This window comes from Rhopalosiphum padi, chromosome 2 (assembly GCF_020882245.1).
Source record: "Rhopalosiphum padi isolate XX-2018 chromosome 2, ASM2088224v1, whole genome shotgun sequence".
NCBI lineage: Eukaryota > Metazoa > Arthropoda > Insecta > Hemiptera > Aphididae > Rhopalosiphum > Rhopalosiphum padi.
Window position 1 is genome coordinate 33,644,061 of NC_083598.1, and position 288,358 is coordinate 33,932,418.

At 26.8% G+C, this 288,358-nt stretch overlaps 6 protein-coding genes across 9 annotated transcripts; 3 read left to right on the forward strand and 3 right to left on the reverse strand.

Moving 5' to 3' along the window:
* The first annotated feature begins 30,065 nt into the window (after positions 1-30,065).
* Positions 30,066-241,871, forward strand: LOC132921736 (inactive tyrosine-protein kinase 7-like). The gene is made up of 5 exons (XM_060984917.1): positions 30,066-30,474; positions 152,591-152,799; positions 183,411-183,621; positions 209,396-209,710; positions 228,035-241,871. The coding sequence occupies exons 1-5, from the start codon at positions 30,399-30,401 to the stop codon at positions 228,157-228,159; spliced, it is 936 nt and encodes a 311-aa protein (XP_060840900.1). The 5' UTR covers positions 30,066-30,398; the 3' UTR covers positions 228,160-241,871.
* A 1,488-nt stretch (positions 241,872-243,359) lies between these two features.
* Positions 243,360-249,790, reverse strand: LOC132921738 (pleckstrin homology domain-containing family J member 1-like). Its single transcript, XM_060984918.1, is given in 6 exon segments — positions 243,360-244,348; positions 245,754-245,817; positions 247,508-247,680; positions 247,845-247,853; positions 247,855-247,931; positions 249,412-249,790. Coding segments are annotated over 6 exon segments (600 nt in total). The 5' UTR covers positions 249,515-249,790; the 3' UTR covers positions 243,360-244,174.
* Positions 249,791-251,279: 1,489 nt separating this feature from the next.
* Positions 251,280-260,201, reverse strand: LOC132921735 (carnitine O-palmitoyltransferase 1, liver isoform). Of its 4 annotated transcripts, none has more exons than XM_060984913.1 (19): positions 259,843-260,201; positions 257,805-257,958; positions 257,562-257,695; positions 257,387-257,496; positions 257,152-257,315; positions 256,951-257,072; positions 254,856-255,057; positions 254,590-254,789; positions 254,292-254,496; positions 254,086-254,193; positions 253,983-254,008; positions 253,771-253,836; positions 253,390-253,452; positions 252,746-252,857; positions 252,551-252,685; positions 252,317-252,451; positions 252,094-252,243; positions 251,656-251,865; positions 251,280-251,594 (listed from the first exon to the last, which is right to left on the reverse strand). In XM_060984913.1, the coding sequence occupies exons 2-19, from the start codon at positions 257,943-257,945 to the stop codon at positions 251,496-251,498; spliced, it is 2,382 nt and encodes a 793-aa protein (XP_060840896.1). In that variant the 5' UTR covers positions 257,946-257,958; positions 259,843-260,201; the 3' UTR covers positions 251,280-251,495. The 4 variants fall into 4 exon arrangements, with proteins under 4 accessions (XP_060840896.1, XP_060840897.1, XP_060840899.1 ...); XM_060984914.1 differs by lacking the exon at positions 259,843-260,201 and adding an exon at positions 258,103-258,180; XM_060984916.1 differs by lacking the exon at positions 253,771-253,836 and having other exon boundaries at positions 259,843-260,200.
* Positions 260,202-266,252: 6,051 nt separating this feature from the next.
* On the forward strand, positions 266,253-269,549 carry LOC132922440 (uncharacterized). The gene is made up of 3 exons (XM_060985956.1): positions 266,253-266,324; positions 268,387-268,873; positions 269,301-269,549. The coding sequence occupies exons 1-3, from the start codon at positions 266,269-266,271 to the stop codon at positions 269,370-269,372; spliced, it is 615 nt and encodes a 204-aa protein (XP_060841939.1). The 5' UTR covers positions 266,253-266,268; the 3' UTR covers positions 269,373-269,549.
* Positions 269,550-276,182: 6,633 nt separating this feature from the next.
* On the forward strand, positions 276,183-280,841 carry LOC132919383 (kappa-scoloptoxin(11)-Ssd1b-like). Its single transcript, XM_060980961.1, has 5 exons — positions 276,183-276,388; positions 279,710-279,852; positions 279,921-280,106; positions 280,174-280,395; positions 280,455-280,841. The coding sequence occupies exons 2-5, from the start codon at positions 279,733-279,735 to the stop codon at positions 280,647-280,649; spliced, it is 723 nt and encodes a 240-aa protein (XP_060836944.1). The 5' UTR covers positions 276,183-276,388; positions 279,710-279,732; the 3' UTR covers positions 280,650-280,841.
* LOC132919382 (putative autophagy-related protein 11) lies at positions 279,118-285,148 on the reverse strand. The gene is given in 6 exon segments (XM_060980959.1): positions 279,118-279,630; positions 280,836-281,178; positions 281,669-281,844; positions 281,921-282,057; positions 282,121-282,961; positions 282,963-285,148. Coding segments are annotated over 6 exon segments (3,195 nt in total). The 5' UTR covers positions 284,496-285,148; the 3' UTR covers positions 279,118-279,465.
* Positions 285,149-288,358: the final 3,210 nt, after the last annotated feature.

The following is a 288,358-nucleotide window of genomic DNA, read 5'->3' on the forward strand; positions in this document are numbered from 1 at the left end:
AGTTATCTTAATTTTTATAATTCCTCAAAATATTATATTGTACATATTATTATTTTTATATATTTTATGTTATAATAACAGTTACACGCATCGTGCACATATAAACAGTATTAACCATATTTTTTAATAGGGGATTGTGATAAAAATATCATGCACTACAAAGTGGATCATGTGACTATGTGCATAATGAAAAATAAAGCCAAAAATAGCAATTTATAACCAACATTTAAAATAATACAACAATAGTCAGAATATCAGTGTTACCTATAATGGCTAATTATTCTTATAACTTAAAAAAACTATAATGCTATGCATACGAGTATAATTTTTAGCCAAAAAAAAAAAAAAGTAACAATTAAAGTTTAACAAAATCCCTAGTGTTTCATGATATAAAAAATAATTTTCGGCTTCCAAGCTTATTTCATTTTTATAACTGGGAAAAACAACCTACGTTTACGCATTAGGTACGATAAAATATATATTATTTACACACACGTTTTTTTTTTTTTTTAAGAGTGATTTTAATTGTATAGTACACTGAACAAAAGTTATTTTGACCTACAATGATAAATGTTAACATTTTTTTTTTATGTCGGCAGGTAAAGTCGGCTTTTTAAACCATATTTAATCATAAAACTGGAATACGTATACATATATATATATATATAAGTATATAATATAAATAATATTTTGTATAATATACGCGCATTATATATTTTATCGTTAACCGTGCGAAATGCGATTACTATCAAGCCAAATGACATTATATTATTATGACGTTACATACGTATACACGTATTTAAATATATTATTACGTGTAATGTGTAGAACTGTAGCACTGGTTAGCTGTTTTTATGGGAGTACTGTTTGTTTATTTTCGGCGGTGCGTTTAGTTTTCAACTCCATAAAACACAAAATAAAAACAAAACGACACCACCGCCAACAACAACAACAACAGCAGCAGCGTTGAATCGGGTTTAAGTGAGTTTGAAAACAACAATCATAATAATAATATTATAACAGTAGGTATAAAGCCTATGCGCGCATATTATAATATTATAATAATAGGTAAACATTTTACGTTGCCAAAAACGTTTCCAATTAAGTAGGTAAAAATGTCTAAACGAGACTGACGATTTTCACAGTGCGAAACGGCTCAGAAATTGTCGACACTGGCGCCGACGTTTTTCATTCGTGTATACGTATTATATACATATAATATAAAATAACTAAAACTTACTTTTCTACCGTCCGTGCTATTATGTGAGTTAATCGCGCGGTGTAAAAAAAGTATACGGATGAGACGAGTTTTCTGGAAAGTATATTCACAGTTTTCATGCACAAATAATTGTGTAATATCATATTATCATGTCGTGATGTGTAACGTAGTAGTGCATATGCGGTAGGTTACCTGCGTCAAATTCCAATCGACTGGAAACAACTACAATATCGCGTATATCATTGTCGTCGACGACACGACACGAGTTTATGACGGCGATGATTAACTGTTAATAATTGTACACCGTGACAGTAGCGTGTACCTAAAACGGGATGAATGGAAACGAATCCACCAAAGTATTATTATTCAAGCTGCCCCGTTATATATTATAGATTTGTGTTGTACCGTTATTATTCAGTTTACGAAACATTTACTGAATCAAACACTCATTAGGCAACGACGACATTTGATTATGTTAAATACTTAGTTTTTCCTATCTATGTATTTAAGTAGGTACATACAAATGTCTAAAGGCGTGGCGTTGTGCTATTTCTTCTTTATTTTAAAACCAAAATTTAAAGTCGTTGTTTACAATGTAAAAGGTATACTTAACACCATTACTGGGTACAAAAACAAAACATAACTTTAAAAATTAAAAATTAAAAATTATGCGGGTATTATGTAGATATTTTTTTTCGATAATATAATGTGACTCACCAATCATACTCACCCATTATTTTCTTCAATAATATGATTATAAATTATTCAAAATCTGATTTTTTTAAATTTTTTTATATACTTTAAGACCATAACTTCAATTGATTTTTGTTACTACATAAGAAGACACTGGAGATAAAAACATCTGTTTTGCAAAAGAAAACTTTATTTTTTATTGTAAATTAATTAGTAGATATTTTATTGAGAAGATTCATGTATTAGAACTAAAGGTTTTTGAGCATTTTTTTATTACAATGTGTGTACTAACGAGCAATGATTCTATAAAAAGACTAAAGACATTATGGAAGGTATGGTGGTCTTAAAATGTTTATAATTAATATTAATTTATCAAAATGTATAATTGGTAAAAATAAACAAAGTAAAATAAATTCTAGATTCGATATTAATATTGTATAATTATTTATGTGTACTATTATCTTTAGTATAGATATTCAAGTAATTTAGAAACTTTTCATTTAAATGTTGATTTAAGTACATAAACATTTTTAAAAACAATTGTCCATTAATTTTTTTTTATTTTAAAACAGAAGTTTGTATCACCACAAGATATTTCTTAAGTTTAATGAAAAAAACAAATCAATAATTTATAAATATGGCCTTTGGGCATATTTAATAGTTTCAAAAAACAGAAGTTGAATAAATTCCTTATTAAATGAAAACAGTGATTACTGACTGGGTCTTTTTGATAATTGGACTTATTGATCATTGCAATAACCTACTGCTAAAAAAATTATCATTATCTAAGATATAATTAAATTAATATATAATAGTGTTATATGTATAATATACATTGTATATACCCAACAACTATGACAAAATTCACGAATAAACTAAGCATTTTACTAAAATAATGGGAAAAATAAACTTATAAATGTTAACATGGAAACAATATTATCCGAGCAGTTAAAAGGTAAAAAAAAAACAAAACTCTAAATTAATTATAATTAAGTTATTGACTTCAATGTCTTAAAATCAAATAAATTATAGATCTTTCATACAATATTTGACAAATTATTTAAACAATTAAAAATATATTTTTTAAGAAATAGGAATTTTACAGGCATCAACATGTTTAATCTAAATAGATTTATGGATATAAAAAACGAAAAATTAATATTTTACGAGAATAATTATTAAGTGGTTTTTAATTTATTTTTTTTGTGTGAAATATTTTTTTAGGATAATTTTTAAATTTAATTTATCTAGTTCAACGAATTTAATTTAACTAATCACCACTGGGTGAATCATTCTGTAGTTTTCAAGTACTAAAAATTTAAAAAAAACTAGTTGGTATCTTAATTTATAGTTGAACTATGTTTACAACTACATAAATTTACAGTTTTTAATAAAGCGAACTAATTTAAAAGTGTTGATATTTATTCAGTTATGATATTATGTCTAGAATGAATATTAAATAGTACCTATGACTTCATTATATGTTAAATCATGTATTTATTCATAATACATTACTAACGAGTCACTACTATATACTGAATTATCCGTGCGCCCGACTTGGTTCTCCTTGTGAAAATTAGACTATGCAAAAATAAATTCAATCAACAATCAGTCATTAGGGTATAGTCTATATCAACATTTAATTATTTACAGTTATTAACCAGTTTTCATCAATTAATATATCCACAAAATCGCATTTGGTGATCTGTGGTCAGTGACCACATGTAATAATGCATAGGTATAGTATATGATTCCAGAGAAACAAAATAATATATAATGCCATCGTAAAATCACGTAGATAAAATATTAAATTGGGCCTACTGGCAGATAATTTGAGAAGTAATAATTAACGACATAATATATTTTAACTACATTAAAAAACATGATATATACTTAGTGATATAGGCAGACAGACTGTTTTCAGTCAGAATCATTTTTCACACAAAATGTTATATCATCGAATTCAAATTTAACTCACCTATAATTAATTGTGAACTCCTCGATACCTAATGTACAGTAGAGCGATATCCATCACTTTTTTAAAATATTCTGTTAAACAATTCTCAAAGTATATCCATTTATAATTTACAATAGTTAACAAAATAATACAATGAATGTATAACTAGTTCTAACGAAATTTGTTTTTATTCCAACTTTGGTTCTTATAAAATTATATAACCTTGGACTTTTAGTTGATTTTGATTTAAATATAAATTTGGTTTATTTGGTTTAACATGGTTTAGTTTAAAATAATATTATTATTTAATAATATGAAGTCTCTTCTATCCTTGGAAATTTTGCAGCACCAATACCAGTAAACTTAAGTTTTGAATATTATGTTTTAGACATTTTTCATTTATACAGTAAGAATCACAGAAAAATGACAGAAAATTTATAAAAAAAAAAAATCCAATTTTAAATAGTATTTCTAGCATAAAGTCTATTGGACACAGTGATTTTTAATAATAAATACCTAACCAAATGTGTCCAAATTTCGAATAAATTATTATTACATTTTCCAGAACTAGTGATATATTTTCTTTTAACAGAGCGTGTTATCAATATTTCGGATTGAGTTTAAAGTTGCACAGGGATAAGAAAAAATATCTTACATAGAAAACCATTTTAGATTTTTGCAGATTAGGTTTCTAGAGAGCGCAATGAATAACTACTATCTGCGGGGCAGATGAAGGTACGAGTGGAATTTTTCAACCAAATCGATTTCGGTTATTCTGGAAACAACGCTGTAAAAGCGTAAAAGATTTATTTATTAGAGCTTTCTAATAATAGTATTACCGACTTGTTGAATTCTGTTTACGAGCATCTACATCTTTACAACGACTTTATTATTGGGATTTGATCATTATTGATATTATTTTTAAAACTGAAACTTTGCGCAGAATCGTTTGTGACGGGTCGTTACGCATATACAATTCGCAGCATAATAAGTATTCCGCGCCGACGACGAACGACTCGGGTAGTCAGGTCAAGTGTACGACTCTGAACATAATATATCCTCCTTTTGGGCGTATTATCGTATACGTCCGTTACTTCTCACGCGTTTCCAGAAATCATTAGATTATTGTTATTAATAATGTGACGGTCGAAAACGGTATAATTTATTGAGGAAATCTGATTACGCGTTGCCCGCCCATACGGCTGCAATTATTATTGTTCGGTCGTCCGCGTACAGCGTCGTCTGCTGAAAACGCATATAATATTATATATATATATATATAGTTACGGGAGTTGCGGAACGGTTATTACGCTGTACGCCGCACAGCCAGAGGTATCGTTATAGAACGCGATGAGATATTTCGACACCGTTGTAAACCCGAACCGATAAACCAATATCGAAAAATCCCGAAGACGGAAACCACCAGGAACGTTACGACCCTAACGCCGTAATGGGATTTAAATATTATTTGGAATATAAAAATGCACGACGCACGTATATATATATATGCGTGTGTGTGTGTGTGTATGCGGGTGTACGCGGAGTACGACGATATTATTTTTACCGGGAATTCGTGCTGGCTGTGGAGGCTCTCGCAAAAAAAAAAAAAGAAAAAAGTGATTAAATTTCGGTTCTCGATGGGTTTGAAAGGTGAAAAATGGAAGCGCCACAGGAACGCGTTTGTAGTATATGTTACATACCTACAAATACGAAAAATCCCGTAGAGTCGTCAATCGATTTGGAAATACAGAAAAGTGTTTTATGATTTTACTGCGCGGTCGGTATATCATATTATTATTATATTGTATATATTTTCACGGTGCGTATAATATAAAAACGATATAAAGTCGAGGAACGAATCGAGATGGAGGCGAACGGGGAGAAAAATAAGAGCACAATTCTTGCGTAGAACTCAGAGGAGACTGCAATTATTTATTCTCGTCGTAGGTAAATGTATATGGCCGGTAAAAAGGATTTTTTTTTTTTTCATCATCAACTGACGTTTTCATCGCGCGCGTCTTCGTCCCGAGGGTAGGGGTAAGCAGACGGAAACACATCAAAAGAAGAACACACTGTTTGATGCATAGCTTTGAAGTCGTCATACATCAAGTCATGTTATGTGCATTTTGTTATAGAGTGAATATTATTTTTTTTCAAATTACCGAGTGCAATTACTTACGAGCAGGTTATCGTTTATTTCTAATAGTTTTGCGTCTTTATAGTATTAGCACCATATTAACATTATATTATTGAGTGTTAAAAAATATAAACATATAATATTATTCTGTTAAATATAGTAGACAAATATTAATAAGCTAAGCATACTTTGAGAATTCGTTGCCATAAACATTCGATTGCTTTTTTAATTTTTTTTTATACGAATGTATTTCAAAAGCCGATTACTGAATGAAAACTTTATTGAGGCATATACCATATTATTATTACAGTAAAGCGTATAAATATTTTATAAAGAAAACGACGAAAATATAATAACATTCTAAAAGAAGTCTTGAAAAAAATAGTTACTAAATATATATATTGTTGTGTTTTACTTTACTATATTTTCGAATAATATGCATGGATAACAATTTGGATAACATGCCTCTTCTCAGATTTCTATTTTATAAAAACAAAATACATTTTTATTTTACTATCGATATACCTATTATATATTTTTATGTCAAACAAAATATATCACGTTCAATGTAAATGATTTTTAATATTACATAATATCATAATGCATATAATATTTTAGCTTCGTATATTCAAGTTTATTCGAATGAAATAGTGTATTATTAATATAGTGTCAGCATGTCAGTTGGAAGTAAATATGAGACACGAATTTTCCTTTTAAACTTTGGAAAATGCATTATGTTAGTGTTCTTTCGATTCCTCCGTAATACAACTTTTATAAATATATTAAACTTTAAAAAATTCATAAAATTGTTTTTGACAGATCATTTTAAGACGACGTAAACATAGAAAAATTGTAGTGTTGCGATTTATTTCATATTTTCGATATTGATCAAAACGTACGTACAATGACTACAATGTATAATTGATTATTGTTACACATACATCATTTTAAAATCTGTATAGTATGTAATCATAATATTATATTAGTATTTTCAAACAAATTAGTGACGTAACATAAATAAATAATTTAAGTTTAGAAAGCAATGAATCTAAATAAATAGGTAGATATTACATTTTTAATCTATCGTGATAATTAATCTAAACAGGTTTTAATCCCAAATTTTAATTTTTTTCAACAGAGAGAGAAATAATTGAATAACAAAATGTTATAAACAACAACAATGTACTTTATTTAATGTCAAATTATTCCTACATTATTCTTAAAGTCATATTTGAATACCGTTATAAGTTCTTTAATTGATTACTTCGCGCCATACCCATAATTAATTAGATACAATTCAAACGTAAGTATAATTGTGGTACTATTGTGAATTATCAGAATTTTAAAACCGAAGACATTTATTTATAATCAAATCACAACTTTACTATACATATTATATTTTTAATTTCTTAAACTAGTGTAGTATTTTAAATTTAAGAACGAATACAATTCATTATTTTGTAATATTATAAAATCGAATATATTATAATAATAGAATACATATACTGCTATTATACTGCACACTACACATATTCAGACTGAAATCAATTAAAAAATAATAACTATTAGTTTTAGATTAATTTTAATATTTGTGCGTGGATTTAAATTCCAATTATATTTGAAACGGATAGAAATTGAATATGTTTTCATTAATCAAATAATAATGATCAAATGCGTGTAATATATACAGTATCATAATAATACACACATTATAATATGTATTAATACATGGAAGACGAAATATTATATAGATTTACATTTCATTAAAATTTCACAGTAATATTATTTTCTTCAGATTATTGTCGGTAGGTATATTATATTGTTACACCTCAACCGTTTAACAAAAATAAGGTCCACAAATACGATCAATTTTTCGCATAGGTATATATAAGGTTTAATTACGTATAGTAAAAACGTCAAACGGTAATCGATTAATAACAGTTCAGAATATTATGACAACAGAGTATTAATCAAACTCGCCATTGTAACTGGAGTGGTTTGGAATGCGATTTTAACAACAGAAAAATTAAAATTATGCAAGAACAATTTGTTCCTAATCGAATGCGTACATAAGGGTTACAACGTGTAGTACGCGTCAAAGAAATCTTGTATTTTAATATATTGTATGCTTAAACTAACATTGTATATTGATATAATATCGTAATATCAAAAAAAACGCAGTTTTTAAGTCTCATTATTGGCTATGAAAGATGGCAAAATGTTGATCTGAATCCTTTTTTAACTACCTACTCCTCTATCAACTATCCAAGTTAATCTCTATTTAGATTATCTTGCCTTCAAAATCAATTTTATGGATGTACCCTTTATGTCCAACCTTATAAATGGATTAATATACTGTTCTGATCAACTACAGATATTGATTTTCCATGTCCCTCAATACTAATTGCGTTTTAGTCGTGCTACATTTTCAATTCCAACCCGTGACATTTATTTTGACTATACTAATCCTATTGATCGAATCTCTTGCAAATTTAATAGGTTTTGATAGGATTATGAAATAATAATAGGTTAATGTTGATTTATTTGATATAAAATATTTGTGTCCCTCAAATATTGATTATTTTTTGATCTCTTAACTCCCATCTTAGCTAATATTATAAACTGATAATATTTTTACTTACATTTGAGTAGTAAGACGATATCGTAATATATTATATGTATGTAACATAACTATTATTCAATTTATCATTTGTATTGTATAACTATAATTATCAATATATCTTATATTGAACTTGAGTCCATTGGGTGTTTATATAAAATGATCACTTATGTAATGTTTCAGAACGGTTGCTACAGCTAAATGTACTATATGGGTTAAAATTTATGTTATACAAAAACGTATTATTATACGCGACAAGCCACAGCCTGCGAATTGGCTTGCAGAGAACACCTATTATATTATAATGTATATATTACAATACTGAATAACCTAACCTATAACCTATGGTGTGTTAATCTCATACGGGTAATAAATAATAATATCGTGATATATTATTAGTGTTGTGCACGCGGAGTAAGACAATAATATATTATTATTTCGCGCACCTATACTGCCTGTAAAAAAAAAAAAAATAATAATAATAAATAAATATAAATATGTGCAAATTTCAGTTTGCTCAATGCTCAGTGTTACAAACTCGTTCGTTTTTTTTTCAATACGATATTATACCTAAATATGTGTAATATTATGGGCATTTAAAACTTTGTAACCGACAAAATATTTTACGGTAAATTGATTAGATAAATTATAGTAGAAATTAGAAAACTGTAAACTGTGTACGAGAGGCTTGTAAAATAATCGTGTGAATAATAACGGCATCATTTCATTACCCCGGAGAAGACGTGAAGAAAAACGCTGATTTAGACAAAATATTGAAATATACGGGATTTGAATTACTACCTTTTTAAGCTTTTTGGAAAAATCTAAAATGTTCTATCAACATTGGATAAAAATAATAATACAATTTTTATAACTTAAAATATCTATAAATAGCATTAAAAGAAAAAACTATTTTGAAAATTTTGCATGTTAATTAAATAATAATATTATATTTTATATATTAGTAATATAAATATTTGATAAAAATTGCAAGTTCATATATTATAATATTATAGTTATTATACGTATTTATACCTACCACTTATTAACTGATAAAAAAGGTATTTCAAACATCGTTACATCAGTAATTATTTAATTGCTTGTACGTTTTTGTATTTTTTATAACATCTTAGAACAAAATAAATAAAATCAGTAATTTCAAAATTGTTTGAAAGTATTTTCCGATCATTTTTTCAACGTTAACAGACAGAAATTCAGTAATGTACCAAATACATTCTTGGGCCTCAGCGATCAATGACGTGGATACCATCCAAAATTCTTTGCCATGAATTTTACATTTGTGAAATATTAGCACTATGCACAAAAAAAAAAAGAGGTGAGGAACTTTGACATTCTCATAATATAGAAATGAGAACGCATTCGTGTGTTCTGACCAACTAAAATACGTTTTCATAAGCATGAAAGCCCTCGCGAGACAATCGAAATTTCTATAATAATTATTGTCTCGTTTTTCTTTTAGCCATATATGTAATTTCATTCATAACTTACTAACCAAATAATCTTTATGAGTCATGAATTAAAATATAATATAAAAAAAAAAATGGAGTCAGTATCCTCAAAAATATGATAATATGATACAATATTATAGTCTTATATGGTTCTTCTTGGTCGCACCCCATTCGTTGCGGGATTATAGACAATTGCACTCGGCTCAAAGTCCAAGTATATACCTTTATAAAAACCTGCGTTTATTACGCGGTGTTGTGTGCGAGGATGAAGGCTGTTTCGAATTAATCGATTTTACCGAATCAAATAACTGGATAAGCTTTGTAATGTGTGAAGAAACGAAATCGCTGCTAAATTAGACCATCTCTAACTGACAGAGTCTTATAATGGAAAATGGGAATTAGCGAAAAAAAAATAGTATCATTAAACACCAAACCGAGTAACATTGTAATTATAAATAAGATTATTCACTGAATGCAGTTGTAAATTACAAATGTTGAAAGATTTTTAGTTTTGATTTTGTATAGTAAGTATACACGAACAAAAACAAAAACCACGGGAATACAATATCATGCTGTTGACTTCATATTTCACTTACAATTTGTTTTGGGTGGAGTATTCATCGGGAAATCCAAAGCGACTCGTGCTTAAAAGAGATAAAAAAAAAATACATTTTAAGTAAGTATTTTTAGTATTTATAGTTTGTCATTTTACGATAAGTATATACATAATATAATATATACAAGAGGTACCTTTGTTTGATTAGGTCGTTAATTTTCACTGTTATACATATTTTACATATAACACGAACAAGTTTATTGTTTAAAAAACTATTTGTATTAAGTTGTTTACTCTTTATTAGATGAAAAATTATAAAAGTTTTAAAACAATTATTAACATTAAACAAATATTTTTATTCGTTCGTCTTGTTTATTGTTTTCTAATTAAAAACTTCTTTTCCATTTTTTTTTTTTTATTAGCTATTAGCATAAACTATTATAGCTCAACAATTAAAACAATACAGCTCATAATAATTCAAATATATAAATACAATATAGATTATTATAAAGTAGTATAAATTCATATTACATAATACATATAAAATAAATATATTAAGAGGACGCTACACAGAAAGTAAAATGCATACAACGCTCGATAGATAGCGTTCTGCGTCGTATCGCCGCCGTCTCGGCAGGCCTCAGGCCCATTGTCTACGTGGTGATGTCTGCGGGTTAGGTTAGGTAACAATATTATACGATAAATATACAAAGGTGTATATAATTATAATTGATATTTATTTAATAAAGCCGTTAGAAGATACAGGAGGGGCTTAAGGATGCCTGTGAACTTGGAAATGAAATAAGTAAATAAAGTTTCGATGTATGGAAAAAATTACCTAACCTGACCTGCGGAAGGTTTTGGTTAGATGAAATAACTTGAGCACAAGATGGTTTACAAACGTATTTTCTTTAATACGTATATTTTCAATTTAAAATAATTTTGATCTAATATGTTATATTTCTATCTATTTTATGAATACTTTTAAACTATACTAACTACGTGGATGATTAGCAATATTTGATGGTAAAATACGCTACTTACATTTTTATCATACCTAAAACTTTAAAAGTCTATTTTACATTAGGATAAATAACTATTAGTACTTTAGTGTTAAATATTATGTAAGTATTTTCATCGTATTAACGTATTACTTACATATTGTCATATTACTATCATATTTTTGATTATCTGATAGAATGAACTCTGATAATAAAGCTAATAATAATTTTCATTATAAATTATTTAGACGAAGTTATACTTATTTCAATATTTTCTGAAAACAACAATAATTTATAAATTAACTAAAATATCATTATAATTGGAACATAGATATTTTTTATATATTATGTTTTTTATACTTCAAACTTTCACAGCAGGTCACTCGTCACTAGTACCCTCAGCTATCTTCTCTGCGAATTTGGTGAGCCTCTTAAAAATATCACGGTCTCAGTGACCTGATTGTGCATTTGGAGATATACCGTGGGAGTCACCCGACAAAGCTTAAAGTCCTCAACCCCCTGTACCTCTCGATTTTTAATCAAAAAACCATTACTCCCCTGATCATCCCCAGCACTCCTGTCTGGAGTCCTTTAGATATTGTGTAACCAAGATTACAATTCGTAAACACCATTATACCGACTTAGACATTGATCCGCGTATACCAAACGCTATAATAATTATAATATTGTGTTTTAAAATATTCCGAAAATCGTATAAAATCAACCCTCTGAACCTATCGTTTTCGAACTCAAACAGTATATCACTAGTACCCTCAGCTACTATCATCCATGGGATTTTTGATAAGACTCCTAAATATATCACGGTGTCAGTGAACTAATTGTGCATTAGAAGATCTACAGTGGGACTCACCCGGCAAAATCCAAACATTTCTCTACGGGGGTACCTCTTGTTCACTGAAGCCAGTCCACAGTAACCTCTTGGTCTATTGCAGCATTTAGGCGTAGACACTCAGCAGTAATTCGTATTATTGATTCATATGTGATGTTTTGAAATGAATTGGAAGAGTTTTAATTTCAAAAAATGAGGAGGGATTTAGATTTGTCTGTTTTACGCTTAAGTCTTATATGTAAGCCCCAGGTTATGTGTTTATCTAGAATTAGACCATTATATTTAATTTGACTTTCCGTTATAATTGTTTGATTATTTAACTTATACTACTAGGTTACTATACTAGGTTGTCGTCAACATTTCTCAGTAAAAAGATTATTTGGATAGATTTAGATTCGTTTATTCTAATTTCGACCTGTTAGCTTACAGACTAGCCATATTTTAATTATTTAAAATTGAATTATTTGACCGGCTTTTATGCAATTTTCATTTGAGGCAGTTATTAGAGTATTATTGTGTTGTCAGCATATGCACTTAGGGATGTACATGGGTCCTAAGGATGTCGTGGGTGAAAATCGATTAAAGGAATGGGGAAATGTCGCTTCCTTGAAAGATACGAGTACATATTTTAAATTTTCAATACGTCGAGTAGGTGGGGGGAATAGTTTGAAAGAAAACCGTTTAATATATCCCGAATAGGTTACCACATAAGTCGTAAAAATAAGAACATTGACAATAATGCCAAAAAGATTTTATTTATTTTTTTAATAACATAAATATGCCTTCATTACAATTTTTAATTTATTTTAACTCGTATAAGTTTTAAGTCTATAAACCGATATCAACGATTTGCAATTAATTATGACAAACAGACAACGTAAAATAGTTTGAATAAAATACAGTGTACTACAACAGTGCTAAGTTGTACTAAGGATATACTGACAGTTATCCTCTAGTGATTCAAAAATTAATGATAAAAAGCACTACGTGAAACATATATTTTCCAGAAAATTCTAAAGCACGTGACTTTTAAATAATATATTTTGTACAATGTAACTTATTTTATCGCTAACAATTATGTTAATCACTCTGGGGTATTTAAATCATTTACCGTTCAGAGAATTATTGATTTAAAAAAATGTTTTTGCTGTATACAATAATTCTAGACAAAGTGACAGATTGATTAAAAGGATCTTTTCCTTTAAGAGAAAAAAGAACAGGCATCATATTATATTATTATCGAAGCTTCAAGTTGGTCCTCGACACAAAAGGCAGCAGCAAGCAGGCGTAAAGTGGCTATCTTTAATTTAACGATTAGTGATTTAATTGCGTTTTTGTTTTAATAATACCAATTCAATGAAATGTTAGAACTCGTAACCATATCTACGTGTTTCTTAAAAACCGTATTGAGTTGTGTACGTACTATGGGGAACTTGTGATAAAATCGTCTTTAAATGATAATACATTATACTTCCGTATTATGTATAACACGATTACTATAAATTCATAAATTGACCATATAGTTAATAAGCTAGTTAACTATATAGTTTATTTATAATATAAATATAGGTATCAGATGAAAATTATATATGATGATCATTTATTTATATTAAATAATGTTTAAATACATAAATATTGGTAAGTATATAGCTTTTAGCATCTAGTGCGTAAACAATTTATTTAAATGCTTTTTTTTAGGATTTCATTGATAATAATTTTATAGAATACACAAAAATAACGAGATTTAACTAAATTATCTCAAAAAGTCTTAATTATTCCAACATTATACTATAAAAAAACTACATTATTTGTTGTTTTAATAAAATGGTTTTATTCTAATATATTAAAGTCATATAATTTTTGTTATACATCAGTCTTACAATTAAACTGTATTTTTTTATTTTGAAATATTAAATAAATTCTTATAAAAAGTAATTTACATATTCTAATAATTATTTTTTTCGTAATTGTAACTATTTGTATACAAAATTATTAATGTAGCCATAACCGTAATATTATTGATAAATATGGTAAACATTTGTAACAATAACACTAGTTGGTTTTAAATTTTAATAAAACAACACATAATATAACTTTAACTTACACCATTACTTTATTTTTAATTTAAGAAAATATTTGCAGATAATATCGAAGAAGTGTAATAAGTGAAGTATCATTATTATTATAATAATAAGTCTTACTTTACACGACTGAAAAAAGTGTTTATAATTACTTTTAAAATTATTTTTATCAAAAGTATAGAATATAAAGCAATATAATTTGGTTTGGAATAATTTCATGTAATATAAAGAAACTTAAGTAAGTTGTCTAATAATGAGTACATGTATAGACAATTTAATTTTAAATTTAATATTTTTCTTACAAAAATTAAGTGGTGTTAAACCAATCTATTATTGTCTAAATGTTTTTTTTCAATATAATAATATACATATTATTATATGTATTATATTCCATGTATAGGAACAAACGTATATAAACTCGTTACAACTTAATTTAACAATAGTATGTATGTTGATTTGTGTTCTCCGAATCTCAAGAGTGCCATAAAAATGAAATTTGGAGTTGAATATCTTACGTATAAGACTAATAAAAAGATTGATTTTATTATATTGTTACAAGGTTACAACAATATTATCTTAAACACTGTGAGTAGAAAATGAACTGTAGTCTGTAGTTTAACTCGAGACGGTGAACAGTGACAAGAAGCAGCTGCGACAGCGACATAAAGTCCTAGAGTGAGTACCGCGGATAAATCATAATCCCACAAAAGAAGGAGACACGGCCACACGGGAGAACGGAAAGATAAAGAAACAAATTAAGTTTTTACTTAATTATTGAAACTTTGTCGATCTAAATTTTATGCTGTGTGTAAATAATAGACCGATACTAGAATAATATTATCATTTACTTAAATATAGTATGAATATACTATATATATATATTTAATATAACTAAATTATTTTATAATAATCGTAATTTTATGAATAATTGGATTCAAATAACTTACTCCGTTTAATTTGTATTTATACTTGTGCATTGTTTTATTTCTACAACTAATTTAGAATGAAACTTTTGTTAAAATTAAAAAAAATGTGCGCAACTGAATATTTCAAATTTTAAACGTCTTAGGTAGGTATTATAGCAATAAAATTTGGCACAGTATGAAGATTCTGGGACAATCTGACTAAAAACGTCGTTCATAAAAATGTAGTTCAAGTAGATACAAAAAAAAAAAATGTATTAAAGCTGAAGTAAACATTTGTTTTATTTAAAAATGAATATTGTATATTTTGATGTTTTGAATTTGTAGTAGAAAATAGTAAATGGGAGAAAATATCATAATTTTTACAAATATTTTATATATTTTATCGCTTTGAAAGCTTTAGAAAAATTAACCGGTTATCCTCTGATTATTTCTCTCAACAATTGTAACAAAAATGGATAAAATGTATTATGCGTTTACATAATAACCTATTCATTAAGTATTCCAAATTATTATCTCCAATTAATTAATTATTACAAAATATTTGTAAGTAGGACATTTTATCGTGTGTTATAAAAACAATTATTTTTTCACTATTATAGATTTAGTATGTACTGAGCAGTAATCCAAGGAATTCACTTGATAGTTTTCTAAATGCACAGTATTATCTATCTTAACTTGCTCATTGTTCCTGTGCAATGGAGTGTGCGTAACACAAGCTGCAAGTTACTTTTACAGTAGGTAATTAATTAATATGGAAATCTATATAAACTATAACTGCTACTACGTGTATACAAAACATATCATATAAACAAACATACAAATAAACAAACAAAAAAACGAGAAGCAAGTAAAATAAAAATAAATATTTTATTTTTTTATTTCCGCAAATACAATATTGTACCTATATATACTGATAAACAATGAATTTTCATTATACTTAACTGAACGACAGAAAAAACATTTCCAAGTTTAAACTGTTTATTTTCTTGAATTTAATATTTATTTAACATTTTAAGCAGCCTTTTAGTAACCATGAATAGTGAATACCATAAAAACGATAAACATACATTGATAATAATTGCAAACTATCAAAATACGCTAACATATTTATTACGCAAAATCATTTTTGTATACAAAAATAACAAATTTCCTGTGCCCCACATTTGGCAAATAAATTGGATGGTTTAAAAAAAAAAACAAGTAAACGTAATAACATACCATTTTCGGACATACAACGAATAATACTACAGGAGGATCGAAAACTACGTTCATGAAATGCCGAGGAAACGCGCAATTTATTTTCCACGTTTTCGAACATTTATCCGCCGGAAACACTCGTTCTCTTTAAAGGTCAGGTACTATACATGTTCGTACTATTTTCGGCCATTTAAACGGACAATCCGTCTGTGGACGTTTAGTGGGTCTGTAGCGAGGGGGGAGTTGACGAATCTCGCCATACATCCGGTGATGTTTTTTTTTACCTCCTGAAATATTGCGATTACCCAAAAACAAAACTCTATACTCAAGTCCGGTCGTGGTATAGCGTGTACGGGTGTGTTGTGTATGTAGAAACTTTGAAAATCCTCAATTTATACTGCGAGTCATCTACTCATCTACCTACGTCATAACATGCCATTATAAGATAACCAACAACGATTAAAGTTTCTTTAAATTAACGTATACATACAATTACATAGATATTTACAAGATACTTGATTTTATTTTTTTATCGAACAACACTCATTATTAATCTATCAACATTTTTGAAAATGTTTTTTTACGAAATTTCTAGTCGAAATAAAACAATATTTTTTTAAACAATTATATTTTTAATATTTTTAGCGTTATAATTTTTTAAGTTATTACTTTTTTGAATGACCACATACATTTTTAATTTCATATTCCTGAGCAAAAAAATTATTTGAGGTAATTTGATGTATAAAAATTGATATTCGGACGATTAGTTTGTAAGTTATATGTATTTTCAGTGTTGACGAGTGGAGTGGTGTCGTACGTGGATATCTCGAAAAATGTTGGTCTACTTCTCCGTTTAGATAAACTTTATATACTTATAACTCATAAACTAGTCATGTAAATTTTAATTTTTCTGCGTCGAATTATTTAGAAAAATATTCTGCTTCAGGATATGAGATTAAAAATGTATATTTACGTTCGAAAAAATACAAAACTTAAAAATTATTTGGACAAAAATTATTATTTTATTTCACTCGAAATCATTAAAAAACAATATTTTCGAAATTTTAATATACTTTAAAATAATGAGAGTTATTTACAGTGAGTCTCACTGTATATTTTATACTGCGTAATTGTTTTCAAGGCGTTATTTAAACAAGATAATTAATTCAAAATTAAATTTTAAATGATCGTAAATGTAGGTACAATTCTGTAAAAAAACGATTTTTGATTCAATACTTCTTTAAATTTTAAATCCTTATCAAATATTGTGAATTACTATGATTAATAATCTTTGAATAACCGATATATTTATGAGGGAAATGGTACTTTGCGCCACCAATAGGTAAATTTAAGTACGTATGTAATTTGCGCCACACTTTTAACTTAAATTATTGGAATTTAGTTATACTTAAATACATTTATTTATAACTATAATATGGCTGAATTTTATACATTGGAATTATAATACTTATTTAATACTTTTTTTTAAATACATTTAATAATTTTCTAAAAATGTATAACTATTAAAATGAACTTAATTAAAAAAACAATATGTTAAACTGTAAAAATAAATTTTTTAGTTATTTTATACGTATATACGTTTATTTATAGTTATAATATGACTGATTTTTATATATTTTTTTTTTACAAGAATTGTAGATACTTATATTTAATACTTTTTTAAATAATTTTCACGAAATATATAACTATTAAAATTTGATTGACCAATGATTAAAAATACAATAATATGTTTATTTGTAAAAAAAATTGTTTAGGAAGTTACGAAATTACAATATTAGTAGGCACACGATGGCACAGATTACACAATGCCTTTTTATATAGTTTTATTTGGCACAAATTACAAACTTAAAAAGCGGCGCAAATTACCAAAATAAATTTTTAGACGAGGCGCAAATGGCATATATATATATTTTTTTTTTTGGGGTTGTTTTTGGCGCAAATTACATACGCCCATTTATAAAGGATCAACTCACCATAAAAAAAATGGGCACTCGTAGAAATTCAATCAATAATAAGGGCCGTCGGAGTTTTGGAATAATATGTAATAAAATAAGAAATCGTGTAAAGATTTTTCAACGGAACTATAATACATATATCTAACTGCAGTATATATAGGTACGCGACCAAATTACACGTCAAGTGGTGAGAGGTGACAACGCGATAAAAGTTTTCCGATTAAAGTGCACAATTATTATCTGCTGGCCGCAATAAGTATTATTGTTATATCCGATCGTTTCCCGTATAGTTGTGTGTCGCAATAATGTCCGTAATCTTGGCACCGCAAATCCCGTACAAGGTCATTGAAACTTTCTGGATACGTCTCGGTACACCGTGTGTATAGGTGTGAGATACGCGTGCACCAAACGACACGGCGTATATAACACGACTGTATTATTATTGTAATACTATAACCGTCGTAATCATCGTTGCGGGCGCACGTCATACGATAATATACGATATAATAATACGTAAAGTCAGTTAAATGTACGCAATACCATAGCCGACGTTAATGTTATCGTCACCGCCGATATTATCGAAATGAAAAAATAAATAAATGCCGCCGCCGCCGCCGTACCAAATGCCGAATCGTATCGGTTTGTGTGTTTTGTTTTTTTTATTATTATTATTATTTTTCCGGTGCGAGAGCTGCACTATCTGTACACACCGCTGCTCTGCGCGCACACACACGCGAAATAAACACATAAATAACTAACCACCGCGCGCGGGGTAACTTTTATTTTAACACCGCAATCCAACCCGTTACATCGGCCCACACACCCACGCCGCCGCCATTGTTTTCCCTCGCTCCCCCCCCCCCCCCAATCGCTCGATCATATAATAGTCTTTCCCGCCGGCGTCCGCGGCGCGACATGTGTATACAAACATACGCATACTGCAGTGTTGAAAATTGAATTTTCTCGGTCGCGTTTAACCGGATTTTTCCACCTGAACATATCCGGGGATATATAAAACCTAAATGTTTTATTTTATTTCGTTCTGTTCGACGAAATATGCGGACCGCTCGATTTCGTATACGACTATAATACGTGTGTATACGCGCATACCTGTGCGGTCCTGAAACTAAAAACAGTCGTAACACGAGTGTGTGTGTGTGTGTGTGTGTGTGTGTGCATAGGGATAGATGTGCAGCACCGTGTGTATACACTTGTGGTCACACAAAGTATGAACAGTGTGGGTATTCAAAATGCAATTCTACGACGACCTTTTATTTATTCATCTCATCATTCAGCTATCTTTATATTAAATATATATTACATATATATAATATAAAATAATATTATGTACACCGTATACACGTTGGAATGGGTTTCTTTTGAATTTCCTATTCTTCACCCTGTTGACCCAGATTTTCGCAGCAGATTAATAATATAGAAATTACCTACCCGCGTAATAATTATATTATACTCAAAACTCTCCAAAACGATCCTAAATAATAAAAACACAATTTAAACCAAACAAACTATGATATCATGCTTAGAGGCAGCTATTCCGAGCGGATAAGTGAGGAATATGTATTGGTTTCACAATGTTATAGTATTATTGTCTTGTATTATCGTCTCCTTTTGAGCCTTAAAAACGCTTTAAGTCATGATTTATTCTAAAAATGGCTTCTGATATTAAATTAGATCTAGTTGGTATTTTGGATGTGTAAAAACTAAAAATATTAAATTCTTTTCAATAAAATCGGAAAAAACTAAAATATAAAATTGTCAAAACATAGGTTTATAAAATTTACTCGAAAGTTTTTTTTCGTCATTCAAAAGTAAACAACCGTTATGTAATATAGATACTTGAAATATTTCTAATAGTATATTATTTGTACAACAGAAAATATTTATAACTATAAGTAATACAAATGCATATAAACTATTCTTAGAAACATTAGATCTGTCATCAAGAATTATTTTTCATAATAATATGTAATGATTAAATTAAAATTTAATATATCCAATAATGTAACCTATTCAATAATAAGATGCACTAAATACCTATTACATAACAAAGCAATTATATAATAATATAATTACAATAATGTAATTACTATTACATAATCTCGTCGGTTTATTTAAAGCATAAAGATATAATTTCCAAAATATCATTACTTGGTGTTATTTTTATGTGTCTATTATCTTATATTCTCATTTTTTTTTTTAATTTTGCTTTGCATAAATTATATTTTTAAGAACATTAATTTAAAAGTCGTCAACGACCGCATCTCTCTATAGATGAGTGGTGGGAACCATAATTACGAGAATCGAAAATTACCCCTGTAATAGCTGTTGGATTTGTTACGAAATGCTACCTTAATAATTTATCAATTTATTATTTCCACGCTGTCATCTTAGGAATCCATCATTCAATGGTTTATTGAAAGTATAAATAAGACCATATTCAACTCAAAATTCATTCAGGCTTTGTTTCTTGTGACAGTTTAAATTCTGCTTGTTTAAATTTAATGTCACATTTCAACACCTAATACCAATACTAGGCATTTCAAAATATTATAACTATGCTAATATCATAAATCATAATATAGTTATTAATTTAAGTAAAACTATTAAAGCTGTATAACAATTAAAAAAATACATCACACAAAAATCATTCTAAAGAAATGTAAAACTTACGTTTAAAAAATCTAAAAATCAAATATTACATTTCAAATAAATATACTAATTATATAAATTTATAAATATTATAATCCCAAAATTCCCAGAAATTGTTGATAAAGTTAAAATAGAGAAGTATAATTTAAGTTTGGGGCAATGTTGCTGATTGTATATGATGCATCATGAACCATAAAACAAAAATACAAAAATAAATCGTTTACAATAATTATAATATTGTGATGTTTATTCAGTTTCAATATAAACGTTGAATTCCGTGGAAATCGCGTAATAAAAAGTTAAAATATATGAGTATAGAAGAATAAAGAGTATAGTATTTCTAGAATTTTTTGACAGAATACCATTTTAGTTTAAAATTGATGATAGATTTAATTACAGATAACTGAAAAGCACCAGTTCTCTTCAATGAGCTATCGACTGTTATTACTTTTATTTTAGTTAAGCTTACAAAAATTTGTTTGTTTTCAGTATCTCGTTAAACCAACTGTCCGTTATACTATTTTTTTTTTTACAAAAAAACATTGTATGTAATCGTAATGGTAAATATAGGTGATTTTTTTTTTTTTTTATCTACAGAAATTATACAATCTGTACATATTTTTAATATAATAAGTATAACATAATATGTGTATATCAAATATAGAGTTGCTTTTAGTCACGGGTTAAGAACTAGTAAATGATGCCATTTCGACTCATATGACCAAATAAAAATTGTTTTTGATCGACTACGTAATAAAATAATGTATATAGTAAATTTGCCAAGATAAATAATATACCCAAAGGGAAATTCGTGTTTATCCGAGTAATAATAGTAACTGCTTAGATAAAATTCACTTGACATAATAATATACTACGCCCTTTTTTAAAATCATACACTCTATCAACTTTACATTGTCCACCACAAATATCATTTTTCATCTCTGTGATATGTTATTATGAAGTACATTAGATATTAATGCACCTATATTATTTTGCTACCTATATATAATACAAAATGAAACATAATCATTAATCAAACAATGATCAATCACAAATTATTTCATTAAAACTTTAATAGATAATATATAATTACTACGAAAATATAGGTAAAATATATAAAATTGCATACAATTATAATATAATGTAATTATTACTTAAAAACCTATTGGAGACTATTGTATACGTCTTAATTTGTTATTATAACATAATAATTATAATTTACAATAATAATATGATAATAGTATATGTGTAATATAGAATATTAGTAATATTAAGTTATAATTCAAGTATTAAGAATAAATTAACAAAAAAATAAATAATGTTATACTGTACCTATAAATATTAAGATATTAACAATTTAATTTTTTACCATTAAATATGTTTTCGGTAAAACTGTTTATCGATGAAATCAATTTGTAATATTCAATTGGTAAACAATGTAGAGAATTTTTAATGTTTTGATTGTTTTATAGAATAAACAATGTTGGTTTAAAACGTTTAATTTCCCTTTGAATCACTCTAAAATTACTAAGCATAGAACATTGCGTGTATAAGAGACGTTTAACAATATACTACAGAGCACTATTAAAGCTGTTGAATTTGCCACTAGCTATAGTGGTTTGAGCAAAAATCGCTGCATGGTTACTTCCTGAAGTAGATTCTAAACAATTTATGTGCTCCCGATGGGATCCATCCAAATAAAGGTACACCTTTCAAAATAATATATCGTTGCACTTACGTCTTTAGATAAATATTTTTATTGTTTCGGTTGGATATATGGAATAAAATACGACTGGAATCACAAAAAAAAATATGCAAAACTAAAAGAATGTATGTTTTTATAACTATTAATTAGCTTAATATTATATTATAATATAAAAAAACAAAAACCAATATTATAATGATTATTCATTCCATGGTCATTGGTTTTCAATTTCACCATTTTAATATAAGTGTTGAAAATAATTATACGTATAATTGTATGTATATATTAAGCTATAATTATGGATATATATATTATTATTACATTTTTTTTTCAAAATTATTTCTATAACAATAAACATTTAATAATAATTGATAAAATATCAAATTTTAATAACTTAACGTATGTTCGTTATTTATTTTTTAATTTAACTTTACCCTAACTCCATTTTTACACACATTATTATAAATATACCTAATATGTTATTTCAATATACATTACGTTATTTATAAAATAGAACATTTCTTACATGAACAATAACAAATTACATGACAGTATTTTAATTTTTTCATTTCAGATTGGAGATATGTATATTTGGAATAAATTTAATTAACAATATAACCATAATATTTATTGTTTTATTTCAAATAATGTTTAATATTTAATTTACTATTTAATTCAACGGTAAAATAACAAGTTTAGAAATTAATCCCAACCTTTTGAATAATATTGTACTTAGCATAGAACACTTTTCTTGTAAATTTTAGATGTACATTAATCTCGGTATAATACAATATTAATAATTTAATTTTAATATGCAATTTCAAAAATTTCAAAATAATATAAAATTGTTTTAATTAAAATAAATTGTGAGGTTGGCAGATAAGATTAAAGAGTGAAAAAGTATTATAATTAGTAACCAAGTATTCTGGTTCTTACGGTTTTAGTCCTACAAGCATACATCAATATTGTGATTATATTGGAAATACATAATATATATTTTTAATATATTACATAACATGTATTATTCAAATATGTCTTATTATTAAATATTAATGTGATACAAAAGTAAAAGTAATTATTAAGGTAATAACTTAATAGGAATTTTAATGTTTTATCCAATGGGTATCGACAATTCTTAAAACATTTAAAAAGCCATACCACAATTATATGCCATTATTTTTAATAAAATAATCAGGAATCAATATATTTTATTGTTTTAATGATTGGCCATTAATATACCAATAAAGTTAATATTCTAAAATATTATGATATGCAATTAGTTACGTAATGTACTGTGGTGGTTAAAAAAACACTATTTACTTATTGCACGGTAAAAAAAAATTAAGTGGTAGAAAATTAATAATAATTTATTTTAAATCTTATATTATAATAATTCAACTTATAATTTTTAATTAGGTAAATTTTTCTTCGCGTATGTAGTACCTCCTGATTTCAGGCGAGCTATAAAATAATGTTGGTTATAAATTACTGAAATTTTTAATGTCGACATTAACTTAAAAATTGGAGGGATAGCTTTCCCGATTATTGTCGTCGACAACGGATAATTTAAATTTTGTTATAAACTGTGATAGTATAGTTGTTTTAATTTTAACAACACGTATATGAAATCAGAGTTTCTAATCAATTTCAATAACGTTTGTTAAATCTCGAAAAAAAAATATCTCGTTGGTTATCACTAATAAATAATAAATAAAAAAATATTTATCATACAATAACATAATAACTTATTATTCTTAGTACATGTATAGTTTTTGAGAGTAAATCACACAAATATAAATTATGACCTCACTCCAACTGTTTATATTTTCGAAAAAAAAAAATCAACATTATTAGAAAATTGAATTGTTTTAAATGTTATATTATCAACATATTTTAAATATTATTTTATTTAAATCAAAAATGAATGTTTAATATAGCCATTGTAAAATAAAAATAAATACGTTAAAAAACTAAAAAAAATATCAATATCGCTGTGGTATAATATTAGTATGATACCTTCGGGTTTGAAATTATATTCTAACCATAAAAATATTTTGCTGGATAAAATGAAGTATATATTTTAGATTTTAATTAGCTGAAAAGTTCAATAGTTGAGAAACAAATACTGTGTTATAATGTTATTTAATTTATCTATAAGTTATAGATCTTTGGATGTATTTATAGTTATAGACTATAACTTACTTGAATATTTAATTTATCATAGCATTAAATAAATTGTTATAAAAAACTTAATGCGATTTTTTAACTACCAGTATAATATTGTTTTAAATGCCTTTTACATTTATCAAATATATATTTCTGCTTTTGTTGGTATAATATTAAATTTACTACTTGTAAGACATTCAACTCTGATAATTGACCAATTACATTTATTATTTTTCTTGTTTTATTATTTTTTTTTTTTTAGAGATGAATTATAATTTAACACCTAAGTATAAACATGTTCAATTCCCTTGGGGTAATTTATTCTAGTCATTGTGCAATCCAATCACACTAGCTCCATTATTCACTTTTAACGTTTTAATTTATACGACGTACCACCGAACGGATCTCATGGAAAATGGTACAATTGAAAGACCCTATAGTTAGAATATTGCCAGAAACAAACGTTTAAACATACCCTTCATCTCTTACCATTCTCTTTATTCTTACATCTTTTTATCGGCTTTGCATTTTAACTACGTTGTCTTAAAATCCCTGTAAAGTGTACTAAATTAGTTTGTTTATAGACTAACTATTAATTACCTATAAACCAATAACAACATTTTTAAACGAGTATCCAGATTTTTTTTAAAAGACTTTTGCATACTTATAAAAAGTTGAATACATTGTAAGCAACTTATTAACAAAAGTGTTAAATAGCAGAGTAACTTTTATCAAAAGTTTAAAACGTGATTTTTTTTTATTAAACTCATATTAAAATAATGGTTATTTAACTACACAAATCTCAAATAAAAATCAGTTTAAATATAAATACGTATGTATTTAGATAAATTATAGGTACACATAGTTAATAATTTACTTAATTTAATAACTGAATTCGATTGATTTATTTTTAGTATAATTTATTAAATTTAAGGTGATAAATACAAAAAAATTATTATTCATTGATTTATAGTAAGTATAATGCACATATTATGTAAATATTTCAACTAAATAATATGCATAGGTATACCAAGCAAATGTAACAACGATATCAATAGTCAAAATGAATTGTTTAAAATCTCAGATAACATTTATTACAAATTATCTGTTAGTTGTTGCGAATTAGAACTATTATCGTAGAATTATTGTATTATATTTTACCATTATTATACCACTTATCCTGCAGTACGTGTTTCGAAGAGATAAACAAGTTTCATCAGGATACCTAGATACCTAATACCTACCTATATAGAATCGCTTTAAACTTTCTTATTATTGAAAGTTCAAATATTTATCTTTAGTTAGGTACTATAATAGGTAAGTAATATTATAGTAGTTAGACAAAAAATAGCATATAAATTTTAGATTTAATCGTTTTAAATAGTTATTATCACTAATCGGATATTTTTATATTTTTAAAAATAAATAATATATGGGCTGTGTTAATGATATAAAATAAAATAATATAATATCAATAATAATTATAACTAATTATTAATTTAGTTATTTTTAATAGTTATATTTATTAAATACTATTTAATATAATATAATATACAATATTATACTACAATTTATATATATATATAATAATCAGTGAGTGTCACGTGAGCAGGGGCTGATAATATTATAATAATACAAGTGAATAAGTGATTGTGTTATGAGCCTATAAGATAAGTATTGTAAATTATTACAACATAAAAAACGTATAACTCAATTGAAAATTGATATAGGTACCCTAAAAGTCATAATTTTAATCACAGATCATTCTCTTAGCTATAATTTTTATGATAATTCACTCTAATATTAAAACTACCAATAAACAATTAATTATACTGGAGTCTAATGTACTACGATGTACGCAGCTGTATAACGAACAAAAAAATCAGGACTTAAGAGCCTCTAAAAATACCTATTATAATATTTGTACAAAATGTGTGTAGCCCTATTCAGACCTGATCTACAAGCTCGTAGGGAATTGTCGAACATTGTTTTTAGTAAAGTCTTAACCGAAACATACTTAAATAATACATACTTTTAATAATATATTAAAAAGATTTTAAATAATATGAGTAAATGCATTAAAAAAATAATATTTTTTCACCAACATAATATGAAGTTGTTGTTATATGTATATATAATTATATGCAATAAATAATTTATAATTTAACGTTTACTTGTAAAACTACACTGTGCATTCTCAATAAATGATACGCCGCGTATCGCTTACCCAACCAATATAGCTACTGCAGGCCACGTATAACAAATGTTATATTATTCATATGGGCTGGTGGTAGGTACCAGTTCCGGTATGTCACACCATGGCCCATGACGTATAATTTATTTATTTATTTAATGACATATTATACAGTAGTTGATTATGACATGAGATTTACAATTTAAATTAAATAATAAGTACATAGTTGAAAACAACAGTGTGTATACACGAAGGAAAAGAGTACCTATCGTCGTTGACACGACAAACCTAATGTTTGCCAATTTTGTATATGGTGTTCTTGAATTTAGAAAAAAATATTTAGCTATAGTTTTATAATATGCCCTACGTGCTATCGTCTATCTTCATTGTAAAATTAATAAAAAATAATTAATAAAATCTTCTATATAACACCTACTATAAATCGTTTATAAAATATTTTCTTTATGATACCAATTATATGACACCAAACATTATTAAAAAAACGTCACATGATGTTGTGTAGGCGAAAAACATAAACTATAATAAAACCTCCAATGTGGCTTTATATATATATATATAAACAATATTTTCACAGCTGATATTGAATTTTTATTCCAATTGTTTTTAATATAATACAATTTTATGAAGCTTTAACATTTTCAAAACTTGGTTTTGTAGATCATTGATAATTTTAATTTTTTTGCGTGTTCTGAAAAATTTAATTTTAATTGATGTGAGGTATTTTAAAGCGGAAACACGTATATGTGTACATATATGTACTAGAATACGTTGAACGGTGTGAACAGTGTATACATAACGTATAAGTATACCTAATTAAACACCTAAAGTAAATTATGATATATGGATAAAATAGCCGATGAAAATAAAAACCCAAGCAATATCTCAACAAACATTAGTATTTACACACTAGTAATAGTAATCTTTTCATGTTAAACTTTGATTATTATTATATAATAATTCCATCAGAAGCTATCCATACCAAAGTGTCAACACTAACTATTTGGAATATTTTTTATATGAATTTATCTTCATATTTGAATACCTACATAGATTGTGTGTAGTAATACACACCTTTCAAATATTTCAAATACTTTTTAAAGGTATTTTTATAAAAATAAACTATACAATAGTGTAATACGCTTTAAGTTTTTATACGAGTATACAGCATCGTTTTAAGTATTTTCCAATGTTCTAATAATTACACACGGTGTTTACCCTTATGTACGAACAAGCACCTACCTAGTTACTTAAAGTAAAACGTGTAATGTTTAAAGTGGTAACCATGAACTAATAATAATTTGAAACCGTTTTGTTAGTAAATACTTCTTATAATGAAATTGCTTGTAAAGTAATTATTATACGTAGAATGAATTTGAAATTTTTTTGATACGATTTTGATTAGATTACAAAATTGATGATAATTTAAATTTTATATTTCATATAAAATATTTTAATTTAGATATTTAAATTTATTTGTATTGTTGTAAACTATAAATGTTTAGAGTAATAGGTAATAGTTAACCATTACCAACATAATAGCTAATGCCTAGATATCAACGCATGGTGTATTTTTTTTCCGGTGACTTAAGTTCAAAATACAATCCAAGTACTAAGCTGCTCAAAGGTGAAACTTTTATTTTGCATTTTATTAAATTTTTTATGTTACTTTTCCAGTTTTAGGATTTCTTAGATAATTTTATTAATTTTTAGTGGATATATTTTATTATATTTTACGAGATTTTGGTGTAAATTACAACATTTAAAATATTATAATTATCTAGAAAATAATGTTTTTATAATATATATTTTAATAGTCTTAGGATATTTTTTTTTATTTGTACTATATGACAATTTTTTATTAAACGAATACGTTTAAATACTTAGCATTTTTTAAAAAAAATTATATTAAATTCATATTGACAATATGTGTACAGATTATTTTTATGGAAAATAGCATAAATAATAACATATTGTATTATAATAATAATTAGTGTAATATTTTTTAATTTAAAATAACCAATGGACATTTAAAATCTATACATAAGTTTGTTAAATAGTAAGTTGTACATTATTAATTATTTCACAATAATAATAAATTATTCGAGTTGTAAAAGATAAATCAAGCGTCACCATGGGTGGAATCTTCTATCAAGCAATAATTTCACTGCCGTATAATTAAATTATCAATTTATTATGTATATTCTTATTGTGCTCTAGAACGCAGATTGCACATTTTTAAAAATTAAAAAAGTACGATAATCTACCGTTTCTAGGCATCTTTAAGACGTATTATATATTTTCAACAGAGGTAAATCTAATTAATTTAATTATTTCCTATGAATATTAGCTATTTAAAAAATCAACCGATGTAATAAATATTTTGTGTCGCATTAATGTATTATTAACTAAACAGTGACGTACACTGGAAATTTAATGTAACAAATTATTATTATTCCATTATATTCGTATCTATATCGTGCACGTTTAGTGGTGACCACGGTGGAATATTTAAGTGTTGTTTTTAGCGTTCGGAGGTCGCGAACCGGAGCGCAGAATCGAGAAACTATCCCACGTTCGGGCGGCGTCAAACGCAGAGACCGGCATAGTCAGCTAGTGAATCACAAATCTCCGTAGAGTGTGTAACGGCCGCCGTTGCGGTTGCGATTTTTCGTTCGCTACCGAGTAAAAAAAAAAAAAAAATATTTATAAAAATATTAGTTTTATCGTATCGCCGAGTGCGGGATGCGGGTTAATACCGAAAAATCGAATAATAATTAATATTCCGTGCTTATTTGCATTTCTTGTTTATTTTGTTTTAAATTTAAACAAATTTATTAGTAATGTAATGTTTTTTTTCATCACCGTAGTATTTTTATTAATATTTCGGCATGACGAAATTTCTGTTGAACGTCGTACGTCCGGACTAAAAACAAAATAATAATAAATAAGGATCATACGACATGTGTACAGTGACTGGTGGATTTCTACAGTTAAGCGCTTTGTGCTTTTGGATAATCGCTATAGCCAACTGCCAAGGTAAGATAATAATATACAATTCCGTATTTGTATTAAATTTGATATAATGCAAAGGATATAAAATCATACATTTTTATTGTTGTTCTTTTTATTATGTTTTAGTTTTAAATTTAATTTAATGTTATTCTAAATGAATATAAAACTAGATATAGATAGGTAATACATAGGAAATTTCACTCGTTTTAATGTCTCTTAAAAATAGATTTTAGTTTGTAGATAAGTAAATTCAAACCTTACTCTAATATTATAGCGATTATTAAATCGTCACTAATAATACGTGTACATTTGACAATTCATCATATATATATATAAATATAAATATAATATAAAATATTTCAAAAATTTTGAAAATCATAATACAAATTAATTATGATTAATTTTAGTTATAATAAATAGTAATTGTTTTCATTAGGAATTCCACTCTTAAATTGAAATAAATATACTTACTCTAATCATATTATAAAACAATATATTTTAAATTGATTTATAAAATTAAGACGTGTAATTAATGCATTGTTTTGTAGATAATCGTAACATCAATTTAATGTGTATAGACTTAGTACGCTTGTTAAATTTATAATTATTGTAACAATAACTTTATTTTATATATAATATTAAAAATGTTATAAGGTTTATACATTATATAGGTATATTTAAAAATGGGAATTGTACATTTTGTGATATATTAAATATTTTTCAATTTATTGTATAGAAAAGCAGATGCGGATAATATAAATACACACAGTATATATTTTAGTGAATAGTATTAAAACGCGAGTATTTAGTTTTACATAAGACTGACTGTCTATCATGAATAATACATTATATTATAAATCAAATTAAATTTAAAGGCCACGTAATTAATTCCTATTATAGATGCATCAATGGGTATTATTACAATATAATATTAAATATATAATGTAAAATAGGTTCCTATAAATAATAATTGTTTTAAAATATATTATAAATATAATTAGTAATTGGTTACACAACTTATACAGTTCAGTTTTAAAAATTGCACGTTTTTCTTAAAGTTTGTGGAAAACGACTAGCCTCTGGGCTGTGAGTAGAAACAAATAGTTTGTTGTAGGCAACTCAATATAGTTTCAATAACAATAAAACTTTTACTTAATATATAATATATTTTTAAAAATGTATACAACCCAAGAAGTCCGATAAAAGTTTCTTGTACGTTAATATCTCATTATTATTATTATTATTATTATTATTGTTGCGACTTTTGGTGTTATTTTTTTCTCAGAATGTTGTTTCATTTCTACCATAAATAACATTGTCGTTTTCCGAGTTTCACTACCCCTACTACCACCTTTACCACTACACAACCACACAATACCAAAATGGTATAAAATTAATTTAACCCAGTTCAATAGTTCTACTGTATGGTATGTAAATATTAAATACCCTCAAACCGTAATTCGTAAAATTATTATTTTTTACTGATCATTCTCATTTAACGTTACTTTTGATAAAATCTCATAAATGGTTGGAAGAAAACATCATCGATATTTTATGTTGTCATTTTTATTATTTTATTCCCCTATTCCTAATATTGCATACTCAGCTTTAAATAAAGGATAAAAGAGGAAAGGAACAAGGGGGAACTAAAATGCTTTTCAAGATACCTTTCTATTTAAAATTGGATAATTTCTAAAAAAGTGTAATACTTCAGTTTCTAATCAGTGTTGTCAACATTGGAAAACTTTTTTTTTTTTAATTATTAGTTAAGCATTAAAAAAATAGTATATAAATAGTGACTTTTTTTTTACACATACATTTAATATTATATTTTAATGGGATAACTATGTCCTACACCAGGGAAACCAAACTATCCGTAGACCAAATTTTTCACACAAATCATAATTTTATACTAGGTATTAAATAAATTAACACTATGCAAAAAATATACCAATAATGTATGTAATTTTTTTTCTTTTTATTTCTAATTTGTTGGTGCTCCATTTGGCCCATCCTGTCATATACGTATTTAAGCTTGATAAAAAATTGGATGATTTGAGTTAGGTCTATTTTATGCTACATAATATGCTACATACTAGAAATTAGTATAGTTAAAACACAGTACACCACATGAGATTTTACTTTATTTTAGGTAAATTTTTACGATTTTATGAACATAAATTACTTTGAACTAGTTACATATAAAACTAATTTTTCTATTTAAATTTTGAACATTACAAATTCTAATCAAATTTTTTCGTCAGTAGATATACCTACAACATTGTGTATATTTACAGTTTAACACTTTAAAAATATGAGTGACATTTAATTTATATTTATATGAATTAAAAGTGAAAATCGTGCCATTCATATTTTTATACCTAGCTCCAATCATAAAACATAATATACTATATTATTTTCATTTAAACATATTAAAAGAAACTCAAGCAAATATAAATTAAATATTTTAAAACTTTTAAAAGTTATATATTTAAGAGTTAAGATTTTCATAATAGTGTATTAATTTAAAAATTAATATATAATATAGTTAAGTAATAATTAACTATTTTATAAAATACAAAGTAGTTGTAATTCTTAAAAAAACTGCATATTATGATATTAAAAGAAACCAAAAATAGTTATTAGGTTTTGTATAATATGTATAAAATATATTATTTCAAAATTGTATTACGTCAAATTCGCATAGGTAAATAAAATAAAATTGATTTGAAAAAAAAAAGTGGTTCGATAAGTCAAAATATATGAGATATTTCTATAAGACGCGATACAACTATATTACAAGTAATTTATTAGATGCCACAATCGTCAAAATGTACAATACTCATATTAAAAGATCGTTGGTTAATATAGTCTCGGCAGCTGAGATATTATATCAAGTAACAGTCGTGGATTTATCAGTTGTGTGACTCAAAAAAAAAAAAAATGTAATGGAGAACTGCTGACAACTTTTGAAAGTGTAAGAAATTAACTACCTACTCTAAAAAAAATAATAACTCTTAGATCCATTACATTTGACATTTTGTTTGTTGTTCAAAAATTAAAATAAAAAAAAATAAACATTGTATTTTACGAATACATTATAGTAACTAAATGTATAATGCATATATTGTGATATGTATAGTGTAAAGATGTAATTTTAGTTTAAACGAATAAAAACCATCGAGAAGTAAATATTTATATTCGAAAAATTCTAAGAAAAATTACGAAAATACGAATAAAATGACAATTTATATTATACACAATACACATAATAGCTAATTCAATTTCATGGATATAATTCACTGCAGATTAGTGGGCGTATGTGGGTAATTGCATCATACACGTTCACATTAGGGTGTTAATAAATTTGATGAATATAATATTATATATTCTGAAGTGTTCAACTTGTGTGCTACCGCTGCGATGAGGGTATTGTACAAGATGAGTAGATATAATAGAAAGCGAAGTGTTCTTAAAACTGACCATGACGTCACTATAAACAAATTAAAAATCGTCTAATATTACTTTAGATTACAGTATTTATACCATTATTATTAAATACTGAAAATGAATTAGTCATTTCCAATCAAATAGGTAGTCTGTGTTCACATTTTTCCATTTATAATGAATTATTTAAATGATCATTTTTAAATATTGAAATATAATATTTAAAGAGCATACTTTTTGTTTACAAAGTTTCTTTTAATAAAAAAAAAAAAAAAAAAAAAAAAAAAAAAGAGCATACTTTAAATTTTTCAAATTTCTTTTTCGTACTACTTGAAGAGTGTACTGTGGAAATATGAACTTCTATTTATTTTCAAATAACCCCTTCCTATTTTCTAATGTTCATTATTTAACGAGTATATTTTCTGAAAATGTTGAAATATCAAAATTAAAATGTCTCCTTTTCAAATATAATTTATTTAGTTATCAATTGTTTTGATAATGTCGTTTAATGGGAGTTCGTTGTATGGACGTTTCACTGTGTTTTAAGTCGTTTAATTAATTATATGTACGGCCATTTACCAATCCACATAAGAACTATAGAAAATAAAATATTTGTATAATCAACTCGAATAATTTAATGGTATTCATGTGTACTAAACGTTGCTTTGAAATCGGTAATCGTTATATTGAATAAGCTATATAGTGTATCATGAATGAATCGCGTACATACTACTGTTGCGCTATTAATTATTACACTTCAATGATTGATGTACAGATATTTTGCTCGAAAAACTTAGTTATTCCACAAATTGAAGTTCCAAGTATCCCGGTTATGATTGGCGCCACCCATTTTCGTTCGTAACGTAGGTATTTTATTTATTAACATGAAAGTGATAAATTACTAAATATTTTTCATTTTATTTTTTATTTACAATGTATTAAACAAATTGTTGACCTATTATATATTGCATTTTGCAATCCAACTGCTATTAATAATTATACGTAGGTAGATAATATAATAATTAATAATATTATAAAGACAAATCAACAGTAGAACGGTAATAAATATTCCGATATTCAGAATATTATGAATTTGAAAAAAAAATGAATTAAGATAATATGCGATTTTTAAGTTAATATTCGATATATTTTATTCTGATGCATAAAATATCACTGAAATAATGGGTATTTCTTATTTTAGTTTGAATGCTAGAGCACTTATGAACCTACACGGTGAATGTATATACTATGTATACAGGTTACCCGACTATCATGTATTCACGAAATTGTTCTTCCATAAAAATTTGATTTTTATAATTTTTAATTGTACAAAAAAGGATCCTATTTTCGAATTCTTAGGATTTGTTGTACTAAAGAAGTTTCCTGTGGAAATGTAAACTTCTATTGTTCTAATAAGAACATTCCTTTTCTACTATAAGTTATTTGAACAATAATTTTTCTGAAAATGTTGACATAGTATGTAAATTAAAATTCGAACGAATAGTTTTTAAGTTATTTAACATTATGCACTAAAGATAATAGGTCCATGATAATGGGATTATTATAATATACCAATATTTATAATCGGTAAAAATTGTCCTAATATAAAAAAGACTAAATCCAATACATATTTATTTTATATTTTTAAGGCATTTTATCTTTAGTATAAATATTATTATAACTGATAAACGAGTCGTTCGAATTTTGAATGAGATACGTCAAAATTTACAGTAAAAAAAGGGGGATCCAATTGGAAAAACCTGATGTTTTTATCATCGCTAACCCTTATTGAAGAAGTAGGAATATGTCTAAAGTTTTAAAATATAATTTCTATGTATATTTAAAAATGTCATGAAAAATAATTTGATTAAAACCATTATTTAAGGAGAACTGAGAGTAAACATACTTGATGAATCATTAAATATTATAATCATCAATATTGTGTATTATATTTTATATACATTATATAATATTATCCATTGGTATATATATATATGTATTATATATTATGTATGTACACGCAATATTTTATACTACGTTATGTGCGAACAAAATTGATGTGGAAATATTACGTCAAACACTCAAACGGTTGCTTGCGGTACCTACTGTCTACTAACAGCATACGTTTTAGCTGCGGGGAGATTGCTTTTTCAAGCGTTTTATTTATTTTTTTATGTTTTACGACGGTGGAACGATTTGAGAATCGAGAACTTAGTTTTAAATATTGATAAAAAGCTATATATGTGTATACGTTAAATATAAAATTGTCTCCTATATTTGGTTAAAATGTTCATATAATATATAAATGTCACAGAACTCACGATTATTTAACTTTTTATTCGTACATCTCTAAAATATTTCCAGCTCAACATCATATGCTATAAAAGTATAGTAAGTAATAACTATATGTTTACGTTTTAGTCATGTACAAGACTTGAATAAATAAAATTCATCAGTACATTTATAATTTTAATTTAAATCTGAAAATGTGCATACATGAGTACTTATTTTCAAAAAATAAAATAACACTCACAAACATAAATAATATATGATGCGATAAGATTCCATAGTGTTTAATAATTCCATACGAAGTAATTAATACGTTTGTATACCTACTTTATTTTTCAAATGAATAAAAAAATGTATATATTTACAGGTTGAAATATATTTAAAATATAAATTTTTAAGTATATAAGGTAACTACACATTTGTTGTGATAATCGATGTTTTTGAAAAGGATTGATTTATATAATATTTCAAAGGCCTCGATTTTCACTGAAATTTGGTTGATACCAAGTGCACCATATGATCTTATTGTTATACAATATAATGCATATGTACTCTATAATATTATACCTCTTCGGGTTGTTGATGTGACGCTCAATAGGGATATTCTGTGTTCACTGCATATTTGTATACCTCATATATTATATTTTATTATATATATTATATATATATATATATTTAGTGAGGTACAATAGCTACATCCTACATGCATACTATAAATATTCATGATACTGTTAATTATTATGTAGATCGATAATGAATAATATCTACGGCATTATTAATACAATTAGTCCGTGGCATACCTACTGAACAATAATAATTATACCGTAGTGGAGCGGATTCAAAAAATATGGCCAGACCACATTTGAAAAAATCATGTCCTTAGCTAACTGTTTATAATAAAAAAATAAGGTTTTCATATAAATGCAGTTTATATTGTCACAGGAAACTGCTTAAAATGCATAGAAATGCCAAAAATATTAGAATATGCTCGTTAATACGTATACTTACTAATATAAAAAAAAAATCTAAATTTTAACGAATTTAACATTTGTTACTAAAGAAAAAAACGAGAATGAACATACTTGGGAAATCGTTCTGTACCTATTATACGGTTGCTTATAAGTCATATCATATTAACTTACTATATAGAAAAAAGGCACACAATGAACATGATATTACTATATGGCACTATAACTAGATGAACCATAAACGAATAAATACAATTTATGCTCACTGGTATCCAACCGTTGACATATGCCCGCAGGCGGTAGCAATCTAGTTAAACGTCTAGCTGTGTGTGTTCGGGTGTCATGAAAATCCATAATATTTCGTTTAATATTTTCCGTTTAGTTTAAATTGTTCTCAGCATAAAACCGAATGCAATAATATAATAATAATGACAGTACTTATTACGACTGCAGCTACAGTTATATTTAATTATTTATTTTAAGTTATGCATATATAATGGACAGATACAAACCACGCGATTACTAATTGACGGACTTGTGCCCAAAATAATATTTATTATTTATTATTTATTACGTTGTCGTGAAAAAAAAATAAATACAAATATGCGTCCGCCGCGGCTTCTCGCCGTCATTGTTCGCGTGCCAATTGGTCGGCTGCAAGTCATACTCGGATATTATCACTATATTATAAATTAACACCATAGTATGACAGTTTTTGATACAATATAATAATACAGTTTCACTGTTCGCCGTGTAGTTTAAATCGTTAATAAGTTATATGGACATATTTTTTATAAATTATTACTAGAAACCCGGACAGGTAATTTAGGGGTTAAAAATACTTTAACCGATACAAAGTTATTAACGTTTCATGAATATTATTTTTCAAAAAGACGATAATGGAATCCATTCGATATAGACTTCATGATTTCGAGCGTCGTCCGTTGTTGTCCGGTCAAAATTTATGTTTTGTGAAAAAACACAGACACCAAATGCATAATTTTGAGTGTATAATAAATATCAGATTGAAATGCTAATGCTACCGGTTCGTATACGTACACGCACAGGGCACAGCTGACTCGGATATTCCTGTGATCGGGTAAAGCGCAACACTATTTGTGACCTGAAGTGGCGGTTGATGGAAACAAGCATCCACGATTCATTGTAATGCTTGGAATTTTTACTTACGACTGCTGTGGACCATGCCACGCTAAACATGTTCATTTGAGAGAACTCGTGAGTTATTATGGGCTGTAGTATAATTGCTATCGACTCTAAGAGGATAAAATATTGTTTCGCTGTAACTACGAATCCTTGGAATTGTCAATACGAATCTTGATGAACAAGTGTTTAATCGGAATCATTAGTACTGAACTATCAAGGCATTATAGTCATACGGGCTTACACGAATTGCACTTACGAGAACAAAAACGTTCAAATAACGCAATAACACAGTCGTGGCCAAGTCATGAACCTCAGATATGGGTGAAAGATGACGGTGATGGTATATACAAGGAAACCCCTGGCACAGCATAGTACCAGTGCCACGTTGAGTTTGTGGTACCTTCGCGCTATCAAATATTCCTGTTTACTTAAATTAAATTAATAAACAGTCATTTTAAAATCTAACCTAAAAATATTTGAAATATAATACGGTTAATATGAATTGTATAAAAGCTAATTTGAAGTGAATGTGCAGTCTATTTATAATTATTATTATTATTATTGATTATAAAATAGAATGTTTATCATAAATAACTATAGAAATATTTATGTATTTTTTTTATAAATTAGTTGAATTATACAATATTAAATTAATAATACTAAAATATTTATTTAGCTAATTCAATAACGCAGATAACTACATTTTCAACATTTTTGAAATAATGTCCCCTAAATCGAAAATTGCATTTCTTCGTAGCATAGAAAAAATATTTTGATATATTTTCAAACAAACGATAATACAAACTTTATAACAAATATGAATCGACCAGTTACAAGAAGTTGTATGTATGAAAAAGAACAACAAACAAAAATATGATTAGAACCTACGACGTTTTTAACTTAACTTATTTTTTTACTATAAATTAAATTGATTAATAAACATTTTAAAATTCAAGATTCTTACAATATAATAGATGAATTCATCTAATAATTAAATTACCAATGAAATATTATCAATTTTATGGCTTTTTTTTAGAAAACTGATCAACAGAAATATATATTATATAAAAATATTTTTTTCAACTGGTTTACTCGCATATAATAAAAAACTTTATTTTTACATATTTTAAATCTTTCATGTAATAATAATTGCCATAGCAACCAAAAAGTAAGCAAACAATAATTATTATTAATAAATATACTTGTTGAAAAATATAAAATTACTAAAACTATCTTTAATATTAAAAAAAGTTTTGTATATTCTTTAAATATCTTACATAACGGATATTAAATTGCAAAATACAAAGCAGGAAAATACTCTAGGGGGTCAGTGTGAGCTGATTGGTATATAAATATATATGAATTTATTTTATGATAAATTGAACAAAAATTTGTAAAAGTCACGGGAGGGGGTTGCGCGGCATGGCAATTATTATTAAACCGATATATAAATGTAGAAAATATAATGTGTTAGTATATTATAGTATACAGTAATAATATATTATTGCTATAATGAATCACTAAGGCTTAAGAATAAATCCAGTTGCCGCCGCCGATCGCTCGCTGACCTGTTGTTGACGAGACACTGCTTTTCCAGGTGGTGGTTGGTGGATTTAAGTGAATGCGTGCGGTGACAAACAAGAAGCTTTCTAAACTGCCCCCCCCCCCATCTCTGTCGGATCTGCGATAGTAGTAAAGCCAAATATTACATTATTTCACCATTGTTAACGGAATGAGGAAAAATAAAAATCGCCGTTGCCACGACAACACGATATAATATATAGAGCAGCCAACGCACGGATTGTGTGATTCAACGTGACTCGAGTGTCATAAGCACATAAATAAAATACGGTTCTTCAGGTCTGATACTATTTATCTGCGATGTCCTGGCGGTCGAGGTACTAGCCGTGGGGGGGTGGGGGAGAAGATTTCGTAAGCAATTAATTTCTGCCACCGGACCTGATCCGGCACATGTATCGCGGATTATATCGTGCATGGCGCATGGGCGTTCCATATACTTATAATGACGTGTGGTCCGTCGCATCGTCGCTCGTATTATTTACGTTTTACGTACGATGTATACACTCGTATACTGTGTATAATTGAAGCATTATTATTAAGTTAATAGATTTTATTTAATGTGAGATACTATACACCAATCATTTTTTGGTTTTATAAAAGAAAAAAATATATAAATTATAATTTTGTAATTAACAATAAAATCAAGATAAAACTACTTGAAATAATATATAGTGTATGTCATCGTACAAGTGCAGTATTTCTTGCATTAAAATAATCGAGTACAATATTCTTATTTATTATTTTATACTTCTACTAATTTAACGCTATTCTGTGGCCGTTTTGATGAGTGACGACGTTGAAACAATATCCATATAATTTGATTTGTATGATCGAAAATGTTAAAACAATGATTATCGACCTTTAATTTGAATAAGTACTATACTTCTTGTTTATGATCCTTTTCATACGTCACTTCTTTTTTTTTGTCGACCATAACCCATTTATACATAATAAAATATAACTTATTACATTTTGGTATTAATATCAATAATATCATTGATTATTGCTCATGATTGATAATTTTTATTTTAAATTATGTAATAATTTAAAGTAGATGTACATTGATAGGTGGTAGATAAAATAATTTTAAACGAATGAATTATAAAAATATTTAAATATGTAAAAACCATTTACATTGTAAATTTAAATTAATATATTTTTATTTTGACTTTTATTTCCAATCATACGAATGGAGTTTTTACATTTAAAGTTTTTAGGAGATAAATGAAAACTTAAAGAAAAATTTTCATAGTTGACTAAAACTTAAAAAAAAAAAGAATTTTACAAATGAAATTTTAATATTTTATGTAAAAAGGTTACATTTGTATGTATTATTTTTCAGAACGAACGAAACTTTGCATTTTTTTTTCTCATCACAAATTCACAATGATTGAACAATATTTTCATACTTCACAAAAATCTTGCTAGAACATCAATTTTGTCTGATGATGTTTTACCTATTGTGTAGATACAAGACAGGTTATATTTGTATCATGTAAGTAATACATTTGCACTTGATTCAACTTGAAGTGTAAAGACTGTTTTGATTTAAAAAAAAACTCGAGGTTAGGTATTGAACATGTACGTACGATATTTTTCTTTTTTATAAAATAAAAAGTTTTTACGATCTGTATGATATTACCTTAGCACTTTCCTGTTATCCTAATCTACCTAATTTTACATACTTTAATATATAAAACTAAATTCTATATGATATATATTTTAAGAATACATATAATTGAAAATTAGACTTGGCAGCTGGGCCATCGACTGTATATAATAGTGTATGATATTATGTCGTCCTTTATAAACGAAGCAAATAATTACAAAACTAGGCACATTACCATAATTAATTACACAGCACTAAACTAAAATAATCATATTTTAAGATTAGCTACCTATATATTATATATTGTATGGAAAAACAACAAAAAAATATACATTTTTCAGCTGTAGTTGGTTATTTTTAGTGTACGAATTGGAACCACGTGGAAAACTTTAAAAATATTCTATGTTACTCACTTTTGATTGGGTATTTTAAGCAAATACTAAAGGGTAATTATGTAATTATTTCACCTTCTTTCTAAAATCATAAATCACAAGTATTTATTTGGTTTTGTCAGGACTGAAGATTGTTTTGAAACTTAACACTTTCTGATGTAAAAAAGTTCGAAAGCATTAACAAGTTAATTAATTTTAAATTAATTTTCAAGTATTTGTTTAACGTTAAGTAGCGAATTTTTTAGCAAAATTATTTCTTTAATTGCTAAAAAAATATGACATGATTAAATATTATTGTTGTTGATAGAACCTATAGTTTTAAAATGTATCATAATATATATTATACAGATTTGTATACCTGCATTTTGCTGAACCTATTACATTCACTGTATTTTAATGTTTAAGAATCTTATTGGTTCCTACCTAATATATATTATATAGTATAATATAAATGCAAACTTAATATAACTATAAATTGGTATAACTACAAGTATTATAGTCTAAATTACAGAGTATAATAATATATAAGATTTATTCGAGTAATCAAAGTAAGAAAGTACATAAACAATATTTTTAAATTAGATTTATAATTTTATATTTTGTTACTTCTTTTATCTATTATATTACTATGGAACTCGTAAATAAAAATAAAAATAATTAATGTATTACAAAAATAACTTACAGATAAATATATTTAATTGCATTGTAGCTAATAAAACGTATTGGCTAGGTTTCACTTCAGAATGAAATATATGGTACAGAGTAACATGTATGAATACTTATATTATTATTATTGTTATACCTAGTGTTTTGGATGACTTATTTTGATTTAGTTAATCAATTATACACAGTAAAGCTATGAATAATGTGTATATAAATAAATAATAGTTCCTATAGGTTTGATTAAAATTCAATCCAGTAGGTACTAAACAAATATTATTGAAATTAATGTTACTCGGCGGGTATCATGAATTTGACGAAGGTACCAATAACAAAAGTTTCTGAGTAAAGTATATCGAATAATTCATATCAATATTTCTTTAGTAATAAAAAAATAAAATTAAATGGATTGTAGGTATTTAATATTTAATTAAGAAACATTTTTTTCTCGTACTACACAATTTGTTACAAATAAGTCGAAAAATAAGTGAATTTAATGGTTAACGGGGAAGAAAAAAAAATAACAAAAACGATCGAGTGAAGAGTCCTCCCGTTAAACTTCTACATGTAATTATAGCTATTATATTAATTAAGTGAGGTGAGGAGAATGTGGACAACTGTAAGTATACTTATGAGTACTATTATATTAAGAGGCCACGGCACCACCGTCCTTTTAGTCTTTTTTCAGGGTTACCAGGTATATTTGTTGATGTGAATCCTTTAATAAAAGAATCTCTGTGATTTTTTTATATTATAAGTTTAAATCGTTTATAATATGCTTTAGCTACACCATGGACTGTAGATAGGTACAGCAAGGTCGTTGTGTATGGAGTGGTTTTATATATAAAAAGGGTGCTTTGGTTATAGCTCGGAGGGTTTTATAGATTGAAATCGTTGAGTTCATTTTACGTTCGAGATTTTTACAATACCCCATAGTTGAATACCATAGGCCCAGATTGGTTTAATGAAAAGTTTATAGATTATTAGCTTAGTTGGTAATTTAGTATGATTGGTGAGTAGTTAAGTGAGGGCGGAGGAGACGGAAGCGGTCGTTTAGAGTTAAAAGTTTGTTGCGTAAATAAAACGACCAGGTAAGACGTTGGTCAAGAGTAATACCTAGGTAGCAAACGCATTGCGCTGTTGGTAAGATTAATTCATTGAGAGTAAAAGAAGGATATTTTTTTTGTCTAATAGTGAAGGTGCGATGTATTGATTTAGACTCGTTTATTTTCACACCCCATTCCTTGTACCATTTTTCGAGTAAAACTAGGTGTTCTAGGACAAGTGGGGAAGCAGTATCGGCGTCGTGAACATTAGCTATTATTGTCTGTCGTTAGAAAAGTAAGTGTATATTAGGTATAGAATGAGTTGGTCGGATATGAGATTAAGAAACATAAATTTAAAATTTGTGCATATTATATTGTACGTTTTGAGTTTTTCGTAAAAAAATATTACAGTACACTTGAAAAATGATGGCCGTAAAATAATCTATTTCTATAAATATATGGTTAAATGAGTATGTGATGCATAGAATAAATATTATAATAGTTAAATCATTTGGTACATGTGTTATATTTGTTATTGAAATCTTTATAAATGCAATATTTTCAATGTCTATATTATTACACAATTACTTTTTACAAATATTTTGATCCGTAGCTTATATAATAAAGTTATTGATAAACTTGGATAAATGCCTTTCAAACTTTTAATGAACTAATATTGACTAAGTAATATATATTTATTTGTCAGTTTGCTGAATCAACAGAAACTTATAAATTACAATTATATCCAGCATAACCACTTAGCTTATTATTATAACCAGGCGCATACCATGTACATTTAATTGATGTAATCTTCATAATAATATTTATTATACCACCTATATATAGTAATATTTTAAATGTGATGCGAATATCACAAATCATTAGCATGATGAATTAAATTAAAAACCGTATTTAGGTATGGAATTTAATAGTGCGGATATCCTTGGTAAGAACGCGGTATTAATAATGAAACATGCGAAATATATAGATATTTATTTCCATCAGTTTATTTAATCAATTATAAAATAACTTATAAATGTAAGGAAAATAAATAGTTAAAAAATATTAATATATATCTCACTCTTTGCTTAGAATAAAAAAAAACAGTTGAAACTATAGTTTTATTAAAACAAATAATAAAAATGTTTGTTCAGTTGTTAACATTAATCTCGATCTTAAATATACAGTCTTTAGATTCATAGTAGTATATACATCACACAGAGTTTTAAACTACCTACAATACATATTTATTTCGACAGTTAATTTAATGATATATTTAATTCGCGTATTAGGCTATTTAATTAACCTAAATTGATACGTTTTATAGATCCCGAGTGGAGATTTTTAATAATTGAAGAATATGTAACTATTATTAAGTAAAATCTGCTGCTGATGATGACGAGGTTAATAGCCGAGTATAATTGACTATAACTCAGTAATTATTGTATTTAGTGAACCATTTGGTATTATATCAAAAAAGTATTTGTCTGAGAAAGTTTTGTTATTGTGCAGTAGGATAAGTACTTAACTATGTAGTTGAGTGTATTTGCTGTAGGATAGTAGGGTAGCTACATTTACTGGCAGGATGTATATTCTCACTAGGCCATCAAAATACCCTTATAATTTAGATAATCTTATTTAAACATGTGAAAGAACAAACACTATGAAGTCTCTGACTAACTTCTGTTTTTTAGTTTTAAGTCACGTATGAGCACTTTAAAATACTTTTATATTTTTTCATAATACTTATCTGGTAACATTAATGTTAAAAATATCCAAAAAAAATATTATTTTGTAATTATTAAGAATTATTATTATAAACAGTATATAAGAAATAGCTCATTCAGAAAAAAAGTATGATATTTTTTTTTAAGTTTCATTATTAGGTGAAATTGTTGTACACTTGGAGAATGAAATTATAAAATGAAGTATATTCAACAATAGTTATTCTAACTAATCTGCCAACTATCAATAATTATTATCATTTGATTCTTCTCAAACTTTTAATAATAACCATCGTCTTTATTACGAAAAAACTACATTTATATATTAACTATTAAATGGATGTTCGTGAAATATTCGTTACTCTCTTAGATACACACTACACAGATCAACCACATTCATGTAAAATAATTAATTAATTTATGATTTTTGAGTAAGTTTATAATATAATCATGCAGTTATTACAAACAGTATAGAGGATACTATTTTTAAGTATTTGACAATATATAAGTTCAATATTTTATTATTCTTTTACTTTATAATTAACTTATGTGAAAAAAGTTTTGACTTAAATGGATATTTAATTATTTTAAGACAATTTTTAAAGAAAGGATTTTATCATATCTGCAAAAATATTGTTTATACATTTTTGTTATGGGTCATTTTATTTTAAAATTATTTTAAAACATAAAAAAAAATTATTTTGCGCAAATTCGTGTTATCTGTGTTACGTATGTCAAGATAGAAAAAACAAACAGCGCGTTGATATCTTATTAAGTTTTAACATACACTGTCAGGTATACTACATTGAACATAATTTGAACTTATAAATAACCCCATAGTTATTGAAAAAGTCAAAACTTTTTTAAATATAATATTTTTACTATTACGATAGTTATTTATAAAATTACACGTCAAGATTAATTATTTGATTTTTTTTTTAGGTGAGTACCTATTGTAATACATATATACCGAGTCGAATTACTACAAAATGGTAATGTAGAATTAATGATTTATCACCTTATTAACTTTCTGAGGTAGTTAATAAGTATAAATTATTTTAATCTTGTAAGTATTGAGGAAACTTTTATACATATACATTATATAATCTTATTGCACACGAATACATGTTAAATATAATTACAAATTGTATATAATTATTAAATTACTTAATAGTAATACATATGCATACTTTTTACATGCATATATAAAAATGTAATAATTATTAAACAGAATTTCAAAAACAAAAGGTGAAATTAAATTATACTTAAAAGTTTAATTTATTAATACTCCATATTTGCATTATGATATTATAATATATACATATCCAATTATTATCTATAAACAAATTTACTATAATATAATTAATAATAAATAATAATATTATGAGTAATAAATATTGTTATATTAATTTAAAATTGATTTGGAAATTCTCTAACTCAAGTTACGTAAAAGAAATAGATAATCTTAATATTGTAATAAATTATTTAATTGTACACTATAATATATGTTGATTTCTTAATAATAATATATGATAAAAAAAAAAAAAAATTAAATATTAATAGGTATTAATGATTTAAATATATTATGTTCCTTACTCTTGTAATTAATTGTATACCACATTTGTATTAATTTCATTAATTTTGAATTTTAAATACTTTTTATAAGTACAAAAATATTAGATTTTTTTTTTATTTTTATTCAATATTCGATATTTTGATACGTTCTATAACGATAATTTATTGATTTAAAAAGATAAACACGTAGTATACTTGTTTTTTCTTTTCTATTTGCTTAACTTATTTTATTATAATTTTTGTATCTGTAGTGGAGCAAAATTGTGCTTTAGCCCATGATTAAACATTTATAATATGTATATATTTATTTATATAAAGCTGACTAAAGTAGTAAAGTAGTCGTAGATTCTGTTTATCGGATCGGCCGGTGTTTTCCATACCGGAACTATATCCATCCCTGCAACCCCACATCTACCATGCACCTTATTCAACAGGAAACTTTCTATCTCATCCGCGTGCGGAAACGTGTTCAGAATCCCGCCGATATCTAAGTCACCTGACCTTAATAATTTCAATCGAATTCGCGTGTATGCAATGTGAAGTTTGCGTTGTACTTACAAATCCTCTATAGTTTCATTTAGCCTCAAAGGAATTATCGGCCGCAATCATTTACCTTATTTTTTGCAGAAACATTGAAAATATGTTACCGTATTTTTATTTCATTGACTCTATATACGTAGGTTCACGAGTTGTATAAAAAAAAAACTTACTAATTATATTTGTTATGCGTATTATGTCAAATTTTAATAAAATGTGTAATTTATATTTAATAAGTTCTGCGTATTTACATATTATAAATAATGTATATTATTATATTATACAGTAAAACTTCCACTTAACAAACTTCTATTTAACGACATTCTGTTTAACGGATTATTTTTGAGAACCATGACCTTCATTGTTAATCATGCGGAAATTTATCTCTATATAAATAATCTGATGTTTCTATATTAAAACGAATAAACTGTAAAACTTTTTTTTTTTTTTAATGAAATCGAAACATTTTACGAAAAAAGTACAATTTATAAAAATAATAAACAAACAAAACTCGCTAATTATTTCTCAATAATAAATTAAATAGATAAATATGATAATTATTTTGTAATAAGATACCATTATACTATTTACGTATTTATAATATGATATGTATTTGATGTTTATATTTTGATAATTTTTATTATTTTTTTTTTTTCTATATAATATTGAATATGAAATAATATGTAATTATGTAAAAAAAAAAATATGTAATTCTATTTAACGAATTCCTTCATATTACGTTTTTTTTTTTTTTGTTTCCCGCGACTTTGTTTTATGAATATTTTACTGTAATTTAAATTTTCTAATCTTCGGATTATCAAAGTTTCATTCAAATTTCATGGTTAATTATAAAGTTAAGAAAACATAATATAAATTATATTATTGATAATATTGAAAATAAAAAACGATGTATAAAATCAAACATTGGACATGGTACTTGTTCGTTATTGACACGCCACCGAACTGTATAAAGTCACCCTGTCACTGGGTGACTTTACATTAGCTATCTTTATCCTAAAGATTCGATATTCATGGGGCGATATTATTTTTTCTGTATTTCAACATTTTATGTATACGCGAATCTAGTATGTGATATATTCATGAGAAAAAATGTAAATATTTCTTATAATATTTGAAAATGTATTATATTATAATATTAAAATCATGTTAGAATGATGTCGGCTTATTGCTATAATGTATAATATGTAATTTATACTTATAGTATATACCTATATTATAAAGGTCATTTATGTATTTTGAAATATTCTTAAAAATATATAATTTAATAAATTGTTTCCTACAATATCGAATGCTGATATTCAATTTTAAGCTCAAAAATTTTGGTTAAGACAAATAAAACATATGACATTTATAAAACTTAAGGAATTCGTCATATTATTTTATTTTATTTTTTTACTTCTTATTATGAAATACGATTTATTAACTATTTATATGTTTATACAAACAATTAAATCACATATTTAATTATTATTATTCACTTTTATTATATATATGTATAAGTATATTAGATTATCGTATCTTTATATTATCAGTTATAATTGTTGAATTATACGTGGGTATTATTTTTAGATATATATATTAAAAGCTAATAATAATAATAATAATAATAATAAAAATATAATATTAATTATTAAAAATGCAAGATTATTATTTAAATTTTACTTTAATAATAAAATTACAAAAAAACAAAAGAAAAATTGTTACAGAAGTTAAATAATAGGTCACAAATCCTGTGTCTCTCAATATAAATAATTTTAAAGTAATTTGCATTGTTTTTATAAAAATAAATAGTTTAAAAAAAGACTTTTGACCTATTATCATCACATTTTTAAAAGGGGTTCTGTGTAGAGTTGTTGTTTGTATTAGAACTAATTAAAACCGAAAATAATTGATTTGAGTTTTATTGGATTTAATTTCTTCATTTCTGCTGTATAGTTTTGTTTATATTTCATAATAATACTATGTCTTGCATAATTATTAAAATATTTGAATCATCAATAAATATTTTTTTGCCATTAATATTCAGTTGTAAATGTTTAATAAAAACTCTTCAATTTCAAAAAAAATTAAATATTCACTTTACCTATGCCCACTGATTTCATTTATTGATAATTTATTTTTTTCATTTATTCTTAATAAATTGTAATTACGAAAGTTTTTAATTTAATTATTAATTTTATATTAAATTATTTTGACTTTTGTTTTACAGCTAACGCATCGCCAAAAATATATAAATATCATATTGTATTAGGTATTAAAATGTCTTATAGTGGAGGAGTTATTGTATTTTTTCATATGAGCTTGTGTCTTGTTGAATTTAATGATGACTATTATATTATTTCTGGTACTTCTGGTTCTTATATTCTATTGTCAATTTAAAATGGTGAGATAAATTGAATTTTCTTTTAAAACATTTTCTTTCCTAGCTTCGATGTATTTAGTTAGTATTTCCTCACACGTATTGCATTGTATTAGGATTGATTCATGATTCATCAAGACGTATCAATTTATTCTTGTAATCATCGTCTAAGTTTTTGATGGATTACACTTTGTAAAGTTATACTTTTATTTAATTTTGTACTATGTTGGGTGTGAATCTTAAAACCAGTTCAAAAAATACTATATTACATATAAAAGTATTAACCTACAATTATTTTATGATATGTTTCTATGAATAAAATAAAAAAAAAATAATCTATTAGTAGTTAAACTATATTTTGAGGTTTTTTTTAATATTCCATATTATAGTCACGTACTCATAAATTATGCTTTTCCTGAAAACAAGGATTACATGATTAGACTACTTAATTTACAAATGGATTAAATGATTTTTTAGTAAATTATGTAAGCATTAAAGCATTTATAACCATACCTATAGTTTTTAAAAAAATAAAAATGTTCCAATAAATACTTTGTACATGTATTTTAGTTGGAAAACGTCTTGGTGTAGTAAACAATAAAATATGTTTATAATTCTTATCATTATTGTTAATTAACCACAATAATTAAATATTGTTTATTATATCGCGATAAGTCTCAAGATTCATCGATTTAGATTACTATTTATACCTTTACTATCTCTATTGCACCTATATTGTGTAGCTCTAAATTATATATAAGGTATTTTTTATTTAGTTATAATAATAATTTGTATTTTATAACTTTGCACAAAGCTTTATTGACTATTAGATTGTATGTTTTTCTTGATAAATATACACAAACACAAAATCAATACATTTATAATAATAATAATAATAATAATATATTAATATATATTATATTAGATAATTCAGATCCATCTATTTACACATTAGGGTTTGAACATCAAAAGTTATTTTTGTATTGATTTAACTAAACATCTAAGGTACCTATAAAATATCAATATTCCCGTGAACAATATCTTTCATAAAAAAAAAAAATATGAACAATGATGTTATATTTTATAAGGCATATATTATAATATATATTTTATACAATACACTATGTCTAGAAATTAATATTAAACATTTTAAACACTTAATACAACTGTAGTGCAGAAATTTGTTTTATCTTAAGGTAGATTATAAAGAGGATTTTTTTTTAACAAACCGTATGCAATATGAATATTAAATAAGTATATTTAATATCGATAACAATTATTAATCATCATTGTATTTCACCATAAACTTTTATTCGTCTTTATATTTTATTCAAACCTTTTTTAAAAAATATGTACAACAATAACATCGCACAAACAATAGATAAAATATGTATGTAAAATATTTATAGAAACCATACTTTGCTAAAAACAAAAGATCTTGAAGCATGAAAATGTATCATGTTAACGTTATACAAAAGGTAATGCTTAGCTTTCATCATATACTATTCAATACCATAAAACACTTAATGTTTCTCAAAATGAACAAAACATATTATTAAATTAAATTGTGAGTTAATAAAATAAATTAATAAGAATAACTTGTCTAAAGAAAACACTCGACATTTCATTAAATTAATTTTATTTATTTATTAAATAATAATATATCTTTATTATTTAATGAACGCTGATGAGTGACTAAGTACTGTAACCTCTATTCTTCTTTCATTTAAATACATTACGCTAACTATTAAAAATATAATTTACTGATTATAAAATATATATAATCATAATATGTCGTAAGTATACAACTAACGAATAAAATGTCGGTTAGATTTAGAAATTGTGTATTTTATTATATTGATTGATCTGATGCCATAATTAAAGTTGATACACTTGGTAACTTATAAATATAAAACAAAAACTAAATCTAAGTAATGATGATAAGTATAATATGGTGAGAGGTGGTACAGATTAATATCATTTTGAGGACTTATAAATCATATTTATGTCACACAATTATAGTTGATATAATTTAATGTTAGGTATTTGGATTTCTTATATTATTCTTTAATCATTTAATTTCATCATTACAGATATTTAAATAATATAAAAATCATGACAATAAATCATAAATACTTTAAATTTAAACGTGTAATAATATTAATAGTACATCGTTAATAGAACATAGGTGTATATAGTAACATAGTATTTATTTAGAAAAACGAAGATTTTAATAAAATTAAAGAATGTCAAAAGTACTTTAGTCCACAATAATAAGTACGTACAGACAACAGTTAATTGTTCATTATAAGTGAGTAACAAATTAATACTCGTTTTATAAAACTCAAAAAACATTTAAAAAATGTTATAAGAATATTGAATAAATCTGTGAATACATTGTATAAAACAAATTCAAATGTATTGAGCCATGAATCAATTTATTATAAATTATAATATGAAATATGTACAATATATTATACTATATACTTAGATATAAGTATTGTATGGGTATGAAAAATAAATTTACTAAATGAGTTAGAGTCAAGTACAGAGCACATGGAGTAATCATATAATATGATAAAAGTAACTAATATTTTTTTTTTTTTTTATTTTTTTTTTTTTATAATCTAGTAATATTCTCAAAATGTTCTGGTATCTTATTTAAATACTTTAATTTAATCCATACAATATTTTTTATGATTTTTACAGACATTAAGATGATGATTTATTATTTTAAACAGTTTATTTACAATATATTGTTTCAAAAAAAGTCATGATAGGCATAGTCATGTTTTAACTATATGAAACGCACAAGCGTCCAGTCGTATTAGTAAATTTAGTGTGTTCGGAATAATGGAAAATTTTATTAATATCGGAACCTATGATGATAATAATTGTCCATTTTATTCAAAACATTATTTTGTACATAAAATCAACGCGTTATTAAGTTCTCTTCAACTATAGGGTTATGAGTTTTATGTGCATACAATGAACATTACAATTTTCACGGCAAATTTTATATATATATGTATCTATATGATGTGTATATACTATATATACACATTACATAATATGTGTTATATATGTTATATACTTTATGTATATATATATGTATATAATGTACTATTATGTTTACACGGAATCCATATGTTTTTGAGGACAAAAGTCGTTCCGGGCATAGTTGAGGTTATATCTGGTCCACAGTAGTGGTCTAAATTGTTGTAGTGGGCAATATTCGCATTTCAAACATCTGTTTCGTAGCATTCTTGTGACCATAATGTGCACCACCCCCGAGTCGCTTTAACTTTTACCGTTTATCCGAGCCCACCTCCATAACATTTGTTGTTTGGCCATTGAATATTGTCGTCGCATAAAACAAGTAAATGGATCGCTATTAACGAGTATCCGAAGTTGTTGTTATTGTTCTCGTCGAATATACATCCACCGTTAAAATATAACACATATTTTGATTCGATCTCTATTACTTTCTACTATATATATAGAACTTGAGATCAACACAAAAAAATAAATGTTTATTTCACTGCAGTGTATTGAAAATTGATAAACATCAGTGACGTTTTTCACGGGCAAACTTAAATTTGTTTTTTTCCAAATTTAAAGTTGACCGTGGATTTTCATGAAACATGATCAATAGGCAATGAATTTCATTACTGTCGGACCGAGCATTTAAATCAGCTGTTTTTAATCAAAATAATACCTTTGTAATGATATAATAATTCGATTATTATAAACAAACTTAACTCCTTAAATCACAGTAGTTTTATTAATACAACAAATCACAAGGAAAAAAAAAGATTATTGTGTAAATTATGGACTATAAAATAGACGAAATAGAAAAAAAACATTTGTGTTTTTATTGCCAAAAGGGATGCAATGGATATTTTTGGCAAACACTTATGGACCATAAACACTAGCCAGCGGACATTTTGGCGTGAAAATGGCCAAGACGAATGTATAGACAACGGAATTTTAGATGATAACCGCTATAAGTATGTGATTTAAATACAGACCGCTGCGGTTGCAGTTCAACGTTAGCGTATGAATCCTTGAACAAGGGGACGACGTGCTAATGGCACGCAGCCCCCCACGGGCGTTTTATTACTGTATAAAGTGTAACACCCAACCGTTTGAAAGTTTAAAGTTCCAACCCCGTGGTCATCAAGTGCGTTTAAAATCTACAGACGAGAGACTCGATTTTTATTATACTCATATAGAAACGAAATAAGTTGAACAGAAGGGATTATAAGGGATTATTGTGGTTGTTTACTATTACGCTACAGTAAAACACCGTTCTACGCGCAAAGTCTTTTTGATGATATTTATTCGTATCTTTTAAAAATTAAAAATACGAGTGTGTGTGAACTAATAAAAAACTATAGCTCAACCTAAGAAATAACGGAGAAGCGAAATGAAAATCAAAACCAACTTCACAGTTGTGTAATTTTATGACTGGTTTTTTTTTTTTTATATTATATTCTTGAAGCAAACATTTTTCTATATTCATGATATCATAGAAAATTGATACCATATACTATGTCTCTATAAAACATGACAATTCATTAATTATTCATAATAATATATTCTTTATAATTAGATTGATTGATATGATCGCAAATTGTTCTTGAATAAATATCTGTCGTATTGATTATTTAATTCTAAAGACATCGCATATTTTAAATTGTATTTATATAATTTATTCTTTTTTGCATTACAATAACACAATTAAACTCTTTTGAGATGGTGTATCTAGAATTCTAGAACATAATATTATACAGTTAATGGTTTAATTATGAAAATGTATATTATGTATATTGAACATTTCACTGTGTATAGAATATATAAAATATACTTGTATATTTATTTAAATTATTAAAAAAATAATAATAATAATAATAAGCTTTATCAATATTTAAACTTAAAACAATTATTAAGAAAAAAAATTGACTTTAATATTATTATGTATTTTGGATATGTTTTTAATTGCTACAAGGTCAACTAACAAGGCACGTTGAATTACATTTTCAAGCTTCTTTACTAACAAACAAAAATGTTATCATATTAATCATAATATATAAGTTGAAAAGTTTATAAGTCTATAAATTGTTCAACAAGTGGCAAACTATTCTGAACATTTTATCATGACGTCTAGAAAATACAAATATAAATATTTGTTGAAAATTTCAAGTGTATTTGAACTAAAAAGTTTTTGAAAAAGTAGATTTTGTCGAAAACACATTTTCTATAACTTTATTTTGTTTTTCGTTTCATAATAATTGTGAAAAGTATTAGATATTTTGCCTTAAGACTCCTTACAGTTTAATCCGATTTATTACCGAAATCCATACTCTAATTGGAATATTAACGTATTCAATAGGCGATGGCAGATAACTAAAAACTAAAAATGCTGATCGTTATAAAACTAATGTATTCGTCGCTCTGCTCAGAATCTAAAAGATTATTTATGGTAGTTGCATACCCACTGAACAAAATTCTAAATAAATATACTCGTATGTGTAATTTCATTAATTTGGGATAGATAATTCAAAAGCTATTTTCAAAATAGTAGCGTACTTGCAAATAATGTATAATATCGTTTAAACTATTATCGGGATACTGGCCTTAAATCGCCTACCCATTGTCCTTGGTTTACAATATATCAAAAGTGACGTTTATGGTCAGGACTTTCATCCACGCGTGCCCCAGACTGCCATCGAGCTGTACCAAAAACCCTTAGTTTCGGGGGGTGGTGGCGGTGGTGATGATGGGGGTGGTGTCAGTGGTGGTGGTTAGTTGCTGCGGTGGACACTTAAAATTACTGCCGGTTTTGCTACGAAACAGTTCCGGTCGGTCGGCTAGTCTTTGCGTTCCACATGCTCAGTAACAAAAACACGCTACATAGATACAACCTTGTATTAATAACTAACTTTTGTTGCTATTGTTATCATAACAGCAAAAGCGTATTGTCTGAGAAATCAATATTATTATTTCATAATAATTATAATATACATTCATTACTTTTTTATAGTTAATTATTATTTTAATTTAATTTTAAATTTATACGAATGAAAACTAACTACTCGTACCAAGTTTTTTACTTAGTTATTTATGCACTTTTCTAGAATATTATTTTCAGTTGTAAATCTTTATTATGCACACATTTTAATTACATTTTAATCACTCTTTTAAATCGGTATAATTAATATAATATCCAATTGATTATTTAATATAATATATAAATATATTTATTTTATAACACGCTCCTTTGAAAAAAGCATTTTAAATATATTTTATTTAGGTGAATATATATTATGGTTATTATTTATAATATGCAAATATTTCGTGTATAATATATTTAAGTACTATTTGTAAACTATGAAAAGTTATGGATTTCGACGAGAGCGAGAAACGTAATTCGATGAATATTTATTTGAGTAGCAGTTCTTCTGAGAGTATTTCAACAGTATACTTTTATGATGTAACTTTTGATTGTATTGATTAAGCTAATTTTCGTAATCAACTTCAGTTGCGTTAAGATTCTAAATTCTAAATTTTTTTTCAATTTTACTTTATTTATATTTCAAAAACATAAAATAAATTAGCTTTATATTTTTTATTATTACTTTTTTTTTTATTAATTTTATTTTAAGTAATTGATTTCAAAATGTACATTATATCATTAATATATCTTACCATATGGTGTAAGGTGTACATTGAATAATAATATAGAAATTGTATAAATAATTTAAATGCTTGAATAGTTTTTGATTTAAATGTACGTGCAACGCTGGTTGCTGCCAAACAATATTGTATGTAATCATGTTTTTGACGTGAAAAACTTTTTCACTGTTTTTTAAACTAAAGTCGATTAAAGTGGTAATATACATATTTTTCGTTTGCTTCACATATTTTTCACCAGCGAACATTATATTTATACAATATTAAAAAAAAAGTTTAAAAATGTGCTCAGCATCAAATTCGTGGATCGTTGAGAAAAAAAAGTGAAAAGAAAAAATATCAGACTTGGTTTATATTGTTCTTCATAGAAAAAAAACAAAACTTGTCGGATTGCGCTGAGAATATTTAATGGCTTGATGAAACTTTTTTGTTTATGCGAAGCGAGTCCTTCTGGATAATACTCGGAGAGCTTATTATTTACTGTGCTTGGATAAAAAAAATCTATGGTAGATAGTTCGATAATATTATAATATGTGTGATATGTACACACAATCTACATGAGCATGGTGCAGGAGATACTTTGTTAAATGCATTTAAACAGAGAAAACATGAAAGTTTATTGACACTCAATAGCTCAAGATTTAGCAATCAGTTAGATCTAAGACGTGTGTACGTTTTAATAATTACCTTAAGATTATGCCAGCGCACTTTCATCAAAACTAACAGCACAAGGTTAGTTCCGAATTCCGATAAACGTAAATTTGCCATGTTATGACGCGAAAGTCTATGAGAGAAAACAAATAGTTCACTGACGGAATCCTCTTGATGTGCAATGTTTTATTAAAAATACTTAATCAAAAATTTAAACTTCATATTTGAAACATTATTATTGGTGATGGTATCTCCTAGATTATTTTTCTTAACAGTTAGTGTTGTATAAAATATTATACTCCAATAAACAGTTATAATACTGTTGTTGTGTACCCAGTATACTTCAAGAAAAAAAGTTTATTTAATACAAATCACGTGTATTTGCTTACAATGAAACAAGTTTTACATTTTTTAATGCTTTTAATACAATATTTCTAACCTATATAACAGGGGTGGCCAACATGACTATGTACGCGAGCCACATATATTAATGTAATTATATCAAGAGCCAAATTATCTAATCTGTACTTTTATACCACAATAATAATAAAGATAGCTAACATCCGATAAACATATCAAATTACGAAATATGAAATTATAAAATAATAATAAATAATAATAAAAACATTTAAATTTTGGTTTTTATAAATAAGACCGCGAGCCGAATATGTCGATGAAGAGAGCCGCAATTTGGCCACCCCTGTTATATAATATAAATTTGATAAACTATATTAATATAATTTTTTTTTTTATCAATCATGAAATATTATTGCAAATATTGCATTTCTATTTTTTTTTGTAAAATCATATTAGTTTAGTTGTAGAATGGTTAGGTACATAAAAATAAAATAAACCATTCTTTGTGCAATACGTTATCTCAAATATTTATACGATGCTTATTTTATTACGATTTTACTAGTCAATTATTAAAAACAAAACAAAAAGATAAACAAATGGTTTTTCAAATAATTTTATATTTTATTATAATTGCTTTATCATATTATTTATTTTATTAATATTATTATTATTATAGTTAATAAATTACAAACATAGTTCATTCCAATATTAAAGACGTTTAAGGCTACGCTTGTTGGTTGTCAGATTTTATAATAAGTCTATTAAATTTCAGTTAACAAGCCTATAATTTAACGAGTACTAGTAATATAAAATAAATATAGAAAAATACATGTCGAAATTAAATTAATAAAATGCAATGGTAAGATATTTTAAGATGTAAAAATATTCTCCCTTGCTCACTAATTAAAAAGCATAATTTATAATTCTAAACTCGTTTTGTATTAGCAGTCTCTGCGAAGAGATCTTTAAAATAATGCCTAAATGTCACTTTGAATAGATAATGAGTTTTATAAAGCATGTAGAAAATGATAATCAATATGTGGATGCCATAAAAGTTAAAGTGAATTTCTTGTAGCAACTATAATATATTATATTAAATAATTTTAAAATATTTAGAATATTTTCGTGGGATAATTAGTATATAAAATACACTATTACAAAAAAAAAAAAGAAAAAAAGAATGAAAAATAATTTGATTTCTGGTTTTTAAAATGTATTTAATGTCCTCTTGAAATCTCAGTTTTTTGTATAATTAATTCAAAAACATTTATGAAATAACTTAAGTGCTAAAATAGTATAATATATTATATATTTGAAGAAGTAAAAATAGTTTTGAACGCATCATGATTTTTATGAGAACTAATGCTCTCTATTTGGATTTTAAATAAACGCCGACAATAAATGATTTCAACACTAAAATATTTATTTTTTTCAATCGTCTTTATAATTCAAGTGGAACACAATTCATAATACTTTGAGTTGAAATGATGTATAAACGAGAGACATAATAAGCATGAACGTCCTAAGAATCATTTCCAACACAAATAAAATAAAGTAAAAAAATAGTTATATATTTAATTTAAGAACTCACTCCGTCATTGCTATAATACATTTTTACTTGTATTTTTTTTTTTTATTATTGTTTATCTCTATATTATAATTTTTGACACATATAAAACGTTTATTTTGTGTGCGGACGTAAAAAAAATAATATTTATAAATGTTTAGATAACTCATAAACAGTAAGGCGTAATCAAATAGTTAAAACAATTATAAATATTTGTTTACCGCATAATGTTTCTTTTATAATAGTCAACATTCATTATTTCAAAAAATATGAATGATTTTGGATTTTTTTTTTACTTAATTTTAGGTCATTACGAACAAAATTTTTAGAAAAGATAATTTTTAAAATGTATGAATATTTCCATAAACATTTATACGTTTTGAAAATCACCTTTATTTATATTATTTATGGCCAGGTGTATGTATAAGCAGTGTACAAATCCAACATGTTAGTTGCAACTCAGAAGTTTTAGCATTAACAATCTTTCTTCGTAAAATTCTTACATTTTCCCGATGTCATATTTACGATTTTTTTATTATTGCCAATATTATAACATAACTATAGTAAATTATTAAAAATAATTAGTTTATATATCATCATATTATAACAGGTTAAAAATATGAAAGAATCAATCATATTCTATTAAATTTTTCTTTTATTTACTTATCAATAGAATTTTTTAAATTAGAATTGGAAAGGCTAGACATTTATAAACCCACTTTTATCAATAAATAACAAGTATTAACAAATTAAACGCAAGCATATAATAATAAAACAATTAAAACATTAAATATATATTAAAATTTATAATTTCGTTTTTTTACAACTATTTTATATATTTTCCAATTGTTAATACTTTTTTAGCACATATTTTATTATATGCATCAATGTGCAACTGATGGATATACTTTATACTATACGTGTTGACGTAATTCTTACAATGCATTATGTATTGGTTATACGAGATTTAGTATTATGATTGTATATACCTACGTAAGTATATTATTGTGTGTATTAGTGATCGATATTAGGGTAACAATATGTGTACCATAATATACGTTTAATGTGTTTATGACACTATAATATGTTATATTATATGTTTAAGATAAATTGTAATATATTCTATGTAAGAAAAACACCGTCGGAGCCGTTAGAACGCTATTTAATATACGTAGTAAAGTTTTATTTTATCCAGTAATAGCTTAAGTGAATATAATTATAAGTTATAACAAAGTTTTATTTTCTTTTAAATAAAAGCACTTTAAATTCTGATTTTATACGAATATAAGTAATTTGAACTATGCATGCCGTTTTTTTTCTCCACCCATGATACTTGGGGTAAATTTCAACATATACTTGAGTACATGGCAATAATATAGCATAATGTATAGCAACAAGTGTACAGCGAATGAATAATAATGGAACCACCTTGTAACCCGTTTGGATTATTTCCCAGCACGAGTGCACTGAATAATTAATAACAAATGTCCGATCTGATTATTAACGGTCTATATAACGGGTTTAACTTCACAGGTGGTTTTATGTGTTAAACATTTTCTGTATGAATTTTAGGCTATTTTGCGATACACGTAAATTCCCAAATTGTAAATCGACGATTTAATTATTATTTAAGTTATCTCATCATATTCGTGAATTATAAACGTAACTCGCAGATTCTTATATCTGAGTGTGTTAATGTTATGCATAGTTAGAAATTTGTTTAAAACAATATTTACAATTATGTAGGGGACGGACGACAAAACAATTATTCAAACAACTTTGTATCAATAACTAGTAATAAAAAATCTAGAAAAAAATGTGGCCTCATTGCTACTAAATAAAGAGATACAAACTAAAAAAAAATGGATACAATATCATAGTGAAATTGATCGTACACAAATGGGGAATTTTTAAGTCACTAAATAGTTGCTGTAGAGTTTGGTTGTTGGAAGACAAAGACTGTCATCGTGTGACGTTATTCGCGCACAGTAACCTTTTTAATAATTAAATTAATTATTATTATTATATTTTCTTATACAAGAGCATCAAGTTTTCCAATAACTTTAATTGCAGTATATATTTTATAGTCTCCAATAAAAAGTTGCCCGTATAACTAAATCTTTATATTTATATAAGCCATTACCTACAGTATTATATTATTTATTGAATAATATATATATATATATATATATCATACAAGTAGACATAGGTATCTACTACTACAGTATATGTGTGTAGAATATGGACATACACAACGACTATTTATTTAATTTGTTAATGAATTTCAGTTGGTCCATAGGTATTATCAATATCTACGATGTTTATCTAGGGAACGTAGCCTGTACCTACCACCGATTATTCGTAGAATATGTGGTTATTCGCTATCAATTTGCTATGATTTGATATTCATAGAAACTGTACATATTTGTGTTCAGACCTACACGACTCGTGTGAGAGTACTATCGGTTAAAATTAAAAAAAAAAAAAAAAAAAAAAATATGTATTTATTTAAAATGTGTGCATCTCATATAAACACACACGCGTCACGCGACTGCTTAATGATAAACGTGTGACGTGGCAACATGGGCCGTCGTTTTTCGCCACCGTCGAGGCCCATCAAAAACATCTGACTCGTTTAAAATGATTTATAACGATCGTAAATGTCAACACGCAGCCCCGCCCGACGACGCAGCTCGAAGTAGCGGCTAAGGGGCGTTCGCCGCCAACTTTCCGCTCGTTATAAATATTTCATCCCGATTATCTGCTTCCATTGCCGCCGTTTGTATGTTTAACAGGCGATAAACGACGATACTACGAACACATACACAATAATAAAATTATATTATTATAATATTATGTATCCGTTTGTATTCGTCTGTGCGATTATACGAGAACTATCGGTTTTTGAAATCGATAAAAACCAAAACGGGTCTGTAGGTACGCAATGGATAGGTGGCCTATTATTATAATAATCATTACAATTGTTGAGTGCCTTGATACGTTTTATTTATTTTTTTTTTTGGACTTGATGCAATTTTAATGAATTATTAAGTGGGTTAATCTTATTAGAACAATTTTTAATTTAAGTATTATACCTACACGAATATCAGTTCATATTATAATATATTATTAAATGTTTATCGCAATGTATAAACGCAGTTGTAAACCAACAAACTTTTTTAATGGCAGAATAATATAATCTAATATATTATACGACGGCGACGTTAAGATTTGTTTTTTTATTGTGTTTCCTTCAATATATCTCGAACGGTGTAGTTGTGAATCTTTTTTTGTATGCTTTATTGTTAGATACCTTTTATGTATGTGGCCATATCTCATTTTTATGATGACATACTTTTTTGAAATATAACAAGTATACAACAGGTATTATGGATTTTGTTCACTCTCTTTTTATGCATTGTGTTCATATCAATTTTCTCGGTGATACAATAATTACAGTCCATTTTCAAGAATTAGGATAATGACAAAGATCAAAAATAACTCAGACTATGCATTTTTTAATCAATCAAAAAAAAGTTTTAATTGTAATTTTACCATTCAGCAGGCGCGAACACAGGGGTTTTTTGGGTGTTTAAACCCTCTCTGAAATATCAGGAACAACAAATAAACTACCTGACCTACAAATGAATAGTATGATATTTATATTTATGTACATCTTTTCAACCCCTTCCCCACCTCCGAATTTTTTTCCTTCGTTTGCGCCTGCCATTCAGACTATAAAATATACATAATCGACATTCACATACTGAACTTACCATTTTTTGTATTTAAACATTACAGTGTCCAATTAACAATAAATAATAAGTTGTTTTTTTGATTATCCTGAACACACGTAATAACGTAAGATATAATTACTTGAGTTTAACATTTTTTTTTTATACAGATTAGACTTATTATCAATTTACTTAATATCAATTACCTAATTATTATCTTTTGATGTGAATAATCTTTATAATATTATCATCGAAATTATACGTGTTAAACTACCTATAACATTTCATTGTCAGTTAATTAATATATATATATATATATATTAATATTATACGCGTAGGTTAATAAGACCATTATATTATTATAATAATATTATTAGGTAATTATTATACGTGTAGGTTAAATAAGTTAATAAGATCATTATATTACAATAATATTATTAGGTATCGATAATTAAAATTAGCTGTGAACATAAATAACAAATTATTGTTTAAATAAATTTAAAAAATGATCACGTGGCTTAAAAAAATTCATTTCAATATGGTATTCAGTAATAGTTACTTGCACAATTCATTATAATTTATAATAACCAAACAGAATATAGAAAGCGGAAGTTTAAAACTTATATCGCTCCTAATAACAATAGTGGTGAATTAATATTAATTCAATTTTTTTTTTAAACAAAGTTTTTTGAACATCGTATTTTTAGTTAAACAATTAAACATATAATTTCTAAAAGAAATAAATGATAAAATATGACAAACCTTAACCTTTATAGTTTTCAATAATAAATGCACGAGTAAAATTATATAATTCCCAAAACATTTAAATTAAAATTTTAAACAGTTCAATGTATTATACAATTTTCTTTTTATTTAATTAAAAATTTAAATTTATATATAACAATACCTATTTACTTTATTATACATTCATAAACAACCAATATAGTTCTATCTAAGTTATTTTAATTGTCATCTACTTACGTACGATCTTTAATTATAATTCGTTTACAAATTTATTCACTTTTTTTATTAGTAGCTTATTAGTATTTGACCATTAATTTTTATTATATAAAAAAAAATGTTTCATATTTTTATAGACATCGAGCTTATGAAAAATACATTGGTGTCATATGTTTCCATATTATCATAATCCTATGTATTTATATATTTGTATATAATTAACCACAACCCACTTTATACTTTGTACATCTTTTACTCATAATTCTAAATGTTTTAATTTTTATTTTATTTTTTTATTCATATGTACCAACAATATTATGATATGAATAAAAATATAATATAATTTAAATAATGCAAATTTATGTTGCACTAATGGCCACGTTGTCAAAGTGAAATGAAAATAAATAAAATAAGTATACATTGTTAAATTAATAGAATTTTTTATTAAATATACAATGTACATATTTTGGTATTATTGTTAAATATTTAAAGCAATTCTTAAGGATCATTTTACATTGTGATAGGACAATTAAATATCTTGATTATTTAGTATTTTTTATAAAAATTTAAAATTTACTAATGCAGAAATCTATTAAAAATTTAAACAGGATTTTTATTTTATCGAATCCCTTACATTTTCTATTCTATTATATTATAATGGTGTTTGTTATTCTCGAAATGGTCTAACTTGCGTCATGCCCATTGTTATAATAGCATGATTGCCTTGTAAAAGCATTGTACCATTAGAATTCTGTAGAGTTAGTCACCATAAATGGGTGCCACTTAATATTGTTGCTGAGTACGATAATTTATAATATATTATATATATATATATATATATATATATATATATATAAATAAATATATTTTGTTTAACAATGATTTATGTATAATATATATAATATAATACGCAAATCACTTATTTTAAATTATTTGCATACATTTATTGAATTAATTTTATATTATTGTTATATTTTACATTATTTAAATTATACTTGACATTTAATTATATGAATCATATGTGTTTTATTGCTTTGAATTTTAAATAAGTTAATATTATATTATTTATAGATTTAAATTATATCTTGGTGTAATTAAATTTATCGAAATTTATATTTATTGCATTATCAAGACTTACAAAAAAAAAAAATGATTTACTATGTAATAATATAATGATAATTATTTTTTCAACACTAAACTATTCACTACACACATTAGTAATAACTATCATCATCTGAGTTCATTCAATTTATTTTAGAAAAAAATATTTTCTTATAGTTATATACGTTTTTAGACAAGTGTATACAGTATTAATACATTTTAATAACAGTATGTTATTATTGTTAAAATTGAACAAATACCACACAAATTGCTGATTGAGGAACATGTTTTACTTATTTATTTGTCAAAATTACATTTTAAAGCTACATGTTTTGTTCTTTTGTAATATCATTCTGTGTTTCATACTCAAAGAAGTAATTTTAAAATAGAAGTCTTCACCATGACAGATGTACAAACTTTTTCTCTGTAACCATAATTTTAACTTATAATAATATTCAAATATATGTTGTATATGTTCTATTTTACTCTCAAAACTACAATTAATTTAAGTTTAGAATATTCATGTAACCAAGTTACCAAGATAACTTACTGTATTTATTTTTACACTACATAAGATTTAAATGTCGACATTCATAAAATATATGATAACAAACATAAAACGCAGGCACTAATAAGAATATATATTCTTATCTTAAAATGTATAGATATGTAATTGGTGTTGTGTTAATTGTTTTTAATTATTGAATGCCGACTACATTTTTTATTTTATTTATTCTTAGCATAGCATCAAACATATAGATTATTAGCTACATATTATGCATAAATACTTTGGATTTCCTCGATTAAGTTGTAATATCGATATTTGAAAAATGAAATAAATTAGTTGATGTTGTCTTCGATTAGGTGGGCCAAGCGTTTCAAATAAGTCGTCAGATATTCCTAAGTTTTTTATAGATTTTATATGGTTTCGACAGTGCACAATAATAGGTATTTGATTGAAAGAGGTTCTCCGGAGGTTTGGTACAGACACTTTGAATGACTTATACGTGCTCTACTTATAATTAATTCATCTTTTCGATTGAATAAATGTGGTTTAATCCAATATTTGGTGGTATTATTTTATTTCTCTGTGTTCACCGCCATTTAGATCCCCATAAATTGGTACAATAAGTGCTAATATTCCTATGGATGTCAATAAATGAAGAGTATAGGTTCTTATTTCTGACATACAGTTATTTACTGATTTTCGGGCTACTTATCAATTTAAATTGTTTAAACGTTGTACGAGTAATACTGTAAGACATACATTTTGTTTAGTTATTAATAAAAAAATAAATGTTAACACATAATATAACAGAGTATTATACTTCATTTAATATATAAAATAAGGAAATTTCATAAATTAGGAGACTTTTTTCCTCGCCGACCTATCTCCACTTCATTTATTATATTTTTAGATTACATAATATATACCTTATAAAATAAAATAATAATAACCAAAAATATATATAATATATAACTATAAAAAATATAAAAGTTATAATTGATCTGCTTGATTTCACCGTTAAGTCCAGATGACTAGTTATTTATTTGTATTACTAATATTATAATTACTACTTTATATTTAAATTTTTTTAATAATTAAAATAAAGTCGTTTACAACTATATGGGGTGATTCACTAAGCATGATAAAAACAGTCACGCCTCAGTAATGTAGAAATAATGATATTTATTATTTTTACTTATAATTTTCAACTAAGCTGAAATATAAAATATCTTGATTTTATTTTTCAATATTAAAAATAACATACATTTTTACTCATGGTTTGCATAAAAAATAATATATAAAGATCATATTATTATATTTTCTTAGTATATATAAGTATAATGAAGTATAATGTAGTTATATAATATATACATTTTAAATATATTATCTTACTGTTTTCTGTATTTCTTTATAAGTGTCTTATTTATTAGACATTTTTATTAAAACTAAAAAATTATTTTATTTTATAAAAGGTTTTTTTTAATAAAATTAAATAAGACTGTACAACTTTTAATTATTAATTTTATGTTATGAAATAAGGGCAATATAATATTTTATTACACGTGTTTCCTATAATATTAATACATATTTAATAATTAATATCCATTGCTATAGTACTATAATAAGTATTACATCAGCGTGTTTAAACGATCATAATGTTATTATTATTATTATTAATAATTATAAATGATAATACAAGATCCGAAGTATTCTTCAATGACGACACTCGTTTACACGACAGCAATACATCTATATTGCCTATTCGCCACGCCGTTATACGTGATATAGGTATGGCTCTTCACATTTCACAATGATAATATTGTTTACTTTACAATAGTCTGATATTATTCAAAGTTACACAACGATGTCAAAACACGATGTAATTAAAATTATAAAATCAATTGTAATAATAAGACTTGGAGTTAAGTGTTATGATTTAAGTCATTATAATTTGAATAATTATATTTAAGTTATTATAAACAAATCTGTAGTTATAAATTCTATACAATATATTTGATTAATTCATTATTTTCTTTTTACAGGTTAGTTTCAAATGTCACACAATATCAATGAACATAACTTTAAGTTATTGAATAATTACGTAATGTATTACTAATATATGATATAATATTAAAGTAATGATTCGTTTAAATATTTTAAAGTTTAAAATTAGAATTAAAAGTTATAATACTTTATTAAATATTATTCACTCTAAAATACTTATTAAAGCTGACGTACACATACGAATATAATTATATTATGTTAAAAAAAATATCAAACAAAAATTTTAATGAAAAAGAACTCTCAATTAAAAAACATTTGTTTAAAAATTATTTATATCAAATATAATCCAAGACTATAGTTAGTATCTCACCTCTTACATCACATAGAACCACATAATATTCGTTTTAAATATTGTATAATAGATTAATTATTGAACATCAGGAGTTTTATATTTAAATTATGTTATTTCATGTTAAGTTATAATAACATTTGATTTTATATTACATATTTCATATCGTCTAAGAAGTTTGGAATTTTAAAGTATTTAAAATAGCTTTTATAGAATAACATATCAAATAAATTTTGTGAGTTAGATATATTTTTAAGGGTCAGTAAGTTTTGGAGAGAATTTCAAACATTTTGAAAACTTAGTTCATACTTTTTATAATTTACTTAATTTTACGAGATTATCAAGAATCAAAATATTAGTTTTAAGAAATTATGATGGTTCTTTAACCACTTTGTTAATATCTCAAGTTTATTCATTAAAGTTGTATATAACTTTAAAATAATAATTTGTATCTATATTTTTTATGAAATATGTTACATTAATACTAGTATATTTAGTTATGTTAAATTGAAATATCATAAAGCATGTATAAGTATCAAAAAAAAAAAAAAAAAAAGATGTAAATACCTAGATTTATAATAGTTATCTATGTAATATAACATTTAAAAAAGTTTATAACTACACATCAAGTAGTTTAATAACAATCAGGAGTATAATATCTATATTAATACGTATATATGTGTACAAATCATGTAATTGTAATTTAAGCTTTTTTGGTATGAGTATTGGGTATTCTATACATACATAATCGCAAGTAGAGTCTGTAACTTATTATTTAATATTAAATTAATACCTAAACTATATTAATAAATAACAACTAACAATTTTATAGCTAATTTTCGTTTATAATATTATAGCAGTTTGTGATTATATAATATGGTAGATTAATATGGTATGATAAGAATAACTCTCTATCACGGGTACAAATCCTCTATTTCAAGCCACGTGAGTGGATTAATTATGGTGTTAAATGTTTACATAAGTATAAATATCTGAACTTAAAGCTCTTTTAAATATATAAAATAATATTTTATAATTATAATATGATAATAAAATAATATTTCGATTTGTACCGAATATTTTATATAAAGATAATGTGTCACGCAAGTATATTTAATTATCTAAGAAATAATAGAAAAAAGCGATTATTTAAATTTTAATCAAATAATTCAAATAATATTATATAAATAATAGTAATCTTACAGGTTTTATTGTTACTGCATACAATTAATGATTATGTTATTACAGTACCAAATATTATAATTTTATTCATTACTTAAATTATACTAAATTGCGGTACTTGGTAAGTACCTACTACTTACTAGTTATTATGAGACAATCAAATCGAATCTTTTTGGCGTGTATAGTATTTTTGGTTGAATATTACATTATACTATAATACTGCATGTCTACATAGTAGTAAAGTTACAGAAGTATAAAACAAAAATAAAAAATAAATAAAATAAAATTCCTAACGTCTTATTGTTGTACAAAATACATTATGTCTTTATACAAATGAAATGTAATAGAATAGAATAAGCAAAAAGACATAAAAAATGCATGTTATTTTACGTATGCCGTAAATAATTCTAGCAGACATTGTTGATTTCTCGTGTATAAAAATTTGTATAAAAACGTCACCGGGCGAAGTTAACGGCACATGCCTACCTTGTAAAATATGTAACTACCGCGGTATACTTTTCCGGTTTTATTATTTTTCTTCTTCTTAAAAATTTCGTCTTAACATAATGTACGAAAACGGTATTTGAAAAATGTTTCTCTTTATCGTATTGCAGGATTTGGTTAATGTATTCCCATTTCTCTACGTTCTTACTAACCGTTTGTTGTTAGGGTTTCACAGTTCACGGAACTACCGCCGAAGGTTAAAGCAAAATAAAAAAAAACTGTAGTATTTAATAAAAAGTAAATGGAATCATACATCATTTGACAGAAATATGTATGTTATTTATTTATTTTATGTCTGTTGCGAACGTTTTGTACGGCCAGTGGTCATTAGAAATTATTATTACAATAGTAGGTAGGTATGATATATTATTATCATGTTATTAATTGATAAAACGGAATTGTGCTTCACCATTTATTTCGATCCGTCCGCGATCTTCAAAATATTTCAGAATGTCTTGAATGTTTCAAGCGTTGCACAGTGTGTTTTGTGTTTTACTAGAGATAGCGGTTTTTTAGTATAATGTGCGCAGTATTTTTTGTATACTTAAGCCTTTTCACAGATGTTCTTCCGGTCGGACGTGGGCTTTATACGGTACGTCTTACAATTTGTCATTTCCGATACCTTCACCGACACGCAACCGTTGTTGTCTATTTCCCGTAAAATATTCCGGAATGGTGAGTCCCGAGCGGACAAAACGCATCGGTGACGGCGTGTCCCGTGTCGGACGTCCAACGCCGGCGACCGAGGCTTTTACGGCAGATAATTATTAAGTTCCGGTTGACACGAAACACACAGTTGCGTATGGTTTCCCGGTAAAACGTATCAAATACCCGTGGCAAACACGCAACTGTGCCGCCAGCGCCCTGTTGGTGGGGGGTGGCAATAGTGGCTGCGGGTCTCGGAGGTCCGGTCCCGAATAATAGTAATAATAATTGTTTGCGGCTACGCGCGGAGAAGTGGCCAACGTTTTGCCAATAGTAAACCGAGCCTAAGCGCGAATGATTAATGGAATTCAGACGCAGTACAAGTAGGAACCGGAAGGTCGTACCGGATTATGTAAGGTATACATCTGGCTCACCGTGTTGCATGCGCCTACACATACACACACACACACACACACAAACACACACAGTCACCCGTGTAGATATAACGCGTAGTATTAGCGAGAATTCACTTGTGGCCATATAAATGGTACGGCAAAACTAACCTGATATTCGCCTGAAAACCCTGCTAGGATTAGTCACGCTTTTGTATAATTACTTTAGGTTAAGTTATATTTATAAATATATATATGTATATTTATTCGCGTGTTCATTTGTTTTTGGACCTTAAGTATTATCGCCACCGATGCCGACTGCCGTACGCTTAATTTCGCATTGCCAAATCCAGTAGGACGATACGACGCAATAGAGGTCGTTGTAGTTATATACGCACTTATATTTGCCCAGGTATAAATAGGTAGTTTTAAAAAAAAAATTCATATTCATAATATGCGTGCGCACATTCGTAATAATATATAATCCGCTACAAATGTTTAATATTATTTGAGAAGTATTTTTTTTTTCTTTTTTTTTTTAATAGATAATTATTTTAACTATTAACCAAACTTATTGTTTAGGTCATCCATCGAATATTATAAATATCGAAGATGGCAAATTTAATTCATGAAATTAATAAACAATAATTGTATTACCAATCTAAAACAAAATTACTGCTGTGAAATGTACATTTTTATAACAATTTAACTCTAAATAAATCTATACAAAATAATAATATTTTAAGTAATAATGAATGACTTTGTCATTTCTCTCTGATTCCTATTAAAATAATATAGAAAACTGTCGAAACATTTAACAAAATCATTAAATATAAAATAACAATTTCATCAGTTAGGTTACAGAATTATAAAACATATGTATCTAAAAATATCTTGCACAATAATAATACAATACATGGCTGAAAATTATTAGATTAAATAAATACATAGATATTAATTACCTATTAAATTATTAAACTTTCCATCAATCGTCGATCAAAAAAAAAAAATAAAAAATAAAACCACAAATGACTTGAAAATAATATGAACACACTCAATTTATATTGTATTTGTGCGTGCAGGGTCTATCAAACACAATGCAGTAATAAGCATTTTTTGTATTATTGATTTGGCCTGAAAAACATTTACTAGATGTGGTGGGTAGAGAATATGTATTTTACAAATAGTATCATGTGAGATTGTTATTTTGATTCGGAAAATGATTCAATAACGGGTGGTTGAATCTTTGACGAAACGTAAATAAAAACGATTATTATTCAGGTAAAATATGTCTCTCGAGTTTTGGACAAACATAAATTGTATGTAAAGTTACCAATTTTTGCTGATGACTATGAAATTAACAGTAGGAATTTCCATTAGTTTAATAGCATAACTTATCGAAAAATAACACATATACATAAAATATGTTAAGTTTCGTGAAAAATAGTTTGTAGTCAATAGATTGTAAATGTTATGTTGTTTCTTTCATTTTATGTAATATTAAATTATACATTATATTTTGAAAGTACAAATTGGTTTGAAAATTAGTAATAACACATTTCATTATTTAGATACATATGTATTTACATTTTACGGAGATCAATTTGGTCGCCATACTTTTTATATCGCATTAATCGATTAAGAAATTGCCTTCATGGAATGTTCTTGAGATATTATTTTTTCATGCTAAAAATACAATGTATTTGAAACTTAAATTAATTGGATAAACAATCGAAAAATATTAAGTTAAAAGTGCCTAAAGTAAAAAAATAACAAGGCTTTAATTTTAATGATGGTTTCTTGCGAGTACACGAAGAATACGATTTTTATAAATAATGCATAAACAACATATAGAAGGGATGATTCACCAAACATAAGTACTTTAAATTAATACTTTCTCCTTAACACGTTAATCATCTACCCCAGATTTTGCAAAATTTATCAGATACTTTCTTAAACATACTATTTTTTTTTCAGTTATCGTTCAATTGAAAAATATAAAATAACATTATTAAAAACATTTAAATACAATATAACAATCAGTTAGTAAATAATCTTGTTAGGTGGCACTGCTGGGAGCCTTTCTATTCCTATTCAACTGTTATGTAATAAACTTGTTCACCAAACTAACTTATTATACTTTTTTATAGATTAAAAATATATATTTATTTAATAATTAAATAATAAATAAAAATATTTTCATATGATAAAGAGATATTTTAATGAATCATAAATGGTTCCATCCAAAAATATTGTTTTGTAAAGAGTTAAATTTCTTAATGGTTTTAACATAATTTGCAGTTACGCTTGATCCTTCAGCATGTTTATATAAGGTCACTTAATATAATTTACAATCAATACACATAAATATTGAATCATATATCTATACATTATACAACTCCTTTTATCAGAAACTTTCTAATAGTGGACGTTTTATTTCAGTACTTTTCTTTGGAAAAACCTCCAAACAGCGAACTCTCTGAATAACGGATATCTACTTTAATATTAATTTGAAAATAATGATAAAACGTACTTATGTTAATACAATGATAAAATGATGAAATCATTCAAAAATCGAAATTTCTTCATAAAATTTAATTCTATTTATGTATATTGTATAATATGCATTTTTCTTAAAACATTTTTTTTATACAGATTTAAATATTTATTGTTAAAATATTAATATAATTATTATAATATCATTAAAACTTTAAATAACAATATTATAATTTAACTGACCTTAGCGTATATTTTTTTCCTTTTACGTTTTACACATTTATTCTTTATGGATTTTAAGAATGTATCCACTCTAAATAGCGGACAAAAATTCGGCAACCGAGTATAGTATAGGAGACATATAGTTCAACTGTATTTTTATTGATAATAAGTGTACAAAAATTCAAACATTTTTGTAATATAATAAATTAAGTAAAACGTTTCTCATTAAATTTATTCATTGAAATATATCGTAATAAAATAAAATATTCAATGAAGTACATTCAACTTAAATTTAACAAAAAACTTTTTTACCTGCTCATAACTATCATTTATCATATTTTTTAATCTACGCTATGTTTGTATTTCAGAAAATAGTCAGTAGCATACATTATAATTAATAATAACATGTTATTATAATATTATATTATATTATATATTTTACTTTTTAAATTTTTAAATGTATATAATTGCTTTTTGTTTTATATTAAATAACATATATAGGTAATATATTGCAATATATTTTCGAATTTTTATTTTTTTGCAACAGAAATATTATATTATAATGTGTTTTGATTATAAACTTCTATATTATGAATTATACAATACAAGAATAAAACGAAAACTGACGCTTCTCTAAACTAAAAATATCAGTTCAATTTAATGAAATTTCTTTTAAAAAGTCGACTTTAATATGATTTTTGTACAGAAAATATATATTTTTTTTCGCATCACAAATGTCATTTTTTTCACGATTGACTTTGCGTGGACAATTTTGTCTCTAAATAGTTTACGATATCTTTCCAATTCCTTTCTCTCCGATAGTTTAATGGATTCTAATCTTTGACGGAAACACAAAATGTGCATATAACTATCTATCTATCTATGTATAATATATATGTCTATATCTTATACAACCATTGTACAAACGTATCTTCACATGAAACCTTTTATCGACTACTTGGTATAATATGTTCTACCAAGTCGCTATACAATGACGGTACTGGTCTGTATTTTCAAGAGAATATTTTTTCTATGACGTTGATTCTTTTGGCAGGCACCAAAAATCCTTTCATGAAAGTTGACCACCTGCAAGCGTGTGATAAACTTCGTTGAAATTCACTTCCGAGCGTTAAAAGTGATATTTTCTGACTAAATAACAGTTTAATTTTTGTTTTTTAGAAAATCCTGAAATAAATCACGGAATTAAAAATATTGTTACATATATAATATATATATATATATTCAAATTTAAATGCATTTTAAAACTATATGAAATATCCTTTTTGTTAGGGATTAATATTTATGAGGGCTTCTCGTTTTAGCTGTTTTTCAGTGAATATATACTAATATAATTGTAATTTTTTCACGGTCAGTTCTGGGAGAGATTATATATTTTCCAATATTTATTATTAATATAAAAATATGAATACAATACATACGTAATAATGTAATACACTCATGATTCGAAATTTATAATTTATTTATTTATTGTCAAAATATTTAATAAAATCGTATTAATTTAAACTTTAAATGCAATTAAATTATTGATTGTTTTGAATCTTCATAATCAGTTTATTATACATTAAAGTATACAAATAATCCTAATTTTGTTACATTTCTGCATAAAACTAACAAATTTATAACGATTTTATTAATTTAATCAAGGGTAAGAAACACTTCACTGTTTAAGATGGAAATAAATTATGGTTGACTGATTTAAATATTAATTTTAGTTTTGTTTCATAACTTGTACGAGAGGATAAAATTATCATAAAAATGCAATCTGTGTCTTCCATTTTATTTTTAATATACATTGTTATTTCACAGTTGACTATTAAACTAGGTATTAATTATTTATAGAGAAAACAAAGTTAAGTTAAAAAAATTGCGATATTCGTTAAATTACAAACAGCTCTATGATTATGTGATTATGTCACTGGATATGATCTTTCATACATGATTCACCAAACATAAACACCATTTTTTTTTTCAATAATACAATTATACAAAATCTGATTTTTGAAATTTTTAAATAATTTACGTACTTAACACACTATATTTCAAAATTTTTAATATTCTTATTTAATAGTTTGTTATAAATATTTTAAACAGAGTAACCATTTTCTTCATAGATCTTTTAATCAACGCATCATTGGCGTGTTTTTTATTTTTTTTTTGTCTATGAAAATGCATTTTTCGTTTAACGAGTGCTCTAAATGTAACATGATAGAACATAATAATACTATGATCTATATATTATGCTAGTTTTTCTAATTAAAACATTAAAATGTTACGTTTCGTACGTTTTTTTCTGTGGATTTTAGATTTACAAATAATAACTGTTTATTTTTAATGATATGATATTAGTTTTAGGAGATGAATTTATTAAATCAGCATTTCTAAATGCTATAACATAATATAATACAAATATATATATATATATATTATAATATAGGTACAGGTTATTTTAATATACAAAGTTAAACCTAATATGCATGCGTTTACATTCAATCTATGATGAAATTATTTTTGAAAAAAAGTCCAACAACTAATGCGACAGCGATTCCGATATCCAACTAGAATTATGTTTTGACCCATATGGTTTATAATTAAATTAAATGTATACGTTAGCAAAGCATGATCTATTCAAATAAATCTGTTAACCGTAATTGAAAAAACTAAAGAAACACTTAGTTCCAAAACGTTTTTGATTGTCTGATTAAAGTATCAATGTTTTTAATATAATGATAGTTATATCCTTAGTCTAATTTTTCATCGGGCGGTTTTCTATAGATAAATTATATTGACCATATTATGAGCTTTGTCAACTTCACATAGCATTTCTACCCTCGCATTAACCCGAGATAGTCTGTCATATTTTATTCAAAGCAAAAGGATGATCGTTATCTATGGACAATAACATTATGGATTCATGCAGGGGCAGTGTTGAATAAATCGTCAGTCCTCGCGTGACCTCTACATTTCAATATACATAGTAATTTATAGTATACAATGTGTTCATATAGGTTTTATGCATATTGTAACCGAAATGACCAAAAGTTATACAGTGTATACATTTAAACGTATATTTCAGGGTTCTAGAATAATTTCAGTAATAGAAAATTAATAATATAAATACATTATGAATATTTCGATTACGAAGCAATGTTTTTGTCAGAGTACAATAATTATTAACTAAAAACGTTATGTATTAAAAATTCATAAATTATTAAGCAAAATTTAAATAAAAGGTTTCATTGCATTAATAATTAATACAATATTAAGAACGATTCTTATGAATCATAAGAATCGTTCTTAATATTATAATAATAATATCATAAGTTATGATCGTTATTGTTGATAGACAAACAAAAACCTGAATTGGAAAAACTATAATCCCGATTTTGGCTGATTTCTTAAAGTTTATGTACTTATTCGTTCACGGAAAACTTTAAGATAGTTTTGACTCTTAGAGTATCAACATCATTAAAAATTATTAAACACTTTTCAAAATGTTTTAACTTAAATCTAGAATTTTGATGTTAATGACCAAACCAAAGACTGGAAAAGAATACTTTAAATGTTCACAGTAAGTCGTTGAATGTATAATATAAATCCGCAATTCAATGTTTGATTTGAGAAAAAACATCAAGCTAAATTAGTTGTGCTAATTTAATAAAAATACACTAATAAAATATACTTATAAATATACAAAATTAATTTTGTGTTCTACGTAAGTAAGCATTTTCATTTATTTCGACATAGTATTTAACCATTGCTTAATAATATTATATATTATATCGTCTATTTAAAAAAAAATTACTATTTATTTTTTTCTTTGAATACAGTTTATAAATTCTATACACAATAGATTTTTAAAAAACCTTATTAAATAAAAATAAATGGTCTCTATTTTTATAAACTAAGTAAATCGAACAATTAAAAAATAAACGTATAAATTATGTAAAAATAAATTAGTGTTTAAGTTTAAGTAATGAACTAAAACAAAGTCACACGTAAAAATATGACATTTTATTCATACTCTCTAGGTATTAAATAGGAGCGTTTAATATCGCTGTTTTTCTCAGAAATGCGTTGTAATAAAGTCTGAAGACAATTAAATGGAGTAATGCGAATAAAAGAATAATGACAAATGTTTAGCGATTCAGAAAATGAGCAAAATTACATCTCCAAAGATACGATTAACTCACTGCTGTTTCTTTTCTTTTGACCAGGCATTTTTAATTGTATGATATAGTTATAATTATTTAGAAATATCTGAAGAATATAAAGCACCTGGAATTTTAAAGAATACTAACATTAAATTAAAAAGTCCCGCGGTTGAGTTATTAAAAATAAAAAATAATAATAATAAATAATGATACAAATAAAACAGTAATAACGATATCAATTAATTAAAAACTTTTTAAATTCATTAGTTTTTCTCCAAAGCAATGTTTAAAAAAAATTAAAATTAGAATTAATAATCATTATACCATGCAGTTTTCGGGTTGATCTTTTTATTTTTTTCTATAATTAAGGCGAGGAGATAATATTATATATTATAGTGAATTATTGCAAATATACAGCAATTTACATTAGCTTTTTAACGAGAAAGAAAAAGATAAATTCGTTTATTTTATAATTGGACACTAATAAACAAAGTTCGTTGGTTGTGTGCATTTACAATCTAATTAATATTATACTGTTTTTTATCTGTATTATGTTAGTTACGTTATGATTTATTTAGTAAACTTCCAGTTTATTTAAAAGTTACATGTATTGAAAGATTATGTGTATAGTCGATAATAGTATATTAATTGATATATAATATATAAATAATTCAGTATATTTAAATATGCAAGTGACTACAATATGTATTACTGTTTTAGTGTTGTATGTTTTTAGCTATTCGTGAACTAATATAATGATGATATTACTTAAAATAAATATTAATTTAAAAGAAAAAAATTCGAGTTTTTAATACATTTTTAGCATATTTTATACCTAAAATTCGGTTTAGTTTATTCAAAATAAAATATATATTTCTGATAAATGAGAAATACATTTTTTTTTTATTTTAGATAGTATATTATTTTTGTATTTTTGTTGTTACGATTGAATTAAATGATTATATATAATATAATATATAATTAAATCAAATTTTGATCCAATATTAAATTATAAATGATAAGTGAATTCTAATAAAACCTTACAAGTTAGGTTTGGTAATACGGTTATGTTCAAAAAAAAAAAAAAATCATTTTTAAAATATTTTGTCTATTTTTAAGTTAAATGGGGAGTTAAATTGTATGAGTTTTATAAATCGTTATTTTTTTATTGTACATTTTTTGTTTTTATTTCAGGAGACTGAGCATTTTGCTTTAGAATTATCTGTGATAACTCAAAAAAATATTAAACCGTTTTAAAAATCATTGTTCGACATTTTTAGAGATTTAATGAAATCAACATTAAGATTCAATCTTTATATGAACATTAATCCATGTTTTTTAAACTAATGAATTTAAGTTCATCATTGAAATCGTTTTAAAAACAAATATACTTTGTATATAATATCTAAACAGTTATTATAATCATTGTATATCAGAGATTGGATTTTGGGTTAGTTAAAATCCATTTATATACATATAATAGTATATATATATAGTTGATTTATGTACTGACAATAACGGTGTCATAACTATTTTACATGACGAACGCCGTCAGCGGTGAGAATACATGTTAGGTGTTTGGAAATGCAGTTATGCCGTCATTGGAAACATTAATAAAAATCTGAAAAAGGAGAGGAAAGGGGAAAAAAGAAAAACGATATACGGTTGACAGGTAGTAAAATTGACAGCGATCGGAAACTTCAGTCATATACTGTTCCCGTATATTTTCAAGACCTCATATCGTTTTATTAATATAAATATAATGTTGGCCTTACAAAAACATAATTATAAAGTGACAATCAGATAAAAAAAATAACAAATTGGAATTGAGAAGAGTACTCATCAATTAAATTAATCCTCTTGCGAAATAAATTAATTCACACTTTTAGTACACAATTGACGATACCAAATAATATGGAATTGTTATTGATCGTACATATATATAAATTAAATAAGAACTTTAATTATTTTTTATCAAATTAAACAAAATGGAAAATAATTATTTATTTGATAAATAATATTTGTGTCCAAGCCTAAAAGTGTAATTCTTAATAGTTTTAATTAATCGCTAGACAATTTTAAAATAAATTATCTTTGAAATTAAAATGAATGTATTACGTAAGTAATAATTAATAAATATAAATAACCATGACGTCTGTTGCTTTGTACTTATTATTTCATGGTATACACATTATATATAACATATATGTTAAACTTTAAGAACTGTTCATATCGTTAACTATTATTAATTAATAGTGTTTAATATCATATTGTATTATAACTTAATTCAATTTTAAATTATTACTTTAGAACAAATTGAATGGCATGTCAACTACATAATCATTCCTTTTAGGATATAATTTGTACTTCAAAGAGTATTATGAAATCCTTTTCAACAAAGAATATTTTAATATTTTGGGATTCGTACAATTTAAACTATGTACATTTCAAAGATACAATTCTAAGACCTTAAATAAATACCTATAATATAAAATGGTTATAATTGATCGGGATACTATATTAACCTAAGAATCGACTTAAAATGTATCTACAGTTTAACATTCAGATGTGTTTTTAATATAGACATCACAATATAATATCTACTCAAATCATTGTTTAATAATAGTGTGGTTATTAATACAAATGAATCTTATAATTATTTGCATCATCTAAAACTTATTCATTAATTATAATAATGTTACGTGGTAGTAATTATCAAACGTTCTATATCTCTGATACGATGTATCATTAACAAATTAATATCAAACGTGCGGGTAAAACGAGGATTTTGATGTTAAATTAGATAAAACACTCAGTTATACAAAGTACAATTTAACATAATATTAAAATATAATAAGTTTTACTTTATCGATGGTGACCTGGTGGAAGTATATTTAGCAAACTATGATACCTACAAGACTTACTTAGGTAAAAATATTATATTATGTAGATTATCGAAAACATTATTATAACTGATTGTGAAAAGTAATTAAAAATAGCTGTGTAATTGAACTCTGCAATAATAAAAAATGAATATGAGGTGAAACACGTGTCTGAGATATATAGAGTGATTCACCAAGCATACTATGCATTCCCTTTTTTCTCCGATAATGCAGTTATTAAAAAATAATCTGATTTTTAAAACCAATTAATATTTAGTTATTTTGTATTATTTAATGAGTATCCTATGAAAACCAAAACCTTTTTTTTTTAAAAGAGAACCACCCACCTGTTTTTTAAACCATGAATTTTTTGATGGATAATTTTTCTTACGTTTTAAAATATTAAAATCAAAATTCAAATCATTAGTTTGGATTATAAATGTTTCAGGTACCTAGTTGAAAAAAATTAAACATAATGCAAAAATGTAACCATGTAATACTATTTTACTTTGAATTAATACTGAAAAAAACATACATTTTTTATTATGTGAACTGAACCCATGTTTACTCCGATAATAATTGATAATTTCATATATTCACTATGCATTTACTGTATACAATGTACACGTAATAGGCTAGGTAATTTTAAAATAGGCTGGGTAATGGGTAACGCCACGAGGCGAGTAATATCGAGAAAATATTATGTTCTGATAATAATTATTATTTTAACCAAAATATATTTAATGAAAAATAATTATTAGTATTTTCACAACCAATTTGTTATAATAATTATTAATATGCATTATAGAATGTTCTATATTATTAAGTATTAACTACTATAATATGCCAATAATATTATGCATGCCCATATTTACCGTAATGTTATGTGGTTTTCTGCATCCAGCAATGTTCTGAACACATAACACAATAATCGATAATATAATTTTACTATTATTTATTATTAGGTTCGAGTGTCAGTTTAAAACGCGCTATTCCAACTCATAACGTTACAACGGAATGGTATCGCAATTAGACATATATTTTGCATAATTAAAGGCTTTGAAAGCAGTGAAGTAGCGGTAGCGCCTGCTACAAAGGCATTGGATACGCACACACACACACACACACACGAATGCGTATGAAGGATATAATATATAATATATATTATATACACGACAATACAATAAATTGTATTATCTCTAAATTCCACGGTTCACATTAAATCATCAATAAATTATCATCAATTGTGCTATGCTCGATGTGTATCAATTTAGGGTGGCCGTCAATTTTAAATTTTACTAAATGTATCGTACTTATACATATATATTTTAATTTGTTTTTTACATTTGACTTGTCTCAGCTAATCTGGTCTTGTGTGTTTTATACTCTGAGTGGTACAATTGAATTTATAACATTTTTTTTCAAAAATATTATATAACATATTTATTTTCACGTTTGGTAAACCATACTCCACTCTGAACTCTTTCGAGCACAATCATTGAGTTCAACATCTGAATCAGGAGGAGTCAACAACTAGACGTATCTAATCAAAGTACATCGTTTTTTTGGCACTAAAAACTATTCAGTTATGTCTAATGTGTTGGAAAATAAACCATATATCTCCATTTATACAACACTTCAGTATAATATAATGATCATACATGAAATGTTTTGATTTTAACGCCAATCGATATTATTATTATAATTATTATTATTTCTTTCATTTCAAAAACTGATTTTGATCAAATAGGGATGACGTGTTGTAGCTTCTAGGTTTAAGAACACATCAATAATTATAATTGCTTCCTTGATTCTTGCAGTATGTGCCACTTTGAATAATTGCTTACTTAAATAAATTCTACTTAATAGTTCAAAATCATTGATATGTTCATCCGGCTATCAAGAAAATTGCAGGAAAGAGCTTTATTGATATGAAGAACTTTTAAATAAAATCAATAACAATTTACAGATGTAATTAAAAATACAAAATTAAAGATGCGAGTATGATAGAGGATATTAAATTAAATTTACATAATGAAAATGTTTGATGTTTGATACGAACTAATCTTTTCATCTTTTCGAACAGTTAAATACAGTGCAGAAAAACAATAATACTGTACTGAAATAAAGAAAACGTCAAATTAACGTAAAAGCTCAACTGGAAGATGCTATTTCAACGGAATTTTTACCTGAATTAAGGCTTGACAATAAAAAATTCATCGGTAAAATATTTTATGAGTTCTTCGTCCTGATGCTTTTAATAATATCTCTATTTTTCTTGGTTATTTTTCAACAAATTATAATGAATATTTTGATAACAAAATATTATTTCTTTTTATTAATATGACATCAGAAAAATATAATAATATGACATTTTACCTTTCCACGCATGAATCGCATATTAAATGTTTATAATATTATTATAGTACAATAATATTTATTACAATGTAATGCTATTTATCCATCTACACAACGTGGGTACAGAATAATTAATATGATTCATTATCTAAAATGTACGAAAGTTTAAAATAGGTACACTTGGAATAGAATTTAATATGTTTAAAAACCATTATATTATAATAATTTGTTTGTGAATAACTAAAATCTAACTTACAATATTATTTACTAAAAACCAGAATCGTGGAATTGTGAGTTTTACAAATTCAATTAGTATACGTGTATTGTATTATTGTATTATGTGTATATAGTATAATATACCAACTGTCATCATATAAAAAATATATATAAATTATCTCATATCCATAAAGTAAATATCAAACACAATACAATTAATCAATAATAAATATAAGTTTATTATAAAAAAAACTCAAATTTATTTTTATTCAATTTGAAATTAATTTGATATTAACTTATCGATAAGCTATTACATATTTAAAAATAATTATATGGTTATAAATTTGACTTTATTTTATAGCTTTTAATTTTAATAATATCATAAAATTGAAAGCGTTATTTATAACCCCCTTCCCTATAAACGAATTCTGTGTACCCCACTGAATATAATAGTATTGTTTAAAGATTAAAAATTGGTATGTAATCAAATTTATTTTAGTTTTAAATAAATTTAGTGTAAAAGTAAATATAGATAAGACTTATAATCTTAAGATAAATAAAAGGCGAAATGGGATACATAGTTATTAGTGTCAGTATTTAGACTTGCAACACAATTGTGCCTGTTTTACCTTTTTACATGAAAAAAATACGACACAATTAAGCTCTAAAAATAACTTATTTGTAATCCTTTAACCTTTTTACCTGCAAAAACGCAACACAATTATTTATGCTCCATGAAATATAGGTGTTGGTTCTTTGAAAATTGTTCTTACCAATTTTAAAGGCTTAAGATTAACATAAAAATAAAATTGTTAAATTTGTTAAAAATTGTTTCATATTATGACATATTAATAATATAGAACACACAATATTATACTAATTGAAAATACTAATTTTCAAAAAACTACATAATAATATCTATGTACCTACGTATATTTTATATTAAGTCTTGAAAATTGTATTTCATTATTGTCTATAAATTTGTATTAGCTTTCTAATAATAAAAAATAAAAATGTCTTCCTAAAGCAGGTAAAAACTTTTTTTAAATCGTTTTTTCAGTCCAAACATCTATAAACTTTCATAGGTATCATAGAAAAATTCCTACCTACATAATCAGACAAACAGTAATCTATAAATATTAAAACTTTTTTTAATATTTTAATATTTAAATTCAGGAAGCGCATTGGGTTTTTATTAGAAATTTATAAATGACCTACTCAATTTTAAAACATTTAAATAAATTATTCTTTTAACATTAAATTAATAATAATAAAACAGAATCAACTTAATTTTGTATGCCATAAATTTTTATGTATGTTTATCTAAATTATGCCAATAATAAGATGATAAATAAAAAAAAATTATATACCTTATATAAGTTTAATATAGCATTATAGCCTGTAGACACAGTATTTGATATTTATTTTAACCAAATGTATAACCATAAGAACTACAAGTTATATATATATACACAATACAAAAATATGGTAGAATTTATGTTGGAGAGAATAAATTAATTAGAAAAAGAAATCTAAATTCTTCACAGTACTCTCTGTTTTGGATGGGATCACTGAACTACAAAATATATTAGGGACTGTTGTTTTTTTCCTTTAAACATAAAACTATCATCGGGTACCAAAAAACCATTCTGAGTGGTGTTTTAATTTCACTTTTAAAACAAATAATGAAAGTTGTTTTATTTATACGGGTGTACATATTAACAAAAAACTGAAATTATTTGAAAATATTTTTCATGTATAACAAAAATACCACAAAACCTCTAGAAATTAATTGTTAGATGTCCCCTGGAATATAACTACTTGAGTAGAATAAAGTAATGAAGCTAAAAATAAAACCAAAGTAAAACATAATATTTATGGTTATGAAAATAGATAGCAGATGATATTATTCAGAATATTCTGAATAGGTACATACATTGCACTTTCCAAGAATGATAACTTCCACGGGCTCTAACATTTTTCACTATAACGGTAACATTATTTTACATTTTTATTGCATTTTAATATTTATGTGAAAATTGTTTGTCCGTTGTAAACAAATCTGTATGGTTTTAGTGTGAATAAATTTACGACACTAAAACTACCATAAAAAAAAAAAAAAAAAACAATAATAATAAAAAAATTTAGTACATATAATCAAACTGCACGGATTTATCAGAACAAATCAAACACAATAAATACTATAATAATCAAAATAATGTACATCATATTATATAAAAAATAAAATTTTATAATATTTTTATTATGATACGATTTAATTTAAATTTAAAGTTCAGATTATATTGGTAATTTAAAACATACCATAAAATATCGATCGCAAAATATTTTTTGTTCTCGTGTAATATTTTTATCTTGTAATATTCAGTAATCATGTATTGCTTATAATATTTCCGACTGATACAAATATACTGTGACATTTAATTTTTAAATTATTTATTATTTAGTACTAAAGTTGTTATCGCGTAAAAGAATAATATAAAAAATTCATGTTGCTCTTATTATTTTGAATACGCTTCAGTTGTTTAACAAGATGACATTCAAATGGTAGACTCGGATTCAGAGTTCAATAAATCATCCACTATTCTATCATATATTTCATAACTTTTTCTACCATCCATTTCCTTAAACCATTAAACACGAATTGACTGTAATGTTGTAGCAAGTTAGCAAGTACTATGGAACAAATCCTTTTTCAATTCCCATTAATTTTGAGTGAAATTAAAAAATTTTGAAATTGAAAACTTAAGATATCTTTAGACACTTTTATTTTACAATACAAAATACAATATAGTACGCATTATAATATTTATAAGTTTACATAGTAACTTTGTCTTAAAAATATTTCTCTATTAAAATCAATTAAACTAATTGCTTTTAAAATTATTTATTAAGTGCCCACCAACGTAATCTTATATTATTATTAAAATTTCTTTCTTTAGTATCATATATATATATATTTTTTATTAAAATAAAAATGACATCTAATAATAGTAGCAGCAATTAACCATAAATTATTATATTTTTCATGAATATCAAATAAAATTATTTTCTTTACAGCGTCATCTATCTTACATTTAAATATAAATAATAAATAAGTTAAGAAAGCTCATTCTGTAAGTGTGCTCATTTGCCGATTGCTAAAATTATTTTAATACAACACAATAAACTATAGTTACATATAAAATAAAATATATCTCAGTATTAACCTAACCTTTAGTATTATTTATAATCATAAATACGTATCTTAAAAACAGCGGGCAGATACAACATGTATAAAGTGTTCTTAATGTATGTTTTTTACAAATCTAAAACTAAAAGAAATATATAAAACTCGTTTTGTGATTAATTTTTATCAATATTGGTATATAGAATATAGATACTTAATAATGTGTAATAATGTATTAATTATATACATATATATATATATTATATTGATATCAATAACTAAAATATAATATTGCTGTTGGTTCGTTTTTGTTTCAAATTATTATAAAGCAAAATAACAATTAACAATTACATATTATCGTATATATTTGGAAAAAATATTTTTCAATTATTTTAATTAATGAAAGATACACAGTGTTATATAGAATATTAGTGTGTATTTGCATATTTATTAAAGTTCTATTAAATATTCGACAATACAAGCATTAAGTTTGAAATACCTGAATTGGATTTTCTTGAAAACTATATACACGGAACACCGTTGATGTGAATTATAATATGTTAATAATTTAATGTAATAAACAAAAGTATTGACTTTATAATGTGATAGAATTTATTTTGTTTATAAGTGTAACTTTTGACAAAATCCATTTTGTTATTGTTGTTATTAATTTTTAATGGATATAGTCGGTATAATTTAGATACATATGAAATTGTTTTTATACCATTATTATTATATTAATTGAATAAATATCTTGGAATAGGTATACAAACCATGTTTATGGATTAATACGAAACTATTGACTTGTTCTTAGTTTTCGATATAATATGATATTAATAGTGTCTATTTATATATAATATAATACCAATAAAAAATCCTATATAATATTGATTTTTAAGAATATTTGTTTTTTAATTTTTTTTTGCTTGTCATTGCGTTGGCAGACAATTTACTGAAATTCTTCAACTACGAAAGGGGTTTTTGATAAAAAATTTTGTGTTGTTTTTTTTTAATTTAAGGAAATAGATAGGTAAGTTTAGCCTAGATTAGGTTTGGGGTTTCTATGTTTTTTTTTTTTAATAATTGGAAAACCCAAAAAAGCTGTTTTATAATGTGCCAACATTTAATATGACACAAATAAATAACGATTTTAGTTATTTTGTTGAAATTCAAAATAAATGAATTATAAAGATTTAAATTTTTTCCCTATTACGTACACTATTATTATTTTCTATACAAAATAATATTTTTAAAAATAATTAAATAATTATAAAAATTAAAAGCTATTGTATCATGAACCATATATTATACAGTTAGTTAGTGTTGATTGATGAATCAACACTATGTATTACTATATAATCATATAATATTATAATATTTCATAATAATAGTGGAAGCAAGAATTACCTCATACTCATTGATCTACTCATTGATGTAAACATAAAACCTACTTACCTGAGTAAGTAGGTAGGTTACCTCAAAGCAAGTTTTATTATTATTATTATTGATTTCATCAGTTGTAGACTGCAGCACATTTTTTAATTAGTCCTATCTTTTATAGTTTCTTAAACCTTATGATATATAATATATATATATATTATATATTATTAAAATTTAAAGAAAACTTCAAATAACATACTTTTGGTGTCTTTAGTAAGATCTGTTAATATTTCAGCATCACAGGTCAAAGATGATTATTAATAAGGCATAATTCAGGCCCATTTGAATTCATGTGATGATGACTAGTTATTTGTAAAACTTTTAATTACATTTCGAACTTAACTCAAACGATACCGTACTTTTAGGAAGTATTTTATGCTGTAACGACTAGATTGTAGTTTCTACACAATATATCTATATATATATATCAACAGAACGGGTTTAAACAAGAAATACCAAGTCTACAATTGTTAGTGTTATTCATTTATAACAATAGCAATAATAATAATAATATTAATCGACAGACAGGCTTCCTTGTAAAACTAAACAATAACTATCCACAAATATCCCAGTGTTGTATCTATTATACTATTGTTGTTGTCGTATCCGCCGATTTAAACGAACGACTTGATCTCGTGTCACTATAATGATGTGACCTGACTAGTCAACGTTTATAATAGGGATCGAATTTTAAACTATCAGTCGGTATCTTGATTCCCCACGTACACGGATTGCATCACAAAAACTACACAACCAAAACTTTTGACTTGTCTGATGAGGTTTAGTTCAATTTACATATCCTTCAAATTCTGAAAACCGCACGTGCATCATATTTCCCTAATAAATTGTAATGTTTCTAATTGGATTGACAAAAACTTTAATTAATTAACTTACTTTATTTTAAAATATTAGATATTAGATTATCTTTAAGTTATATAATTTTACTAAAATAAAGTAAATAATACGAATACTTATTGTTGTTTTCTTAATATTATTATTTGCATATTACTGGCTTCGACAAAAAGATCATTAACCGAAAGAATTATATTTATTTGATAACAATCTGATTTAAGTATCACAAACGAGGTAGTATCTATAGATAAATGTACTTGTAATATATAAAAGGATAAATAACAGTAAAATAAGTATGCAAAATAGAATATATTAAAATATATATTTAACAGTAGATTAAAGAGATAATAATGATACGTTAAATGATATTTAAAAAGAATAAATAGTTACTAAAAGGCGAGGATGGATTTATTTATAATAAGCAGCTTATTCGCAAAAATATTAAGTTTATTATTATTTCATACTGTAAAAGTTCTATTCAAGGGAGAGACATACTTTGAAAGATGATAGAATGAGACGCCACTATTGGTTAGAGGAATAATGTTACTATCATCAATATTTAAATATTATCATTAATAGATTATAGAATTATAGATAAATGCCATCTCAAAAAAAAAAAAAATCGTCTAGATTCTTAAGTGAAATTGTTAAAAAGAACTTAATGATTTATAGTTATGGTTTATTTAATCGGAGGAAGAATTAGATCGAAACTTCAAGTATAATATAATAAAGTATAGACACCAATGTTAAACTTTTTCAATATTGTAAATATGGTTTTTAAGACAAGGGTATATTGTTATATATACGTTGTATATACTGTAAGATTGCTTATTAAAGAGTTTTAAAGTATAATTATTAATTAATTTATGTCAAGCTCCGAGTATTTCCGACATACGAAACCAAGAATATGGAACACTATCAGAATTATGAGTTTAATTTGTTTATTAAATATTAAATCATGTATATAGAAAACACTCAATATAGTGATAAGTCATTGATGAAATTGTAAAATATTATAGAATCGCAATTACAAGAAAAATAAATAGTTTAACATTTACTAGTAGAGAAATTCCATTTATTTTACATTAGCTAACTTAGGCATTAAGATTATTCCAAAGATCTACAAATCGCTTACTGGTTAAGCCTGCGTGTAAGGTATTACATAATTGACAAAAAAAACTAACGTTGGCCAACTTGACCGAAAACATTTCATTAATGATCAATATAAAAATTAGTGGATAAATATTAAAACCCAGTGAGGCTTATAATAATAATGGTAAAAACTTTTCTATGTGCATTTTAATTTATTTTTACTTATTGGTAATACACTTCCAAATAATCGGCAATCCAGACGAGAAACGGGTCCCTAATAACTAATAATTTAAGTTTTTCAATCGATATTGATAGATTTTATGAAATATTTTTTTGAATACTAAATTCAAATACATGGTTAGGTATAAATACCTAGTAAGATGTTATTTGCGATGATATTAGATTAGTTTGCAATAATCTGTTACATTTATAAGTAGATTAAATTGTCTTGTTGAGTTTCAAGAGAGTTTGATGTTTATGTCAATATATACCTACTCTTGGCATTCGATAATAATATATTATTATTTACTTGACTGTGATGGTTAGGCTCAAGCTCGGCATAAAAGTTGATCATCTTGTCGCAGTCGTTGTCATAACGTTCGCCTGCAAAGTTCGACCTACAAACAGTCTGACTAATAGTGGCAACAACCGCTGGTTAAGTTAGGCTTAGCTAAGACAATCGTTCACATGACAACAATAGATACATGTGTAATAAATGAGCCGTTTGAGTAAAAAAAAAGGGTGTCATAACAAATTAACGATTTGTTATGTGTTATATGTGGCCTATTCAAAATTGGCTGATTATAAACTTGTCTATTCAGTTATACAATATTATAACTGGTCCACAGCATGGCATAGCGGTCTATTATTTTTTAAATTAAACAGTTAATTCTGTGATTCGATAATGCGATTACATTTATTGTAATATTTAAAATCTTTTTCTGGCTTACATAAACATACTATTCTGAATAGGTTTAAATGCAAACGTATATGTACGTCACAATAATCACATTTAAAATTTAATTATAAAAATAGCAAATTATATGTATATAGTTCACAATATCAGCATAACGTTCATGATAGCAGTTCAGACTTAAATGTTTTACTACAGCTATAGACTTATAATAAATAATTTAGTACCAATGCCTCGATCATATTTTACGCTCCAGGTATTTATCTAACTTATCTACAATATTTTAACTTTGAATACATATTGTATTGGTCTAGTGTAAAAACGTGTAACAAAATAAGTACATATTTTTTTCCTCGACACTTGTCTCCCACGCAGTCGTACAATATTTATTTACATAATATTACATAGGTATTTGTGATAAATATTCATAATTATTGTATAATATATTGTGCTCCGCGCCTGATCAAATAACATTGGATAATATTCTATTAAGAATTCCCACGGATCGAGATGTTATAGTAGCTTAATTTATGTGTAAATACATATGTCGGCAAATTTAATATACTTTTTTTTTATCCTTGTAAACACTCTGCGGAGAATTTAATGATTGAAAGTTCTCGTATATAAATTATACATAATAACATAACGTATAGCCTAAATCGCTTGAGTTCGGCGCCAGCAGCCATTATTACGTCGGATGCTTCTCTTTTTTACTTGTACCACCCTTTGCCTTAGTACCACACCACTCACTTACAGCCAAATATTGTGTATACGATAATAATAATACAGTAAAGGCCATTATGAATATAACATTCAACTTACCGATCCATATTCTTCTTGTTCAGCAGTATTATTATACTTGTTTCTGAAAATAATATCACAGCTTTAACGTTTAGACGACAAAATAACAAATTATTTAATTTTACTGTCTATATGAATATGTATTTAAGCATACAAACTCCATATAACTATACGACTGCGATAAATTCCCTTAACAACTATTATAGGTATTAATAGAATTCGATAGAAAATATTAACAAAATAATTACTTGCTGTTTGATTACTATAATTGATTTTTATTTCATTGACGTTAAAATATTCTAAAAATTTATGATTTATAGTAATACATTAATAGCGTATGATGATAATTTATCTACCGTGTTAAATATTTTAAATGCATGACTGAGTTTAATTTGGAGTTCTTTTACTGCGCACAAGATATGTAATTATATAAATACATCTGTTTTTGATAAATTTCAATTTTTAACTATTTTTATCTGCGCATGCGCAAATTTCTTACGTAGGAACCACTATTTTCGATACTAGATTTAACTTACTTTATTTTTTTTAGTTTCTGATAAACTTTGAATTTTACAGTTTTTTGATATATTCAAAATTGAAATTTTTAGGACAGTTTAATATTTTAAATTAGGTAATTCGTAATTATAAGTATTATTATAACAATTTATTTTTATTAAAAATACAAGGTGTATTTATTATTACATAGAATTTATAAAAAAATATCATTGGAATTTATTAATAAATTATACCCGTAAATGCGTGATTAATATAGTTCGTCGAAAAATGCGACAATTACAAAATATCTAATTTAAAACTTTCGACTGTCCTCAAAATATCAATTTTGAAGATATCAAAAAACTGTAAAGATCAAAGTTGCTCAGAAAAAATAAAGAAATCCAAATCCTGTTCAAAAATAGAGGTTCCTATTTAAGACAATTTTATTTTACTGTGCATACGCAGATCAAAATAGTTAAAAATAAGAATTTATCAAAAACAGATATATTAATATAATTATATATATTATATGTCCTGTACGCAGTAAAATAACTTAAAATCAAACTCAAAGTCATGCGTTTGAAATATTTCCTGTTACATTTAAAATTTAACACACAGTATACATTATTATACATATAATATAACTAGGCATTATTTACTTAAATTAACTGTCGAATTTAGAAATTAATATTGCAGGATAAAATTAAGTAATAAAGAAAATTAAAATAAATCAATTATTATTATAATATTATAACTCTCTAGAAACACTAAAATAACCTAAAATATGAATAATATAGGTATTATTTAGTATAATTTCAGTACACTATTTTTTTTCTTTCTGTGACAGCCCGACCCATACAATGTATCGAATTTGTGGTTATCAGCACCGACCTTGAATCTTATGTTAGCACTAGTATTCGAATAAATTGACTTATCGTCAAATTTGAAGTAAAAAATATTATTTGTGTTTGTTAGTTGTGTTTTAATACATTTAAATTCTTTTCACTAGTTATAAGTATATAAAATATTACAATTTAAATGCGTATGTATAGTATATATCACAAAAAAATGAATATCCTAGAAAATATAATATACAAACACAGATAATATTCTTAACTTTATTCTTTATAATAGGTCAATCCATTTTTATATTATAAAAGCTGACAATATAAAGTCAGTTCTATTGGTTCTTTTGAATGAAAATATGTCATATAACATGACAAATAGGGGCAAAATTATTACAAAACAAAAAATGCACTGAAATCTTCTTAAATATTATTTAATAATTGTTTAGTATACAACAAACACATTATAATAAGTACGTCATTATGTACAAAGAATTAACCTAGATTTAACAATCGATATAAACATGTTTATTATTTTATTTTTTTATATTTATAGAAATCTAATGATTATATTATAGTATATACATAAGAATATAATTCGCAAAAATGTTCTGTTATATAATAACTATACATATATATTATATATATATATATATAACATAATTTTTGTATAGCTTTTTTTATAAACATAATAATAGTTATATCCAATTAACTGATTTATTATTAAAAACAATAGTTTTCTTTGATATTTTCCCGGTAGATTTGAGTTATTACATCATATTTGAAACATCAATCCATTTCAAATAAAATTTACTCTCAACTTTGTTATTTTTTATTCTGAGCAATGTGAATAAGCTTAAAATCACAACGATGACGAGTTTTCCTGGAAAATGTTTTTTTTTCACAATTCGATTAGTGCATACAAATCTTTATGTAACATATTATTTCATTGGTAGTATTGACAGGAAAGTGCAATATTTTATAGGACATCATATTATAGTTCAAATAAAAAAAAATTGAAACAACATTAAGGAAAAATAATATAATTAATGGTATATTGGTATATTATTATCTATTACTCATTATTCATAATTCTCAATATGATAAAGTTTATGATTTACTAACAAGTATATTTTTTTATTTTTCACAGGTAAACATTTTTTAAGAAACTATTCAAAAATAATTGTTTTATATCCGGAAAAAATGAGTTAAGTATAACCTACTTCTTTATATTATGTTTAAAATGTATATTTTTAATTGCACAAGGTTAGATTATTATTTTCTAAAGAAATACGAGTATATAACAATACCTAAAAGTGTTCTATTGAATGCGTATGAAAAACTAAATTTATAGTTAATTTTACGAGCGTTAAAAACCAGCAGTTTCTTAAAAATAAAAAGTATTAGTAATAACTGTTAGACAATTTTAGATTTAAATTTATTTCATTCGAAATTCTATCCAATATCTTATTTTCTATTATATATATATATTTTTATCTTTCTATTTAAATTATTAACAATATTAATTACAACAATTTATTTATTATCTATAAATATTCAATGTTGAACTATTAGTCATAAACTGACAGCCTAACTACATACACATATTATTGTTTATTTGCAAATTATATATAATTTAGTTTATATAATTCAATAGGATTATTTTCCTTTTATTCGACGAAGTTTTTAAAACAGGGTCAGATCTCGGTTTATACCCATCTGTTTCACTAACCCTTCTGTGAAGTTTCAATTATAAATATTTATTAACAATAAATTAAGTATTAGTGTGTAGTACAATATTTTTAATTAGTTATACAGTTCATGGAATCGTCACTCCCATTGATCTTTTGAGTTTCGTTTAGATTACACCATACATATTAACTTAATAAATTAGATTTATAAATATGAATAATCAAATTATATTAACAAATACAAAACTACCTAAACATTAAGCGTTCTTATAGAGACGAAATTAAAATCATCAATGAATAGTACTACATCATTAGATACTGAAATACATTTTAATGGGAATACAAAAAAGTAGCAAAATCTTTCAATTTCTTCAAAACTCCAAATCTCCAATATCTTATTGAGTGATTCAAAATGTCCAAAGTTACTGCGTGATCTTATCAATGGCTCTGTGTTCTGCAGATAACACCTCGCGTATTATAAGGGATGTTCTGTTTACGTAGAACTTCAAACTGTAAGAAACCTAACTCAATAATACAATAATAGTTGTAATTTACCTATTAAATCTATGTGTAAATCTAATAATAATATACATAACTACCACTCATTAAATTACACTTCTCCAGTACCCCTAAAAATCACAATTCCATCTCAAACTTATACACAGTGTATGCTTGGTCAATCAACCCATCATACTACTCCTCTCCAAACTTCTAAAATAAGTATAGACATTTCAATACCCTGTTGGATAAGAAAAATAATTATCTTAGTTATAAATAAGTTTTTACTATTTTTATAATTCCTATTTGTTTTTAACATTTTATAAAAGAACTTGAAAACGTAGGCACAATAAAAACGTTGGTTATAAATACATTGTACCCAATATTTAAACTATAATATATGTATATATATATGTACCTACATACCAACAGTATACCTTTATAATTTACTAAAAGTTAACTATTCAGGTAACACAGTCTGCGATAGTATACCTATTATAGCAACATTTCATATTAATATACGTATATAATCGATATAATCTTTATTATTGTCATGATATATTTACAATCTTGTTCTGATATAATTAAATTAAAATATAGTCATCTAACTTTAAGTGTTTTTTATTCTCCCATCATTTTACAATTTCGAATTATATTTTGGATGATTACTATAATTATTAGAGACTAATAAAATTAATAATAATTTTACCACTGATGGCGGTGATACTGGCCTATACTATTTTACGTTTATGCTTCCGAACGGCTCAAAACACGAAATACTCTTGTTATCTGCAACTATGCCAATGATAAAGTCATCTTAGCTATATAATATACATCGACCCAATAATTTCATTGAACAATTTTCAATTAAAATAAAAAGAAAAAGTAATGTCGTAGCCATTTAATTCAATTTTTTTTTTCTTTTATGTTAGCCTTAAACTAAGTGTCACTAATGCATGATTTTTTGCTCACGCTACTTGAATTTTGTTCCCATTTAATTACATATATCATGTAATTTACTTATTATGCACAATATGTATAGATTGTATATTCAATTAAAATTGATTATACTCGTTAAAATAAAACTGTCAATCAAATGTGCTTAGTTTTAAATATCAGCCTTCCAAAATGTCCTATTTAACAATATTATAAACTATAAAGTATGCGGTTTTTAAAGAAACTCTTATTTACGCGTTCCTCAAAATAATGAATTATGATACCATTTATCATATCTACCAGTGATAATTGTGATAAAAACAAAAAACAATAGCAATGGATTTCTAGTTTTTACAAGTCTTTAATAGAAACCCAGCCAAAATATGTATGTATAAAAAACGAAGTATTAATTTTGTTTATTTAAAAAAACTAGTATTACCTACTAGTTTTAACTTGACGTGCTTTCGTTGTATCTAACAATTTTCTGTTTGAAAAAAGTATTTTTTTTTTTTAAACTATTACTCTATTGGATTGAATATTCTTCTAAGATATTTTAAGTAAACAATGAAAATTTAAAAATTTCACGAAATGATATGTAACCATTTATGATTATTACTATAGTTTATATTTTAATCGAGGAAACTTATAATTTAACCTTTAATTTTCTTGCATCATTGCATCGTTCTTGATTCGATCAATATGCGTTATATAGTGTAAAGACATATCATCATTTTAATTTTATTTATATTTTATATTTTTTTAAGTCTGTAAGATAATATATTATAATTTAATATAATTTATAAATTAACTCAATGCGATAACTTTTCAGTTTAGTGAACTATTCACCAAGTTAGAATATACGTTTTACGAATTGCGCATACCAAAAAATAATAATTTACTAAAGTCGACGGCTAGATTAAATGAATATTTGGGATTTTGCACCGGTACTTAGAACTTTATTATCAGTTACCGCAAATTATAAACGTTTTGCTAATCGATAAAAGAGTGCCTGGGTATACGGTTTAAAGTATCCCATCGTAAAATCTGTGAATAGCAGTAATAATTCAGGAAACTGTATAATGTTTGTATAAGATGGGCTAACGCACGATTTAACTACAATTAAACATAAAAAAAACACATTTGGAGATTAATAGATCCTAAATAATTTTAGTTTCGTAATTGTAAATCATGGCCCTGAATGTTTTTGTACGTTTTCTGCTTATTCAATATATAATCAATTGATTTAATTTTTGAGTATTCTTTAAAATATAGAATATATTGTAAGTTTAAACTTCTGGTTTTTATTAATATTATCTTACCATCTTCAAATTTTTTAAGACTAAAAAAATATGCAGTAACCATAAAATAAATCCAAAATATTACTATATAAATATATTATAATCTCATATTATAATCAATATTATCGCACTTGATGGTCGTCATCAATATTATTCAATTTAAGCATCATCCATACTTATCATTTATCTATATTGTAATGGTCTGTAATCGATGTTTAAATTAAATTACAAACATTTAAATAAGTAAAAACCATTTTAATAATGTTAAATTATAAAGTTGAGATTATATCCATAAAAAATATGTTTTAAATCATTTTTCTCATCTGACAGGTATTATTTTTTTTTTCAAATGAAAATTGTATATTACATTTGGATGAATTTTGTTTAGCTTCTGTATTCAATTTAGAAAACGAATATAGCGAAAATAATGAAAAACTAGATAAGACCCTTTCCGAATAAAACTTGTTCCAAATTGGAAGCTATAAAGATTTCTATAAGTTTAGAAGAAATAATATTCTCATGGGAATCTCAAAAATAGAGGTTAAGAAGGTGAAGACCCAAACTATTCGTATTATTGGAAACTATCCAAATGATTCGATTGAGATTTCGGGTACAAATATAAATAGATTTTATGTAAAAAATCGAAACTTGCATATTTTAAATTTTAAAAGTTTATGAAAATGTAAAATGAAACATATGCCTAACCTACGTGTTACTTTTTTGTATACGTATGGTTCTGTGTGTGTAACTGGAGCAAGTGTAGCATCAAAAGTCATACCACATTTAAAACTAAAATAATCATTTAAAAAAAAAATTAAAATATTTAATTGAATAATGTACGTAAACTATAAAAATATACAAATAGTAGTAAAAATAATAAATATTTTAAGTACAAGTAACATAAACTTTATTTTTAGTAAGCAGTGTAGTATGGAATACATACTCGTCAAATTTTAATCTTTAACTTTATATGATATTGTATAACAAAAAATGTTTAAAAATGTGTATATAAAAATAACATAATATAATAAATATAATATTTTACACAGGAACATCACACATATATTATGAGTTAGGTTTTATTTTAATTAAACACAACAGTGGTTTTACAAGAAAAATAATTCATTAACTAATATTTCGACAAAATGAAATTACGTTATCGATATCAATTATAATATGTATTGATATCCCAATCATAAATTTCTTAAAATTATGTGTTCAAGTGATTAGTATAATAAACGATTCTGTGTCTTTGCTGTGTAGATAACATACTTTATTACGCGTTATATCTTGCGCTTTTGGGCTTTGGATAGAAAGGATTAAATAATAATTATCAGGCATAATGCCATGTAGGTATGTCAGTTACGTATAATCCAATATCTTCTATATTCCATTTAATTTAAATCGTGAGCATAATAATATATATGATGACGATATTGCGTTACGATGATCATTAATAAGGATCGGTTGCAAATAACACCAGTGTGAATAGATTTATGCGTTTAGTGTGTGTGTGTGTGTGTGTGTGTGTGCGCGTGCGCGCGCGGACGCAGAAAGGAAGACAAACGGCGAGGTTGTACAAGACTTCTTATTCATAAGATCTCAGTACGAGTCCGTGCACGTGGTGAAGGGAGGTTCAACCCACCCCGGACACCCATTACCTTTTTTTTTATATCTAGGTCATTAATATCTATTGTTTTTATAGAATTAAAAGGAAGTTTACATCTGTAAGACTCCTAATGTATAGTATAATATGTTTAAATACTACAATTAATAAACATTTTTCATATTATACTAAAAAAATTAATAAAAACGTAATATTTTTTTCATAACCACCTTCTTGAATATATCCTGCACATAGACCTGACATAGTACCATTGATTTTTTTACGACGGTAATGCAACTACACACACACACACACACATATATATATATATATGTGTGTGTGTGTGTGTGTGTGTGTGTGTGTGTTTGTGTGTGTGTGTGTGTGTGTGTGTGTGTAGGGAAGTTCACCAAGGAAGTTGAACACTATTTATGCTTTTAATAATAAGTCTATTTAAATTCTGATTTTTGTACTTTTTAAATATATTTTAAGATCACATATTTAAACTTATAAAGTCTTTTGCTACTTAAAAAGTATTCTGTATAACGATTCAGATGTCCATTTTGCAAACGAGAATCGAAAATCACTTATTACTTTATTAGTAATAATTTTAGTTAAAAAAGTTAAAGACATAATTCAAAATTTAAATCAATAATTTCTCAGTTATTAAAATTCAAATGTTTATGCTAAGGATAATATTCCTTAAAAATGGTTTTAAAATAATACAAAATAAATACATATAGTATGTATTAATTATATTTAGACAATCTTTCAAATTTTATATATATTTTATAACTAAAATCACTATGATCTCTTTATTCACTAAATTCATTTTTATGAACCTATTAGTACACAAATTTAAATAACTCAAAACTATACCTCGATATTTTGAGAAAAATTACTCGCTTAATAATGTGTATTAGAAAAGGGAGGTTTTCATTTAAAAATCAGAGGTTTAAATCTCCATAGAATTCTCCTTAAGTAGTTCAATAATTTAAAGAATTTAAAAATGTGGTGTTATTATTTAGTATAATTGAAAATTCTGAAAATCAGATTTTAAATGACTGCATTATTGAAGAAAAAACAGGAAGCGTGCATGCTTATAATGAATATAAATATTTATATCATATGGTGTACACCCATTCGATTGTGTTGTGCATGGTAGCCTGTTGTTTATTATGGCGGCCGTGACGACGGAGCCACGGGATCTTCTGGGTTTTCATATAAAAATAAATCCCTGCCGCGATTTGTAACAATATGGCATGAAATATATATATCTACGCTCCTGTCGGAAAGCTTTTTGCCAAAATGCCAATATGAAAAACTACTCTTCGCCGCCCAGCAAATGGAAATTTAGTCTTCTGTAAAGTCACAGGTGTAGACATTTTTTTTTTTTTTTAATATTGATTCTGTTTAAACAACAGTGCTGCAGGTAACCGTCGGAAATTATTTTTTATTATTTTGACACCGGATTAATCATATGCCACGTGTGATATTTATATAATATAATTATATTTTACGAGTACGCGAATTCAACAAAATAAAAATCGAATTCAATTGGCTGTCGTTTTGTTGTCTCTTAGTTGTACGAGTATAACCTAATAATCTATTTCTAGCTATTGTACGCTGTGAAGAAAATCACCGAACGTTGTTTCCATGGCAACACAATTATTCTTCGATAAGATGTATAGGGCAGATTACCCGTAACATCATTATTACATAGTGGTTAAATAATGAATATACAACATAATTCAATAATGTTTCTTTAACTTCTCAGACATAAATCAGTGCATTGCAATCATTTTAATATGCATGTTTCATTATTAACTGTCATAATACATAAGCAAATTCTGATCTTAAGTAATTAAAAGGCCATGTTCATAGTGTAAAGTTTATAATCAATTCCGTGTTTTTATTTAAAATTATATTTTAAATATGAATGAATATTAACTTTTAAATATGAATCATCTAAAGACATGATAGTGAAGATATTATGATATTATGAAAGTAGGGCGATTAGCGTGCACTTGTATCCATCAGTTCCTGACGGATTGATTAAGGAAATTCGAGACCACAGAGTTTGCCAATGACATTCTTTTGATTGATGAGCATTCTGTGAAATTTTTCACAGGCTACAATGATACGACAATTAACGGGACAACAATGAGTAAGCCAAGTTATTAGGTATAATATGTAACTTAAAATTGAAACATCTAATATATATATATATAACGTTTATGCTGTCAAAATAATTCAAATGTAATATACATTATTTTAAAATCATTTGGAATATTTAATATTCATATTACATATAGATACTCCTATAATTTATACATTAATAGTATTTATATATTATATTGATTTATTTCAAAATAAAAATATTTAAATGATGAAAGTTTATTTCTCCATTTTTTGTAATCAAATAACAATATACTATGATAGATGTATATAATTTATTTATGTGGTATTATGTAGCTAACGATTTATTAAACTTGGTAGGAGTACCACTAAGTAATGACTTATTCTTGAGTTATATTTCTTGCGTTTTTAAAAATATATCGTATCATACTTTTACAAATTTTATTTTTTTCCACCTATGCTTATATTTTATTTCACATGTCTGTAGACATTTTTCACGACATCTCAAATACCTTTATAAATACAAAATGTATATTTTTGTTTTTGAAACTTTCGATGTTAAATATATATATAAACATATACTTGATGATTCTTTTAACAGTAATCTTAGCAAGTATCAACGTTTTTTAAAACAATTTTGTTATTTATTTTTAAGTTATGACATTATACAGAATAATATATTTTCAATTTTTTTAGAATAATTTTTAATTTCCAGAATACAATATTCTACTGAGAATATTGTTTTATATAAAAATCCAATTTTGAACGAATATTTTAATATTACAATAATTATAAGTATTTAGAGATTAAGTTTAGCAGAGCGAAGAAATACCACCTGTACCCCGCAAAATGTTTTTTCACACTCGTCCAACATTAAATTTAAATACGTACCTACTAATAACTAATTAACTATTCAATTAATTTAATATTTGATTTTGCATATACTTTATTTATATCTAAATATGAAACTAAAAATATATGTATTGTTTCAAAATTTAAAAACAAAACTTAAAAATTATATATACTTATAAATATAATATATATACATAGTATAGTACACTAATATCAGTGTTAGAAACATTATTATTTGAATGATTATATTTGAGGATTGCAATGATTTTGTTCCCGGCCTTTGAATAAAATACCTTTTCTGATGTCCAGAAAAAGTTATATATCACAACGAGCCTCCATATTTATTTAAACGCGCGAGAGACCTAACCTCGGGGGTAAGTATCTGGTATGAATACACGTACATTGTACATACAGTACGACTGAGTGTAATATGCATACGACCTACCGGCTAATAATATATTATACATTTGAACACGCGTGCTGTATCGAACGACTGTTGTGCGTACGCTGTTATTTATCTATCAAGGCTCGTATAAATTATTACGTAATATCGAGTGCGTATATCGGATGGATGTCCGCTGGTGTACGTGCGCGGTTCACGTCAAATACCAGGTAAATCGGTTGGTAGGTCGGCAGTCGTGGGCGGCGGCGGAGGGGTATATATAGGCACACCCGCACACCATTAATAATATTAGCGGTGGTGGCGGGCCGCAGCGCGTGCTAAATCCCTTAAATTCGGCAACTGTATTAAATTTAAATTGTATTATATCGTATACATCGGCCGGGTGGTAACTTCGCTCAGTGATACGCGGTATAGTGGCGTGCAAGTCTCCGTACGCCGCTGCCGCCGCCGCCGCTGATTTACAACCGCGTCGGTAACGTCGCATAAATTACGATATACGTTATGAGTTTGGAGTATAGTGAACGGGTATGAGGGCGAAGCGACCACTTCCGTTGTGGTGTTAATTTTCCAAAGGCGCAACGGCGGCCGCATACGGTTTGGAAACGGTCCAAGTGCATCTTCTCGAAGTCCCGCATACGCCGCGTGAAACCCAATCACTTTGTCGATCCCGGCGAAATACGTCTGCTTTCGGCGATGAGAGAGAATCTGTTTTTGAGAGTAAAGGTGGTTTGGTCGGGTGGTGGCGAGTGGATATACGGTTGGCTGTTGAGCATCTTCCACGTCGTCTCTTCGGGATTTTTCGACATTTACTACATTTGACGGTTTTGGCGTCCATATATATATATATATATATATATATTACATATAATGGGTAGTTAATGTATAATGATAATACGCATACTAAACATTTATTTGCATGTTTTCAATCGTTTTATAAAATAATAATACGAACACCAGATGTGATCTGTTCAGACGTTTATAATATTTAAATACGAGTAATTATAGAAGTGGTTCGTTATCTCCTGAAAAAATTAACACACTTGTCGAATTAACTTCATCGTAATAATTTCAAACCTAACGAGTCCTTGATCATAGTTGTAAATTATGAACACTGATTTACTACTTTACATTGAACACTACAGTGGTCAGCATCGCCCAATAGCTCAATATGATTAAAATATACGATAATCAATATGATTGTAGAAGTCTTTATTTCGAATACAATTTAGTCAATTATAATAGATATCTGACCTATACGTACAAAAAGCTATAAAGAAATAATAATAATAATAATAGCTTAAGCTATTCCATCAAAACACTAGACTACAATAAATTAATAAAAGTAAAAACTATTTTGAAACTCGTTATTGTAGATAAACTCAAATCCTTTTCTTTCGATCACTCTACAAGCACCCAAAATTCATCTCATGCTATCAACCTATTGTATTATAATCTACTAAGTACCATACAAAATATACATTTTAGTCGTTTTACTCTCTTCAATAACTTAAATCCCTGGCGGTATTTCCTTATCACTATACGTGTGTCATATTATGTAATTTTCTGTCCTGCAGCGTTCAAAACACGATTCGTTATAAATAATACAATTTTATCTCAATATACTTCATAGCGAGGTTCGGTGGTTGTTTTATTCTCTCTCTTCTCAATTTACCATAATTATCAATTGATTATCATAAATTATATTACAATGTATATTTTACCGTGTTGTAATATTATAGGTATATATACTATATATTTTGTAACTTTCTTTAAATGCTCGTGACATGTTTTATTTGAACGAAACGATATATTATATAATAATATGTAAATAAAAACAAGAACAAAAAAGAAATGTTCACACGTAAAGCAGACTTAGTAGCAATCTTGCAGTTTATTATCCATATCCGTGACAGCTGCAACAGTATTCCTCATAGTCTGCTACGGATGTATAATGTGTGTGTGTGGGAGGACGCATATTGCTGTCTTGTTTAGCGTATAACGCTTATTGCGCTGAATTATGAGTTTCAAATGGGTCGGGGTAAGCGATCCGTGGCGAATAAAAAACCCTTTTTGTTTGTACGTGACATGAAGTGCACGGAATCGCGAGATAGGAGGAGCGCTTAACAGTAGGCCGCCTATGTGGGTCAGTTTTCCAGATATAGAAAAAAATTAGGGAAAATTAAATACAGATATAGAGATAAATTATTATTTAACATTTTAAAGATACATTTCCATCAACTCGATTTTTTAATTTTAATTACCTATTCTGGTTTTTTTTTACAACTAAATTACAACTAAACCAAAGAAAAAAAATCCCAAAAACTTTAAATATAATTTGCATAGTGGCTATAAGAATATATACTCATAAACTTATTTCAGAAATTGTTTATTCACTTTCTAATTTGGAATATATTAATGGCAAAACTAATGATTAGCAATAATTTATTGACCACCAAACATTTACTCTTTAATTTAAGGATAAATAACAAAAAAGGTCCCATTTACCCTAATATTCAAATAGTGTAATGATGGAAAATGTTCTATTATTGTATACAGTACTGATCTGTTTTAACCCTACCTTGATTCGTAAAAATTGTTTACCATATATTTTACAAACTAATATTATACATTTTTCTACTACTAAAAAATAATTTGTTGCAAAACATGTCTTAAGGTGCAGAGATTCTTAAATTTGCACTCCAAAAATACAACAATAGTAAAGAATATTAAGTACAGCCACGCATCCTTTCCACAAAAAAAAAAAAGTGATGTTAATTAAAAAAGTTCAAACTATTCCGAGAACCTTTAAATAGACTACCGATTAAGAACCGTCGTGATAATTATTAATAAGTATTTTATTTTTTAACGTATTTGTAAATTCTGTTCTGTGAATATTCTAAATACATTAAATTCTATTGATTTCAAAAGATGTATACAACACATGAATGATAAACCTATTTTGCATTCAATCGTATAGTTAATATTATACCGTATTATTATTTTTATTTTTATTACCTAACGTTATATTTTTCCACAAATGTACTCTGGTTATCTTTATAAAAAAACTTTTAAAACTACTGTAAGTAATTATTATCTCAGTTAATTGGTATAAAGTGTTTAAAATAAAATTAAACTTTTTATATCTAAAGTGTAATAATTTTCACCGAATCTTGTGAATATTTAACTAAATAATTGTATGCAGCACGCCAACGCGGAAATGTAATATTATACGTTGCACCGTGTTACGCAAAGTATAAATATTACAACCTTGAACAGGGTTCGCTTTTTTATAACAGTCCATAATGTATATACATTATCCCTAATCAGATTATTTTCACGAAATACATTGGTCGAGCACGTTTTTCCACTCATCTTATGGATTTAGTACTGAAAATACGCTTGATAGTTTTGTGCGGGTTTTATAACAATATATTTCATTTAATAACCTTTACGAACAATTTGAAAATCCATTCTATATTTCCAATATATATATATAAATTCGTGTATGATAAGATAACAGTCCGCAAACCAGCGAGGTGAAGGATAACAGGATAAGCTAGTTCAAATAATTGCGATTACGCGCACAGATAGCTAACAACACGAGTAGTATCATTATATACTCGTACTGAAAATCGTGCTCTGCGGGGAACACGCCAGCTACGTCTTTATTCTAAAAATAATAAGCCCGAACTGAATAAATGTCCTGGCTGCACCATAAACATAATCGTAACGAAATTTCCGTTGAAAAAAAATTAATAATCCTAAACACACTAGTAAAATAACGGATTTAATCACGGGCAAATGGGTTGCGTGTGATTCTGATATAACTATATTATGACCTACCACATTTTAAACGGGTTAATGCATAATCCCCGTAACATAAACTAATATAATATATATTAAATACGCATGAATACATTATATACGCGAGTAAATTATACACTTATACATCAGCCTGCAAAATGATATTTTTGTTTGCAAACCGATTTAATTACCAACGAGGAAACCGTGTTATAGGACACTCGTTTGTCATCGAGCTTTCAAACGGTACAATAAAACCGAAATCTAGTTGAAAGTATTTTAAAGTACGGTGGATTTTTTTTCAGATGGTAGTATAGATAAAATCGTTTATTCGTTTATTCCTTTTCTATCTCCAACAGTTAATCAACACATGGATTTTACTGACTTCGTGGAATGCATTGCATAATAAATACATTTTTATTTAATATAATATATTTGTGATAAATAAATTAAGACAAATGAGAAAACAAAATGTAATTCTCATAAACCGTAATTATTTTTAGTTATCGATGGATTTTTTTTTTTTAATAAATTGTGCTCTCAAATCAATATTATTGTCAAATGGAAACTAAAAGACTATCTCAACGTTGCCAACACAAAATACATTTTAATGCATAGTTCTAGAATATTTTTTTTATTTATTTATCTTTAGAAGCATTTAAAATTAAGAGTAAGGTTGAAAAAACGGCTCAGATAACAATTAGGCTAAACCAAAAAAAAAAAAAAAACTTACCGGAATTTCTTTGTCCTTTTATGTTTTACGTATCAGACAAAAGCTTTGTCAGAAACAAAGATTACATAGAGATCCGTGCAATTCGAGGCCATTATCCTTGGCGATATAATTTTTTCTCTTTGCCTTTTCTCTTAAGAAATAAAAAAAAATCCATCCTGTTAGTTACCCGCATTAATATTTAGATACTCAAAACAAAATAAAACAAAAAAATCCCTCTAAAATCAACATATTATTTCATAATTTAGTTCATTGAATCATAGATGCATATGGATTGATGATTATAAAATCGCATTCTTGAGTTGGTCAGTATAAAACTGCCAAATAATATAATATTTTTCGTTTATATACTTGATAAGATGAATTAATTAAACATTTGCTTATTGAATAATTTGTAAAATTTAGTTTTTAGTTTTAACTATTTCCGTAACTTTTAAACAATAAATGTAAGTATCTATAATTATAATTAACTAAACTATTACTCGTAAAATATAGACAATCAAATCAAACATATTTTTATAAATTTCAAAATTTGGTATACAATTTCATTATATTTATAAAACCTGATAAATTAAATTTATTAAATTTGTATTTTCATTCGCATTAGAAAACTATTAATCGAATTATATAAATATGTAGTTATTTAAAATATAAATTATCTTTATCTCGTTATAAATTAAAGACATGTGTCTATCATCCACATTTATTTATACATTTTTGAGTAACGTATAGTTTTAAAATAATTTACAATATATATATTTTTTAATCCCTTTTTATTAAAATGTATATTTATTTTAACCAACAATCATCGTCTTTTAAAATTCAATATAATGTTTATGTTTAAAAAATTAATATCTGAATTAAATTTATAAAGTTCAATCAAACTTTAAAAAACTGTAACATAATGGATCCTTAGTTTATGTGATTTTTTCTATACTTTTAAAGAACTAGCATTAATTCAATTTGAATATACAGATCAAATATAAACTGTATAGTTTGTTAATTAAATTTAGTACCTACTACGACTTGTGACATGCTTCGCTGAGTAATAATATCCAATTTTTATTATAGAGTTTACAAACACGATTAAATATTTTTATAAATTAATTGTAATTATAAAGGTAAAACTGTAAAAGTAGAGTTAAAAGGTTATTTACTCATTGGATAAATAAATGCAAAATAAAAGTTTGGTTAAAAAAAATAATCCTCTAAAATAATTAATACAAATTCGTAAAAATAAAAATCCTAAAAAAAGTCATTTTAATTCATTCGACTGTGATATTTAAGTATATATTTTAAGAAACTGGGATTCAATTTTCCATCTCTTATTCTCTTGATATAATAATAGTTTATGATAAACTACATTTTTCATGATATTACTACAATTCAGGAGCAACAAAAAAAGTAATTATTATTATAATATTAAGGTACCTCAAAAAGTTATTATTTTCAATTAGATTTGTTCTGCTGTCAAAGTTTTCATTAAAAACAATGCGGTTAGTTTTAAAATTACAATATTTAAATAAATTGGCAGTCAACCAGTTTTCATTAACGTAAATCCAAAATAATGATTATAATAATTTCGAATGATATTTTTTTTTAACAAAAATATGTACTTGTAAAGCAATGTTGTTTTTATTTATTTTTTTTTTTTATCATTGTCCAATACAACAATAACAATTAACTTGAAATGTCTATTCTGCTTTAAAGTTGTATTCACGAGCAGTCGATAGAGCAGACACTATTACTGTTTTCGTATTTCGGAGTTTTCTTTGTCAATTCCTATCTCAAGTAAAAACATATTATCATACAATAATTTTATATTTTACATGATAAAATTATGCAGAGTAATTCACCAAAAATTCTCACCCTCTTTATCTTCAGTAATTAAGTTATTCAGAATTTGAGTTTTGGAAATTCCAAGTACGAGTATACCTACTTTTTTTTACTAATGATTAAGAGTATCATATAGTGATACCAAAATTCTATTTTCCCAATAAAAATAACCCACTTTCTCTATACTGTAAATTATTTAGAAATAATTTTTTAGAAAATATTAACGAGTATTTATTGAGTTATTTAATTTAGGGTACTATAATATTTCCACGATAGTGAGATGAATAAGATATTATGAGGTTATGGTAATTTGAAATTTTAAGTGATTAATATTAATCCACCAACATATATAGTTTGTAAAATAGTCAAAAACTTGGACTTATATATATAAGTAGTATAATAAATACAAGGGTTATTATATAAAACATTTATTCTACGTATAATTGTGTAAAACCATTTTAAGAACTATCATCCTTAGTAAAAACATTTTAATAACTTAAAAATTATTCGTTTAAATTTAGAATTAGGTACATCAAACTTTTTAAAAAAGTTATCTGCTAAATAATTTACAGTAAAAACCACTTTTTTTATTGTATATTATTTAAACCCTCGTCTTCATTTAAAAAACAAAAGTTTCTATCGCTATAGGGCACTCTTTAAGTAGTCCAACAAATTTCAAGATTTTTCAAGAATGCCATCTGCAAGTATATTTAAAAATTCTAAAAATCAGAATTTGAATAAATTAACTATCGAAAAATAAAAGAGGGCTGGGCATGCTCGGTGAACCGTCGTATTGAATAAGGCACTGCAGACATGGAAAAGTACCTATACAAACACCGGTGCATGAGTAAAGTTATTGCACACGGTGCGTACTGCACTATATCTATCTAATAATTTATAATAATATTTTAAGCGCTGTACATGTAATTTTATCCGTTAGCGAGTTTTCATATATTATTGTTTGTGTTGATAACTGCATTTAACGGTCTTGCGTACATTAGCATTACAAGTGCATTTCATTCACTATGCAAACCGTCCGTTATTCCCGGCGATTATATTATCTGCATAGTAACAACAACAGACAAACAAAATATAAATCTAACGACATGCATATATATATAATTCTAAAACAAACATCATTCGCTCCAGACATTATCAGTACGAGTTACGGTGCAACAGTGTTCGACATGATAATTTGTTTTACCTCGTTATATTTAAATAAATCGTCTGCCGTAACTCCTGCACGGTGGTAAATCATTTATAAGATATATGTTTTTTTATTCTTTAATGGACCGAAGTATATAGCAATACACGAATATGGAAAAATGTAGAGACTATTATGTCTTAAGACAATTCATCTTTTCGCTAGTTTTTCAATATTCCGAATATTTTATTTGTATAGAGTGATTACTTATAGAATATGGTATTTCGAAATACATATCAAAATATAACTGTCTGCGCGTATATATATATAATACTCTGAAATTAATTTATTGATAAATATACTGTCAATTCACAACCAATATATTTTGGAAAGAATTTATATTATATTATATTTATCAAAACTCGTTCTATAATTAAATTACAATAAATAAATCATTCTGAATGTAATGATAGATATTTACGTCAAATATCTATCCGTTCGCGCTATTAATAATCCCTTTAAAAATATATTAAAAATAATAAATTTGGGATTTTATGTAGGATGTAGCATTGAACAAAAATGAAAACGTCCGAGTATAATTAAATTGGCAGAAATTATTGTCTCTGGCACTCTGGGTTTTTGTTTTAAATAAAGTTTTATAATTGGTAATGACACAGTGCATGAATGTACACGTGATTTTCAAAATAAACTACACCATGTGTAATAATGTAATATTATATTATTATTATTATTACCATGTCTGTTTTATGTAATAGAAACGCTTATATAGGATTTAATTAAATTCGTAAGCGCAAGTCAAAATTGAATTTAGTATAATATTCCTACATAATATTATATTAAATGTATCTACTTACAACATTCTTCGCTGGAGATTAAATATACAAAAAATAAAGTAAATTTTTGAAGACCATTAAGACCAAATGTAATAAATACTAAGTGTATAATTTTAAAACATTTTTTGTTGTTTCTTTTTTCTTACTTCGCTAAACAACGGGATAATATATTATCTTAATTCTATGTATGAATGTATATCAAACACATTTAAATATTCTATGATAAATCATTTTAGATATTTTTATAAATATATAGGTACCCTGTTTATTAAAATTTTATCAAAATAAAACTCATCGTTTTAATCTTACTGAGATTCAATCTAACTATACCACATAAATGTGTTCATCAAAAACGGAAATTAACTCTTATTCAGCTATGCGTATATATTTAGTATCACTGACGTCAAAATAAGTTAACATTAATGACAACCTATAAACATACAAATGTAATATAAATATTTCAATAAATTCGAGGATATTTCATGGACGGTTATAAATTAAAAAAAATATTGTTGAATAACTATTAGTTTTATTTCAAAAGATGTCATGATAAATTTATCAAATATATGGCTTTTAATAAAAAAAAAAATGATTTAATATTTTCATTAAATATGAAAACTAATTTATTTAAATATTTAATTAAATATAGCTTGGTACAACAAAATAACAATAAAATAATATGATTCTCAAGTTTGAACGAAATTTTAAGTAATATAATATTATGTATATTCATATGAATTACCCTCACCCCCTTTTAATTTAAAACACTTACGTTTTAGATACATTTATACAGTATCAGACAAGTACGTTTTACCAATACATTTACCCATGGGTATGTGTACTTACTACTTTTACTTACATTTAAATACTTATACATAGCAATCACAAATATGTTTATTCGGTTTATAGTTGACATTTATCCGATGGCTTCCTTTTGTAGAATTCAATTCTTTCAAACTATAATAATAATCCGGTCGGAATTAATATATTTTCATTTTATTTCATTTACAATAAGTATTATCGGGTGAAGAAAATTAAATGATTTTTAACATTGACCTCGGTACACTCTGTGGCAATTTATTTTTTAATTAAATTAATTTAGCCATCTAATTTGTAATCGAAAACTGTAAATTAATGAGTGTCTTTCGATTCCCTAGCGTACTCCAATCCTTCCTTTACATTATGGATGTACAAAAATCTCAACAATGGTTTTATCGACGCCTCAGAAAACTAATCCATTTCCTCTTTTCACGCCCGGTGTTGGCAGAACGTTTCTTTCGGTTGCAATTTCCGTTCGGGTGACTCTTTCATGCCTCCCTGTCCGTCTCTGTTCCTCTCGTCTTCTCTTTGTGTGTACTTATATTCTCTTTCGATCACATTCTCCAACGCAATATTCAAAATGCCGACATTTTGCATTTAATTTAGCAGGTTAGGAAGAGCGTGGATAAAACAGAACCGATCGTGCACTGCCATGGGACGTACGTGGGTGAATTGTCGATCGGAAGGCTAGTACCACAGGTCCCGTACTATATCAATATCTCTTATTGTGTCAGTCCGAAAACACATTATGCTGTCAATGTACGTGAAATCGCTATGTTATCCATCAACTAGTTTGAAACTCAAAAGAATGAATACTAATAATAAAATGTATGATACGAGAACAACGATTTTTCTCCTTATAAAAATAGAGATGAAAATTATTTGGACACGATGAAATTTTTAAGCACGATAATAATAATATAAAATAAAAACGTCAAAAATATCTATGCATATTATACGACCATTTCTTAATATTTAGATACATTTTTGATAAAATTGAAACAAAATACAACCATAAATATTGAATTATGCATTATTATGCGTAATGAGTTCCATAACTATGTATAAAATAATAAAATCTGACGTTTAAAAGAAAAAAAACTTATAGCGATACATAATATATTATAGTGCATATTATCTGTATTTATTTAACTGATTTATAATCTTTCTATAGTTCGCTAACCTTTTTTAATTTAATACGAAACTGTGTTTCAATAATATTTATGGTAAATTTGGATAATAAATCATTTTATTAGGAATTATTACATTATATAGTTTAACATGTAATAATATATTACATCGATAGCCAAAACAATAATAATCGCTATTCGTAAATAAAATGTTATTAAATTTGAAAAAAAATGTATAATTAAATTAAATTTAAATACGCAAAGTTATATTACATTTGGATATTTAATTTCGTGATAATATTCAAGTACTTACACTTTACATATTAATATATTATTATGACGCTATTTAGGACTCTTGATTTACACACTAAAAACTTAACTAGAGCAGTTTGAGTTCATGTTGAGTAATAAATACATCTTAGTCACTTTATTAATTTTTATATTATATGATTTTGCAATTGCTACAGTTTACTCTTCATTTAGCGGTATACTGTTTCACAAAGAAAGTAATATACGTATAGAATTCGGAAACAAAGAAAATTTGAATATTTTTTAGAAAAATATGGTCTTGAAATAATCCTACAAAAACCATATATTTTTTCAAACTTATTATAAGCGTAAGTACCGAATTGGCAAAAAATATCATAAATTAATAACTAGATATTATATAAACTCGTTTACATATTACATGTTATCCATGTTATTTTTTTTTTAATTTATTTTATCAATACTCATATTTAAAACGTGTTAAATGAAGCAAATTACATTTTCTTTTCTTAGAAAAGTTACGTAAAGTGTCAGTTTAAGTGCCTGCTACTATAATTGTTGCGCAGTACTGCAGCAGTAATACTCAAACTAGAATTATATTATTTTCTTCTTACTGAAGGCTCTGAAATAGCAGATACAAGAGAAAATTAGCCGCCTTAACATAGACAGTTACTAACCTAACTCTAATATACCTTTACCAGCTTAAACCTAATACAACAAAAGTATAAAACTGTTTACAGTGTTGTAAGACAATTATCTCTAGTTTTTAGAAATACTAAAGTAATGAGGTCGATAAAGTTTGATATACGATACAAAACTATAAATTTAGTACCAAATTAAAATTATTTAAAATGTATTACAATTTAATTTATTTTTAATCAAATTTATAAAATGTCATAAGCGATATAGTTATCGTTGGATAAGAAAAATAAATGTGGATATAATATCATCTTCTATGCAATTTTAGTTTTTTATCATAATATTAAAATATATTCAAATAATATATAATACATACGTGCAAGTGATCCATTAATTATCATATTGTTTTTTTTTAAGCTTTAATTTTTATATGAGATTATAAGTGTCTCTTTTGCATAAGAAATAAATATGATTATCGACAAACACTAATATTAAATTTAAATAAAACTTGTGAAATAATTTACTTGTGTATATTTTTGAGTACTTCGATTATTAATAAAAATATCTATGATAACATTTTTAAATAGTTTTTATTTTAATATGTATTTAATAACTGTGTTCTTATACGATTTAGCATACTTTAAGATTTTAAAGATTTTTTAAGACATTAATATTAAAATTTAATATTTGAATATAAAATTTATATTATTTTGGTTGAAATGTGTAGAGTAATCAATTTTTCTGAAAAGTAAGCCATTCTCCAAACTAGTTAAAACAAATTAATTTTATATGCAGAAAATATTACAAAACTATCATTATGTAAATGATAAATTATATTATTTCATCAAATAAAAATATATAAAATTAATTTAAATCAGATGTTTAAGCAAAAGCCCCTAAAGATTATTGTATATCAGTATAAGATATATACTTTATAATGACCATAATAGTTAAGTTATTACGATACTGTGTGAAAGGTATAAACATATAATTTATTGGATTTATTATATTCAAAAGGATGAATAGCATTCCATTGCTTCATTTTAGAATAATAATACATCAAAAACCATGCTCCAAATTACAAAATTTTAGCTTTTAAAAATCGAAAAATGTATATATTTTATAATGTATACTATTGTATAATATATCTTATAATTTCATAATTTTCTAATATTTTTGCTATAATTTTATTCAGTATTCATTAATCTATTGAACAAGTTTTCTCCTCTAGAGTGGTTATAATATACATTTTCTTGTTACTCACTTCGAGTAAATTTACACACATAACCAAAAGTACCATTATCATAGAGAACTTGCATTATAGTACCTATAATACACGTACTCCATAATATTATAATCCCATGGCGAATAATTACAAAGTTCAAACATGTAACAAGGTATAGAAATAACCATAAAGGTCACATATTTTAGATTCTTATATTCAAATCGCATTAATAAGGCGTACTGAATTTTTAAAACATTATAGCCTAAACTTCAGTCGACTTTAATAAATAACAGGACATTTTAAATATTTTTTTAAGCTTTAAATATAAATTTTGTTTTAAAAAAAACTAGTAAAAAATAAAATTTAAATTCTCTCTTATTTAAGTTTACTCTTAGAAAATTAAAATTTACAATAAGTACTTTATTTTTACTAACGGAAATTATGAGTTTAATATAGAATAGAAGAAATATTAATTACTTAATAATTAGTAATTACAATTAATATAATAACTAAACATTTTCCGTCAACTGATACACTTATTTTTAAAATCAACCTTAAAATGTTTTAAATCAAAATGATGAATGGTTAGAAATTGCATATGCATCAACTTAAACTTAACTTATAAGATAAATTAGTACTAAATTTCGTTATTGAGATATACACGTATTATTTATTATAAATTTATTTTTATAAAATATTCTTAAAATTATTTTAATAATAATAACTAAAAAGTGAGTATAAATGTGCTAAATTTTATTATTATATAGCCTATCACATATGGACGATTTAATTAAGGAAAATCTGTAATATTTAAAGATAGAATTCAAATGTAGAACCATAATAAGGGTTAGGATATGTTTTTTTGCAGAAACTTTTTACAAACTTAGTTAGAAATGTACTCGTTCATAAAATATTGCACATGATCTATTATTTATTTTGCATATTATGGCTATAAACACAAAAAATCCATGTTTCATGGTATATTTAAATAAAAGTAGTGTAAAAAGCTACGTGCTACATTATATTAGACTCCTAATTTCAATTTCATAAAATTTGTGATTTAATCTTTGACGAAAAAAATGAAAAAATATATTAAAAAATACTATGCATTTATTTAAAAGTAAGACTAACAAAAATGATTTAGCTTACATAAAAAGTAACTTTATTCAATTTTATTTAAAACTATAAGAAGCTTTTCTTTCATTTAATGATAGTTTTGAAAGTATTGGTAAATTCATTTTATATTTTATTAAATCTTATTGCATATTTTAGAATATTTTAAGAAAATTAAATGTTTATTATATATACCTATTTTGTATTGCATATTCGTATAAATCCTAGCCTAGTCATAATTATTTTCTTTAGCATTAAAACTAAAAATTACAAAATTATTTAGTCCTTGTTTAGTTCTATATTTTTAATAAAATGCATATCTTATAAATGAATAATATTATATTTTTAATTATCGAATAGTATTTTATAATCTTAAAATGTAAAATTATTTCTAGATCTAATGTATCATGCATAATAATAAATGTCAACCTAAATATATTTTTGCGACTGAATTTTTATGATTTCACATTTAAAAATAAAAAAACTACTGTGTTTTTTGTAATTAATACATTTACTTTATGAACATGTAATGTATAATATTTTTAAAAAAACAATAATAATAATAATAATAACTGTATAGGTAAAAATACTTATTAAGTTAAATATATTTAAAATATTTATCTTTTATTAAATAATATATTTATAAATTATTGTCCAACATAAACGTAAGTTATTGATTTCTTACATTTAAATCTCACTTTAAAATATAGACACTTTTTTGTCAATATAATTTGGTAAAGATCAACAGTTGAAAACAATGGATTTAATTCCCCTCCCCCCACAAACAAAATTAGTATGTTAACTTTGTGTATAATATTTAAATACACTATTCGTTGAGAAATATATTTTTGTATTCTTCTACTTCACTGAGTGTTTAGATAAAAATTACGAAGTATTTTATTCCTATTATTTATTTTAAACACATAGAAATATTAAAATTGCAAAACCAAATCATTTATTTAATTATTTTTCTTTGAACCATAGTTACTAATATAAAACATATTTTATTTATCTACAACATGTAAACATAATTAATAATAATTTATTTTTTTTTTTTTTGAAACAGACATATTTATTTGTTATCAAACATAATGCTTGTGGTAAAATATGTGCTTTTATAAAATTTTAAGGTTGATTGTTCATTATTATCTAATTTGTTATATATTTTATATTTACTGTTACAATTTTAAAAGGTTCCAAAAAAATCACAATAATTATGATTTTAGTTGAATTAGACGATCTATACAATTATTCTACAATAAGCTTAAATGATAATATAATTATATTATATTTGGTTTTACACGAAGACTTGATAGAAGAAGCTCCTTACTGAAAATACTCCTCTACATATTGATTTATTATAAATAGATTTTTTATTAATTTATAGGTAGCTAAAAAATATAAGTACTTGACAATTATTTGATCATATTTTGTTAAAACTTACATTCTTCATGAGCTTGAATAATTTGATCTAAACGTTATTTATCTATTAGACTGTTAGAACCATTTGATTAATATTATGCTCTTAACATGCTGATAGTATTAATTAGTTTACTAAGTTATCTAAGTATGTAGTTCTATAAACTGGACGTTGTAAGTTTTATTTTTATGAATACTTTCGATACCATATTCGTTTTTTCTCCATAATTATTTATTATACTAACAGTGTACAACTGTCTGAATATTAAATATTAATTTTATTTGAGTTATTTATGAATAATTGTATTGTGTGATATTTATTTGTTTTAATAGAGAAAGAGAGGTCATAACTAGTAGTTATACCACATGGTTATAATATGTTTGGCCAAAACATGATAAAACGTGTACAAGTTTGTTAGCAAAATGTATTATAATTAAATCCACGTGCTAAGTAGAAAGTACGTCAAGCTGTGTAAACCCTGAAACATTACACAAGAATCTTAGGACAAAACATAGACAAACGTGTATCTAAATACTGCATGATTCCGTGCGCAATCGGATTTCACCCAAATTATTATACCCGTTAAATCTCTAACTAAAATTAAGTTGAAACCATGAAACACTATACTGTACAGTATTCAGCCAACATACATCCGACTTGACAATAATCTATTTTATACATTTAATTTAATAGCAATTTACACTTTTGAAATTTAATACTGTTTATATTAAAGGATATTAATGATTTTATGTAAATTATTATCATGATATGTAATCAATTTAGTAAAACGGTATATTGTCACTTTAAAATTCAAGACTATTTTACCTCACGTGAAAACTAATTGAATTGTTCCAATCTATATTTAGTGTTGACCGAATCGTGAACATGAAATTTTAATTACAACGAGGGCATGCGTTGAATGTCCATCATTGGATTTTAGTTTTATCACATCGATGAATTACTGAAACAAATTACAGACAATCATTAAATACACATATGTATACATAAGTAATTTCAAAATGTATTTTAATATATAAATTTTATTAGATTAACAAGAATATAATATTATGTAGTCGGAATAACGACTAATTATAGTGAATTTCCAAGTCAATTCCAAAAAACGATTTATTATATCTTTTAAAATAACCCATAAACTCATAATTATAAGCATTTTCAAGAAGATTTGCCACGCGTATTTGTATACGAGGGTTTAACTACAGAATACACGTTATGACTTTCTTTCAACACATTATTATTTTTAACACTCATTTAAAGAAAAATATTATAAATTAATAATATAATTATGGATTATAATAACATATAATATATTTATAATCAGCGTGAGTTATGCGGATGACTAATGTATTATTAGTTCGCGATGCGCAACAACGGCATCGGTTTGCGAGCCGCAAGAAGAAACCATATATCAGTTGTCTTCAAAATTAGATTCTTTATTCCCTATCCCTCCCCCACAAGAAAAAACTACTTAGATTAAAATGCACCAATCTTTCTCAACTCAATGTAGCAGTTTCCCACACAAAATATTATACATACGACTACATCTGTCGCAAAATAAGTGAGATAAATATGTGATGGCACAATGTTGTTGACACGGCTATGGTATTATTAATAAATATAAGAAATGGCATACAAATATAATATTTTGTCAAAATAAAATATTTGCATCTATCATAAAATTATCTAAATTGGAAAAAATGTTCGTTAACGTAGCAAGTGCAGGTACTTTGCGATGAAGGCCATTTATGATTATTGGTCAATTGATTGAGGGTAAAATTATTACATGTTTTAAATCACCTAAAACAGTCGATGTCTGGTCAACTCTCGTGCAAATTATGGTGAAATAATCACTGCAGTTATAATATGGTAATAATAATATATTATTGTTATATACAAACAACACAGTCCGTGGAATTAAAGACAATAGCGCGTTTATTAGGTTTAGGGTGTATAATATCAGTTATAATTATATGGTTTACACACATAACTATATAGACAATATCGTATAAAAACGGACGAAGTCTACACATGTGGCTTATCTGCGGTTCTGGGCGTGGAGCTTTCACAGCAGGGTTCACTGAGGTCGACTCTGTACGGGCTGTACGGGTTCATTAGTCGATGCGATCTCTTACAAAAATGTGTTTTTATCAAAGCTGACGGTGTGTGAACTGGCGCGGAGATTGGGTTTCCATTGAAAGCCGGTAATATTTTAACGCGCGTTGTTGAATTCGACTGGGCGATGGCGGCTCAGGCCATTCTTACGCGTTATCCGATGATTTGAAAGGTTTGTTTTTATTTAATTTGATTGTACAATAATAAAAAATACTAGAGAATATTATAATATCAACTAAAAACTACTCAATAGTTTTATTTAAATGCATTATTATGATTGTTGATTTTATTTTAAACAACGATAAAAAAGATAATATTGACCAATAATATTGTTTCACGGATATTTATAATTCAATAAAAATGTCTTACCACGCAAATCGACGACGGGCAATACGTAAAAATATTAACCAGAAATTTAACAGAAAAAACTTTTTATTTCGTATTTTTTTATTGTTTATATTTATTATGGTGAAAAAATGATAATCGTCTTATAAAGTTTATAGCAAGTATTTTATTTTTTTATTTTATTACTATTAATAATTAAACCTGTTGGTATTCGCGTTACCAGTTCTAATTTAATATATGACTTCCTAATTAATACTATCCGCGTCTACGCCTATATATTATAAATTATAATATTATAATAATACTCGTAACATAGATTATTACAACATTTCTTTTTCGATATAATGATTCAGCGAAATTCAATACATCCCGACAATACTTCGTATACGCATTGGGTTCGATTAATCCAACGCTGTCCGTGGATTTATGTGTAGAATATAATATATAGGTCTACGCGGTTCAAGCGACGTCGTACATACATATAACGGTCAGAAAAGAGCTTCGGGTCGATATATGAATAGCCCGGGGGAGGGGGGGATTGAGCGAAAAAAAAACGTTCATAACGATTTTGGACAGTTTTACATTATTATCTCCGTCGGTAACGGTACCGGTGGCGGTGATAATAATAATAATATAATATAGTGGAACCCAATAAATAACGACAGCAACAACAGCAACAACAACAACAACAACAACAACAACAACCTTGGAAATCAATCTGTACCCCATCGGAGTGTGTGTATAATAATATATATCATATAATATGTCGGGGGAATATATTATTATATTATCGAGTAGGTGCATTATTGCGGATACAAATACAGGTGCGTGTATAACGTCCGTTTACCCTTCTGCATTATCATAACCGTCGGTCGAGCACGTGGTGCGGGGGAAGAGGATAACGTCTACATAATAATATCGTATGTGTGTGTGTGTGTGTGCATGTATATACGATGCGCGATAAGGGCATCGTGCATAATATTAAGTGCTATACCGGCGAGTGTGCGCGTGTCGGTCTGGTCCCATGCTACTGGGGGTGGGGGGAAGGGGGTGAAGAGGTGTAGGACTGGCGCGCTACAGCTGAATGCCGGTCCCTCGGGATTGGGTCCGGAATTCCGGGAACGTCCGGGGAGAAAGCTCTCGCCCCCCGCGCCGACGGCGGGACGGGCGCTCGGCCGGGGGAAATTTACCGTTTTACCTTTCGCGGCGGGCGGCCGGCAGTTATTCTTCATTTCGTCGAAGAATCTGACGTGAAATATATTTGCGGACGAGCGGCGACCCCCCCCCCCCCGCACACACACACTGCGCCGCACCCCGCCGCGAGCATCGTTTTGGCGTGCGTTACTGTTCGCGCAGCGACGGACGATTTTCCGGGCCGCACAAAAAGGTTTCTCACACGTTTAGCCGCAGACCACCGGACGACTGATCCGAGCGCTAGTTCGTCGCCGAGTATGTGCGCGTGCGCGTTTGTGTGTATGTGTGTGTGTGTGTGGTGTACGGAGTAATTCATCGAGTATGTTCACCCCTATTTTTCGTTAATTTGAAAAAAGACATTATTAAAAAGTATACTCCGCATGACTTTATTACCAAATACTATATCGGATGTCGTATGCCGTTTGAGGAGTGTCCTGTGGCGATACCAATTTCAACGATTCCTTTTTTTCCAACGAGCGTCATTCTTTTTTTTGCAGTAAACTGTTATCCAGACGATATTTTTCTATACGATGGTGTACCAAATCGAAATTCAAACTACCTTTGATAATTATGAATTTATAGAGACTATAATCATTTTTGAAAATTAAAACTATCGAAATCTTATACTTCGTAAAATATGTACAAGACGTATAATAAAGACATAGTTTTACCAGATTAAATAAAATATGTCTATTTTATGATTTTGTAAAACGATTTTTCTATTAATTATCCTTATAGTACCTATTTACATTTTTTAAAACTCAAAAACTACTTGATAAATGTCGATTTTAAATTTAATTACATGAATATTTTCAGAAAAAATCATTTGCATTGCAATCCACTAAAAACTTAATTTCTCATTTGAAAATAATAGATTTGTATCCCATTGGAGTATAAATTTTAAGTATTTGAATATATTTATAATTAAAGGAAAATAATAGGTCGAGTATATATGCATGGTAAATCAAACTGTATATTATAATATAGATAGTTTTTATAGACAGCTAATTACAATAATAATATATACGCATACTTAACCTGGTTAATAACTTCATCATATTATCTCGGTGTCGGACCTGGTTCCGGCTAAAATGGTGTATTCAGAGTTTATTTTTAAGATTTCGAGACCATTAATGATTTAAATTCTTCCCTGGTTTATGTATGTGTAAGGATATGCATAAAAGAGTTTGTGCAGGCACATTTGCTTTTCAAATTTTAATGCTCGATTACATATTATATATATTTTATACGACTCTGTAGCGTTTCATATATTATAAACAACCGTATATGGATGTGCAGTATCTAGTCTTGTAGTATAAATGATTTAAATCTCAAATTATTTTTAATTGTTTTTTTAATTCAAATTATTTCCAAGTCCAAAAATACAATACTAATACAGACTGACGTAAAGATGCTCCCTCTAACTCTGGTAAATCACATTTAAAAAAGACCTATCGTAGGCTCTCTTGTATAGGTCCTTTCCTCACTATTCATGGTCATGTCCTTTCTGGTCAAGCAATGCGCACCGTCATGTTCCCACAGTTCACGCGATCTCGGCTTTATGCGTACGAACGATAATTGTCCATGTAACGTACTACCCACGGTCGAACTTGTCAACCACAAACGTTGTGGCTGGATTTTCTAGAAAATGCTATTTTCTAATTTCTAATTGATTATAGGTCTCGATATATTGCTATTATAATATTAACATAAAAAATACGCATATGGTGTCTGATTATTTCCCAATTTACGAAATGTTGTTCCTTCCTGTTATTATTTTTCAATATTTTTAGGCCTAACGTGTTTCAAACTCCTCTAATTTAATATTTAAATGTTTTAATATTTACATCGCAGTATCTGTATTGTATTGCGTTATAGGATATCATAACAACTCCAATCGTTCTTTTTTATTTCTTACAAAATATATTAGAAACATACAAACTTGTATCTTATTAATTCAGTCAGAGCAAATCGCATTACCAGAGATGACGAGAAACGAAACGCGTTTTATTATTATTATTATTACAATATAGTTATTATAATAATTATTAATTGTTTTATTGGTATTAGAAACGCATTGGTTTGGAAAATCGATTTTCTCACTTGTCTTTACACTGTAGTATATTTTGGACATTAATTAGTATTGATTTTCGCATGTCCGAACTGGGCCAAATGTATACTACGTTCGCCGAAAGAATATGACAGTTTTGCGAATACGACTTCAGGTCTCTTGCCTTTTACGCACTCCGCTCTTTTCTCCATCATCATTTGTCGATCAGTTATTTTAGATGGGTCTGTAGTGGGGAACGACTAGTTTTGATTTATGTGCATAACCATATTCTCTCGATAAACGAAGTTTACATGTGTTATGTGTACAATGCCACGATCCACGGATAATAGATATTACAATCGTATAGCAAACCGTCCGTGTCATTATAATTTATATCATAACACGTTTATTACGCACAAAATATGATTTTATATCACAAGAAATTCGGTGTATTATGTCATTCATCGAAACAATATATGAAATGATAACGATTTTGAAACTTCTCAACTCTAGAAAACCGTTAACTTATCATAATAATGTTATGGTAAACTTGGTGTTTTGTTACGATGAGTATTATTAGTCAAAACAGTAAAGAACTGTTTAATTCCAAATGAAAAGAGAAATTACTTGGTTTTGTAACGATGATTTTATTTATTTTATTTTCGAGGGCAGTGAAAACATCGACAATTTTTATTTTTGCACGAAACTCTTTAACAGATGTGAAATGAAAAGATCCGTACAGTTATCGAGAAAATCGAGTAAAACTTTGATGATGATGTTATTATTTTGTAACAAACACGTACCTGCAGCTTTAAAAAATAATATCTTGAACATCTTTTCGGATAAACTAAACGGAATCATTTTAAAGATGAGTTTTCGTTGCTTTTTATTTCAGCCCGACCGGACACTGAACTTCTCGAACTATACTTTTTATCATTTTATATTATGTAACATACCCAAAATGTATTATACTATATCTAATAGAAATAATTTTTATTTTTTTCTTCCAGGTAATACATTGTGATACATAGCATAATAAATGAATTAACGATGTACTACAAAGACAATAATATTATAATATAATAGTTGTCTTCGATAAAAATAATTTCGGTAAAGATATTTATAATTCATAAATATCTATTGTAATTTTTAATACCTAAGTTTAAAATTAAATACTTATAAAAATAATTCTTTATACCTAACTAAACGTTTTACATAGACAATATTATTAACAAATTTAATTAGTATAACAAATATTTACTATAAAGTGGATTTACTGAGCCATAGACAATACTTACTTACCAACCAAATATATTCAAATTGAAACTACTACTTGGGCCTATAGTAATATATAGGTAGGTAACACTATATAGACGTCGTGGGAAATTTCTAGAGATTAGGTGAATGGTTAAATTATATATTAAGGTTAGGATGGGAGAAAAATCTGTGTATAATGTGTTACTGCTCTGAATATAAAATAAATGTTAAAAATTGTCGATAAAATAATACTGCTTTGAAAATTGATTTTGTCTAGATTAAATTTCAAAGACTTTTATATTTATATTTTATTATACTATGTGGTTCAAACATTAAACAGTATTTAAAAAATAATAATCAACTTGTATGGCGCTAATATGGTATATAGATTAAAGTCTATTTTAGTTAAATATAGCTATTACGCAATGTCTTAGATAAATATAATTAATTATTGTGTATTAAATATTAATTAAGAGCTACGTGCAATAAAACACGGACTTTTGATAAAAATGTATAGTATTTTTTAATATAATTATATGAACTTTACTCATTTTTTTTTTATTTCTATGCAGATTTAAAAAATATTGATATAAATTTTGCTTAAAATAATAAATATTCATTTATATTCGTCGATAACAACACTATAAGTATTGATATACAAATATTAATAACGTTACATATGTTTTACCCAATATTAATTAGTTTATTATTCATCGAAATCCGTTTTCATTTTAATATTATTATAAAACTGTGTATTGACATGAATATTATTTTGTCTTTGTTGGGTATTTTCAAAAATTAACACTCCGGTTTTAGGTCTTTTTTCTTTTTAATCTGCACCCATAAAGTTTTGCAAAGGGTTGAATAATATTATTACTATTATTATAGAACATAAGTATGATATATGTATTTTAATTTTGGACTATTCTAACACTAACCTTATTTATGGTTTACCTAAGCTTTACGTTTACTTATGTCATATATTTAACGGAATTTTATTTATTATTTTTTTCATCACCCAAAATAAAAATACCATTATTAATACGTTTAGCATATGCCAACTTTTTTATTAATTATCATAGATAATTTGTACCCGCTAAATCACTAAGTATTTTTTTATTCCAGAAATTATGGTAGACTCCAGAGACTTAATGTTATTGACTTCACATATTATCATTTCATTGAATAAACTATTCATGTAAAAAAATAATTTTTAAATAAACTAAAAAAAATTTATTTATTAAAAAATAAACATTGCAATCTATAGTATATTTAAATCAGCTATATAATTTCAATAAAAAGCAACATTATAATAATAGGGTACCCAGATGCGTTATTGTCCACCTTTGATATTACTTTTAACACGGCGTGATGTGTATGCAATATAGGTACACCACAAAATAAAATATGCATTAGCAAAGCATATTTACTATTATGTATTATTATATTTTTCAACGTTTAATGAAACAAAAAAGCATTTGTCATTTGTACAATACTACAATCTATCGAATAATCTAATATTTTTGTCGATAACTTCACTAAAACATCCAATTTCTGCATATTAAATTTCTCTAAATAAATAATTGTTAACATTTTATCAAAATCCATTGTTTTCATTCATATTAAATAATTAATAGAAAAATGCACGCGACGAAATAGATAATATATACAACTATATATATTATGTGTGTATACAATTACTATCAAGGCGACGTCATGGAATAGCTAAGGATTTTGGATGTGACGTGTTATGTTTTTATGTGAGAAAATGATCAACAACTCCTTTCCAAAAACAACTTTAAACAAAGTGTAATGATGCGATAGTTTGATAGTATCAATGACACTAAACTAAAGTGTTAATGTGTTATATTATGTTTTTCAATTGTTTAAGAAACAATATGAATTCAAAATGTTCAGCGAAGTGTGTGAGATTCCAAATTAACGTTTTAAATATAGATTTTAGAACCCATTCAGAATCCATCCTAAACATTGAAAAATGTTTTAATATAAAACTTAATTTGCATAATTGCTAAACCAATATTTTTTTATATTCGTAACAAAAACACACCAAATCTTGAAAAAAAATGATTTTTAATAATCTTATAAGTCTGTATTTACGATTCGTATCTAATTTAAATATCAACTGAATAGTACAACATTTACATTAGTTTATAGCTTAGTTAGTTCTAATTATTTTTTGACTAAATAGATGAAAAAGATTTTAAAAAATTAGATATTATTCTTACATAGTTATATTAAATAATAATAATTGATAATTTACCTTAAATAAAAATTTTATTGAATGACAGTTTAAGGTTCTGAGTGGTTCAATGAATGTATTTATTTTACAATAATGTGTTTTTTTTTTATGTATATGTAGGTACACGATAAGTAGTCGATAAAATTACAAACTATTTTGTAGTTTGAAATTTATAAAAACTTTTATATAGATATTTAAGTTTTGAAAATGTAACATAATTTATCTTTATTATATATTGAAACCATAAAATCTAAAAAATATATAATGACAATTTTTTTTAAAGACATTTTTAGTTTCGATTTGGACAAAATTACTTATAACATTAAAAAAAAAAAATAACGATGTGAATTATTTTTTTATAATTTAAAAACTTTATTCATTTACTAACTTGTATGTATATTATATTAAATTTTAGTTTTTGAAATAACATTTTTGATTTTTTTTTAATATATTATTATGTATACGAATAAATAAGTAGATACTATGAATCTATTTTTATTGTTTTACGGTATTTAAAGAAAGATGTTATAAAATTATATGTTATTTAATATAGTAAAAATATATTATTATAATATAATAAATGTGATGTTTTCAAAAAATAATTGTCAACCTACTAAAATACTAAAATTAAAATAAATGATTTTAATCACTATATCAAAAAGCATATTACCATGAAATATATGCTATAACTAGTAAAGCAGGCTGACACTTTGATAGACAGCCTCTGCTCAAAATTGTTTTTCGTATAAAATTATATATCATTGAATTCAAAATTAACAAACCCATAATAGTGACCCAATCGACAAATAATGTACAATATAGAACAGTTCCTCTTGCCAATTTTTCTTTTACGTTAAAACTATATTAGACAGAAAAAAATGAATAACTAAATAACTTTTCTAACTTTAGAAAAAATAATATAATATTTTCATTATTAGGTTAACATTTTATGTTGTACCTACATATACACGGGTTGTAAGGACATGGTTGTAAATATGTATAACATCGTTTACATAATACTACGTTAGTTTAAAAACCCTACGGACCTTCAAATTAATACGTACTTAAATTATTACGTAATTTAACAAAACTGATTACCAAGTTTCTAGATGAGAACACAATGTAATATGTGTTATAATATGTATTCCATTTTACCACATCACAGTTCATAATTGATGAACCCAGAGATAATAATATTAATGAAACTGTATTATTTATATTAACTTCAACATGGCTGAATGTTAGAAATGTGAAAATTCTGTTTTCAATTTAAATACAGTGTGTAAGTTTTGATATTATAAAAAGAAATCTTTTTATGAGAAATTTATGAACTGTTAATATCACAATAATGTTTAACCGTAATAACCTTATAATAGCTCTAAGCAATAGACATTAGTCAGTAAGGAATAATTCGTTTATAATAGTGAGTACTTATTTTTAGAGTATATAAACTAAGTTATATGAACCTTATTAAGGTCATAATATTATAAAATAAAATTACAAACATAAATAAGTAGACAGTTTATTTTTAGATTTTTAATGACGCAATGGATGTATTGGTTTTACAATGTACAATATTGTTTTTATGTGTTACATAATCTTTAATCTTTTGAAGCAGCATAATTGAAAAATGTTGAATAAGTTGGTACTTTTAGAATCCAAAAATAAAATGTACGTATAAAAAGTTATTTTCAAAGTAATCAAGGTAAAACAAATTATCAAATGACAAAAATATTTACGCAAAACCAATTGTTGACAAAATTAATTTTATTTTTGTAACGATGCATAAACAATTTTCCTAAAATAACAGATTTAGAATTTTCTGGTAGTATTTATTTTAGCATTATCTAAGCATTTAAAGTTTTTATAAATATTTTAACTTTTTTTGTATTATTTTATAGGCATATGATATCGTAAACTATTTTTTCAATAAGTTTTTTTCATTCAATAACCAAAACATTTTTATTTTTAAATAAAAAAGGTTAGATTTAAAAAAAATTCCGACCCTAAGATTTCTTCAAAATAAATAAATATTGTAAATACAATCACCAAAATTCGTAATTTATTTTGTAGTTCATTGTTCATAAGACTATTCATTTTAATACATTAGATTTAAACATTTAAAAATCGGATCTTTAAAAGTTTTTTTTTACTGGAATAAAAATAAAAATTAACGTAAAGCTTCACATATTTTTTACGAACTATTAAAATACAATGTATCTATATCCAATTGTTTTTATTTTGAAATTATTCAAAAAATATTAATCTTAAAGCATTCCATTATTATTTAAATTATCATTTTTTATACACATCTAAGTCTTAAAAATATTTAGACTAATTTTAATCTATTTTTAAGGCGCTCAATATATTATACATATAATATATACTTTTTAATGTTTGTCCTGCTTTGGAAAAGTAATTGTATCATTAGCCAGGGAGGAGGCTGAGAGGAATTCAGCTCCCTGAAATATTAAGAAAGTTTAAAAATTATTTTAATTTTTAATGGTCTATAGTATATATTTGTATAGACTCTATACAAATCGCAACAAAAATTTTAAATTGCATTTAAAAAAAAATTGATCAGCCCCCCCCCCTAGAAAAATATACTAGCTACGCCAGTGAATTTTATTCATTCAATTTTTAAAATGTTTGCAGAATTGTATGTAGAATTATGTAATTTACTATATTTTCTACCATTAACTAATTAACTAATATAAATTCATACAAAAGTTGCTAATAAAAATATATAAATAATACAATTTGTATTTAGTTTTTAAAGCACTATTATTATACATGTATTGAATCAATGTCTAATAAAGCGTCATTCGTCAAACGTTCTATATATTTGTATGTTCAATAGCTTAAAGTTAAATTACAATACATGTGCGAGCTTACCCTATTAAAATAGTAAATATAAAGTTCTCGGATCGTCATAGTAACTAATATAATTATTTGAATGTCTTAAAATTTAAAATAAATATATTCATTATACATTTAGATACTTTTAGATATAACGAGTATATAATATTATTCCATTCCGAGTACAAAAACATATCCCAAAGTAATAAACTTTAAATTAACTAAAATACTAAAATAAAATGTTGTGTACGATAAAATTACATTTTTGGCACAGCTACCTTTTTGTTATATTTTATTTGTATGATGGCCCCATAAAATATCCATGAATGTACATATAATAGGAATTAAGTTATATGAAAAGGACAAATAATCGATTAATTGGGGTTTAGATATGATATTAAATATTTAATTATTTATTTATGATGAAGAATTCAAATTTATAATTTACAATAACCACATTTAAAATACAATCATTGCAATTTTCCAGCGACTGTTTTGTATCATAACCATTTTGTAACGTAAATTAATTTTTAATTTTCGAATTCTTGACAATACATTTAGCAAAACCCGTAATATTATCAAATACTTAGATATTAAAAATATAATATACCTATATATATACCGTTTAAAGTCTCTATAGCGATAGTAATTATTTTTATTTTTTAATGAGCCCCATCTTTTCTAAAAGAAATTAATAAAAACAATTATGTTATTGAACATTTTAAGTTTCCATAATTGATTCACAAAATCTTCAACTACCTACTGCCAGTGATGTAAACATGGGGGAGAGACAGAGAGCCATTCCTCCCCCCACCATAGTCTGAATCAACTTAATATAAAAATGAACAGTTATTATTAATTGTTGATTATGTTTATTTTTAGTATTTTAGGATTGCCCCCTCTCATTTTAAAATCCTGGCTACGCCACTGACTACAGCTGAAGATATTTTCTACGAAAATTATATTGTAAATATATGGATACTAAGATGATGTGCACTTTTTTATGGAAATAAATATTAGTCTATTAATATTTAATTATAATACTTATAAAAATAATTACGTTTAAATTGCATAAAATATCAAAGAAACTGAAAATAAGGTCTAAAGAATACGTTCAATTCATACAATTTTTTTTCGAAATTTAATTAAATCCACAGTTAATGTAAAGTGGATGTTGGCATACTTGGTGTATTACCTTGTGAAAATTCGAAATTTAAATATTCAGCTAACTCATCAACAACAATGAAGTTTTTGCTTGGAATAAAATCACGTAAAATCATATTACTATATACGTGAAAGCCGATACTACTTTTTTCGAAATTGCTTAGTCAATGTATCACTCTTTAGAAATATATACATAGAAACAAGAAACTTAAAATTTTTTTGATATTTTTATTTTAACAACCTGTCCATAACTTACAGTAAAAAATTAGATCATATATTAAGTTTAAAGAAAAACCAAAAAATATTAGTTTACATGTCTGTCGTTTTAAACCATATACTTCCAAAGTCTTAATTTTGATTTTATACTGATGATTTATATATTATACACTTGATCAAACCCCACGATAACGGGTTTCGAATTTCTATACGTGACAACCGTATAGGTACTTTGTTATATCGTTTGGATTACAGTCCATCATCTTGCATTACTAACAATCAACAGCACTCGAAATACCACTAATTTTTAAAACAATGGATTTTTTAAAAGACATTTGACTGTTTCAGTATTATTGAAATCGAATTGAAACTACATTTTGACTTGTATGTACATTCTAATAAGTAAACAATTGTAAAATTGTATAAACTCAATTATTTATTTTTTATTTATGAACTAATGAAAATCACAAATTGAATATACATAAATAATGATAATTGTTTTTCTACTAAATTTCTAAGAATATAACACTATAATAATGTTTACGATCATCCTACAGACGTAAAATAATAAATTTTTACTTGTTTTTTTTTAAATATCTAAACTCCAAAAATAAAACATATTTGTTTATCACTAAATTAGGTTCACAATTAATTATTGTTATCCAATATTTAATTTGGTGATAAAAAAATAGTTATACACAACAACTATCCAAATATTTCATATTTTCAAAAAAATGATTATATACAAACTCCGTTTAACTGATTACTTATGTAATTATTTTTTAGATTCAAAGTGATAACATATGTATTGATTTTACAATGATATGTTTTTCTTTTTTATGAATATGCGTACACGATAGTGTAGTCAATATAAATAATATACAACTTTATAGTCAGAACTACTATATTAATATAATATAATTCAAACAATTATATCCCATTGATATGATTGATATGACATTAAATCAACAATTATCGTCTTTATTAATTATTATGTGTAAACCATTCATCAATTGCTTTTTGACAGAAGTATTTTCTTTGAGAATGAAAAATGTTTATTAGAAATTTCATTATAGTATTTAATTGTGAAAATAAATTGTTAATTGATTAAATCAAATTAGCATCGCGTTCCCCTTCCTTTTATTAGAAATATTGTTAAACTATTTGGCTAAATAATTCAAGTTCTCATAATTGTCTTATTAAAATACATAGGTATGTATCATTTTTAATGTCTATAACACGTATTACTAATAATATTATTAATATTCGATTACTGTTAAAAAAATGTTTAATAAAATTTGTATTCTCATAAACATGAACATTGACCATAATTTGACAAATTTAATTGTCAAAAACCAATATCTGTTTTGTAAATAACATATAGTTTCAAAACCAAACGGTTATTTTAAATCAATATAGTCAGTTAAATATTTGAATTATTTACGTTTGAAATTTCAACGATTTACTGTTGTTTTATCCAAACTTTTAATGTAACTACCAGAATATGCTCATATATATATATATAATATATACTCAGATTTCATAAAGCTATAAGTATATAATATAAAACAATTAATCAATTACAGAAGTCAAACAAAAAATAAAAAATAAATGAAAAGAAAAAGATCGATGTGAGTTATTAAGTTAAAATAGTTTAAGTATTTCTAACAACGTACGTGGATATAGGTTAGGTGTATACTGTATATATATATATATATATATTATATAAATAATGTTCTATAATTAAATATAATCCATAATGCGGTCCTTTTTACAAGTGGTAAACTGGCGTAAATTACTTTATAATATAATGATAAATATATATATATTGGATTCTATATAAAATGTTTTTCAACTCAACTCTTTCGGCGTGACGACAATAAACGGCTTTGTGGTGACCGCCGAGGGCTGCATACACACCGACCACTGTTTCGTAGTTTATCGTTCGTTGTACGCTGTTTCGCGCGCATTGTTTATATACGTGATACTCAGTGTATAGTTTGGCGTCAGTTGGCCAAATAAAACCGTGTTAAACTCCTAGCACACGTGAATCATATAACAATAATTTAAAACGGTCTTGGCTAGCGGTGGAGAGGTTTTTACGGTGGCAGCGGCGAGACAGGATGTGAAAACTGCGATCGAGTATAGTGGCTGTTGCGGTCGGTCCGGCGGCGGGGGGTGGGTGGTTTACTACGTGGCGGTAGGTCGGGGCATGGGGTTCCATATAAAATTCTCGGACAAAGTGGAGGGACACTGATTTAATGGAGTTGTGAAAAGTTGAACTGCGTGAAAACGTCAAAACCACAGTCGCGGTAACAGCTAGTAGCGGTGGTCGTGGCGGTGGTCGTGGCGGTGGTCGTGGTGGTGGTGGTGGCGGTGGTGACTATAGTCGGTGACCTGCGAGCGGTGTAGAAGACGATGTAGAAGAAGAAGAAGAAGAAGAAGAAGAAGTAGAAGAAGAAGAGGACCGCCCGATTCAGAGCTGTAAATTACCCGCAGTGTTTTCGCGTATATCCAACAACTAACGTCGTATATCATTGCAGTAGAACTTTTTGGCGGACGGGAGGGATTCCGGTCGCGTTGTGGCACTCGTTAAAGTTGCCGCCCCACGTGCGCGGGCGTTTGTGCGTGTGAGGCTATTATTCGGCATCGTATAGTACGGCCAGTGTAGTTTGGGTCACGTGTGTAGTTGTTGTGCTGATAGCGATGGCGGAGGTACTGAGGTAGTTATAGTGTATGTGCGGGGAATGTGGCGGAGCTGATGGTGGTGGTGGTAGTGGTGGTGGTGATGGGCAAGTTACTAGGTTTTAAGAGTTATGGAAAAAATACACTGCCGGATACTGAGAGGAAAATCCTCATTTAAAATATCGCAAAATTACAAAAAAAAAAAAAAATACAAATAAAATAAAATAAAACCAAATCTATTTGAGCCAAAGTTTTAACATCCGTCGTACAGTTTCCGGTAGAATTAACATAATACACTTGAATTATATGCAATAGTAAGTTGTAGCATTGTAAGGGCTGAATATATAGATGGACAAATTATATCGAAACTCATATTATTCGTCGTGCATTTTTTTATTCACGTGTACAGTAAATAGTAATATAAATATTATCAATATGTGAATAGTCCAATCGATAAAGACATAGACAATAATAACTGTGATATTCATATTATTTATTTATTAATATTTTTCAATAATTGGATGAATTTAATCAAATGTATATTATACCTATTTAAACGCTTATGATTAATATCATTTCTCTAGTTCTTTTAAATTATAAAATAATCAATAATTTTAATTTATTTTTTTCGTCAACAGGATAAGCTGTTTTAAATATTTATATTTTCTTTATAAATATATACATACCTATGTATTATATGCTTAATATTGTTGGACGTCCTATGCATATCAAAGTACAGGGCAAAAAAAAATAATTCTCATTCGAACAAAATTCAAAAGTATATTTGAAACAGTTTTATAATGTAAAAATGAACATATTTAATTTGCTTTAATCTTAAACAATCTATCCACTCAAATTTACAACACATTTTGAAAGTAACAATTTTTCTACAGCATAAAATGATTACCTATCAACCAACCAAGTTTAGGTTAGGTTGTTAATTTGCCCATAATATTATATTTAGAATTTTGTCGTCCTATTGGCCGTGTATGAATATAATATATTAGCGTAAGTGAAATAATAATAGAATAATGTGTACATCATATTGTATTCAACTTGTATGTACATGCTCATTATATATCAATAAAGTACGCGATAAGAAAAATGACTTTCTTTTACATATTTCCAATGATTATTCATATATTGTACTCTTTCGTTTACATTTCCGTATGGTTATGTATATAATATAAAGTCGTTATAATATACCTACTTATTTCTCTAATATACAAAGTAGGATTTTAGTTCAGTTAGGTATAATATCATCTGTTCTGAATGCATTTTTAAAAAAAAAATTTTTTTCTTTCTGTCAAAAAAAATCAAATATATTTATACGTAAAAGTGGGTTTCATTATTTTTTTTTTCAATATGCTTGCTCATAATATTATGTTCTACATTTCACAGTATCGACTATGATATTTCAATTTTATTTTTCTAATTATTATCAGATCAATATTGAAGTACATTTTTAATAAATGCATATAATTTGTATCATATCTAAACAAAAATTTATATATAATTGACGTGTATGGCATGTAATAATATTTAACTCAACTATTCTTTTATTATGTTATTATGCATGGACGTTGTTTTTTATAATCAAATATGTACTTAGGATTAGAGAGTATATAAAATAATATGTCCATTAAGTGAATTAACATTATTTGAGAACCCTTCAGTTCAAAACGAGTTTATAATAAAGTTTTCAGATGGATTATTAACATCAGGTTAACGTTATGATAACCAGAGGTGGGTTTATTAGTTTTCAGTCACAGAAAATCCCATGATATTAATGGGATTAATTTTAGAAAATCACAGTATTATTTCGGATTAATGTAAGACAGATTTCATAATAGTTGGTTCAAGTCAAAGATGAGGATTTTAGATCATTAATTTTAATTCATTAATAGGCAGATCATAAAGCAAAAGCAAACTGTCTGAGAGAGAGGATACGTGCAATCTAAGACATTGCAACTCTGTGTGCTGTTGAAATTGCTTTTGTTATTAATTTAATCTTGTACCACAAACTGATTTATTACTGCATTATTCAAAAATCGTCAATTTAATGGTGTATATTAGCTAAAAACAATGCCATTAAATTGTTTAATAATAGGTACAACTGATGAAAATCTATTCAATAACGGTGTATGATGATGATATTATAATATACAAATCATACTTAGTGAAATACATCTTCGTTAATTAAAAATTAGTCCCTATTACACGTATTAGATTTATTTAATTAAAATTAATTTCTATGCACGTTATGCACATTAATGGAAAAGAAAACTATTTGTGCTCAGTTAAATCGTACACACCATAATATAAATAATATAATATTAATTGAATCATTTAATTTATAAAAATAAGTATAAAAGTATTAAATATTCAAATGCTTATCTGAAAACAATGCAGACGCTAAATGTAAATTTTAAACTACGATTTTTACATAAATATGTCTTTTGGCAAAGGTTCTATCTGAAATTCGTAAGACTTTTTTTTTTTTACATTGGTAACATAATTTGTTTTTATAAGAACACGTAAATAAAATATAGTTATATTTAAATTATGTGCATACCCATTTGTAATTTTATACTTACTTGGAGATATTGAACATATATATATATATATATAATGTTATTTTAAACCAACATGTAAACAAATATTTTTTCTTACATTTCCATAAAATAGTTTGAAATGTTTAATTGAACGGTTGCGGCCGAATGACTGAATTAGGCTTGTAAAACAAATTAAACAATTAGCAAACTACATAATAGCTGAAAACTTTGTCTCAGTTTGACTTAAAAGGACACGAATACACCCCCAAAATTTTGAACCTACCCAAAATATCCCTATTCTAAATTTCCTCGCTTGTACGAACTACACAATAACAATAGAAACTATTGTTTCTCTACTTCCGACCATGTAAACGGAACAATATAAATACAGCAAGAACATGGTGCATAGTTTGTAGAGAGATTTCTATACAAAATTAGCTAACTATCATTCTAAAAATTGCATTTAAGTTCATCACTTAACAGTTAAAATTTCCAATTCGTAAAAAATCAACTGAATTATAGTTACAATGATTTAATAAAACTACAAATTACATTAGTTTTGTAATATATTATGCCAATAAATTTCTATCATTAAACTAGGTCAAACATTTTGAGCTAATAACTCGGGAAAAATTCAAAAATCACAAACAGTAAAAAAAAAACGATTTATGGATGTGATAAAACCAATTTGTGGTTTGATCAAAGCAATATAGCTTGAAGTAAAAGTGTGTGACTTTTATTGTATTAAAATATTAGTAAAATACTTACTATGACATAACGTTTTTAAGACAAAATGGTCAGTACACAGTAGCCCAATTAGTGATGTACTGATGTGTATGCATCTCGTTTCGTTAATTCAGGCGCAAGCCAGTGCTGTGTACGTATATTATTATAATATAATGATACATATTTTAAAAACAATAATAAATGATTGTATATTCGTATTAAAAATAAACTATTCTGAGCGGAGCTCGATTTACTGTGCAGTGTAAAATGGACACTGTTCAAAACTTAAATATATACATAAAATCATTAATGAGTTATCTTTTTGATTGTATATATAGTCATGAATATTATGAAATATAATGTGAGCATCAACGATCATACTGCAATAGCTAACTCAGTAAAAAAATCTACAATTTGTAATAAAACCAATACGACAATAACTTGATAAAGCTATAATTTTTGTATCATAAAATTAGATTTATTAAATGTAATTTACATGTGGAACTAAAACGTTATCATTTGTAGTACTAAATATCAACATTATATTCAAACTATGAACGTTTTGCTTCTTTTTTTTTTTGTTGGTTTAATGTTAATCATAAATATTACTCTGCAAATAACGTACATAATATTTATATACTATTTGGTTAAAACTTTTATCTACAGCGTTTATATAATATAATTTGTTTGTCAATGATAATAATTGTAAGCTCAATAATATGTTTTCAAGTGGAGTACATCCTATGTGTTGCCAATTTAGTTGAAAATAAACTTTTTGACCCAACACTTAATTTTATCTAAATTGGCATTTGAGATACAACTCGCATTTAATTCTGATGGGTAAATACTAAATACAGTTGTATTTATCAAACTTACAGAACTATCTACATGTTGTTCCATTTTGATGATAACGTTACGTTATACAGGAAAAATGAATTGTTTTATATTTACAAAAATTAATTAGTCGTATACATATTATATATCTAAACAATTGTTTCTAGTTTCTGGCATCGTACATCGTTTGGCTGCAGTGAGTTAAAGAACTTCACTATACGAGTATTAAATATATTTAATATTTAACAATAATATATAATTTTTGCAATAAGTATTTTAATGCGCGTTGTTACGTCTTATAAAGTGTTACACAATAATAAGATACTTATTATATTATATTTTTATTTATTTATTTAAATCATTTTAGACAATTGTTACTTTAAAAAATAATATAACTTGTAGAAAAAAGACAAACATCTGTACTGTACGTATTATGTACATATTCTTTTAATCTGTGTATCTTATCACATTTAAGTTATACATATTTTATTGACAGACACAACCAAGTAAACTTATTACAACAATATTTATATATTACAGTTATTGAGTTACATATTTCAACTATTGAATACTAGAATGGTAATGATTAATAATTCAAAAGTGCTACGTTAAATTATAATAAATTTAATATTTTTTATTTTATTTTTTTTATTAGTAATCTTATTCCCCCTATAAACACAAAATATTTATAACATTTCTTCAGGTTAATTAAGTTTCACCAAGATATCTACAGATTAAATCCCAGCTTATCATATTAAGTTTTATATTAGAACATTTTATATCAGACCTGTGGAGTTAATGAATTTTATACTTATACATTCTAGTTCATATATATATACCTGGAATAAAATTAGAATACTAAGTTAATCTAGTCAAATGATTTCTTTGCCTGAATGATAAAAGTGAAAAATTAAGACCACGAACATAATTATTTTAAACACAGTTTTTTTCCTAAAATTAAATTATACTGTCGGTAAAATATAATATTCATATAATATATTGGGTTAAATAATTATTTTTAAAATAAAACTTCTTAAAATTCAAACTCTGAACAAAAACAACTGTTCAACAAAATAATTTCTTGTTAATTTAATAAATTGTTTTTTGTTCAGTATAATAACTAATCATAAAACTCAATAATATGTGTAATGTACTATGAAATTTTATATTAAACAAAAAATGTAATATTATATCTAGTTTGCATATGAAATAAGCCTGAAAATATAATATGTCGATTGTTAACTCAACCGTATCGACGTAGAAGTGTCTCTTTTACAAGAAATCTAAACTATAGTAATCATTTTAAATGACATTTTTCCATTTTATTCCAAGTAACTTTTATAGCTAGACACCATATACATGCATCTAACATTTTAAAGATGTTTGACCATCTCTCATATTTCTCTAGCACGTTTGACGCCACTGTAGCAGTGCAGTGCAATAAACCAAATTATCTGTAAAAACCTTAACATAATAAAACGAATATTTTTACGATACCATTTAGTACACAATAGTACCTCCAAATTCAGTTGTGTTCGGCATTTTGTTATATTGAAACATGTTGTTGTTTTGTTTAGACAGATTTCGCTTATATTGACGAATACAGAATAGCATTACTGTTTATAGATATCTTTTGTATACGAAATTATTTATGATCTATTATGATATTCTATATATATATATATTATATACGATCTTAAAATCATCTCAATAAGTTAATCAATCTTTATTTTTACTACCACTATATACTTAAATTCGTATTTTAATGATACAATATAATTTTCGTATTTGAATCGTTTCTGTTTTCTCTCAGATTTGTTATTAGTTACTTATTATATATTGATATTTTAATATTATTATTTTTTTTTTTTTAGTATACCATGTCTAAATATAAAGTGTATATCAAACTTTATAACTAGGTATACTGCCTAGAATAGTTTTCAATTAAAGTTTAGTAAATATTCATTTTATATCAATGAGGATTAATTAATTATTTAGAAACATTAACATCGTAATTCAAATATTATATTATAAAGGAATGATATTTTTCGAATGAAAATATTATAGTTGAAGTTACATTTACTTTAATTTATTATGCAACTTGGAAATAAAACGACGCTAATAAGAACCTTTTTTTTAATCCCTCCGGATTTTTTATGACCAGTAAATAATACGCATATATTCGGTCAGCAAAAATATGTAATCCGGTTTGCTGCAAACTGTAATTTTTAGGTATGAGATTATGAATGAAAATTAAAAAGGAGATTTATTTAAAAAAAAAAAAATAATAATAAAAATAAACGATGTTAGGGCTTATTTGGGAACGCCTAGTATACCCAAATTAAATATTTACTTAATATAAATAGAGATTTTTTGACTGTGATTGTTGAAAGAAAATGATTAAAATCGTAATGACACTGTATATCTACATACATTTTTATGTAATATGAAAGCAGTGTTTACGGTATTATTACTATAATTATTTTTAATATAACTTTGCATGCACCTGGTATATGTACTTTTCTTTATATTTTTAAATAATATAGAAAATATAACAAAATATGTAAAATTGATTTTTAAAATTTAAAAATAAGAATATAATACTTGTTCGTTTCTGTTTCTACGTCAATGATCTTTAAATTAAGTAAATTGTGTATTTACTATTTCGTTTTTGTTTTTTTTTTTTTTTGTTTAATGCATCGTAAAATATGAAAATTCCACGCCTATATAATACCACACACGAGTTTTAGCGTTGTTATTCGGGGATAAATCCGTCTGAAGTATGTCTAAATATTAATTTATACATTGTCTAGGAATTCAGACTGGCGTCGTTGGTGTGTGAATGACCGAAGAGTAACAAATTGATATGCGGCCATGTTGGCTATTCCGACTAAACTGACCAAAATTTGTCACCCTTCATGAATCGCTAAAATCTGTATCACGTGGAAAGGCAAAAAATACCGAATAGTTCGGTTGCGATACAATCTGACCGCATATTCGCCGCCTACATAGTGTTTTCTTAGCCGAATACTTTAAGGATATCGCCTACACGAGACAGTATTTATTTGGGACAGGCGTGGTTAATTTCCCCGGGGTGGTACTCTCGAGGGGCTAGGGAAACACTTTTGGTTCCTAGTTTATTTTTTATGACCATTAAGTATGGTGTGTAACCGTTACAGTGACGTTCGGCGTGCGCAGTTAGTAAATTTGTAATATCTTTATTGTTCTGTTCAACATTTGACTTTAACCTACCGATTATACGTCATTTTAAATTATTATTAATTATTATAGGTATTTGAAGCACCAAATACTATAATTTTTCTGATAACATTTCGATACAAGTGTACACTCAAGGTCATTCGTTTTATTTGAGGACGGATGAGCGGTTATACATTTTTCGATTTTTCCTTACACTGAAAATAAATACATAAAAATATATTTAAATACATTTTTATTTATTATTACAACATAATATCGCTACTACTCAATATGTATTTATGTTTTATAATTATAATTAAATTTAAAATTTAAAAGTAAAATTTATAAAAAATTAAGTCTTCTAGGTCTTTTTCGGAAAGAACTGATAACAACTTTGATTTTTTAATTTGCATTTCCCGGTGAATTTAAATGTTTGCTATTTCGTAACGTGATTATCCTATTGGGTTTCTGAAGTAAGTTTTGATTTGCCGTTGTGTGGAAAACGATTTCTCATCCGTACTTGCACTTATTGCTAATATGGTAAATATTTTTAAATATATAAATACTGATTCGTATATTTTTTATTACACATGAATTCAAATCATCAATTGTGATTGGTGGCAAAGTATAAAATCGATTTTTGAATTTTTTATCTCAAAATTAGGATTATGCTTTTGCAACAGAAAAACTATTTTATGGTATAAATTTTTCATAAAATTCGAAAAGATTTTTAAACCTTGAAATTTGTTCATCTGTCGGATTATCTTTTGTTGGTAAAAGATATTTAAAACTTATAAGTAGAGTTTTATGTTTTAAAAATCTATCAGAAAAACTATTAAGAAATGAATCAATCTACGAAATAAAAATTGAACATCTATAGTATTCTTCAATATTTTCTGCTAGTATTTTCCACCGCTTAGTTTGGTATTTTGTTAATCTTAGTAAATACATATAATAGTTAAATTTAAAATAGTGAAAAACTTGTTGTGCCTCTAAAAATAATTGTTTAAACTCATTAAAAGCATTAATTCTAAGTCGACGAAAAATAGATATTATAGCTCATCTATACTTGGTTAACTACACTAAAAAAATCTATAACCATCATTTGAGGTATTTTATTTAATGGTTAAGAATAAAATAATTATTTTTTAAAATGATAAAAAAATAAAAAAATACTTGATGTAGATTAACGAACTCGATATACCCGATTACAGTTTTTACAGTCTCACGATTGAATTTCTTTCAACGCTGTCACTACTGGTAATAAAAATTGATTGAATACTATTATTGAATCGTATCTTTCAACATATCTAGTTGGACGTGGTTGCACAAATTTTGTTTTATTGATATCAAGTTGAATTCAAAGTTGAATACGATTTAAATTAATTTGACGTTTTGGTATTGTTTAAAGACGCGTATACACTGTTTCCATAACTATATTCTTGATAGATACTACACAGTACAGGGCCGACACGAACACACCAGTTGCTAAGCCATAGCGTCGTCACATTGGTGTCAAAATAATTTATAACGTAACGATAATAATATTCAGCAACAACGAATATCGTTCGCTCTCTTCCCTTCCGGCAGCATCGACGTGTACGTGTGTAACGTCATCGTCATCGCCGTGCCTACAACCGGCGGTCGGTTTAATCATATACACTGTGTGCAGGTTAATATTATTGCGTCCGCGTCGCAGCGATCCGTATACAATTATATCGATGGTCACGACACTTGTAGTGTGCGGTGGTCTAAATGCGGTATACGGTTACAGGGTACAGATACGAAACCCGAGCCGGTCCTGCAGGCGGTTAGCAAATATTCGTATATTACGCGTACCATGTCGCGTCCGCCGGTCCGTGTCGGTTTACACCACCGTTCACTGCGAATTAATGCAACCCGCTCAATCGTCTATGATCGTCAATATTGCTCGTTGATTATGTCAATACGATGTGTTCGTGTTGTACCGTCATAGGTGCCTGTAATCCATCTACATCCGGTAGTAAACAACACAGTATGCGGTGTTTAGTGTTAGGGGGGTACCTATACACAACGACACGGCGGTTATTCGTGCAGACATGTATCAATTGTTGACATAGGCCCGTAATTTACTCGCGTCATTCGATAAAATGTATTATATTATCAGTAAGTCCAGACGAAAAGGTGGGTAGAGGAAACAACGAGCAGATCGAACTGTCCTCTTGCGCGGTGTCAAGCAAGTAACAAAGCTTTCGAGTCTTGCCCGTATCCCTCTCCAATACTCCCAGTCGGTATAGTATCTATAACAGTAATTACTGGTTAATAATAAGTATTAGAAATTAATTATAGCGGCTTGTTCGGAAATCCTCGGCTTTTCATCGTGTGTCACAACAACATTCGTACGATTTCTACACTAACGGACGTGTGACGAAAATAGGTACAAAAACATAATAATATACAATAAGTATATTATTATTTTACGGACTTAATAAAAACAATATAGACGATTTGATAATAATATATTATGGTAACATTGTAACAATAACATAATTTCGATATTTGTATAGTATAAAAAAAAAAAAAAACAATAAATGCTGATGAATAATGATAACGTGATTCCTATTGTAGGTACGTGTTATAAATTAAAATTATTGATATTTTTGAATATAATATGCTGTTACAGCTATTATAATCAAATATACAGACAAGACACAAGAGAGCAAATTTACAGTATTCTCTAACAAAATTCAAATTTTAGCATTCAACCTTGAGAATATTTTATGATTTAATAAACATTAATATTTTGCTGATCCGTGTTTTCGAGGTATTTTATAAAGATGATTTTGTGAGAACATAATTTATTTAGATATTGTATTGCCTTATATTACTGATATTTTACACTATTTACTTATTATAAATAATAATATTATGTATATTGTATACGTCTTAAAACCTAAATTATTATAAACTTTAATTTAATGATTTTATTAAAACGTATTAAACAAATTTAAGCTGATATTTTTTATTTTAAATTGTATTATATTTCAAATACTTTATAATCATATATCGTAATATTTTACGTTAATGATTAACCTTAAACTTAATTTTTCATCTTTAAAATTCAAATTTCATTCAAAAGTCAAAAACATAAAACTATAGAACAACAATTTATAATTGGAGGGATCAATTTCTAGTTTAGGATTATTAAAAAGTCGAAAGTAAATTTAATAACTAATAAGTTTTAATGCCCCGCGGGAATAGTATTCGATACCCGGATAGGGAAGTGATTTTTAGGTTGTGACCTATGAAGTAGAATCTCATTATTATGTAATTTTTAAAAACTTGTGATTTAATAACTTTAAAAGTTTAAAATTTAAACTGTTTAAAATCATTATTTTTTTTTAATCTATTCATAAATCTATCAATTTATCAAAAAATAATTTTAATTGCCTGTTATAACTTATACGATTGTAATAGTAATAATTTAGTAACACTTTTATTATTTTAAGTACCTACCCCATATATTACTGTAATTCTCATCGTCATTTTTTAACGATACAATAAATGTCAATAATTTTTCAGCTACCTACCTATTAAGAATGGAGGATTCGTTCCGAGTTTTTAAGAGACGCACTTTAATGTAACCTAATTTCATGTGAAAAAAGTTTACTCTGAACAAAAAAAAACCTTGATTTAGAACCTTTTAGTATTGAACCTACAACCTGTATCCAATTTTAAACCTATGTATAGTAGGGATATGTGAAACTTTTGGAGCACGACTGCTCCGTGAAAAAGTGTTGGCGGGAATACTAAAAAAAAATAAAACTGATAATATAACACTGAAACCTTCACCTACAGTATATTGCATTTTCCATTCGGAATCTAAATTTAATTATAAACAGCTCTGAATAAAAAATGTGTACTATTTCTTGGAAACATTTAACTACTAACGGTAAAGTATCGCCCAACACAACAAAGTTGTTGTCGTTGACAGTTTAATAGGACTTTGGTAATCGGTATTTTTCTTACATGAGTCATATGTATGTATATTGTATAAACATGCGCATAATACGATTTACTTTGAACACAAGTACATGGCATACGCGATGCAGTGTGCATAGTACTAAGAATATTTTCGGACAGTTTTTAAGACTAAAACTGACGTTGAATATAAAATAAGTATATTTGTTATATTCACTATAACAAATTCTTATGTGCTAGTTACAGACGATATTGTTATTCATTCTTATTATACATATAATCTAATCTTTGACTGAAATTTACGTTGGAATTTACATATTAGTGATATGGTTATGCGTTTAAGGTCTGTTGTTTTTGAAATGTTTAAATTATTAAACAAAATATTACCTAAAAATGTATATGCCCTGTATATAATGTACATTATATAAATTAATTTCTTAATATGGTTTAACATAATATGGGGAAGTTGTGTACACAAAATAATCAAACAACTTAACAAGAGTTTGTCTAAATAAAAATTATTTAATAAGCCCATCAGTTTCTAATTATAAAGATTTAAAATAGGATTTGCCTATTATATTACTGTATAAACAATTCACCATATTAAATATTTCTAAAAAAAAATTTTTACAAATCCAAAACCGAGAAAGTAGAGTTTATGATGTTCAAGTTAATTATACAAAAAAAAAAAATGTCAGAAAACATTTTATGGATTATTTAGGTCCGAATTATTTCAATATAATGCCAACGTTTTTAAAATATCTAATTATCTATTAAAAAAAAATTCTATTGCAATAAATAAACTTTAATTTTAAGTATTTTTTTTCTTTTACTTATTATGTTATAAAAATGTATGTATATTTATTACTTGAAAATTGTAAATGTTTTAATTTTACAAATTTTATGACAACTCATTTATCCCAACACAATAAGCTTTATGTATAGAAGAAATTTATAATAATAATGTATTACAAAAAAAAAAAGTTTGTGAGAACGAACCGATACTTTCAAAAATTTCATTTTTTCTATACCTAAATACCGAATAGTTGAATAAAACCAATTAAAATAAACTTTTTTTTTAAAAAAAAAAAAATAATATTACTATTTTAGCGTTTTCATTATAATTTAATATGATTTCGTACCATTTTTGAGTTAGTTTAAATTAAATTTAAAATACTTTTTTTTTATTATAAATACATACACAAATTGTTAGAAAAGTATTTTGTTTAGTAAAACGCAAGCGTAAAAGTGTTCCCGTTCCGCTATAAAACTGTTATTGCTAATTTTTTTTATTTAGAAAACTATGACATTTCAGGTTTATAGATTTTTTGCATGCTTAGCAAAAAAAAGCATAACTCCATTTACGGTAGACAAATACGCTTGAAGTAAAAAACCGTCTATAAAATGTACAACACACCTGCTGTAAAATGTAAACATTTAATTTTCGTTGTGTTATTATTATTATTATTATTATTATTAATAAATATTGAGAAAATTTTAAAGTTTTTTAAAGTTTATATTGTATAATAGAGTAATACGTACAATGATTACTTAATAGAAAATAAATTGATATTATGTTTTCACTTATTCCGTAAAATATTTACTATTGCTCAGTACGTGTTCTATTATAACATTATCATAAACTGAATTAAACACAATACCTTTATATTACAATTTCAACCAATGAGTTATTGAGTTGTATTTAGTTAGTAGGGAAACCTATTAAAATATATTATTTTGCGCTTAGTACAACACCACTACCGCCTGTATAATGTCATTGGACATGTTATAATTAAATACATGCCAATGCTCAGGTAGACAATTTAGTTATGTGTACTTTACCCCAGAAACAATACGGCTATAATTTAATAATAATCTTACCATTTTAATATCGATCTAATAACATTTGCATAATATTAATATATTATCATAAAGATGTATTAATATTATTTCATTAAATGGCGAACAATTAAAAATATTTAACTTACTATTACTTCACACATTAATTATTAGAAAAATATCTCTCTAATAAAACTTTTTAAATTATACTAAATAATATTATAAATACTATTTTGTAATTATTTTGTTACATCAACTTCATCTCTAGTTAGTAACTACACCTATACGTAAATAAATAAGTTTTAATTTATTCCGATGGTCATATTTTGTATATAAATATAAATTAAAATTTTCTTTATTTGTTTTTTACTATTACCCATGTGTATATATACTATCATATTTATGATTAGTAATATATATATATATATTATATATATATATATATATAATACAAAGTGGAAAATAAACCCATTGAAAGTCGACATGATTATTGTCAGTTTAAACCGTCCAGAGCATATTCTTATAGATATAAAATATAAAATAAAAACATGTTGACTATATTTATATAAACGAAAATTCACAAAACATTGTATAATCTAATTCCTTATATTAATTAAAAAACATGAATGCCTTAATATGTTCATTGTTGTTGGAAAAATTAAAACATTATTATTCAAGCGCATTCTTCATTGATCAGTAAAAATGTTCCCTCTTTAATAAAAATAATAAATAAATAAAAATGGCTTGTTGCAATATATTGCTACTCACTTTGAAGTCGAGATACCACAACATCTGTCTAGGGAATGATCATAAATTACAGTTGAAATCTGTGTTACTTACAGAGTTACAGATCTAGTTCTATAAGGTATTTACAATGCGAAAATGCTGCAATTATGTAACCGGATAAAAACAAACTAATTAAAACCCAATAAAATAAAATATAATATAAATTAACATTTTTCTTGTAATATTTTTACGCATTGATCAATAAATGGCACAAAAATAATACAATTTAAATCCCATTACTATCTAAAGTTTGATTTTTTCTTTTAAGCGTCATTACATTTTGTAAACTTTATGTTTAGAAGCCAGTTAAGACTTTATGTACATACTCTAATCTAATAATACTATTTAATTAATAACTATTTTATTTGTTTTGAAAAAGTCTTGATCAACAAAGAAAATATTTTTTTATAGTATTTCAACGTGTAATTCAAGATTGGATAACGCAAAAGAAACAATGTTTATATATTTGAAGTTGCTGCAAATATAGACCTTGTAAATATAGTGTTGATGAGTGTGTTTTCATTTTTATGTTTGATTAAACATTTGGGCGTTTAAATTGATCAATGCTACACTAAGATTTGAGAGTTTGATTTCTCTGTTTCTTTGACATTTTATGTATACTTAATAAAATTATTTATTAGTATATTAATGTTTTTTTTTTTTATAAATATTCTACGGTTTATGTTTTTATTATTTTGTCTGTATTTATACATATTATTTAACGTTCTACGTATTAAAAAAATAATAATCAAATACATTTTTATGATATTAATTAAAATGCAGAATTGAAGTGAAATATGACATAAAAAATAATAACCTACGGGTTTCACAAGCATAAACCTATAATATAATATATCGTTAGTTTTTATTCTATATCAATTTTAACCGTAAGCAATTTCACCAACTTAACTATTTTACATGATTATCAAATTAACCGGAATAGCCACAGAGTCACTGCTGGAATAAGTATGAAAAGGATTTTTTTATACTGATACATGACCACCGTGCACGTATCAACTAAATTATTAAAGGTTAATAATGATTGAAGTGTATGTTTACACTTGGCTCACGGTTGTTTGGTCAAGAATTATTAGCATAGCATATATATTCGTCAATTCTCTAAACGGATGTGCAAACGTTGATCAGTTCACAGGTCTCGGGAGTGCAATCAACACAACTGAGGAAACATTTTTTTTCCGCGTACCCTTTAGCTACGTAGGGCTATTCGTTGGTAAATTGAAAATGGAAATTCGTTGGAATCAGAAAATTTGAATGGATCTACTTCAATAACAATTTAAATTTGTTACGTTTTTTTCCCCACTTTTCCTTATAGCTTTCAGAAAATATAAGTATATCTCTATTAAGGCTATCCCGAATTCAACAAAAGTTAATCGTAAAACTCTAGAAAATATGTATTCACTGTTCGTCTAATCCGTCAGCCGAGTATATAATATAAGTAAATTAGTTTTTGTGAACGATATAGGTGTATTTCATCCACCGTTATTTATAATGAAACACCTTGGTGAAAGATTTATAAACTATTTTCCTCACTTTTCCCGTGACTGTGATACAATTTGAATATATAATATATTATCATTTTTTTTCCATTCTATGCCGTTAATTTGGTCTCAAAAAAGTTTTTCCATTTGTTGACCCGACCGACTGACGAGAAACTTGCTTTTAATTTTACTTGTATATACCTACCCACGTCTCTCTTTCAATTTTCTACCCTCCATTCGCTGGCCAAGTAGATGAAGAAAATTTTTCAATTCCAACACTATGTATCGAACTAACTCAAAGAATACTCTCTCTCTCGACAACTTTTATAATTAATTGTTCTACGTTGTAAATTTATAAAGTGAACAAATAATTTGCCAGCCTGCAAATAAGCAGAGAGAAAACCTCAACATCGGGTTCATGATAATCGATCGAATGCCGTGATAAACCCAAAGGTCCGTGGGGACAAACTTTTCGAAAGCATTTTGTACCCCTCAGACTCGCTTTTGTCTGTATAATATTTATGTGCTTGAAAAATAAGTTTTTGTCCGATCGGCCGTTTGCGAAACTGTGGAAAGTCACTAGGAACAAATTTCTAGGGTAATTTATGGCTAGGGACGAAAATCGCCCCCATCTTTTTAGCACCATTCGCTATTTTACAATCCATATTTATGAACTTATTACCTACAACCGTGAAACTGTACAAAATATAAAGTCTATACGGTATCACCCAACGTATTTCAAACAAAAAACAATTTTATATTATTTATAAGTACATAATATACTATCGATTCAAGTTTAATGTAATCTTTATATTTACTTACAATAATATTGTATTTGAAATATAATAAAATTATCAATAAAATATAATGATCTTGAAAATTGTAAATGTAATACTACTTTGCTGTTATACTTATTATTATAAACCATTATAATATATGCTGCGTGTATTTACATAAAGTCCAATTATTAAAGAAGACTGGTATATATATATATATATATATATATATATATATGAAAAATAATAACCTTGTAGTGTTCTATAGAAATAGGCACTACCAAAGAACACTGTGTCGTTCGACTCCCGCGGTATTTACTTCAAAACAGTTATATAGCCTGGAGTTGGTCCAATTTTTTTGGTTTTTCTTGCTTCTTATTTGTCTGTTTCTTTTATTTATTTACCAGCAGACTAGCAAGATCAATATTCTCAATTGAATTTTCACCAGACTGTTATTTTGAAAATTTTAACGAATTAATGTCTCATATAATTGAACTAAATAACAAATGTAAATGAAAAGAATATAAACTATCTGATTTCACAAACGATTTGACAAGAAAAAAAATAATGATTTCTGTATAAAATAAATTACATTTCATCTTTTAAATTCCCATAAATATGTATAAGGCGAGAATATCGAAACAAGTAATAGAAACGTTTAATGTTTTGTAAAAAAAAAAAGCAATTTTTTATAATATTATTGATTATAATTATGCTAAAAAAGTATACTTCACATTATATCTATCACTTATACGTATATTTTATAATAAGTTATACAGTTCGAGAAAATTTATAAAATAATAATTTATTCATTTTTTTTTATAGAAAGTTATTTTGTGCATGGTACTTACCTATACTATTAATTATATCATATGTATTAATATAATATATTAACAGTTCAAATATTATTTAAACATGTTGAGCCAGTATAACACAAATCAATAGTGGTGATTATTCATATCAAATGTAAACAATGGTAATATAATCTAATATATGCGGAGAGAACTTGATTGATTCGATAAACGTTATATTTCAATACATTATAATATTTGACTAAATCAAATAGACACCAGATAAACGGTACTCTATCTACTTGAGTTACCATCTCGGATATATCAGACTTGATTACGGTCGATTTAAAATATTATTGACTCAAACTGGCTAAAATGTCATACATGTATAATACATCATAATTATTATCATCTCTATTTCATATTTTTTCCCCTGTTTTTTCAGTGATTATTCATAATCAAGATCATGATATTTTAAATCAAAAAAAATTGCGTAACCGTATTGAAATAAAAATGTTGAAGTGATGCGAGCAAGCGAATGAGCGATTACAAAGAAATCGCATACAATCGAGCTCAGAACCGTTTTTCGAATCATCGTGCTCACATATAGGCACCATTTGTATTCAATCGCCCGAAAACCTATCGTTATATGGCGGCGACCATCTCGTTCGAATGACTCCGATCGACCGACCCACCGGAATAGCTTTATAATATCGTACATTATTGTCTATAATACTCTGGTCCCGCAGAATTCGCCGTTTCGCCCGTCCTTGACGACGTTAATTCATTCCACGCGCAACACGACAAAATTATAATATAATCCGCAAACGGTATAATATGGATATAGTACATAAATATTATATTATATTAATACATTTCGAGACCTGTTGCCACCGCATTGTCACCTAGAAACCCTTTCTTAGAACGGCGGGTGCGAGATTCGCAAGGTGGTGATAGGATTATTCGAATGCCTGCTGCGGTGCGCTATATTTAACAATTAATTCACGTACGTACCGTGCAGTGATGCGAGTTCAGGGAACGCGCATTCGAGAACGTAACGAAACATAATAAAAGTCCGACTTCTGTGACGGCGCTTTTATCTGTACAAAGAGTTTATAAAAAATAAATATGTGGGTAATCATTTTATGAAATCGATAGAATTAAAATCTATGTGCTTCTCACTTAATTATTTTTTGGTAATGCCAAAAGTATACCAATATCGTCTCTGTACCAGTAAGACATGACTTTAGACCTGTAATAAATATAAAAAATAAATGTTTAAGATAATAATAATTGTATCATTTAGTATTCGTAATGCTCAAATTATAGTGAATGGTATATTCGTACCTCTTTTAATATCTATTTGAATCGAGATTCGTCAGACATTCACAGAATGAAATTATACTGAATAGCTACTTGTATTTTAATTACTATTAATAATCTTATTATTGATGTGCCACAGTTATCCACGACTGATGGTGTCGTCTTGTTTTAATTTAAGGAATATAATTGAGTTACTATCGTGTTCGGCTCCAACTTTACTCTCGTTTTTATTGAATTAAAAAAATATATATACATATATATAAATTTAGCTATTTAGTAATTAGTAATATATTGTAATGGCTAAACCGTCGCGTTTCGACAACTTATCATGGTCGTTAGAAATACATATATTCCGAAACAAGAATACCATATTTTTTTATCTGAAAATATTAGGAATAATATTGTATATAATGTATGTGTAGAAATGACGAAAGTCTTTATTAGTTTTAGAAATGTATCGTTTCGCTAAATGTGCTCCATCTTTACATACAAATCGTTGTCGACACACACACAGTATTTATACTATAATGAACCCGACCATCTTATTTGATTATGTTTTCACCCCTACACTCCTCACCGCCACTCGACACTGAACATCCCCGCTGTGTACGGTATTGCGTACCTGTGTATATAGGTGTAGTTGTTATTACCGCCACTCTCGTGCGCAGACGACGACAACGACAATTACTCGGCGAAAACGTCTCGGTCGGTACGCTGCAGTGTACACACGTCAAAAACACCCTTTTCTCGATATCGTCGACTAGGGGTGGCAAAGAGGGCCCGACGTCTTAGGGGGCGCGGCTCCCGTAAGCGCGCATTTATCATTTCTCGCAGAACGGCCCCCTGTGAATACGTAGCATAGAAGCGTTTTGTCGCCTTTTTTTTTTTCGTGTCACCGAGCGGGTTTAATAACAATAATAAATCCGTACTCTAGCAGCGCGCTACTTCCCCTCCCCTCCGTCCCCGTCCTACCAGCCGTCGCTGAGAAACGCTTTCCGACGACTTTTACGCACGTCGTACCTGTTACGCCGATCACGCCGCTGCTGTCACGCTCTTCATCTCTAACAAATGGAACCGACCGAGCACACATATACGTATATATATATATCATATCATATCATATCATATTATAATGAATGATTAATAACGCATCTGCTCTACGCCACCTCTATGTATACCTGTAATACCTACACCGCCACCTCTACCGTCGCCTCCTCCACAATTTCTTCCACTGCTACGTGTGTACATATATATATATATATATATATATGTTATTCTCTAACCGAGTGTGTCTTTTTACAGGCAAACTGGCGACGTACACGCAGAGACCGCCAGCGTCTTCGACGCCGCCGTCGGCCCTGCGTCAGACCGACCGCACGTCCTCCACCCCCGGAAACGGTACCGACCAGCTGTACCCGTTTTTCGATTACTACGTGCCCCGCAACATCACCACTACGATTGGCCAGAGCGCATTTCTCCACTGCAGAACCGAAAACTTGAACGACAAATCGGTAAGTGATACAACGATGAATGACGGAACAAAAATGTACTCGGGAGAAATTGTTCACTGCAGTGTTTCTATTTTTTTATTATTATTATTATTATTATTATTATTATTGTGTCCGCGATCGCTAGTCATTGAAAACAATTGTGATTATAGGCTTAAATGTGATACCTATTAGAGGTACTGCATTACAATAATTTATAAAACTACTACAAAAAATATACGTAATATGTAAGTATAGTAACACACATCAGAGTCATCAGACTAATTATTAGCATTACTGAACTTGACCATATAGGTATAATGTATAAACACTATATAAAATCGAATAAACAAGAAAAACGTAATTATAACAAAATTATTTCTGTTGGCAATTTCGTAAACTGAAATAATGTATTTAAAAGGATTAAACACGAATAATAATTGCTTTGAAAATAAATTATTATTTATATATATATATATATATATATATATGGTTAAAATCCTATTAAAATAATAAATAACCAGTGGGTCTGTATAAAAAAATGTGTGTATATATATTTATGTATTTTTTTTTAAATTAGGTACCATTGATAATACTTAGTACTTGTTAATAATTATTTAAAACAATGAATTTATTTATTTCATATATGTTTTTAATTTTAAATAAATAAATTATTATAATCGCATAATAAAAACGAATACTTTATTTCCATAACCGATATATTATATTTAATGTATTCTCAATTACTAACTCACGTAGCATTATATTAAAACCACATGATTGACCCATTAATCATATTATATTATATCAATAATATTAATTAACAACAATGTCAAGAATGCGCGTTGTTTTTAGAGTGAGCGGGAAGGCTTCCAACGAATCTGTTCAAATTTAAAATCTCAAACCCCTGTTCATATTATTGATATAGAATTATTATAGATACCTATATTCGAAGCCGACCGCGGACTTAAGATTGAGCGAGGCCTGAGGCAATTTGTTTTTTGTACCTTTTTCGGTTCAGCAGTCCTTCACTGAGATAACTGACGACTTACGCAACCCCCCCCTCCCCATTACAACCAATCAAAACATTTTCATACAAATATGGACCAATATTCTAAATTAAAATAAAAAATCTTAATCTAATGTTTAGTCAGTAAATGTTTTGTTTGACTACAATTTAAACTTTCCTATAACTATTCTGATTTGACGTGCGACAATACGTCAATCATCACTGGACACTGCTGTTTTTTTATTTCATCACGCTCCCTTTGAACCTACCGCCCCTCTAAAGGAAGTCTAAGGTGATGTCTCAGAATATAATTTTTTATAACACGAGGCCCAAAGTGTCGTACAAAATACAAAATATAAATGCGTGAAGCCCGGGGCAGGGTCCCCGCTCGCCACTACGTATCTGCGGCTATATTGCCTACATAAATACTCGTTAACGTAAATTTTTTTTTTACAATTCTTTGTGTGGTTTGGATTCAACATAAAGACAATACCATTTCGTGGCGGCTGAATGTCGCAGTCGAATCGTTAGACATTTTTAATTGCAGATAAACTTAAATTGTTTTTCATTCTGTAAACATATTACCTTTTTTATTTTTATTATCATTTTCCCAATCAAACAGCAACTACAACCGTCAACCGCGAAACAGTAACAATTTGTATATCGCTGATATTATATTCTGAGCTATATGTCGTGTTTCCTCTGCGAGGGAAACGTAAACAAATTCACCCGTACAAACGTTATCAAATATCACAGGCTCTTAATAATAACTAAATAAAAGCATTTATATACATAATTGACTATACAAATTTGGGTCTATTTCATATTGAACGAATTAGAGCCGACCTAATTTAATTATTTTATTTATTTAAGAAATTGAACAATATACGTAGTTAGCCGTTTTCCACAATCCGTCTTGAATATATTTGCAATATAAATAAATACAATACCTTGTAAAATCCAAAACTTTAAATAATTTACATAAAATTATATGTAAATGTATAAAACTTGTCCCGTGAAGTTCGATCAAATGTTTTCAATCAATTTTGTATGTTGATTGATTTTTTTTTTTTGTCGAAGTAAGATTCATTCATAAAAACGTAAACCATATTTTCACACCTCAAAAATGTATGTAGTAGATACCGGTACCAAAAAAGTTTTTTTTTTTTTAATCAGAGAGTAGTAAAATGTAAAATACAGGCGAACTTGTTTGTTTTTCTTTTCATTATTTACAACTGTCGAACGAATGGTTTAAAAGTAATTTTACTTTTGTAGTTTTTTTTTTTTTTTTACTGGTAAAGGAAATATAAGAAAATGCAAATTCTGATATTATTAATACTATAGTTTTTACTTCTAAAAACAAAAAATAGATTGATTAAAACACATTTTAAGAATATATTTATTCAAACTGTAATTTTTTAAAGTTTTAATATTAAAATTATAGTATGACTTTTTGTTATAATAATTATTAATACCCAGAGTTTTAAAGTTCATAACTTTTTATTTGTTATTTTAAACAATTAAAAATATCAATTCATAATGTATTATTTAATTTGTGTACTATAAATAAATCTTTAAATACTTTTATTCGTTTCGTAAATTTTATAAAATCATAAAATCATAAATTACTGCCCACTGTCTCTAATTATATAATTAGTACTTTAATTCCTACGGGCGTAACCCGTTTCACCCAGGTACCTATTTCGCCCAGACTAGTTTAGATCAATTTAAAATTAAGTTGGCAATGGTTCAGTCAAATATTATTCTCGAAAAAGTTTTTTTTCAGTTCATAACAATGGTACATTTAACAAAATTAGTCCACAATAAATAAAAATGGTCATTGAAAAACGAATGAAACGACTCGCACGCATTCGTCGTAAACAGAATACTCGCTGAATTACATGCCCATAAACTAGAAATAAATGTACTATCCTCAAAAATATAATTGTTTATTAAATAATCACAATTTAATGTTCTTTAATCGTCAGTAGTGCATTATTCTGGCATCAAAACGATATCCACATCATCATCAATGACGGACACTCAAATATAAATAGAGATAGCATGTTCAATGGAAAATATGCCACCTACCCACCAAATCACTTTCAAAAACAGACCCGTGGAAGCTTCACCCTTACACCCCACCCCCTTAACTGTCATCTTCTAACTAAGCCTTATCAATAATTACGACTATAATAATATTTATAACATATTAAATTTGAAACTACAAATTATATTCAATTTTTTATTTAAACTTTATATTTAAATATTTAATGTAGGTACATTTAAATAAAATATAGGTACCCAATTTAACATAATGTTTAAATATATAAAATATAAATGTTTTACTATAAATAAAATTTAAGTATTAACAAAAATTAATATTTTATTTATAATTATGATTATTGTTTAGCTTAATAATTAAATTTATGTTCATTAGGGCACTGTTACATACTAATGTATAATTAAAAATGGAAATGTTTTTTCTGTATACTGCTATTATTGGAAAATGTATTAATTACAGTGTCTATGTCAATTTGAATATCTTTTTCGCACGGAAGTACCATTAAACTTTCCAGTCGAAAAATGCGGAGGTAGCCAGTTGCAACTCTAGAACCTTCTAGTATGCGCAACTGTATCCTATCTTAATTACCTTTTTGGGATCAAAAACTTATCTAATTCTCTGTAGAGCACATAATACCTACCAAATGGTGTTAAAATATTATAAAATAATGTACAACAATATTTTACTGAACCATTGCTAACTTAATATTAATATAGATAGTAAATATATTAAATTGATCTAAGTTAGTTTGAGCGAAATAAAAATCGTATAATATTAAAATTTGGTCCCATTCCTATACTTCCTCCTGAAAGTAACAAAATAAAAATCCTAAATATTATAACAAAAAGACAGAATGAAACTTAAATATTTGTCTAATTAATAGTTTAATATTTCAATCGTCTCATTTATCTATAATAATAATACAATATGCGTGAACAAAATAATTACCAAAATATAATATAACCCAACTTCTTAAACGATTTTTGTGAGATCCGCTAACTCAAGATATTACATAATATGTGTATATAAATTAATTAAGTACAATATTATCGATGGCTGAACTTGACGACATTGTAAAATATTATTTTAAACTTTGACACGAGTAACTAAAATGCGACTACCGCTTAGGTCTGATTATAAATACTATAATTCGTATTAGTACTATATAATAACATAATATTATTATAACGACAATGTAAGTATTAAAACATCACATCGATAGTAATAATAAACTGCGATATAAATTTTAATTAAACCACGCTGCAAACTTAAGATACACAAGAAATGCTACGATTGGTTGTATAGACGATATGAATTACTGACGTTAACAATGATTAACGTTTAAAACAATATTATATCTACTGTCTTTATACAAGTTCGAGTGATGAACAACTTAGTCGGCTCATGTGCAAAATATATATTATAATTGTTGATTTGAGTAAATTCTGCAATCTTATATCAGGCAGTATAAATAATTATTACTTAATTATAAAATGCGATTCAGCCTATTACAAACTTGTTATATTGACATGTAAAAAACAACATTTATAACAAATAATAATACCACAAATGGCTACATTACGAATGTAGGAAAAACAGTTTTTTAGTAGAACAATTAATAGTGGGCACCGCTTTGCTAAACATGAAATACCGAGTGGGTCACTATTATGGGTGTGTTAAATTTAAATTCAGTAAAATATCATTCTATACGTAAAACGATTCTGAACGGACACGATCTGTCAGCTTATAAGTATATTTCATGATATATTTTTTATTTTTTTATAGCTAGTAAAGCCATTTATTTCACTTTTAGTATTACGGTACATTGATATAATTTTTTCTTGAGTAATGCATTTAATTATTATAGTAATGTGACGATTGATATTATACATGTATACTATATTGTGTCAACTTATATAACTCAAGATGTAATAACATCTTACTGTAAATACCGTAAACAGCAGAAAAAAATATTCATAATATAAATAGATATTATCTTAAAATAAATCAAAAATAGTATTGCGCCAAGTAAAATATCCATAATAATATTATAGTATAATACGCATAAAAGTTTTAAGTTTCCACAAATAATGTTTTTTAATTATAACAAAATAATTAACATTGTTATTTATTGCTTAAATAAGTAGTGTCGTCTATTTTTTTTTTATTTTTTATTAAATGTAATGTACAATCTGTATCTATGAGATGATAATATGTAAGATGACACGAGAAAAAAAATATGTTGAAGAAATAAGCCACTCATTGATGACACTTTAATTTATTATAATCCAATTTTTTAATTATCTTGAAGCATATCTCGGAACCACTAACGCTTCAAGCATCCTAAGGGATTACCTGGTATCAGAAGCCAAATTTTTTACGAGCGAATTTTTATGTGAACCTAGTCGGTTGTGAAATCCTTTATAAATGGATTTTGCTTCCTCAATTATTATTATTAATTTTAGATCTGAATATAATGTGTATAATTGTAAACGTAAGGAAAGGGCATTTGTTAATTTCCTGAGGGCAATATTTTGGAATGTTTGAATTTTATTAATCTTCGAAATGTAAAATTAAAATATATATACAATAATTATAATATTGCTTTTTATATGTTTCATACTTTATAATTTCAGTATGAACAGAATTGTTCATAAATGTTTAACTACAAAATAAAACTAATTACTTAACAAATTATTTTAATTTATATTAAGTTAATTACAATTCTTACATATTATGTAACAGTTACTCCAGACTATACATATGTTTCATACATTTTTTCGAATAACTATATTGGTATCGACGAGGTTGTTAGGAAAACGTTTCGATCGTCTTGTGGGTACCATAAATATATTATATTATATTGTCCCAGCGACGTCGTATATGTATTTATTATAATGTTTGGTTCAAAACAGATAGGTACTCGTTAAGATTTTAATTCACTTTGTGGATCGCTCTGTGAAACGATTTCGATATTGGTCGACCAAAGGATGGTATGAAGTTTTAAGGTAGATTGCAAACTCGGTTGGGTCAAAGGGATTTTCATCATCGATAACCCACATCGTACAACCTATTTATACGTAAATAATTTCCGAAATCAAGTTCCGAAACATGTTAAATTCCCAAAGGTTTTACGTACTGTGTCCCCGCATAAATATATATATATATATAAATATATAATAATGTTATTATTATGGACACTCACAAACATCCATAAACACTATACGGAAGCAGTATTTAACATAATATTATAATCGTAGATGATACGGGCGGCTGACAGACATACTGCAGTGTTAGTAAATCGTAATTAGTCCTCAAAAATACACTCGAGACAGTCGAGATACATAACAGCTAAATATTTAACTTAAATGTATGTTATTAAACATTATATCATTTAAATACATGTTTGTTGAACAAAATTAAACTCTTTTAAATTTATTTAACTAATCGCAAATAAATAGGTTATTATTTCGACTGAATTATATAAATATATATTATGTATATTTATATTATATATCTAATAAATATATTTGTTATTAGTTTAAATATGCAAAAATGTTATAAACAGATTGTGTACAATTTCGAGTATAATGATTAAATTTAAATAAAAAATATTTTAGAATCATCCTCACAGTAGAATTAAAAAATGTATTTAAAGAGAAAGCATACTTTGCAATCTATCATAGTTCTTAGTTTATATAATATGTTGTCAATGAATTTGGTAAGTTCTATAATATAGTTAACTATATTAAAAATTACCTGAAAATCAACTATCATTTAATTAATATTACCTGCACCATTTTGTTAACTATGATAACAAAATACTTTGAAGCATGATATTACAATAAATTACAAAAATAATTAATTAATAGTAATTAATCACTTTATAGTTTATATAATAATTGTTTACCGCTTATAACAACCGCTTGGATTAGTGAGGTAACGAACTGTAAGGAAAGAATGAACGCGTGGATCATGTATTCTGAACTGATTATAAAAACCTGAAAGAGTATTTTCAAACTTTTTGCAAATAAATAATATTTTAAAAAACTAAACTTTAGGTTTTTAAATAAACCTTTTTTTTTTTGTAAATTTAAATGAAAATCTATAAAGCCTAAATAAAATAAACAAACCGGCTTTACTCTATTACACATATTTCACTCAAAATATGTGTAGTGTATGTATATTATATAATATTGTATTTTCTAAGTTTATACTCAAAGCAGAATATATTCTCAAACGAAAAGTAAAAGTTTAATAACGCGTAAACTAAAAGAAAATAATAAGAAAACTCATTTAAGTTTCAAAAATAATATAAATACGGAGTTAAAACTTTTAAGGATACACTCAGGAAATAATATTAAGTGGATTTGTAAGTTCTAGGAATATGCAAAACTATACAATAACACGTTACATTATTTTAAGTACGTTTTTCTACATAATTTAAATATATCAATTTCCAAAATAAATTACAAAACAAATCATAAAAAATTAAGACCCATCGGTTTATTTATAAACATTTTAAAATATACCAGTTTTTATCAGTAAAACGGAATACAAATTACAAATTTATTATTTTAAAGTCCAGTGACCAAACTCTTAACGAATTTATTCAAGTCTGAAATGTATATCTTAATAAACTCAATAATCAAATTAAATCTAAGAGTTCATTGAATTAAATAATTTTACTCAATAAAGCTACCTAAATAAGCTATAAGCCTCAGTTTTGTACAGAATTGTATATAATTAAAATAATAATTGTGTTGATTCATAAATCATAAGTTCTATTTTGTAAAATACTAAAAGAACTAGTAAAAGAACTAGAAAGATAAAAACCATAAACCAACTGAATTAAAACATTTATTAAATTTGAATACTTAAATAGTTTGATTAAAAAATTTTAATAACTTATAGGAAATCATTTAGTACTTTGGAAGTTGAAAAAATTACTAATACAATAATGTTTGCATTAATTAATATGCATGTGAGCTACTCTGCAAATAGTTTTTGTTCATTTATCCGACCAAGAATTGTGGCTGAACAGTTGGATAAGTGCCAATGGGTTTTGGCAATTTGAAAACAAATATAAAATTGAAAAACTTTTTTTTTTTTAACAATATTATTCGAATTTTTATCGTCGTTGTTGGTTATTTATAAGACACCGATGATCGTGATAACTTTGATGTGTTTTTTGTTTTTTATTTTTTTTTAACGATTCGAATTTCTCACATAAAAAATAAGCCATTCAAATTACTCGTAATTATTCGACATGCAACCTTTAACAAATAAACGTCTTGAACTTCCCAACGATTTAAACTCGACAATAAACATTAAAAAAAAAAAAAAATACGACCAACTCTCTTTTTCTCAATTATTTACCATTACATAAATTATAATTTTTATTACTATACGACTACAACCATTTCGATTTAAACTCTAAAGCTTCATTAAAATCATTACAAATTAACCTTATAAAAACGTAGAGTATTAATGTTTTCAAAAAAAAAATTTAGTTTTTAACCACAAAGGATTTTTATACTATATTCATATTGTCCTCGGTAAAATTTCACTCAACAGAATATTTATACATTACGAAAATACGAAAGCAAATAATGGGCAAAATAAACATAATTTACAAATACTTTTTATAATCCTTGTTTATAATTTTTTTGTAAATTAAATTTTAATTACTTAAACGAAAAACAAATAAATTACTAATGTGTTATGTATTTTATAAAGTAAACAGTGAGTATTGAACTGGACTAAAAATAACAACCGAAACGATTTTATTATACACTCATAGCGTATATTTTAAACTTGGTTTTACTATAGACCCTCCTAATGGCCAATTTAAATCACTATGTTTATGTTGTATATAAAACACAATGTTTTTTCTAATCCACATTCAACCATATTTAGTTTCTACACATTAACACTATAGAATTAAATAAGAAAATGTTATAAATAGAAGAAAAATTGTTTTATATTACAAAAATATCTATAATACATTAATACCTACATACTTTTTTTTTCTGCGAAGTTCGTAGATTTTGTGTAACGTACAATTTCAATTATAAATATTGTTTTGTTAACCTATAGATTACGGTTGACAAAAAATAAAACAATTTTATTATAACTTCGATTTTAAATTTTAAAACTTATAAATATGACCAAGAGATGTGGCAATTAATAATAATTTTAGAATAAAGTAATAAAGTATTGTGAATGGACTTAAAGAAGTGGTGACTGGCGATGTTGGGACACGGCCTATCGATCAAACTAAGTACTGTTATAATGCTAAACTAATTCTAATCGCATAGCGTATCGGTTTTGTTTATAAATGGACGCTCGCCTATAACATACATATTATAATACAATATACAATATACATGGTAGTGACTAGGGTCTACGATAGGGTGACCAGACGTCCCGTTTAAAACGGGATTGTCCCTTTTTTGGTCATCAAGTCCCGTTGTCCCGACAAACTTCGTACGGGACGCTTTTTATCCCGTTTTTAGAAGATGGTCCTGTTTTAATCCCGTTATTTCAATATTATTATATTATGTTAGTGAAAAAAATATCGACTTATGAAATAAAATACAAATATAAAACAGTTTTATTCGTATATATATATTTAAAATTAGAGACCAAATTTATAAATAACAGATAGTACAGCTGAGCGACTGTTTAGGTTGTCGTCGTCTTATCGCACCGACCGACCAAACAATGCACACACTACACAATTGTAAAAGTATGTATAATAAAAGTATGTGTACGTGAAAGGACCCGTCGACGGTTGTCCGCTATTTTTCTTTTACAATTATTACGATTAAGAATATCCAGTATCGACAACCCTGCAGTCTTATGAATATTATTATTCTATTGTATTCTATTCGTTATCGTTTTTACATTGTCAATGAAAAAAATCGTTTTAATGTCGAAACTATTAGATCAATAATTATTGCAAAACAGCACTTTAAAAACATAACTTGTTCACAATTTTATGAATTTCTTTTGAAGCACCCAAAATTGTTAAATTCAATAAGTTCTTCAGAAAAATACGAAAAAATAGTAGAAAGTGTGGAAGAAGGATTATCAAATTCCTGAATAATTAAATAAGCTGATGTTGTAAATTTCTAAATTCTTGTTAAAAAAAATATATAACAGTATTGGTATGTACAATGTATTGTTTAATTGCTTAATACTTTAATTTTAATATTTAAAACTTAAAAGTACATTTTTTAATTGTTTAAAGAATTATAATAGTTATGAAATTTAACATTGTGTTGTTTAATAAAAAAGAAAATATTCCTAAATATTTAAACACTTATTATTTAGGTTATTTACTCAAAAATGGTAAAGTAATAAGATAATAATTGTTTGTGATATGATTCAGATTTATATTTTTACTCTCTACAGTTGTGTGCATAAGTGTGAATGTATATAATATATAGTTTTTATTAAGTTTTACTTTGGGGGAGGGCCAGGGGAGTTACAAATAATGTCCCGTTTTTTTATTTTCTTAATATGATCACCCTAGTCTACGAGGTATGTGATTGTGTTAATTGTATGCGTCGGTTTCTAGAGATCGATGAGTGAGTTAGATGCGAATGTGTTACGCAATATAAAATAGATAAATCAAATATAATGTATATGATGTGTATCTAATATAACAGGAGTGGCCAACTCGCAGCAAACGTCTTATTTATTAAAGCAACATTTTTATGATTATGCATTTTAATCTTTTTAGTATATATTCATAAACATTTTGGTTCTTGATATCATTGTATTTGCCCATGCGGCTCGTGAATATATTATTCATATCAGTCACTGCTGTACTATGACATAGTAAACCTAAAACCACGCTGTCGGTTTATTATAGCGGTAAATTATTAACATAAAATAATGTTTACGTATAATATAATATAAACCATCGTAATGTATAAAAACAATTAAAAATGTATACCTCCGAAAATTGATAAAGTGATTTCAACATTTCCTGTTTGGGATGAATATAAATCGCGTGCGAATGTTAACTTCTGTAAATTGTGTTGGCGATTCCATGAATAGGTCATATACCACATTTTTAACACAATAATACAATAAAGGCAGGAACTACTGTATATAATTACCTATAAAGACCATCGATCATAATGATAATACCATTATGATTTGTTATTTGTTAGTATGTATACCAATGCGCAGTTATAAAAAAATTCAATTTTTATTTTCCTTACTTTAGAATAAGGACATATTCTGCCGTATAAAAAGCCACTGTGCTAACTTCGTCGTCGTCGTTTTCGTATATACCTTTACAATTTCCGCCAAACTCTCCAGAATATATATGTTTGGGATCGACTAATAGCTCGTTAAAAATAATATGTGTCTTGTACGTCCTATAATATAATATATAATACGCGCGCGCGTGTGTGTGTGTGTGTGTGTGTGTTTATCCGTCTATCCCTCTCTTTGATATATATATATATATTATGTAATCGGTTTTGAACAAATCCCATCGAGCCGTTATGACACGTTACAGTAGTGTTATTAGTAATATTCTTTGCACAGCGAGAATTCGTTCGGACGCGTCGTCGGGCATAGGAGCGAATACTGTAGGTTCGACAATCACGTACAACGCCCCAAGAAAATCGCTAGCATCTGGAATCGAGTAATGTGACAGTTTGTAGTGGTTGGTCTACTTTATATAGGGTGATTCACCAAGTATCATGCTCGTTTCTGATATTTTTCACTTTTGTATACTACTTAATAAGTGTCCTGTGGCATTACAAACATCTGTTTTTCGAATTAGACCCCCCCCCTATTTGTTGCTATAAATTATTTACTGGATAATTATAATTTTTTTTTAATGTAAATATGTCTACGGTCTACCCAGTTCGAAATTTTAACAAGTAGTTTTTTATATATTAAAAATATGTTTGAATTCAGCATAAAAGTTCATAAAAATAGTTTTATAAAATAGATGTAATATTAGATTTAGTATTTATTATACTTTGAGAATTTTTACAAATTATAAACACTGTGGATTAATATTGATTAATATTAATTTTCAAACCTACCATATCTTCCAAATCTATTAACATGTACCTATTATTCTTAGTATACCAAATTAAATAACTCGAAAATTATACTCGTTTAAATGTTGTTAATAATTGACCTAACCTGTAACAATAAGAAGGAAGCTGCGTCAGAGGATTATATTTTTAAAAGTTATGTGTGTGTGTATTACCTACTGTGTGCGAGTTTATAGTAAATCTGTCTATAACAAAGAGTGTATAAAGTCTTTAACGCTCTCGCAATTATAATTGTATAGTAAACTTATTTTATGCGAATAGTCTAACTGCAGTACGTTTTACTCCGGTGATAACATTTTCATTCGATCTCTTTGTCGTCTTGGCGATAATTTTATCCCGCGCAATCTTTTTTTATTCTTGTCCATTCGTCGTGACGTCGCGAAGCCATTGTGGTGCCGTTTCCCGTCTCAGTTTATCCGTGTACATAACAATGTGTAGGACATGTTTACGTGAGGGTTAGGTCACGTTATGCGTCGCGGGCAATGCGTTATGCGTCGGATCGTGTTTATGTAGCAAAACGGGGTCGGAAATGGTAATCTGCGACAATAATGACCTTTTCTAAACATTTGATGAGCAACCTGCGACAAAAATACAATACCTTATAACTTATAATGTATAATATTATAGTGTATGATTATTATTTTTCAAAAATTTCAATTTAAAATATTTAGTAAATTTTAATATTAAATCATTACTAAGTGATATTAGCATACTTATTACAATTTAAAACCATTAGAACACAAAATAAAATTTAAATTTAAAATAATTTTATTTCCAAAACGCATATGCAATTATTATTCAAACTTATACTAAACACAAAAATTAAATTTACATAATTCAGTTTTATTTTTTGTTTTAAACATTTTTTTTAAATAATATGGATTTACTTATCGGTTTAATAATATGATGCGTACTTTTACGGTTTAACCACAGATTCCATTTAGTTTATATTATTTCATAATTTCATTTAAATTTCATATTGCTATAGACATACTGTGAAATTATTATTTATGTTTTAATATAAAGCACTTAAAAATGTCAACATCACTTTTTTTTATTTATTGTCTTTATTATTGAATCAAATATGTCATAATAATATAGTGTCCGATTAAAAAATTTAACCTTAACAAATATCAAAGAAAAATTAATAATTTTTTTAATTATTACGCTTAACAATTATTAACAGTTCACAGAATCACACCACACTACTAAATTACAATACCTACATAACATGTATACAATTAATTACGAGTATATCATTATAAATTCGCATTTAGTAATTGGTAAGCAGGCTTAATGGTAACTAGTTAAATCAACTTAATGACCAAACAAAACGTCAACCAAAGTTTAAGGTTGATCCGTTATCGTACCGAACATTTAATTAATAAGTTAATATTATATAGTAACATTACTAACCATTATCGCCTCAAACAAGTGCCAACATGTTTTGAGCATGTACTTTCCTTAGAGATCTGTGCCTGTTCTCGGGAGATATGTTTTTTTATTTTGTTAGTTTCAAATCTGATTATATCTTTTGACGAGAAAAAAATGAATTAGATACTTAACTGCTGTTTACGTACGTTATTCTAGGTTACCAATTTATTGATGAATCGGAAAAATGTTACGACGTTCGCTAACCATTACATTAGTAAGAATTTGTATAAATATACAGAATGATTTACCAAGCATACTCACCCCTCAATTTAGTATTAGAGTATTAACTGATAATATTTTCAAAATTGTTGAGATATTTTGTACTATTTAAAGACAGTCGTGTGGAAATATAAACTTCTGTTTTTCAAATGACAACTACGCTTTAGACCAAATTATTTAGTAAATATTTTTTTTGAAAATTTTAACGTATCAGGATCAAAATTCAAACGATTAGATTTAGAGTTATTTTACATTATGTAATAAGTGCATTATGTTCATGATAATGGGGTTATAGTGATTTGAGAATTTTAGTTATTATTATTAATCCACCAATATTAATAATAAATAATAATTTTCAAAAATGATCAAAGTATAAAAGTACAAATTATAATATGAAATATATATTAAATGTTTGTAAAATCATTTTTAAGAACTATCATTTTTCTTTCTGACTATAAATATGTTAATAACTGAAAAACTTTTTGTTCGAATTTTGAAAAAAATTATTCACTAAAAAATGTATAGAAAAAATAAGGGGAGGATTCGTTTAAAAAACAAAAGTTTATGTCACCACAAGCCCTCTTTAAGTAGTGCAAAAATTCAAAACTATAAAAATGTGGTTTTTAGTACCTAGATATTATGTCTTAAAATTCCAGAATTCAGAATTTGAATATATTTTTTATGAAAGGAAAATTGGAGGTGAGCATGTTTGATGAATCACCGTGTCTATTTATAAAATATTTTATAGTCTAACACAACCGCTCAAATTCCTTTAAAACTAGCAAGCTAGGTAATCTGTTTCATTTACTTGTGTACAATTATATTATAATATGATCGGTTCACTTTCGATCGTGGCACAGACTCGATTGAAATCGATGATTTACATTAGTGTAGCAATAATGATTTTAAACTACGACGCAGGTCACTGTGACATCGAAAGGGTGTGTGAAATTGTGTTCAGACTATTGTTTAATCCGATATGACGATTTACGACTTCGTCGTCGGATTAAATTAATCGTAATCGAGGTGTATATAATTTACTAATGTTTGTTTATCATACCTAACGTAGCGTGCAATGTAATTTCACAACGATTCAGTAATCTACATATATATTATATTATATAGGTAATAATATATATAGATGTATTAACCGGAGGATTAATCACGAATGTGCAATCAAAAATGGTTTGTTCGAATTTAAAATGTATACGCGATAGCGAATAAACATAAATGCATTCTACTAAAAATTAAAAATAGGTTAGGTCGTCGACCACGGACGATTTTGTTCGCAGCGATAGATCGAAAAGCATAATACGTTTATTTACGACTAGGTAGGTACCTATACATAACTGCAGTAGTACATACACACTACACATTGGCGACCATAAAAATAAATTTCAGTTAGATACGAAATCCCCGCAGTATATCGACCCCCGTCGCCATAACTGTATACATGCGACCGCGTTTGTCTCGTGGAAATTACACCGTCGTCTCAATACGAGTATAGAGTTTTATAAGGCTTAATCCGAGTACCCGTGCGACCGCGGATTGAGCAAAAATAGGCGTATACGGTGATGATGATTAATCTTTATTCTTTATATACATTTATATAATATCATATACCTGTGCGGCTGTGCGTTTAGACAACACTAAACGGTAATACCGGTAGAGTAGGTATTTTTACGCGGATAAATACGAAATAAAAGAGCCGAGTTCTGTTCCGGTGAATTATTATTTGGACGCAGTTTTGGTAATCCGGTACTTTACGTTTTTAAACATTTTTCTGATTTTACAACCAATAATTGATTATATTTTTCTACTTTACCAATAACATTTTTACATCATGACACGGTTTGCGTTACGGCGCAGATTACAGTCACTAACAGCTGCTGCACGTAGTCGGTGGTAAAATTGTTTTTCGTAATTCACGTACAAAACATCGCGCACGATAGCTGTATGCCGCGATATGATATGCGTACGGCCAAAGGATTTACGGCGGTTTTTCATAATGCTGTTGACGGATGACGTACCATGTACTGCACAATATATAATTATATAATTTTTTCATCGTCTACGGGGCGCGGCGACGGGTGCCAAATATTTGAACAATTGGCGCGAGTTTAACGGCATCGTCGATGTATAATAAATTTGGTAACTATATGTATTATAAATTATGAGATTTTACACATCGCTGTATACCCACTGCCGCATAATATATTTCTATACGGATTTTCTGCGATAACATGACGTGCGGGTCTCCGTTCCACGGCCTATTATGATGACGTTAACATAAGGTACTATCACTTTCTCATCAGATCCCGTGTAAACCAAATAGTTGAAAAATATATTTAGATAAAATTATCCGTATGGTGGTTAATGCTATAGTTATTACGTCTTATGCCATTACTATAAACAGTAGAATCGATTTTTTTTTCAAATGCTAGTATTTCCGATGGATTTCGATATGACCAAATGAATCACTGGGCAAGTGAAGTACCAAACAAGAAAAGACGTCGTTGTGCCGGAGACAACTTACTGTAAATCACATGTTGGAACTAAGTGTATGAAATGTGATTTAGGACTTTGTATTCCATATTTTCGAGTATTTCATGAAAAATAACAACTTATACACTCACTTTTTATTATCATTATAATTTTTAATTCAAAAATAATAATAAAGAAACATTTTTACTATATTTTATTCTTATACTTGTATTCATAGTACCATATAATACTAATACCAATATATTTGTATGCAATGTCAGCGCCCAGCGTAACCTGCAAATGGTAAAGCTTTGTTTTAAAAAAATTATAATTGATTTGAATAAAAACTTATTTTTTTTTGGTTATACACTATTGTGTAATACGGCTAATTAAGGCCCAAAAACAATAATTAAAAAAAAAATTAACTCCGACGCTAAAGGGGTACCCTTTGATATTAGCGATATTAATAATTAATATGGCGAATAACAAGAAAATTCTGATACGTGGTAATAGTGTAATAATTAGTGTCTGAAGTGTTACACAATCTTTTTTTGTAGTTATGCATTTTACTATTTTACCATTGTGGTCCGTGCGTAGGTTTAACCGGCTGATAACAGTCGTGGTCGTCTAAATTGTAGCGCGAATGCGACCATGGCAGAAACTCGATAAAAGAACTTTGGATTTTAGGATCTCGAGTGCACCGACCTAACTGTCGGTTATCGCGTTGTTTTCGGTCAGTATTAAGAAATTGGTCGTTTACTCCATGTCTGTAACTCGCTGCCCAACCGTTTTCTAGTAAATTAGTTAGGTTAAAGTGAGTAAAAGCCATGTATCCGATAATCTTTGTAGATAGATGAAGACGTTGCATATTCATAAATCACAAGTGATTTTCGATACGAATGAAAAATATCTAAAAACTACTAAAGCAGACATTATGAAAACTGCAATATTACTTGATATAATATTATTTTTAAACTTTCTATTTTAAATTATAAACTCATACAATAATAGATTGCATTAAACATTTATAAAAATAATCTAAAAACAGAAAATATTCACGTAATATCATCTGTTACATGAAACGGAATATGTTTAGTTTTTCAAGAATTTCATTGTTTTTGAGCACTCTAAAAATTAATGCATTCAGAATTTAAATTCCTGCAATCATAATACTGGTAATGCGATATCCATAAATGTGCGACCCACTTCCAATTAGTGATGACAAAACCGTGCCGTCCGTTTTTGATCAATGTAAGAGACACGTCACCATCAGTGATTTATACTATATTATATTTCCTAGAATTCTCATCACACAGATCGGAAAAGAGATTGCTCCGGATAACTGTTACTGTAGGATTTATTGTACTTTCGAAACATATGTGTATAATATTATAAACGTATGTTTGTAAAACCCATGGGTAAATAAACACTTGGTAAAATACTCGCGTACCTACCACGGAGTAGGTGTGTCGAAGTTTTATTTCATCGGACTTCGGCGTAAAAGGATTGTGCACGTTTTACTTCTTTATACTTGAGCCAACATGACGAGATTCCTCGAAATAAACATTTTTATTGTTGGATTTAAAAAAATTAACAATTGTTTTACAATGTCTTTAGTGATACAATGTGAATATGAAAATGTTACGTCTAAAAAAATATGAAATTATTGACTTAATAGCTCAAGATTAGTCTTGCGAATAAATTTAATATAACTGGACTTGAAGTTTCTACTATATGACAAAATAGTTCACCAGTATTAGTTGTAATTTTTCAAGACAATTAAATAACTATGAGTTATAGATTACTCTGAAAATTTTGGAATTATTCGCATATTTTTCTACGTTTATCATACATATATTTTCTATCTATTTTAAGTTCTTGTCTAATTATTTTTTTTTGGTCTAGTAGGCAAATCATTTTTACATTTCTCTCTTTAAATGAAAATTTACAATTTTTCTACCAACAATATTTACAAAATAAAATTAATTTTGTGTGTATTTCAATCGTATTGTGTTTTTTCGTGTAAAAAGTTTACCTTTGGTGCGCAAGTGCGCAATGGTATTGCACTAGCGGACTTCTCCAACGGAGTTGCAAGCACGTCTAGAATGTTGCCACCGCTTTTCTGCAAACCAAACGTGTTATAGCGATTGCCGAGTTCAGTCAAAGTCTTGTAAAACTTGGCTATTTTTTTTATAGTAAAGAATAAAAATATTATGAACGTTACAAAAATTTATATAAATTACCATGTTATCATTAATTTTTATTATGCACAAAGCACAACAAATTGTCTACAATGTATAATTAACATAAAAATATTATTACAACTAATAAGATGATATTAGATTGATGTAGGTAATAGGGAGAAATCGTCTGCCTTAGTAAGTAAACTAGTTTTAATTATCAATAATGATTTTGTTTATTATATTGTTATTTATTATACTTACTTAATTGAATACAATTTCTGGTGACTAAGGGAGTTTTGGGGTTTATCTTACCATTTATTAATGCGTTACTTTTAGATATATTTTTTAAAAATGTATAAATAATGTTTCTTACTTGGTTTGGAGTATAAACTGCAAGATAAAAATAAGCATTCAAAAATATATAATTTAAAATGTTTAATAAATATTTAAAATTAATCATTTATGACAATAATCTGAGAAAGCATATTTTGTATTCATCCACTAACAATTATTATCTTACATTTAAAATGTAAAAGTTAATTTTAAAATTGTCATGCTGTGATCAATTGGTTCCAAAAATAAAAGAAATCAATATCGATACTAAAGTGTTTTCTGCTGTTGTTTAATACTTATATAACAATTTTCCAAGCCCTTCATAAAAAAATATATAACACGATGAGACCAAAAGCGTAATACCCAACCATTTTAGTTCACACGGAAGTTCTTTTGGATAAATATAAACTTCTTTAGGCCTAATATTTGTGGTGAAAATTATATGCTTTACAATTTTAAATTTAAATCATAATATATATTAAAGTATATTATTTAACAGAACCTATTTATTAGATCGTAAGACGTGATGCAATTATATATTCTATTAATTTTAAACTACAAAAATATAAATTTAACAATCGATCATAGTACCTATTGATTATGAATCGTTGAATGATAATTTTTTATAATTATTTAAAATAAATTGATTTTCTTATTCTTTTAATCAAAATAAGGTTTCTTTAATAGCAATATTACTGATATATTAAAAACAATGTTGTATTAATAAAAAAAAAAATCAATTGTTTCCTATATTTCTAATTGCTTATCCATTTTCCGCCAATATCATTTTTATTTTTAAAACAATTGAAAATACATTAAGTATTTAAGTGTAATAATATAGGTACATTTAAAAATAAAATACTTTTATAAATTTATTTTATTATGTATAATGTATATTATTCTGCATCGTTATAACTTTACCATTCACGTTAATTGTAAATAAAATAATAATAGATAGTTATTTTTTTTAGTTTATATGCCATGCAAATGGTGAAAAACTACTTATAATAATATAAAAAATAATATATTTTAATTATAAACGTAATTTATATATATTATATCGATTGATAAATCTCGGTGAATTATTTCTAATTTCAGACCATTAAAGAGTTGGGTAATTTTATTTTGAAAATCGTAAATTCTATAGATCCATTCAATACGCATTACCTAGTTGCTTAGCCCGATTCATTTATTATGCGTTATCACGATCAGTCATATTAACTATAAAGAATTTCTAAAAATGTTCTGTTAAATATTACTGTATTTACTAATAAAAATATTGATTATAATAATATAAAAACGATAATAATAATAAAAATAACTCATACGAATCACGAATTCGTGATATGGTTAATTTAATTTAATTTTTTTTCAATATACTTGGAGATAAAATATTATTTTTAATCTTTGTACGAGTTAAATTTTTTTTACGTAGAACTTTACATGTATATAATATGCTATAGAGCAACGAGATGATTTTTCAAAAATTATTATAATATTTCTAGTTTACTAATAATATTTTGTATTATTATTTTTTTTTGTGACTACTTTTTGAATATAAAGAGTACTCGAAAAGTTCCCTGTTATATCTTTGAAGATCGGAAATTTAGTTTGGCTGGTACTTTAAACATGTCAAGTTTTTAATATTTTCTGTAAACATAGTAATAACTAACATATTATACCGATAACAATAAAAAAATGTATTAGATATTATGCCGTCATACACGATTTTCAACAGGCTCTCCCAGAATCGTGTATAATATTAAATAAATTATCATATTACTTTCAAATTAAATACTGCCGCACACTCAATACGAATGGACTAATAACCGTTTTCGTTATCCTGTCCAACTTTTAAAATATTTTTGGGCAAATAACTTGTATATTTTAATTTAATTATAATTATAATAAAAAGAAATCTAGTAACTTAATAATTATCGCTATAATTTAAAAATAATGTAAATGAATAATGAATTATTTTGAGAATATATTGTCTGATTTAATATGTTTAGGTTATTATATCTATTTAATCACTTAACGTGAGAATTTATCGGGAAGTAAGTATGAGAGTTTTTTTCATTAGAATAAACCTATTTTATATAAAGCAAAATATGATGTTTGATGAATAAACATCTTTTACTATTTGTAGAACTCACAAACACTACAGTTAACATGAATAACGTAATTTGGATAGAAAATATTATATATGTATTGGTTAAACGTGTGTTGAAATGAGCGACTAAATACTAAATAGGTACCGTTTTACATATTGTATGGGCTTATACATAGAGGTTATGAGATGCTACCTTTGAATTTAATCGAACTGTAGACTGCGGAATAATTCAACCCTATGTGTATATAGACATTATTATTACATTAATAGTATAATGAGTTGATGGTTAATATAATGATTGGTATTAACTGCGTAATCTATAAGTGTTATTATTAATTTGTATATATTACATTTTTTAAATGAGTCATAAATAAGCTTAATTACCTGTGATATTTTTAAAGTATACATACGTAATACAACGCATATTATATGAAATTTTAATATTTTTTATACATTTAAGTATAAATTCAACATTTTAGATAAATAATTTTTACATTATCTACATAAATCAACATACCTATACTAACTGAATAGTAATAGTATCAACAATTAACACTCATATTACACGTAAAATATTATAATGTATCTATGAGTTTCTTGAGTTTATATTTTTATATAAAATACCTACTCGTTTTTCACTTAAAGAATTAAATTGAATTTATATTCTGTATGTGAATTTACGCAGCAGTATTAATTAAAATTTCGCATGAAACACCCATGAAGTCATGATAAATTTACTTATTTTTGTATTGGAAAATTAATTTATGTGCAGAGCTTTTATACATTTAGGTTTAATAGATTTCCACCAATAGAGTGGTTTTGATGAAATTCGTTTGACGAATGGACATTTGGTCAAATTAAGAGGAAACGTAATCCGTTTTTTCTTTCATTTTATTTTTTCAGCAATTTGTGGTCGAAACTAGAATGTTTATATTTGTATATGTACTATATATTTTTACGTATTTTTTTTTTAATTTCCGGGATTCGGTGTATTCATTATTCGAAACTAATTCGGAGTAGATACAGTGCCACAATCTCTCACGTTAAAATTAATTATAGATTTGTTGCCGAGTTTAAACCTTCTGAATAATGTATTCCGCGTACTATGTCAGCCCGAACTTATTTCAAATAACTCTTATTGTACTTAACGAATTGCCAAGAATGACATGTTTTCTTCTTTGTCCATTTTAAATTCTATTCTCTCTGAACAGCGAAGGATTCAACAATGTTGTTTAGACAATATATGTGTATATAGGTACGTGGTTGTTCCATTGTTCTTTTTTTTATACTTTCTGATGATTGCTATTCCAGCCCTGCTCTTAGTTTAAAACGTGTCTAATATATCTATATATATATATATATATTTCTCAACGTGTGTTCAGAAGACGGCTTTTAGGTGTTTTTATGTCCTTCTGGCTCACGTGTATGGCCATAGATGAAATTTTAACTTCGCACCTACAACATTTACTTGATGTCCAAAGTGTGCTAAAAGTTATGTTTTTTGGTCGTTACTAAAACAATTGTACTGTGTTTCAGTTTTTATGACCATTCTTTTCGTTTTCAGCCATCCCGAATACAAATTTAAACACATATAACATAATATGTAGATAGTATAGGTATTTACAAATCATATAAAATTGAATTTATTATAATATGGCATCATATATAATTATGTAGCATTTAACAACACAGTTCTTCATCATCTTCACAGCTTTTCAAAACTCGAAAACTCTCAAGCATGATATTATCTCATAAAACCTTAAAATCTATCAAAAATGGTAGTAAGTTAACACATTTTTATATTAGATTCTACACCGAGCTGATTTTTTTCTTATAATGTACACTTTATTTTGATATTTGTTCTAAACCAGTGTTTCCCAACCTTTTTGTAATAGCAACTCACTAATTTACTGTCTGTCGGGTATGCGACTCCCGCTAAAAAAAAATGCTTAGATTTTTTATATCTTATTATCAATATAGTTGCCAAATTAGTTTGCAAACACCACGAGTCATTCACGAGAGAAAATATGTCGTGACCTATGGGTTGGGAAACACTGTTCTAAACTATATTGACGTACCTGATGACTGGGAATTTAAAAATTCAATTCTTTTTTCGAAACTTGGAAAATGAATATTTATTTTTAGAAACTATAAACGGTTTTTAGATAAGCTTTGAGCTTCCAGAATTATTTTTCAAATTGGTAAATATTTGATGAGCAGAGTATCACAAGCTCCCAATAAATCCACGTCAATCTATTTTAGTATGGATTATACAAATATACAAGTTAAGGCACTTTAATAAACACACTATTTTAATGTAAATATATTACAGTGCACGTATAAATAATGTTCATGTAACTTATTTTTCGCGCGAAAAAGCAATTTTTCATTTACACGTACCTTTTTTTTTTTTTTTTAATAAACCCCATTCACAAAGCTATTCGAACAAAGTGAGTCGGCAATTCGAGCAAACAATACGTGTTTGTATTTTGTAGGAAACGCAGCAGCCAGATATGACAGAACGCGACTTCCGGATGATTTTTTTACTTTCCCACACATTCACATACAGATTATATAAAACTACCCCAAAAATACGTTATTTATGTACGCACACGGGTCATGTACATCTATCGTGAGTTTCTTCGCCACTGTCGCTAATAGCTATATTAATATATCCCACTTTATGTTGACTTTTTATGCTTAATATTAACGGTAATATTTGTTGGCCTATTTTTTTCAACCGCACACTGAAGCTTTTGACTCATTATTTCATTATTTATTACATTTTTTGAAATCAAATATCTTATAGTGTATATCAATTACGTGTTCCTGTAATTGTATCGCTTTTTCAACATTTTATTCAAGATCTAAAACTAAATTGAACCTTTTTTTTATTATTTGGTTATATAAGTATAATTATTAATTAATTAAATGTTAACATACAGAAAATGTTGTTTATTGAAGTTTAAAAAAAAACTTGGGTATCCATTATTGTTCATTTAATTGAACTCCCACGACATTTTTATTCGTATGTCCCTATCTGTGTATGTCTATTGGTGGGAGGGAGTCAGGGTACTAAAGTATTCACTAGTCTCTAATCATGATTTGATCAAGTAATTTCTGCAATTCTAGGGAAAAAAATACGATAAATATAATTTTAGATTCATATTATAATGTGAGTTTGGAAATCGAGAAGTCAGAGCACTTCTCTCTTCCTCGCTTCTATTTTAATAAAATTATCACCAAAAACGGAACACAGTTATTGGTTGTTTTCTCAACTGTATCCACCGTACAACACAATAAAGTATAATATGTATACTATAAAAATAAATAGTCTCAGTATAACAATAATATTTCTCAGTGAGTATTTTATTATTTTATTACGGAAAAACTGATTATCTTATTTTACATAATTATTGATATAAGAGTATAAGACGTTTACACGGATAAAAATATTTATTATTTTAAGCTGATATGATTTTTATTTCGCAATATCATGTGGAATAATCTGTAGTTATAGCTGTACAGTGTCGGTGTACACCAATATTGTTATAGTTTCGTCCTAAACATCTATTCAGAAAACTAATTTATTACGCAAGATTATATTTTTCCGGTTCTAACCGCGTTCAATATGCTCGCAATAATTTTTCATTATATTCGCGAATTACTGTGATACACCCTTTAAAAAATTGTTCATATATCTTTTTATATACATATTATATTAAATTTCAATAGTTGCTAGTATATTCTCTATAAAACTGAATTCGTTAACCTATTTTTAATGGCTCAAATTCCAGTTTTTATTTTATTGTATATACCAAAAAACTTTAATTTCATATTTTTTGATTTTCAAGTCCTATATATATATATTTATATATATATATTTGTATATGTATATATATATATTATAATAACTAGATTTTAAAAATAATTTACATAGTATTCGAAGTGAAATATTATGTTTTGAAATAAATATATATTTTTTCAATACTGAACATGACGATTTGAACGATTGTAACCAGACGATTATATATTTTTATTATTTCTTATACGCGCATACTTAAGATTAGGTTTAAGCTTATGAATAAAAAACTTACTCTAATGACTTTATAAGCTTGTACATTAAAATATAGGAATATTAACAATTTGATTAAACATGTATATAGTATTAAAACGCTGTTGATTAATTGTAAGTGACTTGCTACTGTATTATTGTGCACGAATCTGATATTTTAAATATTTCAAATGAGTATAACTATAATTTGAAATTTAACGGGTTTTTATTTGTTGCATTATTCCTGAAACCATGATTAGTATGTTAAATTGTTACATGTTTCTTGATCACGAACGTCATCAACAAACACTTTCAATTTATTTTAAAATAGAATGAATATAAATGATTGTTTTGATTTTATTTTTCATTCAGCTGGTAGTACTAGCTGCCAAAGTAGGTTAAAACAATTTATATGTTAGGTTAGTTACCAAATTATATACAGCCTTCAAAACCAATCAAAATCGGAATGAGTTCTCCTCGAAGAAAAACACTTACAGGTTAAGATATAGCGATGCTCTCCGATCAGTAAATGACAATGAAATCAATCCAAAAGAAAAAGTGACGTAAGAGATTATTGGGTGGGACACCAAGAGAGCCGTCTTTTAATTCGAAAGCGATGATAAATCATTGCGTTCGAAATAAACCGTTTTTTAACGTAGTCTTGACTACTATTCAGCAAAAATGATCGAAATTTCGTAAAGGAATAAATAGAGAACGAGTACTCGTATATATTTCCGTGGCTATTACAAAAACTATTTGGAAATTCAATGAGCATTTGTCATCTCGACAAGAATAATATGGTTCGTCTTCATATGCGACACCGACAACGGTTTTTCAGAATTTTTTCCGTGTGGCAAATTTTCATTATAAAACAACAGTGATAGGTTCGCCACTTAACAATAATCTAAATCTAACAAATCTATAAATGACCTTTGGTCATTACTCGTCAAATGCCACGAATATCGGAAACTAACCACAGTGTCTCATAATTTGCGACCAGAGTACAAAAACAATGCAAACATTAAAAAGCTTTAACAAAATAATAATATCGTGTAATGTTTTTCTGGTGTATTTCGAATGAAATTAACCAAGCCCACCGTTACGGTTTTCAAACATTACAACATTTACTGTAGTTCACATTAGACAAAGAAATCTACATTATTAGCATACACGCGTAGTACTTGTCCTATACTATAATATTATATATAGTAGTGTGAGTATATTATGTCGGGTGTGCTGTACCGATACAAACAGTGATAACTAATTATTAAGAAATAATAATAATATATTTACATTTAACTTGGACGACAATTTCTACCTCTTCACCCTCTCCTCTTCTAACCAACTATTTGCGGTATGAAATTATAAGATATCATATTTTTTTACATAAGATTTTTGATAAGGGATAATTGATTTATTCTGAAATGCTTATGTAAATGCACGCTATATATTCGGTGTAAAAATATTTTGGCCCTATGAAATTTTTTTTCGAAATTCGGTGATCCAATTTAAAATAGTTTATATAATATGTCACGTATATATTTATTTTTTATATGCACTCCACTGGTGGAATATAAAGTTCATTAAAATCTTAAAGTATAATATACAACGTCCACTCGTCACTAGTAATACGCTTATTAATGTTTTTTTTTTTAAATTTAAAAACAATGAACGTCGCTTCGCGTAATAAGATAATAAACGAAGCTCGGCAACTGGCGGATTAATCTCGATTTTCTAAGAATGACTGCTCTGAAACAATTTCAAGAAACTTAATATATCCTAGCTTGTTTCGTATATTTTAAATAATTCAATTTAAATAATGTACCTACACTATACGTAAAAAAACGCAAAAAACTATTAGTGTACATTACAAAATATTATTAAATTAAAAAGAAATCAGACAGAAACGTACGCTTATAAATTGAATACCATTATTAATTGATCGGATTGTTCGTGGGTTTGTTTTATATTCTTAAACATTTGGTAAAATCTATTGGTATTAAAAATATTCAACAGTTTGGATACTTCTATGTTTTCGACGTTTTCATTATAGCCACGATCTCAAACCCTATTATATTGTATTAATTGACTGTGTTATGTTTGTTGGAACAAAAAAAAAATGTAAACATGACAATTTAAATAATATTATTATATATATATTTTTTTTTAATTTCGAAGTCTAAAACGAATTCTACAATATATTATATGATATAGTAATTGTTCAATACTTCTAGTTCATTGCACATACATTGTGGGTGAAATATTCGAAACACGAGTGCAGTTCAAATAAAACGCATTAGGTACTGTACAACCAATAAGGCTTCCTCGCTCTAGTCGGAATCGAAAATATCCATTAATTAATTTAATTAACCAATATTATTAATGTTGACTTTAAAAATAGAACGGAAACGTGCTCAAACTAAATTGTCATATATTAAATTGTACTTATCATATTAACTTGTTTTGCTAATACCTGTAAATGCTAAAATAGCTAAATTTTAATATAAAATAATTGGTCTTCAAAAATTGAATGCGATTCCTTTTAACGTTTATCCACTTCTAGAATAATGTATATAATTTTAATATGTATTCATTGACCTGTACACTAATGGAAATACTTACAAGTTTAAGACTAATAAATATTTCTATAATATTTTCATTTTTCCAACATTTAATATTGTTTTAAGAAATCTACATTAACATTAAAAATAATCTAAAATATATTTTAGCACTTATAATATAATGAGACATGAGACGAGATTTTTGTTTTATTAAAACATAATAATATTAGTATAATAGTTGTATATAATGCCGAGTAATATTTCTTATAATAAACCATTTCGTAAATAATTAAAAGTCCATCTTTATTTTCCCACTATCCGACGGATGTATACATATAACATAAACATAATAATATCCTCAAGTAATCCTCTTTTTTCATTTTTTTCTATCGACACACCAACAGTAAACTTACGAAAGTCGTTACTACTCGTACTTTGATGAGTTAGAGAGAGTTGTTTCAAATGTCCAATGTAATTGCGATCCCACGACAGGTCAGCTTCTAGATTAGAAAATGGTTGAAAACAAGTCTTATCTTCATTTATTCAGACATTGTAGTATAGAAAAATCATTTTTTCTTCTCTTCCCTTGAAATATGACAAATCCGATATCATATTGTTTTTATAAAATATAGTATTCTTTTGCAACCGCTAAACCATTTTTTTTTTATTCCCAAATTACATTTTTACCAAGGTATATAAATATTGCATTAGTTTTAAAATAAAAAATGATTTTCACATCGTGTCAAATCGTTTACCCAATTTATTATTAATTTAATCTTAGTTCGTTCATTTTTAATTCTTTTTATTTTTTATTTAATTTCAGTTAAATTTCTATCGAATAAAATTAAACATCCAGCTGAATTATTATTCCAAATACCGTTATAATAATAGTATTGAATTATATTTAGTAATTATTTAATTTAAAATTATAATAATTGGCATTGATTTAAATAGTTTTCTTCTATGAATTTTTCCATTAATAAAATGCATCCTATAAATAATTAATGTACATTGTGTATAGTGTTCGTTTCTAAATTATCTTTTAGTTTCTGAGCAATTCATAAGTTTTATAATTTTTTTTTTAGTTTAATCGTATTTACTGGTATTTATTAAAGTTAACTAGTATGTAAAAATTGATATAAAAATTGTAATCATAAATTGTAACTTCAATAGTTCATAACAAATTTAATTTGATTTTTTTCCATTTAATTATTAATTTTATTTTTAAAAATTGGTATTTTAATATTGAAATGTTATTATATCTTATGTGTTTTCCATTCAATAAATTCTGAAATCATGACTCATAAATTATTTTTATGAGCACTTAAAATTTGAAAAAGTAATATAAACATATAAGTATATGTATTACGATTATAATCGTTTTTAGAATACGACGATTTATCGAAACACTATTGCTATATCAAATTAAAAATTATAATATAATAAACTCACCGCATCGCGTCAAAACAAGTTGAGTGAGCCAAATGTCCCGTCTACATTCCCACTCACTAATCCTTTACATTAAATTAACTGGTACTTGAATGGACTGTAAAAATATATAAGTAAAATACAGATTTTGATGAAGAAGTAAAAAAAGAAGTTAAATAAAAAATAAAATATAATGATGAAAGAAATTTGGCATTGTTTTTAATTTGTGTATCTCTTTTTTAAGCATTCGTAGTAAACTATACGATTTAGTATTTACTCAAGGCTGAATTAATTTAAAAAATGGAAAATGCCATTTTGGTTAGATTGAACAGGCAATACTGAATATTGCCTGCATAAAAATACATTTTTACACAGTAATTTTTTAAATATTATTTTTACTATGAAATTATACTAGAATATATAGTACCATACTATAATATCTATTATGTTTCAAAGATTTTTTCTACGTCTTTTCTGACTTGATATTGAGACATGATATATTTATAGATAATTAATTATTGATTTATTGGTATTAATATATTTCTCGATATAAAGGTGAGTTACAATAATTATTTTTTATTCAATAAATAAATTAAAAGGCAAAATTTGTTAACAATATGTTGGTTTACCATTAAAATTACGTTATTATGTAGTTGAAATAATAACTGATTGTAATTTTTATATTATTAAAACATTAATTATATTTTGTTAAAAATTTAATAACATGCCCTAAATTCATAAGAATAATAAATTTCAATATTGGGGGTATTTTAGATTCTGAACGAAGCGATGAATGTATTGATTTTACAATTATGCGGTTTTTTTTTGTATCTGAAGACACTTTTTCTAGTAGAAAAAATACTCTGATCCCAAGTTCTATGTAAGTTAGGTTTTCTAGTAGGTCAAAATATCTCCTACACAAAAATACCTAGAATGAGAATATACGCTTTTGAAAATCCATCCAGTCAATACATCTTCTGAAAAATATCCTTAGAAATTATATAGTTTAATATTGTTTATGGAAAAAGTATTAAAATTAAATATCATGATACGAGACAAATTGAGAGTTCAATAAATTTAAAATTATCAAATAAATATCACAAAGTAGTAAAATATTATTGTATGTATATTATAACATATATAGTCTATGACATAGACTATATAAATATCATATTGACGAGAAACCCTCCTAATAATCAATCAATACGACTACGATTTATATCACTGATTATTTCAGTCAGTAAAATTGTATCCTACTTGTGAGCTTAATGAAATTATTTAGTTTTAAGTTGTGCGTATAAAACACATTAATTTATTTATATTTTTACAAAAAAGATTTTTTTTGATCAAAGATATTCAATACATTTACATAATGATAGCCAATAAGTATATAAATAATGTAATCGACCAATCCACGAGAATGTTCAACATGACCTCACTGTCGCGAGTCGTCCCGTAGGTCGCAACACGTTACAACATTCATCCGTACCGGATAAGCAGTTTCGCACTAATAATACATTAACCATAATACCAACTCTCATAAAACTACAATAATAAAACGACTCGTTATTTTTATTATTATTATTATTGTTGTTGTTGTTGTTGTTGTTTTAGTTATTGTTTTTGTTGTTAACGGCGTTGTTTTAACGTGTGCACACAGGTATCGTGGATGCGGAAGAGAGACTTGCACATACTGACAGCAGGAGTGCTGACTTACACCAGTGACCAGAGATTCCAAGTCATCCACCCGGATAACTCGGACAATTGGACCCTACTGATTAAATTTGCTCAACCGAGAGACGCCGGAATCTATGAATGCCAAGTAAATACCGAACCCAAAATGAGTTTGGCATTCCAGCTCAACGTCGTAGGTAAGTCATAGCACATAGAAAATTACAACAAATTGTGTTTCATCCATATAAATGTAAATCCGCGCGCTCGGCAAAATAAATAATTGGAAATCACGGTGTATAAGCCGAATGAGGAGTATAAAAATACAATAAGAATTTTTTTTCACGGGTGTCGCTACACAAGCGATATCATAAATTTAGATTTTATACGCGTCATCACTACTTTTTTTTCATCACTTAAATGGCGACACTTGTTTTTAATTTCATATCCGGGAGTTGAATATTTTTTCGAACATTTCGATGTATAAATTATTATTATATCGTATACCAAATCAATAGTTTATTATTTATAAGCATTTAGGGTGTGAAAAAGCGATGTGGTGCGCAGAGCAAACTCGCAAAGTAAAAGAATATTTGTCTTTCCCACCAATCCACTCTTCGAAACTTTATATGCTTATAAATAATAAAATATTCGTTCAATACTTAATATTTAAACATCGAAATTTTCAGAAAAATATTTAACTTCAAAAAATATGTCATTCGAAAATATTTATAATGTTCATATTATCAGATAAGTTAGTACGGAGTAAAACTTAAAATATATATACGAAATAATAATATGTGAAAAACGTAAAATCGTTGAATGAGTAAACCCCAAGCACTCGGTAGTTTAACGAATTTTCAACAAAGTCGACGTGTTTTAACCATTTAATAATACACAAAAATAATTTAAGGCTAGTAATAATTTTATGATTTATCAAACTTTTAATTTGTACTTGTTTGATGATTTATGTTTACTATCGTAGCTGACATTAAAAATGAGTGAAATCAGAGTGTTGCGATTGAAAATTTAATTAATTCGACCATTTTAAAGCCGGCAAATTACTACACTCATACAATCCAACCAACTGCACTGTCTGTACCCAACACAATCGAGTAGTGTGGCGCAAACGATAATTAAAGAGACGAATACGACGAATCGCACAATATTTTTACACATTTCGTCGTAAAGTTAACGAACCGGACTGTCTCTTTATATAATATATGTACATGTACATAAATTAATTCGACGTAGAGTATACCTATATGTTGGACATTTTGCATTTTCATAAACCATTGAAAGTAAAAATAAAATAAAAAATATGTCTACTGTTAATACAGATGGGCCCGGTTGTTATTAATAAATGAAAAAAAAAAAATAACGAAACAGGCATTATAAGAGGCGAGTTAGTATCGTATATTATATTATTATGTACAGTTAAACACACCCTTGGATGGTTAATCCATAATTTTATAACACTTTAAAACGTAATTTCACGCACGAAACCACTGCAGTTTCGAGACACAAACCTGGTACACATTATATAATATATATATATATATATATATATATAATATATCATATAATAATATTAAATTAATGGAATTTTCATTAGCCGAACTTTGTGTTTATGGTAAAAATGCGGTAGTGTCTGTATAATAATTAAAAAAATATTATATAAAAAAAAAAAAATCATAAATACTGTCCGTTTTTTTGAAATTAGTAAATTATTACCATATGTCCGTATCAGTATCAGAATATTACCGCCACCGCCAACCGCCATAATATATAGAATATTATAACGAAAAAAAAAAAGGTATAATATAATTTAATAGTAATTATTATTCTACCCACCTTTAAATAATCGTATAATATTGTTACGATATACGACCTTTATTTTTATATCCCGAAATGTGATTCTATTCCACGCGTCCTTTGGAGAGATTTAAAAACAACAACAACAACAACAACTATAATAATAAATGCTCTACATCACACGCTTTCCCGAGTATACGAGTACGTGCGCGCACAGTTGATTGTTTTTAATCCAAGACGCTATATCGTCTTCGTAAGTAGGTATATATTGTCATACCTAAATATTAATTTATTATTGGACTTTATTAGAATGCAATGGATACAATAATTGTTTAACATTATACTTGAAATAGGAAAACATTTAAAAAATATACGTTTTTGCGACTATTTTTATATAATCTGAACCTGTGTGTCGTAATGGCGTTAATATGTATAAAAAAAAATCACTACGTTACAATATTACACATATAAGCGATACGTCAATTTGGACGTGCGTCGAATCGTTAAACAGTATGAAAAAACTATTATTACATACAATATAATGCTGCGCGTCAATAATCGAAGTACAGTCGAGTTTTTAGAATAGAGTTCACCACCGACGCTGTCGCTATCGTCAGCACATTTTAAAAGTTCATATTTTTTATCAACAATGAACAACACGTCGACAATTTGAAGCTTTCCATATTACTGTTGTATAAAATGCACAATTCTTTCGCCAAACACGCCGTAAAATTTCTTATTCGTTATAATATTGTAATCGTTGTTTTTTCTCATGACTATAGTCACCAAAATAATGTTAAACACTCGATTTTTCGACATAGAAACACTCGATCTTCATTTAATCGTATTTTTTTCGTCGTCTTTATCGCATATACAATTTTGCGTCTTAATAATATCACATTCTTTAAGATAATTAAGGACGACCTTCCGATCATGGTTCACGATGGAAAAAAATCAGGGGAAAAGCAAAAAAAAAAAGAGAGGCCTTTGTTGTGAGTTATGTTAGTTTTTCGTTTTCGGTCCATCAATAGCGAAATAGAACGAATGGTTTTATCGCGAGATATTTGTGTAACACATTACAATGGTACGTTTAACGATTTTCTGTAATCCGAGTTTAATGGTGGGGTTCGAAAAAAATTACGTTTTGTACGGTATCTATAGATATACATGGAGTGTACATATACATATATATATCGATAACTCTCTACGCCCCACCTCCTCAGCACCCCCACCCTAAACGTCAGGAGAAAAAAGAGCAAAAATAAAGAGAGGAGAGACAGTATGCGTTAGATACAAAGAGTGAGAGGAAGGGAATAAGAAAGAACCGACCTAACCGTCTTGCTCTCGACTACCAGATTAAGAAACATGTAATTCAAAACAGGAGTAATGTAAAAATGTTTCGAGATCGCACGTACAAAAGTCTGCGGGCGGATTATGCAGTCGTCTCGTAGTTATACGGAACTATTTGTTGAAATCAATACTTTAAAAGCGTTTTTATTTTCATGCGCTATATAATATGATATACACAATATATATTATGGCTATGAGTCGCACATAATATCGCCGTTCTGCGGTGATTTAAAGCAAGGCCGATCCCGCACTGGGACACACGGTCAAATGATCGTGCGCTGTCGTATCATAACATCCCGATCCAGAATTGTCATCGATTTTAGTTCTGCTGATCGATCAATAATAAAACTTCGAAAACGCCTCTGTTTTTGTAACGACATTTTGTCACGACCATCCTATTGGATGTAATATTTATTATACTTGGACTTTTTTTACAAATTATAAACGGCGGTATCGATTAATATTAATAACTAAAATTTTCAAATGACCATAACGTTCACAACGCCTCCATTTGCTCATATCTTCCTAACCCATTATAATGGTATTATAATAATTACCCTATAGAAAGTTAAATAACTTATAAACTATAACTTTGAATTTTGATTCTGATAATTTCTGATGCGTCAAAATATTCAGAAAAAAATATTTACTGAATAATTTAGTCAAAAAAAAAAAAGCATTCACATTTAGAAAACAGGAATTTTAATCTTCAAAGGACACTCTTTAAATAGTACAATTCATTTCAAGAATTTGATAATAATATGGTATTTTATTATATTTAAAAATTCTAAGAATATAATTTTAAATAACTGCATTATTAAAAGAGAAAAAGAGGTGAGCACTTTATGAATCACGATATATATATATATTTATTTATTATAACGGAGCTCAGAATATTATATAATAGATATAAGGTATAATGATCAACAACATGACTACCGACACACGTTTACTTTCAAATAGCGAAAACTGTGGTTTAAAATTTGCTCATTCGGTACTGTCGTTAATATTTTTATAGAATTTTGGATTTGCGTCTCTGCAAATCCCCCGTAGTCATTATCAATCGACTCCTATTAAGTTAGAGGCGAAAAAAATGTTCCCAGATATCCGATGTCGTGAAAATATTAACAATATATTAATGTAGTAAATAGTGTAAGTAAAAACTTCCCTATCTACGGTTTTTGGTGAATATCGTGATAAAGAACGCTCGTGTTATTATATTTTACTAGCTCGAAAAACGTGCTCACGTGAAAGGGGAAACGATTTGACGGTCATAGACTACCCATTTTTTTCTTTTTGTCTATTGATTTTTAATTAACACATAAGAAAAACCATATAATTTATTATTAAAACTAAAATTCAAGTTTTCAATATACTTTTTTTACATATTTTTTAATATTTCATGTGATACTTAAATTTATCCATAAAAATAAAACAAGACTTAGTGTTAAAATAATGAAAGCATACTATGGGATGATTTACGATAATCGTATACCAGTTAAAAGTTTTTAATTTTAATACCAGTCAATTGATCGATCCGTCTTAAAATAGTTATAATATTATATACCTACCTACCTTTGGGCTACAATCGTTATGACGTTATATTATGAAAGCTCATCGATTAGATTTTTTTAGAAAAAATATTCTGGTTATTCGCAGATAAACACACTTTATATAAATTATTAATAGATAAATAATAGTAAAAAAATACAAAATGTTTATCTATTTTTTCATTTAAACGCGACAATTATAAAATGGTTAAACCAATACTTATAGTATTAAGAAACAAAAACAATGAGTTGATAAATACACGTTTATTATGGATAATATTAATGTGTGAATTATGATAAATCATCAATTTGGTCAAATCGAATTATGGTAAAGATTTTTTTCTGTTGAATATCACAAACGAGAACAATTTTATAGTCCCACAAAAATCAACTCCAGTTATAATTATAACTCAATGAGAAGTGGGAATTGTTCGCATTCGTAGGCAAAGAAAAATCCAGCAACTATATCATTTAGCGTAAAATGTTTCGAAATTTGGGATCGCATTTATTACGTACATAAAATCCATCTTATTTAACAATGTAACAATGATTTATTCACCTCATCAAAAATATATAGTTAGGCAAGTGGGTAGTGCTCTGTAGTTGTACCTACTCCTGTATATTAAGTTTGACCTTTCTAAAGTACAAACTAAATCCAATTTTATATCCAAAATCACTGCCATTTTTAAAAATTGAACCATTTTATCAATAAAGTATCGTGTGTAAGTAGTAAATACTCATACACAAAAAAAAAACATAATTATTGTAAAATCAATACATTCATCGCTCCGCTCAGAATATAAAACTGTATTTAAATTATTTCCGAAAAAAAATTAATGAAACGTAGTGAATATTTCGATACATAACGTTATTATTATTATAGGTAAAATAATATTAATTAATATTTATGATCATATTCTGTGGTTCTGAATATATTTCGAAAACGATTTTTATTTTTTCTGTTTTATACTAAAATAATAATTTATAATAATGTATCATTGTCTATTTTACCGCATTTTCCCTTAACAGAAAATATATATAATATGATATGAAAATATATAATTATGAAGACACAAATTGTAAACATTTAACATATTTAATTTGGTTAATTTAATTACCATAATACTTTTAAAATTATATTATTCCTAACCTTTAGCTACAGAAGTAGGTACTGAAAACAACGACAACACCTACACAATTAATATAACTATATCGTTCATTGTTAAATTATGTTTTTACCTTAGGAGCTAACCAAAATTGTAAATTTTATTACACCGTAAACGGTTTTTATGTTTTAATAATCGACCATACTAACTTATTTTGTACAAACAATAATGTTTTTGTGATAACCTCGAGAATATAAACCGATTACATTTAATGTATCTCTGAAAATAATGTTAAATATTTACAACTAGCCCAATACAATGTTCTATATAGCAGGGGTGGCAAGTTATTTGAAATTATTTTTTTTTCGAGCATCTCATGAAAAATATTATATATTATATTCAATATTTTAAGAAAAAAATTATCGTAATTTTATTCTATAATAATTAATGTATTAATATAAACAATTTTAGTTTAGGTATATAATATAATAAAATTAATTTTTTAATTATTTATTTTCTTTATGTGATTTTTTTTGTTTAATACTTGATGCCAATCCTTTGATATTTTTTGATTTATAAAAATATTTTAATTTTTAGCATGCCACCTCGGGTACACATGCCATGGATTTGCCATCTCTGTTCTATAGTATTCTATAAGATGGCACAACGTTCGAATTATTTAAATTAAAAAATAATATTTACTCGTAACATTATTGTCCACGCGGTACACGCCATTATATAATAATAAAATAAATAAATATTATAATATTTAATATAGTTAAATTATTCAATACTGCGTCGTCACGTCAAAACAATTTTTTACCAATATTTCATAACAAATTATTTAATTTTTTGATTTTAAATTCACGATTCGTTACTGATTTTAATTATAGAGTGGGCTACCGTGTTATATATTGTTATTTAAGATTTATACATAGATTAATAAAATTAAACTACCTAAAATATTATAATATATAGGCGTGTAATGTGTATACTCAATTAATTTTTTTTTTAAATAATTCACTGTTTTTATTAAACAACAATAAGCATTATAATTATTATTTTGACGTGATCGATTCATTTACATTAAGGTACGGGTTTTTTCTTCATTATTTTAAATTTAATATTCATATATTTTTGTAATGAATCGTTGAAACAAATCCTCGTCTATAAAACCAATACTCGGTTACACCAGTTTTGTAAACGACAGCTGAGGCTTTCTGTAAGAGATTGTTCAAAATCGTTTAGTTTACATATATTTTATGTGGGTAAAATTTATGAAATATTTCAAATTACGATTCCTTGACATTCGTCTATTGGGCTGACGTTGCACTGCATACTAAAACCAGTATCATTCATAACACATCTGAACATGTCGGAAAGTATAGAAGCGTTTTCATCTGATGATATTGTTGAACTAGTACTGTCTTCAGACTCACTATCGGTTGCATCAGACATTACTGACAAAATTGTCTAAATTAAAAAATATATTCATTCTATTGATGTTCATGATCGTTAATCGTAATGTTTTATGTTATAGGTCATCAGCGGACATTTTAAAATATTTAAATATTTAGTATGTAATATGTTAAATACATTATCAGAATTTTCACATTTAACCCTTGTCGTTAAACTAATAATTATTCAACAGTTGAGTTACAAAAGTAATCATAGTTGAAGAGGATGTTAATTATTTTTTAGCAAACCTCACTTAAGTTATATAGATTTAGATCGATTAATTACTTTTCTCTCCAACTTTCACGATCATAGAATAATTTAATGTATTATTTATTATCATTACCTTTGCATAATGCGTATTGCGTTCGATAACTTCTACATTTAGTCGTCGTATTTCTGAATGCGTTTCTATATAATCGTTGTACCAATATTTTGTCATCATACGATCACACGGACTTATGCGCAAGCGCTTTTTCTTCTATTCCGTAGGTACGTTTAAAAAATAATACAATATAAATTATTATAATAATCATTTGTTTATTGTGAACAGATTATTATAGAAATTTAATTTACCATTTATGAAAGACCTATCCTTCCTCATGTCATAACTCATCAGTACGTAAACCATCAGTTTTTTTTTTCTTTAATTATTGCCAAAAGCTAACGTTGACAAACGGGTACCGCGTAAATTATGTTAAAAATTAAAGTATACAATAAATAAGAAATCGGATATAAAAATATGTATATATTATATTTTAGCGCGTAAGCTTGAACAGAAAATTCAACACTGAAACGATATTTTATCATATACGACAATGACGTTTTATTTTGTTTACGTAGGCCGACACGATTTATCTTTAAGCCATTTGAGATAGACTTTGTTCCGTTGACGTTAATTATTATGGAAATATATCATCGCGATTGAAATACGCGGGGTATTGTCAGATATGAATTATTATAATATAAAGAACGTGTTTTCGTACTATTCGAAAACTGCGCGCGTATAATGCTATATATTATAACGTAATATTGTATAACGTTGGCTGAAATAATACCAAACCCAAACGACGTGTCCCCCAAATCGTAAACCCTTCCATAACAATAATTTTCATTTTCGTCAAGATCTATTAAAGGCAAGCAGGTATACCTGTACATGTGCAGTTGCAGGTCTTGCATACGGTACTTGAAAATTCTCGAGACGCACGGCGGCCTGCTGTCGATACGAACCGGACAAATTCTCGATTTGGGAGATCTTTGTTGCCATGTTACCACTCTCTGCGAAATATGTTTGATTAACATTAATATTTTTATTATCAACCCCCCCTTAGAATGGAATCTCATTTTATGCAATAAATATATTTCTTCATTTTTAGAGCATTGTATTTTCCATTCGGTTGTTGTATTGTGTATTTTTGTTGTTCGTGTACTTCAGAGTATTGTAACAGTCTGTATTGTAACGTTTTAACAAGTAATTGACAACGCCTCACATAGTAACGTTAAACAACTGAAAGTTATTCAGCTAGTTTAGAGCAGTATGATTTTAAAACGTACCTGCGTACAAACACTTAAAAAAATATTGTAATATATTAATTATATTCGATTCCGTTGCGTTCGGTTAAATCGTTTATCTTCAGCACTTAATTAAAAAATAGATTCCTATAATACAGACATATAATTTTTATTTGTTTCTATTCGGTCAGTTCGATTATCCTTTGTGAAAAGTATGTGATAACACTAATAACCTTTCACTTGTCAAAAACTTTTAGCTCACTAAAAATACTTAAAAATTAATATTCTAAACGTCCATACAATATCGGAGGACCCTTCTCATATTGAAGTAGATGTAATAACTAAAATAGTTTAAAACCGTCTTTTACCCATTATTTAACTGTCGTAATAACTATCTAATTATATTATTCGTTTAATCTAGTTCACTATTGAATTTTAATAAAAATAATTTCAAATATAAACTAGTATAATTTATTCATCGATATTTTATTGAAAATATTAAATTTCCTATTAACTTCATTAAATTACAACTTAATTTTTAGTCTACATTATTATGTTAGAAATAAAAATGAATACAGTAACTGCATTACGTTATAATACGGTTTTGTAAATCGCTAAAAGCTCATTGGGGTTTACTCATCACAATAAATTATCTAAACTCTGAAAACATTTAATCCATCCATGGTTCCACAATTAATATAATAATATTATTATTTTGTTGTTAAATTATAACTACTAAAAATATTATACAATGGGTAAAAATTAAAAAAAAATTTCGAGTCCTGTAAAGACATAAATCATTTACTAATATTATGCTATAAGTATATTATATGAAATTAAGAATAACAATAATGTTATAACAAATAATGAACTGTTCTTTTACAACGTCTGTGCAGAATTTAATAATTAAATCGTATATTATGCACATAACTCATTTTATAAAAAAAATGTCACTCAACGGCCATCGCACACCTGCAACTTGTGCGCTACGCCTTTGATATTACACATTCAATTTTACCTGTAACTGCAAAAATTGAAGCTGATAAATTCGTTTTTCAATGTAGCCAACGAATATGTACGTCTCAAATGTTATGAGTAGGTATGTTTAAAATTAAAATAAATAACAATAAATAAATATAATATGATGAAATGAATATTTTTCGAATGATCAACGGAAAAATGGTCATCTTCTTAAGTTATAATGGAAATCCATAGATCAATGCACATTTTTGCCAACATAATAATATTATTTTAATACACTAAATGACACGATTTTATTTTATATTTTTGCTTATATACGTTTACTTTACATCTATGTCACAGGCGTTCGAATCATGGACCTTATAAGGTCTATGGTTCGAATAGAATAGATTTTCTATTATCGACGCCTGTAAAAAATATCAAGTAAATCGACTATTACGGGTCATTCTTTATTTTTTTATTTTTAAGTTGAGGGTAGCGGAGAACTGATATTATTTGAATTCCCATTCGATGTTATTTCGTTCAGATTTTAAAAAGTCGCGACCTTACGATAAATCGCTGCGTGTAATACCACACGGATCATTGCAGCGAACATGATAGTTTCCGGGTATAGGATCGGGCACGTCGCCGTCGTAATAAATAATCCGATGTACGAAGCCTTCTGTGAGCCTATACCATGTGTCGTTGAGCAATATAATTTTGGAGTCATAGTAACTATAATAATAATATTATATTTCCCGTGTACGCACTCGCTCATAAACGGAATTTGTACCTACCTCGGTTGTCGACGACATAACAACAAACGAATATCGTATGTTATAGTCTTCGTCCGAAAGATAAATCGCCAAAATAACTACGTATTGAATTATATGTGGTAGCCAGTGGGTATATTATATAGGTATTTTAAACTATATTAAATAAAAAAAAGATTATTTTTATCTTTCTCCTCCCACCTTTTCTAACGGACGTCCGGATCGAAATATATTACATATTATATTTTAACGTATATAATAAGAGTAGTGTTTGCACCAGCCGAGAAAATTGCGGCCTAGTGCTCATATTACGTGAAAAATTGAGCGGCTGACGTACTGCTGTAATATATCGTTGTTATACGCTTTATATGTAATAATATTGTCATCGTATACAATTGTATTATTATTATTATCGGCCCGGCTCGCGGCTCGGCATTAAGTCGCGCCGTGACTAGACTTAACAATATATTCTGCCGGTCGCAGAGCACGTGAAACCGTAAGTCATTGTTGTTATTTTTTGAAATTAGTTGTAACCTTTCACGAACGGATATTAAAAAATGGCACTAAGTGCACGACAAACAAACGACGAGGAAGTGTGACGCGGAAATCGAACTTTGAACGACTAGTTTCATAATGTAATAATATGATGTGATATTATAAAAGGAAACCATACGACAAAAATAAATAAAACAAATCAGTAGAACAACGTGTAGTAAGTAATAATAATTCTAGTTATTTCGTTTATGAATACTATAAATTGCAAATATTACATTTCAAGATGCAAAGGAGGGTTACAGTTGAATCCAGAGGGCAAAGCCCTTGGCGGTGTCGACGCGGGCTAATTATTGTTATTAACCCCCTTCCCTTTTGGGTGGTTTATGATCAAAATGAGTAGTAGCAAATCCCCCTAACTTTAAAATAAAATATTTTATATTATTAGAATATTTGGTCTCAAATCTTGTTTTATTAATAAATCTTGTTCATCACTAATTTTCTGGACAAGCAAACGACTTAGAAATTTGACATCACCATTGGCCATTATACTATATACTATAATATAACATATGATAGCATATTTATTAATACATTTTATTTAATTTTTCATAAAATTTTCTTGCTCTTCCACCATCAAAATATTTTATAATTCAACAATATCTCAATAAGCTGTTCCCCGAAAAACAAATCAATTATCTATGCCCGAGTTTCAAAATAGGAATAAAAAATAATAAATTAGATCCGTTTTTACTTATTGATCTTTAGTAAAATATATTAGTTGTGTCCAAGTTTATCGTGAAAGATAAAATAACTTATTTCAGCATTTAAATTCATTAAAATATATAAATATATATTATAGATTGAATAAAATATTTTTATCAATGTCGAAGTCTACACATTAATTAATATAGCATTTTCATATGGGACTATTGTTGTAGATTTTTATTTCATTTTAACTGACAGTCAGCGCATTTTAAAAATAATCATTATCGGTTGGTCGATTTAAAAAAAAACAACTATCTCCTATGGGGCTATGGATAATACCTATTTCGAATGATCTCGTGCGTGGAGAAAGTTTAGAAGTTAATTAAATAAATTAACTTTTTTTAAACGAATTCCGTGATTTTACCGATTTCCGACGAAAAACAAAGCCACGCATGCCAATCATCACTGCCGCCAGCTACCACCAATGCCATGCTGTTAGGTAACAAAATCAACGTAAATAATATTTGATTATGGTACGTCATTATCATTTGGAAAAATGTTGGGCATTATAATAATGATCAAAATTTTAAAAACGGAAACATTGTGTCTGTATAATATAATTTTAATATAAATTCGAAAATATACAATCAATGCCTCGAGCAAACGTGGAATTAATTCCAATCATGCATTTATACCATGTTTAAATCAGATTCCTGAAACAAAATATTTTACATTATTTTATTTTTCTTTATATAATGATACAATATCGATATTGTTAATACCTTTCCTATTTTTTTTTAATATTAAATAATGTCAATAAACAATTTAAATTAAAAACATTTTGTATACAAATATGAATCATTCGAATTTTGTGTATACCTACTTAAATCAAAACTGCACTCATGAAATATTAGAATATTACAATTAAACAAAAAATGACACTGTATTTGTTGTTAAAAACAACAAAATAATAATAAAAATTCATAAATTATAAGTTCGAATTTTAGTCGTATATTTCATTACGATAAATATAGAACGAAATTAGCCTCATTACAACGAGATGCAATAACTGTATCACTATGAAACTAACAGGTTATTTTTATAAAATAAACAATCGGTTTAAAATATTTGTACAAGCATCTTTTTATTCGGTTTGTTCGTTCGAGATTGTTCTCAATTTTGTTTGGTTTATGTTCTCAAGTGGAAAGTTGAAAGAGCTTTTAAATGAGGTACACTGAAACTTTACAGCGGTTCAAGGTTTCAATGAATAGTTTCCACAGAATTTACTTTTATAAATGAGCCAAGTTTGAAATTAAATTAAATTAATAAATACATTCGAAATTGGTACGAAATTCATTTTTTTTGAATGCAAAACAAATTTACTGAGAAATAGAGCAACGCGACATAGACTTGCTAAAACGTCGATAAAAACATTGAGATAGTAGTGATAGTGCTTATTAACAATTCTACATTTTGTAGTAAAACGCGGAAAATTTTTATGTAGGTACATTTCTATTTAGTTATTAGTTAATAAACTGGTCATGGATAAATTCTTAGTACAAATAATAATCATAGAAATAGACCTACGTGTGGTCCATTATTTAGTTCAAACAATACGTAATACTATTCTTTTTTTCCGAAACAGCACAAATGGGGTAGAATGTTAACTTGGCACCTCTTCCGGACTGACCAGCTTTCGATCGAAACGCCCAACGTCCATTTTTAGAAGTCACCATGCCCACGAAACAAAACTGATCGAAGCCGTAAATGTAGCTTTAAAGATTAAGATTTAATCACCGTATCCTCTACTTACTATAAGTTACTGAATACGATGGCTATATTTAGCAAATTTGAAAAAAAAATTACAATAATTTTACATGATATGCGCAGGATTAATATTAGGCTGCACATTTTTTTTTCGATTAATACAATTTAAAAAATATACCAAGTTAAGTATTCGTTGAATTCAACGTGTAATCATTATATTATAATGTAAAAAAATAAACTTAATATTCGCTAATTATAAATATTTATTATATAGCATGACGTATACTTTATTCAAAACCATTTAAAGACATCGAGTATAATATATTACTTATAAAAATAAAAATTATATAAGATTAAATGGCTCGGTTATGGGATTCGAGAACGTAAATATAAACATAATCAATTTATTAACATCGAATATATACTTGCATATGCCGACGTCAATTAAATCGATTCGCTGGCATTACGGGTCGCTGAATATTTGTACCAGCTGTAGTTACTAAAAAGCAGACACCGGCGCGACTTTAAAGTCACGTGGTTTCAAACACAAACAATACGTGGGATTTTAAATTAAAATACGTTTTTACTCAAATTTCACCAACAAGTACAACTACTATCACTATACAAATGATTATGTAGATACCGTTGATTGTTAAAAGTTATTCAACCAAATTATTTGAACTTAACTATACCGTAAACATAAAAATAAATATTACCAAATATATTTTCCACCATCAGCTTCAATGAAACTCAACTTTGGAGATGTCATTTGGACGTTGAGGTTTTTAAATGCTGAGCGAAACAATGAATATATTGATTTTATAATTATTTTAGTTTTGTATGTTTGAAGTAGGTAATAAAAATTCTTCAATTTTTTAACTTTGATGATGGTTCTGATAGAAAATCGGATCTAATTGTCATTTTTGGGGGAAGAGGCGTCTAAGGTAGAACATTATTCATTCGTATTATTATTAACTATAAACAGGCAAATCAAAAAATATGAAATAAAAACGAAAATATTTACGTAAAATCAGTTTTTGAAAATAAAAATTCATTTTCCGAATACTTAATTAATTAGCATTTACTAGTTATGAAATAATATTCATAATATATTTTATTTTTGTGCTATTTATAGGTATTATAAATTATCAACTATTTTAATATTTATGTATGATAAAAATATTGTTTTTAAGTAATAATAATTGAAAATTTAAGACAACGTCCCTCATGAGTTTTTCATACACCAATATTAAATATCAAAACTACATAGTAATAATACCAGTGGTGGATCTAGGATTGTTTACATAATTTAGGATTTGACGTCAGGTATTACAAAATAATATAAAATAACTGCCAAAAAAGGAGGCCAGTCCCTTCGCTTAAATCCACCACTGAACAATATTAGTATTTAACGTTCCGTATATGTTTTTTTTATATAATAATAATTAGTGTAATATCACTATTCTGATTAGCGATTGAAGTTGACATTTTAACAACATTTGTAAAGCTAAGGCTTGAAATATAATAAAAATATCCTCCATAAGCTCTTTTTATTGTCAATTCAAAATTTAAACAAATGACGACGATTTTAGTTTTTTTTGTTGTAATTTTAAAATTATTAATCGTTACAGAGACTTCATACTTTTTTCATTACGTATATCATTTTTATTTAAAATATGTTACGATTCATTTTAAACTATTTATACATGAATTTAATTATGTAGTTTGTTGATCTATTAACTTAAAATGTTACCATATTATCATATTTAATAACAATATATGATGTAAAATAAATAATAAATAATAATATAATATAATAAACACATAAGTGGTATTGAATTATTATGTAAAATGGTGTGATCAGTGAAATAAATATTATATAATATATCCTAGTCGGACAAACCGTCTCCACACAGAATAATTTTCGTGCACAATGATACATTACTGAATTCATAATTAACGCTTTTATTACAGTTATCCACTGGCCACTTGATACCTACTCTGTAGCAGAGTGGTATCCACTTTCTCGCTATTTTTAAAAATTGTAAAATTTACTTTAAATTTTTAATCTCATAACATTAAAAAATAATATATTTTTTAAAACTATTTTATACATTTTATTATGTGTCTATAACATATACATATATAATACACTAAAATGTGAAAATTTAAAATCCCGAGGATTATTTAAAAGTTTTAAAATAATGCTAAAAGTTTGCCTTCGTGGCTGAAATCCAACTCGGGTTTGGGTTTTCCTTATACGGTCGTGGTTTTCGGGTATAGTCCTTCGCGATTATCCAGAAAACTACTGGTAAATTCCAAAAATCACCTGTTTAAAGTACCATCTGCGTCGAATTACCAGTGCGATATAGAGTGGGCTATACGAAACTTTCGAACGAAATTTTCCACCCGAAAAACTGTTTACGGCCATAATAATAATAATAATAAAACACATCAATGTCCAATCGAAAGATTCTTCACCGCGAGACACAGCGAACGTAAATATATATACATAATATAATGTATATACATACTTCAACATAATATCCGCTAGCTAAATTATGCAGATGAATGAAAAAGGACCGAGAATATATTATTATTATATTGTACTTTAAACCAATAAACCTAAACGGATCGTAAACATCTCTGGAGGCTGGAGTATTTTCAATGTATTATAGTTATATTTAAGTGGTCGGCCCAAAGTATATCAAAAAATGGATGTCAACGACATCGATATATATATATAGCGAGAGAGAGGGACAGTGAGAAAGATAAAGAATAAATAAGTGAGAGCAAAAGGGTCTGTCAAAAATGTATTTTAAAAAATACCCAAACATTTATTATTATTACTATTATTGTTATTATTTTTTCTTTTTATTTTTTATTCAAGTTACGATCTGCCGTCGTTGTACATACTCTGTCGTAGGATATTAATACGGATATTTTTCACATTTTATCGTAATTTAAAAATGATAATATTATATTTAGAAACTATTTGTACCTATAAGAGTTGCGAGTACGTTTTGAAACTTTAAAACTCTATTAAATTGTAGTAGCTAATACAACCGAAAAAGTTTATGTTTTTTTTTTTTACGATACGATTTACAACTATTTTTTCTTACACGAACGCGACCCCCGACGTTTTTGTTTAAATCCTTAAAACATTACATAAAACGAAGATCGACATTAATCGCGGACAACCGTCGTCCTAAACGACGTTCCTATTCTTATTTTTTATATTTTTATAATGGTTTATCGTCGTAAATAATATATGAATAATATGCGGTAATTCGACTACGAAGGAATATGGTCGCATATATCGTAATGTGTTTCAAAACACATAATAACGTATATTATATTTGACCGATGAAATTGTTACAAATCTCACTTCGGGCGAACAGTACCCGACACTCCGCTGACAAATCAGCGCAAACCCGAGTATGAAGTCTGCAGCAGTAACCATTTATCACAAAAGCGCAAAACGTATACAACGATCGAATTCAGTGTCAACATAATAGTGGTTTAGTACCGCGTACGATTAATCATTAATTTACAATTTTTAAATCAAACTATAGTTTACGACGTAGCTACAAAAAATAAAACTGTTTTTAATTATTTCATTCTACGCAATCGCCTAAAATTTCGCGCAGCCATTTAAAATAAAAAAGCAGTCACGTAAGTAGGTTTGGAGTGTACCTATTGTCATTGAGTAGGTCACTGAAATGGATACATTAAATTTGAATTCAATGATAAATTGAATACGAATTATTGTATACGAGAAACAATAATCCTGGTTGAAGAACATTAAATTTTTGGATAACCAGTTACCAAACAATTTTTATATAGCATTACAATTTTAACAAATATTCTTATATTTTTTTGTGTAACTTAACTTTTGACCCTCCGCAATACAAAATAGATTCAGTATACTTTTTCTGCCAAACACCAACCTCTACGTTGAAAACTGTCTATTTTTCTACTATGAAAAATAAATAATTAAATATACGCCATTGTAAAATCGACACATTAGGAATATAAAACTGACCAGTGTAAATGATTAATTCTGTAATAACTTTTGTTCTAGTCTGAAAAAAATTGATTATTATTAATTGTTGATAATAATGTCAAAAATAAAATAAATTAAATGTTAATTAAAGTTAATTAAATGTTTCAATTAATTTTGTTACATTTTATTGTTTTTTGACTTTATTATATATTTTTACTAGCTGCATACCTCGAGTTCGTCCGGAAAAAAAGTGAACAACGAATATAAAAAAAAAACACAACTGATTTTGTAGCGATAGTCACATTGGTGCACGTCAATGGCTAAATTAGCCTATCCACAACTCTGCATGTTAACAAATTTTTTGACGTACCTTCATCATTTTAGCTGGTTAGATAAACTGTGACGCCACGGGTAGGCGAAATGCTAAAGAAACAAAACTAATAATTTTGACGATACCAACGGTGTAAAATTTTGTAAAATTAATTTTTCGTACGGTTCAACAAAATTTAAAAATGCGTTTTAATTTTTTTTAAACAAATTGTTGATTTAAGTATTCAACGATTCATTTAACTAGCTTAAAAATGGTCTTTTTCCATTATGTCGTATACGTCACGCGATGGTTTAACGTATAGAATAGGTATCTCGGTATCCGATTCCCAAACCGTCAAACAAGTAGCATCGACACCTGCGGTAAGCGCTTACTCAACAATCCTTCGGTGACCACGATAACGAGTACTACGCAAAGGACAATTTAATAAGACCTCGCAGGGTTTATACGTTACAACTCTAAGGTTGCTTTACTCTCAAACAACTGACCACGATAACGAGTGCTGGATGTTTGAGAGTGAGATCTCTTTAACCTGGACAAAATCGTACTATTTCTCAACTGACCACGATAACGAGTACTGGAAGAGAAATAAGATATTATAGTGTCTTGCTATTTTCTACTAAAGTGTTTCCTCGCCACAAACGCTTTGGTATGCGTACCTCGATATGAGAATAAAAACAAAAGCTATATTGATTGAAATAAAATAAACATATAATAACACAACGAGATAATTAAAGATATTAAAATAAAACAGTTGTCAGCCGTAACACACCACGACTGCCCGATCGCTCCGTTTTCGTCGTCGCCGTCGACAATTTAATTTTTGTCGAATCGGTATTTGTTGACTCCCGCTCCGTATATGAAATAATATTTTGTTATATATACAACATTACAACAATTATAAATTTAACGTGTTATGAGAAAAAAGTATTCCTTTATTGTGGTAGAATACTAGAATGATGATTGTTTAAATCTATAAATAGGTTTAAATACCTATAATTCGTTATCTTGCTTCGAGATCCGACTGATTGGGGCATGCCGATGTTTCGTGGAACCTACCCAGAAACTATTATCAACACTGTATATTATTAGAAAATTATCAAACGTTTATAATTTACTACTGGGATTACTACACTCGATTGAAACCAAATGTTTTTAGGGATTTATAATGTATAGTAAAAAAATATTAAGCATACATTTTAAAGTTTTTCATTTATATTCACTGCTGAATATTAAGTTATTAATGGTAACTGGTAAGTATAGGTTTAATTCAAAACCGAAAAAAGTGTCAGACTTTTGACAAACTGTATTTGTACGTAGAATATATAATTGTTATAAGAAACGTGAATGGAAAAAATTTAACAAGCGGTATTATTAAGTTTCCGTGCTACAATAAGAATAAATTATTAAAATGATACATTTTGTTGATTAAAAAAATATTACAATTTCGTTTCAATCAAAATGTCTGATTGTGAGTTCGTAAAATATTAACCTACTAAAAGTTCTCGTAACATTTAAACTGCTTACTCGGATATATACTCGTGGCTTCATTTTTCTTCGGTGTTTTTGGTATTATTTTTCATTATACACTAGGTAAACTACCGAGAAAACCAAAAAACAATCACTTTCAAATACCAGAACTGTTATATGATTAGATTCCCAATCACCTCTTGAGAAAGTGTATAAATGAGGAACTTGACAAATAGTCACTAAACCAGCATGTTATAGTTTATTCTACAGATTTCAAAATGTGTAGGACCTTTATACTAAATAAAATATCATGTGTGTATAATACTTAATATATATATATGTGTGTGTGTGTGTGTGTGTGTGTGTGTGTAATTTATATTTATATGTATATTGTATATGTATATTATAGAGTACCTATAGATTTATTAGATACTATTACAATACTGTCAAATGTATAAAATATATATAATATATTTCGCTTTCGTGGTCTCGCATCAACCAACGTAGGTAATTTGTGGATCTTCAAATATGTACAAAATTAATATTCTCGTGGACGGCTCATCTGAAAATTAAAGAAAAAAAACTTAATCGCAGTTAGTAGTTAGTAATCAATAGACTCAATGGGTGGGTTTATAGACACATATTAAAACGATTTAGATATCTCTTAACAGGGTTTTAAGAGATTGTCTTCAAAGAGTTCATATATTACTGTGGAATTTATTTAAAATTAGAATACATATTCAATACCTACTAAATTGTATCTACTTCTTATATATTATTTATCTTATTTGAAAAATTATTTGCGTGAGAAACAGAAAATAAATTGACAATATACATAAATATAATATGTAGGAAATGTATTTTCAAAAATTTGTATTTCGTTTATTCGTCAAAACTCTACGTTGCACTGTCAATCAAAAACCTAAAACCCGATCCAAGCCGATCAATAGTATATTGATATATAGTATATACAAAGATACTTTATATTATAAGATTTATAACCATTCCATTATATGCTTACTAATTACTATTTCTATAATATAATCGTTATAAAAGTGATTTACCTAATATTCTCAGTTCCTCACCCCCATTTTTCCTTTAGTAATACATTTATTAAATTTTGTTTTTAGAATATTTAAAATTGTTAATTGTTAAACTACTTAACGAGTGTCCTGTGCCGATAAAATTTATATTTTTTAAACAAAATCACTCTCGCTCTTATTTTTTTACTGTAAATTATTTAATGGACAATTATTTTGAACAATTTTATGAACTATATATGGTTCAAAATTCGAACGAGCAATTTCCCAGTTATCAGAACTCAAAAGGATTTTTTTCTTGGTTATTTTAGCACACCAGTACACGCACACCCCGTGGTTTTAGTGAGACACACTGTACAGTATCGACCTATGTCTATATACTTGTACATGTACATGTATATATATATATATATATATATTATATATGTTGGAACCAGACAACCTTTTTCCGCGTACAGGCAAATGGTTTGACTATAATGGAATCTCTCGCTTACACTCGTCAAAATGACGCGAAAAACACTGAAATCCATTCGTCGTATTATTATTAAGTATAATAATATATAATATAATATGTGTATGTACCTACATGTGTATGTTTCAGGTGGTCAAAAACTTAGTTTCGTGTTAGGTACATAGAAATAAAATAAAAAATATATTTATAATATATTTTACATTTTACGAATTTTAGCATAATGTTTAAAAATATTTTAACAGTATCGTTATATGTTCTATAATTATAAAATATGTATTATAATTATTACACTCTATAACCTAACCTATAACAATATTAATATACATTATTTTTCTATTGTTTAAAAATAATATTATAAAGAAGATTTGTTCGTCAATGGTTATCAAAATTTATCATAATAATACAAAAAAATATTCGATATACCTATGTATTATTATGATATATCTATTATTACATTTTTTAAGTCTTCAATATTTTTGTAAATATTTATTACAATATTGTAATAATTGTTATTTGTACCTACATATTTTAACGCATATTTAATTAAGTACTTGACTCAAACATTTTAGTATTAAACTCTACAACATCCTAGTCTTAGCTATAATGTTCAACTATTGTATATTATACTATTTATATGTAAATTAAACAGAATTAATTTTATATTTTATGCAATTTAATTACTTCCTTACTTAGATGAATTAAAAATTAGTTACCCGAATCGTTATTATATTATAGGATTAACTTTAATTTGCATGTACATAAAATTGATTTTTTTTTATCAATATTATTTTTTAACTATCCGTTGTATCACAATTACACCTTCCACTTATAATATTCTACTAATCATAATATAAATTAATAATCAAATAATTAAAATAAAAGTTGAATTATATAGCATGTATAAATTATAGATAGATACAAATTTAAGTATAAGAAATAATTAATTATCTTAATTCCCGATCCCATTACATTTCATCTTCATCGTACATAATTTACTTTATAAGATGTCAATAAAAAAAAAATTGATCCTGGATACGTACTTGGTATTTTATGCGTATCGACATCATCGTCAGTTCATTTGATCAGTTCACATACTTCAGTATTTTCGATTTGGCAACAATTAAAATATTACATAATATTATATAAAAAATCAATTGCAGTATAATTGGAACGTTTTGTATTTTCGTTCATGTGCGTATGTTTGTGCTCAAATAATACCTACCTAAACGCATAATATAATCTAAAAAAAATCTCGTACAGAACCACTGACAGACATAAAAATAAAATGTGTTTCACGTTTGAAGAAAATTTAATAAAATACACAGAGCGTGCATGTATAAACAACGCGGCTGGTTAGATTTTAAACATTATTTTCAACAATAAAAACGAAAAAAACGAAATAATTTAACAGTGATAATGGAAGCGGATGTTTTATTATTTCTTTTTAATATTATTATAATGATAATAACGGTATGGGAGTAAAATTATTTTTTCATCTTTTCGTCAGTATTCTAATAAATATATCACTTTAATGTACCTGCAGCGCCGGGTAAATTATTCCAACCGTTAACTATACACCCGTTTATATTATACATATTTATATATATATAATATATATGTATGTGAATAAGTGCCTGCATATTTACTAATTTCTAAAATTGTTTTTTTATTTTAAATAAATAATCTATACAATGAAATGGATAATATTAAGTGTGGTAGTGACATGAAGGAATTATTTTAAAAAGCCATTAGTGATATCTAAATTCATTTTTTTTTTTTTTTATAAATATTATATGGTTATACTTATACAATTTTAAGTTTATTTCAATAATACAAAGTAGTTAAATACATTAAACATTATAACATTTAAAGCTAATTTAAAATAATGTGTACAGATACAATAGTCGATAATAATATATTCTAATGGAGCATTATGTTGATGACTGCAATGTAGATACTGAGATAGGAAGCCAATTAGGATATAATAACTTTTTATAACATGGTAAAAAGAGTAAAGAATAGTTAATTAACAAAGTATAATCGGAAATATAATGGTATTATTATTTTCATTATTATAATTTTAAACTTAATTATTAGCCACTAATGTTGGGATACTTTGGTTGTGCGCGGGATGGGTCTAGATTTAATAATTTCAGTAGTTTTGCGTGAGCTCGTTTGAGGTGAGTATCTCCCTCAGGTGCGGCCGTATGCCGCATACGGTTCTTTTTCTATAATATTTGTGCTTTTAGTAAAGTTTTTTGTATTTTGTGCCCAACAATGTGGTCAATTATTATTAATATAAAGTGTTAAATTATTTTTGGTAACCTGACATAGTACGAGTCAACAGAAATAAATTTATAAGATTATTAAAAAACATATTATATTACACAAACTGAAATAGATAATGAAAAACAATCTATTCATATTGTTATTACTCTACATTAATACAGTTTTATTGGCATGAATAAACACAGTAAAGTATTTAAAAATATTTTCCATAGCCAATTTTATTTTGAAAAATAATGTATGCTTGGTCCCGGTAACGTCAGAATATTATTATTAAGTCCCTAGAGAGGTATAAACAACATACACATTATACGGTGTTGGCCTAACGCTAACCTAACATAATGTTACAAACCATACATAATACGTTATGCGTATATGATTTTAAGTAATACTATAATGTATACACCATAATATTTTTTTTCTTCAAAAAAATCAATAGATAGTTATAAAAAATTTCAATATTTTATCAAAAACACAACACCACAATCATTCGGTATTCATACATACCATTACACAAAATATACAATGACGGCGAGTCTTTCTAAAAGTATGTTCTTTCAATTTTCGAATTTTCATTTTCACGTAACACTGAATTAAAAAATAATATGTACTTATAATATTACTAAAAAAAAACCATATCGATGAACAATTTTATCAATAAATATTAATTATATTTTTAAGCCATTTAAGTTATGCCATCACATCGTTTAGTTTACTATAAATCCATTATGCAATGCAAATAAATATAAATCATAAAAAAAAATGTCATCAAAAATAACTGCGAACAAATTCTACTGAGAATTATATACGTGGTGATTTACCAAGTAAGTTCAGTGATCATGATCATTGTTAACCTACCTTTTTTTCTTTACTAATAATAAATATTTTTATACTTATACACTATACAGAGTGATTCACCAAGAATACTCATCCCTTCTTTTTTTTCAATAATGTAGTTTTTTACTATCTAATGAGAATTCTGTGGCAAATACAAACTTCAGTTTTCAAATGAGAAGCCTCATTTAAACTGTAAATTATTTATGAATGATATTTTTAAAAATCTTTAATGTACCTAAATCAGAATTTAAAATTTGTTTAACCTATATAGTGCATATTATATAAATATTTATTTATCATATTATTATTGACTTCCACGTCAATCACAAGCGCATCAACTGGGGTCTTTGCTGCTACCGCGAATTGGAAATGAAGTATATTATATTAATATAGTATATAACTTAACATCCAAGTCAATCTCACTCAAACTTCAAATGATCGTGTTATGGAAATTGTAACAAAAATACTCATCTCCGCATTAGCAATATATTATGTAGTCTTATATATTTCTTTATTAAACAACAATCAAAAGTCCAATCAAGAACTACAAAATAGAATATTACATAGTTTTCAATGACCAAACATTTTATTTTATATAGAACCAAAAAGTGATAATTGATTTTGTGGATTTTTATAAATAATTAATTTTCTAAAAATAACCATATTACACAGGGTGATTTTTTAAACATGCTCACCCTATTATTATGCTTAAATTACGCATATATTCAAATTTTAATTTTGACATAGTTTCAAATTTTTAAAAAATTATATTTTTAAATATTTTTTATCCTTATATTTTGTTGAATGACAACATAGTTTTAATTTCATATTCCAAAGCAGAATAGTTTTCTGAGTACTTTGATACATAAAAATTAAATTTAGGGCAAGTAGTTTATAAGTTATACGTATTTAAAGTTTAGACAAGCGGAGTAGTGGACAAACATTTTGCGGGGTAACTTCGTACCACTCTACTCCACGCATCAAAACTTTAAATACTTATAAGTATAATTCATAAACTACTCGCCCTAAATTTGATTTTTATGTATCAAAATACTCAGAAAAATATTCTGCTTTGGAATATGAAATTAAAACTCAATGTTGTTATTCAAAAAAGTAAAAAACTTAAAAAAAATATAAGGATAAAAAATATTTAGAAATATAATTTTTTAATAAAAACGTTATTTTTTAATAACTTGAAACTATGTAAAAATCAAAATTTGAATATATGCATAATTCAAGCATAATAATGGGGTGAGCATGCTTAAAAAATCATCTATTTATTTAAATTTATATTTAAATAATTAATTTAAATTAATATTATTTATTTAAGAATGAAAAACCCACCTGAAGTTCGAAATCACTCAAATCTTAGTACCATATTTTTAATCACAAATACAAAGTGAAAAAACAATTAGATATATTCAAATAAATTAATCCGTGAAAGCTTACTAATAACTTTAAACAGTAAATATTAAACCTATACATATAAATTGGTATTAATTTTTACTATATACGATAATAGACTCGAGAAACCACTTATAATGTTATTATTTGTACATATGGTTCATTGAAAGAGGCAAGCTTAGATTATGTAAAATAGAGGAGATTTGTCTTCTTTTAACTAGATAAATAGAATATATTTGTATGTGATTAATAGTCACGATTGTATTAATATAATATATCATGAATTTAAAGTATATGTATATTCCGTTTTCTGAGAATACGGTTGCCCACAAGCCAAAACGCAACGACGCGTCGTGCCTCGCCATATTTAGATACTTGCTTGCTCGACACTTGAAGTCGTATGCGCGAAATAACCACCTTATCTATATTTACATTCATAATATTACCACTGATGCTATTTTTTTTATAACTAACTATGGAGTGATTAGCAACAGTTTCTATTATAAAAATATTGTAGTTTAGTTTAAAAATTGTATTTAAATATAACTATGTGCCAAGATGTATTTTGTCATCGATCAGGCGTGTTTAATATCTATGTAATAATCGGCTCTGTCACTTATCGCACGCGCGTCTTGATTCACAGAGATGAGGGCCAGGATTTGCGGGCAGCAGGAGCTGTACGTCAAGGAGGACAGCGAAGTGAGCATGCGGTGTGAGCTGAGCCAGGGCCCACACGACCTGGGAACCATATTCTGGTACCTTGGCAACGTACCCGTGTATACGGACCAGACAAGTCTGCAGTCGGTCCGGCAGCCGCGGGTTAGCGTTCACACAGAATGGGTGGACGGACTCAAAAGCACGCTGCACATAGCTCGAGCCAAGCTCACAGACTCCGGAAACTACACGTGCATGCCCACGTTTGGACAATCAGCAACCATCAACGTGCACGTGGTCAACGGTAATTTTCAAATGTCAATTGCACGTCTACGTTCTCTATCCCTACCCTCGATTTTCCCAAAAACGATATCTATGCACACATACTACGCGAGTAAATAACTCGCGATTAAATAAATAATTTAATAAAATAGTTTATAAATGCATGTAAATCGAAAATAATTTAAGTCGTGTATATTGTTAGATCTATAGACATCAGTGAGTACGTCACTATCAGATCGATTAAGTCCCAAACGTTGATACATGGATAATTTATGAGCATCGACAGAGTTATCTCAGTTTTACTCGGCGTTTAATGAGTTATCTAAAAATATTAATAATATACAACAATTTGAGCATTTTTAACAGTAGGTACTATGGATATCGTATAAGTAACAGTGAACGCACGTTGTAGGAGAATACACAACATATATTTGTAATTATTATAACCAAAATAAAATTATCAACAACAATAATACAACATACTATATACATATGAATCGATAAAAAAATTGATCTGTTTCTTGACAACTACTTAGGCATAGTCTGACTTCCATGATAAACTATGTTGAGAATACAATATTAATATTAAAATTATTATTCTGTAAGACACCATCAACGATCAACACCTTTTTTTTTATTAATATTTAATAATTAATAATATTTATTTTTATTTATTGATAAATATTAAAATTAAATAAATCATCCATTTTAAAATTTCTTGTAAAACAACAGCACTTATGAAATCAAAAATCTTATGTTTTTATTTTTTAATCGACATTTTTCAAAACAATAAAAAAAAATCATTGGGAAATCAAACATAAAAATATAAAACATATAAGCACGTTATTTTGGAAGAAACTTATTTGGGTTAATTTATAAATATAATATATATATATTATACATTTGATTTGATTGATTAATAAATAAAAATATTATTGTACTTGTACATTTGGACGAATTTAAAAATTACAGATCGACAGTGCACATTTATTGTAAGTGTTTCCAAATTAAAGTACTTAATACCAAAATTAGAAAAAGAAACAACGTAAGGCAAAATAAAAATTGACCATCAAAAATTCAAAATACTGTTTGGAAATTTTTTTAAACTATTAATTATTTTAAAAACATATTTTTTATAAGGGGTGAAGTAAGTTCAACAAGCTTTAAAATTATATCATTAACACTTCACAACGAAATATGTACACGCATTTAACATAACGGTATAATAATTTAAATTTAAATATCAATCTTCTATAGTATTATACGCGTGACTATATCATGTATCATCCACACAAAGTCAAATTCTCAGACGTGAAAACCGTTTATTATATAATTTTCAATTTTAATATACCTATATATTTATCTAAAGAGTGCTGAAGCTCAATCTATAAAAGCACGTGCTTACATACTTACACGCGATATTATAGCAGATATGAAAAACACATGCGAACGTACTAATAACAAGATAAATTATGTGGAAACGTTAATAAACATTAAACAGGCATAATAAATTAAAACGCACTAGGAGTAAAAATTAATATTCGAAAAATATATCCTAAAATTTGGTTGGCAGACTGAAAACTAGTGATTCGACTACATCTTATCTTATTCGTGTACACTATATCATTATATTTTTATGGTAATATACTAATATATTCATATTACATAGGCAAATAAATAATAAATATATAACAATATTTTACTGAACTCCGAAGCCACTAACTACGTGTATGTTGATTTGTGCATTTGTAATTATATTTGAGTCATTATAACATTCATCAAGTATTTAAATAAGCCCTTAAAGTTGTTTTCGTAATTTATTGTTGTTTCGACGAAAGAAAATCGTACTTCAAAAATAAACGTATATTATATTATATAGATTATGCTCACTAGTCACTACTTTATAATGGTATAACAACAAAAGTTAAACTTCACTAGTATATTTAAATTATTCGCCAAACTACCTGCGGGTATACTTTTTAATTTTTGATATGGCGTTGGCAGAGTTCTCAAATTAATTACAAATTTTAGGTAATAAGCAGAGAAATATGTAAATATTAAACTAAAAATAAATAAGGAATATTAGACATTGTGTAATGTGTATATTTGTACACATTTTTATGTTATATATCTACCTAGGAAAATATGTCAATGATCGTGCGTTAATAATAAATCAATACATAATAGGCATTTTGTCATGTTTTGCTTTTCTGCGAGTAAAGTAACACTAAGGATAGTTAACTATCTGTAAATTCATTTCATTTTATTTAGTAAAATGGTATTTTTTTACGAATCATCATATTTTTATTTTATTTTTGAGGACACCTTTAAAAATAGAATCTAGTTAATACTTAGAAGGATAAAAAGTAAAAATTCCTAGTACTTTTCAAAATAACCTAAAAAAACTAATGAAAAACGGAAATTACCACGCAAAAGCAGTAATTGACAAAACCTATTTTGTTTTTTTTTTGGTATAACTCAAAAATGAATAAATTTAGTCCGTAGATAGGTACATACAATTTTCACTAAATATTTATTTTAGCATTTTCTAAGTATGGTAATATATATATGAACTCTTTTAGAGCTTTATTTAGTAACAATATTTAAATATATTATAAATCTTAATAAAAACAATGTTCCTTTAGTCAAAACCTTGAAAGTTTAATACATATGATTCCACATAAGTTATTTTTTATGAATATTAAAAAATTAAAAATACATAGCCATGGTTTTTATTTATAAAGCGTTCAAATGTCATATATTTACCTACGTCATAAACCTTCTAGTTATTACGAATTAACACCGTATAAACCTAACCTAATTCACTTGAAGAAATGAGGATACTTATACCTAATGATGAATGTATGGTTATAACTTATATTAAGTTATATAGTATATCCTCTACATTTTTTACGACTACAACACTGCATAACTTAGACAAAATTTATCAAAATCATAAAACTATTCAATATTTAGTAACATTTAATACACAATTCTTCATAAGTAGTTTTTACTGAAAACTAAAAATAAAAAATTATAATTCTTTTATGTACAATCGAAGTTTAAAACAAAACAAATAACAAAACAACTATTTTAGTCATTTCTTAATAAATCGGCAATATGTCCTAAACTTTCAACATAATATTTAAATTTATTTTTAGCTTTATTACAAAACACATTTACTGAATATTTCAAATCTCTCAAGTTTTTTCTGTAATATTCTCAAACACTGGCAAACTAAAAAAAATAACCTCTTGTAACCGTTTGAGCCAAATTAAACATTATAAAATTGAATTAAATAAATATTTCATAGGGCTCGCTTTACCTACAAAAATTATCACATAATAAGCGTATGTCATTCAGTCTTTGTAACACCAACTGATTCCAATCTTATAATTTTTATTCATTACAATATAAATATTTTTGATCATAAAATATAATAATTTCATCCCCGAGATGTGATAGAACCACAAAAACATCAAAAACAATACCTAAATATAGAATAGGAATATTCACAGCCCTTCCTGACTGGTCAAGCTATTAAGTTTAATTTAAAAAAAAATCGTTTATGATTTATATCATAGTATTAATTAAAATTGCATTTATGAACCCAGTTATGTTTATTTAAAGTGAAATTTACTAACTTTTCGTGAAATAATATTTGAATAAAATTTATTGAAAAGCAATTAAATATATTTATTTTTAATAACTACGCAAGTTCATATATTTCCCATACACAGAATAATAACAAATAAATAATTAAATAAAAATCAATCTTAAAAAACTTAAAACGTCAAAATACATTTTTCAAACAAATCAAAATACTCAATTTACTAAAGCCAAATTCTTTATAAATAAAATTGTTATCATTATGTTATTGATATATTACACAAAAACATAATTCATATAATTTTATACATGTATCTATATTTTTATCTCAAGGTTATTAAATATAAATTGCACATTGTAACATATAAGGCCAGAATATAAATAACCTTAAAAGAAAAAAACTAATTTATGGCTAATGGCCTAGTATTTGACGTCAAAACTTAGTTTTCATGATTAATAAAAACAATTTAAAAACGTCAAAATAATAGATACGTGGGGACCTCTTAAACACTATTTTATTTTATTTCTCTTGAACAAATTATATAATTTAAAAATATTGTATGACCGAATTTATTTATTTTAATTCTTAATACTTTCGTACATATAATATAAGAATAGTTTAAAAAATGTACTTATATGATTAAACAACGAAATAAAAACACTATTTTTTCCAAAATTATATTATTAATAAACCAATAATATATGATCTTAAATTGATTTATTGATATATATTTAATAAAACGATAGATTAATAGTATTTAATTAAATATGTAATATAACAAAAAGTTGTGGGTGCTATTTGATTATAGCATTATAATAGGTATAATTGTATTATTAAAATGTGTGTAATAATACATTCCTTTGTGTATAATAATGTAGTAAATAATTGTTCGTTGATCAAAGATTAAAACTATCGCATTAATTTACAGCACTTGTGAACAACTCCGATTCGTTTTAATGTTGTTTTAAGAGCTTTATAAATCGCAAGTCGTATGTTTTGTATAATACACAAGAGTGTATGTATTGTGTTCTCTAAGGTGTTATATAATCCGATTATCTTGGCAATTCTCAAAACTGCGGTGACGGAGAGAAACTTACAAAATGTAGTTTTAAGCAAAGTAGATTGTTGAAAAATAAAAAGTCGAACACTTGAACATTTTTTTAAAAAAAATGTATATATATACATCACTATCTATAGTGCAGTATAATACTCGTTGATTATGCTTATGCTTTTAAGAAAAGTTATTCGGTATATCCGTTCTCTTACCTCATACAAAATTTACTTTTAACACATTGACGTCAAACCATTAAGGTGAAAATATCGAAAACCAAATAACTGTAGTAAAAATGAAAATCATATGTTATTTATTAAGTTAAGAAGATTTAAATTTGAAAATCAAAAAAAGATAATATATATGGTGAACTGACGAGTTAGTTTTGATAATTATTTCATATTTTTATTTTAAATTATCGCATTCTACAAACTCCTAAGTATTCAGTTTGCGACGACTTAACATAGTTACATACCACCATATGATTATACACTTTTTTTTTTAATTTACATTTTAAATCATTCGAAATAACTAGTAATTATATGAATACTTTAAAAACAAAATTAAAAATAGTAGTACGTCTTATGTAGATAATAAATTATACGCTTTATATAAACTTCAATCAAACACAATTTAGATTCTGCAAATCAAAGCGGGGATAACGTATATATTATATTAGTTGATTTAATCATTTTAACCCAATTTAGAGACGTAGATTTTTTACCGTGTCAATTGCACAGTTTACTTAAACTTATTTATTTCCCTCATCACGTTAGTTTTTCATGATATTGAAAATCGTATATACCAAAACCAGTTTCTTGAAAACGAGTAACGACTTAGAACTTATCAAAACTTTAAATCATTTGAGAAATATAAAGCGCGTTAGGTCACAGTTTTTTATAAAAAATATACATTATTTAAGATATTATTACTATTATACTATATCAAATATAAAAATAATACTGCAATACAACGAGTATGGTTCATTTATCAACCACAAATATTGGTGAAAATTACACTGTCAATTGTCTGGGACACTTAGCTAAAGGACACTAACGTGATAAAATATTATACATTAGTACATTACACATTTATACGTATTTTAGATACTTGTATTATAGGACACTCAAAAATAGATCATAGCCCATACATGTGGAGACAGCTTTGGATGACTACTTTTTTTAGATGATCACATGCAAACGCGTCTGTCGATGCGATAAAGTCAGTTTTAATGCATATTACACCGTTACACAACTATACTTAATTAAGACTTAAAATTTATTCGACAGACCCATATAATTATACACTTTACACATTATTTTAAGACGCAATAAAAACTAATTAGGTAACTGTCGAGAAAAAAAATAATAATAATAATAAGGTACAGAATTGCGTCTATTTCTTGTTTGATAATATATAAATAACTGATGTGCGTTTTACCTTAGCGGGATTATAATCCTCGGAAAATGAACAAAAGTGAACCGCGAAAGTGAAGATGATCACGTATTATTAATATTATATTGGTACATAACTCGTTTCTCCGGAATTTTGTGAAGTTGCACACCATCAAATTCGCAATTATGAACGACGCGACGTCGCGATGGGCGTGAATTAAACAGTTGTTTTCCAATGAAAAAGGGAACAGAAAATATCGTGGTTATCCAGTACAGACTATTTATATTTATGTATATATAAATATATAAAATTTGGTACTTACTATGTTCAGAAGCTTTGTATAAATTCGAGCGATATGGCCACGGTTCAAACTAGATCGAAACGACCGCAGTTATAGTAAAGGCAATCGCGAGCGGGTAACTGCTTCAGTAAAAAAGACGTTCAAAACCCGCCGTGATAAGAAATCGTATTGCCAACATTTTTTTATCTGCGTATTGAACACACGGAATACGATATAACAGGATGGCAAAGAGAGTTCATCCGGGTTGTGACATTCACAAAATAGATCATATTGTCATTACTTCCAAAATAACTTAAATATCAATAAAAATATAAATTATAACTATAATTTTACAATAATATAAAATGTAAATCATCGCGATAGACCCGCTAATAAACATATAGGTGCCATCTGGTTGGATCGTATATATTATTATCCAAACGATATAATATACAGAGTGATTCACCAAACATGCTCACCCTATTTTTCTTATTCAATAATTGGATTTTTTGGAATTTTAAATATATGTATATACTTTCAAATTCTTGAGATTTTTTTTTTACTACTTAAGGAATATCTTGTGATTATACAAACTTCTGTTTTTCAAATGACAGCTAGCCTTTTCTTTTGTAATTTATTTAGATGATAATTTTTCGGAAAATATGGACATATCAAAATCAAAATTCTAACGAATAATTTTTGAGTTATGCAACTTTATATACTTAGGATAATATACCCTTAATAATAGGTCTAGAAAATATAGTGACTATAGTGATTTGAAAGTTTTAGATGTTAATAATAATTTGTAAAAATGATCTAAACATGATAAATACTAGATCCAATATTACATCTATTCTATATTTTTATAAAACCATTTTTAAAGGTTACTATCATTGATATAGGTAAATATTTTAATAACTGAAAAATTATTTTTTCAAATTTTGAATTAGGCACATAACATTTTCAAAAAAATTAGCCACTAAATGATTCACAGTATAAAAATGGGGTTCTCGTTTGAAAACATATGTATTTATCGCCACTAAACACTCCTTAAGTATTACAAAAAACCTCAAGTATTTGAAAATATGGTCTTCAAGTATATATTCAAAAACTATAAATCAGAATTTAAATAAATTCATTGAAAAATAAAAAATTGAAGACGAGAATGCTTAGTGAATCACTCTGTATTCAAAACGAACTAAATTATTTTTTTATATATTTTTCATTGATAAAATATTAATACAATATTTCGGGATTTCATTATCTTACAGTTTATAATAGGTGTATAATAAAAAAGGTATATTGATAATACGTTTAAACTTTATAAATAATACCTATTAAGTATTTTCTACACTGATTTGGTCTTTCAAGACCTCATTATCATTGTATTTGCATAATCTATTATTGGCAAAGAATCAAGTCCCATAATACGCTCCGGCATGGATTTGATATTATCTGGAAAAATAAACAAAACGTGTAAATAAAAACGAAACTGCGTGCTTTTAGGGGAGGAAAAAAATTGTATTTATTTTTGCATTTCGTTTTAGTTGCCGAGAAAGCAAACCCGAGGCAGTCGTATTTGGTTTAATGGTTGTGTGTGTATATATATATATATAGTGTGTATATATATATATATGTTCTGTAAACACATTTGTCGTTATTGATGTAGGTACTTCAATATTTTACTGTGTAAATCATAATATGAAAAATAATCGATTAAAAATTGTAATAACATATTAACATATGTAGAAAAAGGTTTATGTATTATAATAAATAATTATAATTTATTAATATTGTATATTAAATAAAACTGATATTATTAAAATTATATTATTTTATAATTTTGTTCGTGCAATGGACGTAGGCGCCAAATTTAATATTTGTTTTTAAACAGACATTGTAGCGTATTTGAATTGATGCTGTTTTAACTCGTTTGTATTATTATATTTGTACAAGAAATGATTCACCGCTTTCAACTGTGACATATGGTGACGGTTCTGACTCCCGCCCACTCAAAAATTAAATACCGTCAGTGACCCATTTATGAAGTAATAAAAAATTAATCTATCCGGCTTTTTAAATCTCCCCACGCGTCATCGTCCGGGTTTGAAGCGAATCCCCGACTTCCGAGATTTATGCGTGATGAGTGCAAACAAAAAATTACGATGGATGTATGAATAAATATTATTCCATCTAATATCGGCTGAGCAAATAAAATTATGGGGTAACAAACGTAGGTACCTGTGTAGGTATCTCACTAACCTACAGAATACAATAATTAATATTTTATGATTACGTAGATCATATAATGTACTGTGTTTGCTACTGCGCACGAATGACGATCGTTCGGCCGGCGCAGAATAATTTTACGTGTGGATACAACGCTATTATTATATTTATAAAGTGTAGTAGTGTGTGCTGAACAAGATGGAGCCCGAGATAAAAAGTTCTAGAAAGTTCTAGTCGAGTTGTGTAGGTATTTCGGTAACAGCTATTGAACGAATAATGCACGACACATGCGTACAGGCTAAAAACATTGATAATATCGACAATGCAAGCTATTACAATGAGTGGACTATATACAGAGACGTAGAATTGTATGTCGTATCTTTCCCGCGGTTCGTCGACATTCAATTCGCTGACAAATAGGTAAACCAGTTATCATACTATTGTATACTAATCTCACAATTTGGCAACACCGGATAACGAATAATGTATAAAATGGATATAATATTATAATAACTAATAAAAGATGATTAAAATTCCTGTTCATATTCTTGTCATCGAATGTATTATGACAACATGCCTACAACAATGGTAATATTACAACATATTATTATAAAATTATTGATAGTCATAATTTTAGTTAAATATAATCATTTCTGTTACATCATTGCAAAGTTTATTTTTTACATTTTATATTTTAATTTTAAATAAAATACGAAAAGATAAAGATACTCTAAAGGTTAATTTATACTGTTATATACACTGCAGACTTGATAGAAAACGAAACAAACATAAATACTGAAAAGTATAAATACCCACATCAATAATTATGGTGTCCTGTAATTTAAAAAACAATATGATTGTTACATTATCAACAAATAATAACCACCCAACACGAATGTTTAACTACAAAATAGATTTTACTTTCTTTGTAATTTTAACCAATTTTATCAAAAGTATGAACTTTAAAACGCTTTAAAAACTGTAATTGGGTTTTTATTCTATTACTAAACATTTTTTTTTATGTTTAAATTATGACAAAATAATTGATTTCGTTTAATAAAAATTCACTGCAACATTAAATTTCACAACATTATATTTTTAAACTGCTTATAAAATATATTCAATAAATTTCCGGTCAACTTTTTTCCACTAGAACAATTTATGAAGAATCGTAAATATTATATTTTACTATTATATATTTTAAAAATATATTTATGATTAAATATTTCACCATTTTTGTTTTAAAATAACTTTCTTTATTTAACTTGTCGAATAACTGGAAGTTGGCGAATTGGGCATGAATTGAATCGTCGTGGATTAGGTAAACCGAGATTAAATTGATGGAAATTTAAAAAAAAAATGAATATACAGTTATTAGAAATGAAAATAATTTGACTTTGTTTTATTATATTTTTTACATAACTAACGAATACAATTCGAATGGCTCTTCATCTTCGATTCTGGTAAAAATAACAATTAAAATATCCTTAAAAATAGAATATTCAGTCGACGACATTTAAATTCCTCGAGATTAATATATTTACAACACACGATCTGTAACAACCAGAAAATGTTGTGGGAGAAAGGGATGGCGATTTTGACGTAAAACTTTTTGAGTACTATACAATACACTTCGACCAATTGAAAAACACGTTCACAGACAAACTGAAAAAAAAATCTACAGCCTCGCCAACGCGTGTACAAAGAAATAATACACCATATTTGTATCTCGTCGTGACATTCAGTCTACATAATGCATTATACGAATAGAAGGCAAAAAAGTTTATAAGAAACCGTTTTCGTAGTAAAAAGTCCTGAAAACCCGTCCTGAAACGTTCGACTGTTTCCAATGAGAATAATGTCATATTTATTTTTATCATAGATATAATAAATATAACGCTACCTAATAATATGGTCTAGTTTGACGTGTGAATTTTCCCTCATTGCTGTGATCTCGTTTTGTAAGTTTCTTATTTTTTTAAATCCGGTTTTTCAGAGTCTGAAACGTATTACCATAGAGCCACAATTTGAGTGGTTTTATGGTTTATCTAAGCACAAAAAAAATTAAAACTCGTTTTTAAGACGGACATGTTTAGTATTAGAGTAGAGTTAATTTATTTATATACAAACAAATACACTTTAAGTCGAATTATCGCATTTCATCAATCAAAATAGTAATGTACACATATACCTATGTAATTGTTCTTTAGTGCCCCCCCCCCACCGGGTTGAAAGGCATGGGTGTACACTGTGCTTATCACCCCCCTCCCTCCGTTTACCATGTTGATACGTTTTTAAGTTTATAGTCTGGAGGCAGTCAGATTATTTATTATATATGTAAAGGGTGAGTTTAGACTATACACGGCTAGCCACTGCAAGTCGTTTCCTCCGGGTGGGGTGCCTAAATATAAGCGACCGATAAAAATCAGCTGATACACCTGCCGGCAGCACTGAATTACATATCATATATATTTATATGTATACGCAACAATATATACGCTGTATTGCGGTGCGATATTAATGTCCGCTAGTTTTTCCACGTCAAATTTACCAGTCCTCGGCGCGCTCTGTCACCGACCGAAAACCCTTTAAATGTGGCGCATTAAACAAACTCGAAAATCCACGAGACTTATGTATAATATAAACCTATATATAACTATACTATATGTAGAAAGTCAAGTGAGCAGTATTAGGTACCCTATACGGCGAGGTTTTCTCTTATTTTCACATTTCTCGGGACGCCGAGTCGTCGTGGACGTCGTGTGTCGTTCGACCGTAAAAACGATCGATGGTCACTTTCGCTTTTGTCGCCAACTCATACGAATATAAATGTGCTGGGTCGCGTGTAAGACGGGCCAATTCCAAAATTTACGACTATTTCGGGAGAAATGGCGTAGCAATCTGTGCAACTTTCACAGCGCATAATACGTCTAAATGTATTGGTTATGTGTCAGTGTACACCGAAGTCCAATTGCAGTTATACTTTATATTTGTATGCATTATGCGATATTTTAAACAACTTTTACCATTATTTCATCCAAAAACATATTGTAGAAGCTTTTCTGTGATTCTGTAAAACGTCTGTATGATTTTATTTTTCAATCCCACACAGCGAATAAACAACATTGTGTATTTATATTGTTTTTATATTATGAAGGTTAAATATTTGATACTGTACATTTAATACTTTATAGGTATACGTACGTGGGAATCTCGAGAAGTGGCTATATAGTATAAAGTACCTATTATAGTTCTATGAAATAAAGGAAATGTACTATTTTAGTACACTGAAAATAGTATACTATAGCATTGGCGTAATTTGATCGTGTTCGTGGGTTGTATGTTTGATTGTGCAAACATGTTTTGTATGTATCATGAGTTTCTCTCAATAATCAATTCAACCATTGTGATATGTATAATATAAGTAGGTACATGTATAAAATATGCAGAAAAAAACAAATAAATATTATTTAAATATTCGTGTACAATTGATTATTGATATAGTTAAAAAATTATAGTACCACTTTGTTGATGGGTGTCGTCGTACAATAAAATAATATTCGACCGCTCAGTGATTTAGTATTGTACCACAGTACCACAGTACAGCAATACCGTAGCCACAAGGGAGAGGAAGGGTATCGGGCGCACCTGCCCATCCGAAATCGTTATTTTTTTTTTGTTCGTCGTAGCTTAGTGTAACCTAGAAATTCCTTATAAGTTATATTATTAATATATTTGTATAATTCAAAGTAAATCTATGATAAATTATTCATAGTTTGTAATCATCGTTAATGCCAAATAGTAATGATTAAGTATTAAACATTATGTTAAAATAGATGATCGATTTCAATTGCATCGTTATCGTCAATGTTTATTTATAAATACGGATGTATCTGTCACACATTGTACCTGCATACATAAAGATGATGAATGTAACCACAATAATTCCTAAAACATAATATTTTAACTTAAAATAATGGAACTTGAGGAGTACTGTTTAATTTTATTTTTTGTGAATTTAATATTTACATCGTTCGAATACTACGAACGCACACCATCATACTACCTACAGTTAATATTGTTCATCGCGACTTCGTGTACAAACTGTGACGTTTGTTGTGTTTTTAATCATTTAAATTTGTTTAGTTTCTTCATAATAATCTTCTCTATTTTTTGTTATCCCATTTGTGTAAAATAGGTTATGGCTTCCTTTATATTATATTATTATGTTAATATGTTATATTATACATATTATTATTTTTATAAGAGTTAATAAGAGATATAGTCGTGTACCCTTGTTAGTAATAATATTCGAATTAAAAATGAAATTGCATGTCTACAACACATATTAATAAACATTGTTATGTTAAATGTATACCATAGTGGTATTAACGTAATTTTAAAATCATAAGAAAAAAGTAGACGTGTAGTTTACAATTAATGAACAGAGGATCATAAAGTAATAGATGATACGTAGGTAGGTATTTTAGCATCGCAAAAACTAAAGAAAAAAATTAAGTGTCCCCACAAAAAAAAACGGCACTGCAATACAATATAATTTAATATAACTGTGCAATAGTGTTTATACTTAATTGCGAAGTAATATTATCTTAGCTAAATACAGACATGTAGCTTCTGGTCAGTTAGCTAGAAAGGGTTTTTTTGTACTATTTCTAAAAAATATTCTATAGTAATGTTAAAAAAGTAGTAAGTACATAAATATGGTGTGACAGTCTTTAAAAAAATATATCATTGGGGGATACGACACCCAAATCCTCCCCCTCCCTATTAACGCCATTGCGCTATTTAGGTATAATATAGTAAGAATTCGTATACAAATTATTTTAAATGAGTACTTTTGAAAATTACTAAAATTGTAAACGGGGCGATCGTCAACGAGCAATATTAATACAATCAGGGATGGGCAGTATACTTGAAAAATATCTAGATACTAGCGTTTATTATAAATAAACTAGTACTTATAATCAATGATACAAGGTACTAGAAACATACATTTTTAGTTCTAGATACAAAATATAAAATATATATTTTATATTAAAAAGATCATCTTCAAATCAGAGCATATTTTTACATATATTAGATATAAAGTAAATGATGGTATGAGTGCAACCTAGTGAAAAATTAGTGCTACCTTGTGGTTAATGAATGTGTCTTGTACCGCATGCCCTAAGTCTCGGGACACATAATTATTATTATTATTATTATTTATTTTGATATTACTGATGATTCACTTGTAATTTATGTATTGTTCTAAATTCATCAAAAATATTTTCATAAACTCTGAAATATTGATTTAAAAAAATAAAGTGTATAATTGTATAATTATAATCAAAGTTAAAAATTAAAATGAATTACCTGCATGTGAAGACGGAAATTTGAAGTGGACCTTAATAGCTTCAAGTAACGTTTTGTCATTTTGACACGTCATACAAATAGCTTTTATATTACCTTTTTTGCATTTTGGAATCTCAACAATATTAAAGTATTTTCTAACTAAAACATACTTAAGTCTAAAATGACTGATCAGTGTATATAGCTCACCTATACATATATAGGCCATGTGATGAAGCTATAATATGGTTTACCAATATTATAAGTTATGAATACTATGATCTCCAAAATACAAGTCCACAATATCTAGAGCTAGACAAGTGATGACCATTTGTCAGATGTTCAGATTATATTATAGGGGCTGCTATGCAGACGGTTAGGTTATCTACGTTCAATGAAATGGGTATTTTTGCAATTATATAAATAATTTGTATAATAGATTGTATACTTAAAAATGTATAATATTTGGAATAACTATGATTTGTCAATCTTCATTTATAACTATTAACATTTAACTATAATTCTTACACAAAAAAAAAGATATAAAATACACCCCAAAAAAAGCATCTAGATACGAGATAAGTAGATACAATTAATTAACTACAAAAGATACAACTGATACAAGATACAAATGTATCTAGGATACGTATCATAGATACTGCCCAGTGCCCATTCTTGATTATTATAATGTTATATAGGTAATAAATAGTATTAAATTAATTTCGTCGTTAAAGTATAAAATCACCTATATTAATACACAGTGACACGATAATGAACGAATTTTAAAGCGTTAAGCGGAAATGGGACGTTACCTCGCCCTAGCTATAGGTACCTCAATAAATTATTATACGGATTTTAATGTGAGCAAATTTTTTTCCCCAACCCACATCGTGTTCGTCATCCATAAATACACTATAAGAGTAAATTACATAATATACCTAGGTATATTAATGTATTGAGAAAAAAACACGCAAGCACTCAAGTCATTAGACATTTCACATTACTGGTAGCGATGAGAAATAAATTACGACTTCGTTTTCAAACGAGCCTTGACGACGGTCGATATTTAATTTTCTCGGTGAAAAGTCCTTAACAGGGAAGTAGGTATACACATCTAATCAACTTAGGTAATCGTATTGAAATTAAAAAAAAAAAAATCACAATATTTAGATGGCAAAGTTGAACATTATACACCATCACTTTAATTTGACATTCTGATTGAATAAACCAATATTATTTAAATATTTTATTGATGAAAATTGAAAGTGAATCAGAGAATTTGGGTTATTATGCACATATAAAAACTCATATTTATGATAAGAAAATACCTCTTAAGACTATTAGGTATCTGAATCAGCGGTTTCCAAACTTTTTTTTCCTTAGTGCCTTTTTTTAGACCAAATTCAGTCATGGCGCCCTGCTATGAATTCCATGAAAAACAGAATAAAATAATACTCATTGATATCGCTAAATGATTTATTATAAACCGTAGACCGCGGTGCCTTTAGAAAGTGTTCGCGGTGCCCCTAGTCCAAGTGCATCGTGGTGCCCAAAACAATCATTAAGAGCTATGTCAATATGAAGTTTGATCGCTGAATTATAAATATGTTCTATAAACATGACTACACATAAAACACTGAAAAAATTGATCTTTAAATATCGAATATTAAATATATTTCTTTATACCATTCAAAGTTAAGATAAAGATAGTATTGAGCCAAGCATTTGAAATAAAAAATAATTAAATACTCAAAAATAAAAAAAAATAAATATATTTGTCTGTCAATAACATTTTTTTGCACCAGAATAATGGATAATAAAACATTTAAAATATTAAAATTTTGTTAAAATATAATTGTTTCGAATTATTTCAAAAAATATTTTTAAAAATCATAGAATAAACTTGAAAAAGTAATTTTTGGACTTTAAAGTGTTATTATTTGATACATTTATAAAAAAGTAACAGTTCTTAAATATTCAATTTAATAATTGTAATTCATTTTGTTTATAATTCGTCTTCTTAGACATTTTAATAGTAGGTAACTAAAAATTGTAATCCAACGAGCATCACATGAGCTTTAATCCCGTAAACCCTCGATTAGGTTAGGTACTGACTAATCTATAAAAAAGCCTGGCTACGTCTCTGATTGTAATTATTTTATTAAAATAAAAAAAAAATTGTTCATGCATTTTCTAATGCTATATTAATATTATCATTAATATCCAAGTAAATTAATGAACACAACTAAAGTTATAGGAAAACAACAAAAATTAAAAACAGGAAATACATTATACATCGAACAAAATATACCATCATACTAGTAATATGGGTAAACGGATTAAAAAAAATCACTGTACTAATGAACCGAACAATTGTTATCGTTTCATTGACTTTTTCGGGACTAGAAAAAGCGATAAACGTTTTGTGCCCTTTTTTTAAATAATCGACAATAAAGATTGTTACTGTCGAGATAAAAAAAAACAAGAGTCGCAAATAAATTGTTTTAAAAAAATAGCATTCCGAATGAACATGTTGTTATTTTGTCTGTCGTCGTTTACAAAAAAAAAACTTCTTTTTTTCCAAACACTCGAAATAGCCGCACTAGAGACCGTTCGATAAAGCCCAAAACACTTAAAGTAAACGCTACACAACTAACAAGTATAAAAATATATAAAAACAAAAAGTACCGTTTTTCTTCAAACATAAACAATTTGTACATAAAAATAAAATAAAAAATAACATCGTCAATTTCTGCCTACTATATTGTAACAAACAACGGCCTTTTCAGAAACTGACGTTCAACAAAGTGTATTATTATTCTTGTTTTTGTGCTATTGGTTTAGTGGTTATTATTTCATTTCTCAGTAAATAACGATGTCCCAAAGTCGTTGTCGTTATAATTCATTTCACTAAAGTTAATAATTAAACACAGTGTTGACTGATATTCTCATAGTTTTGTCGTACTTCGAAATGCGCAGTTGTGGAATTTAAAACAGTCCAATAAACGCATTCGAAACTATATAATATTATAATATTAAATATTATATTACAGGCACTTACAGGTTGAGCAGGTAATCAGTTACATGTATCAAAGTTTCATTTGGGACTTAAAACTTGTAATCAGTTTTGTAGTTTAAAAGTACCTTAAAATTTAAATCGTACAATTTGCATTGTAACTTTTAATAATAAATACATATTATATATTTATACTTAAAGTTACATTTAAATAGGTGATAAATAACAATATTGGAAGATTTTAATATCGTTTATGATAGCATACATTATTACAAAAAATATTATATATAATGAACAAATATGATATTTTAACAAAAAATATACTATATGTAGGTATATAATATTATTTTCTCTTAAGTTTTAACAGAATTGTTTGATCAATATATGTGCTAAATCATACATTAAACTATATACTTGTTTTTTTGTTTTCATTCTTTCCCTTCATATAATTCATGTAATTTTATGAATTTGCAAAGATAAGTTTATAAGTCATTAATGATTAATGTAGTATATTATATATATATATTAATATATTATTTATTTTATATTATATTATAAAGGATTTAAACCTATATATATATATATATATTACTTATTTGTTACCTAAAAAATAACTCTGCAGCCCATATGTTATCCATATTTAGTGTAAACATAATATATTATTACCTATAGTTCACCATTTGATGCTTTTTATATTTTTTATAAATTGCAATTCTGATATTAGTAATAATAACTTATATGAATCCATCATAAAAAGTATAAACAAATATTTAGTAACATAATTTTCTCGAAGAAATAAATATAAATCATTAATTAACTTGTAACTTTAAAAATACCTAAACTAAATATCTCGTAACCAGTTAGAAATTAAAAAAGTATTTTGTGTTATGTAACTATAAATTTACAATTGTAGTGTAACTTGTAACAAGTTAAAACCAATCGAGTAAATTGATCATCCCTGGATACTTAATCGTGTGAATGTCAATCACTGTCTAACTTAGACATTAGAAACCGTTTATGTTAGGTTAGGCCCACTTGTACGACCCTACCAACCACTGAATCACGTATATTAGTTATATTGCACAGATCGTGGACGACTCGAATCACCGAAGTCGAAACGACTCACAAAGCAAAATATACATCAGTGCCGTAAACAAGTGACGTTGGACTTGAGACACATGCTCTCCTCCCCAGTTTTAAATTTATTTTATTTTACCTAACAATAAATAATCAATAGTACCTATTATAACAGTATAAAAAAAACACTTTACATAAAAAATTAGTTAATTAAATCTAATTTGTTGTATTTTTATTTTGTAGTATTTTTGCAAAAAAAAGCATCACCCCTTCCCAAAACTACTACAAAAAAATGAACTGAGTTATCATTTTTTTTTGTCTCTTCTCTGTCGACAGGTGAACACCCGGCCGCCATGCAACACGGCAACCGGAGTGCGGTCAGCGGCCAGATGACCGTCCACGTGTTAGCCCTGGTCAGCCTGGTCATAATGCTGTCTAATCCAGTGCTGTTCGGACACTGAGGAAAGCAAACCGAGGATGGCGGGGATACGATGGCGGCACCGCCGTCTCGTCCTGACCTCTCCTTCGACCCCCGAACACCCACATATTCCCGCTCTCGCCGCCATCCAGGCACGGTACGCCGCGAAATCTTATTTTTCTTCGTCAGCCCAGGGACGAGTAGGATGACAACCGACTTAACAGACGCGAACGGTGTTTCTCTTCTCTTATACATATTATACTATACATACATATATACATAATATATATTTATATAACACTATAAATATAAACATTCCACGCGTTTATAATATTATATCCATCGTGATATTTTTAGAAAAAAAAATTGTAAAATTGTAAAATAAACGATCGTCCCAAAAACATGTCACGCGTCAATCTAACGAACGGGTGGCCGTTATTGTGGGGTGGTTGTTGGGGACGGGAAGCCAGCTGAATCCGGATAAATTATTTTTTACGAAATTCAATTTTTTCGGCGAATTGTCTTTAAGGATTGATACACATAAAACAGGACGATCCGTTTAACGTAAGACATTCATTATTTCAGAAATAATAAACATTTTTGAAAAATGTAATTTGCGTAATTTTAAGTTATTATAAAATAAATACTTTTATCATTTTTCAGTTTTTCTATCTTTTGAATAACAACATAGGTACTTTTTTTAATTTCATATTCCAAAGAAAAATATTATTTAGAGTATTTTGATCTATACAAATTTTGGACAAGTAACTTATTAGTTATAAGTATTTAAAGTTTATATGAGCAGAATAGAGAATCGAAATTAGTAGAGGGACCCCTGTATCATCACTCCATTTCGCTCATTTAAACTTAAAATACTTATAACTCATGAACTATTCGTCCAAAATTCGATTTTTATAATTCAAAGTACTAAAAAAAATATTCAGCTTTGGAATAAAAATAAAAAATGCATAGTGTCATTAAAAGGGTGAAAAAAATGATTACAATAAAAACATATACTTTTTAGAAAAATTAATTTTACAACTTGAAATTATATAAAAAAATATTTTAAAAAATATTACTATTCTTGTAGTTTTTAAATAATGAGTGTCTTACTTAAATGGGTCACTTGATATACAATACAAAAATCCTCGACAGGAGATCATGCGTCGCGAGGAGACGTCTTCGCATTTCGACGTGACCGCGTACTTAACGGACAGACGATGTCGTATGATAAAGTGCACAGCTGAGCCATTCGGGGTCGGCCAGATTTTTGACGTTCATCGTTTATTCACTGGTCATCAAAATTCGGAATATCGTTAGCTTATAAATAATTTCATTCGTCGTACGATAACAATTACATGTTATACTTATCTATAAATACAACATCGTCGCGGGACGTACTGTTTATCAATTGTTCAATGAATATTATTATTATTATTATTCGAATTTGCTAAATGTATTGTTTTGTATTATTGTGGTAAGGGACCTAGTACCGATATTCGGATGTATATAATGCATAGGTATAGATTCCTAGGTATATAAAAATTATGTCTATACGCGCAAGTAATAATTTATTGTTTCCTGAGTTTCCTCTTCATCTGTTTGATTATGAACGAAAATATAAACATAATCATTCTCTTTCTCTATTATATGTGTATAAACGCAAACACATCACGTAACGTATACATACGTTCACATACACACTGTATTCTGTCGGATCGGAGGTCAAACGATATTTCATAGTTTTTCGTGTTTCATTTTTTATTACCGTCGAACAACAAAGCGGAGGAAATATTCCTTTTATCGCACCCGCGTGATTTCAACCTTAAACATCGTCCGCGCGCGCACACAGTGCGATACCGCCGCCGTCATTTTTTTTATTATTATAGCTATTATTATTACGAAACGTCCAATGAAATTATAAAACATACTCACCGTCGTCTTCGGCGCATGGTAATGAGTTAGATTCTGAATGAAATTTTAAGATAAAAAAAATCCCGAAAACCTCTCATGGCACGGTTTTATTTTCTCGGTTATCGCTAACAGTTAATCGGTTTAACGTAGACACATTTTCGCGCAAATATATTACATAATACCTCTAACTACTACCGTGGTTAAATTACCGTCAATACGCAATATGACAAACGTGTAAGCTATACTGTATTCGACAGGGTAGTAGATTAAAATAACGTTTAAAACAAAAAGTAATGATTCTTTGAAAAATATCACTAATTTTTCTTTCTCGTTAACGGATGAAAAGCATTTAATAATGCATGGAGACGTCAATGACTTGCGCCATCGTCGTAAATCTAAAGAAAAACTTATTTTCATTTTATTAATCAAAAAAGTTTCGTACTTCTTAGCACGACGACAATGAATTTGTTACGTGCGATGTACTAATAATTAAACGACTAAACATCAAATCGATAGACGTTATCAGCAAAAAAAACTATCAAAAATATTAGAAAAAAAAATTAATAAACAACATTTAATAACTAAAAATCGACAAATATAATATCAATGCGTAGATAAATTTTTAATCGTTTTTATATTATCACAATAATCCAAATCTACTTATTAAACGAGAAGGTATTTTCCTGTTTTAACCGCGTTCATGTCCGAGTCAACTCGTCCACCTGTAAGATCTTTGGGTGTGTATCATTATATAAATTAATTAATATAATTATGTTAAAAACGCGACCTTGCGATACTACTATTTAAAACGCGCGAAGATAGTATGTGAAATCGAACCCCGCAATCGTCTAACCCGAGTTCAATACCGTAAATTGTATACGTTTATCAGTGGCGATACTCATACTAAATTGCACAGAAGCACAGAGACTACCCCAAAAAATTGCATAAAACATTATTAGATTTCTATAGTTAATTTATTATAATTGGTTTTTGTACACATAAATCTATACTTGATATAATAAAAATCAACTATTAAAAAAGAAAACATTTTTACAACTTTTCGTGTTGACAAGTGTGTCTATAAACGATTAAATAATTAAACAAATTCTTCATGCTCCTGGTGGATACAAATACTAGTTACATGCATCGACATGTCAGCTAACAAAACATGGTTTTTTGGAGCTCATTTAATGTGAGCACAAGACATATTTTTATCTTACCGCTCTGTCACGTCAACATTTGAAACGTTAGCACATATAACCGTGCGTGCTTTATTATTGGTAATTTACTACCAAGTTCCAAGTCCTTCAATTTAGATACTCATACGTACCAATAACAAAATTATTATTTTTTTAAGAGTCCACATAGACGTATTATAAAATTATTGTCCACCACCTCGTGTGAACATCATGAACCGCCACTAAATCGCAGATTACTTCTACTATAGTATATGATGACATTTTAGATACATACATACATCTATAATACTAGACCGTTAAAAACTTAAAAACTCAAATGTATATCATATTCATATACACTATACAGGTGATTGTTTTACTTTTGTCATGGACCAGGCGCTGTGCGAATTCGTTTATTTGTTTTCCAACTTTTAAGTGTAAACGTGTTTAAGTTATGAAATAATAAATATAGAGAACACTGTGTGGTTGTTAAAATATAAAAGTGCTAAAAACTCACCCGGGCAAGGTGTGGCTCGGTTTGTGATAAAATCAATAATCACCCTGTACATATATATCTATTATCCACCGCATGCAGTATAGTTTATATATTATACACTCGACGTTCACGACATATAATAATAATAGGTAATATACGTTAAAATTTAATGAACCGAAAGAATTCGATTTACGGTCGCGACTTTATACAGCAAGTACCACCCACCTCCTCCGGATACATTAAGCTTGGCGTACGTAACATCTACGGCTAAAAATCAATTACCCGATTACCGAATGTTTTCCACCGACGTGTACACGGTAGTGCAATGATGATGATGATGATGATGATGATGATAATGATGATAATAATAATAATAAAATAGGTGTATTACAATGCAGTTTGACTAGAAAGCCAATTTTTTAGCGCCCAGATCCGAAGACGTCACTGGAAAAGTCAAACTGAATATTAGTATCGGTTATGCAATAAATTTCCCAGTACATGCGTAATCCAAAGATCATTATTTTAAAAACATTTATATTTTTTTTCAATCGAGGGTTTTCGGGAAAAAAACGATAACGTTTGAATAGCGCGCGCACGATCGATTCGTACTTTATGTGTCGTTTTAATCGTTATTAAATTATAATAATAAATGACACAAACCGTTTAAAGCCCGCTTTCCAATAATGTACGCTATCCTATATATGGATAATTCAACAAACATTCTCATTCCCATTTTTTTTCATTTAATGATATATGTTATCAAATTCTAATTCATGGAATTTTAAACTCAAAGGCAATATTTTAAATCCTTGAGATTCTTTTGTAATACTTAAAGAGAATTCAGTGACGATACAAACTTTTGTTTTTAAATTAGAACCCTCCTTTATACTATAAATTATTTATTGAATAATTTTTTTGAAAATGTTTATATATTTAATTTAAAATTCAAACGAGTAGTTTCTTAATTATTATAATATTTATACAAAGAATAATACTTCATAAAAATTATCATAGAAAAATATACAAATAATTGTAATATTATTGGATCTAGTATTTATTATGCATAGATCATTTTTATGTTGAAAGATTATCTAAAACTTACAAATCACCACAGCAACCATATCTTCCAAACACATTATTATCCTAAGTACACAAAGTTATATAACTCAAAAATAACTCGCTATAATTTTGACTTTGATACGTCCACATTTCCAAAAAAAATTATTAGCTAAATAATTTAAAATAAAAATTAGAAGTTTTCATTTGAAAATCAAAAGTTTGTATCTAAAGTTACGTCGTAAGTAGTAAATATAAACGCAATAATTTGAAAAATTAGTCTGTAAATACTCGTACGTTTAAAAATTCCAAATATTATATTTTGAATAACTAAATTATCGAAGAAAAAAGAGCTTAAGCGTGCTTAGTGAATCATCCTGTATATAGCACCGTTTGGATAATAATATATAATATGATTCAACCAGATATCACTCACATATTTATTACAATGTGTGTTACGAAGATTAACATTTTAAACGTGTCAAATATTCATGAAACGCACCCTATATAATATAATCCAATCTTAACTTCTCGACGCTCTTATGTCTTTAGCACAAACTCGCATATCTATTTCTTTTCCCACAGCCGGCTCAAGAAGACAATCATACGACCAACCCTTCGGGTATTTTGTTCAGCGTCATGCTAGGTTTCTACGAACTTCTGAAAACATGACGTAAATATTAACTTTCAGCTCAGTTTTTATAAGTCGCTTTCGGGTGTATGAATCCTGTGGTAACACTACACGACTCTAGCAACCCATTTCAGACAATTGCACTAGCACAAAGATGATAATGTTATCTCACTTGAACGGATATGAAAATAAAAATAAGCCGCTGCAAAGAATAAGTCACTGAAATTCTTCATACCACTAAATCTATTATTAGTTCCACAAAAATGCGATCAACTTTCAATTTGTATTAATGATTTCGACGAACACCGTTTATAATCATCATTATTTATTGTTATACTTCTTTGTTGTACGCGTGTTCTATATTTTTTTCGTACTTAGTACGAGAAAATTATATTAAAATAATTGTGTGCGCAATTTCAACGTGAATGTTAATTTCAAGATCCAGATAACTCTTCACCTGTAAGTACAGTCACGCAATAAGAGTAGTAATAAAAAATAAAAGTTTATTAATATATAGGGTATATACTGTATATAAAGTATTTAAGAATTCTGTACTGAAATTAGATTTAAATATCTCATATCTTCCAAATACATCATATATATATTGTATACTAATATATATACGAATATACTGCGACAGTGATATGAATATTTTATTTTGTTTTAAGCCACCTTTTTCATTTTTCTCCGTTGTGAAAACTACTGCTGCCGTATTAACGAATAGTACTTATTTATTGAATTCTGCGCGACGGAAAATAAGAGAGCTTCATAAAAATAATGTCACATTTTACTCACCCCCGCGCAGATACAAACGCATCTCTATAATCCTCGCCGTTCGGCGACTTTCACTCCGCCCTCTAGGGACCTCAGAAACGGACGTCATTTCTTCTACCCTCGAGGCTATTAGAAAATATGGAATTCCCGCGGTCATAAATTCACATATCCTGCAAATTGAAAATACTACCGCGGCATAGTCGTCGTATATATATATATGAAGTATTTACTATACATACCTACTTTATGTGTTCCCAATATGTTGAGTCGTACAAAATTTGGCCTAAAATTGTCACAAAAACACTGTAAACACGCGTATAAGTGAGTCAAAGGCTTTACGACGAAGACGCCACCCCCTTGGTTTTATATCTGTTTTTACGCGTTTCTAGTTTTTTCAGTATATACCCACGCTTTTTCGATTACTTTGCATATAGAAACCCGAAAGCCGTAGTTATAAAAAAATGTTTACCGAAGTAAACACGCACAGGGGAAAAATTGAGAAAACTAATTCTGTTTCCGGTTTACCCGCGGCCTGTCTACGTATACTAAATGCATATTATGCCCGCAAAATATACATCTTACACTATATTATACAATTTAAAACACAAACTTCAATAATTGATTTCCGGCTACGACGTGTCATATTACATACACTAAGTCATATAGATATAATATTATAATATTTTGTAAACTATTAAAATAATGTTTCTCTTGTGGACACGCACAGACTCGTTGTTAACACATACTTATAATGAGCGAGTAGATGATCGGAAGAGGTATGGAAGTTGCTAGAAAAAATGCTGTCTCACTACAAATGAAAATACTATAATATATACCATTTTATATATTATCTAGCGAATAATATAATGGCAATGAGAAAAAAGTTTCCGTCAACACGAATAATATTATTTCGATGCGATTACTATTTTACCGTCACGACGCGCGACGCCCCGGCAGAGACTGTAAAATTCAATACAAACTCCACGCACCCAAATACATAAATAGTATTATCTATAGGTGGTATTCATTATATACGCGGTTTTCCGAGAACTCCTTCCGCGCCAATATTTAGTTCATAGTCCAATAGCGCAATAGGTCATTAAAAACAAACTTTAATCCAAAGAAATGAATCCATTAAAAACGCACTTTTCAGATATTGTCTTATTTCAACTATTTCCCATCAATTGCAGCAGCCCTAGCACTCCGTTAAACCAAAGCAGTATATTATAACTTATAAGCATCCGATATTCTTTACACAGACAAATATATATAGGTACGTCATCTTTAACGCGACGTCCATGATTCCGAGGTCACTCGAAATTACCACCGAAAAATAAAAATACGACCAAAACCTCATTCGGATCGCGTTATATTACATTCTTCGTATACGCGTATTTATTTCAATGGACTAATGGACAAACATATATATTTTATCTGTATGACATCGTTGGTGGGTTTTATATTTAATATTTTTTCCAGCTCGTTTAGGTACAATATACTTCGTCATTATTTTATTTAAAAAAAAATTGATATACGCTCGCAAACATAATGTTGTTCGATAATTTTAAATATTAATAAATGCATTAAATAACAGTGTAGTATTATAATAATTAATGATTATATCTCAGTTAAAGGAAAAAAATCAATTAAAACTTACTTTTTGTACTTTGCTGAATTTAGTTATAATCGTTCAGCGTATGTTTATTATTATCATAGATTTTTACAATACAAAAATAATTTATTTCCCGTTATTTTTTTTTTTTTTTTTTTTAATGATTGAGGCGCACAATAAATCATTACACGAGAATATAAATTCAAACAAACCTCAATAATAATAAATTATAAATAGGTGCAGTGAGATCAATCGGTTGGCAATCTGTCATTTACAAATACAATGTGAAAAAATAATCGACAGAACTGACCTCTTTCCATTTTGCCACCGTCGCGTGTCGTGCACCAACCAAATGTCACCATTTGCCGGACCGCGTTTTCTTAACAAACAGCGGGCGCGCGTCTTAACGCGTACAAATGCGTCTGTCGCAAAAGCTGCAGTTTCACCAACGGTAAATCCTTTAGGTTCGGCGAAAAACCTTTCTGGTACAGTCTCATGAGACTTATTCTTCTCTTTTGAAATGTTCATAATGCGCGCAAGCTACGTGCAAAACAGGATTCCGTGCAACCGATAAGACCTAGGGGGCTTATAATGACTCTTGAGGGACATCGGTGACAATTTGACATGTCTGAACCGTCGTTGTCGCAATACTTTAAAAAACCAATAAATGCCACCGGACGAATATTCTAAACAGCGAATGACTTTTTAATATTGTATGCGTGAAAAAGCTCGTCGGACACGAATTAATCAACGTTACGAACGGATGACGACCGAACAAACGAAAAAAGCAAATAATCAATTTCACAAACGACGAAAATACGCGTGTGTTACTTCACCGTACAGTTCAAAAGCCGTTCCGTGTCCTTTATGCGCGCGATTAGTCTTCGTTTTGTCTTTCAAAATCGCAATTCACCATTGCGAGACTACTACACGCAGTATATACAATATATATATATATATACAGTCGAGGGGCATACCTATAGTGCGAACCCGACAAAAAAAATGAAATACAATTCCATAGCTGTCCGACACGTGTCCGCGAAGAAAACTTTTCGTGACACGAAACGTCGATAGTTCACAAAAGCGTAAAAGCGACTTTTTTACTCACGAGATTTTTATTAATGTTTTCTCAGTGCAGTTCGATAAAGTTACGTGTTTATATATTATAAATTTATATATAAGGCTTACTTCGTTTTTTATTATTTTTATTATTTGTCTTTTTTTTGCAATTTTTCTGTACTTTTGGACTTTTTTTTTTACTCCTTCTATCTTCTTTCAAACTATACGTTCGTATTCATAAAAATATATTTTTATTTTCGCCGTCTTCCTGTCTCGCACAGTCGTCACCGCCGCCGTCATGTGGTCGAAACTATATCGATGGACTTGGTAAACGCCATCCGACGCTGCGGTTGCGAGGAGTCTGTTGACTTTCCGATTATTCGTTAACCAATCTATATAGTGACTTATCGTAACGTCCTTTTAAAGACAGTAAACAAAAATTGATTTTTGATAAAAATAAAAATGGAACACTCGAAACCCAAAATAATAAACAACCAATCAGCCAATTTTCCAATCGCAGAAAATAAAAAAAAAATATAAACGACAATCTAAAAATTATCTGGCTACATTCTAGGTAATGTAGTACGGAGGCCGTAATACATTGTAATTTATTTCTATTTTACCTCCAAAGTCCTTCGAAAAAATTATATGCGTGCAGTTTAAACATATTTCAATTGACCTTATTCCTTTCATTCTTATAATATGTATGTCAGTGAAAAGCCACGCTATTGGCTTAATTATTTTTATCATCTTTTTTTTTTAAATTACAATCACATTGTCAATTTTTTAAATGGAACTTTTATAAAAAAAAAATTATCGAATTACGAACAAATATATTTTTGAAATAATTAGTAGGTTTTTAAAGTTTCAATAAGCGGAGTAATGCAAACTTTAAATGCTTATTAGTTATAAATAATAAAAAAAAGTTCTAAAATAGTTTTTAAGTATAAAACGTTTTTAAAATAATATTCTGCTTTAAATTTTCCCAGACAAACTTAATGATGAAAATTATAAGTGCAATGTAATGTAAGAACCAAGAACGTATACATATATTGCGTTCTATGTATTATACAAAAATATAAATTCGAAAAAAGTTGATAAATTTCAAAATACTAAGTTCCGCTGATTAAAAATACCACACTACAGCACACTCCTACCATTCGAAATGTTTCTCAGAATCACGCAGAAATAAAATTCAAAATTCATCGTAATAGATCAAATACGTACTAAAATAACATACATAAATTATGTATATAAACGTCGAACGCACTCCAAATTTATATCTTTCCGCAGTATACATACCTACGATTTATAAACAGAGACTAAAAGGAAAAACACTCAAAACGATACTCCGTATTATCTTCCATTAAACTTATTCAATTTTTGAACTGACTCTTTATTTTTTTTAAGCTCAGTATGTATGAAAAATTTAAATAAAAAACAAAACAAAAAATCGTGGGTAACTTTTTTTTATGATTTGACTGGAATACTTGGTTTTGTTTTATAATTTATAGCCTGATAGACTATGGGCGCTATAAAATAGATTTCATCACCTCCATTAATATTGTTATTTCATGATTATGGAATATTCACAAACATTTTAAAGAGTGCATACCTATTCGTAATTAATCTGTTTTAATATTTCCACTTTTTCGATCCTATAATGTACCGTTTGATCAGAGAAACGCCCAACTTCGACCGATAAAGTATCTGTAGATTTAAATGTATAAATCGTATAATATAGGTTACGCTATTATATTGTGTATTATGCACGTGCGACGCATATAATAAGAAAACGATATTAAAAAAATTACGATTTTCACAACCAAGCAAAATGGTAACCTCAGATTATCCTGTGAGGAGCCAAGGAGGGGTGATTTGACGACACCATCCCGAGGGAAAACATGTTGCCGTGATCGAGATTCGAGATACTATAATACGATATATTATTGTTACGAATTAACAATCAAAAAACCACAGGTAAATTAGCATACTATTATATTACCCATTATTATTATTGTTATTATTACTATGTTATATATAATTTATACACCACGAATGAAACTCGATTTCGGCTTTTGAAATGAAGTTCAAAATTAATGTTTTTTTAATTTTCTAAAATCGTTAATATTGTTTCGCTTCTATGTTTCGAGCTGAATCGTTGTCATTTTACTTGGTACCGACAAATGGGGATTCTACATTTAAACCACGTTAACGAACAATCTTTTCAAGATAATAATGTTTAAAACCAATCAATAGAGTTTTATTTGTTTTTTGTTGGTGGTGGTGGTGGTGGAGCAGATCATTTAAAGTCCCTGTAGTTATGTTTCACGTTCATCCCCTAGTTGTACGAAGTACGAAGCAAAACAAAATTTAGTAAGATAAAAGAAGTTATGAGATCGCCAAGTGACACTCTAAGATATAGGTACGATAATACAGTATACCTATACCAATAACAATTACATAAAAATTAATACATCGAATAATAAAAATAATATTTAATTAAATGGTAATAGATTGCATTTGATTGTATAATTATTATTTTCGGGTTTCAGTTGTGCTTCCAAACCTAATACCACGAACGTATATTTTTTTCTTTAATAAAATAAAAACGAAAACCGTACGAATACGAGAAATCAGTAATACGCCACAAAATATTATGTGTCTGTCTGTATATGAACTGAGTCCCAATAAAACCTTTTAGAACAAATTGAGTCCCGGATTGTTTTACGATACCTACATAATAATTGAGTACCGCGAAATCTAAAATATAATACTAATCGAGTCCATGTTTAAATACTTGATAACAATTTTACAGGTAGGTACGGTTAAAAAAATGTTGATGTCAATTTTGAAATATACTTATTATTATGTATAATTCACGATACAAATAAAAACCAAAAATTCCTGTCTATTATTATAATTTTCATTTGACGAAAATCATAAAAATTATTTTAACGATATAAAGTAGACGTATAGGTACGTACACTGTTTATTTTATACTTTACTTAAAATTAAACTAGGACTCAATAAGTAAATAAAATTGTTTCCCCTGTTCGGGTATAAAGACTCAACTATTATACATTTGTTCAACATTATCGCAAAACGAATGTATTGTATAAATATAATATATTGTATTATTTTTTTTTTCTTACAATATAATAATTATTACCTACCTACCTATATTATATGTTGTACATACAAAAATGTTTAATGTTTAAAATATTATTATTAATTGTACGTTGAAAAACATATTTTATTTGTAAGAATTATCATTATGACTTACCAATAGTTTTCCATACGATCATGACCCTTTTTATACGACCGTAAAATATAATATAAAATTATATTTATAACCTATAATACTGTTATGTTGTTTTAACGGCGTTTACAGGAACTTGTTTTTTCTCCAATTCGACATTTCCAATATACCGTGCGTATTGTATTATTTATATTACATGTTGGTACATTAGTTAAATAAATAAATTATTCCTCTTGATTTGATAAACAGCGACGTTTTAAAATTCACATTAAAAGTAGCGCCACACCTCTACACCCACTAGGACTGTGTAGGATGTCGTACTGGTAGTTCGAAAGATTTGTTAATTTCGACCGCAAGAGACAATTCATAAAATATGTAACAATCATAATCGAAAATCGAAAGAAATCGCCTCGATGCGATTTCCTTACCGGTTAACCGAACACGGTCTACAGTGAGCCGAGGAGGTGATACAACACCGATCCCACACTCGCCCCAAAACTTCTTCGCGAGGATTTCCATAACACGCGCGTCACATCAAGTTCAGCCTGTACCTAAAGTCATCAACACGCGTGTATAAATATACCTATATATGTACTAATATATAGTTACGTATCTCACTATAGTACTATGCATTATAACCAGGACCGACTCAAGTGTTTAAACACACCTAGGCAAACTTGAGTTTTGCCGCCCCTTGTACATAAATATTACATCAAATCTATAATATAAAAATGTTGCCTCTGAAAAACGCCGCCCTAAGCGTGAGCCTATGCCGCCTACCCCTTGAGCCGGTTCTGATTATAACCATACCGACCAAACACATTTAATTATTTATCATATTTACGTTTATTTTCCATCATAGCTCGTACGACGATAAATTCGATTTCCTCGCGGCCGATGTCGCGTTTTCCACAGTAGGTACCTATATAGTGTAAGTTAAACGCGCGTGGTTATACCCATCTACCCCCTCGGCCACCCCACACACGCACACGCATAGCTCACTGATTCGTCCACCAGACCGTTTATTTCTATTTTTTTTTATTTTGTTTTTCTTCGTCCGTTTGCCGTCTTCGGAACGACCAAAAAACGCGAAAAGTTTCGATCATAACTCAAAAATAATACATTTCCCTAGAATACCATCGTGTTCCTTCGTTCTGCATTTCAAACGTTTTATTTCATTTCGTTTCGTTTATATACGTAACGGCGACATATTATAATACGTAATACGTCTTTACATATATATATTCTTCATCATTCCATTCAGGTTTTTTATTTCTCTACTATATTATACATATATGATATACATACAACGGTTATAAACGAATTCGGTTTTGAAACGGCGTATAATATGCGTGTTCGTTACACGTCTTATTACATAATAATGTAATAACATACGTTGTAAATAATTGTGTTTATAGGCCGAACAATTGTTTCCATTTATGATTAGGTATTTTCGGCGGATTTGATTCGTCGTCAAACAACTGTATACGATAATTGAAATCCCGTTGTTTCTTGTGAAAAACGTACAGTTTTATAATCAATATTATAATTATTATATTTAGGCATTATACCTACGCATGTCATTATGTAGTTAAATATGTTGTTGTTTTTTTTTTATTATTATTATTATTATTATCACCTGTTAGTGAATTATAATAGGTATTGTGTTAATTATTTTTCCTGACGTTTTATATATTATATATAGTATATAATATAAAATATAAAATTGTTATTATTGTTAATATGTACATATACATAGATTTAAAATATTAATACGATGACTTTGTTAAATAATTCTTGTTTCGGATTAAATTTACGAACATTTCTAGTCAATTAATACCTTAATACCTATTTGAAAATGTGTTTGGAAAAAAATTTTATAAAAAGAAATTCATTAAAACATTTTATAAATAGGAATATATAATATACATGTATGTATATTCTTTAATTGCATTGCAATTATAATTCACAGCTGAATTAGAAACTCGTCTACAAGAAGGCAACATAATATCATTCACAAAAAGCACGTAAGTATAATTTAATATAAAGAAATAAAAAAAAATTGTTTGATATGAAATAAGCCGTGATACATCGGTTTAAAATAATTAAGCCTACACAGTACTTTAAAAGTTTATTTTACATAAATATGATTATAATAAATATACATATCCAGATTTTCCAGGAAAGCAACGCTGACGTGACTAGGAAAATATTATAAATATTAAATTATATAATCAAAATTTAAACCTAAAAAAACTAAAATTTCAATCTCCGAAGAAAAACATATTAAATAAGCTACACGTTAAAAAAAAATTCGGCCTATTTTACCTTTTTCTGTCCTACCATCACTGGTAATAGTAAATAACTTAAAAATAAACAGTACCTAATCACAAATAAAATACATATTATTTAATAAACTAAACTCTTTTATATTTTTAAAAGCAATTATGCTTTACATCTTATTTATACATGTTATACTATTATGCATTGATGTTACTTAGTAGTTTATAAGCCTTATGGAATAAAACAAAAATTATTTATATTATTTTTCGTAATCTTTCATAAATATATATATATTAATAATTATTCATTAGGAATTAGGAATTATCATCAATGAATAGGTTCTTTCGTCACAAATACATTAATTATTTCATATATTATGTTACTTGTAGTCTACACTCTATATATTTTTATTGTAGGTATCTACCTAGATCGTCAATTATTTCACGACGATTAAACGTGGTATAATATTATTATACGCAATAATATAGCTAAATTGCCTATACATTGCGCCGGATTAGTCCAACAGCATAATTTCGACTTTTCATACTCCGTATACCATAACGGATGACAGTGCTAAAGCATAAAAGTAGAATTTTTATACATTTGAAATCAGTAATAAATATTTACACTCAATTAGAATCCTGAAATTATTGCAGTGTTTATAGATTCTTTTTTAAATGTAAAATTGTGTTTATGTAATAAAGATAATTATATTATTTTCCTTCAATGATAAATAATTTTATCAAGATTGCTATAACTATTGTTTAATAATATGACGACAAAATGAAAAGGAAAATTATTATTTTCACACACCACAATAATAAGGTTGGAATTTTAAAACGAGAGTCGATTTAATAAATCGACCTTATGCATAGATAATTATAATATATGCACATCCTACTATCTAAAATTAAATACTTTACCGATGAGGATTTGGATGTAAGTATTAAAGGTTTTCACGGAAAAATACGATAAAAATAATCGTACAAAAATATTTATTATATTAACACAATTGCTGAGTTTTCAGTTTGCCGGTAGTATCTGATAAATAAATTGCAACGTAGCAAGTGTATACTTATATAATATATATGGGTAGAAAGGAGGTAGATATATACTTTTACAAAAGAAAATAATAACTTCTCCAAACTTACAAATAATAATAATAATAATAATACATCTAAAAATCAATAACAAGCAATATATAAATCGAAAGAATATTATACTACTTTGCACACATATACATAACACTTACATACATTTTATACACACAATATACGGTGCATTAAAATATTATTTGATAATCGCGTTATTTACTATATAATATATTATGTATGCTTGTATACCGTGTAGGTATATTATATAATATACCTACCTATACAAAATTATGGAAACCATATGTTGCAATTTAATATAATAACGTATTATATAGGAATTTATTCGGGACGCAGCATAACTGGGAAAACGTTTTCCAGAAGTGAATACGTTTCAGTTGTAAATTTAAAACCACCCCGCCGACATGTATGATAATATACGATTACGGGGTTAACAGCGGTATACCGTGTATATAGTAATAAGAATAATATTTTTACGGTAAGGCATGTAACACGATAGGTATAATGTAATCGAATTTGAAAACACAAAATCACTAGCTAGCGGCACGCATATTACAAAATAAATATAAGATACATTGATGCACGCGCGCCGTCAGCCGGTATCGTTCGGCATGATGGTGAACAACAAACAACCCCTTCTCTGCATACACGCATAACATACCTACTTACAGACACAATTCTTTACAGTTCGATAAGATTTGATTCGACCGTTTTGCAGGCATCATGTTTGTGCCTGGGTGGAGGAAGTGGATTAGTCGGCAGGTTGAAAAATAAATCATTATCGTCTCCATCCGCCGCCGATCTTTTCGTCCGGCCAATTTTCTTCCCTTCCTCCGGATACATCAATAGCGGATCCTGCAACAGTAAAACGTGATTTAGTTTTCAACAGCCAACACGCGAGTCGGCTACCAGAAAATCATACATATACATTTGATACATTTATAATATTTTTTTTTATATATAATTTATATTTATAAATTTTTTTTGCATCGTTTGATAAATACTTATAAAAAGACCAAACTTTTTTTATAATAAATATTAGGAGAACTTTCTAACTGCTACGTGACGCTTTTATTTTTTTCAACAACTTTTAATTTTAAATAATCAAACATAAAACATTTAAAAACTAATAATCATCGCGCATTTCACACAATAGATATTTATTTAAAATCTATTATCTAAATAAATTAAACAAATAAAAAGCTCAAATTAAGTTCTTTTTTGCTTATATTTTTAATAACAAAATAATTTATTATATTATTTAAATAAAAAAAAAAGGCTCGCGGTATAAGTATGCGTATCACACGAAATATATCCTATAATAACCGTACCTTTCCAATGCTTAAGTGTATTGACATACTTACGTTATAACTTCTTTTTCCTTGAATTATAAACACTCGTGACGTACTATAACTAAAAGAGATGCGTCAAAACCCTAAATTTGACACAAGAGATTTTTTGGTTATATTATTTCTATTGATATCGGATTTATATCACAATTATATTGTTTATAATAAGCCCACTTGTGTCACGCAAATAAATCTATACTACAGTCTACAGCCTACCCCACCACTTTAGAACCTAACCAATTAAACGACAAAATAAGCCCACCGAGACCGTTTATTTTATAACGGCGTACACATATTTTATAATATACTACACGTAACTATAGTCTATAGATACTTGGTTTATAATAATGTTATACCAGCTCGACCGATAACGAATGAATAGGATATACTTACCATCCGTCATAATATGACGTATTAATATTAATATTATGTATTTATAGGGTAATGGTACAACGATTTAAATTCGAGTATAACTACGTTTGTTGTTACGTTTAATCGTTTAAACTTAATTTTGTTTCGCGAATCCAACAAAAAAAACGCCAAGTTACATAATATATACCAACTTTAAGACACGCGCCACTTGAATGCACCTGTTTAACGACCTTTATCGGAAAATGTATACATAATGTGCAACGCGCTATACCTACAACCTACTGCTGCAACGACATTTTTATAATAATGACATTTATCAGTAGCACTGATTCATATAGGTACTCGTATTACATTATATATCACGATACCAATAGGCAATACACACTTTTTAAAATAATAGTTTCACCGGGAGATAAATTTATTAATATTTTACTACATACACCATTTATTATGGGTTTGATTGGGTGTTCGAGTAAAATTTTATAGTTCCGTAATTGTATAACTAAAAAAATTAGCGATAACTAATAATAAGTACATACTCTTCCAGTAAGCTCCACGATTTTTTTTTGTATTGTCGTCATTCGGGTCCTCATATATTCATAACTGAAAAATAAACACTTGTCAATCACTGTGCCCAACCATGAAGTTATAAAAACAAAATGATATAAAAAATATAAAAATATGAATTCAATATAAAATTATAGACTTAATTTTGTTATTTTTACTTCAAATTTATCATCATTTTGTATCATTATCACCTATCATTCTATCAAAACCACTGAAGACTGAATATCTACCGAAACGCGGACATGCGGTAATAATCTGGTAATCCAACCAAAAACCATTATTTACTCCATCAAAAAAAAAAAAAAGAATAGTAAAAGAAAAAAAACAAATTAAATTACTATAAATAATAATAGTGAGGTTTATATGTATGAACATAATAAGTACTATACTTTAATCGAAAAATATATTTTAATAGTTTAATATTAATTCTAATTAAGTTTAAATGGATAATATTAAAAGTTTTGTTCAAATTAGGTCAACACATATATGATACTTAACTATAATCATCCAAAACTATTAATTGATTCGGTTAGAATTTGGCCTCCATCTAGTTTTCATTTCAAATTTTTATTATTTGAATCTAAAATTTTAGTTTTGCAATTTAAAAACTAGGACACATTACCCATATTAATACAAATACAGATGTTTAACTTACATACTTAATTGCTTTATATTTTTTTCGCGTAGAAAATAAGGTTAAATTTCATGTTAATAGCGAACGAATTCGAGTAAAATAAAATACGTAAATATGTAAATATCGTTTTATCATTGATCTTAAGAACACAATCAAATACATAAAGTTGTATTTGCAAGTCCTACCTAAAAATCAGTACAAAAATAATTTAATAATAAATTAAATGCTCTCGTCATATATTTGTTTTAGGTGTATTCATAAGCGCAATTTGGGGAGTGCTTGGGGGTGCTTAGCACCCCCAAATTTTTGATAGCATCATCGATTTTTATTGTTTATAACTTATAAATTATGATCTACATAACTATGAACTTAAATCTAGCACTCCCGTCCCCTATAAATTTAACCAAAAGGTGTATTAAAAAATGGTGTTTGAAGTTGTTTTTTCAATAGTTAAGCTATAAAAACAAGAATTAAATGGCAGTTACTTTGCTATTTATATATCAATGTATTCAACCGTATAAAATTTAAACTTAATTTAAAATGTATTCTTTAAATATGTCAGTAGGGCACATTAAAGCAATGGCATAATATTAGAACATTACGTTTTCAATGTTATTTTAACTACAGTGATATTATAAACGAGTAGGAAATTCTCAAATGTTTTAGGAAAAACTAACTGTGGAATAAAATATATAACCAAGTGCAGTTCATGATTTAACCTAACCTATGTATGTTTTTAATACATCACGATTTATCAAGAAAAAAGAACATATTTAAAATTAATGTTTTTATTTTATTTATGTCATCACATACTAAAAAGCAGTAAAAATAATTTAATTTTTTACTTCGGTTTCTGGACCTATAGAGAGTACTTTCAATCTTATTTCAAGAAAAAATTTCGGAGGGGGGGGGGGGGGGGGGGGGGGGGGGGGGTCTGAACCCTGAACCCCCCTGGCTACGACCTTGCAGGGAGATATGACAACCCCCTTAAAAAAATCCTGCATATGCCACTGATTACAGAATATAACTTGAACAAATATTATACAATTATGGATTTACCAATAAAACAAATATTTATAATAAGACACTTACGTTGAGCATTGAATACATTTGATCCACTGATGAACATGATCCTCAGATTGACTAGAAATAATGTACTTTTTATCTGGTTCATCTTTAAATGAAAGAGAAAATGAAAACAATGTTCCTGGCATATTATTCTCAAGTCTTACAATAGAATTCTCCAAAACAAAAACACCAGCTGGCTAAGAACATATACAAAAGATAATGTACAAAATTCATAAAAAATAAATTGTAATAATTGTTATGTAGGTAGACAATTTAATCCATTATTTATTTTACTACAAATATTTAACTATTTAAACTTAACAACAAATTAATCAAACAAAAAAATTTTTATTCTATTTACTTGATGTAAAATCAACTTGCCCATATCCATTTATTTTAAAGTAAAATAATAGGTTATACTTGAGTCGAAACCATCTTTCCTTAAAACCTATAACAAATTATCAATTAATTTTGAAACTCTTTATTCTATGAAGGTATACTACCAATTAAGTTTAAGGATATAACATTTTAAAATTGATAAATTATTAATAATAATAAAACAATTTAAATTATATATATATACCCCTAAGTATATTTACTATATGTTTATATGCATATATTAGCCAATGATAATAATTTTAAATTACTAATTATGCTCATATTATGTTAGTTTATTAGAAAAAACTAGACTATAAAATAATTTTAGTTCCTTCTTCATTAATTTCTATGATAATGGTCAAAATACTGTGAACCATTTGTATAGCTAAGGTATAATCGATAGGTCTAAATTCTTTTTAGGGTTTTTGGGTCAGTAGGTATGGGCAAAAGGTTAATAATTCAGTATTAACTAATTAAATTTTAGTTAAAATATATAACAGAAAATTCCTTTATAAGATTTTGGAAAGGTAGAATATTAGACTATAACCTCTGAAAATTTCAAGTTTGACATATCACTGCTTAGAACCACTGTACACAGTACAGTCATGCGAAAACAGAAACACAAATATATGCAATGTATAAATTATACCTGAAAGTAATGAGGAAAATGATTAATATAATATATTATGTTTTATAAAATACATTTCTCTGAAATATTTTTTTTAAATAATTCTAACATAAAATAAAAAAAAACTATGTTATGTAATAGCAATTAAACATTTTCTACAAGACCACGGCCCTACTCTTATATACAAACACTAACCTATAAGTAAATTTGAAAAAAAAAACAATTATTCAAGGATTTATTATCATTATATAAACATAGTAATTTAATGTGTAAATTGTCATAGTAGTGGTGAACATAGCCACTTATGAATCATATCATAGAATAGATAAATCTTTTCTATATTCATATTAACAACAGTTAGCAAGAGAATTGTTTACCTACTGATCTAATTCTCTAAGTATGTCTTTGCTAGATAAAAACATTTTAGTTCAAACTTTAAGACTGATTTTACTAAAGCCTAAAAACAGTAAAAACACATTAGGTAAATGAAGATGATAATAAAAATTGAATGCATTTATTTATTTAATAGTATTACAAGAATAGACATTTCAATGGAAATAATAAGACAATATCCCCTTTAATTTTTTTTTTAGCTTCTACAGTCCATTAAGGCCTTTCATTGCTTCTACCAACCCCAACCAACCCCTTCATAGATCTCTGTTGTCTGCATCCTCGATTCTTGACGTTTTATCTATTTGAAATAAATCTTTCTCCCAATCTAAACCCAATCCAACCAACACTGACATGGTCTTCCTTTTACAATATTAGTACTAAACACAGTGTTTACTGTTATACTTCCCTAAGATTAATTAATATAAAAAGGACACGATCAAGTAACAATACAAAATACACCTTTAAATGGCACACTCGGGACTAAATCAATGGTGACAATATTGTTTGTCGGATTAATATTGTTACCTACCTTTAGATGCATATCCATTAGACAATTTTGTATAGGACATCCGCCCTTCAAGAACAGGATTTGAATGACTGACATGAATCATTTCTTTGTTGTTGAATCGCATGTTGAATCTGTCGTTTTCTTTTCGATACGATTTATTTTATTGTATTTAAATAATACAGAATTTGTTTTTTTTTTTTACTAAAATCCGTTCAGCACTAATGATTTCCAATCGGACGTACTATCACAATTCACAGTTAAACATAATTTTTAATGTAAAATTTTTATATTCACTATTTACACAGTTGACAATTTTATTTTTTATTTATACAATATACAGTTGAAACTTGTAAGTTGAACACAACATGTATTTACATGTTGAATATGTAAATATAAATGCTTCACGGTAGATAACCGAAACACCAAAACGCAATTAAAATGATAACAGATAACGATAAGGGACATTATGATACTGTAGTCAGCCATTTTGCACGATTCTTAAGATTCCAAGTACAAAATACAAATTTTGAATATTTGATGCTCCACCAAATCACAGAACATCAACCAAATAGATCAATATTCGATAACTATAATATCAGTATTCACTATTCAATTAATTGTCCTGCTGTATGTCCCTCATGGCCTCATAAGGTTATAACATTATGCATGCAAATCAAGTCAATTAAGATATTAAGATATAGCTTATTTCGTGGTCTATACTTTAATTTTCTATTAAAAAAATGTCAGCATCCCCCTCTCGCTTAACTTTAAGCATTGGTTTTAAATAAAACAATCAATAACTTAAGGCGTAGCCGCCGCATAAGTATACCAATAGACTTACTACAGACCTGTGGACAGGTTTTTATTTTATTTTTTGAAGGAGGGAGAGTAATAAATCCATCAGGTTTCCCAAGATGCTTTCACATAGTTAATCTACAACATTTATAAAGCTAATAAATATATAACATTAAAACAAACATAACTTATGCACCATTAATTTACTTATTTTTTAATTGATATACCTATTAATACATGTTTGGGAAAACATTTAGACAGTAAGTTAAAGGTTGAAGCATGCTTAATTTGGACTAATAAATAATAATACACCAATTCGCACAATGTATAGTTAGATTAACAATAAATAGTTTAGTGGGAAATAAATCAAAATCACTAATTATTAATAAATCAGACAGATTGTTAATGAGGTCATGTTGAAATTGGTTATTTGAAATTCAATAGTCTTTAATTGTCTGTTAAATGGCTGATTCTGTAAGAATCGCCTTTTACATTAAATAGGCTCGATAAAGATTTTAGATCTACAAACTTTCTTTGATCGAGAATAATTTTAATACTATTATTGTACAATTTAAAAGTAAATACATACACAAAAGAATAAAAAGTAAGCATTTATTTTGTCTAGAATTTATAATATCGATGAAGTTATATTCGTTTGTCTTAAAACTAATAAGTAATAAATGTTTGTTCAAACTATTTGGAACAAGCATTTAATAGTGCCGACTATGGCTGATATTTATAATATTTAACATTATAATTTACCTTATATATTATATTAAACTAATTTATTTAAATAAAATAAATAAAATGAGTATTTTTCCTAATCTTAGATATTAACATATTATTTATCTGAGATATGAACACTTGAGCTCAAGATAATAATATTATTATAGTTTTTCATTTAAACCTTGATAAAAAAATAAAACCACTTTTTTAATACAAAACAAAATAACAATTTTTCTTAGCAGTATTTCTTCACTGGAATATTTTACATTCAAATGTTAACAACTCGTAAATGTTAGAAATGTATTGAACAAAATTGAAAAATTAAGCTAATATTTTTTCTTTCAATAACAAATAAAAATACCACCAAATCACAAAAACAATTTAATCAACAAAAAAAATATTGTTTAAAAATAGTTATTAAAAATAAAATACTTGTTACTGACAATAATACAGATTATGTTGAAGTTCATAACAATTGAGACCTTACAACTAAATACCACACAAATGTTATGAACATTATACTTTCCAAACAATACCATAATTAAACCAAATTAACATAATATACTATGCAGTCAATAGCCATATTATGAGCTCATGTTTTTTGTACTTCTATTCCAATCATCATGCAGTGATTTCATGTCATTCAGTGCCTCCTTAATACGAATGGCAAATCTATTAGAATCCTATAAGACAGTAAAAAGCCGTTAAGAAGAAAACTAACTGATGAAAATTAAATAAACATACAGTGTGAGGAGAACTTTTTTTGCTTGAGATGTGGAAGAAAACCAAATTTTCACCAGCTATTATGTAACTAACACCATATCCATCATTGGCTACAGGACCAAATCCACCACCAGCAGAAATGCAATTAGGAAATTTCCTCAAGTCAAACTGAGTAGTCTGTCCATGTGGTGTTTGTGATGTGGACAACCTCCATGGTTCACTCAATACTTTCTGTAAGTAAAAAAAAAAAATATTAATAGATGTTTCAAAATTAAATTTAAACATTAAATCTTCCTTGGATACATAAATACAAAATATTGTTTGTGCTCTGAACATATCAATTACAATGGCTAAGGTAACTAAATTGTGTATGTGAGTTGCAATACACAAATATTAAGTAGTAAAAAATGTAATATTTCACCAACAATAAATCATACAATAATTTTAAATTTTAGTTACGTTTAAGAATGGTGACTCGACTTCTAAATACTTTGAAACCACGTATAAACAAAACAAATGTCTATCAATTCCTTTTCCACACATTGCATCTTGATAACCTCTTTGGTGAGTTGCACATGCTTGTCTCAATAGATTAATACGTTTGTTTATCTATATATAAATTATAAATTTGAATATTTAAATGAAAAAGTTAATTTAATCACATCAATTTACAACAACTAACATCGACATTTGGATCCAACATTGATTTCACCCAAGTTGAAGATTCTAAAGTACAGGGTCTCACAGTTTCAGTCCTACCTTCTCTGTACAATCTGGTCATTGATGCTTCGTATGTAAGACTAAATTTACCAGCGTCCTAATGAAAAAAACCAAACATCCAATTATTTTATTAGATTTTATGTTAAGATAAATTAATTTAGAATTATTATGTTATCAAAAAATAATTATAAATTACTCTATAATATGCCAGTTGGAGTGCCATCTGAATAAACGCATCTGGACTGACTTTAGCAGTTTTCATGAATCCCTTGCCATAATCATTGAATGCCAAAATACGCAGATCAATATCATTCACTAATGCTAATGAGACCTAAAATAGCAATAATAGATAGTACATCAACTTAGAAAACAAAATTTATAAAAATATTACTTGATATGACTTTTCAATAGCTTCTAACACTGGATCTAAATTCCATTGAAGCCTTATTGGTTTTGGCGGTTCTAATTCTGGAGAACCTTTAGTGTGTCCATTTTCTTGATATCTTTATGTTTGAGAAAAATAATACTATTAATTGATTTTATCAATACAATAGTATTATTATATTCATCATGGTAAATATTATAAAGCATAAAATATTTAACATGCGTGATGTTTAATATTGTCAGAATGTATGCAATGATTGTACCTATGATATTTAACCATAATCTGTTATTACTTATATGTATTATCAATAAAAAGGAACCCATCCATCATTAAATTATAAAATAAACATAACAAATGTTATAAAAAAAAAACAATATGTGATTTTTTTTATTTTATTGTGTTAATTTAATACTAATTAATATAATGAATAATGGATAATGATGATTTACAACATCCATTAATAATAATGAATAAGTTGAAATAAACAAATAAGTATAATATTGTTAAATATTAAAAAATTATGGATGTAATAAAAAAACAATAAAATTATTAAAATAACCAGCATATAATTATGTAATTGGATGGCTTCCCACAAAATAAGTAATGTGTGCATAAATTAATAAATGATAATGGGTTAATTTATTTATTACCCCACAACTAGATCGCCGCATAGAAAATGTTCCCATAAATGACCCATAACCGGTGCATCTGCCCTGTCATCAATGAAAACAATAACCAAGTTATAAAATTAATCAGAAGCTGCCTTATTTATCGTAATCACAATACTTAGATAAATTGGTGAAATTATTAATATAATAGTTCAATTATAATGTTTTGAATTTGTAGTTAATAAATATTATGACATGCGTTTTTAATTTACCATAACTAAAAATTTACTATAGTTGTTTCTTCAAAGAAGTACCATGACCTTAAAAAAAATTACACAAATATTCCCAGCAAGCAAAATTTTAAAATATTGTACAGAAAATGTTTAGGTTTCATTACAGTGAACCTGTAACCCATTAAGTTACCCAGATTTTTCTGCTTCATCAAAAATGATGAACTCCCAAAGATGAGACATGACTGCGGCATCAGCCCTGTAACAACGCTTGTTAAATGCAAATTCAAAACAATATTTGAAATTTGAAATTTGAATTAATCATTAAACGTTCAAATCAAACATTAACAAAACATACACAACTTTCGAATTACTGATTGAATAATAAAACTGTGAAACACTCACCATGAATGTTCAGCATTAAAGCCCACCTAAAAAAAAAATACAGACATTTTTAATTTATTTAAACTTATTAACATTATACAATATATTTATGAATAAACATTACTCTTCCATTTGATCCAATACATAAAGTAAATGATTTATCAAACCATCGGTCATATCCTTTGCCAGTCATTAATATTCTTCCAAACTCATCCAACTTTTTTGAATTTTCCTAAATAAAATACAATACTTTTTAGTACCTTTTTTCTGTATTACTTCATTTCTTAAAATTAATAAAATCTCATTAATCACATAATTTTAAATACTTACAGGGTCATACTCATATGGAACCTCATCTAATGTAACCACAAAAGCAGCTTTCTCAATAGCATCTAAGCTTTGTCTGTTTATACCCTTAAAAAAGTATTGAGTGCGAGTATTTGCCCAATGTGTTCGATCAGCAGCAGTCAAAGCAGCTACTTTTTCTTCGCCAGTATATGGTTTTTCTGTGTTATCGAGAATTGATTGTATTTGTCTAAAATATATAATATATATATATAATATATATATATATAAATGTATATTTTAGAATATCATCACAAGAAAAAAATACAAAAAGATTATTTACTCTTCAATTTCACAAGGATGAAGTATACGATTTTGACTATAGATAATGACTTTGAAATACCGTCCAGCATGATACACTACAATATGTCTACTATCGTTGTAGTGAACAATCTTATCACTCACAGCACCAGGAACACGCGTTGTATTAAATATCCTTTCATATTGCCATGAACACAAAGGAACTAATCCTTGAACTCTTATCTATATAGTACAAATACTGTTGAATATATTATAAAGCATTTTTTTTAACAAGCAAATTTTTAATACCGGTTCAAGTTCTTGACGTTCAATCAGTCTTCTATACTGTAAACACTGCCAAATTATCATGGCAGCACGAGCAGCTTGAATAGGTGTCGAATGTAACATTATTGCATCAGTGCCATAAAAATTTGAATTAACTATTAAAGGTGTTCGACTTCTTAAATACACATATTCTTCCCACCAATCTGATACATAATTACTTGACCACCTGTTAAAATCAATAATTCTTAATCTTTTATTTAAATTTTTGTAATTTATCAACATTTTATTTTAAATATAAATATGATACTTAATGATCAATTAATTTTCTCTATTACACACAGTAATAATCATAACATCAATAAAATAATAATATTTATTTAAATTGGAATAATTTTAGATTTATAATAAACAATACATACTTTTTCAAATTCAATACTTATTAAGAATTAAAATATTTTAAATCACTTTATTATTATTATTTTTTTTTTTTAATTATAAATAATAAAATAACTAATGATTAATCATTTTATTTTACAAAGCACAATTTTTATTTTTTTTGATAAAAAATAATAATATGCAGAATATTACAATGATGCAGCATTGGGTTAACCTACAGGCAAAATAATCAGGTGATTGGAGCGGCAAATTTAGCGCACTTAAAAAATAAAAAATAAAATATATTTATAATATTATATTATAATTTGAGACGGCGGCAAATAGCCTAATCCACCATTACACGGATGAATAGGAGCGTATATGAATTTTTGGTGTACACTCATAGCATTTATAAAGAAATGCTTAGAAGTAAAAAAAAAATATATATATTTTATAAGTATACGTGAATGGTAGGAAATGAGTGTATAATTACTTTATTATGTTTTAAATTATATTTTTTCTTTTAAAATTGTATGGTTACCTATAACCACTCACTATCACTCAAGAACCATACAATGTTACCATAAATATTAAATATAGTTGATGCATAGATGGATTGTCCCTCTGAAAATAATTACAGTGGGTAAAAAAAGATTTATATTATCTCCATATTGTATGGATAATTTGTTTATTAATATAAGTTTGTTTTAACTAAAAGAATATTTGTACAGTATTTATAGTTAAAGTATAATCATTTAAGTGATACTGATACATTTATGGAATAGATTTCTTTAATTGATGGAATTATCGATATATATTATTTGGATTAAAAATATAAAATACATTTTGTAATAATAAGAAAATACTATAGTACAAATACTTTATTAATTGCAAATATATATCCTAATTATGTACCTACAGTTTTGTATTAACCTACTGTTTATTTTTGTATTTGTAGTAATATTTTAATACAATGCAATATGCCAAAGCCAATAAATTAATACCATACTAATACTGGTTGATTTTTATTTTTAAAATTTATTTTTTGTTTTTACAAAACATATACAAGATTATTTCTAACTTAATAGGAAGTTATTAATAATTATTTTCATTAAGTAATCTGTGGCTTAAGCACCCCAACTAAATTTATCAAGCTTTGCCTATAGGCTAAAACCCCTTGATCAGCCACAATTACACCATTTATATTTTTATATATGAAACATACCAAACCCATACAATCTCATGCAATTTTATCAATTGATTTAAAATTAAACATAAGTGAAAATTAAAAAAGGTATTTTTTTTAATTTCTTGATAATTTAAAAATTATAAATTGTTAGCAAACGCAATTTTGACAAAAATGTTTAATATTTATGGTTAAACTTAACTATGTTCTGACTCTTTTAGAATACAATGATTTATCATTGCTATAACTGCTATAAGAAATAATACAACTCTAACGTAAACAGAGTTTAATATAGATATAGATCCATCATCCTCTTCTTATCTATATTCTGATTTTTTTAAATTTTAATGCTATCAAATATAATTGAGGTCATTTATAAGAAGTTTCATAATGGTTACTGGTTATAAAACAATTATTATATAATTATATAATGATTTAACTATTAAATTGTATAGCTAGATAAGAAAAATCAATAAATTACTATTAAAATAAAATTAGATAATAATAAAAATATTATTTAAATGACTCATATAAGAGAAATAAATAAAAAATAAATACCATGATTTCAACCACAAATATCGCTGAAGCTTGACTGCAATGCCTTTTTCAAATTCACAGGCTAGCTTTATCATACTTTCAAATTCAGAATCGTTCATTAATGGACGAACACTTTTTAAATACTGTAATAAAATACCACATTAACAAAAATGTTTACAGAATTAAATATGTAATTATTCATTAGTTATTTAAAATAATTACTCTTTTCATAGTTTCATTAACTGGAGGCAATGGAAGTTTTGGCAATGAACCTTGATAGCTGTAAAGTAATGGTTTACTTTTTGAAGAAAGTAGTTTTATACCTAAGCCCCAAAGTTTGGTTTGTAAAGACACTTTATGTCCTCCTCTGCTTTCATACATCCATCCTACATGAGCAAATATATTAGTATATAACATCAAATAATGATTCCAAATTCTTTATATTTATAATAATTACCTTTATACATTAACATGAGTTTAAATGTGTATCTTACTATGTAAATTAATATTAACCAAAAAGTTAAAGATAAAATAAAACAAGATACTATTTGCCATATGTAGGATGTCCTAAAAATTAAAAGCATAATAATTAAATTATATTAATTATAAAATACAAATTGTAATTCACTTACCCAGGTAACCATTGTAATATTATGTCTGTATATTTAATAAAACTATTATTGGCATAACGAAGAGCAAGCACAATACCCATCATAGCCCAAAGACTTTGTAATGGAGCTGGGAAAACTCCATTGCGTACATTGTTCTAAAATTTTTAAGAACAATTGTAAGATTAAAAGAATGACATGTGAAATTTTAAAATTTTATCACAATATGTATGACAAATATTAAAATATAAATACCACTATACATACCTTAAACCTAGCTAAACGTTTTTTCCAAGAACGAATTCCAGATGCCCAAACTAAATGGAGCACTTCACGATCAAAATTAACATCCCAACCTTCATGGGTAATTGAAAATGAAAATGCTACTGCTGAATGGGCTTCAGCCATGATACTTAAAAATCTAAAAAGGCCATTATAATAATTATTTTAAATATTAAAAATGCATAAATATACAATTATTAAATTTGTCATTTTTTCTATTAGTTAAGTAATATTTAAATCAATCAAGAATTTACCCATCCACAAAAATATACTAGGCACTTACTTTATTTAAACTACAATCTACATGTATTATTAAATTTACAAACAAACTTTATTGTCCAATGAAATTGACAAAAATTAGATATTTAGATGTATATATAATGGATTCATATTTTAATAATAAAAACAAGGTAAACAACTTAAGCCAGATGAACCAAACTTGAATTTAGTTTAGCTTGCCTAATACATTAGCCTTGTAGTTTATCAAGGTTTTTATCTGTTTATAGTTTATTTGACTATATACAATAATCATATTTACTTCCTTAAAAATGAAAAAAAAAATATTTTTAACATTTTAGATATACTCACATATTTATTAAAGATTTAAAACTTCTACACTTTTTTATAACCTAATAAACATAATAATATAACATTGCTTATAATATTAATACATACATATATCTTTTTTAATTTCTTAGTTAACAATGTTTTATTTTTACAAAAAAAATAGCATAGTTATACAAACAAAATTGGTTATGATTTTTTATAAAGAAAATATAATATATTGTTTTAAATTTGTATAAATTTAATGTCGTTTTTAACTAATATCTACCATTATTCAAGCTCTTACTGAATAAATTTAAAGAATAAGTAAGTAAAAATATCTAAAATGAACTTTAAAAAATGTAATAATAAATAATAATTAAACAAATTGTTTATTCATTTTCTGTGCATTAAAGTCAATAACTATTCCAAATTAATAATGATTTTGAATGAAAGCAAAATTTAACTGACTTTTACAAGCTACTAATTTGTAGTTAATTATTTTTTCATACTTGTTTATATTTGTTTTTTATTTTTAATTGTACTAAAACCTACTCTTTTTAAACAATTATTTAATTAAAAACAGTAGTACTAGTAGTAGGAGTGTAGTCCAAATCTACATGAAAAAAGCATAGACATTATTGAAAATAAACTAGTTAACAAAATAATGCCATTTACAATAAGAAATTACTCAAGATAATTAGAAGACAAACTAAATACATAAATCAATAGGTAATCTATAAGAACTAAAAACAGTAGAGTATAATACTATTTTATTACCATAATATAGGTCAACTGTATGTTATGTATTGTATGACAAACAGAATTTTAAATTATTAACAATCGACAACTAGATTTAATAATATGCAAATTAATTTGGTTTATGATATTACAATTGGCTTAACGTGTGCATATTATAAATATGCTATATGAATTATGCTTGAATTAAAATTAAATAATAAAAATTAATAGATGATAATTTAAATAAAAAAGTGACATTGATATCCTAAAATAGTATAAGTAAAAGTAATAATAATTACCTAACTTAATTGGTCTACACAAAATTCATTTTAAAACATGTAAAATAAGTAACTTATATAGGTATCTACTTTTTTTATTTTTAAAAATAAATATACCAATTTTGTTCAATTGAATGCATGCCACTGTTAAAATAATGTATAGGTAAAGAAATTAATGATTTTAAACGAAAAAAATTGGTTGAATTTAAATATACAATAATTAAGTTACAAAAATATCACGATTTTCCTGGATTATGAAGTTGTGCAATTTCTAATTAGCATTATTATTTATTATATGCTTATACTCGCCTGCTAGATAGTTTAAAGAATTAGACAGTTTAAGCGATAGTCCAATCATTTAATTCGACAATATCAAACTAAGTATAATACTGAGACACGCGCGTAAAAATCTATGAATCCAAATTGCGATGTTAGTAAAATATTGAATGAAAAATAATTACCCAGCGCGTATTCACAGCACGTCAAGAGGATTCAATCGCCTAAAGCAACAGTGTTAGATCACCATTGAAATATATTTTTGTTTGTTTTTTTCTGTCTGTCTGTCTCTTCCAATGAAGAACGAAAAAGTGAAAGTAAAAACAATAATAATAATAAATTCCAGTCGAGCAAACGCAAATCTGGCACGCTAAAACAACAACGACGAACAGAAACGTCAGAAACACTGAACAACAAACAAGTGAACAACGACACCGAATGACGAATACTGAATACTGAAATAAATTATTAATGTCTGATTGCCGATTGAGTCTCAGAATAGTAATAAATAATAATAGACATACAAAAAATAAAAAACGAAAGATAGTAATTATCACTTATATCAATAATAATCGACGTTCTCCAAATCACAGTTCACAGATATAGATAATATTATTATCTATGTTACAGTGATACTACCCTTATCTCATACTACCTTAGAAATAATATATTGGTTAAGTTAGGTTAGTATTTACCTAACCTATTTATCATTCTACTAGTGTACTTGTGACGCCATCTGTGTCAAACAAATATATTATATTATAATTTTTTATCGTCCGGTGACTTGTGCAGTTGTGCTGGGACCATCTGGTGTTTCATACTTCAAAAATCATTGAAAGTCAATGCTAGGACAATGATGGGTAATGGGTAAAGTCTTATTTCCAACTAGAATTTGAAATGATGAATTTTTAAATGTCGAAAATATTTACTCAGTGCCCACTGAAAATAGTGTTATTTATTTCTGCCCAAAAATCCGGTTCCCTGATTTACGCATAGCCCTTTTCCGCCAAAAACCAAAAAGGTACGATTCCCGTTTCCGCCAAAAAAAAAGTTTGGAAACCACTGGTTTTAATTTTGAAGCAATATTGAATATATGTTGTGGTATCGGAAGTATCGGATTGTTTTTCTTTTGACTTTATGTCAGACATCCCTGATGACAGCAATTATGGTAAGTACGCCGATTATATCTTAGAAAACTACGAGTATATTGATGAAAATTCGAAATTTCCGCCAAGTATGTGGGCTTCACATAAGTACAGCGAAATTATACACAGAACAGCCAACAATTGTGAATCTTTTCATTCTTATTTCAATCAACAATTTTATAAGGCACACCCATTATTTTTTACATTTTTACAAATACTTAGAGATACGATACAGACGGGTACTTATATCAAAATTAACAGTGCTCAAAATAATATTAAAAAAATTCCAAAAAACAAAAAATATTAAATCGTTTAAAACTACAGAAGACGCAATTACAAAAAAAAAATTTCAATGAAATTAAAAGGTAAACTTTTGTCAAAACTGTTTCTTTTAGTTATAAGGTTTTTAAAACCTGACCTATATTTACGATTGTAATTTTCTAAAACTTGACATATACTTGTATTATAATTTATATTTTTTATGACAGTTTTAAATATTTAAAAATGACGATATGTGTTTTTTCAAAACTATTGAGACTATATTTTAATATATTTTTATTTATTTTTTATTATATAATATTTTAAAAACTCTAATATAATTGTGCTGAATGAGCCTATATATTCGACTAATACAATATTATTATCTACTTGTATTAAAATTAATTGTAATGATAAGAATATGTAACAATTGTACATGGTTTTTAAATAGTAATTGATGGAAACATCTTTTCACAAAAATAAATTTTGGCGAAAACGGAAATCATACCTTTTTCGTTTTTGGAAGAAAAGGGCTATGCGTAAATCAGGGAACCGGATTTTTGGGCAGAAACGAGACATGCCTATTGTGTCAGATCCCTTATACTTGTTATATATGATGGTTCTATCAAGAAGAACAATGTATTTGGTCACGGTGACCACCAGGCATCATAATAATATTTGGTAGATATGTTAGGTAGGAGAACATTAGACATTTCGTTTCCTTTTAGTAGTCATTGCAGATTTCCACTTTTCCCCCATTAAGACGTGTGATGATTTAAGATTAGTTGTTTCATTAAAATAATATAATGAACACTACTTCACACTGGCCTTACCATGTTCATGTTGTAAATTGCCTAATTAGTTGTGTTGCCCTACCTTTTCGCGTGTAAGTTACATCTTATATGAACATGTTTAGGTGATATTAAAGTAACTTACTGAGTACGTAACACGTATATCCGTTTAGGTTTATGTAGTAAATTTTATTTTCAAATATGAAAAAATTATAATACATTAGTATTGTAGACATTGTAATATTGAAATTATAAATATCATTATAGGTATATGTGGTAGCAATATAGGTAATTAGTACGAAAAAATAATAGGTAGTCAGGTAGGTATCCTTATCTGAGCAACGGCAACGATGCATAGATAATAATATAATATATTTATTACATGTATAATATTTTAGCTATGCGTAATGCGACCACGCCGTAGGTACCTGCTGACGTAATAGCGAAATAAAATATGAAAATATTAGTATTTCACGTCTTCGAAATATAATTGAAAGTTTGCAATTAAACTGCTCAACTACGTGTCTGCGTATACGTGTCAGCTTTTTTTAATCCTTATTGATTTTTTGTTTTGGAGGTAACAAACTTATTAGGTACACAATTATATCTTTATTATAAACATCATATATTATGATAATTATTATTATTATTAAATTGGGTATGAAACTTATTTTCATTTTAACATTGTTATTAAATATGTCATATAAAAATATTTATTTCAAGTATACCTGTACCTACTTGTATTTAGATGGTAAATTTAAAGTCGATTTGGTATGCGTTTCACATTTAAAAATCGTAAATCGTGTGCACTGTCAACTGTATACCTTATACGTATATAGGTAATATATTATAATAAATAATAATATGTTAAACACTTTATCATGAAATATATTTCAGTATGAATAACATTATCAAACATTATACTATGTCTATGATATAATTAAATATTATTTTACCTATCTAATTAAAACATCTATTCGCAAATACAATATGCACTTATATAACAAATAACTCTTAATCTTAGTAGGTATATATTATTACAATTAGAACCCGGACGTTATTATGTACTTACAAGTTACAATAAATTATTGTAAAACCTATGCATTTTTGTACTAATAAATTACCAACAAGTATGGGATCAAAATATGTACAAAAAATTAGTTTTAATATTACATATTAATTTATTTTAAAATAGTTACAATGTAATACATTGGTTTTTTTTTATTTGATCAAACTTATAACTTCGTCTATATTATTCGAAAATAAATTTTATAGGCTTATAGCGTAAACAACTTTGTTTTACATCTACTGATGTTATTGCAGTATATTTGAAGAATGCGAGATCCTCAACCATAAAATCTTCTTATGTTAATTCTTACATAGTATCCACTTCAATGGAATGTTTTTTAGAAATCTATATAAAAGTTAAATCCAACATTATTTTTAATTACATTCTGAAGTTTTTCGTGAATTTCTTTTCCTAATTTTCCACTAGCTATTTTGAGGGTTTTTCTAGGATTATTGACTACTTCGTTTGATTCAGACAAAGTCAGCTCAGATGGTTATAACTTATAATTTAGTTCTTTAGACTGGTATTAGTGGTATTTAAATTGTTTATAAAAAGTTTTAAAATTTACTGAAATATTTTTAAAATCCCAAAATATACATTTAAAATACAAAACCACAAAATATACAAAATAAAAATAGTATTATTTAATTCAGTAGAACGTGAATTAAATTTTTATTCAGGTCAGCGATAAATTGGATAAATAGTAAAGCATAATATACAATTTCATAAACATCCGAGCCCTAAATGTACGACAATCATATTGAGATAATTATGTGTAGGTACTTAATATTTAGTGCTAGAACTAAAGAAGTGATAAAATAACAACATTTCATATACAATAATAATTGTCATAATTTTCCAGTAATTATATAGAATTGGAACACACTAACACAGTATAGTCAGTATACAGTATAGGTAGGAGTAACGAGTATATAGGTAGGTAACCATAGACAGTACCTATATATATATATACACACATTTGTGAGATTACACACTGAGTACTAACACCATATGCAGCAGCAGCACGTGTATAATAATCTTTTCAACATATTCTAACAACTATTTTTTTTTTATAGAACAAACTTGTACATAAAGTTACTTACCTTGTTTATTATATAAATGTCTAACGTCGCAACTTACATACCTTTACGCATTGTTTCAAGTTATATTTTTCATATTAATAGCCATCATTAGCCGCAGTTAAACAATGCATGTTAAGTTTTATTTTAATATTATATATTAACACACTAAATGTATTTTTTGTATATTTATACATATATTCTTAAATATAACCTTGAGTAGTTAATAAAAAATGATAAATATTATAAGTAATTTTAAGCTAGAAATTAACACAAATTTGACGATAATATGCTGAGTAGCCAGTAGCCACATATAACTATCGTAATAATAACTGTCGTTATTTTTATAAAATAATTATTTATTACAAAAGTCCGTTGTTTACCACTATATATGTTTACTAACATATGGCATATTTTTTTTGAATTAACAATAGTTTTTATTTTTTTCCTTATAATCTTTATGTTACAATAGTTTCGATCAATACGGTTTTTGTTGTATAATTATGCAAAATTATGAATGTTATGAATTCAAAATTATGATAGAATAATAATTAATCAATACTCAATTTTACAGTTTTACACCGACATCTAATCCTTATAAATAATTCTGTGCTGTTAAAATAAAAGGTATTAAATCTTAAATAATATTGTTATAATACACGTGAACATACTGCGGTGCTCAAACATTAGGTATACTATGATCTGTGTCCACTGTCCAGTGTGTCCTATGATTTAATATTTTACGTGAACAAACTATATCTGTGTTTACATATAAATTATAATACATTAATATTAATGCTCTTTTACACGCTTTAGCAGTGCTGTAGCCAAGGGGCTTTTGAAAATTGTGAATAATATAATATTATTGTAGATACTTTGGTATTTTTTTTTGTATCTAACTTGTTTAAAACTTAAACTAAATGGCTCTCTGTATAGCACACATTTATAGAATTACCCCAGCCATAAGACATATACATATCAAGGCACTAGTGAAAGTAATAACATTTAAATTATAATTAAAAACCAAGTTTGTGGGTCTCTTAGAAAAAGTAATAGTTATACATTTATTAATAATTAAGGAAAGTCCATTTTGTAAGCATCAGTTGTTAAAGCTTATTAAATCACCCCGGAGATCCTCAGTATCAGTCATCAGATAAAAAAATTGTTCGCATCATCAACAAAAAATAAGATATTAGAGTGGTTAAAGGAAAAAATTATATCATTAATAAATAAATAAAACAAAAAAAGAGACAGGATACGGATACCCTTATGGAATGCCTGAAGTAACTTCAATTTCCTCAAATATTTAATGATTTATTGAATCTCACACGTTAAGAAATAAAGGATGAGATGATGATAACTCATCAGAATCTTTGCTCAAGCTGTTGCTTGCATATGACCAACAGTAGATATTCATCTCGATTTTCAATCAACTAAATTTAATTTGCGTATTATTATAATAATATAACATAATAAAAACAAATAAGTACCCATTGGTATATATCGAGTATAACTGTATAAGTGTTAAAGCATAGATATGTCTGATGTGAATGAGTGAATGAGTGAATTGTACAGTATTATATATTTATATATAAGTAATAATAATAACAATAAATCATTATATTACATATATTATAATTTGGCCGGAATAATCTTACAATAAAAATATTATGCAATTATATTATAAAGTAATAACAATAAACTCAACATTTTTCGGTTAGAGATTTATACAGATAGCTGATTCAGATCACTGATTACAGCTTTAGATACCTATAATTGTAATCTTTTAACTTATATATTAAATACATACATCGATGCATCGAAAATAGGTTATAACTTATAGGTTGTTAAAATATTTATGTATATATTATTATTTTTCGAAATGTATACAAAATAATACAATTAAAGTATTATACATCATCCTTAACCGTTAACCAATTGATCTATATTCAGTCATTATAATATGCCTAATTGTTACAGAAATAATATAACATTATAATTGAATTATCTGAACCGTTGCGATTTATAAAGTGTAATTATTTAAATTTGTATGTTCAAATTGTGACAGTTTTGACTACATAATGTTAAAATGTGTATACTTGACGTTTTTTGCTTTTGACATCCTACTCCGATACGGTTCTACGGCTAAAAGTAACGGAAATACTACTACTGGTTAGAAGTTCTTGGATGTAGGATATTTTTAAAATTTATTATAAATAAACGGAAAACTTTAAAAAGTAAACATTATTCACTAGTCATTATTACAGCTATGGACATGGATAGATCTTATGGTATTGACGATTATCAACCATCAAGAGGCAACGGGTAAGCAATAATTATTATGTATTCTATAGAAAATCTAAATAATATATTATATATATATTTGCTGCTAGAAATATTTTTAAAAATAAATAAAATATTTATTACATTTAAAATAAATTACAAAAATACTAATAAAACGCTAAAATAATACGACTTATAGTATAATATGTGTCTATAAAGTACTTTTATTATTAATGTTATTATTAACACATATTTATTATATTTAAGATATCCAGTATATTTAAAACAGTTAATATACATACAAATATAATACATTAATACATATAATATACATATAAATTCTATATATGTATGGCTTTACCATAATGGAAATATTATTATTTATTCAACAATCCGAATCAAAATAGTCAAAGTTGATCAATGAAAATTAAAGCAAGGATTTTTTACTGTTTAACAAATATTCTTAGAAACAAAATGCATACAAATCGCGAAAATTACCAATTATTTTGAAATTAAAAAATCGTAAATTTTTTTAAATTTTATATCTGTAAGATTTGAAAATATAACACAAGGTTCTTTATAAGTTTTACAACCTATATAAATAATTCTATCAGAAAGCCTAATTATTTTTCTATTAACATTTAAGTTAAAATTTTCACAATATTGAATATTTACGCAAAAAATAATTATTTCTCCCTCAGACAATTTTTTGATATTTTATTGTATTAAAAAAAAAAATAACAATAGGCACTTGAAAATTGAAACTGTCTCCAAATTTTTAAACTATAATTTTCATTATAGTCATTATACGATAAAACGTTCAACATTTTTAACTCTTTTTGAGTTATTTATAGTATAAGCAATTTTCATTTTTTTTTCTGTAATCATTTCATAAAAAAAATATCCGCCTTGCCAAAATTCTTGGAAATTTAATACTAGATTCTATACACATAAGTTGTTCTTATATCAGTTATATCTGTACAAAAATATTAAAATTCGTCAATATCACAAAAAACTTCAAACTATTTTGTATTTGAAATTCATAAAAACTTTTCTTAATAAATTTAAAAAGAAATAAGAAATTCTTCATAAAGTAGTTCATACTATAATATAACTATATAAGTTATAACCAAAAAATCTAAAACATATATATAGGTACAATTATATTTTATAGACGTCTTATAAGCTTAAATTTCGGCGAAATCAATTATTCAAACGATAAATAACAATGTTAATTAAATTTTGTTTTAATTTAAAAACATTATTCGTGAAACTTAAAACTTTTGCCTATATTATTATTATATCGTTATGAATTTTACTATATGCTATGGTATTTTAAATTTATTTTAAGATATTATCTACTTATACTATGAATCTAATTTTACTGTTTTTACGGTATTCACAGATAGATATTATTAAATTTTATCATTTTGAATTATATAAATTGATATTATATGGTGAACATATACGACAAGGGCATACCCCCCCCCCCCCCCCCGGAAATCCAAGAATTATTTATTAAGTCTGCTTATTATGTCCTAGCATATATAAATTGTAGAAGTTCAATATAATTAAAAATACCTTAGCCACTTCCAAAATAAATTTCTAAATACGCCCCTGATATACAATATTAAAATGATTAAATATTACTTATATAATAAAAACAATATTTTCAGAAAACATTCTATCAACCTACTGTAGTTAAAAGTAAAATAAATGACTTTATAACAGCTATGTATATAACAACATCATGAAATATAGTTTGTGAATTTGTGATAGAGGCTGACGGACCGTCTCCGTTTAGAATCGATAAATACATCAATGATACCTTTTATTATTTAATTCAAATATAAAACACCAATTAAAATCTCCTCGACACCTAATGTACAACAGAGCGGTACTCATCACTTGCCTAAGTTGCCTACCTTTTTTATTATATTTTTGTAAAAAAAATAATATATATAAGCACCGTACTTGGTAGATCAGTTGTACATATATGACATGAAAAATATATGTGTTAGAATATTTATATTATTAAATATTATTCTATTTTTTAAATAAAACAAAATATTATGTATAATAATATTTTATCTGTTTTTTACAGTTTAGGCTTTGGCTTAGAACCGTCAACATTTATATCGGTACTGGCATTCCTAGCGTTCCTTCTACATGCGCTATTAATACTGCTAATACCGACCCTAAAGTCATTCTTCACCGGACCTTTTTTCGGCCACGGGATCGGCTACAGTAATGGATTCGGTGGTGGAGGATTCGGAGGTGGATCTGGATTTGGTGGCGGGGGTTATGGAGGTCTGCACAACGGAGGCTATGGGTCCGTCGGTAGTTTGGGTTACGGAGCCATTCCATCTATATTAGGTGGCGTCAACGGCATATTGGGTACAGGGTTGTTAGGCACAACAGGGTTATTGGGCACGGGCCTGTCTGGACTGTTTGGTCCTGGAGTTGCAGGCTTAGGGGCGGCAGCACCTGCAGCGGCTGCGGCTGCAGGACCGGTGATTACTCGTGGCGCAAGCAGGGGAAGAACGGTCGACGAGAAAAACAGAACGTGGATGTCCGAAGACGAAACGCATGTGAGTTAAAATCAAAAAATTCAATATTATACTTAAGTCATATTATAGGAACCAAATACCTAAGCAAACTTACACAGAATTAACACATATATGACATTACTCCTCGTCCTCTTCCTCACCGTCTAAATAATATTACAAATTTCTGCTTCCGTAGAACAATAACATATAGGCATATATGATACATATACTACATAGCTATGTAAATTATGGAAGTTTATATAACTACCGTTATTTTCAACATCTACACACTTGCTGAATACAATATTATTTCTATATAAACGAATTTAATTGAATATATTATGTACATATATAGTAGATACAATATTAAATATACATTATTTAATATTAATATTACATATATATATATATATATATATGAACCGCATTGGTAAAACAATGTACATAATACGAAAATGTATCGTTTCAGGTTAAACCTATAGGTGAAGTAGATGGGTCGACTGGACGAAATATAATGAAAAACAACCAAATTGCTGAGTAAATGTAATTTTTACTTTTGTTTATTTGACAAAAAGAAATTTGATCATATGTTATAGTGTTACGAGAACGTAAATAATATTAAGCATATAAATATATTATATAAGTCGTCATTTGTCAACTATGTATAAATCTATATTTTACTTTACTCATCACTTGTAGAGTCTGCCAAAACTTTAAAACTTACACAATTCATTGAATATAAAATTTTTTCATACCAAATTGTATTTGACTTTTAAAATATTTACATAAATAAACTCTTAAAATCGATTGTGTCATACTTTTACATACTTTTAAGAAAATGATCATGAAAATCTTTTTTATCAAAACTTTGTATTAACAATTCACTATAATAGTTGTAGCTGTATAATATTTATGATAAATAATAATTTTTTCCAAATACATTGACAAGATAAACTCATATGTCACATGTCATATAGTATATCATACAATATTATAAAAACACTGAAGTACCTACTTAACATAATTATTGATGGCATCAAATGTAAAGAGTATTTATAAGTATATACTTATAATATAACTTGTAAGTAATGTTATAACTTTATAAATTTATAATAATAATAGTCGAATTACTTGAATTACATTAATAATTATATCTTCATAAAATATTTATAAACGAAAAATCAATTGAGTTAGGTAGACGAAAAACACGTATTTTTAATTCAAATCCATTGTTTAAATTTGATTCACATATAAAATAAGTTCTATAAACTATACAAATAATTTACCTATGTAATATGATACTTGTATATAATTATGATAAATTAGTTATAATTTTGAGTGCTGGTATAACTTATGAGTCGACAGTCGTTATAATATATTATATAAATATAATTGAATTCAAACTATTCAAAGAATACATTAAAATTAAGAACCTCTTGTGTATTAAATTATTATTACATAATTAATATTGAATATTGTATATCTTCCTTGAAACATAAGTTATATCGGTCAATAATCAAGCATTTAGTTAATGTTGTAAAATATAAACGAATTAAACTTATATAATTTATATATTGATCATATTAGGGAGTTTTAAGTTCAGTGAGTTCACGCAACAGTGAAAATTATTTGTAAACTTATACTATATAATATTAAGTTGAATATAATCATTAGAATGAGTCTTTTTTTATTTAGAATTAAGTTTTTTATAAATATTATGATATAGTTGGTACATTATATTTATTAATATTAATTGTAACAATTAAGAATAATATATGTTAAGTGTGCAAAGTATTGCAAATACGATTATTACTGTAAAACATTATTTTACAACAGCTGTATGGTTTACTGGTGTTGGTGCACTACTAGTTATAAAATAAAGCCTTACATTTGTTTTCCTAATAAACCGTTTTTATTTTATTTGCGTATCAAAACGTTAAGCGGAAAAGCAGAATTACGCTACCTATTAAAAAAAAAGTTCTATACTTAACTTAAAAAACTTTATTGAAACGAATTGTATTTTATGTTTTTAAGTTAAATATTTTCTCTGCACAATCACCGCATATTTTGGAGCAGTAAAAGTACTTTTGATTAGAGTTTCTGGTATATAGGATCTAGTTATTTAATTCTATTGAGGAATTAAAAATTAAAATAATCACAATTAATCTCAAAATAATCGGAAAAAAACAAAAAAAAAAATTAATGAAAAACAGAAATTTTTACTCAATACCAGTTTTTATTGAAGTTGATTTTGTTTTTTTGATAATTAAATATAAAAATAAACAACTCTACTTAAAATAAAATACTTGACATTTTCACGAAATGTTTATGTTAACATTCTCTATATAATGATATAATTATTTTTGACGAATTTTTTTGACATTTCTGATTTTTGTTCTAACATTTATAAAATAAATGTATTTTGCTTAGTCAAAGACTTGAAAATTGAGTATTAAGATTCTTAGTAGTTATCATAGGTACCAATGACGTTCGTTTTCATATATATATATTATATGAGGTCCTCAAGCGAATACTGAATAGTGATATAAAATGTAAGTGCACTAGTGCACATTTGAACTTCTATCATATATGTATACCATATTGTATATAAATTGCAGATGATTATGAATAATTTCAGTCCCAAGGAGTTTACAGTAAAAAAAATTTCTAGCAAATACTTATGTTTATGTAACATTATAAACAGTGTACATATAGCTACATGATTCAATTATTGAGTAGTAATCTCTCAGAGAAATGACATGAACATTACTAGAAACTGATTCATTAACACGAACATAAATATTACAGTATACTTTATTTTTTATTTGGATGGTTTCCCAAATTATTTTTATTATTTGTTATTAAGTTTTGAGTTCAATGAGTTCCATAAAGTACATTTTTCATTACTACAAATTTTATAGTATAAAACAAGTTGGAATATTTAAATTTAAGAAAGCGGGAAAGTATAACAGCTAGTTGACTTACAGTCATAGGTGTCGATATCTAACTAATAATTGACTAATTCAATGAAATATAAGTGTTAAATTTGAATTCAATAATAATTAATTTTTATATGAAAAAATGATTCTGAGCAAAAGATTTGGTTCAACCCTATGGTTACTAAGTATATTTTATATTTTCTATATCATAGTTAAGTTTATATTTTACTATTAATAACATATAGGTATTGGTTGAATTAATTTTTGCCAAAAACGCTGAATGTTATTGTGTCATTTTGAATATACAGAGTGTCCCCACGAAGATCTGTCAAATGATATAATGAAATAACTTTTGTCCTAGTCAATATTTTTATAAAATTTCTTTTAAATATAAGTCATAGGTACTTGCGCTACATTTTTAGTATACATTTTTTATTCTTTAATGCAGAAAATAAAAAACTTAAAAATTTATTAAAAAAAAAATTCAAAAAAATTCAAAATAGCCAATTTGTAAATTTGATTTAAAAAAAATTAGATGATAAAAACATTTTATTTAAGTCTAGTGGCTGATTTTTCTTAAATTTTTTTAAATATCAATATTCTCGTTAAGTAAATTACGATCTAGTTTATGTAAAACATTAAAAAAACAGTTAGATTTTAACATGCACCTATTTAAAAAATGTTTATATAAAATGTTTTAAAAATATATATAATTTTTTGAAACTATAATGTTTCTAATATTTTTGATATCAACAGATGAACCAGTTTTTACGATTTTTTTATTAGCCAACGAATAGGTGACAACATTGGGAGCAACGTCCCCGTCTCGAATAAGATGCGTCTAAATCTGACAGTCAGATACGAATTCGTCGCACAATCTCTGCAACACTTTTATTTTCATTAGATTGGCAAAAGGTCTTAACTCTTAACAACCAACACACGTGTTTCAATTGACATTCGGTTCATGATAGTGACATTTGACAAAAACTGATTACACAACAAACCGAAATGATAGTAGATTAAAAAAATGATGAAAAACAAAATACACATCACAATATCTAAAAAAGTATTTTAACCAAAGGATAATTTACTAAATTAATATTACGTATTTTACAAATATTCAAATCAAATTAATAATAATATAATATAATTTAATAGCAATATATTTTATATTTTAATGTTCATATAAATAATATTGTTTTGTTGTTTTTTTTTTTATTGTAGAATATAATACAATAATATTTAATAATGTTAAATCATAATATTATAAAAATATATAATACTGCCCCACTACGTGTCGAATAATTCGTTTATCGTTTATCGCTAAGTAGCCCACCACTGCATCTGCCAGGTACATAGGGTAATGATGGGGACGGGGGTGGCCGAGCGGTCTAATTCGTCGGCTGCGGAGCAGCTGGATCCGGTTCGATCCTCGGCCACTGGGCGGCATTTTTCTCCGGGTAAGTCACGGTGTCCGGAGAACAAGTGCTGCCATCCCCCCCCACCCCGGGGGCATGGCAGAAACCTACGGGTGCCCCATTAAAAATTCTGCCAATCAGGCGCCGGGCTTACTCCCGAACTTACATACGCCCATACGAAAAAAAAAAAAAATAGGTAATGATATAATTGCTCGAATCGCAGCTTACCTACAGAATACAGTTAAAATATTATCGGACTGGAATTCGTCAGTCCTCTAACATCGTAAACAACACGTCGGGCCGCAAGTCACCCAAAGCTTTGACGATATAGAACTACGTTCAGACGCTGCAAGGAAACATACCTACACCTATTAATAAGCCTTATTTACAATATTACTTATAATTCACAAAGATTAAAGGTGCATAGTTTGTGATTACTGATTACTGATTAGTATACCATTTTTTTTTCGCATTCCTAGCTAGATTCGCCCGCCCCCTGCCCACTGTGGCACTGTTAATAATTAATATTAATTTGAAATTCTTTACATACTATAAATTAACATTAAGAATTATCAAATATATATATATTTTAAATATACAATATAAATTGAAGCTACATTAAGCTCTACACAGCGTGACATTTTGACAGTAACAAAAAATTAAATTATTATGACATTGTGAATGTTAAGCATCATGAATTATATTATATTATCAAACTAAAAAAAAATAGACACGCAGCAGAAAAAATAGTACCAAGCAGTCAGCAGACCATATCTATATTGACTATATGACTGTATAAAGACATATTATATTTTAATATTTTTATATTTCTACCTCTCGTTCTCTACTGTATATCAATATGACAACATATCATTAAATATATTACTATAGATATAGGTACTTTATCGGCGATTATACCAAATATAGGTCGTACAGCAGGTATATCAACTATCAGCCTATGAACGGTTAACTAACATCAACAATTAATAAAAAAAAACAGCATCTACCATAATATAAATATACAAAAATAAAAACTATATACCTACGAGTAACGGTATATTCTTTGTAAAATGAATACGTAACAACACTATTTCGTACCCTAATAAAAGTAAAACAATAAATAAAATAATATTTATACTTCCTATTTCCCTATGTTATATTGTACAATTGTTATTTTAAAATTCTAAACAAATAATCTTAGTTTCTTATAAATTAATGTTTTGTTTGTCTTTTATACGTAGAGGTATATAATATAGAATTATAAATTAAAAGTATTAAAATAAATCATTTATTAAATAAATATTAATTTTTAAATACGAGTATTTAATTATTATTGCTATAGAAATGTTTAAAATTAAATATTTATCAACCTTTACCATTGGAAATTGTTACTTGAGTAAATGGCTTGCGAACGCTCGTTTTCAATTTTAAAAGTAATTAAATCTCGCTTGAAAAATACTATGAAAAAAGATAAATTAGAAGCTGGTATCGAACAGTTCGAACAGAGATATTTAGAGTAATATAGATTCTAACCAAGTAATTGAAGTATTCAACTATCTATTGAAAAACAAGAATAAATGACTTTTTAGAGAACTTAGTTATTAAGGACTAAGGTGTACTATATGTCTATATGTACCTACTTAATAATGAGTATAATTTGAATTAAAATATATTAATTTATGTTTTAGAAATGTAATTATTATTAATTTAATTATATAATTAATGAACTAAAAATTGATAATAGAAAATTATCAATTATTTTTATTTGTATATTGTATATTATAGTAAATTAGTAAAGACAAGGTAATATTTATAATATGAAAAGTTGGAGAAATAATAAAATGTAGGTATTTAATATTTCCATAAAAATATTAGATGATTAAAACATAAAATGAAAGTTTAAATTTAATGTCTATTAGTTACAAATTATTTAAGGATATTTTCTGTATAAATTTAAAAATGTAATAAGATCAAACTTTAAGTTCAAGTTAGAACAGATTATCCTTATCTGACTAACCCAAAACTGTTAGCTATAATTATAAGTATTATATATTTTACTAATTTAGGAAACTAAACAAATTTTTAAATTTAAATAAAATTATGCCCTTTATGTGAGAGTGGGGGAAGTTACATTTGCGGTGCATGATCCGGTTTGATCCATATTTCCCGAGCCGAAAAAATTCACCAAACCGCTCCTGCCTAATAGTATGCTAAGACACTAAAGTGGCCATTGTCTCTAGACAGACTTACTTACTTACTTACTTTACTTAGTACCTATATTATATTATTTATTATTATATAGTGTATAATGTGTATTGTGTATTTGTATATAATATGCCTAGGTGTAATTGGCGTAAAAACATTGGGTATATTATATGTTGTAGTAATTACCTACCTATACGTATAACAAACAAATTGTATTTGACACTTTTAAAATAATATAATGTTAAAAATTGCACCTCATAAATGTGGTAGGCACAATTTAAGATACCAAATACACATTAGAGGCACCTAATATAACTACCTACATCTTAAATCGTGGTATTGTTATTTGTTATACGAATTGAGTTTATACTATAAATTATAAAGTACTGTAGTACCTACTGAACAAACAACGTACAACATAGAAAATATAAATAAAATAATATTACAGTAAACCTTAAGTCACACATTACACCACAGAATATTTATATATATATATCTGTGCATTAAACATGTTACCGTGGCTAAATGCCTAAATATATTTAACCATGCTGTACTATGATTATTGTATAGTGTGTTGTGTGTACGATCTAAGGACTGATGATGGTAACACAAATACACATTGACATTGTAGATGATAAAATTGTATTTACGTCATGGACCGTGGGTGGTAAACTGGTAACAACTATAGTAATAACACATGGCAACCCATCTGATAGGCAATCATATATTCGTGTAGCCAATAAGAAATAAGAAGAAGATTATATTATATATATCAAGATGAAATAGATAACTTTCTGATATTAAAATATTAAATATTATTATAATATTATCATCGCGTCTTACGTTTTTTTCAAAAATTCAGCTCCGGCATTTGTGTATACAGCGTATTTCTTAAAATTCTTAAATCGTTTGTGCTGTGCCTACAACACCAAAAACATCAATTCAATATAGAATCTATGACATTTTAGAATTTGCCGGTACCTAACTACCAACTAGTGAGTACACACTACACGCCTATCTGCCTACCTACTGTTTATTTGAAATATCATAAGATCGAAAATATTCTTTTTTTCACATTAATGATTTTGTGACAAAAGTCTTGTTGCGACCTATCTTTTTGAACCGGTTCATCATAACTCGTACTCGAGGTAATTTAAATACCTATATGACTAGTGAGTGACTACAGTTTACATGTACAATTTCAATCTGCATTGATGTGTCTACAAATTTTATTAACAGAGATGTTAGTTAGATCATTATAAAATACATATAATATGTATACTGCTATTATATCAATTTATATATCTTCAATTTAAATAATATATATCGTAACATTTTGAGAACCAGCACCATTAACTATAAATATAACATGATATGTTACTATAGTTTATGATACAACAGTAGTGGTATTTTCTTAAATTATAGTTAGCACCTAAAATTAAATAATTGTATCAATTATTAGTAATATCAGTACCTATTCTATAGTTAAACAAAATAAACAATACGATACCATAAATGTCATGCTCCCATAAATTCCTATGTTAGTTGTATGTCACTCTAAAAGTCTTAATTACTATGAATTTGAGCTGCACTTGTCTAATGAATCACTGTTAAATGTTACGTTTTAATTGATTTCAATGCGCAATAGTATGACTACTAGTTACTGCTATAGTTTTTTCTATTTTTTTATTTGTAGGTATTTATACTTTAGTTAGATTTTTGGTAATATTCAATTTAATAGGCTTACATATAGGTATATCGCTTATAATCAAAATGAATCCTATAGGTTGGCATTTTGAACAAAATATATTCACTGTAACAACTTATAAATTGCTTTACGTTTGTTTAGAAATGTCTAAAAGCTTTTTTTATATTATAAAACATTAATATTATTATTAAACCTTATCTATAAGACTTAAATCATACTTGAACAGTTATTAATTAGTAGTCATCTGATTGAAAACCACCATAAATATAATTGGCGATGTAGCTACCATATGTTAACTATTAAGTCAATAATTTTTGTAGTTCCAAGTAAATATACTTTTGAATTTATGTGAATAGTTAATTTTGTTAATATTTTATATAAAACTGATACTTAAAAAACAAGTAATCTATTAATATTTTTGAATTGTAATATCAATTGCATTTTTTTAAATACTGATCCCGGTTAAAAAAAATAAAGATATTGACTCTTTCATCAAGTCAAAGATATTTATTTACCCTGTGAACTATGATTTTTAATACAATTAAATATAATTTTTAATAATTACATATTATTCTAACTTTTATTTTCTTCGTGACTCAATTAAAATTTATTTAAAACAATTTACTTACTCTTAACAACTGAATATATAGACTTAACTAGAATAGAAATATTAAATTTATATAATTCCTTGTTAGTATTTTATTTTTGAGACAGCTACCATGTTTGTAAACTGTAATAATTTATAATTATTACATTTGTAAACAAATATAAATTATAATATAAATTATTTTCAAAAAGATTGAATTACAATACTTTTAATAAATTAAAATTAATTCAAATATATATGTTCAAATTTGATACTGATGGCAACTTGAATTCTCAAAAAAAAAGCCAACATTTTTTTCTTGTAGAACTGTGATATAATTTACATAATATGTATGTGTATACATTTCTGTCCAAAAATACAAATATGTTAATTACTAATTTCAATCTTATGAATGTTGCTTATAAGTTATTTATTTTTATTAAAACTGAATGTGATTTGTTTAACATGCTGTCATACTTTTAACAAAAATAGAGATTTCCATATATTATTTACTAAATACAAATCCGACCCATAATTATTTTAATTATTAAATATTTAACATGAAATAGTGATCACTGTTTAATCTGTTAATACATAAAATGCATATATATATTAAAGAATTAAACATTAAATAATAACATAATATTAAAGTCTAAAAAAGTCATATAAATTAATATTAGTCTCAAATATTTAGTTTATGTAATATTATCGTATTTTATACTGCACATTAACACAAAATACAATTTATATAATAATTTATTATAATATCATCTTTTAAGATTAAACATTAAATCATCATTAGGTATATGTATTGTATGTGTAGCCAAATTTAATAGGATCATGTTATTAAAATTTATTTACTAACATCGTAAAACTAATATGAAGAATTAACATATAACAATTAAAATAACATTTTTAATGTTGTTCTACTGATGAAGATTTATTTAACCTAAGTCCAGTCGATAATAAATTTATGAAGATTGAGAGTAAATCAAAAAACAGAAGTAAATTTAATTTATTTAATTTTATTTTTACATGAATTGCACATCTCATTATTATAACATTAAAATAATTTAGAATTTAGAAAAAAAAATGAGATTTTTCTGCAATATAATGTACATCAACAATAGATTTTTGCTTTTTTTTTTACTTCAAATCAAAAAATTAAATTAAAATAGAACAGAGATTATAACAATAAATAATGTATGAGAAATAACATAAATTGTATACTAAAGTAGTTCAAACTTAAACATTTTAAATAAACACACCTAAATAAAATAGGAGTACCATATAGTTTTATATTGTAATTTTAAAATAATATATATCAAATATTATATATGTATATATAAATAAAAATAAATTATAAAGTCCAGGTGCTCAAAAAAAAAAAATATATATATATAATAAAATGCCAATGAAAAGAGTTAAAATGTGATACTGTCTTTTTCTATGATAAATGCCAGTGAAATGAACCCTTTATTGGTTGAAAATAAAAAATTACTAATTTATAATTATAAGTAATTGCTTACAATTAATAAATTAACCAAAAAAACCTAATTAAAATAAAATACAATTGTTAGTTATAAAAATGAATCAGTTGGAAATAATTAGAGTATAAAAGTTATTCTAAATCCTCTATAATTTAGATATTGGCTACCTATTAACATCAGCTAAATTTCTATACAATGCTTCTGACGAGTAGCATTTTAACCCCATAAAATTATTAACTTTGGAGGCCGCACGGTGAACACTAAAAAAATTATAAATTCATTATATAGTTAGGTATTAATGTTGTCAACTGCATCTTTCAAGTATGCTTGTAAATTTTGTTGACATTCATCACCAGTCCATTGTTGTACTAAGATATGTGTTTCAGACTCTAATGCTTTTGCCAATTTATCTTTGGTTTCTTGTTTTTGAAGAGCTTTAGAAGTTATCATTGCCTAAACACAAAAAAAAAATATTGTATATTATTTATTTATGAACTGTAGCTTTTACCACTTAATTTATTTTATTTTTCAGTTAGAAACTAATACAAAATAATCATGTGGATTAATTATATTGCATACACTTTAATAAGTGTAGTCAATGTGTATTGTATATCTACATTTACAACCGTTACATCTAGTAAAACAGATAATGCAGTATTTATATACCCAGGACAAGTAAATTAATTTTTATCCATGTTTGGTATGTTAAAAGAATAATAAATTGATGTTTAATTTTTATTAAGGCAAAAAGTGAACGAGACTTAGGCATTTGTGAACAAAATAGTGTATGTAATATTGTACACCTTAGGTTTTGGTTTCCAAATCAAGTTGAACGTTTATGTAAATGCCCAAATCGTGAAGAATGTCCATCAAAGTGGAGCACAAATGATAATCTTAGTATGCCATTAGACAACCGCTCACAACTTAAGGTTTTTATCGTTATCAGATAAATACATATTTTAATAAAATTAAAATGAATACAATTTTTCAATTTAGTTTTGCAAGCCCATTAATGAATTGCCTGATTGTACAACAAAATCTGATGAATCTATAACGATTGTAAAAAGTAGAGAGGATAACAATGTTCAAATAAAAGCCAAAGTCCATTGTAACTGTCCACATCACACAACTTGGGAATTAATAAAACATGAACAAAAAGACCAACACAACGAAACTACTGATATAAGTTATGTTGAAGATTTATTCAAATGTAAAAAGGTAAATAATGAAAGTCGTCATAATGAAAAATATATATATTAATTTATGTGTTCTTTCAGTTGAAAGATTGCAACGCTGGCGAATTTTGTGGATATATAAGAACAGATTACTATTCAACATACACTAAATGCACATGTCCATATGGTCATTTATGTTTACACAAAGATAGACAAGAGAGTACAACATATGAAATGTTATTTTATGGAACATCATACAGAGCAGAATGTACATTGTTAAGTGCCGAATTAAAATAAGTCTGATTACGATTTTATTGCTCAAATCAACTACTTTAATGTACTTAAAGAGACTAATTTTTAATTTAATCAATGTTAGTAAGAATTACTTAATCCGAATTTAAAACAAATTATTAGATTTAATAATTATTATTGTATTTTTATATTTAAGTAAATTTGTATGAAGACTTTTAAATATAAACTAACCTGTAATGACTGTCTAGCTAATGCTTTTACCAATGGAATTAGTTCATCATGGAATCGATCTGGCCATAATGTTCTAGTTACCAAGCCATAATAATGAGCTTGTCCAGCAGTTAATCTCTGACTACCCATAATCATTTCCGCGACTAAAAGTCTACCTAAAATTGTTGTAGCAGCACCTTCGGCAATATGACCAAGTTGTGCATATGGTGTTTCAAAAGTTGCTTTATCACTAGCAAAAACTAAGTCAAAGTGGACTAGCATAGTAGCGCCAAGTCCAACTGCTGCCCCATCAACACCAGCTACAAGTAATTTGGGAAAATCACTTAAGCATGTGATAAACTTCCTGTAAAAAAGAAATACAGTTATTACATTTTATAAGCTTACATTTAATACTAATCAAAAGATGAAAAAATTGGTTCATTTTAAAATATTTATAAAATTATAAAATGTTCACCAATAAAATAAAATGGATTGTGTCCAATATTTATTTATTATTTACAAGAAAAAAATAATTTTAACTATATGCAGAACCAGGCTGTTCTTTCATTTAACAGAGTACAGATAATAGATATACCAAATTTAGAATATGATACAAATTAATAGTTTAATATTCATAAAAATATAGATCAAATAAAATAATTTTTAAGCACCAATTATTATTTAAATGCTCAACTAGAAATCCACCAAAAAAAAATGTATTAACTTATACTGATATTGAATAAACACTAAATTTTTATGATATAAACTAGATAGATACAAATATGCAACATAAAATAGTGGGAATTGCCTTTTAAATTTAAAACATAAAATAAAGAAATTATAATCAAAATTACTTAAGAGTAGATGCAACGTTAAAAGCGGCTTCTTTACATTTCTCTGGATCATCATGCACTAGAGGTGCTATATCCAAACCTTGACAAAATATTCTGCCAGCAGAAGACACTAGAACCACTTTACAAGTATCATCATTTTCTAAATTATTCAACTCTTTCATCAATTCTTCCATCACCTAATAATTTGATAAAATACAAATATAAATATATATTTTAAAACACTACTAATTATTATCAAAGAACAGGCTTTACTGATATATTTAAAGCATTTTTCATGACAGTTGAAACTGGTGTTAATGTAATATGTACTACTCCATCATAACGTCTTAAAGTGATTTCATTATATGTAGTATCTTCAACCTCTTTTTTAATGCTTTCTGCTAATGATCCTGTTTAAAAAGTACAACATAAATAATAAAATCTATTTTAATTTAAGTTTACACTTTACTTACTCGAAAGTTTTGTTGATGCTGGCACTGGTTGCTTTTTAACTTTTTGGTTGACAGAATTTTTGGTTTTAACCAAATTTTTACTTGTTCCTTTGCTCACTTCAACAAATGGTGGATCACTTGAATCCATTAGTATTATATCATTGGAGTTCTTATTTTTTCGGGTGTATACTCTCAAGGCTTTTACAGGCGTGTGTTTTATAGCCAAGTTATTGATAGGTATAGCTTCAGGAACAGGAAGTATTGGACTACCACCGACACTAGATGCTTCACTACTAGATGAATGTTTTCTAATAATTTTAGACTCGTCAGCTGGAATTGTTTTTCTACCAGAGAAATTAATAGACTGATCAGAACCCTGTGAATCTATAGAAGTTTTCCTTGTACACTTATTCTCAGGTGAAATAGATGGAGTACATACATCTGAACGACGCCCAAGGCGGTTAGATGACAATGACGCAGTAGCTGGAGAACTCATTTTGAGCATAGCGTTTTTAACTAATTTAGTTTTCAACATTAAGTCTTTTTTCTTGCGCCTAGTTGATGGAAGAATATTCTTTGCATTATTATTACCAGGAGATCTTCTTTTCTCAAGCGAATATATCATATTTATTGCTCCTTCATCACCTAAAAGGCGATTAATTTCTCTCATTGTTCTTGCTTTAACAACATTATTAGTTTTAATTTCAGGCACAACTTCTTCAGTATTCTCACTAATAGTCTCATCATTATCATTGGAGATTGGTTCAACTTTAACGGTTGATTGACGTTTATCTGTATACGACTTAATATATTGATCAATAGCTATTTTAACTTCAGGTACATCATCAGGTGTTGGTTTTTTTTCGTTTCAATACAGAACTAAGATCATTTTTGGCTAATAATTTCTTTTCAATTTCTAATTTTCTTTTAGCATAAAGAGAATCAAATCTTTTTGGTCTTGAAACTTCTTGAAGCTGTTTTAAAGCTATTTGTTTTTCTAACTCTGGATCTAATTTTGGTTTAGATCTTTTAGTTCTAGTAGTACTTCGGATAATTTTCTTTTTTATTACTGGTGGTTTTGGTGGTGTGGGTATCGGTGTTTCTGGAACTTGGTTACCATTTGTATCTGGTGTTTCAATATTTTCAAAATCCTCGAGTATAGCAATTAATTCTTCATTAGAAGATATTTTTTCATCATTTTTATCTTCAGACACATTATTGACTTGCTGGTCGGCAGACTGATCTAAAATTTGTAGAGTATTAGTTATTTGTTCAATATGTTTAGAATCATTAACTTCCATGGATTCTTTGGAATCATTACTGGATTCCTGAACATTCGTATTTTCAATATTGCTTAAATTATTTTCTATAGATTGTGTTAAGCTTGGTGATTTAACATCTGTCTTATTAATAGGATCTGGTTTACTAATTGCTGGTTTATTACTCGTATCTACATCTATTTTTTCTGTTTTTTTATTCAGTAATTCATTTTTAGTACTTGATAACTTTTTGGGACTTTTAGATACATCTTTTAATTTTCCATCTGGAGTTTTTAACGTAGAAATGTTATTAGATATTCGGTGAGATAATTTCATTGAAAAAAGTTTGTCTGGCTTATCAACGCGGGTAATTGGATACTTTTGTTGAAATCTTTCAAATAACTCCTTAGCGATTTCATCTTGAGTTACGATCTGACTTGTCATATGTATATAAGGTACTTTAACACCAAATCTAGGTTTTAACATTCGTTTTCCAGATCGAGGAAGTGTTTCTTCAGATAAAGACGCCATATCACGTCCAGCGATATGTTGAGGAATTGTAACAGTTACTTTATCTTTGGTTAAAACTAACGAACCATCAGCTTTTTTGGTTTCATTTACTAAACTCTTCGTCTTGTTAGTTTTATTGTTAACTTCACTCGTTTCTTCAGTATCTTCCTTATTCTCGATGATAGATTCAGTAGTATCTGTAGTATCATTAGTGCTTTTATCTAATTCTTCGGTTTTAACTATTACTTCATTTGTAGAATTGTCAACTTTTTCTGGGATTTTATCTTCCAGATCGATATCCATTTGTACGTCATCTACCTTCTCGGCAGTCTGATCGTTGGACACGTTGTTCACAGACGATGCTGAAACATCGCCGTCAGCGACAGTACCAACAGACGCACTACCCCCGTCGTTTGGAATTATTTCAATAACCACGTCAGTGATCTCCATTCGATCTTGCGAATCGTCGTCGCACGTCTCTATTACGTCCATGCCGCTGGCGTCGTCCACAGTCACTTCGTGCACCTCTGGCGAGTCTTCCACACCATTTGCCTTGTCCAGATCCAGTAGGACGACTTCTTCGCCGTCAGAATGACACTGGTAATCATTAACTTCGACGACTTCCATGATGATGAGTACTAGGACGACGATGGAGTTGATGGAGCGCAACAACAACAACAACAAAGATAATAACAACGGCCGGTGAACGTTCGCGAGATAAGAACGTCGGAATTGCGCAAGTCGTGCAGCAGTATTTTACTAGTTACTGGCGTACCTATCCAACGTACGGCGGTACTCGACACGAGACGGACTGACGGCTGGCGGCTGCTAAGCGCCAGGCATGTTTACTTGCTGCTAAACACCGGTTAGTTAGTGCGTGCGAGATGGATGGAATAAACGGGTCGTGCGTGTAAGGTGAACAGGACCGTAAGCGCGTCGCACGCTAGGCGGGCGTACTGTTTGATTTTCTGGCTAACGGCACTCGTTGTCACTCGTCACGTCCCGCGGAGATGTAAAACGCCATTTTTTTACGAAACGCACCACAAGAAGAGCACGTCAAATAAAAATAATAATATCGTGGTGGTCGATGGAAGACTGGTGCGAGTGAGAGAGACGTGGTATTGTAGTGTTTAGTAGTAACGCACCAACGGCAGTCTTAAAACTCGCTCGCACATACACACACACATGAAAAAACGCACACGCGCACACTATCGCTCCACGGAGATAAATAATTTATAACAATTGTGTATTTGTGTGTGTAAAATATAATATTGTATTTGTATATTATGAACGGGACAGGACGGAAAACACCGTGGCACACATGTTGCACGCGCTAACCGCTCCGTTGGCACCCCTGTCCCGCCGAGTCTTCCATTGGGTGTCAAAAGTCTGCGGCGGCAAAGCAAACCGTTTTCGGCTTTTCGCTCGTCGGATGACTGATGCGATGTGCAGCAGCGAGGCGTGAAAGTCTACAATACCACCGTAAAGGTTTTACACTAAAACAACATTATTGATATTTTGAAAATATTTATAATATATGCATAATATTGTGGTAATTACCAATGTCCCAAGAATAAAATTATAATTAATGACACCGTGTAATATGCACCAGAATAATATTGTATTATGTAATTGTAAATTGTAATACTATCATAATGTAAATACATATATGAGGTAGATGACTTGTAATTAAGGTAACCAACTAAAATTTTTACACATAATATATATATATCCATTTATGGGTAAAATAATAATTTATCGTTAATAACGTAGGTATACTAATATAGTAATAACTAATAAGTATACCATTTGTCCATTCATAAATACTATTCATTGTATAACCGTACAGACGACATCTTAGGGCCTTATTATAATAGAAGTAAGACCAAAGTTGATAAATAGAAAATGCAGTTAGGTATCTTAAATCTTTATGGATGTGAATACTTACCTTATAATTTTCATCATCGTTGAGTCGTTGGGAGTGATTGAATTTCTATTCCATATTTGTGTAATTTATAAACCTATTTTGTAACTAATAAAGTAATAAATAATAATTATTTAAGTTTACAATTTTTGTTATTTCTATAATTAAATAATCTACGAAATAAGAACTAGTAATTACAATTAGGTACAAACTACAAGGTACAATATAATACAACCTGACATGAGACGTTCTGGAAAAGGGTATAAATCATTAAAAAAAATATATATAATTGTATGTAAAATATAATTTAAATATTTGTATTTAAGTTTAAAATTTACATAAATAAATATTGCTTGTGTAAAATTATAATAACTAATAAGTACCTATATATAAGAAGAATAAAAGTCATATAATATTGATATGTTAAATATATATATATATGCATATATGTCTTATATTGTTTCTAGACTTGTAGTTAAAATTTAATTATCTATTTTTATTTTTTATTGATATTTAAAATTCTAAAATATACAATTTGTTTGTTGGGAAGAAGGACGAATTTCATGAAAAAATTATTTTCAATGTATTTTGAGCAGAAGGTAGGTAATATTAAAAAATAAGGCCAAAAAGGGTGATCTCATTTCTCTAATAAACTAGTAAACATCCGTCGCCAAAACGTAATCATAATGGTTCCAAGCCGGTCACAATAAGTGTCGTATCGTTTTTTACATTATTCCTAAAACATCATTTGGATCTAGTCATTGGTTTCATCGCGATATCTATCGATCACATTTATTATCATTTACCACCAGGGCACCAGCTCTCATTCTCTCAGCAGGGATGGCCGGATGGATCTAACAATTTGAACCTCCTCAGCTCTGAAGTCTGGGGTAATATTGAGATATGTCAATTTTGAATGGCTGAAATGCAACTTAAGTATTACATTATAATATAAGATACTATAAAAAAAGAAGATAACTTCGCTCAGAGTATTTTTTTTTTATTTTCATACCTTAATAGTACTACTAGTACTTAATATACAAAATATTCTAAATTTCTAAAATAAAAAAATTCTTCACGCACACAAAATATAGGTACCACGTGAAATTGTTGTATTATTCTTCGGTTAATATCTAATTAATTTACATTCATAATATTTTTTAGAGATTTTTTCCGATACTTGATAGATGAAAACCATTAAAATGATTGCAATTGCTATTAAATTATATTCAAATAATTTAAAGTTAAGAGAAATAATTATTTGGTACCTACACAAACACAATAAAAAATAATAAAAAGAACCCTTGATCAAATAATAAAAAGTATCTTATAATAATTTATAAGCTATTTATATAAATATAAGTCGTAAAAATTGTTAGCCAATTATATAAGATTTTTAAAATGTGTTGACTTTTTTAATTTTTTACATAACTATACAATTATACAATCATTTTCATTTATTAATTTAAACAATTCAGGCTTCACCCAATTTTACAAAATAGTGTTAATAGTTTGACAACTTATATGTAGATATACTATTTTTAGTTGAAATTGATGTAACCTAATTTTAACCATTCTCTGTTGTTGTTTTTTTATAACGAAAATGATTATAGGGTCATAATCAGGCACGTATACAGAAGAGTTTGGGGTTCACCCCCTCCCACTAGGAAATAATTTCGAGTAACGAGGAAAAAATTATTTTATTATGTTGCGGCATAATTTGTATTATTATATTTTTTGTAACCCCCCCCCCCCCACCCCATCACGGACATTTTTTTTGTTTATGTGCCTCGTCATAATACCTATATGTACCTTTCATTTGGTTATTGCTACTTGGCCTATCTGTCGACTGTTGTCGCAGTGTCACTAATAAATAGACAAAAATAATAATTGCGTCAATGAGAATAATTTATGACTAAAATAATTATAAAAATATTACGACTGGTCCTGGGATATAATCGGAGATAAAACTCCAGTTACTCCACAATAGCACTGGCTTTCTATACTTCTGTTTAGTCGCCGTATATTGTGGTCGTATTCTAAGAAATTTAACTTAATAAATAATAATGACCCTCATCATCATTTACAATTTTACATGACCCAAAATTTGTCTGATGTAAAGCGTATCATATATTATTTGAACGAGAAATAAAAAGATGGCTTAAACAAATTTATCAATGAGAGATGATCAATTAGTTGATGACACTATTTAAGAAAATGCTATTAATAATACACTATGGAGAATTTCAATAAAATAAAAATGTGGGGCTATTTTTTCAATTTGTGTCAGTCTACATGGCGATGAAATATAAATACAATATCTAGGATTATCCAAAATATATTTGGACAATTAATAAATTATAAGTGTAAAATGATAAAATCGTTTTTTTGATTTAAAGAAATAGGGACTTACCTAGTAAAATAGTTAATATAATAATATATGAATTCAACGTTTTCTTAAAAACTACTTATTAGTACTTCCGTTGATTTCTTATTTCGATTCTACATAATTATATTGTATTGTATAACTGTATAGTGTATATAATATATTTCGGTACTTTTTGTC

What these genes read in the sequence shown, in the direction of transcription:
- LOC132919383 (XM_060980961.1), top strand. Translation starts at nt 279,733, where the DNA reads ATGTGGATTAATTATATTGCATACACTTTAATAAGTGTAGTCAATGTG. An exon ending in TATTTATATACCCAGGACAA is followed by an intron (nt 279,853 to 279,920) that starts GTAAATTAATTT and finishes ATTTTTATTAAG; the next exon opens with GCAAAAAGTGAACGAGACTT. An exon ending in ACAACCGCTCACAACTTAAG is followed by an intron (nt 280,107 to 280,173) that starts GTTTTTATCGTT and finishes TTTTCAATTTAG; the next exon opens with TTTTGCAAGCCCATTAATGA.
- LOC132922440 (XM_060985956.1), top strand. Translation starts at nt 266,269, where the DNA reads ATGGACATGGATAGATCTTATGGTATTGACGATTATCAACCATCAAGA. An exon ending in CAACCATCAAGAGGCAACGG is followed by an intron (nt 266,325 to 268,386) that starts GTAAGCAATAAT and finishes TGTTTTTTACAG; the next exon opens with TTTAGGCTTTGGCTTAGAAC. An exon ending in TGTCCGAAGACGAAACGCAT is followed by an intron (nt 268,874 to 269,300) that starts GTGAGTTAAAAT and finishes GTATCGTTTCAG; the next exon opens with GTTAAACCTATAGGTGAAGT.
- LOC132921736 (XM_060984917.1), top strand. Translation starts at nt 30,399, where the DNA reads ATGTGTACAGTGACTGGTGGATTTCTACAGTTAAGCGCTTTGTGCTTT. An exon ending in AAAACTTGAACGACAAATCG is followed by an intron (nt 152,800 to 183,410) that starts GTAAGTGATACA and finishes GTGTGCACACAG; the next exon opens with GTATCGTGGATGCGGAAGAG. An exon ending in CAACGTGCACGTGGTCAACG is followed by an intron (nt 209,711 to 228,034) that starts GTAATTTTCAAA and finishes CTCTGTCGACAG; the next exon opens with GTGAACACCCGGCCGCCATG.
- LOC132921735 (XM_060984913.1), bottom strand. Translation starts at nt 257,945, where the DNA reads ATGGCTGAAGCCCATTCAGCAGTAGCATTTTCATTTTCAATTACCCAT. An exon ending in TTCCATATGAGTATGACCCT is followed by an intron (nt 254,194 to 254,291) that starts GTAAGTATTTAA and finishes TATTTTATTTAG; the next exon opens with GAAAATTCAAAAAAGTTGGA. An exon ending in TGTTGGATCCAAATGTCGAT is followed by an intron (nt 252,244 to 252,316) that starts GTTAGTTGTTGT and finishes ATTTATATATAG; the next exon opens with ATAAACAAACGTATTAATCT.